This window comes from Puntigrus tetrazona, chromosome 1, assembly GCF_018831695.1.
Source record: "Puntigrus tetrazona isolate hp1 chromosome 1, ASM1883169v1, whole genome shotgun sequence".
Lineage (NCBI taxonomy): Eukaryota > Metazoa > Chordata > Actinopteri > Cypriniformes > Cyprinidae > Puntigrus > Puntigrus tetrazona.
Genome location: NC_056699.1, coordinates 7662918 through 7951275, shown reverse-complemented (window position 1 = coordinate 7951275; position 288358 = coordinate 7662918). Strand labels below are relative to the sequence as shown.

Below are 288358 nucleotides of genomic sequence, written 5' to 3'. Positions count from 1 at the left end.
ATTGGTAATTTCATGAGACAGAATGGGAATTATGTGATTAAACAGATGTTAAATAAATAATCTTTTTGCTAAGCTCTTCTAAAGACATTGGTTTCTAGTCTTTAATTGAATAAAAGCTTGATCTCCCTTTCCAATTAATGCAAAGAGTGTCTTTTTCAGTGCATTTTTTGAGTGTGCCTCAAGGATTTATGAATGGACCATTCGTTTTATTCTATGTGCAGTACTATATATTCTTGTCCCGTCTCATTTGAGTACACTTGCAGTCCCTTTATTCATTCGGGTATACTTGTGTGCGTGTGTGTGAATTTGAAGTGGACATACACTCCAGCAGGATGGCTGAGAGAGAGTTAATGAAAGAGTGTGTAACATTGGTTCTATAGTAGCACTTGCCATCTATCTATCAATCTATAGATAGATAGATAGATAGATAGATAGATGTTTTATTTGATCATGTAGACTTTTTACCATTTCCTATACATTGTGTAGTGCAGTCTATGTTTGACGGATGCTTTTAGGATGTGTCCTTATGTAAAAGCTTCTGCCTCATCCGTCTTTAAGTTCTCTTGTTTTCTCCATTTTCTAAATGTCGAATTCTTTATCATAATCTCACCAATAAAATGCTTTGTAAGATTCTTGCAGATTGAAAGTGAGAAAAATGTGGTCTGTCTGCATTAATAAACACTGAAGGGAACAAGATGGAAGACTTTCTCTTGAACTGAGATTGAGTATAAATCACTGGATAAAAGTAGCTCAAACGGACTTATGAATGTAAACATAAGCCTTTTTGAAACTGATGTGATGCTTATATTTATTTCCAGCTCTGTTTTACATATATTTTGCAACTTTTATCTCATTGTGTGCATTTAAACATTTTCTGGTCTTAAACTGCTGTTTGCTTATTGCATGTTTTCTTTTTTAACGTGCATATTTTATTGAGTAGTGGTGTAACATACTACTTTAAAGTGAATACATTTTAAATAGAATAAATGGAATAAAAATGAACTCATTATACAATTTAATGCTAGTACTATCGCTATGTATGCATGTGGTGAGAAGAAAGAGATTATTTAAACGAGTAAACCAGAGACTGTTCTTGAAGCTTAGTTTAAATAAATCTTGAATCTTGGAAAATGTCTGGGTTTTAGAGTTACACTACTCTGTTGCATACTAAATTGGCATTTTCCCAATATTAAGAAAAATCCATTTCCAGTCATATGAGTTTAATATTTAAATTTAGACTTTAAATTTAGACCGACTGAATATTTGTCTAAAACTGACTAAACGTGTGGGCCAAATTATATATATTTCACCAGTCAGTGTTATTGAAGAGAATATTTTTGGTGTTGCGTCATTTTTAACTATTAATGATTGCATTCTGAACTGTGTCTGAACTGAATCTTAAAGAATATATCTCCGTCGGAAGGATCTTATGAACTCTGGGAACTTTATCTCATAAAATTTATAGAGGGACAGCTTTAACTTCTTAAAAGTATTCTGCAATTCCTTTTTTGTTCTTGTCAAATAGGGACTTTTTCTTCTCCTTAAGCCTAGGCCTCAGATACACTGATTGGCTAATTGAACTTAGCCTTTCATGTTGGCAATGCTTGTACCTGAGCGATGGAAGTTGACAGAAACTTTGAAGAAGAAAGTCAGTGCGTTAATCAGAGTATCTGTCAACTTCAAACACTGTCACAGTTTTACTGTTGCACACAGCTCAACACAAACACGCATGCTCTCGCACACACACACGCACACACAAAACACTAGGACATGCATAAACCGTCATCTCACTGTTCTTAACGAGTCTTCCGCTTCTCACAAACACAGACGCACAGAGCCTGTGAAAGCGAGAAAACTCACTTTCATTAGTGTTGACAGTTTTTATGCTCCCTCTCGTACGAAAAATCACTTATTAACAAAGTTCAGCATCCAGTAAGCCACTTTGCAACCATCAAGCTGGTATGATAGCATACCATAACTCAGATTACTCCTTCAACCTTTAAAAATCCATGTGGACATGGACAGAGTCATGTATACTCAATTGTTTCAGGAAATCCCAGCTTCAGGCTGTTTCAGGCTCTTGGGTGAAGAAGGTAGTTCTCTTCCAAGTTTTATTACTTCTTCATTATGGCTAGGCATACAAGGCAATATCAAATATTTTTCAACTCCTGTCTGTTTGAAACCAACTTCTGAATGGTATCCCAGGTTTGGTTTAGGTCTTCAGTTCTGCTTCCACTATTCGATGCCAAGTGTTCTGTAGTCTTCCTCTTTTTTGTTGTTCCTCTGGTGTCTTGCTGGCACTTTGCAAGTAAATGCCATTAAATTCAAATGAGCTGCTACTCCCAGCCCCCTTTTACAGATTTAGGGGTGTGCCTTTACAGCCATCTCCTCAAATACTCTGTTAAAAAACCTGTTTGGTCTAATGTCTATTGTGCTGAAACCGTGTCTTTCATGTCAGTTTAAATTTAATGTAGGGGTTTCTGAGATCAGGGTCATTGCTAAGAATTCTGGGCTGAGCACTGAATTTGCTATGGGCCCCCTCACATTCCTCACACATAAAATGCAAAATATGTTAAGGGTGATGAGTCATGGGGCTTCCATTGGAGTAAATAAATCAATAAATAAAACAGGACAGAAACGACAGATATTGAATTCACAATAAATGCAACAAACTTAATAATGCATTTTTGTCACACAGAAAAGCACATGTCAGGAAAGCATTGATTTGAGCTAGACTGCTGGAAAGTTGCTGCTAATAAATTCTGTCATCATTTCCTCATGCTCATGTCATTCCAAGCGACTTTCTTCTGTTGAACACAGAAGATTTTGTAGAATGTTTCCAAACCATTTTGCTTACCCTTGATTTGTACTGTATGGACAAAATAAATCCTCAAATTATGTTCCACCAAAGAAATAAATTCATACAGGTTTGAAATTACTTGATATTGAGCAAATGATGACTATTCAAATTTTGGGGTGAATCTCTCTTTAAGCACTTACTGAATTGACATTTTACATTAGAACTACATTACTAACAAAATATGTATCCAGAGTTTAACTGACTAGTAGGATGGTGGTCACAAGAAGTAAAACCATGGTTATGCTGTTGTTAAAAAAATAAGCATGAAGGAACTACTAAACAGCTTCTATGAAATTCAAACAGCCTATGTAATAACAGTAACATTTATAATAAGTTAAAGTACTGTGGTGCTGAATTGAAGTCTATTCGCGTTTTCCAATATGCCTCATTGTCATGGCTGTTTTCAGCCAGCAGCACTATAGACCCTTTAATGTTCTCATAACACAACTGTATAGCAATTCTATGTCACATCTGATTGGATCAAGTGACTCTCGTTATTTATCTCTTGTGCAAAAACACAATGGGAGCATCATGGGTGGAAAGGGGCAGTAATATTAAAATGAGATGCCCTTTCTACGTCACAGGGAAAGTAAAATATGAGCTGCTCGTGTTTCCACAGGCTTGCAGAGAAATTCTATTAATGGGTTGTTGTTCTTCACGTTAGTAGATGCACTGGGGACCTGATTATAACACTTAACCAGGAAAACATCAGATTTTCTGCTTTATTTTAAGTGGTTGGGTGCAAATGAAAGTTGAATGACATGTAAAAATGTAAAAAAGCACCAACACGCTATTAAAAATGAACATTTAAATCGTATGGTTTAGTAAATGATGACATAATTGTCATTTTTGTGCAAATTATTTCTTTAAACACAGTCTTGCAACAAGATTGCACGTATCAGAGGATGAGATATGGAGGCAGGCTCCTTCTCATTCCCGAGGCAGGTTGATTAAATGCGGGAGTTAATGAGGGTTTCCGGACGAAGGGGGTCGGAGTTAGAGCACAGTCCGTCTGTCTGGGAGAGAGTCTGACAGGGTCAGGTCTAAGGTTTAGTGGTGAGTAAGGCGGTAATTAATTTTAATATGTAACATAACTCGGTGCTAATGAAGAGAGAGACTCAGATGCAAAGATGTAATAATTGGTGAGGGAGAGAGCGACAGTGAGTTCAAGCAAATGTTCAGAACATAATGAGTGCCTCTGACACCTGATGCGTGTGTGTGTGTGTGTGTGTGTGTCGTGTCAGCAAGTGTCACCTAAAGTATAAAGGAAATTAACTGATTTTTTTTATTTTTGACATATCTTTTTATAAGAAAGTTATTTATTTAATGAGCAGTAAAGCAGTTTTGTTAAAATAGTTGTCTCTTAGTTATGATAGTTCACAGTTATATCATATATATATATATATATATATATATATATATATATATATATATGTCATCAAATGATTGATCGCGATTAATCACATTCATAAAAAGTTTTTGTTTTGTTTACTGTGTATTTATTATGTATATAAATACAAAAATATATATTGTTTATAGTTTAAATATTTTTAAATACATATAATATAAATTCTATAAATATAAATATTTATGTCAAGACGTAAACATTTTCAAAATATAAGCTGTATGTGTGTGCTTTTATATAAAATATAATACATATAATACATAATAAATCTATTTATTATTTTACATGATTTGTTTTGATAATAACACAAAAAGTTTACAAATAGGAGAACATATTTGTAATTACGTTGCAAGCTGACTTTGTGCAAAATAAATAAACAAACTAATAAATTAAAACTATTGGCAATAATTAACACCATAATAACTGTTTATGAAAATCTGTTTGTTTGTCCTTAGTTCCGCTATTCTGCTCTATTCCGCTATTAATTGCCATTCTTCTCACATGACTTTGATTGCTCTGTGACTTCCACTGACTATTTCAGTGCTTTATTGCCAGAAAAAAAAAAAAAAACTCTCAACGTGTGATAATTTGTTAGGGAGAAGTTTGCGGAAGCAGTTTGGTAGTTGCGAGAATAAAAGAGTCATTAACCACCTAAACTGTCTGTTTCCTTTGGTGAAGAATGGAGCTTTTTATAGTGGGATGTTTATCAGGAGAAATCTGAAGTGAAGATAAGAGCAAATAAACACACTCAGAAGGAGCCTTAATGACTTCATTAGACATTACAAATGAGGACAACACAATTGCTGCCGGAAGGGTGAAAGTATGTGTGTTATCACATGCGCGAGTGTGTGTGTAAAACCATACATACGCACTGCAGGTGTATTATCAGTATCTTTGCCATGAAGGAAATATCTCATCCTTAAAATGAAATGAATAAATTTACATCAGAAGCAGTATTGCTGTAATATGTCATTAAAAGTTATTTAAATGGAAGCAATATGAAAACGTCAGCTTGTGTAAAGGAAATTTCTGTTTTCCATATAATGTAGATGGGACCTGAAGTGTTTATACTCTTAAAACAGTAAAGTTACCTACCTGGTCTCATGGCATAAACGTACCTGGGCATACTTTTTAGAGAGACATGAAATACGTACCAATATATACATATTACTGCAGTTTCCACAAAAACAAAATGAACACTAGAGGCAGTAAAACTCTAAAACATTTATTCCTTTGTACACAAATATGCTTTTGATTAAATAAGCATAATTTTCACACAATTACTTGAAGAATAACATATTGTGACTGCTAAACAATATTAATATGCAGGGAGATTTAAAAACTGGTGCTTTCAAAACAGTAACACCACACATATCCTGCTTCATATCTGGCGGTAGGTTTGTTTGGTAGCTCGCGTGATATGGCATTGCACTTCCGCTTCGAATCATGTCTAACCCACGGTTTGACAAAATGGATCAAATCTGGTAAAAGGAAGTTGAAATGGTACGTTTTCATCAACAAATGCCTTTTGATATTAGTTTTGTATTTGTTAACGCTATTGGGTAGGTTTATGGTTGAATTTGGTGTAGGGCATATTTCCAACATGATAGAGCATTAACATTTAGTGACAGTCTCCAGATAACTGAATTCTGAACTGTCACAATCATATCTGTCACTTTATACTGTTCAAAAGGATTGTTTTTTTAGTTTGAGGAAACCCTCCTCCCTCATAAAGGAACGTAATTTGGAGCAATTTTGAAAGCCAATTTCAATGCTCTGTGAATGCAATTGGGCTATTTTTTTTTGTTTTTGTAGCAGTCGGTCTTATTTTGTTACCCGGACCTGGCAACCGTATGCTATATGGTCGAAACCTTCTGAAATCATAAGAAAGAAAGCTTTGCAGTGACATGCTATGAGTAAAGGATAACTATTAGGGGTGCCACGGGTCGTAGATGTTCAGTTCAACCATCATAGAGTTAAAGTTATCATTTGGATGTGTTTTGCCCTACCAATTTACACATTCACACAATTTCAGACCATTCAGATGGAGGTTCGCCGTTTTTCGCACACCCATAGATCACACGTAGTGAGAGAGCGGCGCAATTCAGACAATGGATAGATACTTTTTTTAGGCCAGTATTCTAGTAAACATAGTAGATTATGTCCATGTGTTAAGTTAACAAATACAGCTGACTTAGAAAGAAACCAAATGTGCGTCAGTATTAGGCCTGTACATTTAGTCTTAAAAGAGACGACAGCCTAGAAATGCCTTCTGTCTGGTCTGCTAATCAAACAATACCACAGCTTTAACCAAGATTAATGTGTATTTAACTTATGCAGTAAGCCTTATGTTGTTTTACACTCAATTATTACATTTCTGCACTTGAATGCTACCATGAATACTACTGTCTTTATATAGCCTAGAATTTTAATGTTTTAGACTGTTCTTCTATGCTTGTAATTTGTGCAGTTGTTCTTTTTGATTCACTGACTTTAGTAGAAATCCGTTGTATGATCCGAACTGTGAGTTTTGTGATGCATCGCACCACTAATGACGATTGTGTTTTTTGAAAGTTAAAGAAACTGTTTTCTTATCTTCCTCCATTTATTGTTTGTCCTTGTCCTCATTTATACATTTTGAAACATTCCTTTACAGACCATTCCTTTATTGTATTGTAAAACATGAAAAAGATGCTGTTTAATAGCGAACCTAGCTGTTACCGAGCAGTATTTTACTAAACAAAAGAACTAGAAAGTGAGTTTCCCTGTGAAATTATTTTCACAAACACAGAAACAAACCCTCCCACACCTACGCTAAAACATCTTGTGATTCATGTTCATTGTCACCATACATACAAATTAATTCACATTGTCACAGATATGTTGTATGTGTGTACAGTCTATCGTCCTACAGGAAGAACACCAGAGCAATATTCTCAAGAGACTGAAACCACAGTCCCTCTTCAGTCATTAGAGACGCTACTAATCCATCTTATATCTCTCTTTCCCACCCTGTATCTCTCTTTATCTCTTGCTCGCTCCCTCTCATCTCCGCACACGTGTGAAGTTGTCTAAAGTAGGCCGCCGGAAAAAGTTCTGCGGTAATTAAACTGCCTCTTTCCTGCTCGACGCTTTGTGTTCGCATATTTAAATGTGACAGATATCAAGTAAATGAACAAGAAAAAGATGGAGAGAGAGAGCTAAAAGCTGTTTTAAGTGTCATGGGAGTATGTAAAGAGTATTAGCTAATGTGTGTATTTGTGTTGCAGCTCAGCGAAACTGGCGCACTGGCTTCCATGCCAACAGGGCTTTGAGTCTGTAGCGATGGCAGAGCGCCCGCCCCGACGCCAAAGGCCCATTTTTGAGACCGGGATGTATCGCTGTCACACTGAACGCTTTACTGTGCACTTGTGTCTTTCTCGCAGATGAATAACGTTAATGTAAGCGGAATTAACCTATATATGTGGGCTCGCTCGTGTGAATAATAACACTGAAGATTCATAATTGGTAGAGAGGAAAAAGAATTATGCATTATTTGTCACGCGTAAACGTTAAAAAATTGAAAGGATAGTTCACCCAAAAATGAAAATTCTGTCATCATTTACTCACCCTCGTGTTGTTTCAAACTTGGGTGAACTTTTTTTTTCTGTTCACAAAGGAAGATATTTTAAAGCCAACAGTCTTACGACCAATTAAGATGTATTTTACTTCATTCGTACAACGTAATTTTTACAGTTTGTAATCTAAACCCCAGTGATGGGTAGGTTTAGGGGTGGGGCTAAGTCGTTCGTACAAATTCATACAAATTGGCAACTCGTAAAATACATATGAATGAGGAAAATTGTATGAATTTCTAAGAGTGAGGTCAAACAAATTAGCCACCTTGTAAAAAATGTACGAACTGCTGTGAAATCGGGCAGCCACCAAGGCAGCTTGGGCTGTTTTTATCTGTATTTTTTTCTGCAAGTAACAGATTTTCTTTCAAATTACTATAGAAAATGTTGCAGATTACATCTGAAGCCCAAAGTTCTTCAGCCGTCCTCTTTATAATTTGACATCGGGATGATCCACAAACGTACAATTTTTTTCTGTCTGTGCTAGGCCTGGGTAATAAAACTTTATTGATATTTATCAATGGTACACCTTCATCAAAAATGATATATAGTGCATGATATAGGCACGTGCTATGAGTGACGCAGACAGCGCACACAAACAAATGATAAAATGAGTGCTGTGCCTGCATGCGATGAGGAGATTGTGAATGAAAAAAGTCAAATTTAAAATAAAAAAAATCGCATTTGAATGCAAAAGTGGTGCAATCGAATGTTAGGTGCTTCAGGGAGTGTCGTCAGTGGTGCATGAGATGCAGTTATGATATGTAGCGTCGCTGCATTTTAAAGTTGTGTTAGTCTATCCAGCTGAACCCAAAATATGTGCAGCTGATGTAATATTTATTCAAAATATTAGAGAAATATAGTAGCTCGATGCGTTGAAGATCTTGATTAGGTTAAAACCAAAACCAAGCCATTCACAAAGAACGCATTTTTAGCCGGACAAATATGATTGGTGCACTCATGTCTTAATCCACCTCTCTGCGTCTCATGTTTTTAAATGCAATCTCTTTGATCGGTGCTTCGGCTCTTTGTATTAAGCAATGCATGAATATGTGATGCTGTTCTGTTCATACTTGTTTTTGCAATTTACAAATTATATTTGCTTTATATATGTAAATTTAGACATCATCCAGCTTTTATAGACAGTTATTTCATTGCATTTGCAATTTAACGAATTGCTTTATGTTTCCCAACAAACCAAATGTTTCTTTAAGACTTTTTTAATCAGCATATAAAACACATTATTTAACATTTTTTCTTTTGCTCTTTCTTTTAAAAAAAAGGTCACGAACAATCATGTCACAAGAATTATCAATCCAGAATGATCATATATCGATCATATATAACGTTGATATATATATTTTTAGCTATATCACTCAGCCCTAATCTGTGCAGATGGTGAATATGTAAGATTGTATTGTGTGTCAAAAATTACTTATAGTTCATAGTTAATATTCACACCAAGGACGATAGCTATTAAAGGAAAAGTTCACCCAAAAATGAAAATTCGGTTATCAGTTATTTACCCTCGAGTAGTACCAAATCTGTATGAATTTCTTTGTTCTGCTGAACACAAAGAAAGATATTTGGAAGAAAGTTTGTGACCAGGCTGTTTTTGGGTCACCACTGACTACCATAGTAGGAAAATAATTTCTATGGAAGTCAGTGGTGACCCAAAACAGCCTGGCAGAACAAAGAAATTCATACGGGTTTGGAACTACTCGAGGGTGAGTAAATGATGACAGAATTTTCATTTTTGGGTGAACTATTGCTTTAAGATAACCATATCTTTTTATGGTAACTATAAGGCATATTTCATATTTTTTTCCATCTGGTGTTCTTTCATCTTTTCCTTTTTTTGTACTGGAGTTCAGATATGTTTCTGAGAGAGATAAAGACTATATATATATTTTCACACACACACACACACACACACACACACACACACTGTCCTTCTTTAGCAGCTGTTGCATTGCATTAGCACCACGTGCGAGCACTGAAAACCTCCTTCACATTCGTACTCGCTGTTAGCAAAAATTCTCATAAAAGCTATTTAATGCAGAAGGTTAAGTGTTTTTCTGTTTAACTGAACAATGCTAATGTAGAGGACAAGCTCTTTTCTCACATGTGAATACACAAAAGTACACAGGCATTCACTGTTTGTGCACTGTGTTAATAGCTGCACACCTCTCCTACAATTCTCACCAGCACACACGTTCCATTACTTGTCACTATTCACACACACACACACACACACATCTGGTACTAATATTTCGCTGCCTTTTTCGAATTTATGTATGGCTTAAAAGCAATGTAAAAATATTTGAATTATAATATGGTTTAGTCATTTAACTGCTTATTTATTTGCTTAGCAAGCTTAAGGAAAACTGATTTATAAAGGCAGGAATAAGGATTAATATGTTGCTATATATAGTAACAGATATTTAGGTAGATGACAAATAAAAATCCTATGGTGTGACAGCAAAAAAAAAAAAAAAGTTTGCTGAAAAAAAAACTTACACAAATAACATACAGAAATGCGAAAATAGTTATAGTTATAAACAGCATGATAGAGGTTTATCTTTAATGTTTGAGGGTTTTTTCTGTCAATCCATATGACACATTGATAAGTCAACACCCATTTGCAGTTTTATTTTTTTTAATCAATTTTAAGTTTCAGTTCAATCTTTATTTTAGTTTTTATTTTGGTTGTGCTGTTTTAAGTAATATGTTAACTGGTAACATTTAAATAATATTTTGTTTTAATTTTAGGGATCATTTCTCAGTTTTTTTAAATGAAATTATTAGATGAAAAATGTATTCATTTTTATTTTATTTTTATTTTATAATGTGTTAGCTGTTAACATTTAAAAGTAGTGTAGTTATATTTCTCAGCACAGTCTAGTCTTATCATAAGTGAAAATAACAATTTATAATGGATTTTTTTTCCCCTATTAATTTCTGGTATGTTTAAAAAAATCAAGAAAAAATGCATTTCATTATTTTCTGTTGTGCTGCTTTGAAACGATGTATTGTGAAAAGCACTGCAAATAATTTAATATTTTTAGTTTTCCCAAATATGCAATCTTTTATTTCAGTTAATGAAAATGTTTTCATTCAGTTTTTGTTTTTCATCAACGATAATAACCACTGTACTAGTTTATACCAAAATATTCCCTGTACATGAGTTTGCCATTGATTCAGCACTTAGTCTGTGTAAACTGTTGAGTTCCTATCATTCCTTCATTGTCTCCTTCTCACCTCTTTTCCTCAGGCCTCAGGCACACAATCCCAGATCATACCGTTGACATTTAACCGAATGAGAGTGAGAGGGATAGCAGATAGCAAAGAGGTACACCTATAGCCCTGGTGAAAGAGTTTGAGGGAATATATGAGTGAGGAGGTGGTAGATAAAGAGCCTCTGACATTTTGGCCTGTACACAGATCAGCCTGACCATCCACACCCTCAGTATGTGGCTGCCCTAGAGCATGCTGGGAGGAAAAGGGTGGTCCTGTGATCCTGATGCATGCGTTAGAGTCTCAAAGGATGGTCTCTATTATCCTCTTCACTTTTTAACTCTCTCTTTCTCTCAGCACACCGAATATCTCCCTCTGGGATAATGTCATTCTGTTACCTTTGCCGTTTGACAGCTACGATATTATATGAAAAAGCAATATGTGTATGTTTATCTGTTGGTGGGTTCCCAGACCATGCTGAACCTTTTATTCATGTCTTTTATTCCTTCTCCTTGCCTAGAACTTCCCACTTAGACTGACCATTATGTTAAGCAAATAAGTACATCTGGTTTACAATTGGTGGACACAAAAGTACATTGGTGTGGAAAAAAAACCATAAAAAAGCTGTGAAATGTGTATATTTTTTTTCATTTGTATCTAAAGTGAATAAGCACAAAGCAAGCAGGTTGCAAGGTTCTTCTCAAGGATATTTGGTTTATGAACAAAACTATTTATGTCTCTCAGAGGTTTGATTCCATGACCCCTGCAAATTTTGGCAACTTTGATTAGTTTTCTCAGAAGTACTCATTGTACCACTGCAATATAGTTTCCGGGCAGATTGGTGCACCTCATGTTTTGAAAGTTGCATAAAGCCAGCCAATTAGTTTGGAAGTGCAGATTTTCTGCTAACTCTACCTTGCAATATGCATCATAAAACTGTGAATGGTTTGCAATTGGTTCTCAGTGCCTAATTTATATTTACTACTCTATATTAGGCAGTAGACAAAAAGTGTGTGAATTACATATTATTTCCTTTGAAAATCCAGAAGTATGCATTCGATGGACACTTTACTAGATTAACTTTCAATGGCAATGCAAACATTATTAGCAACCATGAAGTAAGTTCCTCGTCAAATGTAGTACATACATGTTCGCCTTTTTTTTTAAAGGAACATGCTTCTGAATTTGTTATTTTCCCTAATCAGGCTTTTATTAATCAAAACTATTTGTTAAAATTATTGTGGACTCTCAGATGTTGATATGTGTGTTCGTACTCTATTTGCATGCAGTGATTCTTTCTAAAATGGCACTACGATGATGCTAAGGTCCCTAATTTGTTGAAAAAAGCCGTTACTTTTGCTTTCTTTCCAAACAAATGGTATTTTTGTCTCTTCGTAACATTACAGTTGAACTACTGATGTCAGATGGATCATTCTGACGATGTCTTTCATACTTTTATGGACCTTGACTGCGTTACGGATTTGGAATGACATGGGGGTAAGTGATTAATGACAAAATTTTTATCTTGGGGTGGAGTAACCCTTTAACACACAATAAATAATATTGTCCTACAGTTTCGATGATATTTTCCAGAAACGGTACTAGCAGTACTTCTGTAGTACAACTGCCATCACAGTTAGTGTGGAAGTGACAGACTAAACTTTAATACATATTACTCTAATTGCAGTGAACCACTCATTGATATTTTAAGCAATTAAATCACATGCCTAGTTGAATTAATTTGAAAAAAAACAATTTGCAGAAATGAGTCAGACTGGCTCATAGTGTGAAAAGCTCATAGTTATTAGATTTTCTCTTGAAGTTTTTCTTTTTCTTTTTTTTGGAGGTATGTGGAAATATTTGCGTCTGTGAGAGATAGCTCTTGAATTGAATTTCTGCTGGATTTATGCAGCAGTCTTATCATTGGCTGGTAATGTTTATATCTCGCTGCGGTTCTCTTGTTGGCAATATTAATTCTTCAGTGAGGTTCTCTTCCCGGTAATAGTAATTTTTCAGCAGGGTTCATTGCGGCCCTGTTGCTCCGGCAGGGTAAATAAGAGAATGACTGCTTGGAGCTGTCTGCAGTTGATTGCTTTGTCATCTCCCCACCTGTTAAAGTGGCTGGACTGAATAATGAGGCCGGCATGGCGATATTGATTCCACAATTTAAGGTTAACAACAACAACCAGGGCTAGGAGGGAATCTGACTTCTGAGCCTGTTATGTCATCGGAGTAAATGAAGTCCGGTTTGATGTCGTAGGATTGACAGCGGATGGGTGGAGTCACGGAGCCATTGTTGCCGTTAATAAATGGTGACTTGTGAAATGGATGAGGCAGCCAAGGCTGTTTGCGATTTAAAGTCTCAGATCACCGCCCTCAGGTTTATCAGCGAGCAAGGAAATACAGAATGTGTTTCTCATTGAAAAAGGGGAGCGGAATAACACCCGAGCATATTTTTCAAAGATTGAGATATTTGTCATCCGGCTACGGGGGCATCTCTCACAACCCAAACTCACAAACATGGCCAGCGATGACATTTTCACACTTGCAAATGCACGCACACTCTGTGGCATCCCATAGGTTGACAAATGTGTCCAATCTCCATCCTTCCTCGCAAAAAGCATCATGCCTTTATCATTCTTTCTCCTGGAGATTTATTTCCTCCATCGCATTTCGTCCCTCTTTCATATAACGCACAGCAGACAAAAAACGCCGGGGCTTTTACATGCTAATGAGCAGTTACACAAACATCTCCCACCTCTCAACACAGTATGTTATATAAAACCCATGCCTTCTCGTGATACATGCTGCTCGGGCGTCTGTGACGTAATGTAGATTTAATAATAAAGATTTATCTTTAATGAAGTGCGCTTTCATCTGCATTTGTTTTCATCATCAGAAATGAAGATGACGTGAGATGTTGTTCATCATGCTAATGTTAACCCTAATGACTAAGGTCTTTTTCAGGCAGGGTTTGTGCAGATGCCTCATGCTCTGTCTCAGAAAAATGACTGATGTTTCTGTAACGATCTATCCATCCTGCATCTGACGGCATTAGCATTTAGCCCTTAATAGCGCAGCTAGCTTGGCACTATGAAGATTCATCATCTAATATTGTGTGTGTGTGTGTGTGTGTTTTGCAAAGTTTGAGTTCCTATATATAGGGGAACAAGGCAAGCTACTTTGAAACTGTTAGGCTATTTTAAAACATTAGCTTTGCAAACTACCATCTATGAATTTACAGTATAAGATACAAGGTACTAACAGAACTATAGCAAACAAAAATTATAGCCCTTTAAGTTAATATAGAAATACAGATCCATCAATGTTAATAATTTAATCAAAGTTATTTATCTGGAACAAAAGCATTGATCATTTTAAATAAATGAACACTTAAAAAACTGAAATGTACATTCTAACTATGAAAATACATATTAATAAATATTTCAACTGAACTGTCGTCATACTGTCTTACTGAAAAAGGTTTCTAGTAGTGTCACTACTGTTATTTAGTTACTCACTCCCCAACACTGTGTGGGCTATTCACTTTTTTTTTTCTGAAAAGCTAGTGAAAAACAAATGGATGGATGTAAAACTCTCTAAGTTTTCTGCAGTGTTCAAAAAATGAAGAGAATAACTAATGTATTTTCTGTTGCACCAAACTCTACCATCTTTAAAAGCAACATCAAAAATTACTTGAAGAAAATAACTAGTCAGATCTTTGCTTGTTAGACTATTCATTCCCGCTGCGTAGTATATTTTTATGTCTCCATCATTACATGATAAATTAAAAAAGACATAAATCTTTTCACAAATCAATTCTTTAATAGACAATTTTAAAGAAGTTATATTAATTTTCTTATATTACAGTGTCATTTGAGTGAATGGGAGCAAAAAATTTTATTTGATTTAGAAAAATTTTTTAAAAGTATTAAAACCATTTGTTGTTTAATTTTCTAATCATGTTTTTTGTTTTGTTTTTGGTTATATTCCTTAATGACATTATTTCCATGGAAGTGACTTTGTTTCGTTGCCAAAAAAACTAGTACAAACAAATCAGTAAGTGTTGACAAATGATTTATTTTATTTGATGAATGAATACATTTGTTTATTTATTTGTGTGTGTGTGTGTGTGTGCGTTTGTGTGTGACGGGTCTTCGTTGCCGATCTGTGTGGTTTTGTAATTAATCATTTCATAAAGTGTGAAGATGCAGTCCACAGGTTTTGTCTCTTCATCGCCATCTCTGTTTGAAATCTGTAGAATAATTGTAGAACAATCATCTTCAACAATCATCTACACCGCAATGGTGTAGATATTCACTGCACTTCGGATTCACAGATTCAGCATGTTAAAAGTACAACCCAAATAAGGTCTTTCACAGGAAAATGTCATCTGAACAAATAGTCACTGCTACTTTTGTTCTTACCAACTGTGAAAAAATACTTTAAAAATACATCATGCCACCTCTGGTAAAAATCTAACGATCACTTAGCTAATATCGCATTAAACCATGCAGATTGTTATACTTAGTTAATTCTCACAGAAATATACCACAACCACCCAAATTCGAAAAAAAAATATTGCTGTTGTGAATTGGACTAAGGTAAGGAGATAGTTTTGAATAGTGGCTGCTTATGTAGTTACAAAGTGCAGGTATTTTTAGTTTTTTTTTAGTTAAACTAAGTTAGAAAGTAAAAAAATAAATAAATAAACATAAAAAAGTTATGAAGAATAATGCCATAATCACTACTTGTTAGCTCGCCAACACGTTCATGGTGTTGCAATTGTTATTTACAGTCTAAAATGAAGGTTTGAAGTTGAAGATCAGTACCTTTCATTTACACAGAAGCATAAGCATGTGTAGCTCTGTCGTGTGGGCACAAGATCATTTCCACCACCATAATTAAGTACTTTGTTTGGTAGTGGAAGTGGCATTTAGATATTTTGGTAATAAAAAGACAGCCTAAATCTAATTTTACATCTTGCAAGGTATTTTATAAATACAGTCAGTGAATGTTTTTGCACTTTTGCGTAGTGTGATAAAATTCCATACTGAAGTAGTAAGCATTGATATTTACTACAAAATACAAACTTTAGTACTGATATTAATTATATATAATTTTTTTATGCACTTTGTTTAGATTCACCATTACTTTTAAAATTACATTTCTGTAAGGACAAAACCAACACTTTACAATAAGGTGTAATTTTAACATTAATGTATTAACTAACATGAACTATCAATGGGCAACACATTTAATACACTCTTTATTAATCTATGTTAATGTTAGGAAATAAAAATACAGTTGTTCATTGTTTATTCATGTTCACGGTTAATTTGACTTTTAAAAGACAAATGAACTGAAAACAGATACTGCTTTCTAAATGTATTTGTTTATATTAAATAACGAGATGCATATACATTTCTGTCTGTGAGTGTGGCGTGTTAGTTGTCCAAAACATAAAACATACAGGTCTTGGCACCTGGTGTATTTGTTGAAACCTACAGAACCTGTCTGTGCTCTGTAAGCTACACATGAGATAAACATTTGTGCTCCCTGTCTCTCTGCACACCCACATGTCTCCCTGTACCTTTAAATGAAAGTTTGAGTGTACAGTAGCTTTCCTCAGTGAATCTACTCTGCAGGACACTGGAGTCTCTTAGTAACCCTCTGTTTCTCATCCTTTTCTTTGTCTTGAGCTTTCTTACCTCCTTCATTTCCGCCCACATGCCTGCATTTACTCCTCCCTAATTGCTCCTCCTGCTGCTACCATTTTCTAAAAAGAAAAGTTCCCTTAGTTGTTTTTAACCCTTTCATGCATGGCGTCCACTACAATGGATGGATCTTTTTAAACAAATGGAAGTAGCCATTTAAAAACATAGTTATTTTAGTGAAGTTAATTAAATTTCACAGGAAACGCTGTAATTTATAGCACACATACATATTTCTATTGTTATTTTACAGTGTCAGCTATAACAATGTGAGTCATTTTACAGCAGCATGCATTTTTTATAGTACAACTATATAATGATTGTTGCACAGTGCACAGTGCATATATATATATATATATATATATATATATATATATATATATATATATATATATATATATATATATATATACATATACATACATATATGTGTTTTTGTTTTTACTCATTACATACTCGATTTGTATAAGTGGGATTCATTGCTAAAGTTGGATAATGCATGCAACTGTGAATGTCTTATTTGTTAGCTAATTTATTTGTTTTATTTATTTTAATACTTTGTACTTTCATTGTACGTGCCTTGTAACAGCAATATGCTATTCAAAAACGTTTAAAGTGATTGTCAGTAATAATTGTCTTTATGCCACATACGCTATTGATATCATTTAACTTATATTGACCCAGGAACATTCCTTTAAGGCTTTTTCAGTTGCTGCAGCTTTCTGCCGAGTGGCATTATCTGTCTCATTGGCAGGAAGAGTTAGGGGTCAATAAAGGGGTGGTGGAAGGAATGGGCACAGTGTTTAGGAGTTGAATAGAGAGAGATAATATGAGTTTGATTTTGGGTCGAAATGTCCAAAAGGCAACATAGCAGTAGAGAGCAAGGAGTTCTTTTGGCAGACTGTGAAAGAAAGCAACGAAGAGGGATGTGGAGAGAGACAAAGAGTGGTAGAGCTCTTATTTAGATAACAGAGTTCTGGTCTGTGGGATACATGAGCTGCCATTGTGAAGATGCTCCATTAAGGAAATGAGCTAGAACTATATCTGTCTCAGACAACGGTAATTACACTCCGTTCATATCCTCTATCTATTATATCCTCTCGCATCTCCCTCCTGTTTTTAAATAGTCAACAGGCTTTTTTGTCGAGCCCTCCATCTTCAAACAAGTAACCATGCTTCTGAGCGAAACATTTAGATGAAATGTGCTTGTGTCAAGAAATGCAGTTTTTGAAAGGTTCGAACCTATAAAGAGCATTAAAATAGCATCTGCATTAAACTAAATTGGCTAAATAGGTGCCTGCACGTCTCGTGTTTTTCACCCATTAGCAAAATCAACATCAGTCAAAGAACGAGCCATCGAGAAAGCTTTTATCTCACTGTATTTAGTATTTTTTTTTAGGGTGCTGTTTTCATTGACCATAGAGCTAATAGTCTTTTTATCCAGCATTAAGCGAGCTGTCAGACAATCACTTTGCTTAATTTCATCTCCATAACTTACATATGTATGTGCTCAGTGCTTTCATTAACCTTGCAAGCTGACTGGCGTTAATAATGATTTTGTTATTTGTGCACAGACTTGCAAAATACCTGATGAATTATTCATATTTCATTCCTCGGTTATTAAAGGCTGATGACCGTTTAATCACCTGAACTAATATATAAAATGGATCTATTTATTTATATATTTATTGAGGGTTTTTTTTACTGTTTATTATATTGTGTTGCCATTGTGTAAAATTTAGGAAAACTTAAATGTAACTATTTTATTGACTTACAAGCATATCTTCGTTTTATAGCTTTTGATTATGAATATTTTCCGAAATAGCCGATTTATTGGTCTGTTTAGAGTCTGTTGCTCAACTTTAGTACGTTTATTACTCTGTTTTACAAGGAATATTAACATGCTTTAAAGAAAATGTGGAAGCAATGTGGCTCACTTTAGTTTTATTATTTTAGCATCACACTCAGCCCAACATGGCAACATTGGCACAACCAGTGGGTGGGACTTGTGAGTCAATATAATCTGGTACAATTTTGCTAGAACTAACCTTTTCCAAGTCATCTGCTATCCTGTGATGCTAAGCAAATATTTTTAGCTCCATTGTAGGATGCTTCCCGTCTTATGCATCTGTCAAATGTTTACCAAATGGTTCAAAATGTAAATCTCAAGCCTTTAAGCAAGCCCACTGTAGAGCTGCTGTAGATTTAATCTTCTAAAAGGACAGACATTCAGAAAGATAAAAAAGAAAGATCTCAGTGGGCACAAAAAGGCAAAATAAAAAGAAAGCCGTATATGAAAAAGCTGGACTGCCCAAAATAACACAGTTAACACTGTTTCCAGCAACAGAATTTCACCAACCACTACAAACTCTTATGCATTACATCACTGGGATAGAGCACCACAGATTTACATATTTTGCTTTCTGGAGTCAAGAGAATACTTTATTGTTCGCCATTTCCAATCATGTTGCAATTTCAACCCAGACTCATTGGAAAACCTGCCGGTGGCAACATTTCTGCAAAATATTACATTGCTTCTAGCTCATTCTGCAACACTTTTGAAGTGATATGTCCAGTGAGTGGCACTAAAAGCGTATTCAGTCTCACATTGGTTTGTTGTATGACGGTTCGGAAATGTAATGTCCGGGTAGTGATGCAAAAAGGTTACTGCATCGCGTTTTAAAATAAAGTAGCACTTGCGCTAAACTCGACCCTAAAACTCTAACCAGTTGTGTTGACAAAAGAAAATGTGAGGTTAAAATTTCATTTTCTGAAGCAATCTTACCATTCTAGTCTGTTCCTACGCGTGTTTGACCTTTTTTATTATGAAACATTTCACAGGAGAGCTCCGTATCTATATCACAAGTGCAACATTTTACCAGCTTGTTTTTACCAAGCAAGTTTACAACAGAAAATTCATTTACTGGGCTGCTTTTGTGGTGTAAACATCAAAATCTATCAGTTTACAAATCAGATACTATGGTGAAATTATTTTTTATTTTTATTTGTTTAATTTTCAGACAAATACAATCTGAGTTATATTAATTATTAGTAAATATATACTTTCCATAGAGATAAACGGGTGTTTACTGTATATACGTAAAATAAAGTGTGCATATCCATAATAAAACATACCTCACATGGCTCCAGAAGGTAAATAAATTTTTATTTATATTAAATTTTAAATTTTAAATTTTAAACACATGGACGTTAAAGGGGGCACTGTGGTATAATTGATTTAAGGTCATATCATAGTATTAAGCAATGAACTGCAGATTTCTTTTTTTGAGTTCTGCAGAAAAATATAGGTATAAGTATATTTCCCCCCACAATAAACCTATGTTGTGTCATTTTTTAATTTATGCAAAATGTTTGAAATGACTTCTGTTGATTACAAAAAAAGTCTCCTTATGCATGTATATCACTGTTAGTAGACATGTGCTTTAAGGGAGTTTATTTTCTAAAAGTCCAGAGGGCTCAAAGTTGCCATAGTTGAAGAAACACCCATATGTTCTTTCATGTGGTTAAAGATTCATGGCCATCTGTTAGACCTGCTAGTCTTCAGGGATGTGGTATTATTGCTCTGAGACACACCGTGAGAAATGGGAATGAAAGAGGAAAGGTAACAGAATAGAAACAGACAAACAAATAAAGGGTTGGAATTCTGGGAAAGCACAGTGTATCAATGGCTTATATTGGTGTACAAACAAGACGACCTGTAAAGCAGGCAGATGCAGGCTTAGCTCAAACGCACACACACACACACACACACACACACACACACACACACACACACACACACACACACACACACACACATTTACTCAGGAACACATTTGCCTTCTATTAGACCTCCAGAAGCGGAGCCAGCTTACTTGTACTGTAACTATTAATATTAGTTATGGGAATAGAGTCTAAGCTATGTTATGCAATTAAAATGGTCTCTTTCTGGTTTTCAAGCTGATTTTAAAATATATTACTCAACTGTGGATATCTTTTGAAATAATTGCTTGGTCCATTTGACCACAGAAACTAATTATTAGTTTGGATCTCACTGATTTTGATTTGGTGAATTTTCAATGCATAATAACTTAAGTTTGCCTTGACTCTCACAAACAAATATACAGACTACTTATGCATGAGTAGTTTGGACATTTTATAATGTTTTTTGGTCCTTTTGGGAACTTGAAAACTTGTATATTGTAATTTAATTTACATGGATAATGACAGTTGGCATGCCAAAGATCTTTGTCATGATCTCAAAGCTGTACACTAAACATATTTTGTAAAAATGTTGAAAAAAAGCAAGAATTCTGCATCACTGCAGGATTCAGAAACAAACACAAATGTCTTTTCTCTCTTTTTCCATCTCCCTATCTATCTCCTGTGTAGCCTTCAGTGCTGCTCTAATATAATCTATAATAACGCTGTTTGTTTTTCCTCCACTATAATGGACTCCATAAATCAAAAATCAGATTTTCTTAAAGAAATCCCCCACCAGCAATTTTTTTTTTCTTGTCCTTCTTTGTCTTTTTCCCCTCTTTTCCTCTCCCTCTTTGTAGCACATAGTGGTTTGATTAAAACGACCCTCTTCCTTCACTAAAAACACTCAAGCATTGCTGTATTGGATGATGGAATCTGTATTTAATTGACTGTTCATTAGTTATTATTTAACACATGCACTGTTGGTTTTGAGTTTGACAGGGTGCAGCAGAAAGAATTTGATTAAGCTGCATTGGATATAATTCTGATCAATAATTGTTTGCAGATGAAATATGATCGTGTGATTATTTGAACAGGTAAGAAAAATGGCGAAAAGCTGAAAAAGACCTTAACAATTTGGTAGCACAGCAAATTCTCTGCTGCATCACTTTACCGTTAGCATCAACATGATATCCTCATGTTAGTGATTATTACAGGATAACTTTCAATGTGTTTGCATCCTCTCAGAAAAGTTTGTGTTACCCCCAAGAAACTTACCATATTTTTGCAAAACTTTTGTGATGGAAGTAATATGAGATGGCTTGAAAAACTATAGTTGCAGTGCTTTGCGTTTTCAAGGGAATGCAAAGTGTCTCAAGGGAACTCAAAAGATTTGTGAGGGAACTGCCATCTCATGCTTTTCCTTCACCATGTCATATTAGGGGCTTTGTACAGTTGTACAGGTATAGTTGATAAAAAAATATATAAAATAAATAAATAAATACATTTTATATAATCTTGAAAACAAATTGAAATTATAATTATTTTTAAGAGTTAGAGCAGAAACATAATTATATCATTAAATATAAAAACCACCTAATGTGCAAGTAAATTTTTTTATATACAAATGTTGATTATATATAAAAAAAAAAAATAGTAGTCGAACTGAACTGTTCTACTAAAGCATAAAAATAGCATAGTATGTTTGCAGCTATTTAAGAAGCATGCTAAGTTAACTTGTTTATCTGAAAAACAGTGCTACTGTCTGTTATTCTCCTTTGAAAATGTGTGTTCCGGCCCGGAATGTCAGCCTCTCCTTTGGTTTGTGAAACCCGCCCACCCCCAGATTACCCAATTGTGTTTTGGAACCCCGGGTTGCCAGTTGCAGAACAAAGAGCACATTTCATTTCAGTCATGGAAGCTGGCAAGCAAAAGGGGTCTGAGAGGAAATCTGGCAACCTGCATGTGCATCAAGTCACGAGTAAAACCGGGTGAAAAAACGTTTCCTCTTCAATATTTTGAACTTGGACTGCAATATTTTGAATTCATGTACTTATGCTCTAATTATAGCCATTTGCTGTAAAATTTGTGCAATTGATGTGTTCACACTAAAAATTAAAAAAGTGCCCCAGATTAAAATAACCAGATGATGCACTTAAATAAGCAAAAAAAAAAAGACTTTATAAAATTCATACACTACATAATGTATTAGCGTATTGTGTGCGTAATTTGGGATGCAGCTATAGTTTGGAATATAGTGTTAGTAAATGATGAATTCTTTTTTGGGTGTGAGTTGTAAATGCACCCAAGATGTGTGGTCAGATCATAGAAAAGTAATAGCACATCTCTTTTCAAAAGTTACAAGATAGCGATCATGTCTGTAGCTGAGTTTCATCCACTTTTATTTTATTTTAAAATAATCGCTTGTTGCAGACCTAGTTCACGCCACATTGTTTACTGCACTCAGTCTTTTTCACCACAATACTTTCTAACGCCTAAACCCTCTTCAAGAGAGAGATACCAAGAGGAAGTGAGAAATGAAAGCAGGACAAAGGCCATGGGGTGTCTCTAAAGCGTGTTCAGCTTCTAGGCAGTTAGAGAGTGGAGTGGGTGGGTCTGGATGTATTGTGTTAGTCTAGTCTTTAATTATTCATACATCTGCTCTTTGTTCTCTAGTGGAACTGCCTTTGAGCTACCACTGCTGTTAACATGTTGGTTACAGTCGTAATCGAGTATATAGTTCGTTCAAGTCCAGGAGAAACAGAGGGCGAGGGGTACGGCGGTGTGAATTGAGTTCCGTTCCTCTAGGCGCCAGTGCGAATGCTTCATGAACCCAAAACTGCCAAATGCTTTGTGAGGTAAATATCAACCGCAAAGGCAGTGGCACTCAACCTACAGCCTGCAAGAGGGAGATTACACACACACACACACACACACACACAAACCGACACATTCTCTCGTGAAGCGAGAAACCGATCAGCAAGGACACGAAGAGTGAGGGAGAGGAAGAAATGATCCAAATCGTATTGGATTGGAGTGAAATGTAGAATGTGAACTTTAGATCTGATGGACTGGACCGGGCGTCTTGACAGCTGTTGTATGAGAAGCGCTTGAAAATAACTCTTGTGTTTGTGAGGAAAACGGTGCAAGTGAGTGACAGAAAAAAAGATCGATGACTTGAAAGGGACTTCTCCTCTCCGGTTTAGTCAGAATGATGAACAAGGATGCTTTATTGACACTGAGAGATTAAAGAACAAATGTTATATAAATCAACTCGAGGGTTGTGTTTAGATTGTAATGGAAATTAGCATCTGTGCGAGTGTGTGCGAGTAAAGTGCTGCTTTCTGCTCGCTATCGTGGCAGGTTGTTTATCTTTCACCCGTTTTTAACTACCTGCTGTATTTTCTCATTACGTTTACTTTACTACCTGTCACTTTTTCTTTGGTTGATGTAAATTAGGAAAGAAAGCTGTTCCTGTATAAGCTGTAATAAAAGCATGAGTGTGTGTGTGCATGTGTTTGGGTTGCAAATGTATATGCTTTTTCAAATTAAAGCTTAGGTGAAAATTCTGTAAACTGGCAGTAATACCTGGACGGAAGTAGAGTATGTGAGCACCTCGACTATAGATGCTTGTCATTTAAACATGTTTGTTCATGGATTTGCAACGAATGGTAACTGAAGCTTTCAGCCTTCAAAAAGCACATAGAAACACTGTCAATGTATGATAGAAGTACTCCATATACATCAAGTCTACTATCAGTCATATCATAGAGGTTTAAGCCATTATGTACTAAAATCTTGACATTTGCCCTCTCTCATCTCTTGGAGATACCAGATAAATGAATCTTTTGAGTATTTCAATCATTCGATATATCTAGTTCTTAAAACTGTTTTCAATTATGTGCATGAAGCAATTTGATTCTATGCTCAATAATTATTGCTACGATTTATCTATTATCTGAGTTAAAAAGGCTTGATGTAAAGCACACAAGCATGTATCACTTCTTTGATACCTTTATTGTGCTGTTATGTCCTTTTTGAAGCCTGAAAGCTCAATCCCTCGTAGGACTAAAGGTGCTTTCACGCTTGGTTCGAAGCTGAGCTTGATTGCTCTCCCTTCTACGAACTGCGCTATGTTTGTTTTATCAAAGCAACAGTTGCTTATTTCTGATCGCAGGTAACAACCTTGTGGAGGAAAGCGGCAAAAAGCATAGAGTTTCTCACATCACTTCTGTATTTGGTCTTTTTGAACATTGGCAATACAACAAAGGTTATTGTAGTATGTTTTACAAGAAAGTACTTTTCTACTGCATGTTTTCCACTTCAAGTCTTTGTACAGTTTGATGTTTATTTCATTGTTGCTTGCCATGTCTATGTATTTTTATTTATTTATGTGTGTATTTATTTAATTTATTGAAATAGTGAAAATTGCGAGGTTAATCCCATATATGACACTTGCCCTTACATTAGCAGCATACCGTATGTTTTTAAAACAAACGTGTATATATCCTAGTTTAGAAATTAGACATTTGGAAACACAGCATTGGCATTGTCCACATAATTCAAACTCTTGACTTTAAACAAACCTGAATATGCAGCACCCTAATCGCATAACAAAGTCCAGTACAGTGTAAAAGAAAAACAAAATTGACATTTTTCATGCATTTTAATTCAAAGGTTTCATTTGTGACTACAACAAAAGTGCTACAACACTTTTTCTGAGAAGCTTTCCAATGAAATGTTGGAACATGGATGAAGGGATTTGTTCCTCACAGTTGCAGCAGAAATAGCCAAACCTGTTAATTTAGATGGGATATATCACATACCTAGCCAAATAGTGTATCATCCAGGGGTCTTGTGTTTAAATATGCACAGTTGTGGACATACAAATCATTCAAATATGGCGTATTCCATAGGGAAGATGTGACTGACATGGTTAATTACGCTCACTTGCTAGTCCTCGGAGAGAGAAAAGATGAAAAGACAGGATAAAACACGCACGGAAAATTGAAGTCTGTGATATTTGGAGGTGTAACAGCTTCTCTCTGGTCTTACATTCTGTTTTGTTTCAAAATCCCTGTTCATTTCCTGTCACAGATGCACATATACTTCAGATGAGCTGTGCTCTCCATCTAAAACCGAAACCCTTAGACAGATTTAAGTGGCAATAGAGCAGAAGTACAAGCTCACACCTCTCACATTTACAAAAACCAGGGCAGACATGCAAAACCCCCTTGAGATGAGCAGCCATTTCTGTAGACGGATTTTCACTAATCTACTGCAAATGATGAATTAATTATTCTATGGAAAGGAGAGGACAGAGGAATCTGTAATTACCTGTCAAAATTCAAGACATTACAGTGGCAGAAAATCCATGGGTCCCTGAAAATATAATCTCCCTGTTTGCAGTCTTATCCCAAGTCTCATTCAAGCCGATTGACAGATTATTGTTTTCTCTGGCAGTTTCTGAATTGTGATATGAGACGTGATGGTAATGAAAGGTGCTTTGGCCAGATGGTTCAGTACTTCATCTCGATTGGACAACAGCAGCATTGTGTCTGTTTATGAATGGAATGAAAAGCTGGTTAATGCAGTGTCAAACTTACAGAATGATGATGGCTAAACATCTAATTTGATGCTGTTTTTAGAAGCTGCTTAAAAATATATTTTAGGTCAATGTAAAAAGTTGGTTTTGACTTGGAGGACTGTACAGAGTTATGGTGTAACTGTTAGGAAGTTTCATAACAGAGCTGTAGCAAAACAGGATTTTTGAGGCACTATGTAAATTATATCTCTTTAACGGGTTACTCCAGGTCTTTTTTTGTTCCTCATGTCGTTCTAAACCCGTAAAAATAAACATATTTTGTATGAAAAATGGGGGTGCCAAGTGTAGCATTTGTACCAATCAGACACTCACCTATTTATTATTAACAAATCATTTTTAATGTACTTTTCAGTCAACCAAAGGGCCGCTAAATGTGCAACTATGAAGGTCTGGGGACTCTTCCCCCGAAATGCAGCTAACACCTCAGAAAGGCAGAACAGGCTTCTGGTTTCATTGCAGCCCATCTGATAACACTAGTTCACACCAGTTGTGTCACTAGTTCATTAGTTAATTCTGAATTTGGAAAGGCACATAATGTCCTCAAAAATGAACTTTCCTCTTAGTAATTCACAGGGAAACCTTTCTTTGAATGAACACAAATATCTTTCAGGTAATTTTGTATATTGTTATTTTTCTTGCATACTGTTTTGTATATTGTTTTATGCATATTTATGATAGACCGCTAGTTAATATCGCCATGTCTGGTATCTATGAATTTGTCTTCAGATGACCTAATTGAGAGTGTGTATTATATGTTGATACCTATGCAACATATTAGTGTTCTAAGAATCTTTACTAATTTGTATATAAACCTTTGAATATAAATGCAGTTCATATGCAAATTATCGTGCCTGAAGTCAAACAGCCATAAAACCTTTCCTCCAAAAGTTCAAGACACTTTTGGCTCTATGACCCACAAGAGGTGTGACCTCTCCCAGTCCAAAAGGCCTCACCTCAGTGACCCGCTGAGCTTTTTATTCTGGACACTGATCTCTCATCACCTTCTAATGAGTTCCAGAGCCAACATAACCGCGTCTGGTCAGCCTCAACACAGCACAGTCTGTAGTACTTCTTCATTCTCTGCTTTTCCTGATGGTTTACCATCAAGCCATATATATATATATATATATATATATATATATATATATGCTTGTGTGTTAAGTTATGTGAGTTAGCATTTAGTTAATAAAATGTTTGTGCACAAATTATATGAGATTCTGGAACTTACAGTGAACGTCTGCTGAATGAACAGATTAGTTGATGGCAATGTAATTCTGCTACTACTGGCAGCTGATATAACTATTAATTAATCATAATTAATTGTAATTCTTTATATACATTTCCCTTTAACGAGCTGATTTGCTACACAAGTAATGAACACTTTCAAGGCCCAGAAAAGTATGAAAGACAATGTCAAAAATATTCCATCTGTCACCAGTGATGCCACCAGCCATTGAATAAAGTCTTTATTTTTATTTTCTTTGAGTACAAAAAGTGTTCTAGGATGAAGTAACCCTTTAAATGACCTCGTGTGGCATATTACTTTCATAAAACGGTGACAAAAGCATTATAATAAGACCCTATCTGCCATAAAAGAATATAATAATTTTCCATCCAGGTAATATAATTCACAAAGCTCTTCACTGTTTGTGGTTGAAAAGCAATGTAAAGATCAAAAGTCATTCTATTAATATAGAATTCAAATTATGTTTGCTCACAGGAGCATATATATTGACTATTTTACAACAGTTTTGAGCGTGACCCATCCAGTCAGATTTTCTGCATTGTGAAAGTAAACATTTTGATTCAATGTTGAGCTCAGTGCTGAGACTGCTAATCGATTTATCTTTTCCTATAGTAAAGTAATTTATTCAGAGTCTGACCTGTTTGATGACACAAAATCACTATTGCATTTCTTTTTAATGAAAACAAACAGCTTATTGTGTCTCGTTTGTTTGTAGCATCCAGGGAATCATCTATTTTAGCCCATTAATTAAATAATTTGGTGCACATTCATATAATAGAGGCTGGGGATCACTGTATTCCCATGAACAAAATGTAAAACTGTTTATTTATTGTTTTTGTAAATCACAGATGCAAGAAAGGTTGAAGAAAAGAGATGGATTTTTTTTTTTTGGTGTGTGACACAATACAAATATTGTACATATTGTGTGTGGCTTCTTTCCCTTTAAGTGTTGAGCCGCTGCAGCTGTACTATAAAATATATTTTAAGTGTGTGAGATTTTAGTAGATATGACTGCTTGTCAAAATGCGATTGTGTCAGTGTTGATATAATCTATCTCTGAAGATGAATTCTGTTTGAAACCGACAAACTGCCACAGGGGGAAGGTTCAGAGTCAGGTGTTTAAATGCGATATGTGAAAAACCCTAAAACAATATTACTTGCATCTCATGTAAAACAACACATGACATGTAAAATGAAAAAAAAGAAACTGAGAGAGAAAGAGAAAACAAAGAAACAACAACATCTCGTGTTTAATAGTCAGGGTGGTTTTCAAAAGAGAACACGGATATAAACTTTTGGATTTGAGATGTCAAAAGTTGATATGTTTGTCACATTTGTCTGCTTCCTGCAAATATTTATTTATTATTATTATTTTTTGTAACAAGAAATGGCTTTATTTGCCACATAAATATCTTGTAGTGATCAAACTAATACTTCATAGCAGCAACTCCATAAATGAGCTTGCTAAATACAGTTTTGGCTCTACTTGACACTTTTTATACTGTCTGTGTGTCTCATCAAAGGATGAATTCTCATCATTTTACGAAGGTTCAGTTTATTTGATCTGTTATAACTGCAAAAACAACTTTGTACATGGTAATAGTTCATTGCTTACATGTGTCAGTATTTGTTCCATTGTCAGGAGTTAAATTCTGTTTGTGTTCATAGTTAACCAGTCATGCTTTTATGTATTTTCTCAGTTCATCTTTTTGTCATGGAATGGGCTGTTTGATTTTGAGGTGCTAAATGGTGCCATAGATACAGATGGTTTATTAGGACATATTCTAGCAGTCAGTCTCTTCTACAACATTAATGCTGTGTTCCCATTTTTTTAGGACTCATAGGCATGCACCCAATGACTGTTCCAAACAGTGGGCAGCAAAATAATGCTGCTTATGAGATGATAAGGTAATCCCAGAATGCATTGCCAGCTCAGTAAAAATTGAATCCAAGATGGTGGATAAAGTCAAATCACAAATGTATGCGTTTCTATAGGCAGTGCTCAGCAGTGCAAACCATTGAAGAAAAATAGATAAATACTTTATTTCCAAAAATATTTCTATATGCTGTTTTGTTGCTGTTGTTGTTGTTGTTGTTTGTGATGATATTATCGAGTCATGTGCTAACAATAGACTCAACTATTGGAAACAACAGTGTCCAACTGCTTGTCTGCCTATTTGGTTGGAGACAAAATTGGTTACACTTCAGTATAGGGACCAGTTCTCACTGTTAACTAGTTGCTTTTTAGCATGCCTGTTATTAATATATTGACTGACTATTAGTTATTATAAAGCACCTATTCAGTGTGACCATATTCTGCATCAGTAATCTTAATTAGTTTATTAATTAATTATTAATTGTTATTTATTATAATAACATTCATTTACTATTAGCTTATTAATAGCGCTGGACTTTAAAATAAACTTGACCATGAAATCTGATTTAAATTAGCAAGCCAGAGACCAAAAACATCCCAAGTTAGACAAAATTGACAAAGCATATAAACTGATAATTTCATGTAAAATTAAATAACTAACCACATATTATATTATTAGATTGAAAATACAATAAAAACAGTACTAAAAAAAATATATATATATATATATATATATATATATATATATATATATATATATATATATATATATATATATAGAGAGAGAGAGAGAGAGAGAGAGAGAGAGAGAGAGAGAGAGAGAGAGAAATGCATTTATTTAAACACAATCAAACTTAATGTTTTATTCAAATTCATCTGTTGATTTTTTTATAATAATAATAATAATAATATTACAGCATTTCAATGTTCATTTTTAGGGAATTATTTATGTTTATTTTTATTGATATGCTGGGTCTCAACTCAATTGGATGCCCAGTCTGGATCATGAAGCATAGCCACTGCTTTAGATAGAGCTGAATGACACAACCCTTCTACACTGATCTCTCCAACCTCTATCATGGGGTAAAGATTTAATTTAAAACTTTGCAATCTGACTTCCCACAGCTATATCGTCAAACTAATGCACTGCTTGCTGACCTGAATGGATGAGACAGGAATTGTAACATATTGCAGTAATGGCTGAGTTAAATTAAGCAGTGGACTCAAACCTCTGTTTCCTCTAACTGGCCCATGATCTATGGTAACCGCAGGTGATAGTCACTAGGATACAGGAGTGATGATGTCACGGGGATAATTAAAAAGCAATCAGGCGGTGCGGGCGAATAAGGTTTGATTCATGTGACCTACCAATGAGCATTTCCATTAGGAAGCGGAGAACGGGCCTTTATCACAATTCACGCCAATCTCCTCTCTCTCTCTTACTTTCTCTATATCTGCCCTACTCTTTTTTCATTTCTTTACTTTCCTTAGATGGAAAGGCCGTGTAAGTGAATGAAACACCCCCAGAGTGACCGAGTACTTTTCTTCCTTGTGACATTGCTGGTTCTGCGGCCAGCGATGAAGTTAACGCCAACTCCATTACTACCGCCCATGAATAGCGCTGACCTGAGGTCACTGAGGCATTTCCAGCATGTTCTGGTTCTCCATCAGCTGCAGAAAGAGACTGACTCGTACTGTAGGGAAGAATCATGTGAGACACATCAGTAAAGAATAAATTACAGGTCATGTTTCTCCTCCTTTGTTGGTCATCATCTTACTGGCCGTAGCTGTGAAACATTATGGCTTTAGTTTATGCATGAGCATTAAGCTTTGATGAACACACACATGTCACATTTATGTCCTTGACTGAGAACATTAAGCATGTAATGAAGTGAAATCTCGGTCTCTGTTGGTCTGTAAAAGAACATGACGGTCATTTCTTCACTCACTTATCCCTTTGTTTGCATAGCTTGAGTCATTTTTTAAAGAATTATAGGAATGATTTTAATGATTGTTTGTTTATTTATTTTTTTGTTAATGTTCAAAAATCATGGTTTTTAATGTTATCATGTTTCTATTGTTTTACTGTAGTTAGCTGTATCTTGCCTTCCTTCTTTCATTCCTTAATTTTTTAAGTTTTTACATGATTCTGTAGATGTTTCCATATTTCTTTTACTAGTTTATTCCATTCTGTTTAACACGATTATAGGCAGAGGTGTGCTTTTCCTGTTTATTCTTCTCTTCCTTTGTTCATTCCTTCATGTCTGCCTTCTCCTCTCCCTTTTTCTTTCCTTGATGCTTTTCTCTTTTCTTCCATCAATTCTTCCTTCTTTCCTTCCTTTGTTGCGCTGCTTGCAGAAAGCCTCTGCTCCCTCGTCTGTTCTATTTTTATTGCTTCTCCACAATTTTCTCCAATTACTTCAGCTCAATTGTTTTTATGTATGAACCATTTAGACATTATTTTGTAGATAATTTCAGCTTTAGGCATTTGATTGTTCTTATTTTATAAACTCAAGGAGATCTAAAATACCTAGATTCTTATTCATTTAAATAACAGTGGTTAGGGCACGACTCCCCCAGTCATATACTGACCTTCTTTCTTGTATTTTCCTGAATTGTAGTTGATCTTAACCTTCAGTAAAAGACTTTACACAGCAAGCACTGAATCTTTTTCATGATACCAGCAGAGTTCAAAGAATCTCTGTTGAAGCTTTTTTATTTACACAGAAGCTAAGTCTAAAACCTGAGCTCATCTGAAACTAGTCCTATGCTGTCTGGAAAGCAATACAATTCTCTAGTCTGTACTTTGTTCTCCTAAAGCTAATGATTTGTGGATATAGTTTTGGCCTGTGTGTGTGGTAGGTTTACATTAGGTCCTTTAGGAAGGACATGCAGAGCTGCAGGTGCTACACACAAGATGAACAATTTGTGGGCAATAAATTCAGAAGAAGCCATTTCCGCAGGTTTGTCTCAATAAATGGTCTTTTTGGATTGAAGAGGAGCTTTTAAGATGTGAATTACAGTCTTTATAGTTCAAAGAAATTGGAGTTTCAAAGGAACTACAAAATTAGATTTCTCCTGATAGGGTATGATCCCTTTAGAAGCGCACAGTTTGTAAAATCACAGCATGTGTGTAAAATCCAAGTTCCTCTGTCCTACCACAAGACTGTTCTTTAACATTGTGATGTTTTGAAGGGATTCAGAGAGACTCTATATCATCTGTGTGCACACATGTACACAAGGACTCTAAAAACGCACTCCGTTTAACACCATCTTGTTGTTCCTTTCACTTTAGAGTGCTGTAGGTTAGGGCATATCATCAGAATGCCGTGCACTTTTTCATACTCAAACACTCGAAAACTCCCATATACACAACTTTCAACTCAGCCTTGAAATGGAGAGTTTTTTTAAAGGTTTATTTTTCAGCTTAGCCGACAGAACATGGGGTGAATGATAAAATAAACAAGAAACTACAAACACAACAACAGAGCACTCTGTTAAATCAGGGAATTATTGTGAGGCATGAATTGGTGAAGACTACAGTTTATACAAGGACGACACCAAAAATCACAGATAATGAAACTTCCAGAAAAAGATGTCCTTCATCTGTATCCTTTTGGTTTTTATCACACTCGGTGACTGTCTAATGCAAAAAAAGAGAGAGCGAGAGAAACATGAGTTAACAAGCAGAAAAAGAGCATTTATAGAAGAGAACAAGAAAAGAGTGCTGATTACGAACAGAAGACAGGGATTTCAGTTAAAATAGATATATAAATATTAAAAGTGATTTAACATTTTAATGAGTCAGAGAGTAAGAGAGTATGTTAAAGAAATTTAAGACTGAAGAGATTGTTCAAGGGTTGCTCAAATTTTTTGTATTGTTTTTAATAATCAATCAGTACATCTTATTTAATTCCTTTTATGGTGATGGTTTAAGCTTATGTTTGTGATATCTTTTTTATGTAGTCTATGCAAAAGTTTATAAGAAATTATTTTAACATGAAAAAACATATTTTAATATTTTATGGTACATTTCTCAAGCGTTAAAGGGATAGTTCACCCAAAAATGACAATTCTGTTATTAATTACCAAACCCATAAGACCTTCCTTCACCATCTTCAGAACACAGATTAAGATATTTTTAATGAAATCCAAGAGCTCTCTGACCCTCCCTTAGACCATAAGGGTCCTACCACGATCAGAGCACATTACCAAGGACATTGTTAAAATAATCCATGTGACATCAGTGGTCTTAGCTGTAATTAAATGACAGAACTGGGTGAACTGTCCCTAAGTCTTACAGAAGAACTTGATTTGTACATATAGGTAGAAAACACAGAGCCTCAGCAAAGGTCAAATTTCAATGATAGTTTTTTATAGAAGAGCTGTATTTGTAGCTAAGTCTGAAAAAGATACTCTCAGAAACTCAAAGAAATGTTTTCCAGAAAATGCACAGCTAAACTGTCATTGGTGCATGCTCTCTGTATGCTGATATAGTGCATTGTTTACTTCTTCAAAGAGAAAGCCAGCCTGCATCTTTCTTCTCTGCTATTCAAAACACTCGAGTGGTTGAACAGCTCAGCAGCACACTGACCGTTTAACTTTATCACAGCATAGTACTCTGAATAAAATGCATATATTTACACAGGGGAGGGACTGAAACAGAAGGAAAGGCAAAGCAAACTATGGCAAATAATAATGCTGTCATGTACTCTAGTATATCTGACAGCAGCTGTTAGTGATCAGTCATATTTTATGGAGCTATGAGGCACAGACACAAGCAAGTTCAAATGTGTTATTGTAGTTTGGAAATATGCCCAAAAATATACAACTGACAACCATATGAATTTATAAGCATCTAAAGGTGCTTATAATAAATGGACATGTTTCCAGTATAATATGGAAAAATATTGCAATGCTTTTTGAATATATTGTAAAAGTAATTTATTTCTGTGATGGCTAAGCTGAATTTTTAGTAGCTATAAAGAGAGTCTTCAATTTCACATGATCCTTTCGGAAATCATTCTGATATGCTGAATTGGACAGATATTTCTTATTATTATCAATGATCAATTTTTGCTGCTTTCAATTTTTAAGAAAGATTACCTAACTAACCAACTGAATGGATGAATGAATAAGAAATTGTATTAAATTGATCAAAAATGACAATAAAATTATATTTAGAATGCTACAAAAAATTCCTATTTCAAACATACACTATATTGCCAAAAGTATTTGTTCACCTGATTTGAGTCACATATGAACTTAAGTGACAATATGGCGTTGGTACACCTTTTGCAGTTATAACAGCTTGAACTCTTAAGGGAAGGCTGTCCACAAGGTTCAAGAGTGTGTTTATGGAATTTTTGACCATTCTTCCAGAAGAAGTCTCCACTCTAATTCATCCCTAATTCAAGGTGTTCTATCAGGTTGAGGTCAGGACTCTGTGCAGGCCAGTCAAGTTCATCCACACCAGACTCTGTCATCCATGTCTTTATGGACCTTGCTTTGTGCATTGGTGCACAGTCATGTTGGAAGAGGAAGGGGCCAGCTCCAAACTGTTCCAACAAAGTTGGGAGCATGGAATTGTCCAAAATGTCTTTGTATGCTGAGGCATTCAGAGTTCCTTTCACTGGAACTAAAGGGCCAAGCCCAGCTCCTGAAAAACAATCCCACACCATATTCCCCCCTTCTACCAAACTTTACACTTGGCACAATGCAGTCAGACAAGTACCGTTCTCCTGGCAACCTCCAAACCCAGACTCATCCATCAGATTGCCAGATTGAGAAGTGCGATTCGTCACTCCAGAGAACACATCTCCACTGCTCTATAGTCCAATGGCAGCGTGCTTTACACCACTACATCTGACGCTTTGCATTGCACTTGGCTCATGGCTCATGAAGCTCTCTGCACACTGTTTTTGAGCTAATCTGAAGACCACATGAAGTTTGGATGTCTGTAGCGATTGACTCTGCAGAAAGTTGGCGACCTCTTCTCACAATGTGCCTCAGCATCCGCTGACCCTACTCCGTTAGTTTACGCTTCCACATTCTTATTATACAGCTGACAGCTGTCTGTGGAATATTTAGGAGCAAGGAAATTTCACGACTGGATTTGTTGTACGGGTGGCATCCTATCACAGTTCCAAGCTGGTGGCACATTCTTTCACAAACGTTTGTAAAAACAGTCTGCATGCCTAGGTGCTTGATTTAATACACCTGTGGCCATGGAAGGTATTGGAACACCTGATTCTGATTATTTGGATAGGTGAGCGAATACTTTTGGCAATATAGTTTATGTTGTAAATGCAGCCTCATCTTGAAGGAATAGTTCATCCAAAATTACTGCTGTAATTGCTGTTAATTTACTAATCCTCAGGCCATCTGAGCTGTTTGTGGCTTTTTTCTGGAGTAGAACAGTACAGAAGAGTTAGTCACACTTTATTTTAAAGTATGTTTCTATTAACAAACCATAAATTACGACTTATTGGGTAGGGTTAGGTAGAATATGGTCACAGAGAATATGTGTTTTGTAAGCATTAATAAACAGCCAATATGTTTATAGTAGGCATGCTAATAAGCAGCAAGTTAATAGTCCTTGCACTACAGTGTTACCAAAGATTTTTAGCTGAAAACATTGTCCTCGGTGATTCGTAAAATGCAGGTCAACAGCTGCCTGTCTGAAAATAAAAAACATGACAAGGAGCAGAAATGAGGTCTTATGAAGTGAAACAATCAGTCTGTGCAAGAAAGTAAACGTTATTACCTGTAATCCATAATCTCAGGCAAACAAGAAAGTCAGATTCTTTTCAGTGAACTACAGTGAAGTGTGCAGTGCAAACTTTAATACCAGCTCTATATTGGATACATAAGTAACCACACAAACATTGTTTTTTTTTCTGTATGATAAGATGACTCACATCCACTTTGCTCTTAGAGAGAGTGTTTACCCTCATGCTGAGTTGAATACTGTTACCCTTTCAGATTAGACCCATGGCTAAGTGCTTAATTTCTCCCCGATGCAAATCTGACTGCTTATATAACTTAATTTGCACCTGTAAATTCATCATTGTTTGTAAATTCATCATTTTACATTGATCCAGTTTTGTGTACTCAGATGTGCTCTGTAACTATAGGTATGTCTTCACTTTTATAACTAAGATTGGGTTTTATTCTGCACCAACTGTAGGCTTGTTTATTGCTTTATTAAGTCCAGCTGCTGGTGCTTTATTTATAACTGATGCAATGTACATTTTTAACCACTTTTGCTTTGAAAAAGCAAAGAGAAGCAAAGAAAAAAGATCATGTCTGATGTGTTTAGTTTATCTTTATGCTCAGTACAATCTTTCAACACCACTGTGTTTGCTATGATCACAGCACAGCTTCAAATATAGCTTCAAAAATTCACTTTGTTTGCTCAGCAGAATTAAAATCACCCACGTACAATTCACATACCATAATCACACGCCATAAATCGGCATCTGTAACAACTTTGTCTGTTGCTCAGGTTCACACCTGATGTTATCAGGCTGAAGAACAAGCTAAGGTTTTTACTGTACAAACTACTGTACAAAGACAGAGGTTATGTTTCAAAATCTAATGAGCTGTCTATGAAGCATTTTGCAACTTTGTAAGCGCAATCCAGCAAAAGTTGTTTCAAATCTAGTATCCATTAGCATTGCCATTCATCTCAATGGCAGTAGCACAGCTGGCACAGCTAAGCGAGCTATTTATCTGACATCTTTGCTCATGGAACTGCAGGACTTATTTTGCCAGCGACATCAGTAAATGACGTCATGTGAATGCTGACTGGCTGATGACAAATTATTTTTGTCAGAATGCATAGCCAATTTTGAAAAGAAGCTATCTGACAGCATTACAAGTATTTTTATCAAAATGAAGTGCAACTCTGTACTGAAAATAAATGAATAAATAGTCACTTTTAATAATTTGATTCTAATCTATTTGAATATATTTTCTTTTACAAATTTTGGTGTGTTTTTGTATCAATATTAAATTATCACATGCTTAGCAATATGTGCCAACAAAAAGTACCTGTATTGTAAGTCAGCTCATACATTTGTTTGGGTTAGGATGTTTTTTTTCCTAAAAATCTGACGAAATGATGAACGTTGTGTTTGCGATTATTCATTTTTAAAGCTTTGAGTTTGCTGCTGTTTACAGGCATGCTGTTTAATTTTTTCAATGTATTTATATTACTTATATTACTATTTAGTATAAGTACAAAAAAATAGTATTGTTTTAATATATTTTCATATACTTTCTTAATAATTATATTAATATTTATTTTATTTTATAGAAAACTGTAAAGTTACAATCCTAATATGCATTTCTTAATTTATCTGTTTCCCATTACAAGTTGATGATTGACGCGTGGTGTATTGCCAAATGCGCATTTAAGTCACCCGAACTCAGAGCACACATTTAATGCTAATTGAGCTAATTGAAAAATACCGCAACAGTTGCATGTGTGTTAAACAACAGATATCTCTCCATAATATTTTTGATCAGCTCCTCTTGAGACATTTAAGTTTGGATGCTGTCTATGTAGGTAAGCTCACTAAGTTCCTAAACAGGTAAAGAAGAGGAAAGGAAATGAACAAGCAGCCTGAGAGGGAAACGAGCAAATTAAAAAGACACAGAAAGAAAAAGGTTGTTATTGTGAAGATTCGCACCAGTGCCTGAGAAGTTTCGAGAACAAGAAATGACACTCCAACTTCATTTCACTCTTTCTCGCTCTCCCTCTTCTGTTCTTTCCGCTATATTCAATCATCATTACTGCTGTCTTCCAAAGTTAGAGGCAAAGAAAAATCTTCCTTCTCTGTTGCATATCCTGCAGTCTGCAGAGGCTTAGACCCAGACTAGTATCATTCATAACTAATGTACTGTGTGCTGGAGCTGTTTTTTCGTACACTGTGTACAGTGCATCTGTTGTTACCAGCGACTGTCAGTATTCTTCTGTGTGACAGTTAAAATACAGACTGCATTCTTTTGTGAATCCCTACCAAACTAATTCAGTGATTGATGACTCTAATTAATAGGTTGACGCATAGTTGACGCAACAAAACTCAGACTCAATAAAACTTGCCGAGCGTGTTCAGAATTGCTCATTAGTTTATCCAGAAGATGAATTTCTCTGGACGGAAAATGTGTCTACAAAACATACTCAATACAAAGTTTTCTTCTTCTATTAAGAAATGTTTATTCATAGGACTTATTGACTCACCCAATCAATTTCATGAAGCAGGCCAGCTCATAAAACAATGGACTAAATTTAGCCGCAATTTAGGAAGAAACAAGTTGAAGTGAGGAAAAGACACCTACGCATTTCCTACACATTCTCTTATGGGCCAACAACAAAGCTATCTCTCCCTCCTTCAACTCAGAAAGGCTGACGTGTAACTTTATGAGCTCTCCATACATTATCTATATGCTAATGTATGGAAGGTCAATGAGGAACAAGACGAGGGTAAGCTAATGGAGGCAGTGGAGAGAGGCAGCACGTATGTATTGCAGGAGAGGAGGAAAGGGGAGCCGTAGTGAAGTGCTGCCACAGGGTTAGCGCTTTAAATCTTAACAATAACCTTTATTGTCTGCCCTGCAATAACTGCTCTCAACCTCTGCCACTGCAAAAGAGAGAGAAATGGGATGAGGCTGAATGTGACAAGTAATGGATAGGAAAGGAAGGAACGCTCACTCATACACTCAGAGATAAAGGAAATGAGACCTTGCAGTGGAACCAGACCTTCTCGGCACTTACGGCGCAGAACTGTCTGTTTATTATGTTAAATTACCTTTTTACATTTCCAGAAGAAAATCGGTAAATCCTGTTGCCACATTCTGGGTGGTTGCTGATGTGTCTCAAAGAGTTTCTGGTGCAGTGCTACACAGTTGCTAGAGTTTTATGTTTTTTTTGTTGTTGTTGTTGTTTTTATTTAAGGTGGAAATGCTTTTGTTGACAAAAGCAAGAATAAAAACAAAGGCATGGTGAAATTTTGTGGCAAAATTTGGCATTCTCTATTGCAGCCCTATTGTCAATAGTGTGGTGATGCATGCAGTCACTTTCAAAAATGAAATACTTTTCTGTTGGTTAACGCAACAAATTTGCGCGCTCTGCATAGCGAATTGTTTCAGCCTCCCTTCAAATTTCATACAGCACAGATTCCACAGCTTAACGAGAAATATTTTGTCAAGAGTATACCTTACTCAGTATTATTAAACAAGATGCCTGAATCGGAAATTGTATAAATTCTCTGCTAAAAGCAAAATATTTTACTCTTTAGAGATAATTAAAGTAAGAAAAGCAATGTAAAGATAAGTGGATGTATTGGAAAGGAAGGACCACTCATGCATTCAGCAAAGAAATCAGACCTTGCGTTTGAACCAAACAGTCTTTTCTGCACATCTTTTATTATCATTATTTCTAGTCTTTTCTAGCTACACAGTCACTGTTGTATGGGTGGTTATAATGGAGATATTTTTTAATTGACAAAGGCAAAAAACATAATGCCTCCTCCTCACTACCAGAGGGAACCCTCGCCAGAATTCTAACCGGCCATTCAGACTCCATATCCCATCATACCTCTTACCTAGGTCTGTTCAGGCACGGACTGGCCATTAGGAGAACCGGGGCAATTCTCGATTTGGGAAGTGGATCAATTTGAGAATTTCTATAAACAGGGCAGGGGATCAAACACACAGAACATGCAGAATAAGTCCATATCAAGTTTGATTCAAATGTAATGACAAACTTTTGATTTATTCTTCTGAAACATGGCATATTTCCTAACATTCCGCGTTATAGTTCTAATGAATGGATTGTATGAACCCACCTGTGTTTTTTGCATCACAATTTTTTTATTTATTTTTTTACAGTAGGCTAGTCTGTATAATTTGGGAAGGAAATAATGTGTGTAAATGTTTAAATGTAATCCCCTTTGCAATCGTTAACATTTTCAGAAGTAACTGTAATTTAATTACACATTTTTTACCAAAGACTCCGTTCTCTCATGTTTCATATAAATGCATTGGGTGCTGTTTTGTCATTCAGTTACTGATTAAATTGAAAAGGAAATCGGAGTGCTACAGTATTAAAGACAATTTTTTATGTCAAAAGAAGTATATATAAATACAGAACAATGTTACAATGAGCAATAGCTATATTGCAGAATTTGTTATTCTCAAAAAAAAAAAAAAAACCTGTTCACGTTAGCTCAGGTTCATTAAGTGAAACCATTTCAACTATTTAACAAGTAAATGTAGAAATGAACTAAGATTAATGAATGTTTATAAGATTTGTTTTCATTGTTTTATGTTAACTAATAAATTAACTTATGTAGCTTATGTGTGATTGAACAATATCTAGGGAATTTTGTAGTACAAATTAAAATTAATAGATCGAAAATAAATAGCCTATTAAGTCTAAAGATTTACATATTCAGTGCACTGATGAACATAAAAATCTGAATGTTTTTTAGGAATTTAAGATTTAATTTAAGATTTTGTGCAAGATACTGGTATAAATTTGCATTTATTACTAGCTTTGATCTGAGTGACTTATTTTTTGTCATCCGTGCATGTGTGTTAAGTGTGTGTCAGTTCCACGCAACACAAACGGACAGTGTCTCTCTCCAGCAGTAGTGTATTGCCAAGGTTAAATGTGGTCGGTTGATTATCTTGTCCCATTGATTATCTGACCGGTTGATGGACACCTGCCGATAGCCAATATTACATTTTGGCAAGTCAATGTCACATCGTCACCTCTCATTGACATAAATAGACTCAGTTTTGACAGAACATTTTCATTCCATCTCACTACAGACAATGTAGAAATACACAGAAGGGGGAGAAAAAGCAAAAATGAATGTTTTTGGAATTAAACATGGCAGAATTCCCAGTAAATCCATAAACATGTCGCCCCACATCACTATCTGATGCATATTCAAGGTGAATCAAGCCTGTAGGGGTGTGCAAATTAGCAAATTATTTACATATGCCATTCATGTGCAAACAAAAGCAAAATTTACATCACACTGAATCCAGGAACCGACTCCAAACCGCCGTGAGCTGGGATCTCACAGTAAGAGTATGATTATGTGGCATATACCTTAGATGGCTGGCATATTCATATTAAAATCCATATTTCAGGCCAGGTTCCAAGACTTTGATGGGTAAATAACGGCTCATTTTAACAGTTAGACGGTGGAGGTCTATGAAGCTCTGGGCTGCAGTTATATTCTGAGATAAGCTTATTGGATATGATGGAGAACCGCTCCACACATGACCTTACTGCTTCTCTCGGCTGTTCTCTCTCTCTCTCGCTAATGTTTGCCAAACAGTGGAATATCTAGAGCTCCATTTGGCCTCTGTGTGTTATAATCCACATGGAAATAAAACTGTTAGTTAGAGTTAAAGTTCTTGCAGCTGTCTGCCAGCTATGCAGAGGAACGGAGGAAGAAAGAGAATGAGAGAGGGTGTGGGTGTGTTAAGCATGTCCCACTTGGCATTTTGCAGCTGAAGAAAAGATGGAGAGAGAGAGAGAGATAAATAGAACACTTTGTGTAAATGTGTCTCACTTCATATCTCTTTGCTAAAGGTCCCTGGGGTCCCGTGTGGAGAACGGTCAGAGTTCAGCGGGGTATTAGATTGGGTCTTTGACTCCAGGGGAGAGCTGTCCCATAATGCTCCTCTGTGTACAAGCCTACCCCAGTCTATCACACAGCACATTACGCAACAAAAAACATACAAATTTCCAGCTCCCCCGAAAAAGCAACTGCTGAACAGTGTTGTGTTTAGTGAAACAGCTTCTTTTGTCTTTCCTTATCTCTGTCTGTCCTCTATTTCTCTCAAGCTCAGTGGCACAAACCAGTTCACATACTTACTCTATATTATGCTAGTATATGCGCTCTAATATGCTATCTTTAATTGTGTAGATTGAAAGAGTAGCAAACTAGCAATTTCCCTTTGAAGTCGATCACGTATAAATATTTATGTGATTCTACAGTATAGGGCTGTATATGAAAGCATGTTTAATTGTTTAAATGTTTAATGTGACATTTAATTTTTGATACTCTTGTTCTATCAGATGACATTTCATATATATAATTTAGTTTCTAGAGCATTCACTTTTTGGTTTAAAAGCGTTTCTGTTTTTTTAGGATAACTGCATTGTGCATATTACTACTCGATGTACACTTCATAACATGGCAGGTGAACCAGTTATGAAGCATTTGGAATTTAGTTTTGAGGGTACTACAGTTTTAGTATTGACTAATTATAAGCTAGCAGCATACTGTATAGGACAGAGAGCGTGTAGAGATGTGAGTGGAGTGACAAAAGCTGTACCGTCAGTCAATAAAGCTGTGCACACTGCATGCACCAGTGTTGATCCCAATGGCATTTAGCAGAGCAGAGTCACTTCCAAAAAACGAGTAGTTATTTCTCAGGTTTTGATCAATCTTTTATAAGTTTGATACTTTCAACATTTTTAAATCGTTTGAAAATTTGATTAAAGTCTGGTCAGTTGCTGAGTAAAACAGTCATTCAATACGATATGACATGATGAAATATTTACCAAATATTAAAGGCATAAGAGAGAAACTATGGCTAAAGAACTGTACAGATTTGCATCACAAGCCTGCAGTGCCAAAAGTGTTCTTCTTTGGTTGTTGCTGTCATTCTCACTTTTTCTCATCACCCTTTCCTTAACACTCTCACACACTCTTACTCATTTTTAATCCGCTATGAGAATCACACTAAGCTCATATGAGGCTTTTCTATCAGTAAATAAAACAAATCTCGTATAGCAATCTAAATTAAGTTAAGGAACAGACATTTAAGAAGCTCTAGAGAGTAGATTCAGACTATGAGGCAGATATGTTAAAAGTTCTGAATTTAGTTCATAGTTGTTTTTATCATTATCAATGCAATTGCTCTTGATTTGAGCATGGTGTTATCATCATCATTTTTAAGAGCCACGAGACCTTGAGTCTCAGCATTATAATGCTTTACTACAAAGGCATTTTTAACAACACCCCTTAAGCTTGATAATCTCAATTTAATGCATGGCCTCGACAGGCTTATAGCTTGGATGAACCATCAGTCTACTTGCGAGAGAGGCAGAAAGAAGGTAAATAGGACTTGAAGTGTTTTAGACTTGTGTAATAACTGCCATCCATATTTTATGGTGGTGGGGCAGGATGGGTGATGTTATTATGGGATAATAGCTAAACCCAAGTGTACTGTGGGATTTTTGCCCCTGTTTTGCCAGCCGAGACAAAACTCAAAGGCCCTTTGCGATGAGTCTTAGCATCTGATCAAATTTGCTTGCTTTTGTTCAGACAGCAATTACATTGTAGCCAACCCATCTGTCACAGGACAGTAGAGACCCAAGAGATGCAATTCTAACCTGTTATTAGCTGGCATTTGTTTAACTGATTGACATTAAGAGCATTTGCTGGAATACATATGAAGAGCCTTTAGAAAAACACAGATACGGTGAGAGTTAAGTGTTTAACCGGTTATTCATGTTGGCTATGAATTTCTTGAATAATAACCAGACAATTATGTCCTTGAGGTGTCTGTTGATAGAAAAACTCTTTTCACACTTGTAGTTGCTCACGGCCTTGGAAAAGCTCTGAGATTTTTTCTACAAAACAACAGTTCAGACCCACTCGACCCTAACCAATTAACACAATGTTCATGTTCCCCTTTACCGCTCTCTCACACATATGCACATACACATATTGCATGCAGATGCCGTTAGAGCTCAGATAATTCAAGACATGGAAGTATGCTGAATTTGATATACAGTGGGCTCCAAACATTTTTGAACGCTTAACGTGTGGTTGTATGTGAATTTAGTTTCTTTAGATATCCTTTAGATATGAGACAAAGGGGCATATATGCAATTACTGTACCCAAAGTTACTTTTAGTGGGCGAATGAAGTCTGAAGTCTTTCAGAATTGCAGTCAGTTAGTATCATAGAATATCAGTTACTTAGAATTTTAAAAGTCAGGTTTACTTGAGGCTGTAAAATATCATGTGGTGCGAAAAATGTAAAGAGGTAATTCATGATATGCAAAAAAATTTAAATAAAAATGCTCTGCTGCTAAGCGTCTGTGGTCTGACCAACATGAGTTAAATTAAAGATTTTTTAAAGAAAAAAAAAATTCTGAAAATTTACATAACCTCAGGCCATCTAAGATAGATATGTTTCTTCATCAGAGCAGATTTGGAGACATTTAGTATTATGTCATTTGCTCATCAGTGAATGTAGTTAATGGGTGCTGTCAGAATGAGAATTCAAATAGCTGATAAAAACCATCACAGTAATTCACAAGTGATCCACACAACATCATCTGAATTGAAAAGCTCTTTTTACTTCACAAGACATTGATTTATCGACTGGAGTCATATGGATCACTTGTCGATTATTGCAATATTTTTATCAACTGTTTAGTCTCTCATTCTGACGGCACACGCTCACTGCTGAGGATCTATTGGTGAGCAAACAATTTAATGCTAAACTTCTCCAAACCTGTTTCATCAAAGAAGAGGTGCTATGCAAAGAGCCTGACAGGTCCGGTCACGCAATAAAGCCACAGTTCAGCTGAACGAGTGAAAGGATGCGATCTGTCTGTTCTCAGCACTCAGGTCAGTTAATACATTTAAACAGCTCAGTCTGCTGTTATCTCTACCGTCCAGACCATAAAGACAAATTAGCAAAGGGCCAAAGAGACACGCATACGCACACACACTCGGAGCCTGTCTAACATAGCACTATTTATCTCTCCCTAAATTATCAACGAACAAGCAGCATCTGTTTAGACAGCAAGAGGGATAGAGAAAACATTGCTGACAATCTCTCTCTCTCTCTCTCTCTCTCTCTCTCTCTCTCTCTCTCTCTCTCTCTCTCTCTCTCTGTTGAGAGTTGTTAAATATATGTGTGTATGTGAGAGAGAGTGAGTGAGAGTTTTTGTGAGTTCTTTGCGTTGTTGTTAAGAGCCTGTTTATTTGATTACTTGCCTACTGGGAGAAACTGACAATCACGTTGAACACAAGCAGACATACGCAGACAGGATGTTCTTATGTTGTTCACGACGTATTTTGTTGTTTATAGCCATTGTGCACGAAAGTCTCTTAGGGGTGATTGAATATAATTGGATGTTTATTGGTATGATGTAGTGAACCACATGTGGTGTGTGTGTTCTTACAAGGTGTATTAACAATGCAGAACAAGCCCCACATCAACCAGGGCATTAATAATTATAGGCTCAGCATGTCACAGCCATCTGGGGGGTCGGACCCCTGAATTCAGGGGAGCTGTAAAATAAACACGTAGTCATGCTGTAGGGTTGTAACACACCACATCTGAATGTCTCACTTTATTGCTGGACACGCTAACAATAAGTTAACAAGTTTTTCTTCCTGTGGCGTTAATGGTGTTAATGTACTGAGTTATTATCTGCAGGTATAAGTAGGCTCACATGGAGTCCACACATTTTTTTACTGATTGTGGAGAAAGAAAAAGATTGTATTTTATCTGTCTGTCTGTCGTTCAGTCTATATATCTGTGGTTCTATTAGTTGTTGTGTTATTTTGTCTTTCTTTCATTTCATTTTAATTCTGTTTCCTTATATGCAAAGACACGTGAGTGTTCTGTTATTTAAGAGCACTCTTTGAAGACCCAGCTAAACAGAGTAGATAGGAAAATGCTGGAGTGGGTGGGCATTTATGTACAATGTCATCTTTGCATTCGTTGTGTTTTATTTTCAAATACTGTACACATAGACAAGGTGCCTAAACTGAAAAAGCTGTGTTGGCAGTTGAGTGCAATCACTGAGATAATTAGGGAGAGATTTAATCTAATCTACACCGGGCTAAAGTTCAATAACGCTTTTATCAGGAAATCAGCTGGTACTCACACAAACATCACCAAGGATACTCAGACCGGACACTACTGTCTGCCTCAAAACTAAATATAACTCTAAAGAGATTATACTTTAACCATATGGAATGAAGACATGTAGCTATTGGCAAGTCACCAGCAGAGTAGAACATTTTATGGTCGATAAGTTTCTCTCTTATATCTTAGAAGGCTTCTCAATAATGTCTCAGCTCAGTTTCAGATGGTTCTTCGAAAATCAGGAGGTAAGATGCATACAGTAAGATTTTAAAGCATGTAGAATAATTCAACATTTTTGAGACTCTAGTATTTCTAGCTTTTGGGATCTTGGTGTGATTGAAACCATAATTCTAATACTTGTAGAGGAGCCACACTGTAGATAACTCAACGTTTCTCCCCAGAATCCCACTTCACATAACTTTATGTTAAACATCAGATAGGTTTTTGTGTCACATAGCGGTTTCGGTGTGTTTTGTTACTGAAAGCATGTCATTTTGCTTGTTTAAAATGTCTTTCTTTGCTTTCCATTCAATCTGGTTGTCTGAGAGAAACAAAGCGATATTTCCTTCCTATGGGAATATTCATGATTTTAACAGCCTCAAGCTGCTATGGGTTGTGCCCTTTCCTCTTTGGCTATCTATTGATGTTTATGGCATACACTGAGGTCATGAGCTTCCTTTTGTGTATGAATAAACAATGTGCTCCAGAGCTTCTCTAAACCATGTTTGGATATGGTGTGATTTATTCTTTTCTTATTTCAGATTTCCCTCTTTTCTCATCTCTGCAGAGAGCAGGGCCGTGTATGATAGTTTTGTGCTTGTCCGTGTGTAAGAATAGGTAGATACGTTTTATTCAGTCATGCAGCACACTTGCTGCCATAGCACACGTTCAGTTGGGTGGACTGCGACTGCTACAGAATAGATAGACGCTCATTTTACATTACAGGCTCGCTTTAGATCAAGCAGATCGCTACTGCTTTATCTCAAATACAGCAATGCAACTCCAGACTCTTATCTGCAAACTTCTACAGCATTTCATTGCTGAATGTGACCCTCATTATAACTCAGAGCGAGAGAGAGGATGGTTAGCCTTTATAGCGATATCTGTGAATTTACTGTGTGAGCTGTTCAGTGCTGAGTGAATTATATTATCCACTGTGCTTTCTCACATCAGTCTAGTGTTGGTAGTAATAAATAATAAACAAGACTTAGAAAATGCAAGTGGTGCTGGCTCATCCATAGCTTTCAACTGTCACCATGGATAATGTGTGGATAAAAGTGGCACAGTATTTTAAATGTGTGAAAATTTGGATAGAAAAAGAGGTGTTTTCTGACAATCAATGACAAACAACAACTTGTCGCTTCCAGATTAAGTGGTGAATCTCAACTTCTGGAAGTTACATACAGATGGATATAGTGTTTTTTTAGAAACCCGGTCTCACAAAAATATGCACCTCTTTGCAGTTTTTGTGCAACACTCTTTTTAAGTATCAGATTGCACGCCTCGACCTGTGGGGCGTTAAAACACAGGTTCAATAAAAAGTGTTTTTATTACGTTGATATAGGCACATATTCCTGTGTTTTTTATTATGTTGCTTCAGGTGCATATTGCATTTAAAAATCCAGGAACTGTCGCTATAAACTAATGCTTTATCACAAGGGTCACCAAGTTCTGTCCTGGAGGGCCAGTGTCCTTGCAGAGTTTAGCTCCAACCCTATTCAAACACACCTGAAGCAGCTAATCAAGGTTATTAGGTATACTTGAAACTTCTAGGCAGGTGTGTTGGAGCAAAACTCAGGTTTGATGACCCCTGCTCTATCATGTTGGAAATATGCCCTACACAAAATCCAACTCTAAACCTACACAATAGTGTTAACAAATGTAAACTGATACAAAACCGTGCCATTTCAACTACCTTTTATGGTTTGTTGAACCGTAGTTACACAGCTCCTCACCTCTCAAGTTCATCTCTGTACTCTGTGAGCTACCAAACAAACATAGTGCCTATGAAAACCCATATATATGAAGCTGTATATGTGTGATGCTAACATTCAAAAGCATCAGTTTTCAAATCTCCCAACATATTAATATTAAAAAAGAACATGAACACACATTCTTCAGGTAATTGTGTAAAACTGCGCTTTATTAATCGAAACTCTGTTAATTTGTGTGAAAAGGAATAAACAAGAGCTAGTATTTATTTCTTTTGGAAACTACAGTGATATGTACTTATTGGTACATATTTTGTGGTTCGCTAAAAAGTGCAACCATGTACATTTATGCCATGAGACCAGGGAGGTTTTTTATCAGCCACAACTTGCTGTTTGATGTGTTACGGCATGGACTATACAAGAGCTCTGAACGTGTGCTGTGGTATCTGGCTCCAAGACATTAGTAGCAGATCCTTTAAATCCTGCAAGTTGTAACGTAACTCCATGGATTATACTCTGAAATTATACTCCAGCATGTCCCATAGATGCTCAATCGGTTTTAGATCTAAGGAATTTGGAGGCTAAGGCAACACCCTAAGCTCTTTGTCATTTCTTTCAACCCATTCCTGTTACAGTAGCTATAGTAATTCATTGAACTAGATGGCTAGCTTTCACTTTCCACAAGAATTGATTAGCCATGACCTTGATTCGAGTTTACCAGTTGTCCTTTCTTGCACCACTTTTGGTAGGTACTAATGTTTTGGAGACCTAGTCGTCTAGCTATCACTATTTGGCCCATGTTCAAATTATTCATAGTGAAAATATATTGAATTAATTATACCAGATCAGTTGTAATTGTCATGATCTCCTTGTTCTGTATATGTGGGGCTCAGGAATCATCCCCACCTTTCCTCCCATTTGTAATAGCTCTGTTTGTGTGCATGCACAATGTGTATGGACTGAGAATTTTAAGATTGGCAAACCTGTCATGGAGCTAGAATGAAAAAAAAAAAAGAAAATGTGGAATGAAGCGAAAGAGGTGAATGAGGTAGAGGTGAAGTGAGAGAGAAGGTGAGAAGAGAGACCTGCATATAAAACAGTGAAGAAACAAAAAGAAAAATGGATGTTCAGTCGAAAAGTATGAGAGACTGGCAGGTGGGAAGGGAGAGGCGGCTTTCATGTTTAAAAGAAGAAGGCAGAGAAAGACGCAGAAGTTCAAAAAAGAGAGGGATGAGAGAAAACTAAAGAAAACTCGCTGAGAGCCTTATCAAAGATGAGACAAAGAGAAACAGTTGGAAAAAAAGATTGACGTGTTAAGACAAAGGACAGATTACATCGACATCACAGTGCTGGGTTAAAATAGAATCCGTAAATCTATAACTTGTACATAAACGCAGCCAGAGGAATATTTACAAAGATTATAAACAAAGACCCTGCCTGGCTCTCGTCTGCCCTTTTGTCTAATATAGATTTTAGAGGTAATTTTTTATAAATGTTGAAACAAATTAACTTCTTTTTAAACCTCCAACATTTGAACTGAACGAGATTAAACAAAATTGCTTCTAAAATGTTTGTGGCTGCCTAAAGGAAAGAAAATCACAAATACAATCTCTTTGATAACACAAGTGTATCTCCTAGACATAGAGATCAAATGGAAACAACAGCAAAAGCCAGATTTCAATATGAGCTTAAACATTTTTCATTTAGTACTTCAAGAACAAGTGTTTTATGGTCTGTTCACATTAAATAAAAAGTTCACCAAAAATATAATGAGAATTTTCTCAGCCTTAATCATTACAGCATTTTAAGTTTGAACCATTGCATTCAGCTAAAATACATGAAATATACTTGTATATATAAATATACATATTTCACTCCTGATTCAGACAAAAAAGTGACTTTTTCACTTGAGAAAGCAGTAATATAGAGAGAGGACTCATATTTGACCATAGGCAAAGTTCATAATCAAAATACAAGTCCCTAATTTATAATAAAGCTCTGTTTTTGTGTATTTCTCATGATGCAGATGAGCTCACCTTTTCACTGGAGAAAGCAATAATAACTGCAATGGCTGAAGTTAACGTTTAAAGAGATTTTAGTGATAGATTTATGTATTATAAAAATGCAGCTTTTCACTCCACAAGATGTCAAATTTTGAACTGTTGTTGAGTTATTTTATCAGCTGTTTCAACTCCATTTCGCTGATCTACATCCTCAATGACCTGAAGGGTGAATCCATTTTTTATTTATTGGTGAGCTATTCTTTTAATTTGATAGCTTTATACTCTTAGATTTCAACAGATTTTGTATTTATTTTGCATAGCAACAGTGTCTTAACCAATGACGTGAGTTTGGGGGCAGAGCTACTTTGTTATGAAACAGATTTCTCTGGACAAACCATCATGATTTATGAAATACTGATGTTCGCATCACAGAAATTACACACTTTACCCTAAAAGGAAACATTTCGATTTGAAACAGCAACCTCAGAGGACAACAGTTTTCCTCTGGGTGTCTTTCAGGCTTTTTCTGAGTAGGTAATGGAGTGAACAGTGATCGAGGAGAGGTCATATAAAACCAGCCAAACTCATTGTTTCTCTGGAATAACAACACGCTTCTATTTCAGACGCATCTCATCGCACTTGAAACGGACAGCTCTGCTTTCTCTTTTTCCTCTACCTTTCACTCCTTTCGTTCCATTTGCCAAAGTTAGCAGCAGACACAGGTTAAGAAAGCCAAATGCTGCCGTGAGAGATTCAGGAAGATCAGTCATTGTTTTGGGTCACTGTGATTTATGAGTGTCTGAGTATCAAAACAGCGGCGCTCTCACACAGAAAAACTGGCCTATTAAAAATGCTCCTCAGAACCATCATTTGCACCTTTTTTTCATCTTTCCTTCCCCTCATCTCTGCATTTCACCTCAGCTTGATTCTGCCCCTCCGTCACACCCTCGGCCTTATTAAACCTGTGATTAACATCTTAAGATGCTTGTTGTTTTTTGGATTAACAAGAATGTGGAGGCGAAGACTGCGATTCTGTTAGCGATGATGTGTTTTTGGCAGTTCGAGAAAAAAGTACATTGTTGTTCCTCTTTGGTGCTTTTTTTTTTATGTTGTTGCAGTATTGCATTTTGGGCTTAATGAATGTGAGGTTGTTTGTTGAGATGTGATCTCATGAGAAGCTCTCTGTGGAGGGCGATAACGCCGGTGCTAAAACATGGATTAGGCTCCAAACCGTAATCATGTCTACGATCTGCTCTCGATTTGAGTGGCGGCTTGACTAGCAATATAAGGGACAGGGGCTTCCAAGCACGCTGAAGGCACAGTGTGTTATGGGTAATGAGAACAAGCTGTTGGGTGTTAAAATGTGGTTTTGTTTTTTAATCTTTTTAGTTACCTAAATGCATTTGTGAATGTCAAATGAGAGGGACTGAATGCAGTGTCTTTGTGTTTTAGAGCATTGTTTATTAAAATTGAGGACAATTTGAACTTAAAGTTTTATGCATTAAAGACAGCAGGTGAAAAAAAAAGTTAAACAGGAAGAACATAAGGACGGAAGGAAGTGGAATCGAAGAGAGAGAGAGAGAAAATGGAAGGATCTGAAGAGTAAAATGCTATAAATATAAATAAACTTAATTTAGTTGTTGTTATTGGAATGTAAAGAGACTATCAGCCAGCATAATTAAAATGTTTTTACACTAAATCACCTACCCTATCTTTAAAGCAATATTAAGCTGTTTTCTGTTTCTGTGTTAATTAATGGTTTATATGTGCATTTTATTTATTCTACGATGTGCTGAATTTTTAGCAATTACTTTAGTCTTCTGTGTAAAATTATCTTTCAGAATCATTCTAAAATGCTCTAATTTCAAAATGTAATCAATTGCAAACAACTGATTTATATTTCACATAAATGTTCTTTTGAACTTTCCGTTTATGTTCCTTGAAAAAAAGAAAGTTCTAAAGACATTGAAGAAATTGATTCAACATTGACTATAATGAAAAATATGTCCTGAGCACCAAATCAGCATATTAGTGACACGTCTTTACTGTCACTTTTAATACATTTAATGCACTCTCACTAAATAAAAGTACTTTCAAACAAATAAATGCTACTTTGAAGGACATCTAGTAGTCATATTGATGGTGGGGTTTTTTGTTCTTAGTTTTTTTGTTTGTTTTTATGATCTACATCAAAAAAGTCAAAAAGGGTTTGGAATGGATATTTTTAATGCCTAAAATATATAGAGGTAGCTGTTTCAATTTCCTTCTATATTAGTCATAGACAGCTCATTGGTGAAAAGTTAGTTCCTACAGTGGCCTTCAAGAAGCTTTTGATGAAACACATTGATTCACTTATAACCCAGTATTCACTTGTTTTTGGTTTTTGTAAACTAGCACGTATAGAAAGTTCAGCATTAGGGATCTAAGTCAGTCTAAACTGTCAGGTTGTCATCACATATGCATACTTAATTCCAAAAGGTCTTTATTCTCACATTAATTTACATGATTAATTGTGATTGAGCCCTTTTTTTCTATTTGTTTAACCATATAGCAGCTATATGCATTAGGCATAGTTAGAGTTGATTTTAAGGGGAAATCCAGAGAAATTGTGTGAATTTAAATATGGTATTGAGAGCTTAGAGTACAGCATTCTTACTAGCTAAAAGCATAAACAGATTAGCCCATTTTTTAAATAAATGAACATGCAATTTCATTCCAGTTCCCCAAAGAGAAAGCTTTGTGTGAGTCTTCGCACAAACACCAACGTGATGAAACCTGTTCGCTAACTACTAGGACACCGCTCTGACAGTTAATTCATTTTTAAGGCAGCACATGATGAAATATGTCCTAGCTGAAAACTCACGCCATCAGGGTGTCAACTCCTAAAATTTAATTAGGCAGAGCATTTCCCAGAGTCCTGAAAAGCAAGTGACCCAACAAAGTAATTCAGTCAAATCTTTGTTTTGTAAAATTCCCGGCTATCAGTCCTGAACTACCTCATGAATGTGCATATACATAGTATAGATGTAAAATGGACTTTGGCATATTTTTGCTGCACGATGGGTAGGATTTGGTTTTGGGGGTAGATGCGTATCATATGTACACAAAAACTGCATATTTAATAGAGTAACAAGATCAAACATGCCCGTGTAATTTATTTTTTATTTAATTATTTTCATTAGACTGGGCTGGTCTTGAAACTGTCCAGGCGTGCATTTTGAATCAACAATTTGAGTGAAAAGGAATAGAATGTGTCAGAGTTTTACTGCCTCTAGTGTTCATTTCTTTTGGAAACTGCATTGATGTACTTATTGGTACGTATTTTGTGGCTCACGAAAAAGTGCACCAAGGTACGTTTATTCCATGAGACCAGAAAGCAAGAAGTGGTTTTCAAGTGCCATAATATTTTCAAAAAAATTTTTTAAGTAGTTTGTTCTTTTATCAGATTGAAGGTCATTGATGTGGGCGGAGATGGAGGATGTTTGGAGACTGAATAGTCTTTCACAAGGGCCACATTGCATTTTAACATCTTCAAGAAGGATCCTCATATATGCCTGCTAAAAATTTATTTCATTTTACCCATGAGGTCTTTTGTTCTAGTTCATCAGCATCTTAATTAATAAAGTGACCCTCATTCACAACCATTTTTGAGGATTTCAACAGTAAGTGGACCTTACATTGAGCCTTTCTTCTAAAAAAGGCTTGTATCCGTTTTTCTCTAGTGCATAGTGGTTAAATTGTGTGTAGATCATATAGTTTTGGAGCAGTGTGTAAATTCCAGAGAAACTAGTGCACTCACTATCTAGTGTGTCTGTCTCCTAGCAACAGGGCCAAATTCACTTTCCTCTTATTGGTTAGGCCTGCAGTTAATTGGCTATTAATGTATTTGGTATTCTTTGTGCAGTAGTGTTACTATGTATGTGTGTGTGCCCGAAATAATTAGTAGGGAAGTTGTGTTTGAACGTACATGGCTCTTTTATGAGAACGTTACTTTTTTCTGAGAGAAGGACATCTTTTTTTTGTTGAGGGTCTTTGTTGTAAAAAGTAAATCACACTGAGTGGCGCAGTGAAAGAGATTAAACAATGATTGAACTGTGGTATTTTTTCATCTGTAGTTAACTCATAAATCTAAATGGTAACCTAAAAATTAGTTGAGAGCTAATTAATCAATAATAACTATAATTGCAGAAATTAAATGATGCTGATTAAGCCAGCAACTGCAACAGAATTTCTAATGGTAATATCACTGTTAAATGTTTAACAGCTGGCCTAGAATTGGAAGTAGCTAATTTTACGATGCATTTCATTTTCAGGGAGAAAAAGTAAAACTGTTCCTTTTTTCATTATTTGTGTTAACCAAAAGACAAAAGATGTAGAGTCACACAGCTAGTGAGAAATGTGTTTTATTTATAATTCACTTAATTATTTTCTTTATTCTGTACATGAAAATTTCAACCTTTTTATTTTAAAGAATTTGCAAAGTACGTTCAAGACCTTGAATAAGCAGTTTCATTCTCTGTGTAGCATAACGATTTTTACTCCAATTTTTTAGTACTAAATAAGGTTGAGTGATAGCCACATGACAAGATGATTGAGTGGAACTTAATTATTCAGTGCACTCACATGAATGTACTATGTTATATGAATTAAATTTAATTATCAAGTAAATACTTTTTAATAGAGTAACAAGATCATCTTTCGCATCATTTTTAATTTTATTTTGTCAAATTAGACAATAAAGAAGACTTCAGGACTGCAAATGTATTTCTTTTAGTAGCATCAGTAGAAAAGGTTCATTTAGCAGCATATGCTATGGTGAAGGCCCATAAACCCGGACAAAGTGATCTTTCTTTAATATCGCAATACAAGGATGGCTTACTTGAATTATTCACAGTGTTTGCTCTGAAGTGCTTGTAAATGCATTTGTGAATACGGAAAAGCACTTTGTTTTTGTTCAGGGATGGATAACGGTGTCTCTTGCTTTTTGCTCTGTGAAGCCATCTAGATGATATGTGGCATTAAAGATTTAGCTTGGTTCAAGAGTATCGGTCTGTAATAAACTGTCAGAAGTGCGTGCCGTGATTTAACAGCCCATTCTTATGCAAAAACTATCAGAAAGTGTGCGTTCGAGCACATTTTTTATCATACATAATTGAGGCTCATTTCCATGCAGGTTAACACTGTCATTTTCCTCGTCGTGATGTGGACACCATGTTCAGAACATTCTGAACTCTGAACACTTTGAAGTAGAACTGAATTCCAGTGCTATTATTCATTCAGTGTTCACTCACCTCATCCACTACCAGTTCAATCGCTGCACTGACAAAGACTTACAGCCCGATATAATGAAAGATATGCTGTATGCGTGTGTGTGTGTGTGTGAGAGAGAGAGAGAGCTGCTGTTGAATGGTATTTATAGGGTCAGTGAAGGTAATTAGGGTTTTATGGTCAGATGTAATAATAAAGAGGGCTGCTTGATGAAAACACAGCGTAAAAAGGCTGGATGGCTGTAAATCACATCAACTCAAGCCCATTGCTTTTACACACTTATAGCTAAAACACACATAGAGAGGGTGTTGAAATGTGAGTGAAGATTTAAATGTGCAGCGAGATCTGTTAAACAGTGATGGATTGTCGAGTCAGAGCACATTAGGATTGGTCATTAAAATCTTGTTCTGTCAAATGCATAAAAAGTGTGAACAAGCCTTTGGAATATGTCTATGTACACTGGTGACTGGAAAGTTGGAATATTTCCTAGGTGACTTTCTTATACTCCAAAACAAAAATGTAATTTGTGACCCTGGACCACAAAACCAGTCATAAGGCTGCCTATCATTTGGGTCAGAGGATGCCCATTTTTCACAAGTTGATTTGATTTTTAGGGTCTTAATGAAAGTCTGTAACATGCTTTGGTTAAAATGTATCAATGGTTGTGTAAAAAAGACCTTTTTTTTGTCCTGTCAAATTCAGCTCTATTTTCTTCAAGCCATTCTAGTCCACTTTAAATGCTAATGAGCTCTGCTGAGCCCGCCCCTCTCTTCCATTGTATGAAGAGTCGTTCTCACAAGACTGTTTACTTTAGTTGTAGAACTTGCTAGCTACTACATACTAGGAAAGAAGATTGGCAAAAAAAACCCTTATCTGATCCTAAACGCAGCCATGGTGAGCATAAGATCTTTATTCTAAACCTTGAGCTACTAGTGTGTGTATGTTAGTATATATGCATGTATTTCTCTTAAAGAGCACCACCCAGAGCACCCTAGCAATGGCACTAACAGCTAAAAGCTTTTTAAACAACCTAGCATAACAACAGAGACCACTGCGTAGGCAGAGATACCACTCAAATATTTTGAAAAAGAGTAAAACTCTATTGTATAAATTTGCAGAAATGTCTATTAGGATGCTCACTCCAAAATCACCAAAATGTGAAGATCTGCTCCCACATCCTCATGACAAACTCCGTCCCACTCCTCTTCCTGGTGAAGAGTGAGGGTAGTAGAGATAAAAACAGCAACACTAATAGCTGCGAAAGTGAAATGTTTGAACCAAGTAAAGACCATTCTTAGACCTTACAGCCTTTTTAGCACTAAAAACCAAGTTGTGGTCAAGGTCAAATCCCTGCGATGCTCTGAATACCAACCGGATCTCACACTAGCTTTAACCTTTCTACCTTCCTTCCTACCATTTCCTTTTCTCTGCCTCCGTCTCTGTGTTTCTGAAACGTGTTCACTCCTTGTAACGGGACTAACGCTCTCATTAGCCACACCAAGGTGCTAGAACTTACCTTTGATGGCTCTCTTAATTAGCAGCCATTTTAAATCTCTTCAGCCTGGGGATTTCATTGGGTTACAGACACACACACACGCACACACACACACACATTTGTACATGTATTGGGCTGGAAGGCTGCTCACGCTCTAATTTATTCCCTTGTGTTGGCTACCATGTGGAAACACACATACCCAGTGTGCCTGTGAAGTTGAGAGAGTGTGTTGTGATAAGGTCCACAGGCATTCTCTACATTTTCATACATTTTCTATTTTTTGCAAAAGTGAGACATGATGTACCTGCCACACCCGTCTATCAATTATCTCAGGAAATATGACGGATGCCTTTCAACCTCTATTTCCTTCTTTTTTTTCACACAACACCTACTTTGTCCTGATCTCTAGGGCGCATACGCACACACTAGACTTTGTGCTGCATCAGAGAACACTGCAAATACATTGATTTCACTGGGGACAGAGCCACACTAGGGTTTGGGAAAGTGACACTCTTTCATGCGGCAAAAAGCTGAGTTATGTTGATTTTTAATCTCATTTAAAAATCTGTATGTGTAGTTTTGAAATTAAGTGATATAATTTTGTTTCTTGAAAAAGGTGATGTGTGATATCTGAATTATGTTGAATATCGCATTTTTGCTTGTTATTAAGGGAATTGTGGGCCCATTAGGGATATAGCAATATCAAAATTTATTTATTTATTGTAAATTATAATAAAAAGTGCTCCAACCAGTGTTCTTAACTAAGAAAACCTTGAATTTTTGGCCGATATTTTCGCATATTTCCACAGTGAATACTAATTCACGTTTACACACTGCCTTCAAAAATGTTATTAAAAAAAAATTAATAATTGGATTGAGTTTTTTTGTGCTTTTTGCAAACTGTAGCAAGTATTTTGAGATGTTTTTGACTGTTCAAAGCCACCAAAGTAAACCCCAAAATCCAGAATGGACCCAATATTTTAGTTTCTTTTTCTCTTTTTAAGGACAACAATATAATCTTCACTGCTTAAAGACTCCATTTAGTACTGTTTGCTATATTTTATGCAACCGGGTAATATGCCTCAGACTCAGTGTGCAAGGGTTTTGTGCGTGACAAATTTTTAGGATGATGATGATGATGTGCAATGACCTTCAGTCAAAATTACATTCACACCACTGTTTTAGGAAATTGCAATATGATTAAAATAACAAAAATGACAGCAATAGAGATATATTGCAAGATTAAGACAAAGCCATATTGTGCTTTGATTTTAGTTTCTTTGACAGATACTGGGCCAAAGCCCAAAACACAACTGTACTGACTTTTATGTTAGAATAAGAAGTTTGCATTTTAAAAAATTTAGTTCTGAAGACCTCATTTCAAGTCATCATGTGATCATGGATTATGTTGACATATTATGAAATTGATAATATATTTACATCCCTAGAGCACATAAATATTTTTGGGTTATATTAATGCAAACAATAATAATTTTCTTACAAAAATCCATTAATTATTTCAAAAACACTTTTATTGGACCTCAAAATCTTAAATCTTAAAGTCTCGGATTATGTTTGTATTTTTAGATCACTTCTTAAATAAACTGCACTTGGGTTCTTCAGTATGCCGGACTGAATCATTACACATACATACAGACACATGCAAGTTTACGTTCATCAAATTAACAACCGATAGATAGAACAGTGCACGCTACATTTTATCATCACAATTCCTATTCACTGGCTGATATAAGAATTCATAAGAGGCGGTTCCAAATCAAGAAGTGTCTGCATTCCTGCTTGATTTCTCACTGCCGTGATTCTTTCCACACCCTCAAAAATGTATCTTACACATTTGACGCTCTGACAGAGCTTTCTCTAGTGTGTTGACTTGCACATCGCACACACTCACAGGCAATATTCATTTACTCTTTCACACTCTCTCTTCTCCCATCAGTCAATTCCTCTGTCTGTCCCTCTTTTTCATGAATCTTCTCTTTCACTCTCCCTCCACTTCTCCCTTGGGTTTCCTGAGATAGACACTTTTAAAATGGTATTATCTCTATTGACGTTATTGAGCATACTGTGATCTGAAATGAAGGAGCTACAGTCACCTCGCACTTCCATTTATTCCCATCTATCACCTCAGCAGAGCCTGACTTCCTCTATTTAAATATACTTGGCTTTCAGAGAAGCAGGATTCTCATTCATATTTCAAACCCAGCATGAGGAAAGAGACTGTGTGGAATAGTTATAGCCTACGATAAGTACATTTGTCATTTATGAGCGATTGTGATTGCGTGTGTTTGATTTAAATATACCCATGGCATTAAATACGTCTAGTAATATGAGCACATTTGCTGCACATTTAGTGGAAATGAATCCATTTGCTGTTTGTGGACTCACTATTTTCATGTTCGCCTTTAGATCTTTAGATTTAATGGAAGCCTGTTTAAACTGCAGAATCAATATGAGTTTTGATGCATCTGCTATTAGCTTGGGTCAGCCAATTAGAGTACATTATATTTTAAAAAGTACAGGGATGTTGGAGGAATTTCTTTTAATTACGTTTTTGTGTTTGAATATATACTGTGGTGTTTTTCACTGAAAAGGCAGTACAGTACTGGCAGCATAAATAAAATATTTAAGTATTAAGATATTTACATATATTTAAGATAAATATAGAAGAATTTACATGCATTTTTAATGTTTTGCTGTTTCTGAGACCGACGACAGTCTAAAATGGTAAGCAGTGCAATTATAAGAACACTTTAATTGAATAATCTTGTCTATAGTAATTATAATTGACTCATCATTTAGTCTGTAAGTTTATTTTGCACTGTGTAATAGGATGATGATATTTACAGTAATTTACTAGTTCTATTAATACAACTGCAAACATTGTGAAAACCACATTTCACACTTGGCTATTAATTACAGTACATTAAATCCTGAAAGTTTTTTCAAAAACCATTATGTTCTGTCTGTGTAAAATTATTTCATTATCAACTGACAACTGTGTATGAAAGACATCTATAATATAGTACTAACAGATAACTAATTAAGTAAAAATTACAGCTGTATTGCTGGTATACTTTGAGGAACCCACTGAATCCCAGTTCTATATGTTATTGGTTATTTTTTAATATTTACAATATAAATATTCAGCATTAAACAATGTGAATCAAAGAAAGTCACACATTTTAAAATAAAAAGTGCTATTCTTTTAACAAGCAACAAAATTCCATCTTACTTCTCCCTGTTTGTCGTGAACCATTATAACCACAAACTGATGAGGCCTGCAGCTTTCACAAAGATAGTTTACCTGGAAATTAAAATTATGTCATCATTTACTGACTCATCTTCGAAATCTTGGAAATTTTGGGGGACTTCCATGCAACATGGTCTAATAAAAAATGTAGGTTACCTCTAAACACTTTATGCAACACCGTTTTTGCATGCCTTACTGCACGTTTCACCCCAGTTTCAAAGAGAAATGCCCACTGAGTGACAGGTTCAATACATTAACCCTAGCACATTTTTCTGATATAGGCATGCATTACAGAACTCGAACCAGAGCTCCTCACCTCTCAAGTATGTCTCCGTAATCTACCGAATTAATCTGCCATTTATGAACACCCATAAAACATAAAGGTGGATATATGTGATGCTAACATCAAAAGCATCAATTTGCAAATCCAGCATATCAACATTGTTTTGAAGTCATAAAATGATTTTCTGCAGATAATTACGCAAAAATGACGCTTAATCAAAACTTGATGTGTGAAAAGTCATAAAAGGTGTATTTTACTGCCTCTAGTGGTCATTTCTTTTGGAAACTGCAGTGATACGTCCTGTTGGTACATATTTCATGTGCCGCTAAAAAGTTTACCAAATGTTTATACCATGAGACCAGGCAGCTAAAATCTTGTTCAATTAATTTTTCAATGTGCATAAATGAGATTTGTTTTACTGTTATAAAATAGTCATTAAAATATTGAGTTTAATTAAATGACTAATAGTAAATCACGTGTATCAATTTTAATAAGATTCGTAAAAAAATAATAATAATGGAAGGTTTGCCAAAGCTGCAAATTTTGGGAGTTTATGCAAGCAGGCATTTAGGGGAGATGATCCAGAGCACTACTAATGGACATCTGTGATGTGCAGCTAGAGGTGATAATCCAAGTAGTTGTTGATTAGTGCATCTCTGAAATCTGGGTTAAGGGCAAGCAGGAGAAATGAGGAGCGTTTGGCAGCAGAGCGCTTCTTCCTGGCAAGAAAAGCAGAAAGTCATTAATGGAAAGTGGAGTGTAAGCTCACCTTGCTGACACAACGCTCCTTTTGTACTTTCTGTTAATTGTCTCTAATCAGGTGCAGGTGTCTCCAAGCAATTCCCACTTGTCCTCATGATTGGCCGATCCCTGTTGCTCGGGGTGACGCTAATAGGAGCTTTTTGTTACACGTTGCAAACTCTCAATTAAGAGTTTAAATACTTTGTTCATCAGCTGTAGTTTCACCATTGTCTTCTAGCTATTTGGTCATGCATTATATTGTAAAGTAGACAGATGAAGATAAGAAGTAATGGGCCTAAAATGTTCACAATCTCAAAAGAATCCTGAAATATAGTGCTATGTAGAGTTTATTCTGTCACACAGTACTCCCATAGATTAAAATCTGACTAGAACAGTTGCATAATAAACCAGAATCTCTGTCCTTCTCTCATTTTTAGCTTGGTATCTGATTACCTCTCTAAAAGCCTGACTTGTTAAAATCAGTGTTACCATTGGTCCTTGATGGCACACAAAGGGAACGACTCGCATCAAAGGATCAAAATTTTGGCCAAAATCCTCATTTGTTAGTGATATGCTGTACAGTATTGTTGGCTATCTTCTCCAGCTCATTTATCATTTTTACCAGAGAAAAATCATCAGTTTGGTATATCATATGCATCATTTTCATATGTTACTGCCGTTTTCAATATATCTGATATTTTCAGACTTAGTTGCAGAGGAACGAGAAAACTGCTCCCTGCTTAAATCACAACCCAGGCTCATTAGAAAAACGTGCCTATGGCGACATTTCTGCATGTATATTACATTGCTTCTCGCATGCTCCTCTCCTCTCAAATACGTCTCTGTATTCCATGACCAACATACGAACAAACCTACTGTTGAAAACACACAGGTATGAAACTGGATACGTGTGATGCTAAATTCATAACATGATAGTCTAGCTACCTGGGTTCACTTTTTAGCAGGACATGAAATATGTACCAATAAGTACATCAGTGCAGTTTACAAAAGAAATGAACACTAGAGGCAATAAAACTCTGACACCTTTTATTCTTATTCGCGCAAATTTGCAGAATTTCGATTAATAAAGCATCATTTTTACACAATTACTAGAAGCATATATGTTATGACTTAAGAATTATATTAATATGCCGTGATGCTTTTGAAAGTTAGCACCACGCATATCCAACTTCATATTTATGGGTTTGCAAAGATGATATTACTGAGTAGCATTTTGTTTCTTGCTAAAAATTGCACCAAGGTATGTTTATGCCGTGAGACCAGGTTGCAACCATCATATACTTTTTACTGTAAACTGTAAGATGATCTATAAATAATAGTTTAATATAATTGATCTAAATTATCTAGTTTACACCATAAGTTTTTACAGTACTATCCATTAAAATTATTTTTATTACAATACATTTTAAATTACATTTTTTTACAATATGCACTCAATTGTTATGTAAACTGGAGCTGCGTTATGAAGTAAAGAAAAGCCTCTTTTAGAAGTATGATAAATGGATGTGATGCTTTTATGCAGAATATAATGAGTATTCATTTGCTAACTGACAATTTTAATGCACGGCCTTCGAGTTATGGCCCTTTACCGTCACTGTGCCCCATGCAGTCTCTGCTCTCTTATGGGAATAATTATTGTGGGGCGGTGAGAGGTGAGGGTTGGGGATGCATTTGGAAATTGAAAAGTGTAAAGTAGGTTTCTGATTTATTAAAAGGTTCTCAAAAAAAGCTCCTTCAGAGCAGATGGAAATAGAGAGAGTAGCCGATGGAAGGGGTTTAACTAAAGAGAAGAGAGGAGAGGAAAAACCCTCTCCCGCTTTTTGGTTAAAATTAGTCTTTAGCACTACAGCTAATTTGTGGTGCGATGCATCTGCTATAGTCAAATGCAAGCGCTGCATAACAGACACTGTTAAAAGACTTTTCAGGAACAAACTTTTGAGGAAAATTTGCGTTTTAATGTCTCTAAAGTACGCCCTTCTCTTCTAGCAGCCGTAGGCAAAATTGTTTGATGTTACAAGGCCAGACTAGGCAAATCAAACACTCCAAAGAATACATTTGTGTCTTCTGTTTGAGAATAAATGTTTAGTTTTTCTTCAGCAACATGATTTACTAAGAAACGAAAGTGCATTTGTGTTGTCTTGCCTCTTAAAAGAGCTTGGCTGCACACTTAGGCAGAATATTAGTTGTAAAAAAATGTCTGGAAGGGACGGAAAAAGCTGTCAGACTTGAACCAAAATTACCAAAAAATAGGTGGGCGCGCTTAAAGTCACTGTGGTATTACTCAAAGGGGAACTACAAATGGAAGAGCATCAGAGACGCAAACTTCCACATCTAACACACACTAACACATTTTGCTGTGGCCTCTAAGACACATTTAGACCAGTCTAAGAAGCTTGAGGAGCACTTAAAGCAATCAACCTTGGTAAAAACACACACAAATGTCTCCAATGAATACAGGTTTTCCTATAAATATCCGTGCAGGGACCATAGCAGTAGCATGGTTGTGCTTTCTTCTTACAGAAACCACTTACAGTATATTCTTAAAACCAAAACACAGAAGGAATTAAATGGATGCCCAAGGAATATGTGACAAATAAAATTACAAACATGTCAGCTTTATTTAAAATAATTCATGCTTAATTTATTTAGATTATCCATCATTATAATTGTTTTAACACCACTTTTAGTAGGACTAATCTACGTTAAATATTAGTAACAGTAAGAACATTTAAATAGCAAGATTTAATCAACTAAAAATATCACTTCAGAAATGTCTTTATATGAAATTTATCTCAAGTTAACGTCAGCTCAAGTCATTTTTGATTTTCTTAAAACATAAAACACTTTCTATCAGCTGTTGTGTTGAGTGGTTCACATCATTCTATGCCTAAAATAACAAACTTGCTGACCTTGATGGCTTTTAAACAAGTACTGTACAGATTCAGAACAGCAAGGTCAAAAATTATATGGGCTTTGCAAACTTTTGTCCATAACTGAAAAGAGAATGGACTGTCAAATAGTGCTTATGATGGATAGTCAGTGAAAAAGCTTTCTGAGTTGCACTGTTTATAAGTACATATTTAATATTTCATATTTCTTCTGCTCTCTGTGTGTGACACAAACATTTGTTTGGATGCTCTGTGGGAGACAAGGCTGAATATTAATGGAATGTGTGTGTGTGTGTGTGTGTGTGTGTGTGTGTGAGAGAGAGAGAGAGAGAAAGAGAGAGATTGCGTGCCTTTGCAGCATATGTATTAGTGAAGGACAAAGCATGAGCGTTTTGGAGGGTTTGGGGGTGGAAGTGGTAAATACAAGATCAGCAAACAGAATCTTAAACGGACACAAGATTCCTGCAACAGCCAAATAATATATCGCAGTTGAATATGTGACTTCATGTTCTTTTCCTTGTGTAGGCAGCTGAGGTTTCAGGGGCGCTGATTTTGCACACATAATTATATTTGATAATTACATTCCAAATAAGACATGTTTTTGTATTCAAGAGTCTTTATTCAGCAAAAAAAATAATAATAATAATAATATAAAAAAATCCATAACACAATTTATTTGTATAGATGAATGATTAACAATGTGCCCCAGGTGGTACTTGACAACTCCAGCAATGAAAAATGCTTAAAATCACAGGGATTTTAATACATATTTAAAAAAGGCTATGCTAAAATTGTACTAAGCAGTTCCAGTTAAATATTTTCACAACTGTCTGTGATGTCTATCGATATGTGTTTATTTTGGTGTAATATAGTGGCCTGTGATGATGTTGCTGCATATGAGAGTATCTGAAATAAATAATTGAGTGTTACAGTGTGCCTCTTCCATTTGTTTATGTAAATACAAATGTTTGTGAAGATCAAATTCAAAATTTTCATTAGTGTGTGTGCTTTATAAGTAGTGATAAACAGCCAGTATGCATGCTAATAAGCAACTAATAGTGAATTGTGTTCAGCATAAAAGGCTTCTTCAGGCTGATATGGTTCTAAATAAAACTCTGATTACATGTAAAGAACTTTAAAAAAAAAATTTAAAATTACGCATTTTCATAGCTGAATAGCTTTTTTGATTGCTGAATTCATACTAGTAATTTCCTCAGAAATGACTTTAGAAATCATACTTGCATGTTTATTATGATCAATGCTGAACAAAATTGTGCTGCTTAATATTTTTATTCAAAGCATTTTGCAACAACCTGCTGCTTTTTTAAACTTTTTAAAGTCACTTAAAACTGAGTGGTAGTATATGTTACTTTCAAGAGTATTTATATATTATAAAGCAACTAAAAATGGATGCAGACATTTAAAAACAACAACAATTTATTCAACTTTTCCTTAAGGTTAACGAAATAGCTCACCCAAAAATGAAACTTCTGTGAGTGAGTTCGTATGAATTAGTCACATTGTTTGCCTGATTTAAGGCCTGTACACATCAACAAAAAGCAAAAACACCCCTGTACAGAAGGTGGCGCTGCACATCTTTTTATGCTTTTGACACTCTTTTGTCACACAGAAGAAGAAGAGAGCCAGAAGACGCCATTATCAAAACCATTCACACTTTTCTTTGTTAACTGGCAAAAAACATGGATATTTCAAGCAGCAGCTCCTTGTACTGCAACCTCAGCAGCTCCAGGCACATGAACAGTCTCATTGGTCGGGCAGTTTTTAATCCTGCGCGTCAAACCAAAAAAAACAAGTCTGAGGTTTTTATTTTTTTATGGCGCTTTGACCCTTTTGCGTTTAAAATTTTGGTTTGCACACTCACAGTGGCGCCCCTTGTTTAGTCATGAGGGGTTAAACGTCTGTGATATCTGTGCGTGATATTTGTCCCTGTGTGAACAGGCTTTTATTCTATAATCCATCAATTTAACATGCGTAAAAAACATGATAAAAAATGAACTTCAGTTATTCATGTGTGTACAATATGAAAGCTCAAGGCCGTTTGACATATCATGTGAAGCTTTCCGGGTGATGCACTCTTTTCCAGACACTATTTTTTCATACTCTTAAAAAAGGAAAGACCTGGCTCCACTTAAAAGGCGTTTAGCCATATCCGAGCCTTCTGATTTTACAGATACTTCAGAGCGCTTCAACTCTCACCTACACTACCATTGAACTCTCTGCACTTAATACCTTACATTACACTTAAGCGCTCTGACAGCAGCCCTTCATCAGAGAGCCAAGATTCGAGCAGCACAAGCCCAGGACCACACTGACACATATAGAACTCCATTTTTTTACATGATTACTGTAGAGCTTCAATACCACGGGAGCGCTTTCAATGCTCATGTGTTATTAGCCTTGATTAAAATTGCACAGAGCCATTTAACCCAAAGCCACACATACATATACTCACTAAAGTTCCATTTGAAACAGCTTCAATCCTCGGGGAGAGTTCCCAGTATGATTAAAGGTACTTTAAAAAAAGTCATGCTTTCTTTGCCTTCTGTCTTCTGACTAATACAAGAGAGAGTAGTACAGAAAGAAGAAGACATTCAAATCACTGGTAAGACCTCTCACCGGAGCACATTTCCTTTTTCACTGAGTTAAGCAGTCAAGAACGCTGCCTTTCATGTCTCGCAGGAGGTACACGAGCAGACAAAAATGGTGCTAACATACTTTGTGAAGTTTTGAGATGCACCATGACCTCACACTAATCACGAGGGTGATGAAATTACCGGTAGCCAAGAATAAAAATTCCACTGCAATTCTGGCAGTTATTGTCTCCTCTGAATAGTTAATTTGATGTGTTTAAACCCAGGGCCAGGATGTTCTGCACTATGATTTTGGACTTTCATTTTTTTGCTTCTGCAGGATCCTGAAAGTAATTAGAGCCTCAATGTTATGTTCACATACTTTGATCTGTTAGAAATATTAGGTGAGGGAACACATCTGTTTCCTTAAATAGTAAACTGTAATCTGCGGTTTAATTTGGGGGATCAAATTTAAAATTGTATTCATTTCATGCAATGTGATCTACCTTATGTCACGGGAGCAAGACTGTCGAAAAAATTGCATTGATACTGCTTTATGAAGTTAAATATGAGTAGCATGCATTTTAGTCACGTTGCAGTTATTCAAGGACGTCACTAGTGGGGTGAAAGGTGGCGACAATTATAGGGGCCCAAGACTGTGGGAGGGCCTCCTGGTGATTTCAACTGACTGTCCGAGGCCATCTTTAAAAGGCGCTTATGACAGCTGATGGGAGACTGCTGTGCGTCGTCTAGAAAGCTTATCATTTGCATGTGTTTTTATGCCATGCCAGTTTAAGTATTCAAGAGATTTTAAAGTATTCAAACACAATCTTGCAATAGAGCTTCATTTAGCACCTGCGCAGCAAGCACTTAGAGAGCCGCATCTCACAGCCCATGAAAACCAAATTTAGTTTTGTGTCTTCTTGCAGTTTAACTGAATTGTTGGTTATGTCAGAAGAGAACGTAACCATTGTTTAATTTATATTTTAATTCTATCAATGCATTTGCATTAATCGCATGATTTCAAACATGTGTACAACCTGCAATTTAGTTTTAATCATTTTATTTGCTTGTCATTAATGTTGTCAAAAGTACAGATGTTAAAAAACATAAATATTCTGTAAATATTTTAGCACTGTTGAATGGATTTTTAAACGCCTCTTACTGGCCATTGTGTTCATGTACTCAACAGATATGACTGTGATTGGCTACAGCTTCATTCAATAGGGCTCAATTCTTAGCGGGAAATAGACATTGATAAATCCAGTACCTTCTGATACTGAAGTCGATATGTCTGACAACACCTTATACACAGAGGCATTGTCATATAAAAGGGTCCTGTCCAAACTGTTCCTATAAAATTAGAAGCACACAGTTGCCTAGAATATCAAGATTTGTATACTCATGGATATTACTAAAGTAGTCAAACCTGTTCATTAGAAAGGGGTGACCCAGTAATGGAGAGAAGGGGAGGAAGGGAGACCAGAGTCAATATGTTGTTTAAGTGGCCCAAAAACCATAGCTGTGCTCATGTTAACAACACTGTTGCACAGACAGATTGTAGTATTCAGTACAGTTATACAAGAAATCTGTATTTTGGAAATAAATGGTGTCAAGAATAATTTGGTTCAAACTAATATCTTAGAATAACATATTAACTGATTACCATTTTTTTATATTAGGAGGACACGTTTTGCTCAAAGTGGAGGTTAGGGTCTTGTCGGAAGTCTTTCGACTTTGTAGGCTCAAGCTTAAATCAGTTCTGTAATCAATTGGAAAGTTATTTAAGAAACAGTAACTCCATGAGAAATCTCACCTTACATCGCCATGTGCTTAATGTTTCCTAACAAGGTAAAGAAGTGTAGATAAGGCAAGAAATGAGAAAAAAAAGTGGCCAAAGCATGGATTTGAACAAATCTTTAGCAATTTTCACAATTACCATTAAGCCTGTGTGCTGTTTTCATTACCTACCCTGGAAATATAGAACAAATTACAAAAAAGTAGAAAATCCATTTGCCCACAACAGCAGTATGAAGAATGCCCCTCTTATCTTTTCATAGAAATATTTAATTGAAAGAGCGCTAAATCAATTCTCCTGTTTATTAGCCACTAATTACCTTAAACGAATTCTATATTTCTCCTTTGGGAGTCTCATTCTCTTTTTCTTTCCTTGTCAGACAACCCAGTGATTTCAGTGGTGGTTTTTCCTGCTGTGATCGTTATTCACGGCAGGAAACTTTGGCAATGTGAATTTAAAGTATTTTATTATTCAACATACCTCTGTATAATAGCAGAATTATTATAGGTTTTACAGCACTGCTGGTACACAATTTTACTGATGATGTGCTACAATTTTACACCTGGGGGCCACACATGGGCTAGACGGGTTTATTGATTTATTTATACGTGGAGCAGAGATGAAATGCACTGCTAAAGGTTTGTGGACAGACAGCCAAATCATATTGCTAAATGTTGGGTCTGAGTGGCTCCACTAATGACCTGTTCAGGCGAAAAGAAGTGGCACTATCGCTTAACCCTGCCAGCTGAAAATGTTTGGACGGATGTTTCTTTGAAACTGGAAACTATATGGTGTTACATCAGGCACAGTGGTATGCTGTGGACTTCTGATACAAGGCAAGAATGTCTCCTGAACAACAATATATAAAGTTAATGCACAAAAACAACTTTTTTAGGTAGAAATAATAGATGTATGCTTACAAGCTCCAACACATTTAGAATGTTTTAACATGTTTAATAGACAATGTCTTGGTTGCTGGATATTTGTTATTTATATATATATATATATATATATATATATATATATATATATATATATATATATATATATATTTTTAACATTAGGTGTTTATGTGGTTCCTCAGAGGAAATACAAACATTTAGCAAATTAATGGACATGAATGTGTCAGGCTATAAATCCACAAAAGTTACTGTTGATTATTTTCTGACCTGATTTGTGTTATTCAAAAAGTGTTATTCAAAGAGTGTATTTTAGCTAAATACACTTCTGGTGTTGTACATTCTCTCTGATTTTACTCTTTTATCTCCTACAGAGGTAAGTTTAAATTTACGCACAAGTTCAGTTCAGCGTTAGCCGTGACTGGGCAGGAAAATACATGGGGTAGACCACACGCAGATATGTACCAATCAGGTTGCCCTGCCCTCTCTCAGCTGGAGTTGATGGAGAGCCACAACTCATCGCTTTCAGAAAACATTGAGAGAGATCGACTTGACCGAGAAGCGCAGTCTCCATTACAATCGCGCTATTCTTTTTGTGTTTGTTCTTTTCTTATGTTTCTCATTTCACTCTTTAACTGAGTGTGATGAGACAGGGCAGGTATGGCATCCCAAAGGGCCCAAAAAGCTCAGGCAATGCTCCCTGATGGGTGAGGCGGCTGTTATTCACAGTTTATGAATTTTAATAAAGTTCAGCATGAGCGTCTCTGCTGTTTTCCTATTTCCTGCTGAAATGGCTTCAAACCACCAGGGATCTGCTCACTGTATTTATAGACCCTTTAGCATCAGGGGAATCTATCGTAGAAAAGAGGTGTGTCTGCATGCATTAATGTGTGTGTGTATGTGTGTGTGTGTGTGCAGCGATGTTAAATGACAAATCATGAAGTTATGTTGACCTGACCCCATGTGGCTAACTACTGTGATGTGTACTTTCACTGTCAGCTGTTTTCAACAGTAATTTTAGATCACTCTAATAGTACCACATCAATAAATAATGATGCAGTTAATTGATAGCTCACTGTTAACATTGGCTTATTGCACATGTGTAGTATTTCAGTGACTATGCAAAATCTTAACCCCCAAAAAAATTGTTTGACAAATTATTTCTGCGCTGTTGACATTTACATGTTTTTTGGGGGTTCATTTGTTTTGTTTTGGGGTTTTTTTTTGTAATAGCCATTTGATTACATTATGATATAATCATTACATAACATTAGAACATTAAAGAAGCAACGTCATAAAATACAATCTCAGAGGATGATTTTATGTGAATAAAATCTGTATGCAAAAACTAAGAATGGAATTTAATTACAGTATTCACACTTTATATAAGGTGGTCTTAACTACTATGTACTTACATCAAAAAATAAGTACAGTTTACTTGTGTTCATAATGTACTGCAAAACACTTTTGCTGCTATTGAGGTGGAATACGAGTAAGGTTAGGGACGGAAGACAGGAAGGATTTTAGCATTCTACAAGTCACTTTATGAATAAAAATGTATGTAGTGTGAGATGAATTGTCAGTTTGATATTTTTTTAAATAGAAAGTCTTTGTTAACTATTAGGTTTACAACAGCTTATTCAATACTGAAGATTTTAGCTTTGTAATCCTTGAAAGCAGGTCTCGAGTCTCGGTCACATGTCCAGTTGTTGAGTTTTTCATGTTGGTGTTTGTGTGAGTCTGGGAATGTGTTTGCTTGTGTATTTGTATGTCTGAGTGTGTGTATATGTCTGTTGGCTTTGCCATAGTGTGAGAAGGAAAATGGCTGGCACAGTGGGTCGAAGAGTGGCGCGGTGACGGTTATCACAAGCACACAGACCAGCATTTAAGGGCCATGCCAGTGTGTGTATACAGTATGTGTGCTCCCCATGGGCTGTGCTGAAATGCCATCAGCCCAAGTGCCCAGGGTGAGAGTGTGCGCTGCCACTTACTCTTCTCCAAGAGGGCATCAGACTGACAACACTGACATGCCACCGGCACCGTGCCTGCCATCTGCACATACACAGAGAGAACATCAACACAACAGGGTGGAATTGGGATATTTGTTACTTGCTCAGTGACAGAAAGGACAGATATTCATTTTTGGAGAAAGGGGATGGCTATCAACAGATGACATAGTACCATGGTTTTACACAGTTTTTTTTTCTTCTTTTTCTTCTTTTGGTCAATGATTATGTAAGATTAAACTGTTGGGAGCAAAGTAAACACACGCAGTGCATTCCAGAATTTTTTGTTAATTTCTTTATTTTATGCTCTGTTATGCTTAACAAGGCTGTGTTTATTAAATACAGTTAAAGCAGTTATATTTTAAAATAATATTATTCTTTTACTATTGTAATCAACTTTAAGATGCATTTTATTTCTTTAATGGAAAAGATGAATTTTTCATTTTTTGTGGATTTTTTAAAAGGATTATTTGATGAATAAAACGGTTAAAAGAACAGGATTAATTTGAAATATAAATTTTAAAATAGATTTTATGAAATGTAACAGATCAAAATTATTTTACTGCAAAATTTTAACTGTTTTTATCCTTTTCGGTAGTTGTTTCAGTCATTATATCTATGGTACCACCACAGTATTTTTTGATGAGAAGGTGTTATTAAGTGTTACCTAGAAAGAGAATGAATTTATTATAAAAGACAACAAATAAGAATTTATTTGAGCTCTCAGAATAAAGCGCATGTGTGTGTGTGTGTGTGTGTGTGTGTGTGTGTGTGTGTGTGTGTGTGTGTGTGTGTGTGTGTGTGTGTGTGTGTGTGTTTGTGTGCAGAGATGCTATATTTGGCACTGAGAAGAAAGTGACTTAAATCTTACACTAATTGCTCACATCGCTACTTCCTCACAGCAAAGATCAGCAGCGCTCCAGCAGTAATTACATCTTTAACTCAAATTATATTGGTACATTTAGAAACGCTTTGCAAAAGTGCTCTCAGTGAGACCAGTGTTTCCCGCTAAACTCTCTCTTTACTGTGGTTTTGCTGATGATATGAACAGTTCATTTGTTACCAAATGTTGCATGCGTCTCCCTGTAGAAGTGTGAGACATCTTAGTTTTCTCTGCATCATGAAGAGGCTTATTGGCTTTCTTTTGTTTAACTTAGCGGGAGTTGTCTGGAAATTACAGGACAAACAAGCACATATATTTTGCTGAACATCTATGATTATGTACCATGGACAAAACCTGTGTGTGTTCATCAGTCAACAAAGGGAAAAAAATGTTTGACAGAAAATGATACCTTCTTGTTGTTTTGTTCTGATTATGTAAATAAGACAAATAAGACAAGTCAAAAATGTATAATTTGTGCTGGAAAATGCTCAGCGAATGCACTGAAGCGATGCACCATCCTGAGACATTCAAACTTTTCGACATCCTTCTGAATTGTACATCATACAGGTTAACCTGTCATACATTTCAAGAGTAACCAACTTTAAAGACTGGCTTTAATGACTGAATATCTTATTTTGTGGTGAGGCAGGTGTCTCCACTTGACAAGTAAAAGCACATCTTATGTGAGAGCTTTAAAAGACCCGAAAAGCTTTCACTTGATTGATCACGATGCTCACAAGGCACAGAAATATTTGTCTTTGTTAGTCGCTCCATTCCAGATCTTCTGATAGGTCGTGAAGGAGATTGAAGATGATGTATGTATTATTAGAGTATGTAATGGATTACATTTACATTTAATAATTTAGCAGACACATTTATCCAAAGCAGCTTATAAATGTGATGACTTACTAGTCAGTTATAACATTCTCATTCTAAAGAGCGTTTGATTAGACAGAAATATAATACAAGAGTCATCAAAGTTTTTAGTCTGTCTTTCTGGAAAAGATGGTAAAGTTGAAATAGTCTACATATATCATATAAATATGACTGTGTGTGTGTTTGTGTGTGTACTGGCATTTGTGATTTAGGAGGACAAAATGTGCATAATGTCATGGGTACTACAACGGAAATGTGGTTTATGTAATAGTAAGTGTTAGCAAAACAAAAGGCTTGAAAAACAGCTTTTTACGAAATTATGAAAAAGTAGATGTAGGGTTGTGTGGGGCGATAGAAAATACGGTTTGTACAGTATAAAAACCATTATGCCTATGGAGAGATCCCATAAACCACAAATGCATATTATGCAAATGCAATTAATCAATATTTTTAGTTTGCTTTCATTTGTATTTTTGTTTTTTATGGTAATTTGACTTTTCTGCAATGGAGGACTCAGACACTGTACTCAAGCCTATATAATATAGTAATATATAAAAGGAGGAGATGGGGATGCTGAAAGAACTAACAAAGAAAGGGAAGTGGTAAGAGTCTATTATTTTATATCTGTATTTTATATTGTGTCTGAAATATAAAGTGTGTAAACTGAAATATCAATTTACATTTTCAGAAATTCATTTTGCGATTAAATATAATTATCCACTCATAGGTTTGCACTAGGAGCCAGTGCTAATTTAGGTAATAGAAGTTAATTGATAAAGAAAATCTATTTATGACATTTTGACAGCATCTCATTATATAAATACATTACATTTGTCAGCTTCCTCATTTTACAGAATTTTGTGTAAAAGTGCCTAAAACTTTTCGCAGTACTGTAACTTTGAAGGTAGGTTTTTGAAGCATCTTGGAGACATTGCCACCTTCTCTTGGATTTAGAGTTTCTTTGAAGGGGGAAGGACATGGTCTTAAAATTAAAGATGAATGATGCAAAACAATGCTAGCAGGGGTCATTTAGACTTCATTAAATGAATAACAAACGGTTAATTTTCCATGGAATAGTTTTGACACTGTACTATTGTGTACTAAGTGTGTTGCTTAGTGATATCATTGAGTGAAGCAGTCATAGCTGTGCTTTATTGTAAATAATACACAACTGCTGACCAATCAGAACTGAGCACTGGAACTAGCCATGCTATAAATATATGTCGTGCTGTCTATGAAGTATATCATTAGTGCCTCATGCTGCTTTCAAGTTCCAGGCTTATGTACACCAGTAACATAGGAAAATGTGTATGTTTCTGAAACAAAAAAGGTTACCAAAAAGGTTATGAAGTTCACATATAATTATTGATTCATAGCAATTCTTGCATAATAATCCATCACAGATCTTCTAAGACATACTAGTTTGTTTGTATTGCAAAAATGTTTTGTTACATTGCATGTTCAGCTTTTGTTCCACCATATTGTAGCAGTGACGTGTGTACTGTATGTGTGTGTGTGTGTGTGTGTGTGTGTTTATTGGCCACCGTGTCCCTTTTCTTGGCTGCTCATAAAGAGATTGCTTTATGCAGAGAAGCACAGTAGAGGAGTCTGCTTTGATCTTCTCCCCATTCCTTCACTCTACTCTTTCATCGCCAGGAACCCCCTCCCTCGCTCCCGCAGTCCCCTTTCTTGTCTCTCTCGCGCTTTCTGTCTCTTTAGCCTCCAGACTGTTCCGCCGCCTTCACCCGATGGGGACTTGCGCCGAAATGCCAAACGGCAGAAGGGGTTATTTCCTGTAGTGATATGAAGACGCTAGGTGCCCTGGGCCTCGAGTGCGGGCTAAAGAGGAGAGCAGGGGCTTTCCGCCATGCGCCGATTCCCGGAGGAGACAAAGAGATCACATACACGCGTATGAACAGCAGGGCAAATTTACACCTTTTCCTGTCTGTCGAAGCAGCTGTGATGGATCACGTTAATTTGGGCCTGTGCATGTGGCACATTAGCGCAAAATCCTACAATGGCTGCGGGCTGCTTCATTAGTGGTCCACGCACATCCCAAAGACTGCCTGTCAATTCACTATTAATGTAGCATCTGTGAGAGACTAGCGGTCGCTGAAGGGTGGGAGCAGCGAGCCCTGCAGGGAAGCTCTGACGGCCAGACACTGTTAGCCAGACGCTAACAGAGCAGCTAACTGTGGAGCACGGCATGTGTGCCAAGTTTGGAGGCAATTAGGCAGCATGTCAAAACCGAATCTAGCTTTTGATTGTCGAATGTGTCTGTGAGCTGTTTGTGTATGAAGAGGACATAATGGAGAGATGGTGTCTTGCTACTTTACTCATTATAGCTTCTTGTCTTAGACATTATAGATGTATTTATAGTTTAAGTTACATGATTGCTAATTCAGACTAAATACGTGCGCCTTTTAGCTTTAGCCCATAATGCTAACTCTAGTAGCCCTGTAAAGTGTACATCCGAGGTTAAACAGAGGCCAGCCAGCCCGTTCTATGTATACACATCTCAGTATGTTTGCTGCCAGTCAGTTCTTCTCACCTCCCACACCTCCATTAACTCCTTTTAGAGGTAGAGTCATCTACTTTTCTGACAGGACCTTGTGCTTGTGCTCAAAATATGCCTCCCTCAAGCCCACATTAATTCCCTGGTGTCTCACAGAACTGTTTTAGACTAATTAGGGTCTCCGTGAATTCTCAGCAATTCCCTTTTCCATTTTTTGCCTCAAAAGTTTCCTCAACAAACTCATCTGTTCACATACAGTTAAAAGTTGCAGCCCTCATATTGTCATGATCCCGCCGATACAAACTTTCTTTATCAGATTCAAGGTTGTTGCCTTCCCTTGTGGAAAAGGAAATGCACTTAAAAAGTACTTCAAATGTTAAGAGTATATTTAAAAAACTGTACTAGATAATTTCATACATACACTGCATGTGTATAGAGATCAAATTGTAAGTTTTTATTTAAATTAATAATTGTGTAAGAGGGTTAAAACAAGTGTTGACTAAATACTAAAGTATTAAGTATAAAGTACTTGATTATGATTTTTTTATTATGTTCATATACAGTACAGTCAGTACGTTTAACAGGACATTTTACCTTAATTAACCATATTTTAAAGACCACAGAAGTGATTATAAAATGACATAAAAAGTTCTGCTTGCTGTAAGTTTTAATGACGAAAAAACACTTTAAAATTAACTAATTAATTAACCAACTAAGTGGATTAAATATAAATTTAAACCATAATATATTTTTATTTGTTTGTAGTCAAGGTAAAAACTGAGTGTCTTAAAACATTACATTAGGTTCACACTTAAGAATTTTATATTATTATATATTGTATCACTTTATGTAAGGTTTTATTTAAGTGATCAGTTCTCCCTATTGACTAGTTGCTTATTACCATTCAATTTAAATATCACTTACTTATTCTGCATGATGATATTTTAGATCTCTTACTCCAACAAACTTAATATTTAAACATATCTAAACTTAACAACTATTTTTCAATAAGCAGCAAATTATGAGTATGTTCAGGAAAATAGTGAATATTTGTTCCCTATTCTAACATGTTACCTTATATTCTTTCAGTCTGTTATTTCTGTGATAAATAACTCTTTTTAAATGTATGCGCTGTAGTGTACTACTTTTTTTTATTTTACAAGGGTTAGCCTATACTATGCCTTTGAGGGCCACAGTTCTGCCATTTGGCGTCAAGCAAATCCATGTAACTTTGAGTTATCAGGAAAGTGATTAACTGTGTAAATCTTATAAGAACATTGGAGGCGTTGCATCCCATATTGCCCTCTTACACTCAGCATGCATATCCTTCCAAACTCCCTTCTATCAGGCTACGCTAATCAGTGCATCTGTCAGTCAGTCTGCTGGGGCAAGCGAACAGTATTAACAAGCCTTAGATGGGGTATTACTGCAGCAATAAGAGCAGCTTCAAAGCTAATGCGCTAAGTCATACCAACGCTAGCGGAGCTGGGCTTAACGTATGCAAAGCACAGGAATCCTAGTCAAGTTTACAGGCTTTGGAAGAATGGGTCTTAATCAAGTCTGAAGGGAATTTAAAGAGAGGGAAAGAGATGAAGACAAAGATCTAGAGAGAGAGACCAACTGTTTATGTATGTGTGTGCACGTAGCCTTGTGTAAGCATAATAGTGCATTGTGTTTCTGCTGTGCAGATGGTAGAGGAATGAGGTGATGAGAGATTTATGAAGTGTTCTGTTACTTGGGCCTTCACTGCCATGCTGGACATCATAGCTTCTTGTTATAACTATATATAAGAGACAGGTGTATACAGTAAAAATAGCCTCCACAAATACACTTAGGAGTATTAAAGTTTTTGTCTTGCTTCTTGGTTTACCCCATTACCCCAACTTAAAGTTTAATGTTGGATCAGTAATAGTAAGTCATTTTTAACACAAGTCCATGACATTCAATTAAAAAATGTAAAAAAAAAACTATGAAATAAAAGACTATGAATCACTTTAAGGTAGCAAGATTTTTCCTGAGGTAGTTAAGAAGCATGTCTCCCGATTTGTCCCAGCACTCCTGTAGAGTTTATATATAACAAGTCTCTATACTTTTATATGTGTTGGTTGGAATTATGGGCTGGCAGATACTGTACACACTATATGGACAAAACTTGGGACATACCTCTTAATTATTGAATTCATGTGTTTCAATCACACCCACTGTCACAGGTATATAAAATCAAGCACCAAGCCTTGCAAACATTTGTGGAAAAAATATAGGGCCTTTCTGAAGAGCTCTGATTCTGCTTTATATTCCACAGTCAACTGTAAGTGGCATTATTGCAAAGTGGAAGCATTTAGAAACAGCTAACACTTAGAAACCCCATCCCAGAGAGCACGGTCACAGAGTGCTGAGGAGGAGCATGGTGTGTAAAAGTCACAGATGCTCTGCTTATTCCACAGCTGAAGTGTTACAAACTTATATTTTTGAACATCCATGGTCTCAAGTACAATGACAAGCATCAAATGAAGTGGTTTAAAACATGCTGTAACTAAACTGTGGAGCAGTGAAACATGTTCTGTGGAGGAGTTACAAAACGTGGTCACGCTTTATATTAAGTGGCATTAATTACTATGTACTTACATCAAAAAATAAGTACAATGTACTTATTGCGGTAATATTGTGTTGCAAAACACTTTTGCTGCTTTGGGTAAGATTAGGGACAAGTTTGGTTACATGGATAGGTGTAAGGGTTATGGTGTAAGGGATGAAAATAATTACAGAAATTAATTACAGTTGTAATTACATATAGGTATGGCTTTATAAGTACTAATAAAGAGTCAATTTGTCAAGTCAAGCTAATGATACACTTGTTAATCATGAGAATTGGTCTCTATACTACTGTTTTACCTTATTTACCTGAATAAGGTAATATAATAACTGTATAATTACCTGTTTATACTGTAATAGGCGAGTATGGGGTAGCAGTACAGGCTTAAATTATCATCACCCTGAATGTTTCAGTTTGTGTTTTTTCACCCCATGTATCCTCCATGCCATCATTTGTGTCTTCCTCTTCTAGTTTAGTTTTATTGATGAATTACTCCTAACCTGTTTCAGTTCTCCCTAATTGGTTCCCTTACGTTTAAAAGCCCGTTCTGTTTAGTTCTGATTTGTCCTTGAAGTATGTAGGTTGTGTTTGAATTTGAAGCCTTCCTCTTTCCCTTGTAACACATTTCATTACATAAATATATTTGTGAACGTGCAGCTAGTGTGATAACCTTGCCTGTGCAAACCCAGTTTTTCAACACCTGTCATATATATCCGGTAAGGCCTTTTACTTTAGCATGACATGCATAAGGATATCAGAAAGTGTTATTAGAACAGCAAAAGTATGGTTTTGACAACTTTTGCAGATCACACATATTTGTGCAGAAGAATGAAAGTGCATTAACAAATAATCTTTTCCACATAGACTTTCATAAATGTGCATTAATGGAATGTATTGTCTATGGAAATTGCCAGCATGCCACAGATGGCATCAACAGAGCTTAACTTGTTTTGAATGTGGAACATTCTTTAACAAGAACTCTTTTACAGCATTGTAACAATGGTTTCAGTAGGCATTGCAGTTTTATTAATTTACTCAACTCCAATTTTCTGCTGGGTAATTTAGAAACTTTGAAGTGCTGCAGAATGTCCCTAAAAAGACATAAAATATTTAAACAACCAAAACTGAGACATGCTCGATATTTTCCAAAAATATTTTTTGCAGTGTCTTACAAAATACGTTTTTTAGACAGCATTTAATAAAATTGCTTCTAAATGCTGGGTTTGCAGTGTCAAAACATTGAGAGAGGTTTTCATTTTTTAAACATCAAAACATTCTTTATGTGCTGGGTCAGGTGGTGTAACACTATAACAGCATCACTCGCTTCACAATCATCCATCAGGGACTATTTGAGATCAAAGCCTCTCTCTGGACACCAATTTACTGGGCCATAATTACTCTGTTCACAGCACTAACTGTTCACATCATTTGAGTGTGTGTGTGTGTGTGTGTGTGCGTGGAAAGAGCTTTTTAATACCTTCCATCAGCCCACATACCCATAAGGCTGACCTTGTGAATGATTTTTTTTTCATAAGTTATTAATGATAATTTGCCGCTAATTATATGATATGTTTAAAACACAAATTACAGTGGGAGACCTGTTTTAATAATGGACCATTCACAAAGCAGGAAAACACAAGGTCAAAAGAAGCAAATGATATTCAGAGATCTGAGAAAAAAGGTTAAATGTATTTCAGAGTTTAGAAATGATAATATGGGTCTTACTGAGATTTGAATTAATAGCTTAATTAACATGAAAAAAAGTATATAATCGTTTCATTTGACAATCTGTGTCACACACTGGAGTACTTTGTAAGGTTTTACTGAACAGAAAAACTACAGAATTTGCACTAAATTATATATAATTAGTTATGTGTTGATTGGCAGCATAGGTCGACTTATGGATTTTTCAATCACACTTTCCAATAAAAAAATATATATACATGGGTTATATAATACCTATTCTCACCAATGATTAATTTGTTTAATCAAACATATAGTTAAAACTGGAATGTAAAATTGTATTATTTCTAATAATAAGACATGAGCACGATTTCCAATGAAGACTGGAGTAATGGCTGCATGCTGAGAACTCAGCTTTACCATCACAGGAATAAATTACATTTTAAAATAGACTATCCATATGTTTTGGACCTTAGATTTTATTGCTAATCTCAAAATAGAAAAAAACACCCCCGCACATACTATAACTGTGTTAGTCCCATTGCAAAACAAATGGTTCTCAGTTCAAAGCATAGAAATAAAGAGATATCAAATGTCAACTTCTGCATAAATGTTTGCACATGTTCAGATTATATCCAAGCATCCACTGGTCAGATGCACAGCACCGCAGGTAAGCAAAAAAAAAAAGACATCAATCTCTGGATTAACTCTGTGGAGGTACAGCGGCAATGCTGTGTTTGTGCATGTGTGCTCGTCTGTATGCGCTGTTGATGCAGAGGTTAAGAGTGGATGAGTGATTTCTCTGAGAGAGCAGATTGTGCTGTAGTGCAGTACTGCCATTTTCCTACATTAAAGTAGCACAACCTAGTTGACCACACTTGATAGAGAGAGGGAGACTGAGAGATGCACATCAATTTAACAAGAGCTGCATATTTTTTCAAAGCAGGAGAACTCTATGAGGTCAGGTCCTCTCTTTTTCTATTGCTATGTCGCTTTTTTTTCCCCCTAGAATCACCATGACATCCATTTCTGTGCTCTGCTTTTGGTAGTGAAGTGCTGTGGTGGAGCCCGTGACAAAGCGAGGCTGTTTATACAAATGTAGCGTCCCATTTTGATATAACGATTAACGTACAGGTGATTAATGTCATGAAAGCAGGTGTGTGAAAAACTGAGCGGGGAAGGGAGATTTTGAGAGGCTTGGTGGAGTCTCTCTGAAAGAGTTTCTGAACTGTGTGGGTTTTGGAGCAGAACAGGTGACCATGTGCAGCAGAGGAAAGAAAGGCTATAGTGGAAGATAAATCCAGAGTGTGTGTGTGTGTGTGTGTGTGTGTATGTGTGTATATATCTTAAGGTTAAGCAAAATTCTGAATTCAAGAATTGGCTCTTTTTCAGTTCATGAGTTTGAATTTAAATTGAATTTGCCAGACCCCGAAGGGTGTTTGAATTGGAACCACAATAAAAGGAAAGTTTAAACAAAACTTTAATGATTAATGAACCAAATTTAATATTATCATCATAATCAAAATAAATAATAATAATAATTGTGTGCAGCATCACAATTTGCACATTAAATACATTATTTTTAAGAAGATGACCATTTTTATCTATTATGTCTATATAAATGTATGATCAGTACTGAATAATATTGATCATACATTTATATAGACATAACAGATAAAAGTGGTCAACTATGTCAATACGAATGCTAAATTAATTGTCAACTGTATCAATATGAATATTATGAATTGCATATGTGTATTTATTTATTATGCATATATAAATAAGATTTCGAGTATGTCTGCTTTTCAAATGGCATTGTCAGGTAGGTTACTTTCAGAGAGTGCCATGTTATAATCAGATCACAATGGTTTGCTGCAACACCAGCTGCCAGACAGTGATTATGTTTGTGTGCGTTCATTTTCCAGGGCGTGGACCATGAAATTTTATTTAGAGAGAAATGAGAATAAAACAGTACATTTGTTGTGTAAATGTTCACTAATGGATGTGTGTAGCATAACAATATCGGGCATGTGTTTAACCTTGTTCACTCAGAATGAAAGCAGAAAGAGGGATAGAAAAGAGAGAGAGAGAGATGCAGGCTTGTGTTAATAGGATTGACTTGGCACATGAAAGAGACAGTTGTTGGCCCTGTCTCTGAGTATTAACTCCACTTTACACACTCACACACAAGCACTCGAAACACACACATCACTGTGTCTAAAATGACAACTTCGCCTCTCTCTCTCATTCCCTTTCGTTCTAATGAAGGAGCTGGTGAAGGAATTATATGCAGGTGTAAAATGTGAATGAAAAGAATAGAATAACACAGTACAATTGATTCATGTAAATCCTCTGCTTGAGATATTGGCTAACAAGAATGTTTTTTTTATTGAAGAATGGAGATGTGGAGAGGAAGGCTTGCTTTCCCGGTCTTTCAGGGGCTCAATAAAAAAAGATGGGGGATAAATATTTCTGATTTTTGTCTCCTTTAGCATGAACGGCCAAGGAATAGTTCAGTCAAGTGTGCGCTGGTCAGGCATTATCATCAGAGCTAAAAGATGTAATATGTTACTAACATTCTTTTTTTTTTTTTTTTTTGCCATAGTGCCGTAGAATGCATTTACCTTGGTACAGTTAAATTATAACAGTTCTGTACATGGAAATCACATACTGTTTGCCTCAAAGACCATGTTTCCACCTTCTTGTGTAAATTTTGTGAATAAAAAAGATTACTGAAAAACAGGGCGAATCTGAACTGTGACATCGGGATCACTATGCCCGTAACTTTTGCATATATACCCACCCATGTTCTAGGCCAGACGCCAGCCGAACCATCAGACGTTCTGCAGGTATCGTGAAGAAACAAGCAGCTAGAGAAAATGGCAGATCTTATGAAAATAAACGTTATGTTCCCGACTGTGCAGGGGATGTAAAGTGCAGGGATGGGTTGGTGTCTGTATTCGGAAAGGCACAGAATGAAATAACCTTTTCTAATAAAATAACGTGAGCCACTAAAATGACATGGTCCTAGCAGTAGCCTGCTTCATAAGATTTCACTTACCACATAAACAAAGTGAGGAGAGATGACGGAGGATGATGTTGAATGATTCACAGATCCTAAACAGTGCATGCGATCGCAAAAAAGTGAAACTGAAACGCGATCGTGCATATTAATAGCGGCTCCCTGATGCCCGCATTTTATAGACAGTACAATTACCCAAGGATATAAATGCTAGAGAAAGTTCTAAAATATATATTTTCCTCCATGTTACTTTTCTGCTATTGAAATTAGCTGCACTGTGAAACAGCCAACCAGAGCAGAGCTCTACATTATTATTCATGACTCTTCCAAAACAGATCATTTCATTCTAAAGACAAATCCTAGGGATGTTTTTGCCTTTACTTAAGCTATATACCTTCTAAGTAGATATCAGAGAACAATTTAAAATACTATAACAATCCATTCATATGGCACCTTTATTAGTGTGACAGTACCCGAGCTGCTTTTCAGTAACAAGCAATGTTTTCGAATGAGTAGTAGCGTAGTCGCTGGTTTTTACTTTAAGCTGTAGGGCCCAACGAACAAAAGAAATCAGACACTCTCTCATAAACTCTTGTGTCATTTTAGGCAATTGCTAAATGATACATAAATGACAGCAGTTGAAACAATAAGAATCAGTCATTTTATTTATTTAACTCTTTTTTTATTTTTATATTTTTATAAGATTTTAATAATTTTATCAAGAAGGAAATGTCTTAAACTGCTAAGAAATGGCGCTGTGCCATCAATAAAATGTAGATTTTTTTCCTGGGTTTTTGTAACAAATATATTTTTTGTTTTTTTTTAAATGATGACCAAAATAAATGAAATACCTGACTTCTGGCTGCTTGCATAGCTGACCTCTGACACAGCGTATAACGAAGCCACAAATTATTCAATAAAACAAAATTAAAACATTAAATTTTTATATATTTTTATAGAAATGTTTTTTTGTAGCAAAATATTTAGCCAAAAAAAGTTAATTAAATGTAATTAAAATTTCCTATGGTCTTTCTAAGTGCTGTATCTTCAAGGTAGTTTTAGGTCTTTTTGTGGGGTTCTACTTTCTACTTCATCTGCTTTCAGTTATGAATAGCTCAGGTAGCTCATTCCCACACAGCCTTGGCACACGTACGACAGGTGATTCGTTAAACACAGATTGGACTAATGTACCTCTTTCTGCTTTTCTAGCACGTGCGTCTGTGTGTATTTAATACAAGCTTCCTTCTAAAAGCAGAGATAAGGTAATTTGTGCTAATTGCTATTCATATGGATAGCAGCCTCGTTAGAGATGTGCACATACCGGAAGGCGTCTGCCACTGCATGAGCGTTAGCTGTAATTATTGAGAGAGTGAGGGACAGACGCAAAGACAAAAGTTCTCTGATGGTCTCCTCTGGCCTCGGTTACACCATAATGAATGTTATTCACATTATTTCTGTCTTGTGACTCACACAGAGGTGAGCCGGAGATAAAGTGGATTATTGGGGGTAAAATGTTATGTCAGTCAACCACAAGTTAAATTATAGAGTAATTTTATAATATAGATCTCATTTAGTTTTGTCAGGTACTCATTTGGGCCTATCATCGCCATCATATTGCTAAATCGTTTTAGCAAAATCAATTTTGGTCAGTAGATTAGATAAACCATGATATACACAAATAGGATTTTCCTTGTTTGAGTTAATATAGTCATCATTCAGCCTGAATAATCAAGCGCAATGTAAATTGCTGAGAATGATGTGTGGAACTAATCATATCTGATGAGTTAATGTAGCTGTTGTGCCTCTGTCTGATAACCTGTCTGCATTTGAATGCTGAGATTTATGCCGGTTGTACTTTCTGTGTTTGATTGATGGATGCTTTTACACTCATTCTGTTTAGCTCTCTTTGAAAGCTTTCTGACAGAGCTGAGATTGATGGCCAGTGTCCCTCTGAGGCCACCATAGCAAGTAGTAATGTAACTATATGGCTGCATCCTAATAATAGTACTCCTTTTAAATAGGTAATTACTTTGTGACTGTTAAAAAGCGTGTTCTTTACTATATAAATATGATCCGAACTCCTTTTGCTAAAAAAAAAAATTTAAACTTAACTCTGGCTGAAAACATGCCTGTGGTGATATTTCTACCAAATGCTATTACATTGATCTTTGCACATTCCGCAACAATTTCAAATTGAAATGTCCTGTAAAAGGCATGTGAATATTATAAATAAATAAACATGAAATTGCCCATGGTTTATCATGCTGGTTGATGTATGTATCGTGGCAGATCGTAAATGAAACAACCTGATCTCATGACAGAAACGTACCTCTGGGAACTCTTTCTCAAAAAGTGAAATACAAGCTCAACCAATGGACTTAGTATGCATAATCCTTGGGTACGAATCCCATTTAAAAAAAAAAACATGACTCCTGATGAAAGAGCTCAAAGATGAGACTTCGATAACAAGCTAAAAGAGCATGTTTGGGATTGTGTTTTTACGTCACATTCCCCTTTGTTCATACTGACGGGTACGTTTAGGTGTAGTGCAGATGGTGCATTATTTTAAAAAGTCACAGAGCATCAGTGTGTTAGCTCTAATCACCGGATATCAGGACTGCAGTGGCAGGTACAAAACCAACACCATGTACAAAACTTCTGTTCCAGGTAAAAGAATAAATTTAAACACCTTTTTAGCACCACTCAGTGAACATTTCACATCCAATATGTCAGGAAACCTACACGGGGCTATATTTTTGCATCTTACAAAAAAGTTCCCACAGGTATGCTTTCATCGTGACATCAGGCTGAAATTAAATGAGTACTGATTGCCATTAAAAGGTTAATGATCTGTCGTGTTAAAAATAAAGCAGCTAAAGCAACCATGTCATTTTAACATGCTTCTACGAGTAATTGAGCTTTTTAGCGTGACTCAAGTTCAGTGTTGGGGGTAACGCATTAATAGTAATGCTAGCAATTACTTTTCCTAGTAAATAGTAAAGTAATGCATTATTTATTTATTTATTTATGTACTTTCAGAACACGATGCAAACCTTCAATAATTAAACATGTTAAATAACACATATATAATTTATGTATTTTAACTCATTTTATCCCATGTCTTTACTGCTGACCTTGATGATCCAATTCAACCATACTAATAACAAAAAAATGACTAAACGGAACATTGTGTTTCCTTTTTTTCCTTTTCCTGCGCCCCGTACTTCACACAATCCAGAATAGCAACAGAATTGAAAGATTTGTTTGAGCTGTGCCCTCCACTGTAAAGATGTGAGCTGAGACTTTTGGTGTGGTAGGGCTTTTACATTTGTCAAAAAGAGAACTTTTATATTACAAAAACAAACAAGCAAGCCCAGCTCAAATGAGAAAAAGTAATGCAAAAGTAACACAATGCTTTACTTTCTATAAAAAGCATTTAGCTGTTTTGTTGTTGTTTTGTGAGTAACGCAGTATTGTAATGCATTGCTTTTAAAAGTAACTTTCTTCAACACTGCTAGTGTTTTAAAAGAATTGTACTTAATCAATCTGTCACATTGCACAAGTGTACCAGGTGTGCTACCGAGCAAGTTTACTAGATTAAAAACCATATACGTGGAGCTGATAATATGATTCAGACATTAAATTCACATTACATGGAACTTCACATATACAAGGAACTTTGCCCAGTATATATAAGATATATTTTCTCATGCATCCCAAGCATATAGGCACAGACGGTGCATAACAAATTCATAAAGAAAATACTGTAAATAATAAATCAGCTCCATAGCTGATTTTAAGAGATCAAAGGGGTTAGTTTATTTAGTTTAACTGCATTACACTTATTTCACCATTTATAAGCAGTTGCACAGCTTAAGCAGTGACGAGCATTCGTAACATCTAATGTACATAACATGACATCTCCATAATATGGAGGGAAGTTAGTGAGGAAGTGAATAACTAGCTTACAAACTCCTCTTTTTCTCTAGCTCAAGGGGTTGTGGGCAATATTATCCCAAAAAGCAATTCTTTAAACACCCCAAAATAGTAAAAACTCAGAAAACTTCTGTATTTTCAGTCATTTCAGTGTACTTTGTTTTGGGGAAGACTAAATCCAATTTTACATACTATTTAGGAAAGTATGCAAATTTTACCAGCCTTAGGTTCCCAAAAGACTTTTTATGTATGAATGTACTGTACATGTTTGTGTCTTATTCTTAAAATAAAGACCCTTCTTTTCTTTTCTTATTCTTTTCCTTTCTTTTTCTTTTCTTTTCTTTTCTTCAGACACCCAAACAACAACCTCAAGCTAACGCGCTCCCACATTTTCTCTCATTTCTGTTGTGTTTTTGGTGTGTGTCTCTCTTTTTCCTTTCATGTTCAAAGCCGACTGAATGAATGTGTTCTCTGAGGAATAAGGTGGTGGTGGGGGGGAGGGGGTCTATAATCAGCATGGCGCTGCGGAGGTGAAGAAAGCGCAGGAGCGTGGTGGCAGAACGAATAAAAGAGAAAGAAGGGATTGCATAATTAAATGGGTTTGGCAGTCTCTGGTAAACTAAGATTATTATGATTTACTTCTGGTCTATAAATATGGCACTTTTATCTTTCCTGTATGGTTCTCCAGAATCAGTGATAGAAGTCATGGTGGCTGATATAAAACATAAATGTGTGATTTATCGGACACACTAAAACGCCTTTCATATGTTCATGAAGTTAGCTGGATTGATTGGATAGTGATCATATCCCACCTCTGTTCTGAACGAACCTTGTGCTTTTTTACTACATCTTTAAGACTTATTGTATGTAAATAACCTCGGTTATGATTGGCTAACCTCCAAATACTTGCACAGCTGACACTGTAGTTCATCATTGCAGGCCAACTTGCTCAGTACTGCATATGCATTTATATGTAAATCATATGTAAATGTGCTCCTGCTTGTCAATACCGTGATGATTTGTAAATGACCTCTTTTTTATGAGAGACTCTGGTTTTTGCCAACAAGGATGTTTTAAAACATATTTTTCAGCATATTTTGTTGGCTGTAGAGCAACATCATCCAACATTAACCATTAAAGGGATAGTTCACTAGTGAAAATTCTATCATTTACTCACCCCTGTGTAATTTAAATTTTTAATGTGGATAACAAAAGACGTTATGAAAAATGGGTCTTTTTTCTTTCCCCATATAATGAAAATCTTTTGGTGCAATGATGTTCATCCTGGAACATTCCCCTCCTTATATTGTGAACACTAGCAAAGGGCATCAATCAGCCAGTCACGTGGACATAGACGATTTTCAGCAGTCAGTATTGAGAGACTGTGCATTAAAACATTGATTTATTATGTTTCTGGACCTGGGAACATTTCAGTTGTGCTGCTGTTTGTGGGGGTTTGGAACAATTTCATCCAAAATATCTTAATTTGTGTTTAAACGGTCTAACCATTTTAAAAAGTTACATTTTTCACTGTTTACATCTGGAGTTCATTTTCTACTCAAAAATTACCCATTAATACGCTAGTCCATCATTGCGTGTGGTGTACCAAGTACCAAGACTGAACTCAAATATTTCAGTTGATTTAACAAAGATTTTTTAGTTTTAAAAACTATATGTAATTTAAATAAATCTGACATATCCTTTTTACGAGTGTAATTTGGTGCTCCCAATAAAAATCCTATTACTCTTATGCTATTCTATTGTCAAATATTGAAATAATTTTTGTTGTTGTTTGTTGTTGTTGTTGGTTTTTTTTCACTCAAAAACTGACTCAAAAGCTCAGATCAGTAAGACCTTAACCCTACGACAAGTCTTGTTATAACCTGTCATTTGCAAAGCCAGTGTGTTTTAGTTTGGCATTTCTTTTGTGAAAAAGAAAATCCTCACTAGGTCAAAATGACCTGAAAAACAACCTGAGGGTTAAGAACGTTTTGGTTTGACATTGTACAATAAACCACTTGATATCCAGCGTAAATTCTGGGTTTTGATGCGAAATCAGTTCTACATCAAACTCTTGCATCGGGAAAGGGCAAAGAAAATCCTGTTATCCATGATATGAGCCCTTTAACTAAACACCTCTGTGTATTTGTCTGCGAGTGCTGTTGTGTTTGTTCCACTGGATGGCCATTATCTAAACTCCCCTCTGTCATTCACACACTCATTGCATCATTCTGCTCACCTGGCTCACATGTCAAGAGCATCCCACTCTCTCCATCTCTCTATTCAGCTGCAGCTCTGCCACTCTTCATTTTACCCTCTCTTTCCATCTCTGATCTCTACCTTATGTCCTTTTCCAATGCTCAAAGCAGAAGAAAATTGGCGTATGTGCTCTGCTTGTTTATGGGTGTATATTTATAGGGGAGACCAGGGCAGACTGTCACATGCTGAGTTATGTCTCGTTAACAACTTAGTCCAATTATACATTAGTCCAATTAATTTCATGTTGATTTTAGACAGTTGGTTCCAAACACCTCTTAATTAGATTATTTTGATTTCTTAATTCGAATATTGTGACGATTTGTGCTGCTTTTTTATTGTTCCAAGTGGTTATATGTTATCATTGTTTTAAATATATAAAATGACAAAAATGCATTTTTGTTAGAACTAATGTGATTTATAGATTTTAGAATATTAATATATGTCAATGTATATATGTCATATTAATATATGTCATATATAAATGTCAAACAATAGTACATTAATAAATGTTTGTTGGTCATAAAATATCTATTTCTATTAATATTTCTGTTTGTTGCAGTTTTGCTTGCGTTTAGCACAAGTTCAAAATGTAAAAAACAATTTTAAATATTACAAATTTTACTAAAATGTATTTTTTTTTACTAATATTAAATTGATCAAGTCAAAGCAAAAACTTTTTATTGTTACAAAATCTGTCTCAAAAAAATGCTGTTCTTCTCAGCTTTCGTCAAAAGTGTTTTTTGGGTTTGTTTTTTTTTTCATAAAATCAGTTTCACAAACAATATTAAAGCAGCAACTTTTTCAACAAAAATAAGACGTGTTTTTTTTTTTATCAAATCAGCATATTAGAATAACTTTTCAGCTGAACAGTTTCTTTGGCATTACATGGAATACATTTTTAAAAAACTGTAAATTGTAATAATAATCAAAGATTTTTAGTCAGATAAATGCAGACTTTGTGAGAAAAGAAATCACTCTTTATTGGTAGTGTGCGCTTTTTCTTTCTTTCTTTCTTTCCCTTGTGTTTGAAAGTTCGTCTAACAATCAGTCACGTGGTGGACTTTAATTAAAAATGATATTTGATTCCGGCCTTGATGCAGAGCGAATTTCAAACTTGCGCACAAAGGCTGTCCTTCAGATGCAGAGGGCGTCGGTGCTATCGCATCCCTGTCAGCTCTTGTGCACAATGATCTTGGTTTAAACTCCCTCATCACATGCTTCTCTCCTTTCACTCTCTCCGTCCTGCTGCTATTGATGTGATGGCTTGCAGGAGGCCTCCCTGCATATTTATTTGTGAGAAGTGAAAGGAGGTATCAGTGATATGCTTTGAAGCTGAGTTTTGAAGGGATGCATGTGTGACTGGGTGTCAGGTTCGAGTGAGGGGATGGTTATTGCATATGTGTGCGTGCTAGTATGTGTTCTCGCAGGGGTTGCACACTTTTTGCATCAGGTTGATGGAGAGCAACTTACGCCCATTGGAGTGATAGGGGTTTGATGTTTAATTAGGCCCTAGGCTCAGACATGTCTGATGGAAGTGAATTTCTGTCTGTCTTTCTTTCTGTTACAGTCTGTAAAACCCTCCCGTTTTTTTTGTGTTTTTTTTTTTGGTCTGCCACAAGTGTGCGTTTTGCTGCCAAAGAAATAAACAAATCGCAATTTTTGATCAATTTATTTGTTTAGTTTTTCATTAAAAATACATAAACATTCACAGACGAGACGCAAAACTGCAGAGAAATATTCATACTTTTCGAGTATAATTTATACTCACATTATTCAAAAGCTATTTTACGTTATATACCTTACGTGCAATGCCGCTGTGACTAGTTGCAAGAGAGTTGAACTAGATGTAATCACCGTATTTAACAAAAACCAAACACATTAAAGAACTAGTACATTTAAAATATAATAGATAGGCTTGAATATACTTACATCCAGACATTGATTTCAAACGTTTTATGATCCTACACCTTCCACACAGATGATATAAATACATTCAGACCGCTTAACTTCGATCGCTATCAGGATATGAAGAGACTTACCATAACACATTTATTTGTGAACAAGATCACCTACCCTGTGTTTAGCTGCAGGTGTGACACCCTGAAAGTTTGATCACGTGTATTTATATGTGCATTGTTTCATTCCTTAAAATTTATGTATTTATGCATACTATATCTGTCTATTTTTGTTGATGATTTTCTTTAATATTCTTCAACATTGCTCTTTCGGTATGGGTGGTGCGTGGTGCAGGGTTGGTAATGGTGAATCGCGACCTTGAATAACAACACCTTTGTCCGTCTCATTTTTTATGTCAAATAGGTGGATAAATCCTGTCTCAATGTATATATGATCTCAGGATAACCTGATACTCAAGTGTATATACCAGTTAAATGAGGCAATGAGCGGTTTAAACGTTCTTTTATAGCAGAGATTGTACCTGCTCGTCATAACGGCCGAGTGTGTTATAACTTCAAAGTTAGCAAAAATGCTGAAATCCCACACTAAGCTTAAGCTGTTTTTTGTGTGTGTGTGTGCTATATTAACAAACTTGAGTGCCCTTTTATTTCATCAAGATTTATTTTATTAATATACTTTTAAGATCGGAAGTACAATAACAATACACTTTCAATAAGTTCGTAATTCAAAAACTTTAGTTTTTTTTGTTTGTTTGGGTTTTACACAAGAAAAGGCATCTGTAAATGTTTGCGTAAGTGTAAGTTTGTTACTTAAGTTCAAGGAGAGTGTGCGGAACTTTGTTGGATAGTAAGCACAATTTGTTCAGAACTTCTTGCAGAAATTTTTGTAGGTACTATGAGACCCACAAGAGCGCAGGAATCAAACTAAGACAGAAGGCAGGAGAGAAAGAACGCTGAGAACGACAGATGAAGGAGCGATGAAGAAGAACAAAAGCAGCGCTTTAGAGTCGATACCCAGAGGCTTTTTAGCTGCAAATAAATATAAAGCCATGCTAATCTTGCCTGTGTTTAAATATGATAGAAAATATAGCCCTGGAGCAGCAACATAAGCTTTCATTTAGCCCAACAGAGGAATCAATTTGAGCTAAGGGACCGAACATATCACACACACACACTTTAGTGCAATGGGACCTCGACCATGTGCGGCATAGACATGCTAACACATTAATCCTGCAGAAATCACACGTACACACAAACACATCCACTCACCTTTTAATTCTCCTTGGCTTTGTGCTACATGAGCTCAGAGAGAAAACTAACAGACAATTAATTTATTTCACCTGTGAAAAAGGTGAAGTGTTAGCAGGAATTTGGGTATATATGAGTTAATTTATTTGTCATTTCCTTTAGATAATATCAATGTCTTGAAAGTCCTATAGAATTTTCAATTAATCAACAATAAGTGTTGTAAAAAGAGATAAGTTTAACAGTCCCACTTTATATTAAAGGAGTAGTTCACCCAAAAATTACCCTATATTTTACTCACCCTGAAGCCATCCTAGGTGTATATGGCTTTCTTCTTTCAGACGAACACAGTCTGAGTTTTTTTTGGCTCTTCCAAGCTTGGTAATGCTTGTGGATAGCTGCCATTATTTTAAGCTCTGTAAATCAAATATATCCGCTGGTACTGCGACATAAAAATAACCTATACCTCTTAGCCCTCTATAGCAGATGGGCTTTTGTAACAAAAAAAGTCATTCAGTCAGTTATTTACTTTATAATTTTAACAAAAGTGACCTTAACCATTTAGGCCATTGTGTACATATATGTTTTTACATTGTATTTATATAATTCCTGCATGTAATTCATTTCTGTAATTACAACAATTACACTGTTGACCCGTCCCTTACACCCTAACCTTACCTATATCCAGTCTCAGTAGCAGCAAGTGGTTTGCTATACAATATAATTAAAAGTATGTTGTGCTTATTTTTTGACGTAAGTGCGTAGTTAAGGCCACATAATATAAAGTGGAACCGGTTTAACTGATTGTGCAATGTGTTCTTGACAGGAAATAAACAAATACAAAAAATTTTATTTACATTTATTTACGCTTCATGCTAAAAATGCATTACTATATGGAAATATAAAAATATGTAAAACAGGCTTGTGGAAGTTTCGAATGATTAGGGAAATGGAAAGTAAAGCTGAAGACACAGAAAAAAATTATGAATTGGTTTTCATTGTAAATATTCCCAGGAATATTTGAAACAAACAGTGAAATGGAAATATTTAATATAAAGAATGACCAAGGTGCATTTGGGTTTGCATCTGTATTCTTGACAAACCGTTGCAATAATATTTACTGAATGCTATCTTCATAGTCTGTATAATATTGTTTTTTGATGTATAAAACTCTCAGTGGAGAATGTCTGCGCAATTGCATTTTTAAGCCCTTACGCAATCAGAATCTGAAACGTTTTATGTCTTAGATCCTTCAAAGAGGCTTCAAGTATGAAAATCAATATGCTGACGTAAACCTGACACAATACTCTGTAGGAGCCTCACGATGAAGTTATTTCAACAATCTGTGTTCTGCTTTTTTTGTGTTAAGGCCAGAAACTGGCCTTGGTCATAGAAGGTGAAACTTCTACTCAAATTTTAATTCAACCTTTTTAATCAAATGAATCAATATTATACATTTCGGAAGGCTTTTGGGACAATATTTAGTCACGCGTTATTAAACAATACTTCACAATAGTTAACAACACTATAGTTAACAATAGTTTACACTCTCATAAAAAAAGGTACTTTACTCATACCCTATTTATAGCATTTCTGCACGAACAACAGAAATAAAATGACAATGCATATTTTTGAGCTACAGTAATTTTGTGGAGTTGTTTTTTTTCATTAGTGTACAAATCATTGGTATGTTCCAATAGTTCTGCTTGTGTTTCCCTTTACAATAACATAACTCACTGTTTAATACAAAGCATTGTTGTAGAAAGTAATTAATTTCCTAAATACGGCCGCACCTACACCATTTTTGTGAAGAGTTTGGAGCAATAACTTCTAATTAGGCTAATCAATTCAAGACCTCGTTTAATGTCGGATTATTATAGAGAATTTACATGAAACAACAAGCAGCCATTCATTAATTCGGTCACAATTTAAAGTTCAGTTCTCTCCATTACCACAATCATTAGCTATGACTTTTGTCTCAGTAAACTATTTTATAGTTAGTAAGGTAGTTGTTAAGTTTAAGTGTTGGGTATATGATTAGGGATGCACTAATAAACAGCCAATATGTTAAGGCATGCTAAAAAGCAACTAGTGAGAACTGGAAGTGTTACTTTATTTATTTAACTATTATGTTAACATGCATTATGTAAACTCCTGGCTATATTTTTGCAATGTCACACACAGTCTAATTTTATTTGTCTACCTATACACACACTCTTCAAAAATAGTGCTGTTTGTGTGTATGCTAACTATATAGACTGAAATGCATATTTATGCATATTGAAACAGAATTAAAGATACATGTTAGCTTGCTTATTTTGCTCAAGTGGATGATGCATTAAAAGGGTTAGTTGACCCCAAAATGAAATTCTGTCATCAATCACTCACCCTCGTGTCATTCCAAACCCTTAAGACCTTCATTTTTATGAAACACAAATTAAGATATTTTTGATGAAATCAGAGATCAGGTAAAACAGGATGTGACATCAGTAGCAGTAAAGAAAACAAAAATGCGCTCAACCACTCTTCTGCACCGAGTTATGTCTTCCACCATTTTAGAGAGTATAATAATCCATAACCTCAGATTACGTTCATACGCGATATAAACAAAGCTGATAACATCAAACACATTAAAGTGTGCATATGTGTTGCATTGCGATATTCTTTGTGTCCCGAAGATGAACGAACATCTTGAGGGTTCGGAGGGTGAAAAATTAATAACATAATTTTAGTTTTTGGGTGTACTAACCCTTTAATCCATGTGTCATACTAAAGAAAACAACTAAACATGCAACTATATTAGCTAATAATTATTTGGGAAAACAAATCCGTGATTGGGTGGACTTGCTGTCAATCTGGGTAAACCAATGCCTTCCCGACACTCATGAGGCCTTGCCTTAACTAATATAATTCATCCTCAAGGAAAGCATCTCTGTTCTACATCTCTCTCTCTCTCTCTCTCTCTCTCTCTCTCTCTCTCTCTCTTTCTGTCTGTCATGTTTGTTCTCCTTTACTGGGCTGTTGTTTGTTCTTGAACAGCCGTTGAAATATTAGAGCGTGGAAAATTGACTGATTAAGTAAAACAATGATTATATCCTGATCAAAAGGCTCCCTGGCTGTGCCCTTCTCTCCATCACCTTTCATGCTGTCAGACTCCTGCCTAGGATGCGGTGCGTGTGTGAGCGTGTATGAGTGTGTGTGTGCACGTGTTTGTGTGTGTTTGTCACCATGGCACTCGTCTCAGTCTGATGCTCCCCGAACAGAAAAAAAGATGAGAAGGAAAAAGAAAAGATGAAATGCTTTTGGCAGATAGGCAGTGAATGACTACACATCAAAGATTTGGCAAGGGCCCAATCAGGGCAGCAGCACTAACCTAACAGCATTGTCTCTGACATCTGTGTGTGTGTGTGTGTGTATGTGTGTTTATGAGTGTATATGTAGATGTGGGCATGTGTGTGTAATTAATTTTAATGAGCCACTTTCCCTTCTGACGGAGCAGACCTATTTCTGAATTAACACATAAAATATTATTAGAGGATGCAAATGTTTGTGAACAACACACTTGTGAGGGCTATTTCTGAAAGCGTTGTTAAACCTTGTAGTAGAGTTGTGTGAAGTATTAATGAAGTTTTTAAAAAAAGTTTTAACGGGAAAAGTAATAGTTTAAAACTGAAATATATATTTGTATTTGTTTTCTTTTTATTATGTGATATATATATATATATATATATATATATATATATAAATAGTCTTAGTTTGTATGCAGTCTGTGTGTATGCATGTTAAACTGTACCATTTTATCAGTCTTTTGCTATCTCAGATAAAATTTCAATGTCAGTGCTGAGTCCCAGCCGTGTGAATTGTGATTAGTATGCGGTGACAGAGTCAAGGACGGCTGATTAATTACCCAGCATTCTCTCTGATGGCTTAGTGATGTCCTGAGGAAAGATTATCGGCATATGAAATTTTCAGCAGCAGTCATGCGATATTGACATCAGTGCTCACTCCTAGCAGCACGAACACAGGTAAGCAAGTGTATCATATATAAATTCATTTTTCGAAATGTCATAAGGTCATCGTGGACCCTTTCAATAAGCCGAAGCCAAGGAGATGTGAAAGCGCTGTAAAACACACAAGATTCCATCAGATTAGTAGTGCAGGTCAAAACAAATAAAGCAGAAACAGCTGATTAATTTAATGAACTGATGAACTGATATTAGTCTATGCGGTTTCAAATAGCACTTAATATTAGGCTTCTACGTTTGAGGGTCAAAGTATGGTTTGCTTTCTGTTTTTTTTTTTTTATTTAAAAAGCAAAGAGATTAAATATAGAGCAAATCGAGACTGATGTTTAATTCTAGCATACACAGTTTAATTTGATTTATGTTATTGTATTGCAAAGCTTTGATTGCTTGGTGTGACACGTCCAATAACATGCCTTTGCAATGAATTCATAATCTCCAACAAAGTTATGACAGCGACAGAAATGTTCAGTTGTAGTCCTGTGGTGTGACTGTTCCTGTCAAACGAATGGGAGCACAGCTATGGATGACTTGTGAAAGCAACAGTGACAGATGTTCAATTAAAGTGTTTGTACTAACTTGTCTATATGATATGAAACATAAATTTCCTTAATGTTATGATTATTTAATGAAAATGAAGCTCGGATAGCGTAGAATTGATCGAAAATTGTCTTATTCGAGTTAAACTTTTGGCCCTCGTTCATGCGACTGTATGCATTTCTGTATAAACAGTTATGGATCTGCCCTCCGTGTGGTTCTTAGAAGAAAATGACAAAGAAAAAAGGAGAAAAAGAATGGTTATAATGAGAGAATTCCTATTCTCCCCCACAGCAGTACACATGCACACATTCAGACGGTACAGATTCTGAATCGATATTAAAGAGCAGCACCCAATTCACTGTATTACATGTTAACCTTTAAAATGATGCTTCTGAGCCCCTGGAGGTCTTTGACTGTCAGCCATTCTGGCAAAGTGAACTGATGCCCCGCGGCCAATAGCAGAGCATGGAAGACATCACATGATGGCACATGAATTATAAGTGGATTACCCCACGGCCCGCTGGGTAAAACAGATTAGAGAAGATGGCTGGAGTAGCAGGCACAGTGCGGGTGCTGTAAAGTTAATGATAAACCATTGCATGCTTTTCAATACTTCAGTATGTAGACAATCTCTATCATTAAGGTTAAGTATGAGCAATTAAAAATAACCATTTAGGCTGAAAAATAGAAAACATGAGAATTTTTTTTTATTTACATTTAGCATTTTTCAGCTTTCCTATTTGTAAAATTAGATACATTTTTATTGTATTTTATATATATTTACAGAATGCGGCCAACATGAAAGGAACTTTTATTTCAAATAGATAAGTCTTCTTGTATAATCAAAAATAATTAATTTCTTGAATTCAATCACAAACTACCTTTCACTATAAAGTATGAGGTCACAACAATTGTGTGTGTATATATATATATATATATATATATATATATATATATATATATATATATATATATATATATATATATATATATGTGTGTGTGTGTAAAATAGTTGTGTTAGTTTGCGATCCAAGCTACCTTTATTTGATCAAAAATATAGTGAAAAGAACACTTTTGTAAAATACTATTACAATTCAAAATTTATATTTTCATAAATTTGAAAATTTAATTTATTCCTGTGATCCCAAAACTGGTGTCACGATTCTATGGGGATAAAGGAACAAGGAACTTGAACAATACCTTCTTTAATGATAATCCAATAGAACACAAGAGATCAAACATTGACATTTAACAGTGGACGAAAAAACAGGGGAGAACACATGACTTATAAACAGTCAAAGTAATCAGGAAGCACGGAAACAGGTAGAGGTATTAATCTAAAACAATGGAATCTAATAGGAATTCTGGCAAACGTGGAAAAGGAAACCATAACCATGACAACTAAATACTCCAATCTTAATATTTTTGTTGAAACCGTAAAACACATTTTTTAGGATTTCTTTGATGAACTCAGAGGTAAACTATTTGAACAGCATTTATTTGACTTTGTAACAATTAAAGTGTTTACTGACACATTTGACAATTTATTTGATCAATCTGTATTTTCTGAAAAGTATTCAAAAATAAAAGACCTCTAACTTTTAAACGAGAGTATATATTCATACTATCATATTAAGAATTTATTTCTTTATTTTTTTTTGACACTGAACATTTTACACTGTGCCTTTTTATCTGTAATGGATTACATCAAATTATTCAAGTGTTTTAAAAAAAATTCCTAATAAATAACCCAAGAGTAAAATTATCCCTTTTTAAAACCGTAATATCTGACACTGTCTTTTCTGGCAGAGTCTTAGGATCAGTTGCCCATTTCCTGTGTGTATTTATTTGAGAAACACATGTCGGTATTAGAGGTATTTGGATGCCTTTTCGCCAAGAACTTGTATGCTGTACACCTTACCTCCGTTCTGTTGCTTAGACAACAACACGTCTGATGGCAAGAAAGGTTGTTGTGTAGTATAAGCAGTATAGTGCTCTGCTGTACAGTGAGGGCACGATCTAAGATGTGCCGGGACAATGTATGTCCATGTAGACGTGTTTGTGTAAAGAAAGGAATGTTTAGCTCCAACATTGCCCCCTTTTTTCAGTGGAATGTGGAGCATGTTCAAAACGATAGGATGAGGAAGTTGAAAGCATGTCACCCTTGTGTTTCCCCATCATAATCATTTATTGATTCTAGAGCACAGCTGATAAAATGTCATGCTTCGCTTGTGTTGTTTGTAATTAGGGCACCAGAACCGTCTGTCTCGGCCTCAGAGGCTGCAGGCTAATGGAACAGAATTTCCCATGTTAATCCTCAGAATTACTAAATGGGAATACAGGAGCATTTCAGCATTGCCACGCACCGAACGGAATCATGATCTTTTCAAGTAATATACGCTATGTGATCCTGAACTACAAATCCGTTTGTGTCTTGGGTGTATTTAGCCTAAAATGGATTGTATGGGTCAAAATGATGTTCTGTGAAAAAAAAATCATGTTCCATGAAGACGTTGTGTAAATTTCCAACTGTAAAAATAAAAACTTTATTTTAAATGATTTTATCAGTATTTCGATTTTTTGCACCCTCAGATTCGATTTTCAAATATTTGTATCTTAGCCACACATTGTCATATCCTAACAAACCAATGTAAAACATATTTCTTCCGATAATGTATAAATATTAATTTTGAAGTATTTACCCTTATGACTGGTTTTATGGTCCAGGGTCACGTACATTTGTTTATGTGTGTGTGTGTGTGTGTGTGTGTGTGTGTGTGTGCATATCAACATGGCAGATGGCCAAATACATAAAAAATAATACTTTTTTTGCTTTTGTGTCATGGAAGAATGTAGTTTTTTAGGCAAGACTGTACTTGTTAGACATCTGATACGTGGTTTGTTAAAGATAATTTAGTCTGTGTGTGTGGGTGTGTCTATTTATTTATTTATTTTTATTTATTTAATCTCATGTATGAAAGCACATTTTGGTAACACTTTATAATAGCTTCACACTATGAATCATTAGTTAAGCATTAGTAAACACTCTATTCATCCTTTATAAACCATTATTAAAGTCAATGATAATAAGTTATTATTATTAAAATGTACATTAATAAATCTTGTTATTCAGACATATAATAGTTGCTCTGTGTGTTAATAAATGCTTTATTAACACATGTTCCTGCTGTAAATCATGATTAATTCAGTAATTTTAAAGCATTTAGTAGTTGCAGCCTGTTTTTGTGACTATTTATACCTTGTAAGGCATTTACAAAGGAGATGTAAAGCCTCATTTATCTTCCAAACAGAAAAGTTAAACAAACATAACGGAGAGGGATACAGAACACAGAAATATTTCATAAAAAATTCAGTTTCATATATAAAAAAAAAAAAATCAAGTGTACAGTTGTAATCTTGAAATGAGTAGTTCTGTATCCCTCTGTGTTGTGTTTATTTTATTTATTTATTTTATTTTAGGAAGATAACTGAGCCTTTAATTCTCCTTTGTAATAGATATGCGTATAAATCAAGATTTATTCAAAAGTGTTACCCTTATTTCTGCATTGGAATAAAAAATAAGTTAACAGTTGCAAGTTATTGCAAGTTAACTTCTCTCTATTTTATATGTAAGGAATAATTGATGACGGGCCGTTGAATTGTTCTTAAAATAATGCAGAGGTGGTGATGCTCGGGTGTGCATTATTCTTCCAATAGTTCAACAGCCCAGAGTCAATTATTCCTCTTGGTTTCTATACTATGGTTTCCACTCCTCAAGATATCAATCAGATGATATATTTCGATGTATTTGTGTGGGTTTGCACTCAAAATGCTATTGTGAGAAGGATAATTTCTTCCGCATCTCATCTAATGCCTCTGTTGTAACGGAGTAAAGGAGGCTTCAACTGTTGATAGCAGACTAATGCAGTTAATAACTAAGTTGTGTGTGTGTGTGTGTGTGTGTGTGTGTGTGTGTGAGAGAGACAAAGAGCATGTGAATTTCCTCCGAGTCTGTGCATCTCTCAAAAGTGTACGGCTGTTCGGTTTTTAAGTTGATATTAAGGATAGTCGTCAGAGTAACACTAACATAATTTTGTGGTAAAACATGGAAATGATCGGTCGTTTTAATTATATTATTATATTTATTTGTTTGGCCGGTGTCATTGGGGGTTTCGGTTATTTTGCTGTTGTAAGACCTTTAAAATAATAAAAACAATTTAGCAAAGTACTATGGAACTGTAATGCAGTCAAAGAGTTGCCTAGAACTACATTCGTTATGCGGTTCCCTGAAAATAAGTGCACCCCTTAGAAAGTTTATCAGCCAGTCTTGTATATATGTACACTGGTGACAAATATGAGACAGTGCAATAAAACTCATTGCATGATGGAGCACAGAGAACACTGTAAGAATGTCAAGATATGGGGCAAAATGCCAAAATGTTTGAGTTTTTGCTTCATATTTACATCATATAATTCCAGTTTCACACATGATGCTCTTATACAACAGTTCAGGAAGTTACTAGTGTGTTGTGTTGTTTGTTTTGGTAAATTTTGCCAACGAGACAAAGCAGAACTGTTTATCCCCGAGCAGCATAAAGCGACCCTTTGGTATACGACATTAAAGTACAGCAAGAACGATTCAAAAGTCGTCTGCTTTCCGATCCCTCTCGCTGTACTTTCATGTCACACATCGATCGGTCTGATGATGATGGTCCGTTTAGAGGTGTGGGGAAGGTGCGTATCATAAGCACACCAATCGGAAACGGAAAAATCGTGCCGCTGAAACTCACTTTAATGAGACCAGGCTGGCGCGCGGTCCGTAAAGTGCCTCGCGCGTTCTTCATTTAAATGCGCGCGCACATAAACGTTCCATTACAGCGCGTGAAATCGACAAAAGAGCGAGAATGGTAGTTTCTTGAGGAAGCAGCACTGGCCTGATCCTTCAGAGAACGGGTTATAGTTTTAGTGGGGGGTGAGTGTAGAACCGCCCCTTGAATCTGCCATTTGACCGAATCAAATAAATAACTCGTCGACTTAATCATTAACACATTTACCGCCACCTACTGGAAGTGCATTTCACTAAAGAAATGCTTTGTTATTTCCACAGTAATACTAACAAAATTAATAAAATTATTAATTAAAGGTATAGTTCACCCACCCAAAAATGCGCCACCCCATGTAATTAATAAGATTTGAAAAAAAAAAAAAAAAAAAAATTACCAGCCCTTTATATATATATATATATATATATATATATATATATATATATATATATATATATATATATATATATATATATATATATAATCTAGCTTATAAAAAGTCCAAAAACTGTTCAGGTAGGATGCTGTCTGATCATAATGGTGCTGGGCTGCTGCTCATGTCGAAATATCACGGGGGACAATGGAACAATGGAACCAAATGAAACGAAAAGATCTGGTTGATTGTAATTGGTTTACTTTGAGAATATCCTCATCAAATTACAGGCTTTAAATCTGACTTCAATGAGCCTCATCCTGCATTAAAAAGGGAAACTGGGCAGGCTCCCATTCAGGCTTATGCCGAAAGATATGGTATGTATACGGAAGCACTTTATTACGTTAAATATATACTAAACAGAAAACTAACAGGTTTGGAATGACATGAAGTTGGGTAAATAATGGCAGTACTTTGCATTTATGGAAGAGGTCTACCTGTAACGGTATTTTGCTGATACCGTGAGTCTTTTAACAGGCTGATGAAGTGTTAAAGATCTGGTACGATCGACTCTGAACCAACAAGCTGTCACAACTGAGCAGCTGAAGCCTCTGAATATATTAGTGAAGAAACAGACAGTGAAACAGGCTCATTAATTATGTCTCGACATTGTGTTTCTTGTCAGTCTCCCATCAGTGAGGGATTATGGGTAAGTGTGTGTTTGTTTGTGTATAGCAGGATTTTTGACAGCCGCCTGCAGTGCTAGCACCATAACATGTGGAGTTGTCATCAGGGCGAATCCCCTTTAGGTTTGAGTGTGCACGATCACTTATACATATGCTCACGGAGATCACTGAATCCTGAAGAGCTTTCTAATGCTCTACATATGTCTCTGCGTGAATGTGACATGTCTTATGTTTTTGTGATGAGGCATAATTGCCATTGGCGAACAAATACCAAATGTTTCCCTGAATGGAAAGTGTCATAAATGAGGCAAATTTGTAGGATAACTCATCAGAGATGTGACAGAATGATATCCTATTATTATTATTTATGATTCACAGTGACAGGAAAGGAATATGATTAGAATCCAACATGTTTATAGTCTCGAGATGGAATTTTCATTAATCTATTTTTCATTGTAGCAGCTTTAGAAAACACTTAATGCTTTGCCTGATTCTTTTATTTTGGAAACAATTAATTAACCGTTGAATCAAACATTTACATGCAGTGTTTTAGCTAGTTTTAGCTATGAACTAAGCTGTTCTTGTGTTATGTATGATTTGTATTTATGAAGATTAATGATTTGCTGGCGATATATCATGAGCATCTATTTTTTATTTTTATGCTTAACACTTCTTTGAATCATTTCAATCTCTCCTTTCAGTGGAGTAATAATATATATAGTTGTGCTGTGCAACGAATAAACTTATCCAGATTAAATAAATACGATTAAAATAATTTCAGCCAAAATAAAAGGTTTTGTTTATATATTTCTGTGTATTGTGCATATTTATTATGTATACATATATAAATACACACACATTTATATATTAAAGAAAAATATTTTGATATATTAAATATCTAAATTATTTTTAGATAAATATATACATAAATACATGATACATGTAAATATTTTAAATATATATACCGTATGTGTATACACATAATAAATTTACAAGGTTATTTAATCACAATCTAACCAAGATCTACATATTTATTAGTTTTACTCCACTGAAAGGACAGATTAAAATATATATATCACCAAGCCAAGTGAAATTGATCAAAAATTGCTTTGAAAAAAATCATGTGACACTGAAAACCAGACAAATTATATTGAAAATTCATCTTAGCATCAAACAAATTAAAATTAAGAACTCAATAAAAAATTATTTTAAAACTGCATTTTTTTTTGTATTTTAAAATACAGTTATTTAGAATTGTAATATATTCCTATTTTTTATGTAAAACTTAAATATAGCCCTAATGAGAATAAGACTTCTTTCAAATACATATATTAAAAAAATCTCAGACTGTAGTACTGAATATTAAAAAAATGCTTTATTATATTTTTGCTCGCTTGCATTTCATCATTGAAATTTCTCTGAAAACAATCCAAGGACTCTTGTAACTGGCCTGACAGTTTTTGAAACACCTGAAGACATTCAGTTTTAACAACCTTTGGCTCAAAGCCGTGAAATCTCTTCAAACAGCGGAAAAGTTCCCAACAAAGCTCGCTCGTAGACAAACCAGCCAAACCTACCACTCCTCACACAGCAAAGAGTAGACGCAGACGACTGATTTAACTACTCTGTTACAACATCGCTGCTATATCGCAGGTATTAAGCATGTCAGATGAAGAGAAGAAAAACGGAATGAAGGAACCCCAAAAATGTGGATGTAAATCAAAGCTAAGTACCCAGGGGATATGGTACGATAGAGAGAGAAGTACAAATGGATTTATTAAAATATAAAAGTCATCATGTTCTTTTTTTATATAATCTCCTATTTCTACAAAAACGAGACCTTCCGCTTTTCGCCGCTGTACCCAGTTTGACTTGAGCGCATTGAACAAAGTGATGTATTTTTCAGCAGGTGCTTTTTTCCTCTGTGTTTGAAGATGGGCTCTTTTCTCTTTAATAAGAAACGTTCTCTAGTATTAATATGGAAATGAAGTGATGTTAATAATATAAAAAGTCTGTCTCCAGTCAAGTCTGAGCCAATAATTAAGTCCCCAGTGTAGGCAGACAGAAATGTGATGTGTGTGTGTGTGTGTGTGTGTGTGTGTGTGTGTGTGTGTGTGTGGGCACATATGTGGGTAACGCTGTCGTTGTTCATTTGTCCCTGTTTTTGTCTATATTTTTCTTGTCTGCATGATGTGTTTAATTGTGCATTCAGGTATTTCAGACAATGCTTGCTCCTAAAAGATATTATGTAGATGAAACATAAAATATAAACCATTTATGGTTGGGCGATTGTAAAAAGAAATGATGCACGTTTCAGGACTCAAGCTCGGTTGGAAGCCTTGAGACACTGACAGCGGAGTAATGAGTACTGAGAGGAGAGCCGAACCGATCCATACATAGGGCACATGAGCGTGTGCAGACTCTGTCCACTACCTCTAGTCTCAAGGAGAACAGAGAGCAAACTGCCCAATGGCAAAGTACACTGTGTTTAAAATACAATGTTATGTGGCTGAAACCGAATGAAATGTATCTGTACATCTCCCAGTCATCATTATATCCCAGACATCATATACTATCATTATTTGGGGATGTAGGTGACCCTGGACGGCATAAGTGCGATACATAAGTGTGATAACTGCACCAAGTTGCATATTTTTGCTAATTTTTATATCATAAAATATCTATATCATATTGTATGAGCCATAAAAGCACATATAAAATATATAGATACAGATAATACAATATACATATATATATATATATATATATATATATATATATATATATATATATATATATATATATATATATATATATACAATATACATATATATATATATATATATATATATATATATATATATATATATATATATATATATGAGCCATAAAAGCACATATAAAATATATAGATACAGATAATACAATATATATATATATATATATATAATATATAATATATATCGATACAGATACAGATTAGGTCAAAAAAATACAGCTAATACAATAAAACAATAAAAACATGATATAGCATAATATTTTTGTTCATATATATATATATATATATATATATATATATATATATATATATATATATATATATATATAAAATATATATATATATATATATAAAATTATTATTATTATTATTTTAAATAAACATATTTAAACATTCAGAATAAACATTTATTTCTGTGGCGTTAGCTGAATGTCACTCACTAGACAGGACACATGATATATTCCCAACAATTCTACTATTTAAAGCTTTTGTTGTAATATGTGCAGTATACCATTTTCACAAATTTTTAAGTTGGCAGTACGCAGTATATACTGCCCAGTATACTGCTAGTATTCCATTACAAACATAGCCTGTTGCACTCCCGTTGCCATTGCCGATCCCTCATTCAGATACGTTTAAACATCCGTCAAAGTAATGATGTATGGCTCAGTGCTATGTGACGTTTGGGAAAGTGAAGTCCCACTGTGCCTCTGTGCTTGGCAGACCTTTTCTTTATGTGTTTATTTGTGTTTATGTGTTTGTGTTTACTCTTTTCTGAGGCAGATTGGCTTCCCAGGGACCTGCCTGCAGTTTAGTGCTAACAGCCAATTAGGAGCATAGAGCCTGAATACACTAATACGCACAACAACTGTGCCCAACACAGGCAGGGAAAAGGATGGAGTGAGAAAGAAAACGGGAGAGGTTTGGTGAAGAACAGAATGAGGCACCTCCGCAGGCACCGCTTCTGTCCCTACCTTGTTACTGTCCTCGTGTCTCCTCTTAGAAAACCTATTTTCCCAAAATGCCTGAGAGAATAACACCAAAGGTTTTTTTAAATCTAGTGGGTTGCAAGCAGTAGATGAATTTTAGGGTGTGTGCTACAGACGCGAAGGCTTTTTCAAAAGGTAATATGCCTAATACACCTTATTTGAGCCTGAACTTTGATTATGGTGAACACTGTACACTGAGCTCAGTGGCTGATTTCGGAATTGCATTCTACTACACTGCGATCAATATTTCTTGTGTATCTTTAAATGGTAGGAATACTAAGTTTGAAAAAAATTGAAGATGTAGACATAGACTCATATTTTATGGCTGGTTTTCTCTTTCAGGTGAAGTATTGCCACGGCAGAGCAACAGTTTAAAAAGAATATTTCTAAGGTAAGTTAATAATGCCTCCAGTTTATTGCCACAAATACAGTAAACATATCAACTTTAACTCTGTAAAGCCTGACATATGGAATAATAGTCCGAAAAATCGATTCTTTAAAAAATGGAACAATTTAAGCTACAGTATAAAAGAGATTATGAGGCTCACAGTTGAGGAGCAAAAAGTTCAGATATGGTGCAGTTGCTGATATTTTATACTGTCGTTACCGAAAATCACAAATGTGAATATAATATAGTGATATATTTGGTGAAATTTGACTCCAGTTGCTGATATTTATATGATGATTCTGACAGTTTGTAATGTTAATCATTAAAATCTTTAACAATACAGCAGGCTGCTTTCATAACATGCATGCAAAAATTAAGATACTTTGATTACCAAAAAGCATAAAATGTAAATTAGAAATAATGGTATATTTAGGACTTCATTATGTGATAGTTTTATCATCCACATAAAAACATACACACATGCAAAAATGAAAAAAATCGTTTTAATAATTAGTTTTAATAAATAACATTTCATCAAGGCATGCTAAAATTTTTAGGCTGAGAGATTTGAAATGTAATAATGTTACTGTAAATATAAATCATTATCCACATGTCTCCTTTTAATGAGCTCAGTCATGGCTGCACCAGACTCAGCTGGGACACATGATACAGTGAACATTCTTATTAATAAAACTTATGAAGACTATGAGCATGTAATATGCCACACAGGGACAGTAACCGGTTTTAATTTCAGAACTGCGCGATGCATAAAATGTAGACTTAAATTTTTTTGTTCATTTATTAATCTATATTGTATTATTGCATGTTTTTGTCCATAAACCGTGCAGTAAAAGATTGGGAAATTGGGAAATTTCAGTTCTATCTGTATGAACCAAAAAGAAGCAATTTTTTTTGACATATTACTTTAAGATACAAAATCTTTCCACGATGAACTAATAAATAAGGAATTGATTTCCTTTTTTCCATGTATGTATCTGCATGTGTTGATTTTTTTTTAGGTTTTGTTCATTAAGATGCGACTAAGTTTGTTTCTTTACAGGGAAACAGATTTGGAGATATTAACATTACAACATATACTCACCAATGCATCCTCTGTAGCGAATGAGTGCCGTCACAGAGAGCACCAATAGCAACACTCACTCCAGTTTGTTGTCCTCTCAAATCAAAATCCATCATATGTTTAGAAATGTTTTGGACTGTTCTGACTTGGTCTGCGCATGTTTCTCTCCTGATTCCAACGAAACCACTTTTTCACTTTAGTTAAAATTGTTGTTTACTACAAAGATGCAGCCTTAAAAAAAATGTTAATTGCTTGTGGATTATTGTGCTTTTAACAACTGTTTGGACTGTTTTGACGGCACCCATTCACTGCAGAGGATCGCTTGGTGATCAATTTAAGTAATGCTAGATTTCTAGGAAAAGTACTGTACAATTTCAGCAAATATTTATTTTTGTGTGAACTATTTCTTTTAAGTAACATCATAAGAACATCTGCTGCTGCTTGTCTTGGGCAGGACACTTCTGTTGAATTTTTTTTTTATCTCGGGACACTAGCAGTGTGTATCGTTAGAAGGTGAGAGGCAGGCACACGTTAGCCAAAACGTGCCGCTGCGATATTTCACCATCAGTGCTTCACACAATTATTAACACATTCTCATTAGAAAGCATGCAAACAAATGTGAAGTTTCAAGAAGAGTTAAACAAATTAGAGAAAGAAGCAAGGTGCAGCAGAGTAAGGAGACAGAGAAAGAAAGACGGCGACATTGCTCCGTGTGAGGTGATGTTAGACGCCAGCAACCGAGTGCAGTTACAGAGCTTAGCAGGACACCTCTAATTGCACATCCTACTGTGTATGTATGTGTGTGTGCATGAGAGAGAAGAAAGCATGAACGTGTGATGAGGTGCAGTGAAGTAGAGACAGCACTAATTACAGTTCACACTGTGTCTGTTTGAGAGTACTGTGCATGTGTTTTTTGGCTGGCTGCTTTAAAGTGATGTCTTTTATATAACTTTCCTCTTTGTGTGTGTGGGAGTGTGTGTGAGTGGATCTGACTTGAGCCAAGTCTGAGGCTGAAGTTGAAGTCGAGTTGTGCCATGTCGAGTCCTGAACTACGGCTTGCAGGTCTTCGAGACTTCCAGTAAAAATAAAAAGTTACTGTTTGGATTTCTCATATACAAGCAATAGCGTAGAGGCATCACTGTCTTGGTTGTTATACCATGGACCATGGTACTTTACTGTGGTACAGAATTTATACCATTAATACTACGTTTTTAATAACGATTATTACAATTAATACCACATTTACAATTAATATCATATTTACTATTAAAAAAGCATGATAAAACTACTTTAAATTTTTTTATAGCATTGTTACAATAATACAAAATAAAACGTAATATATTTGTGGGGCCTTTTAGTACACTTTATCTACACAAAATATTTTATAATTCTTTTGTTTGTCAAACTGATGAAAATCTTAGTAAAATCTGCATATCAGAAAATGATTTGAGATAATCAGTTAGCTGGAAATAGTTAAGCTTGCAAAGATTAAACAGTGAGTAATCTGTTACACTTTTTATTTTGGCATTACAATGAGTATTTTTCCTGTTTAAATAAAGGTAATAAAAATATATATACGTGTGTGTGTGTGTGTGTGTGTGGTGTGTGTGTGTGTGTGTGTGTGTGTATATATATATATATATATATATACACACATATAGATTTTTTATTTTTTAAAATTGATTTTCATGTGAATATTGAAGGTCTGGTGAAAGTAAAATAAGAAGTTCATAGGATATTGTATATTTGATACTCTATTTTTAATGTCCAAGATATAGTGAAACCTGAACATGGTACAAATCATATTTAAGTATGTTGTGCACAAGTTTCTGTAAAGGTATGTTTAGGATTGAGGCTTGGCTTAGGGGCTAGAACTATTTATTCCATGATATAGAAATAATATAAGTCTATGAGCTGTCCTCCCCAATGTACAATAGTAAAACAAACACGTTGCTTTTTCAAATGCGTAATGTATCGAAATCTCTATTTACTCTTTCCTTCATGTGATAAATTGTTAGAAATTGACCAGAATGTTCTATGTTATGTTTCTATGTTCAGTAGCAGCTGGTGTTAGCTTTGAGATGTAGTTTAACGTTAGCATGGGGAGAATAGGTCAAAAGGTTGTAATCAATAGGTAGTGAAGCTTTCTCCACAGAATAATGTTTCGACAGGAGAATCAAGAATAATATAGGCTGCATCAGCCCTCCAACAGAGAAATAAAATAAAAAAAACATTTCTCTCTACCAGTTGACATTGTTTGAAAAAGGATCTTGTTTGGCCCTGCTGAAAAACATTGTTTGGGATGCTAGTCTCGGTTAATAAGTACTGGTGTGCCGCTCAACTAGCTTAACCAGTAAGAAGTCAAGGTTGGATAGATTCACCAGCTATATGGTTTGCTTGTGAACAGCACGTCTCAGTTCATCCATCAGCTAAATTAGCACCAAACTAGCACTAGCCGAATCTTCATGCTGGTTTGAGCTGGTATTTCCAGCAGGGAAGAGTATATTTTGTTACACTGCGTGTCAAATTTGCTGTCTATAAAATTGGTTTTCATCTGCATTTTGAAACTTGCTGTGTAAAGTAGTGACTGCTGCTATTAATGAGCTCGACTGAGACCCTCTGGTGAAGTACTAAGTAATGAAATAAGTATTGAAAAATTCGTGCTGTCTGTCATGGAGAAATCAAGCACAAGACTTAACTCAAACTATAAATTCCCAATTTAGACTTCTGAATTAATGAAGATTACAATGTTAATGGAAACAGAAGTAGACTTTGGACGGTGGTGGGATTCTGGAAGAATTGTGACAGAAGTGAAATGAGAACTGAAGAACTGACAAAATGCAAATGTGTACCTTGAATGTAATGTAAGTCACTTTCATTAGATGAAAGCATCTGCCAGATGCATAAATGGAAATGTAAGCAGCACAAAATCAACATTAAAATGCTTTCTGAAGGTTCATTTGACACTGAAGACTGGAATAATGACTGCTGAAAAGTTAGCTTTGCCATAACAGGAATAAATTACATTTCAAAATATAATAATTCATATAGACCAGTTCTTTTCATTTGTAATCAATTTCACAATATTACCGTTGTACATATTTTTAATTGAATAAATACAGTCATATATTCAACAGCATTTAGTATTTCATGATGTCAGTAATGAATTGTTTAGTGAATCATTTGATCGTGTTCATAAACACAGTGCGAATGATTCGAATCAGACTGATTAGTTCAGCTCACTGGTTTAGAGATCCACTTGCAGTGAAGTTCACTGTAGCGGTAGATTATAATGGCTTTAGAAGTCATATAGACTGCTTTTATGGTGCTCTCGATTCCTTTGAAGCATAAAAGCAGGTTTCAAATTAAATGAGGTCGATTAAATAATGAAAATATTCATTTATTGTCCGACTATCCCTTTAAGTACCTCGGAATGCTGTGACAATACATAAATATGGCAAGACATGACTACAGCAGTTTTTGCTAAGTGAATGGTCTGGCCGGGTTTGCGCAGTTTCCCTCGAATTCTTCTGTGGGTGTAGCTTGTTTGGGTTGTGTTGTGCTTATGTGTGTGGCTCGCGTTCCACTCAAGTTATTAAACACCACAACCCCAATGGGACGCTCCCTCACCACGATCCCTGTGGGAAACCGACACGCTGTGAGCCCAGCACGCTCCGACACCTTCAGGGCCATGCAAACACACTCCAGAGGTCTACCAGACACACGTACACACACGCTCACAATTCACCCGTGACCGGCGCGTGGAGGGCAGGCGCTGGTGTGTGTCCTTGTCTCAGTCTTTGGCAAGGCCTCCTTCCACTCCCACTGGGGCCGCTGAGGGTGTGTATCTGTTTGTGTGTGTGGACAGGCCTGCTCCTCACTGTGCTTGTGAGTTGGGCATCTCCGCGTGTGTGAACGTGGGTGTATGACCGTCACGCCTCTAGTTGAGTTAAATCTGTTCCTCCTCAACGCTCCATACGCTATGTGATGGATGGACTGTTTTAAAACAGGGCTTCTCTCTCCTCTTTCTGAATCTCCTCTTTCTTTCCCTCATATTCCCTCTGTTCATCTGTCTCCCTCAATACTCCTCACCTCTGTTTCACATTTTAGCGCTTGAGAATACATTCCAAATCTCAGTCACGACAAAGGCAGTTATTTAGGAGCTTGTTCGAGAGTTAAACCTTAAGGATGCAGAATGTTCACACTGCTGTGTTCCATGAAATTAAAGTGAATGGTGACCAGGGGCAAGTGTTCATTTAAGATTTAAAAATATTAGTAATGGAAACCTAAGAACTAAAAATGTTGCCTTAGCAACTAAGTTGAAGTACTAAAATAACTAACACAGAAATAAAAATAAAGGTAATCAAATACTGGGAAAAAAAAAAATTTAAACCATAAATTAAAATGACAATGACAACTGGTGAAAATGTTAATTCATAAATTAACATTAATAAATTACAGTTTTATATTTTAATACAAATGATAAAAGAATTAAAAGGACATATTTTCATAGACAATTATTGAATTACGGTCATTTAAATGAAACTGAAATATAAAACCTAAATATAAAAATCTTAAATGAAAACTGGCTAACTGAATTAAATTAAGTGTAGCGTCTAGTTCAAGCTTGCATCAGCTGACTTTTAGCCGATCCATGTAGAAAAATAGTGCCTATAACTACTTCTGTATATACTATTATTCAGTATTATTCAGCAGTTTTATCACATTGCTCAGGAGCTAATTATCCTCCTCCATCCCCAGCTCCTCCTTTTGTTCGTGGTCAAGACGGGCCATTCTGATATTTCTCACTAAATCAGGTTCCTTTATCCTGAATCATTGTCATTATGAACATTAATGATATCTACTGCATTCGGTTATGTTCAGTTTACCGTAAAGCTTTAGTTCACCCAAAAATTTAAATTAGCAAGTCTTTACTCACCTTTAAAGCATCCTAGGTGTATGTGACTGTTCTTTCAGACAAATCCAGTCAGAGTTACGTATATTAAAAAGTGTCCAGGTAACTTTAATCCTTTTAATGGTTGTGTTTGTTGTCAACAGTTCAGAAAAAGTATGCGCACCCATAACAAAATGTCAGAGCAGGATTTTTAAACACCAACAGGTCCGGACATTTATCATGCCAAATATTTTGTTGCCAATTCTTTTAGATCGCATGAACAAGCTCAGATTTCTGTCAGTGATTTCGCAAAACATGTTGGCGAGTGAAATTCGGGGCTAAAATCATGGGGTGTGAACTCGGTTATTACAATAATACAATAATACAGCCGATTAAAATTCTATGCTTAACTGCTCATCAGCTTTGATGATAATAGTCTTGCTAAGTCAAAGTACTAAAATGACTACAAATCAAATCAATATAAATTTAAGCTAAATAAAAACGTCAAATAAAAAAACGACTGAAACTACATTTCTACAAATTCAGTTAAAGTTAAAATAAAAAAAAAAATAGAATATTAATAAATAAATAATACAGAAATAACACTGCCGGGCTGTAATACAGCCAATTAAAATTTTATGCTAATTGCTCATCATCTTTGATGATAATGGTCTTGATAAGTTGGAGTGCTAAAATGACTACAAATCAAATCAATATAAATTAAAGCTAAATAAAAAACGACTGAAACTAAATAAATAAATAATACAGAAATAACCATTGCCAGGCTGTCATGCTCATAAAATGGATAAAAATGTAATGAGTGTGGGGGAAATGTGAAGCAGAAGTCCAAAAAGGACACATTTTCATAGCAGATGTGACCTGCAAAAGCATAATTAGTATACTTTGTTGCATTTCGAAGACATTCATTTTAGTTCCTGGGGTTTGGTTTTAATATATACTGACATTTCTGAGTCTCGGCCCACATGTAAATTCATGAGAATTCCAAATTATTTAATTACACTGTGTAGTGAGCAGAATTCACCTTTAGCTCAGTGGGTCTCGAGAATCAAAAAATTTATTAAGGAATTATTTGAAAAGTCATGACCAATCTGAGCTGTGTTTTTTGAAGCTGAAGTAATTTCTGTGCCAAATGGAAAAAATAATGACCTAAAAAAAATTATGATTGCTGGTTTATTTCACAGAGAAGTGTAAACATTGTGGCTCTATGCTGAACACTGACTGAGCAATGTATACAATGAGAGAGAAACCTGTATGAAAACAGTCAAGATTTTTGCAATTTGGTGAAAATACACCCTTTGGTGGCAAACAAAAACGGTAAACATAAACCTGGCCTGTGTTCAATCTTGCCTTACCAGTGATGCATGAGAAGAGAAAAGGGTGTGTTTGAGAATAAAAAGCATGCAAGTCAGCAGTAAAATGCTCCATCTTGCTCTTTTCTTACTTTTTACATCTCTTCCAACAAACCCCATGAGCCTTCGCAAGCTAAAGAACATTGCAGAATGACATTTGGTCTGATGAGCTCAACATTTTTGATATAAATACACACGTATTTATATGAAAGAGAAGAGAAATAGTTCCTCTGTGAGCTAAAAGAGCGGAGTGAGATGTGAATGTGCATTAAATTGTCATTTCTACTCAAAAACACACACAATATCTGCCTTCAGGCCTGCACTGAATCGCACTGAGAGCTATAACCAGCAGCAGAACAGTTTTTCAAGAGCCCTGCAATAAATAAACACATGTCCTCAAGTAATCCAGAGTGCGATAAGATCATGTATTATGAATCCAATATGATACAAATCATGAGTGATGCTTATAAAAAATTGTGACAGGAACAAAAGTAAATATCAAAAAGGTGATTTCCATAACACAGCAGTCTTGTCAGTGTTATTTAATGAATGAGTTGAACCGACATGAGTTCATTTGTCAACCTTTAATTGACCGAAAGTGGCTTTGAATGCTCTTTGATTTATTACTTGAGTGTACAGCGCAGCATTTGGGTCAGAACTGATGAGAGCGACTCCGATAGAAAGACGGTGACTGAATCTAAAACGTTTAGACGACACGCGGCCCATATCTCCATCTCTGCGAGTTACCGAAATCCCACATGAAAGAGCACAACACCCATGAGAAAAGCGTGGTGAATGTAGCCACTGCTTCTTGTGACCTTGACAGGTTGTAGTTTAGTGGGAGTCCGGCTCAGATTTACTGTGGATCTGGCAAGAATAACAGACAGAGATAAAAAAGGGAGACAGGGGGAATTTTGTTATGTGACATATGCTAAAAAGACGCTGCCACATACCCTCATTTTAACTCCTCTCTTGCTCTCTCTCTCTCATTTTTCGTCTCGGTTTCTCTCGTCAAATTGAACCATGGGGAAATCATGCAGGCCAGACAATTGTAGTGTTTTCAGAAATGTGGTCTACATTCACAAGTAGTTCTCGCTGTCAATTAGAGCACTCTTTCTGGCCACAAAAACGCTAGTAGAAATAGTTTTTCACCAATAAAACAAATTTACTTGTGTTTCTACAACACACGGTCTCATGAGCAGTTTGTATGTATTTTACAAGGTGGATTTTGTATGATTTGTTTAAACCCCAGTGACAGGTAGGTTTAGAGAAGGGGTAGGTGTAGGCCATTCGTACCGATTCATATTAATTAGCATCTCGTAAAACATGTGCGATTTAGACACATTTTCAATTATGTAACTTTTTATTTAATTATTTGCCAACTTTTGTGTTTGCAAAATTTTATTATATTTCAGCTTTAATTTTTATTTAATAATTGCTAATTGCGGGTTATTACGCTTCATAAATTATTTAGTTTTTCTTACCCTATTTTGCAAATTTTTCTGTTTTATCTGTACGTTTATCATATCTGTATCTGTATGTTTCGTTGTTGTATTTTTTAATTTTAAATTATTTTACTTTTTTACCCTATGTTGCAAACAGTTTTTCTTCTTGTTTTATGTGTAAATCTTTACCAGGTTTTGTTATATTCCTGCCTTAAAAACACTTAGCAAAATTGCAGATTTTTTAAAATTAATTTAATTATTTAGTTTTTCTTACCTTTTGTGCAAACATTTTTTATACTATGTATAAATATTGAAGTAATATTTATAATATCTTTTGTTTAAAAAAAAATCTTTGCAAATGGGCAAATGAATTCAAGACTGAAGGCGTTTCTCTCTAGATACCAAGAAATCGTAATTGCCTGACATAGATAAGTCAGATGGCTAGTCCGGTGGTGGTCATCCAGCTCAGAGCATGGTCACGCACACAACACACACACACACACACAGAACACACACAGTGTGGGATCGCTATCTATTTGGACAGGCTGTCACAATTCTGAGCATAGTAGGGCAGCTGTCTATGGCTGACTGGACAAGGAGCAGAGAGATCACAGCTGGACGGCACACACACTCACACATTTTCAGCCCTCAGAACCCCAGAGACTTTGCCAAGTTTGGCTGTCTGACTGTCTGCGACCTCGTCTGACTGGAAGAGCTGTGTGTCTGGTGTGTCTGGTGTGTGTGTGTGTGTGTGTGTATTAAAGACTACTTCTGTTCATGTCTTGTCCAGTCGCCGTCTCTCTCCTAATCACGCCATCAAACTTACAGTACCTATTCCTCATGGACTGAAAATCTGCACAAATGTCAAAAATGTTGGGAAGGTTTGCAGATGTTTCATACAGGTGCTTTTTTCCTGGAGTGTAACACCTGTTTTAAAGGACCATGTCCTACACTTTAACAGTGATTTATTGTTTACCTTAAGAGCATTTATAATGTTCTTCAAAAAACGAGTAAAAGAGAGAAAAAAAAACAAAACAAGAAATCCACATCCAGGCCTTTTGGGCCAATACTCTTTGGTGTCATTTTAGCATGGCTTTTTATCTCTTTTACTGTGAGTGCCTGGATGTGGATCTTCTTGTTTTGCAACAAGATCCATCTACAATTTTTAAAAAATGTGTTCCCCTTCTGGAGCACCCATAGTTTTGTTTGAGAGTACCACATACTCTGGATATTTTCTTTAAATGTCCAAATTTGTCCCAATTCCAAGTTTATATCTCCCAATTCCATGAATTGTGACAAAACACTCAGAGTTATAATGGCTGAATTTGTCAATAAACTGTAATGCAGATACTTTACAGCTGGGTTTAAGGTATCTTGCTTTGTGGATGAGATGTTTACTATCAGCAACATCAGAATGGAAAAGAACTTTATGGAAGTATGGTGGAACACGGGAAGTAGTTATTTGAAGTCAGAATTATTTAGAATAAGACCAAAAGTAGAATAAATGTGCAATAGATTCCTCTTCTTCTGGCAGAAACAGCAGAGTGGAGAAATATTAGAATGACTTAATTTCATCAGTCCGGTCTGTGGCTTGCAACCATAAATGTCTGTTTAGCTTCACACAGCATCTTTGCTATTCTATTAAAAAATCATCCCGATTATAAAATCCAAAGACATTTTGGCTTTGACTGGGTTTACATATCACAGAATATTTGCTTTCAAGTAGAATTTGAATGTTCTGGGTGAATTGTGGTGACAGTTTTGCAATACAGGTGATATTAGAGTCAGCACAGCACATGTAATGCTTTTATATCAATGTTTGTATTATGTTTTTAAAAGTCAGAATGAACACTAAGGTGTTCTACTCCAGTGGATCTTCTGTGACTCTTCCAAACTCTGTGCTTGAGAATCTGGGTGTCTGAGTTGGTGGGTGTGTGTGTGTGTGTGTGTGTGTGTGTGATACTGACAGGCCTGTAGAAGGGGTTGTCACACATCAGTGCATCTCCCTCTGTCTCTCCACACGAGTCCATCCCACCTTCCATGTTTCAACTGCTTTCATTCTTTCTCTCTCTCTCTCCCTCGTGCTCTCATGTAATTATTCCTTTCCTCTGTCATCCTGTGTGCGTCACTCTTAATTGTCTCCCCAGCATCGTAACCCAAATTGAATTCCGCGCAAAGTTCCCCCCTCCGTCTCCCCCGTCACTCAGCGCTCCCGACACTGTCGTGCTCTTTCCGCACACAAACACACACAGAGCGACCTTTTCCATTTGTAATTAATTACTTGCGATATACACACCGGGTCTTAGGTGGCTGATGTCGCTAAACTTGCTTGTGTTTGGACCTTTTTTTCCACAGCCATTTATATATTTACTCTCCGATTCTGACCTGGTAATGGCTGCGTTTGTTTACCCATTAGATGTGGTCTCCCGTGGTGACAAGATGAACCGTAAGCATGTTGTGTCTGTGGGAGGTGTTGGCATGTCAGCCCTAAGCCAGTCGTCGGCGGTGCCATTACACTCTGAGCCGTACACACACGAAATTCATCCACGCAGGGTGTCCCTGTCAATCCATAAAGCTGAACAAAGCCCGGGACTGTGTTGATGTGTCACCCGTCGCCCGGTCATTAGACAGTTACGGCACTATAAACGCGGCGTCTCGCTCTCTCACAGATACGCTGTCGGACTCATCTAGACCTGACAGAGAAAGACACAAAATTCTGTTTCTGTCCAACTTTGAGACAGGCGAGCTATTCAGTTTTTCCATTACACAAAAATTCATGAACACGTTAAAGGGAAGGTTCTACCAAAATGGAAATTCTGTCAGTAACTACCCAGCCTCGTGTCATTCCAAGCTTTTTTTTTCTCTCTTCTGTAAAAATAAATAAATAAATACATACATTTTGAAGAATATAATGTTACAATGACAGTCAAATGTGTTCAAAAGTTCCCGAAAGTACATAAAGGCGCACTGTTAAAAAAATGTTTACAGCTGGAACGATAAAAGACGTATTGCAAGTAATTAAAAAGTCATTAAAAAATATTTTTTAAATATTCACTGGTGACAATATATACCATCTATTACAGGATGACTGATTGGTTGATAATTTTATATTAATATAATTACCTTTCCTTATGTATAATTTACTTTCCTTTTGTTATAGTTTTACCTGCAAATGCCATAAATTTTACAGTATTTGACAGTAAAAATGCTTACAATGTAATAGTAGATTTTTTACTAATAAATTAACAGGTTGTAATGTAGTTGCAATAAAAAAATGCAGAGAGAAAGAAAAAAAAAATCTGTAAATGTTAAAATAATTTTAATTTATTTTACATTCTAAATCTATGGAGTTTTTCTCTTTCTCATGTTATCCCCTACCAAAACTAATAGTCTGATCACTGAGAAAAGAAACACCACTTAAAAAAAACAAAAAAAATGCAATTTGAGGTATCACTTCTGTCCATTGAGTTACACATGTAATGTGCAATAGATTTTGTGAAGTTTAATGACGTTTAGTGAAGGTTATCACTCTGTTGTCTAACCCTAGGAATAATCAATCAAGTAGTAATGTATTCCTTGTCTAGGTCAACTTACAACATACATTTCAATGTGTTATTTAATTGATTAATTATTCAATTAAAAACATACTCCAAGATGTAAAGACAATAATAATGCAATTTTTTATTTTCAGGTAAATCTTGTTTTAAGGATAATTCGTTTTTTAAATGACTTTAAGAGTATATGCAAGCTTTAATTAAACAGTTTATTATATGTTTCATTGATTTTCATGCTGTTTCATTAAGAATTGTTTTAATTGCAACGTTTCTATTATGATTTATCAAAATGGTCATCTAGATGATGAGAAATGAAACGAGATGCTTAAGGAGGAGTATCTCAAGTTTCAAGGGCTTGGTGTGTGTAAGGGGCTTGTGTTTAAACCCCTGTGCTTCATTATATCTTGATGATTTTGCTTCAGTGTAATTAAGTACGGCTCAGACCTTGGCAAACAGGCATACTCACATCATACTTTTACACATACGTATACGTGCGCTTTAACATATGAAAGAAAGAGCCACAGTGCCATCTATTGATCACACAGCCTGTACTCTCTCTCTCTCTCTTTCTCTGTCATGGTAAGTGCAGAGACAGCCTCCTCCATCATGTGGCCCTCGTATCAATAACAGGTAGACACGGCAGTGCTACATTGCAGAGGGAGCTTGTTTGTGTTATTGTGAGGCTGTGAAATGTGCAGCGAGGGGAAAGAGACAGTGAGAGCGCATGGAAGTGACAAACAGAGGAAAAATGAGCAATTCAGTGTTCGTTTGAGGGCCCCGAGCTCCTCAGATACCTCTGATATGCGATTATATTATCATATACAATGAAGAAGAATTTTTACACAAACACAGATTGAACGCAAATAGAAGCATTTTTCATGTGTTCCCGTCTCTCTCTTTCTTATCCTCTAGGTATCACAACATTTCTGTAAATTGTTGGATTGAAATTTAATAAAATAGTTTTTAAGCTGAGCTATGTATACCAGTGTTATCTCAGTATTATTTAAGCATTTGTTAATATTTTTAAGTAGTTTTTATTCTATTCTTTTATTTTAGTTTTAGTCATTGTACTTTTAACATATATATATATATTTTTAATTTATATATATATATATATATATATATATATATATATATATATATATATATATATATATATATATTTCTGCCAACACTTTAAAATGAGGTTCTATTCTTTACTATTAACTACATTAATTAACATGAACCAATAATGAAAAATACATCTAAAGCATTTATTCATCTTCAATGTTAATTTCAAAATGTACTAATTAAAATAAAAAGTTGAATCTGTTAATATTATTTAATGGATCTGAGCAAATACAAACAATAAACGATGAACAGCTGTTTTCAAAATTATCATTAACTAACATTAACAGAATTCGAAAAATAATGAAATTTCAGTTTATTGTAATTTTTTTCTTATTTTCCTTATTTTCTTATTTTCCTTAAGCTTTTAAGTTGCGTCTTAAGTATTGAATTTTACTTCAGCTTTAAGTATAAGAAAAAAGAAATAGGTTTCATAATAGTTTTATTTCACAATAACAACAATGATTTCTATTCATTCGTTTCAGTTCTAAAGAAAATTGTCCATCTTGGGTTTTTCCCCCCTGAGCTTGTTGCAATGCATTGTGGGATTGCGCTTTCAAAGGATACATTTGGTTGCCTTAAAAATGTTTTTATGCATGCAGCTCACCGGGTTTGGGATCATCCACAATGATGATGATAACCCGTATGTGTGGGAGGATTGACATCGTTTTAAATAAAAATAATACATGCTCAAGGAAACACAGACAGCCGTAGTAGCTGCTGTCAGGAGTTCAGAGCGATGGGGGAAAGAAGATCAGGTGGGATCAGCTAAAAGACACACTCAACATTCTTATTCACATCTTCTGTAACAGGATGTGACAAGTGCTATAAAGACTATAAAACTCAGAAAATCACTCTGTACAAAAACAGACAAGTTTCCTCGCTGGACCTTTTTTTTTCCACCTATAAACTTACACGCACATGCCTTCTAGCACTAGGAGGTTCCCAAGGTGAACGTAGATGGCCGAGACAAGGTCAGGACCCCGTATCCATTTTGGTTAGCAAGAGACCATCAGAACCGTGAGTGGATCCATTTAGCCCTTTACATAGCTACACTCCCTCCCGAGAGATTGACGGATGGAGAGATAGATAGGCCGAGATAGAGAGAGAGAGGGATGACCATTTACCACAGCCAGAGGGTCCTCTTTAAGGTCTTACATCATCTCATACACAATACACCAGCTAATGGTGTGTAATAATCTCCCATAAAGACTTAATGTGCTTAATGTGTGGGGTCAGCAGAACACTTCTCCAAATGGTTTCATATGGCAGCACACGCAAAAACTGTCCAATCAGACCGAAGAAGCACCAGGCCACGGCGAACCTCTGGTTAGTTAAGAAATAGTTAGCTGGATAATGACAATTTTTCATCTTCATGCTGTTCAAAACACGTATGAGTTTCTTTCTTACGTGGGTTTTAAAATGAGAAGCTCAGCAAAATGTTCATGCTGCTCTTCTCCATTCATTGAGTCAGCTCGGACTGTTATTGGCTTCACATGTGACATATCGGTACATGACGTTTCCAGGTTTTACGTTTACATTTAGGATCTTTCATTCATGGGGAAAATAATAATAATTTATTTTCTAAATCTTAGTATCATTATTATTTGATTTATACTTACTTAAGTAAATTTTCATATAATTCAAAATTGCTATAGCATTCAAACATGCTTCCAAACTGTGCCAATATACTACTGTTACTGTTTTATTTATGCACTGACCAAAAAAAACAGTGGCATTGGTTTGTAAGTGAGCCGCATCTCTGTATAATCAGTGTGTGAAAATGGCAAATGGTTATGAATTAGTTTCTATTGCCAGTGTGTGTGCACAGAAGAGAAAGATGGGGAAGAGTTGATGTGTGACTTCCTTAAACGGGAGAGTGAAGGTCACGTCTATGGTCAGCCTGATATAAAGTCAGTGAGCTATCACTGCAGCAGTGGTTCTGTCACCGTGGAGATGAAACAGTTGCTAAGGGGTGCTGCTGCTGTCCGTTTGGTGGCTAGTAATGCTCAGCATGTGGGCATCCTTACTGCTGTCGGGTTTTTTTAATGCAATTTTTTTTTTTCCTCAAACCCCAAGTGCTTACTTCATTCTTCCATTCTTATCTACCGATGACAGAAGTCTAGTCTGCACCTCAGAGAGAACCCTTCACCCTGACATAACCACACACAAGGGGATACACGTACCTTTCCTCTGACCTCCTCTTCGGATTTGTCATTTGACGTTAAAGTAAATTAATGTTATGAAACAAAATTACAAATAAATTAAAGTTACTTCCTCTGTTTTAATATGCAGCCTTTATTCCATTCTTGAGTGTAACATGATTCTTCAGAAATCATTTCGATATTACTGTTTTTTCACTATTATTAATTTTTTTATTATTATTATTTTAAGAAAGGGTGCAATCAAAAGTGACAGTAAAGACATTTTTAATGCTTCGAGGACTTCCTATTTCAGCGAAATTCTGTCCTTTTCAACTTTCTGTTCATCAAAAAATCCTAAAAAGAAAAAAAACTAAACACAACTGTTTTCATTTCTTCTTATTATAATGATTTCTGAAGGATCGTGTGACACTGAAGACTGGAGTAATGATGCTGAAAACTCAGCTTTGCGTTTTAAAATATATTCAAAAATAAGTTCACAGCATTGCAGTTGCGGTATATGTAAATTAGTTTTTGCTATTTATGTGTTTTTGACCGGTAGTGTATATATAATTCCTCCTAATCATTCAGTCATACCAGTATATAAATTTGTATTAAAATCCATCCCTCTGGGGCTCTTTTTCCATGCCTTTTACCCTATGAATTCCAATTCCTAGACTTGAGATCCGAAAGCATTTGAAATTCTAGTTGAAGTCCTGATGATCCCAAATGGAGGGCTCTTGATTCTAAATGACACATTAGATGAATCTTGATGGTGAAGTCCCTCTGATCTTGGCACGCGTGTCTTTATTTTTAGTGCAATTTCTCTCAGACGTATGAGCACTTGGAGTCCTGATTAGCTGGTTGCACTCAGCACTGAGTAAAATTAATTGTAATTAATTCAGAATGGCATCGGATGCATGCAGATGTCTTATGGCAGCTGGGATATGTCAATATCAAATATATGCCCTAAAGCAATCACAGAATGATGGTCTTTCTGAAAGATTTGTGCTCATGAAGTCAGTTTTATCAAGGCTGGAGTTTTAAATTCCTATCAAATGGGTAAACATTTCTTTTTGAAGTCTGTGTAGTTGTAATGGGTGCATGTATTTTAAAAATTTGTATTTTTTTTCCGGATGTCATATTTGGTAATTGTTTTAACACTTTTCTGGTGCATCTGATATCAATGGCTGCCCGTGTGAATATTTCAAAAAGTAATATGACGTTTTAATGAATTAAGATCAATTATGCATCACAAGCGCTTTGTTAACGTTCTTTCATGTTTCAGTCTTTTAAAATAATAAACTGCTTTTTTTTTTTATATTAGATATTGTTGCCCTGTTCTAGACATTCATTAGTACTATAAACATTACTTTCCATAGTCACTTCTGACATGTGGTGCTGTCAGATTGCAGTTTGTGTTGTGTAACTTGATTTGTGTCACATTTATTTGCGCATATTGGCTCCGTATGTCTCTCTGGATGCTTGTAATTACCCTTACAAAAAAAATGGATACCAAGTTCTGCCAAAGTACCACGGTTAGTGCAGAGATTTTTCTTTGCTCCAACTTAGGTGTCAGTAAAAGCTTCCACCATTTGATAGAAAGAACGTTTTAGTTATTTATAGAAAAGCAATAATAGTATGGTAAATTGTATGCGAGTTATGCATTTTATGTTATTAATGACATATAACATTTGTGATTTCTTTTTTTTTTTTTTGGTCTGTTTTACAGACGTGTAGCTGTTTTCTGGTTGAGAAAGTAAGTTGAGAAGTTAGATATATGTTTTAAATAAAGAAGTAAATAAATATAAAATAAATAAATAAATGGGAAACAGTAAGAATTACAGTGTAGGTGGAAATATTTCCCTAAGGCGGATAAAGCGGGGGATGAGAGAAAAGAGAAAAACACGCTGAGAGAGAGAGAGAGAGAGAGAGAGAGAGAGAGAATAAAACGAGAATACCGACGGATATATATAGGAAAAATAAGGTTTTCCACTGAATAGCACAATAGTTTAGTCATCAAATGACAACCTTTTGTTTGAGCTTATATATAAATGGTCAGTGTAAATGTTATTGGCCAATAATCTTCAATCTTTCACTTTTATTTTTCTTTCATTTAATATATGGATGGCAATTATTTTTCTAGTTTAACAACCATGATTTGGTATTTTAGCCATAAATATTTAATGCATTATTAAGTTGAATTAACTAATATTAAATAAATAGAAGAAAATTCAATAAAAGAGTTGAATTAATTAATATTAAATAAAAACCCATTAAAAACGCACACAGGTTGCGAATTTAGTCTAAATTAAGGTTGACAAATACAGTCAGCACAACCATTTGTATTCGTAATTATTTGAAGCATACTGATGAGGCAAGGGCAGACTTTGATGGATTGAAAACTAATTATATTTCTAATGCTAATGTTTTTATTATTTTTGTTATCTCTCCAATGTAACAGTTCACATTATTGTGCGTCTAAGTGTACACTCTATTTTCTACTTTTTTTTAATGGTCCATTATTACCTGCACTCTGTGTATTGTGTTCATAACACTGAATAATTTCAGCATACTCTGTGAAAGCAAACCTTATTTGTTTTGATTCACGGAACCCAATTCCGCTCCATTGTCCAGCTTTGCGTTATTGTCATTTGCCCTTACTCTCCAGGACCACACTCTTTCTTTATTTTCTTCTTTTCACCAAAGATCACAGTGTGCTCCGAAGACAGTAGTATCAGACATTATGAATTTTTATTGATTTTGTCAAGGTAGCAACCGGAGCAGTACATGCCTTACCTCTTAGATAATTGGATAATGCTGAAAAACTCATACCGTGAGACAGATGGTACCGTGTCAGAAAGCAAAGTGACACAAAAATAAAAGAGGACTAAAAGCGAGCAGATATGTCTGAGCTTTTCAGACTTTAATCTGAGTGCAAGAGATGATCCTGTTGGACATGCAGATGAGCATTTCTGTCGGCAGAAAGAGAAACGGAGTTAACTGGAGTGAGACGTGTCAGTTTTATCTTTTGCCTGCTATATCTTCTCTATGGCATTCTGATATCACCACAGCCAGAAGATAAAGAAACAAATGACTAAGGCAAAGCAATAATAAAAAACTTCCCTCTCACCCTCTCTCTCCCAGGCTTAGTCACCCTCTTTATGATAGCTTATGAAATATTAGTAGTACTTGACAAGCAAATAATGCCCTCTTGTTTTGTTTATGTGGAGCTTTTTAATTGAGAAAAGGGCAAGATGCCTCAGACATTTTCTGTTAATTAAGCAAAGAGACTTGATTAACTAATTGACGATTTTCCATTGACTACTTTGATGGTTTCCAAAATGCTTATTTAATGTTTTGTAGGGTAATTAACATGTAGCACAGTCCATTAAGCCTTATTCAACAATTAATTAGAAATCTTTCTAAATGGCTGCAGAGCCAGAGATATTCCTGCAGTAACATGGAGGTAATTTAAGGCACATTATAGAAGAAATTCCGACTGGTGTATGATATTACTTTTAGACAATATTAACATGCACATAGCATATCAGACACAATATTGGCAGCTATATAATAATTACAAACAAAGCCACAACAGAATCAAACCATTTATGTATTTGCAAACTGTGTTTCCAAATGAACACAGTTAAGTGAATAATTCAATGACTTATAAAGCCTATACTTGTTTTGTTTCTGTTGTATAATGCTGTAATTAAAAGCTCCCTCATTTACTGTTCCCTACTCAATTAGTCAAAACAAGTGAGCGAATGCACCAGATCATTCCCCACGTGTTAGCAGCATTTTTAATCACTCATTCAGTGGTTTAATTAGTCAGGTAATAAAAAAAGAAAAGAAAATGAAAATATGAAGGCGATTACCGATACAATAGTAGATCATTGAATTATTCACCAAATGAACTAATTCATTCAGGAACACTGTAACACTTTATTTTAAGGTGTCCATAATAAAGAGTAGTTACCTAGTAAGTACTTAGTAGTAGCCCTGTGTACAAAAAACTAAATATACTTACCATGTAAGTTATGTAACAGTTTCTAATTACAGTCTGTAATTATATAGATGTAATAGGCAGCTACTGTTACACATTTGTAACTGACCGAGTCTGTTACACAGCTAATTATGTAACTAAAAGATCGTCACATGTTGCAGACTTTATACAATGTAATTATAGATGCAAGCACATAGACGTAAAATAAAGTGTATCAAGATTGTACTTTAATTGTAATTGTATTTCATGTGTAGCTATACTGTAGATAGTACACAGCTTAAAGGCACGTAATTCCTTTTTTAATTGCATTAAAATGACAGAATATTACACAGACATAGGCTGCTTAAAATAAAGCGTATCAAGATTGTACTTAAGTGTAAGTAGCTGTGTAACAGACTCATAATTAATTCATCTACTTAATTATGAATTGTAATTGCAGGCTATTCCATAACTTAGTATTAGCCACTGAACTTACATGAAACAAACTGTACTTATCATGTAACTAAGTAACTAATTAGGTAATTACTTTGTATTATGATACTTTAAAAGAAAGTGTTACACTACAGAGAAAAAAGGTGGCTTTGTTTGAAATTATTTTAGCCAGTGAAACAAAAGGTAGCGGTAATATTGTGTACTCAAGGCTTCCGGTGTAATTTGCTTTTAGTTATTTTAGCACAAATAGCCCATTTTTCTATTTGATTTTGCAAACTGGTGTTCCTTCTTGTCATCTAATGTGCAATCACAGATACTTATTTCATCCTTGCAGGCTTTTCATTTCCCATGAGGACGTAACTGTTTGTGTAGTACTTCGTTTTGTCTGTGATATTAATCAATACAGTTCCACGCACATCAGGACGGAAATGCCGTTTTGGCTGCCTAACTGCAGCATTCGTCTTCAGCTCACCCATCTGTGGCTCTCAGACAAATGGGAGACCGATATTCCATCAAACTGACCCTCGCGCACAAACAGAGCGTCTCGCTGTGAGTTAACCACTTTATGAACAACTCCACAGTTACCGCGTTCGCTCTAAAGCATGACCTCTAAATGTCTTGCGGAAAGACTCTTGGCTCCGTCTCTCATGTCTCCCCCCCCTCCTCTTTCTCTTTCTTCATGGATTTAGTATTGACAGAGAAGCTGAGAGTATCCAGGTAGCGTTTTCAACCCCGTCCCTCCACATACTCCCCCATTTATGGCCATATAAAGTTCAATTCTGTTATTTTGTGATTTAGTGTCTCTGCTGGCCCTGCGTGGCGTGCCCTCGGTGGACCCGCTCATCTCGTTCTCATCCAGTCATTCGTTTTCCCGTGCACCATGATTGGGTTATATCGAAATATTCATTCATCACACGGAACGACCTTTATTCCACTATCAATCAGAGGGTGTCGCGCGGGTAAAGGCTCTCCTCAGCGGCCCTCCCCCTCCAGCACTTCCACACAGCACAAACAGCCTGATAATGTTGTGTTGCCTGCCATCCTCTCTTATTACTGCCTCCCAACTCAGATTTATCATCTTCCCCTCCCCTTAAAATCTGTAAAAATAACCTCCGCTTTGCGAGTGCGGTTCTTTATCATCCTTTACTTTTAGGCCTCCTTCTTTTATAGTGGCCTTTAATGGGCTTCACTGATGTGCGTGCATGAGAGAGAGTGTATTGTACTAATGTTTATGATTATGACAGAGTTATAAAGGAAAATATTCTCCCTGACAGCCCCTTTTATCCAGAAAAGCTTTTGTTGCCATGGAAATGCATTTTCGTAGCTCAGAGCGCAATGATTGATATTTTTTAGTGATGAACAAAACAAAAAAAATATATCAAAATTATCTCTGATAGCGGAAAAAATGCATTGTAAACTGCCACTAGACACTATTGCAGGTTCAAAATATTTGCTTGTTAATGTGTTTTCCAATAGATGGGAATCAATATTTTAGTGCAGATATTACCTGCCACTGACAAATGGATGGAAGGGGCAAAAGCGACAGGTAAACAGGTCCATTATGGATATAATGGAATCAAATAACGAACATGATTCATTCTCATTTAAAAAAAAAAAAGGAGTGACAATATTTACCCCTCCCTTTGGCGTTCAGTATTGTATCTTCAATGCAATCTATTCCACTTCCACTCAGCTAACGCTGTTCAGCTAGCAGAAATACCTCTGAAAACATGCCAGTGCCCAATCTACCCATTCAGTTTTGAACAGGCCTCCTATCAATTATAAAATGTCAGCGCATAAATTCTCCCTGATTTAAAAAACATGAGTGGAAGGCCATCTGATTGACTTCGCTCTGCTCCTAACAAGAAGCAATTTGTACTCCGCTATTTCCCCCAGTGAATAGATTGCATGTGGAGAGAACAAATGCGATTACTCCGAGTCTGTGTGTGTAATTTGAGCACGGGCCTGGATGTGATTCTTTCTATTGGGTTCAATTTTATTTATTTATTTATAGGCTAAATATATTAGCAATGTGTTCTGCCTCCCTGCATTCCCAAAAGATGAATTTGAGTAACATCTTTTTCCTTGCTATACAAACTACGCATAAACAATATTTATTAATACAGACAGCTAATACAATATACAGCATAAAAATAATCATAAATAATGTCTACATAATTAAAATGTGCGTGCGGCTATAAATAACGTATGTCGTTATTATTAATTGTTAATAAAATTAATAAATAAACTAAGCGAACTAAATATGTATTAACAGATCAGGCTAAGGGATGTTTGTTTCCATGAATTTTGAGTTTAAGTAATAGTACTATAACATGAACCCTTGAAATGTGTCCTTTTTAAGTTATGATAGAAAGATTTTTGTAGATATAAATATATACTTAAAAAAAAAACATGTTAAAAATCTATCGCCCTTCTTCAGTTAGCCATGACCTTCGCTCTCAGGTACGGCGCGCGTATTCAGCTCACGCCCGCAGAGCGCGCTCGTGTCAGGAGTTCTGCAGCGAGAGAGCAGCGTCTCGGTAATTAGTCACTGTTAATATTCATTTAACGGACAGCGGCTGTAATTATAAACCCGTGTTCCGTCTTATTAGCAGCTAATTTGTAGTTTACGCAGCGCCTATTGATTATACGCATGAGTTTGTTGAGAGAGTTAAAGCTCGACTGTTTTTAGAAGAGGTTTTATATCTCAGAAACAGGCTAAGTTTTCCTTCAGCTCATGTCAAATACTCAGAGGTTGAACGAGATTGCTGCAGACCTAATAACGACACATAAAAGGGATTTAAAGAATAATCTATATCCATGTTAATGGATAAATATCGTTTTGCTCTTGAAAGCCTAAGGAGAATCTCTGAAGAACCTTCAAGTAACTTACATTTCATATATAGCAGCAGTTTACGCTATAGTCCACGTAATGTTACCACGTCTGCTACCAAGCTCCAAAACAGGACAAAGAAGAACTTAAATGTTGTCGTTTGCTTATTTAATGTTTGATTTCCACATTTACCATCTCCATTATTAAATGGTTATTTTCGTTTCAGTAGTTTATATAAAATGAACAATTCCCATTTGCTACATATTGCACAGATATTTTGTGTTGGATGTAGTACTCGCTGCTGAGATTAGTGCCGCATTAGTGATAGAAGATTTATTAAATTGTGATAATAAAAGCCATTATATTGCTATTACACCCACATTAAAACAAGCCACATCATTAACTTTGATTAGACTGCAGTGGAGTTTGCGCTGTAACGTAGCCATGGAAGCAAATTGCGAGTAATTACTGCATTAAAAAGCTGGTTAGAAGACAGTTTTAACTTCATTTGTGATTTTCAGCTGGTCATTTGGCTGCTAAATCCCACAGGTCAGATTCTGGCTGAACCCAGCCTTCTCCCATGATGCTTTGCAGAGTAAAGTCTTGAAAATACTCAAGTCGATGACTGTTCAGATGAGAGAAGAAATGTTAAGATCTCGGTGACGTTAAGACCAATTAAAAGGAAATAAATAATTTTAAAGTGTCTAAACTTACAAGTCTGGTCCCTGTCCTTCTGCTAGGTCTTCTCTAGGAACGGGATACAGAGCCTCATATGTCCTTCCTGCTCCAGAGCCATGGATGGCATAGGAATTCATCTTATTAATGCCCTGAGGGAAATACCTCCAAGGTAGAAGTGCTTCTCCCTTCCACATCTTGTCCTCTATATTGGCTTTGAATGATAGGGGGAGTTGTTGCTGTAGGTTATAGCATAAACATTATTGCAAAATAACAAGCATGAGAACGTTTCACATTTTTTATTTCCTGTACTATTACATTAAGCATTCCTGCAATTTGACGTTTAGACTGTTATAAACTGTACTTAAACAAGCAGAGAAATATTAATCAGCACAACTGTCTTCAACATATAATAATAATAATTATTAATATCAGTGCTTGACATTAACACCCGCCAAATGCAGGTGGATTTCAGCTGTGGTGGGTAACACAGTCACTCCCACTCACTAGCCACTCTGATGGCTTATATTTTATATAGAGTAACAGAACAGAACGTTAATGCTTGTTTGAGACAAGTATATTTTTTTGAAGGGGCAAGTGACCAGATAACTAATCTGATTAGAACATCTAGCCTTAACTGCACCGACATTTCGATGAGAAAGGTTCTGATTCTGTTGCATTCGGTGCATGTAAACGGCGATTACTAAGATCACGCAGCTTGTCTACGTGAGAGAATCTCGAGAAGAAATCAAAACAAATGAACGCAACTGAGCAACATGACATGACCAAGAGAGGGAGGGAAGTAAATTTGACATTATATTCAAGAGTTAAAATAAGTAGTTAATATACATTTTAGTTTGGTATTTGAATTCATTGTAAGGATATATTGTAGACTGTTTTTGCTCCATTTGGTTACTAAAAATAGTTCCAAACATAGATCACAGCATCTCATCCAGTGCCTCCATTGTTAATTCAAAAATATAATTTTAGACCTAGTAACAAAGGCTTTAAAGGCTATTTCAGTCCCTGAAAATAATTGCACGCTTTAAAATGTTCGTCAGCCAATCAAATTCAAGCATTCACTGTCTCAAGGTATAAAAGAGTTATTTTCAACTGTCGTAATATTTGACCGTTTGTACTGTATTTTTCTCTGAAAACATTAATGAACTGATGTACGATATATATTCTTACCATAAATGCATTATGTTTTCCGTTTAATAGCAGAATGAGATGTTGTCCATGACTGTAAAATCAAAATATTATTTCAATGACATGATAATAAAATAATAATAACAAAAAATTCATGCTGCTGTATAAATATTGTAGGCTTAACTTACGGGCAGACTTCCACCTCCAGATACTGCTCAGTGTTGCTGTTGAGGAAGAATGACTCCACCACTGTCAAAGAACAAAGATTGTAGAAATTGTCAGCTGGAAATTCACAGGAAGTCAGTAAAAAGTAAACACTTTAATTTGTTTCATTAACCTTTTCTTCAAATTTTAATTCCAGTTTGAACCAAAATTAAATGTCTTTGAGTTATCTGGTAATCGTCCAAGGATCAAGGTGGCATGTGCGTATGTAGCATGATCAGCTGATTGCACAAATAGTCGTCTGAAAGTAAGAAACTTTAATCTATAAACCAAAACTGATGAATAGGCCATTTATTAAAAGTACAGATAAACTTACCCTCATAGTCCCAGAGTCCAGGGAACGGTTCTCCAGGTGGTCCAGCTGGTGCAGGGGGGTCATTAAAGAAAGGAGCAGTTACCTGCATTATTAAACCATCCTCGCCAGGTGAGAAGCGAATCTTTACCGGCTCATGATTCACAGGTAAGCTGTCCCAGGTATGTTTGATGTGGAACTCCATGGCGGTCAGGAGGATACAACCGACGCAGACACTGTTAAGCATGTTAAAATATTACTTTCTTCTATCAACACCTGAAATAATAAAAAAACTACTCTCTGTCTAAGTTTTCAAAAGTTGTATTCTTGTTATATGTCTGTTTATATAAAGTCTATACATTCACAGTTCTGTGCTCTAATACGTCTCTAACAGCTCAAGACACAGGACTGTCTGATGTAAAATAAAGTTTAACAGCCATTGATAAGCCATCACTATCTTATCTGAAATCATAAACTTGACACCCAATGTTATTGGGAACACTTCCTGATTTTAGAGACACACAACCAAGAATCTCACAAAAGAGCCACAAAGTCAGTATTAGCTCAGTCAGCCACAAAGTCAGTATTAAATAAGATAACGAATTAATATTAAATAAAAAGAAAGTTAAGTCTTACCCTGTTCGATCACATCGAATCTGAAAAGTTCCTCAATTTTAAGCACTATAGAAAAAACAGGAACTCCATAAACTGCACGGAACGCAAGCATGTTGAAATTTCCCGGGAACATTTAATAGGTTGCACCGCGTTCCTGGGGATGTATCTGATTGGCTCTGAGAGTGAATCCGAGCGTCCGTGAACATGAATCTGATTGGCTGGGAGAATCTTTAAACTACAAGGCGGAAGGATTTGGAGGTATCTATCCTTATAACATTATATTGATTTATGTATTTATACTATTCTGTCATGTCTCATATTACACGGTGGAACAAATAAACATTTAGAATTCACTTGAGTTTTATGACAGAGTTTTCAGCACGTTTATAATGAATGTTACAATACGTGTAGCCGTTAGCCTGCTAGTTAACCAATGCAAATCTCCACCTAGATACCAACGATGCTTAATGCTGTTGCTGAGATTACACACCAGATTCGCTTCCTTTCCATTTAATATATTATAGAATGTGTCATTTTGTAATAATCCACCTTAATAATGTACGTTTACTCGATTAGACCTACATGATTAATGACACGGTTCTGTAGAGTTAGTTAATTCAATGGTAAACTAATATTCCCACACATAGACAGTCTCCAGGGCTCATTTGTGCTGGCTGTGTATAAACAGACTGCTTCTGTACAGAAAATTGTTGTCCGTTGCATACTACCTACCTACCGACCCACACACTAAATGTTATTATAGTTATGTTGATGATACATATTTGCGAAGCACATGCTTTGTTTATACGTTTGACCTAACGAGGGTTTTTTTCTTTCTTTTTTGCAGTTGCAGATGCAAAAATGACAACAGAAGTCGACTTTCTTCGAGATCAAGGTGAATTACGTTAGATCTCCGATGCTGTGCAGAGTTACAATCATGCATATTCATCAGTACTTGAACTTTGTTTTTGTGTCTTATCAGTGAATCGTTTAAACTCCGTCCTGGGTCGATATCAGGATGAATTTCCTCCTCCTTCCTCGGTGTCACAGGTTAGTTTTATGATTGCACGGCAGTTTTCTTTGTTATATTATGTAGAATATTACCTCTAGATAATGGCATTATGCTCCTGCGGTGCAAAGTGAATGCTTGTTATGCATAAACAGGAGAGTTCAGAGTTAAATAAATACAAATTATGTTATCATTGTCACTCTCACATCGTTCCAAACCTGAATGCCTTCTGTGTAATGTATTTTTCCTTCATAGAAAGCGAATGGTTTCCAAACAGGTTTGGAATAACAAGAGAGAAAATTATGACTTTTGATATTTAATTCACCCTTCCACAAATTAAGCTCTAAAAGCTCTTAAACAAAAGAATAAACTCTTAAATTCATAAAGTCACGTCATTAAATGTTGAATCCAAAACAAATATATAAACATCATTAAATCAAGACGCATTTACTTGAGGTGCAAATTGAACATATAAAGCCGGAGTAAATTGAATAAAATTGAGTTTATGTCTAAATGAGAACAAATATTCGTCAATGGGGTATGAAATCTTATTTTTAATAAAGGTAATTTTCTTGAGCCCCTTGGCAATTTTTTTCTTCTTGTTTTAGTAATTTAGAAATAATCAAAAAATCTTTTAGACATTCGCACTAGAAAACAAGACAAAAACAATGCTGAAGATATACTCATATATCATGTTCCATTCAATTTATTCTGTTAATAAGAAATTACGTTTTCTTGGTCTTACAAAGGTCATAATTTAAATTCATAAACCTGCAGAAACCCAGAATAAAGGCTTGAAGGACTTGGGAAATTATCTGTAGACTAAATAATTAAAAAATCCTTTACTTTTTTTTTTTCTTTTTTCTTTTTTTAGACAGGAGATGTGGTCCTGGAATCTGCAGCTCCCTGGCTTTCAGACAGAGGGTGAGTCTACAGCCAATTAAAAACCTGCTACAACAGTCTCTGGCTCAAGTCCTCTACTATTTTAACCATGCATCCAGTTTATAATAAAAAAAAATCAGGCCATTAAATAATCTAATTTTGGAAGAGGGTCAGAAATTTGTAGCGAACTGGAGCTGAATGTGTGCTCACATTATTATAAATGTTCTATTTAATTTTCTTTTTTTAATTTTTACGTATTTTTGAATATTTCTTTATTTAGAAATCATACAATGTAGTATTGATGTTTTCATTTTAATTATGTAATGCGTGTAAAATGGTAAACCATTAATAATAGTATACTGTAATTGCATTATTATTATGACTGTACTGCTATGTAATCCAGTATTATGGGACCCTAAATGTTAATAACTTATCTTGTTTTACAATGTTGTTTTCTGACCTGGGTGGGTGTTTGCAGTCTAATGGCTCCTCTAATAGAAGAATATGACAGGCACATACAACAGATGGAGATGCAGCTCAAGTTCTATCAGGTACACATTGCCACCCTACACAAATGCTTACGCCACATAAATGCTCACATTACAGTAAGGTTTTACAGCCGTCAGGGCTTGATGGGGCTGATTTCATGCTGTCAGTTTTAAATTGCAGTTTAATCCCAAGTCAAGTGAATTTGTCTTATATTAAGTTTGCCATTCAAGAGTACACTTTCTCTTAGTCTCTCTCAATCATCTTCCTCCCACCACTCACTCACGCTCTTGTTTCTCCCTGTCAAACAATCAGAGGCAGATGACAGACGTCAAAGCAAGCCTGGAGCAGGTGGTTAAGGAAAACGAGCGGTAAGAGCTTTCGAATGGATCTCCTGCTGATTTCTCCATCCAGCCACTGATTTATTATCAGAGTCAGTCGGCGCTAACAGCTTCTGCGCCACAACATGAGGTGGCTTTGGTAATCACAGCCCAGCCTTTATGTAAATTCACTTTATTTGTGGGAGATAGTTTTGTGCCCCAGACTAGAGTAGGGCAATGTGGAAATCGTGAACGGAATCGTGGAATCCAATCACAAAAAAAAATCTTGTATAACATGTAGGGTAGTGCGAAAATGACAATTTAAGCCATTAAACATAACAGATGTAACAATATTTACATGAAAAAGGGAAAGCAAAATGGCTTTTTTGTAATTATGCGACTTAAATATTAAAATTAAATAAATAATTAAATTAAACTAATTAAATATTAAAATACATTTTAAAAAATAAACAAATAAACCTACTAAATCTACTCTTTTCTGTCACTGATTTAATTTGATTATGTGTGCTCCCAGCAGTCTATCACTAAGACTTCGAAGTTAGTTAATATTTCAGAACGAATTAAAGCGCGTCCGCAGATAATTCCCGAAGGTTTACGAAGGTTGACCTCCGGCAGTAACTGTGTATATAAATTTTTATTTTCAGGCTTCACGCAGAGCAGAGAATGTCCATTGAAAAGCAGTTGCAGTCTCTGTCCATCGGAACAGGAGGAGACGCGACAGCGGACGCAATCGCCGTTAGCAATCTGGAGGAGCAGGTCAAGTGTTCCGTGGAGGTGAATATCCAGACCTGTTCCGAAAAACGCCTCGAAACTCCCATGAGTCGGACCGTGGCACCACAAACCCACAGGCACTTTCCTAGCTCTGTCTTCCGACTCTTTTCTAGCATATGCAAAGGGAGGAGAGGTGATCCGGGGGTTATTCCCCGCTTTAAAGCTTCGTTCTTTAGTTAATACGTGATGAGAAGGAACAGGTCGTGTTGTGTTGAGGGAACGGGTTTTAATCAGCGCGGAGTACGCTCCAGGTGCTCCTGAGGATTACATATCAACACTTGACATTACAGAGTAATGAGATATTAGCGCGTCACTCATCAACGTTCCACTTTCAGTTTGACATTGCGCATCTCTGCCCTTCTTTAGGGAGCAGTTCACCAGAATGTTATGCTACAAATCACATCTAAACCTCTCTAGAGAGCGCATCAGTTCAAGTCAACTCTCAAGTGACTTATTTTTGAGTCTGCGAGTTCATATTCACATTTCTAATTTCCTAAATAACTGAGAATGAAATAATTAGCTGTAACTGAGACATCTAGTGAGACCTCTCTCTGCCTCTTTCTCATAGCAAAGGTGGTACTAAATGGAAGCAAAGTGAAAAGGAGAATTGTAACTGCATGGCTATATTATGTTATAATTAAATATATATGTTATATATTAGAATATATTGGATTTTTGCTTATATAAAGCAGCATTGTGAATATTATTAGAATACTATGCGCTAGTTTTTCCACTACTTGTTTTGCAAAAAATGAGAGTATTAAGACAAAAATATTTTAATAGCATCTCTGGTTTAAAACTCATTAGCAAAAAAGGGTGATAGATCTGGGAATATGATTCATTCATGCAAATCAGTTTTTGCAAACTGTCTGTTTTAATGAATCGGTTTGAATTCAGAAGTTCATTTGCATTAATACTCAGGAGTATTCACAGACATTTTGCATTTTGAAATGTTTTTATAAAAACAGAAGTCAATTTACGTCAAAATTAAATTTAAATGCGTACTGAGTCATAGCAAAAACATTTAAAATCTTTAATTGCTGTAGTTAAAAAAACACTTGCATTTAGTGTATTTTCACCAAAATATAATTGTTTTTGCAGCTACTGTAATTAGGCAAATCTCAATAAATGATTTTATTTTTTTTCCCTCCTTTTGCTTTTTAAAACAACATAAATTGCAAGAGAAATATGTGTATTCCCTGCCAATAAATCTCATGACCTTGAAACTGCTGGCATCATAATTACATTCTCTACAAATTGAGCTACGGCATAAATTTATCAATTAAGTTTAGTTAACGTTGTGTATCAGATAGTGGCGCTCAGAGAGAGAGGTTTAGATTCACATTTATGAAAGGCCACATTCATTGTCTGTTAACCTTCAGTTTGTTTTATGTGTGTCTCCAGGAGAAAGAACGGGCTCTTCAGATGTGGCAGACTGCTTCACAGGAGTTGGATCGACTTCAGACGCAGTATCAGAGCTCCATAAGTGACGGACAAATACATGCAGTTGAACGGCAACATATGCAGGTTACAGTGTTTGCATATTAACACTTTCAGTTTCTTTATAAGTCATAGGTTCATTTTAACAGCACATATCTGGTGTTAATGCTCGTGTTTGGTTTCTGAAAACAGTTCAGCATCACCTTAGATTTAATCCTCACTTATATTTCTAGAATAGGTGATATGATGAGTGAACACTAGAGGGCAGTGTTTAACTACATACAGGCGCACTTAACAGAACTAACAGACCCGCGGCACTTTCCAAAAATTATACATAAACCAGAAGGCATGCCCGACTGAATTGTTTGAATATATGAATTCAATATTAGCTGTTGGCTGTGCAATATTGGCTTAATTGTGTCTTGAAGCTTATTATAATACACATTAGTTAATTATTGAAGTGCTTTGTCTGTGCTCTTACTGACGATCGCTGTTCTGTTTTAGAATCAGCTGGCGCAGGTTCAGCAACACAGCCAGAAGCTCCAGCTGACCAATCAGAAGCTGGAATCAGTAAGACTTCCTCTTTCAATATAATAATGATTAAAAAACGAAGTCCTGGCTTAAGGTTAAGCCAGGATTTGGCCGTTGTTCAGTTAGGACATTTAAGTATCTTGTATAAACTCGCCTTTTAGAAAAATTACATTACTCGTGTGCATCTTAAGACAAAACAACAGCACTGATATGTTTTAAGATCGATCCATGCAAATTTCTTTCAGTTAAAACAGGCCAGACATGCATTGCTGAAACTGGGACTAGGTTTAAGCCTCGTCTTTGAAGCTGGGGGAAGATCTACTGTACTTTTAACCCTGTGCGGTTTCATTGGTTCCATCAGATTTATTCTGATAAAATAATATTTATTTTTGTTAAAAAATATTTTAAATGTGTATTTATGTATTTATTTGGTGAATAAACCCTTTTTATTTTGTAATAATGACCTGTACCGTGTCCCTTATAATATGTCCTCAGATCATATCTAGGTCAATAAAATCAATCCCCACTGAAATTCATTTTATCAGAAAATGTGTTATGTCATTTTTACATGTTTATGAAAGGGTTTTATTAGTAATATCATTGCCATGTACGGTGAGTGGTTATGCAATGGTTTTAAAAGCCTAATCCTTGTACTGTCTTAGTCACATGCTTTTTCACACTAGTCAGAACGCCACCTGTTTGACTGAGTGTTGTTAATTGTTTAGCCTTAGTGTGTGTGTGTGTGTGTGTGTGTGTGTGTGTGTGTGTGTGTGTGTGTTGAGGATAGAAATACTACTCTATTGGTGAATATTTAATGAGCAGAGTAGCTCTCGCACACCCACCTTTTTCACACCTATCACATCTCGATCTCCAAAACCCCTTCATCCTGTCCTTTATCTTGCGAATTTCTTTGAAGTGTGTGTGTGTGTGTTTGGTGTTATGCCCGGCCGGCGTTCATGTCTGTCCTGTCACACGCAGACCAATCAGCAGTTTTTGAAGACTGTGGCGGAGCAGAGCAGTGAGCTGGAGGAGTTACGCAGCCAACTCAGGTAGCGTTCCAGATGGCCAACCCTTTAAGACTTAACCTTGACTCGAGTTTAGTTTGCCTCATGGGTTGATAATTCGGTCAGCGTAGTGTGTTTAGCATGATTTTAACACAACTTTTAAGTCACATGTACTCCAGAGGACTGAAAATGTTTCTTCTCACTGATCTTGAAAAGCGTCAAAATTAAAAAGGTTAAAATTAAGAAAGTACTCAAAAGGTCAACTTTGTTTCAGGCAAGCCAAGCTTGAGCAGAGATCTTCTGCGACTAAAGTGGAGGAGATGACCAGACTCCTGCAGAATGTCCAGGATCAGATGCAGAGGAGGGTGAGAGACAGACAGCTTGAATACGCTGTTGCTATTATTGCGCTTATGCAATTTTTTGTAATAATGTGATGTTTGTGTAATGGTGCAGGAAGAAGATGCGGCAGAAGCTCAGGGTAGAGAAGAAGCATCTGATCGGAGACTACAGCAACTACAAGCAGCACTGAAGCAGCTAGAATCCAGGTGAAGTTTAATAATTATATCAATATAATATTTAAAAAATGATTTGCCCACATACTGCGTTTACCATAAAAATACATAATAATTTTTTAATAATTTATATAGATTAGTTTGTATATTTTGTCATTCTTATTCAAAATATGAATAGATATGTTATTTTATTTATTTATTTATTGGGGTTTTTTTCAGACTCAAAGCTGCAACGCAGGACTCTGAGTCAGTGCGCAGGAAGCAGACGGATTGGGAGCGGCAAGTGGGAGAACTGCAGGGTCGCTGCGCTTCTCTGGAAGAGGAGAAATTTGAAGCCCTCAGTCGCCTCCGCAACTCCATCCAGCTGGCTGAGGAAGCCTCGCTTCAGAGAGAACAGGTCACGCTCCAAATAAACACACCGCCACAGGCCCAATTCAAGAGCTCTTCTATACGTCCCTGACTTCACATAATCTACAATCATTTTGCTGTGTTTATATGATTATATAGGCTCAGCTGAGGGAGAAACAGAGAGCAGAAGAGATGGAGAAGATGAAAGATGCCATGAAGCAGCTGATCCAGGATGCTGCCATGCGCACCAGGAAAGAGGTGAGCACTGCTAATGTCTTTGAACTATCAAAGAGAGACAACAGAATACAGCATCAGTTCTACTCTGACTTTTCTCGAACCCTAGTGAGCCTACCTAGATAATATTTTAGGCAACACGAGAAGCATTTTTATAGTTCCTATGGTGGAAACACGTTTTTTGGAACGTGAGTAACACTTTACAGTAACATTAGTTAATGTATTAAGTAACATGAACAAACAGTAAAGAATACATTTCTTATGTATATTTGTTAATTGTAATTAATAAACATACAGTTGTTCATTTTTAGTTTGTTAGTTCACAGTACATTTAACTAATGCTAACAAACACAACTTGTGATTTTAATAATTCATTAGCAAATGAACATGAACTAATATTAATAAATGCTATAGAAGCAATATTTGTTCGTAGTTTATGTGTGCTAATATTATTAACTAGTGTTAACTAATGAATGAATGTGCTGTGTATATTTATTATGTATATCCATGCATGTGTATATTTATGAAAAATGTGTAGTTTATAGGAATGCCTTTTAAATAAAGCATAGTTTCAAACAATCTTCTACTTGTACTATAATGTCCTTACAATTGTTATTATCTTTGCAATGTCTTTTATTATTACTATTTTAATGGTGTGTGGCAAAAGCTCATGTTTAGCTGACCAGTCCATAAGAAACTCAAGTATATATATTTGAAACTCAATGTTGTCTGTCTCTCTCTTTGGCAAGCTTATGAATTGCACTTCTGTAAATAAATATGAATTTACCCACAATCTTTAACAGCATTAAAGATTTAAAGAAAATATGCTTCCTTGAACCCTGTAGAGCTTTACCTAGCATGGTTATGGCACAGTCAAATCAGCGTCTTTTTAGGGCTTTCACATTCAGCTAATCTGTGATCGCAGTGTACATATATTGTTATTAGCATCTATAAGTGTGAATCATAATACTGAATGTTTTCTTTTCCTCCTTTTATAGGTAGAGAGTGTCCGTAAGCAGTGTAACGTTCAGATTCATCGTATGGCTGAGGAGCTTTCTGCCCTGCAACTGGTGATACATTTATCAGCATATGTACAGATGTGTATAGCTACAACTGTCACCATTGCATATCAACATATCTGCTGTGGTTGTGCGTGTAGGAATGTGCCGATAAAGAGACACAGATTGAAAGAGCCCACCGGGAGAGAAAAGCTGTGGAAGAGGAGCTGGAGAAGGTGAAAATAAATGCACATTTTTACACGCACGTTGCTGGGATATTACCACATTTAAAGGGACAGTTCACCCTAAAAAAAATGATTCCGGCATCATTTCCTCGCCCTTACTTTGTTCTAAACTTACTTACTCCTAAACCTACAAGTTTCTTTCTTCTGTTGAACACAAAAGAAGGTATTTTGAAGAATGATATTAAAAAAAACATTTGACAGCAGTAATTGACAATATGGAAATACAATGAAAGTGAATGGCTGCCATTAAATGCTTAGTTACCAACATTCTTCAAATAATCTTCTGTTCAACAGAAGAAGGAAAACTCCTACAGGTTTGGAACAAAATGAGGTAAATAATGACAGATATTGTGTTTTTGTGAACTACCCCTTTAAGGAGTATTATTGGGCATAATATGACCTTTTTTAAAAGTTGTAATAATAATGTAATAATGTATTTTGAATTGTTGATTGTTGATATATAAAAAAAATCTGTTTTAGTGATCATTAGTGAGTATTTTTAATTTTTTTTATTGTCATGTTGTAGGTCTATAAAGAGGGCCGAATTGGAGAGCCTGAGATGAGGAAGATGGAGGCTCTTCATCAGAGATGCTTAAATGCTGAACGACTGAAAGACGAAATGCAACTCACACTCAACAGCACTAAAAACAAGATGAAGAAGATGGAGATGGAGTGAGAACACACACACATGCTCATAAACTAGACAGAGAGCCGATATAAGGGTGCCCCCATAACAGTTCGCTGCCTCCCCTGTGCTTGTGTAGGTATTCGGAGGAGCTGTCACGCTGTCAGGAGGAGGTGCGCAGGCTGCAGTCCACCTTGACAAGTGCAAGACAGGAGAGTTCGGCCATCAGCGAAGAGAGACTCACGCTGCAGCAAGAGAACCAGCAACTGCACAGAGACATGGAAGCGCTGCGCAAAGAGTGTGCACTCGCTCAGAGACGTGCCAAACAACAGGTTACAAAGAAATGCATTCTCATATACAGTCACACTAAGCTGCGGTTTGCCTTTAAAGGAATAGTTCCCCATACAAATTCAATGATTTACTCACATTCAGATCTATTAAAGGATTACTCCACCCCAAAATGAAAATCTTCATTTATTACTCACTTACCCCCATGTCGTTCCAAACCCAAAAAAAGGTTTCATCTTTGGAACACGATTTAGGATTTATGATGCTATGAGAATATTTTTTTATTCTCATATAACTTAATTCAACATTGCGGCGCCATTTTGGAAAACAGCATATCCGTGTGTCGCAGCTAAAACTGAACAGCATGCAGTTTTCACCCAGAGGATACACTACAGTGCTGAATTGTTGAATTAAGTTGTTTTTATTATAAAGTTGTTTCTCGTACAAAAAGTATTCTCATAACTCATAAAAGTTACGGTTTAACTACCCAAAAATCTGTAATCAGTTATTCAGCCTTTATTTATTCTAAACAGATCATCATCAACACTTTCTGTCACTTTCTGTCACTCCACTGAAAGTTTTCTCTCAAAACTTTTGTGATTTTAAAGTACATAAAAATACATGAAAAAAAACGCTTGTTCTTGAAAGATGGTTCAGTTTACTCCACTGAATCAAAACATGTAAGTATGATAAATAATAAACCCTAGTATTTCCATTGAGTGTTCATAATACAGAACTATGGCTATGTGCCTTTCATTTCTAACACGTGTATGTAGTAGACTATAAAGGGGTTTAGAGAGACTGAATCTTACAACTGCTTCAAACTATTTATTTGAAATGAGTTGACATTAAACTCATATTTTGGGTAAACAAAAGCGTTTATTTTTTCAGCTTACATGCATTTAAACCTATTGTAGGAGAATTCCAAAACAATATTAGGAGTCTTAAAAATTGCATAATTCGGGCACTTAAAAAAAAGAGGTTTACTCTCACTATATTTGGTGGAATGGATTTTCAGTGTCAGAAATATTTTTTTATTATTTTTGCTTCCAAGATAAAAGTGTTACTGGTTTTCAGTGGCTTCAGTGTGAGAAATTCATAACAATTTCATTTTTGGCAAAACTAATCTTTTAAGGCGCAAGAAGAACAGCATGTGCAATTCTAATGTTCAGAAGTCATCTCAAACAGTCTAAAAATAAACACATTACGAATGGACTTTAAATAGAAGCACTAGAAGTGTAGGATATGGCATCTTTCACGTGTTTTTGTTTGTGTGTGTAGGTGTCTTCGATGCAGCAGGAGCTGTGTGTGAAGGAGCAGGGTTTGGAGACCAGGCTGAGAGAGATGGAGGAGAGCAGCAAAAACTCCAGCGCTGGTTTGACCAGACTGCTGCTCGCGCAACAGAAAACCATCAGCCGCTACAAAGACGAGGCCAAGAACCTCACTCAGGCTTTCCAGCAGAAACTCAACAGCCTCAGGTGAACGCTCACTTGACATGCACTGATCCCACAGAAGCCCACTTTGGCGTGTAAAAACTTAACTTATCCTCACTGTTAAATGGATGTGTGCGATAACACCCTATCATATCTGAAACATTTATTTTCATTATTATTTTATTATTTTCATTGCATTGAGGTAGTAATTACCATAAAACAAGCTTACTGATTACATATAATGTGAATGTATCAAATAAAGCAGGTGATGGATTACAGCATCGGGAAGCTTCAATTAAAAATGACTGTGATTGTTGCAGGTCAGAATTGAACAGACAGAAGCAGCGCGCTCAGGAACTGGAGATCCAGATGGAAGCTGATCATCAGAAGATACTGGAGGTGTGTACATTCAGATTTCTTTCTACTAGATGTGTGCTGTAAGTGACTGAATTTCTGTTGAGTTTCCAGTGAGTCATGGTTTATCACTTTTATCCCTAGTACGAAAGGCAGGTTTCAGAGCAGCAAGAGAAGAACACACGTTTACAGAGGCGTCTTACTCAGGCAGAGCAGCGTGCAGCCAGTGCATCACAACAGGTATTCACGTCATACTGGGTATTCACACACTTCCTGCTTTATGAATGCAACAGTTGCCATTCATTTTTTTTTGTAGCCTTGGTTCTAGAAGGTCTTTTCCTATTGGGGATTTTTAAAAGTGTTAATAAGCCATGAATCAAACCGAACAGCTACACAATATGACAGGCTTTGATTTGGAAAAAAAAAAAAAAAAAAAAAAAAAGTAACTACTTTAAGTAGACAAAAACACAAAGGTACAGGACTGCGTACCATATTATTTACAGGACTAAAAAACTAAAATACCACAAAGTGTATGCTTCCTTTTTGTTTCTGATTGAAGATTTTTTTGCATAATTATGTATGATGTAGTTTTTCACCAGGAATGAGTTCAACATGATTTGTAAAAAAAACAATTCAGACATCGATTAATAACCCTGTAGCTCACAGTAGCTCTGTCTGTAAATGTTTATAAAAGATCATTACAAATCAGTTCCTCTAATAGAGAAGCTGCATGGGTTTTTAACTTGACTGTACAGAATCTCTCTAAACTACTTTTTTGTGTTGTAGCTGAGTGTGATATCACAGCGGAGAAAAGCTGCATCCATGATGGATCTCGAGACTTTATCATAGATAAACAGAAGCTGGTTTTCACCATCATCCTCTTTTATAAAGGATCACCCTGATCAGATGTTTTTTTGGCTTCACAGTGTTTAACGTCTAGAGCTTTCACTGGCAGGATTCCCATGTGTTCAATGGCAATTAATGTAATAAAAAGAGGTTGAGTTCACCATTAAGGAAACCATTATAATGACTGTTTTGGGAGAGTTGTAACTGGCTAATGCTGAATGGAGCTCTGGCTAATGTAAATTTTTTCTTAGTGAATGTAAAAATGAGCCGATTTAAATTTACGCTAACCGAATCACTTTTTGTTTCAAAGACACCGGTGTCAAAATTACTACGAAGCCAAAGTTTTGTTTTGTTTTCTTGAAATTCTACTTGTTGCACAAATTACCAATTATACAAATGCTTTTAAAACTGCGCAGATGGGTTTATAGTCTTCCTAGAAAACATTTTGTTCGGGTTAGCTTGTGCCATTGTAAGAATTGACCAATAAATACAATAATTTATACCAAAAGGTTGTTCAATGTTTGATTCTCAGTGCTTTCCAGACTTTCTAATGTGCAGAGTTCTCAGAACATTCACAGCTGAAGGACCTGCAGGTACGTGTTGACTGCATTAGTTCCTTATCACTTTACCAAATAATTTCTAAAACCCTTGCAGCCTACCACAGCAAGAATTAGTTTTTTTACATGAAATAATCATTATCTGTAGTGGTAGTAGCTAATGGTTTTATACTGGGGCCAGAACTCACTACAGGGCTTCAGCAAAACTACAAGAAAAAAATGTAAATAGAGGTGCACTTCATTTCATCTTAAATGTTTTTTTGGAAGAATCGTGCCTCCAGGGGCCTCATTTGTAAAATGTTGAGCAAAAACCATCCTAAGTTTGACCCTACCATCATGTCTCTAATATGCATATGTTTAATTCGTAGAATGAACATACATAAAATTAACAGATGCAAATAAAATGAAATGTCAATAACTTAAAATATGAGCAATCATAATTTAGAATAGCTTAAACCCTGACGTGAAGATGAGCACTTTTTCCAAGTCAAAGACTGGTTTTAAGCATACTCTACGACCACATCTCCTCAATGGTAACCCTTGTGTAACACTCGTGATACGTTTCAAGATCTTAAAGAACAGCCATCAAATTACATGTACAAGTGAATATTTCCTGATTATCTTGAAATTAAAGTATTCATTTTTCTAATCCCAAGCAATGAAAACTGCTTTACAAATACTTAACATTTCAAATGTGTTTAATCATACTGAAACAGAATGGACAACATGAGGCAACGTTCACTGGGGTACAGCTCTGTTCTTCAACAACTTGTGCCATAATTTCACAATGAAGTGTAGAGGACCAGTCTTTATGTACATAGTTACACACACACACGCACGGGCTAATATCCACCATCTGTATACAACATACACAAGACGTTTAGTACTGTATTCCCAAACATTTTACGAGGGAAATGCATAGATTGATAGTGTCACAATGCCACACACTGTCTCTACATGGAAAAATGAACAAGGAGTTTGGTCCTTAAAATAGACACCAAAAATAAAAACAATCTGAACATTGTTATATATATGTATATATTTATAGATGGAATATATGTATATAAACATACCCATATTATATTATGTAATAATATAATACAGATTATTTATATAAATGGAATTTGAGCTCAAAGCCATTGGGATGGGACCACAAAGGAATTGATCAATGTCGTGAAACCCAATGGCTTGCTGGGATTTGTGGTTTTGTGGACTCCAGAGGCGGAGTTTAGCGAACGAGCGGGGCCTGTTTGAGGGAGATGAGCACTGAACGCATGCGGGAGACATCCTTGGCCTGCTTGCTCGACTTAGGGTTGAAATCGCAAAGGCGCGCCACACGCTCCCATTCCGTGCCGGGACTGTTCTCGTCCAGCTCCGACACCATGGCTTCCTCAGCCGCCCTGCCGACAACAAATCACAATCAGCTTGGGACAGAAACAGAAAACACTCTCAGACACGTCCCGCTTTAGCACACACCCGCTGACCTCCTGAACGTTTACATCTTTAGAGATCTTGGCATGACTGTACACAGGTTTTTAAAATTGCGTTTACCAAAAGGAGCTTTTAAAATTGGTTCCTCAGGTTCATCTTTAAGGAGGTAAGAGGCAAGTGTACCAAAGCGGCTCTGTGTCTGGGTGAAACTCAGTGGTTATTTCCATCCAACAATTATACATTCATAGAGACATTCTTCAGGTGACCACATCCAAAACAGATGGTAGTTTGAGCATCATGCCCCCAACCCACCATTACCAGAACTAGTCTTGATCTTGAAGGCAGGAAAAGGTTCCAGAACAGTCACAATCAAATTTTGCAGCGATTCAGTTGGTTAAAACAATTTGTTGTACTTTGGAAGTCCTTATATTGTGGGACATTCCTCATCTCTTGATGGTCAGAGGAATGTCAAGGAATCGCGTACGCTAATGAGCCTTCAACGTAGCGATTGACAGGCCAATTAGCTTATTTTAACCACTAAATCTTTGTGCAAATGCTGAAAGTGCCATGCGTTGGCAGTGACCAAAAGCGGGGCCTTCTGTTGAGCATGGGGGAACTAAACCAAGTTTCTGGCAAGCCAAACGCTAAAGAGCTCTTAACAAACAAAATAATAATAAAAATAAAAAATAAAATCTTCAGAGAGCTTTTGGAGACCATATTCGACTATTCCCGTTTCCTCCCGGCCCGTTACCAACCCTTTCCGCTGCCGTGGACTCAGTCCAGTAGAGTTGCATTAGCCTCTCCACTATCACACAATATACACAGCAAAATGGGTATGAAAAGCCAATGAGGTAAATCACGGTCACAATCAACTACATCAACGCACAGGACTAGTGCACCAACACATCACCACAAAAGGACATCCAGAATCTTATTTTTAGCAGAAACATGTTGATAATAAAAGACAGCAATTCACTGGTGTATAAATTTGCAATAAATGGTGTTTGTTCCCTGAGCATATTTGGTTGTCTTGTCTTTATTTTTTTTTTTTTTTTTTTTTTTTTTTTTACTTAACTGGTCTAGGCGGTAGCAAGGATGGTTAATGTGAGTGCTTAAAGGTGCATAGAGAAAAGAAAAACAAGGAGAAACAGATCACAAGTCAGATATATAGAAAACCAAAAGAAATGAGATTTATGCAGATGACCAAAGCAGGCATGCACTGTTCAAAACCCAAGTCATCTTAGGAGTGTTTCTAAGTGCGCGCTTAGCTTGCAGCCGTCATTGATGTATGCGCCGCTCGCGGCGTTCAGCGATCTCAACTGGCGCTTCAGTTGAGAGACATTTACCAAGCAAAGAAAAGCAGCTAAAGTTTACAATAGTTCTGCAGAATAAGCAGAAGCAGTAAGAGGTCCATGATGAACATGAGGGCTGCAGAACTAAGAGGACATTTACAGTTCTAGCCTGGGACAGCTTTGCTCAACCTAGGCACACCATAACTCTAAAATACTCTAAAATCTTAAAGAAGCAACTAGGTGTCCAGCCAAAGTACAAGCCACGGGATAAAAGGTACAAAGTCAAGCTTTATAAAAAAAAAAAAAAAATAAAATAAAACTTAAACTTCTAGGATTGGAATCGGCCAACAAATGGAAGATTAAAATCAAAAAGAAGAAACTAAACTGGTGGTTAAAGTCAACTGACAGTCTTACCAAACAATGTGATATCCAAAAAAGAAATTGGGGAAACAAAATAAAAATAAATAACGTAGAGCACCTTAATATAAAGCCAAATAAACTTCAGAAAAATGTGGCAGCACATTAAAATAAATAAAATAATAATAATAATAATAATAAAAAAAAAAAAATATACGAGGGGAAAAAAGAAAATTATATTTTTAGCAATTGAACCACTGGCTTTTTTTTGTTAATTTATAGACTGGCTAGACACGTAGTTGCTTAGAAATTCACTAGTGCTGAATTACAAAGATGCTACTACTGCACTAAATAAAACTAGTATAAAATCAACCTCAATAAATATTAATGCTAGACAATAATTAACATTGACTAATTTATACAATGTTTAGATACATCTTGAATATCAAGAAAATGCAGACATTGTGACAAATGCATGACACAAACGCATGGGAAAAAATGATTCAACATTTTGTAAATGATCATGAAAAATGAACAATTAAAAAAATAATTATAAATTGACATGAGAAAAGACGTACATAAAATCTGCTATGTAACAAACATGAGGGATGAAAAAAAATGGACAGCATGCATTGTGTGCAGAATTATTTGCCCAATCAGTCTTAAAGAAATAAAATAATAAAAATAAAAATCAATCATAATAATACCACCCTGTTTTTTATATGAAGTCAACCAAAAGTTTGGTTAGAAATGTGTAAGAGTAACAGGTGATGAAAAAAAGTTGAGATGCGGGAAAATGAGTTATTGAGAGATGCATGTGAAAAGAAAGGATGTTAGTTTAGCAACATACACATAACCAATCAGATCAGCGAAGGGTTGTTTGTAGAAATCCTCATCCAGCACCCTGGTAGTTCCAGAGGAGAGCAGCGAAGCAGGAGAGAACAGAGAGAGTGGTAAAAAGGAGAAAAATAACACTCATACAGAGCCAAAACACACTGCAGTGTTACCATACCAGTGTTAAGACCAGGCCAAGTACATACAAGTAGACAACTCGGCACACAAGAGAGAGAAAGAGACAAACAGAATATACAGAGACAGGAATTCACATTCACAGGAATTAGGACTGACAGAAAGGGGAGAAATGTCATTTTATATTTTATTTTATTCGTACCAAAACACTTATAATTTCCTCTGGTTTGGAACGGGGAAGCACAAAACATCCACCCAATATCGCTTACTTTCCTTTTAGCACGTTAACTCAAACCCTTCACTAAAACAGAAAGAGCTTTCCATAGAGCTCCTCGCTCCATTCCAATCGCTAAAGGCAACATCTTGTGGCAATCATAGATAGTAACTGCTTTGGATTGGACGAGGCATGATCATGTGCCCAAAACACCACAGAATCACATGGCCATTCAACAAGGTCAGATAGCTTCTTCGCCGTCCTCTCATTTCATTATAGCCACTCTATCAATCGAATGACTAGACTAAATAGCAAAGTTCACTCAAAAATGATCCTGAATAATTTACTTAATTTATATTGAATTTGAGCAACTATTTACCGTGCAGAAAAATAAGGTTGTGTAAATGAAAAGTTCAATTAAGTGAACTATCCTTTGAAGGAACGGCTCACCCAAAACAAATACTTGCTGGACGTATTATTATTAGTTATAGCCTCGCATTTTGGCCAGAGGCAACATTTTAAAGTTAAAATGCTTTCCCAAAACATTAATAAACTGGATTCATGTGGATTACGGTGATGTTTTAATCAGCTGTTTGGCACCCATTTACTGCAGATGATTCACTGGTGAACAAGTGATAATGCTAAATTTAAATCTCTTCAAATAAATATAAAACCTTGTCTACGTTTTGAATGGTCTAAAGGGGGGGCAATTTACATTTTTGAGAAAACTATGAACTGAACCAGCATACACCTTGATGCAAAGTACAATGGAGAAGCTGGTTACTTTCTAGTGCTTTTGTAACCAAAACGGCAAGAGACAGAATCTAGGCCTCTTCTATAGATTTCAGCTGCTTGAATAGTGTCCAGTGTACCTGTTGTTGACTTTGGTCTTCTCCAGCTGTTCATTCTGCCTGGTGTGCCACTCCTCCAGCTCCAACTTTGCTTTCTCCTTCCACTCTGCCTCCTGCTTACGGGAGTTAGCATCTGAAGAACAGCAGAGTGAACGGCATTTGTCAGCCCTAAATGAACTTTATAGTTTTAATATATCTTTAGGAGAACATATAGGTCTATGCTCAAGTTACCAAGCTGCTCCAGCCTCTCGCGCTGCTCCTCTCTCCACTTCCTCAAGCTCTCGGGCTCTGCCTGCAACCGATCAGCGCTGGAGATGGCTGCATACACGTCTGAAGGACCGTTACTCTCCTACAGGACACAGCAAAAATCAGAAGACCAAGCCATGCAATCTCAGTATGCTATGCATTTAATGCACTTTAAAGCATGAGCTCATTTGGACAAGTGATTAGTCAATCATTTGAATTATTTAAGTTTACATGTTTTAATTAAAATGACCAAACTCTACAAAAATTGTTGATTACTAACACTAGGCATTCACTATCCTGCTCACGGGCAAAAATTACACCGTAAAATCTGTCATAAAAACTACTTTGAAATGAAACAATTTAATATCTGTGAGTTTGATAAGAAAGCATTCTGCTGTTTTTCCATATAAAAAGATGAAATTATGATAGCCTGTAATGTAAATCTCCCAATAACATAACATTTTATTGCACCGTATGCAATGCAATACAAAGATGCCTACAGAAATACAACAAGCTTTTCAGAAATGTTTAATTGTAACTCATTTCATACATTTTAAGATGTTTTACTACAAAAATAGGTATGGATAATAAACCTAAGATTCAATAATCTTCGAGTTGAAATAATTTTCAATATTACTAAAAAAAAAAGATCAAATTACAGGGTTAATAATGTCATCTAATATTGGCTTAATATACACAGCTATTTATGAACCAAAGGTTTAAAAGCAAGTCTAGATTTAGTGTTTTGCTCTGTTCTCATGCACACTGCATTTGCTAACGTCTGTAGGAGAAATGCATTCAAGAGACAACCATCTTAAGACAACTCCTATGTAATATTTTACAAATTGTGTTCTGAGTTTGATGGAACACAAGAGAGAAGCATTCAAAGTCTTACCCCGTGCAGATCTCCATTCAAAGCTCCACCTGCCAAGATAAAAGAGAGAGAAAAAAAGAACATGGAAGTGTTAAAAATAGTCAGTGTTCGGTCAATTTTCTACGCGTCACATATAATCTATCTGTATGAAGTCACTGAGTGAAAACACATTAGACAAATGCTGTTTAGCCTTCCTGTAGCTCAAACAGTAGTGCCACTAACAAGCGAAGGCTGTGGGTTTATTTCCCAGGAAATGCATGAGATTGAAAAAAATGATGCACAAATTGAATGAAATTGAAGTCACTTTGAGTTAAGGCATCCGTCAAAATTGTTGTTATTTTGCAGTAATGTACATTATCCATGACAAAGCATTATTTTAGTGTTGCACAGGGTACAGGATATAGACCTTCCTACTGAACAAGTCTCTGATTTTGCTGACTTCTTTTCCTTTCTTCCTGAATCAGGGGAAAACATCATGTAGCATTTCTTTACTAGAAATGATTTAGTCAGTAACACCAACTTTCGTCAAGAAAGACAGACATACTAAGCACACAATTAATAAGATTAAATGTTTCCCCTCATATTAAATAAACATTTTATCTAAGCCTGAATTCATTTACATACAGTATGCAGACCTGACAGATTTTCTGCAGACCGTCGTACTGCATAGTTCCTTTAAAGCTGTTGTCTTCAGTCATCCTAGACTGTGCCTTTGTTCCGATGAAACAACATCCCCATCATCATTTATTTAAAACTTTCGGCCAAAGCCAACATTCAAGCCAACGGACAGTGAAAAGGGAATAGCTAACACTTGTGTAGACTGATAATGTAAGGTGTGATTACTAACCGAAGGCCTGCAAAACGCTATAATTTCAGTCATTGGATTAATTTGGAAAGTTGTAATTACAGTTTTGGTTCCTGTAGAGACTCAATCAGCAGTGAGATACTTGTGATGGAAACATATGCCTTGAACCCTAGATGAGCTGCCTACTTAAATCGACACATTTCTAACGTATGAACTATTACGTTAAATATGAACCCTTTGAGCAACTCGCTTTGGATAAAAGCATCTGCCAAACTTGTTTTTGAGCGTCAAAGATATCTTAATCTTTAAAAACTAAACATGCTGTTCATCATAGCGGAGTTCAAAGAGATGATTTCTGGCTGTTCGAACCTTCAAATCGAATATTCATGCCATTTTACGAACTCGAATATTTTTGGGCATCAGTTAACTGCGCGTTCAAATCATCAACTGGATTGGACTGGGGCGCGTTCAAACACTCAATACGCTTTTTATACTTCCATGGAGGCTTTAATTCGGTCTAAATAACGTTAGGCACCTCAGTGCGTTTGAATACGCAACAGTGGCGCTGTCATAACCAAATTTAAAGGATGGACATTTCATTATAAATACTATATGAACTACTCTCTCGCTCTCTCACACGGAGCCTTTAGTCCAAAGGTCACTAATAAAAACCCAATCGACGTTCAAGGAACTGAAATTTTGCTGATTCAAACGGTAACGTTAACTTACAACAGCAATCCGTCGACTCAAATACCGCAAAATGCGTGTTAAAACAAACAACTGTCTCTCTCAAACCCGAATGAAATAGCAATTAAACCGTTAAAATGAGAACAAGCCGAATAAAAAGCGGAGTTAACGACTGATAACGCCATTTTCCTTCTTCCTTTAACTAATGTTACCAGTGCAGTACGTAAAACAGCAGGACATTTAAACGGCTATTTAAACACGTTTACGGCAGTGTGACCTATAGAAACAGCACGTAATATGTATAAACACTGCGTTACTTCATATAGACATACGTTAGAGCTCTGGATGAAAGCTAGCTGGCTGGCTAACGAGCGAGCAAAATAGTTTTTTGGCTGCGTGCCTGATTAATCGCTTTCAAAATGATAAAGAAAGTATTTTTGTTTGTTTTTATCATTATCGATGTCGTTTAAACCCACCGTCGGGGTCTTGGTTCAGGGATGAAGGCACTTCTCCGCTGTCCAGGATGCTGAAGCCCTCGTCATTCTCGATGCCCGCGATTTCACTCTCCTGCTGGGCCAGAAACGCTGCCGCCGGGTCCTCGTCTGCCCCCACGCCGTTCCCTGCGCTTCCTTGAGGGGCACTGAGCATATCAAAATCGTCCATGGCTCGCTAAATATCTCTGGACTGAGAACAACCGAAAACACAAATCACCCTACTGTCTTCCTCGTCGAAGGCTCCAATGTCAGTGGGGGAGGTGCTTAAGAGAGAACGGACGCGAAGGAAACTGCCTCTCAACCAATCAGCGCTCTGTGTTTTTGACGAGCAGTTCTATTGTCCATACAAATGGCGAGAAGTTGAGTCGCCGACCAATAAAATGACTAAACCGTGGCTGTGCAGGTCCCGTGATCGTCAGCGTGCCCTGATAGGGCGTTGCAGCAATATGGGATTGCATACGTATCAGTCTATAATGAATATAAACGGGGTTTGTCATGAAAAACTGACAGCGTTGTGCCCTTCATGAAAAGAATCATGCTGGACTTTGAAGGTCAACTGACAGCAATATTTAGGTGTTGTTTTAGTTTCAAAAGGAAAACGGCTGATTATAATATGTAATGATCATATCATGCATTCATGTACCGCAGTACTGAAAAAGACAATTATGATCCTACCATGATACACAGTATATACAAAAAAAAAAAAAAATCGTATCACTCACTAACTCACTCAGTCAAAACCAGCAACTCATGAGTTTACCAAATTAAATTGTAATTATAATTGGTCATTTCTATGGATAGTAACAAAGGCCTAAACATTTTTGATTCCATTAATTTTCTTTCAAAATAAAACAGACTTCAATGCTTTTTAGCTCCGTTATTTATTCAACAGTATTTGGCAAATAACAATTAACAGCATTTGTTGTACTGTTGTACTGTTGCATTTGTCTCAGTCTTACATCAAACAAAACATAATGCCGTTTTCACCATTGTTCTTGAATTATGCATTTTGGCAAAATATCTCAATTTCTTTCCAGTCTGATGAAGAATGCCAGGCCGGGGAGTCGGTTTTCCTCAAGCTTTGGCTTTTTTGCCGTAGTTGTCGACTACATCCTCAGTGACACTCTCATCCTCTTTGATGTCTGTTGTCACTTTCTTCCCAACCAGCTGGAAGATGTCTTCTGGGGCTACACCCTTAGGTTCTGCCACTTTCACCGTCAACATGTCAAGGGTCAGTTCTGTACCTTTCGGGATGTCCGTCTTAGCCACTACAGATTTCCCAAGCTAGAGGGGAGCGAAAGATGTAGAAAAGGAATTATAGAAATGTTTTGACAGAGCGGGTTACTTGATGACTATGTGGTTGTGCCGTTCAAAACAAACATCCCACCGAGATTAAGCAAAGTTAAGGGGTAGTGATACTAGGTAGTCAATGGCTAAAGATGATGGATAAAAAAAAGAAAGAAAAGAAAAGTTAAGACAGGATGTTTTGCAAGGAAACAGGGTGAGAACAGGAAAGCAGTGGCAGGAATACAACATAAGATAGAAAGAGAACGGAGCTGTAAAACAGATGAGGCTTGACGCAGACACCGAAAGTGCTACAACAGTACGAATGAACTGAAATTAAGATATGTAATGAAAACACTTAAATGAAAATGAAATGAAGGAAATGAAAACGAAATTAAAGCAAGAGAAATATTTATAAAAGAATCCAAAAGCACACAAAATTGCTAAAACAAACTAAACCAAAAATAAAAAAAAACATTTTTTCCTTTTTAAAAATGCATTTAAAGTTTAGACAAATACTATAACGAAACATAAATTTAAAAAAAAAACTGATATAGCACAATATAATAATAGTAGTTAATAGTGATGCTTGCTTGCATGTATGAATGCATGTATAAAACAGTAAACCAGTAATAAATATTTTAATTTAAAATGCAACATTTTCTACTGTGATTTATTTTATATTGTGCTGCTTAAATTTATAATTTAATTATAATAAACATTAGTAAACACACACACATGCATTATATACATTTACCTATTAAGAGATAAACACACATTATTTAAATATTATCAGTAGTTATATATATTATATTATCTAAATATTTATTATTTATTAAATATTTAATATTTTTATTTATGTTGCAATAAAAAAAACACTGATGTACCACAATTTAGTAGTAGTGGTAGTTAACAGTACCGCTTGCCTCTAGTAATGTTATGCATGTCATGAAAAGGAATGCATTTGCACTGGTTCTTCTTGTACCTTATCATGGCATGGCACCTCGCAGGGCAGCATGCGTTTCACTCCAGTGCCTAAAGCTCTCTCCACAATGCGGATCGATCGCACCAGCTCAGCCAGCTCTTCAGGCTCCAGAGATGCCGCATGGTCGCTGCCTTTCCAGGTTTTGTCCAAGGTCACGTGACGCTCCACGACCTTTGCTCCCAGTGCAACTGCCCCAACTGTGACGCTGACCCCGCTTTCATGGCCTGAGTAACCAATGGGAATGTCTGGAAATTCCTTTTGATATTCCTGTATAGTAGGGGTGGGGGCATATTTAGCTAATCGCATAGATGATGATTATATAGCCGACTATAGTGATTTGAATATAACATATTTGAGTGTGTAAAGAGCTGGTTTCTTTACCGTGATAATCCGCAGGTTGACATCCTCGGGCTCCAGTGGATATGCACTTGTGCACTGCAGGATGCAGAAGTTCTGGTTGTGTTCCTTCACAGTTGCATAAACACGGCGCATGGTCTCCATGGACTGCATTCCGCTGGACACTACCATGGGACGTCCTGAACACACACAGACAAGCATCAGATGCTAAATGTATTAAATAAGCTAGAAAACTGTATTATATATTTTAATTAATATTTATAACCTATGCTTATCATGGATGCGAGACAATAAAGAAAGTTAATATAGTAAAAATGTTATGCTGACTTAAAAATACAGCATTTTCTACTTTAATATATGTAATATTGTGCTTCTTAAAAATATAAAATTTGTGAAAACCTGGAAAGCTTTTTTGTTTTATTAAAAAACATATTTGAAATAAAACCTTTGTAACATCATAAATGTCACTTTTGAATGTGCTGAGTAAACTTTATTCAGTTTTTCTTTTTGCAATTTTTTGAACAGTGTGTGTGTGTGTAAATATATGTACATTTTTTATTAAGGTTAATAATAATAGTAAACATCTATTTATTTATTTATTTATCTACACACACACATATACAAATACACATACACACATATTTATCCAGCATTTTACAATATCTTATTAATCATTCGAAATAATATCAGTAAAAAATAAATAATACATTTAAATATCAAAATGTTACCTTTCTGGGCAGTTTTTTTGAGGTAGGGGAAGTTGTTGGTGTCTCCAGATCCAACTTTGAAAAAAGGCACATCGAGCTCATGGAGGAATTCTACAGCCATCTTAAAGACACAAGCAGACAATTAAATAAAAAAATTAAATAAAATAAACACACATGACTTTCTTGGTTATAATATAGAAGCACATCAGCGTAAAGCATCACTGTCCCGTGTACAGTACTTTCATAAGAGTCAACTGTATATTCACACGACACGTGAGAAACACAACAACACACGTGACTTTTGATGGTTTTTGATGTAATGAGCAGGCTCCTGTTATCTTTCTTTGATATCTGCAAGCCTTGATCCAAAAGAAATAAAAGACGGGTGCTAGTCTAACAGCCCGCGCATGCGCTGTGCGGCTGTAACCCGCTCACCTCGTCCATCCCCGACGCAGTGAAGAAGATGCCCACTTCTTTGGCGTACCGCTGCAGCTCTCTGTACTGCTCATGACTGAACTCTAGATGGCGCTTGTGCTCTCCGTATGTTTTTCCCCAGGAGTGTTTGGAGGTGTACGGCCTCTCCAGAGCTTTCTTATTGAACTTAAACTCCAGCTCACTCTTCTGAAACTTCGCGCAGTCCGCGCCGCAGTCCTAGTATAGAAAATCAATAGTTATATTGAGGAAATCATATCAGAAATGTTATGTAAAACAACGAGACCTTAAAAGTAATGGTAACAGAAAAATGAGTAAATGCTCTTCTAAAAATTAGTCTTCTAATATACAGTTTTACACGGTATACAGTCTTAATATATACTCTTAGTGATATACTGATAAGGTATATTATTATTATCATCATTATTATTATTATATATTTTCATTCTTTATGGAATAATTCCATTGTAAATTAATTTCAGACATTTTAAAGCTTTAAGGATATTCAACAGCAGACTTCCAGAGTGTAGGGATGTGATCTGAGAAGCATTTTCAAGTATTTTATGTCCAATATCAGATTAAGCAGTAACCCGACACCTGTCCTGCACTGTACCACTGACAGTAAAAACATACATGATGACCTACTGCAAACAGTAATTAAGAAGTAATAAAGCATATGAAAAAACATTTTCCAAAACATTTTTTTAAACTTGCAGACTCGCCGCCTATACTAAATGTGCAGTACCGATGTGAATTAATTCAAATAAACTCGAACCTTTGCCATCTTGATCATTTTCTTGGCGATTTCAATATCTCCCTGATGATTCTGTCCGATTTCTGCAATAATGAAACACGGGTTGTTTCCTCCGATCGTGCGGCCGGGGCATAACTCAAATTTAAGAGGCATTTTACACCCAAATTCACAAGCACAAGAAGAAAAGCTTCAGAAGTGAGTCTATCTCACTGCTTTACACGCGTCAAACGCAGGGTTGAGAGAATCAGTGGAACTTCCGGGTTTATTAGCGCACACCTTACGTCGTCTGTGGTGCTTCAAAATAAAAGCTCTTTTTTTTCCCATAGAAGACTGAACGCTTTTTACTATAATCTTTATGAGGCTCTTTGGTAAACAGTTATATATAAAACATACTTAAAATTCCATAAGTATTTAAGCGCATACATAAAAACATATTTTGCCACATTTTGTTCTTATATATATATACATATATATACATATATATATATATATATATATATATATACATATATACATATATATATATATATATATATATATATACATATATATATAGGTACTGTATAAGTGTGTAATTTGTAATGTTTAATGAATAAACATTACAACATATTTAATTTAATTTACATACATAATAACTAAGCATAACAAAGCTCTCCCAAAGAATATCATACATACATACAGTATATACTAACAAACACACATTATCATTATATATCAATTATCACTTACCTATATGCAATTGTGTGTGTGTTTATAAAAAATAATCACATTCACACACACTCACACACTCACACACTCACACACTCACACACTCACACACTCACACACTCACACACTCACACACAGGCAATAAAAGGAAACTTTGTTTTAATCATTTTTAATGTACATAATAGGTAAACAATTCTACCAAGTTCTGCGATTCAAATTAAATATTAAATTACTGTAGACATACTGGAGATACATTTTTCATTCATTCATACGGGCTGAGTGAACGAATACAATGAGACATGGTGCTGTAAACAAAAGAAATGCTTGGCAACGAACAACATAAGGCGCAAGAAGAACACGACTGCCTGCAATAAAAAACACAAACAATAGAAAGCAAGATAGACAGAATGGGTGACCACAGCAGCCTCTCTGTAACAAATACCCCTTAGTTATACTGTACAAATATTAAATAAAACCATCCTTCATATACTTTAACCATTTTCCCAAATTAAAAATAATCTTTCATTAGGCAATTGATCCCGAATAACATAGCACCTATATGTGTAAATAGTATAAACTACAATCTGTTTAGGTCTGTTTGAAGCCACTATGATCCTAACAAGGACATAGCACATGATTGGCCCTCGTTCTTTAAGTCTGTAGCTGATTGGTTCCTGGTCTTCGAGCTCTTTCAGTAGGTGCGTCGAGTAGTATAGTCCAGTACCATGCTGGCGGCTCCCAGCAGAGCGGGGTCCTCGAGCTCAGACACCATGACCTTGGTCCCCTGCGCGGAGGGGAGAGCGCGCTGGCTGATCACCTGACGTACGGGATTCTCGTAGTGCGCCGCCAAGACACCGGACAGGATCACCAGAGACGGGTTGACCATGTGCAGGATGTTCACGATGCCCAAACCGAGGGCAGTTCCCGCTGTTAGGGAAAAGGAGAGAAGCTGTCAGCGCTTTCCTTCGCTGCAAATCTGCTCAGAATAATGGATGTACTTGAAAAGTGCCTCTCACCAGTGTGAAGAACACTCTCAGCTTTGGAGTTGCCGAGGCGAGCAGCGCTGATGAGATGAACAGCGTTCACCTGTTCTTTGTTGTTCACGGTCATTCCTTCCACCAATAGCATGTCCTCTGCGATCGAACGTGAAAGAAACGTGTAATTACAATGTTTTACTTTAACTTGGTAACATTTGTTATGTACAGCTCTGTGTCACACCCAGTGACTGATTTTAGAAAAGCTTTAAAACAGCTCAAAGTAGAAATTAAACGTTGTTAGCATTATCAACTATATTGCTATTTTAAACCTGTTTAAACGGGACGATTTATTTTAATTGAATTTTTATAATATATATTTTATTAATATCATATCCTTTTTTATTTCATTTAATTTCAAAGAAAAAGAAAAATATTACACTACACTAGTACATTAAACTAAATTTCTAATAATTGAAAAATTCTAATTTCAACATTTTTAAATTAATTACATACTATATTAATACTATACAACAATGAAATATAAAAATTAATAATATAGGAAATTATAATAAATATATTCAAATCAAAAGTTATATTGGTTAATATTATTTAAAAGTGTTGAACGGTTTAATTTTTATTGTAACAAACGTACTGCTTAGTTAATGCATTAATGGGGCTTAAACAGAAATTCAAACAATGATCACTAAAATAAATGAATCCATCAAATGCTGAGACACTATAACACTACAGAAAAATGTTAGTTAGGTGTCGCTTTTTTATGCCAAATTGCGTCTTTAAAGAATGAACAGATAAAGTCTAGTGGAAAAATATGAGGTTTGAGGATGAAAGGAATACAAGTTCAAACAAGTACAAACAATAGTGAGGGTTTGCATCACTTTCAACATTGACGTTTACAGGAATTCAAACCATTTTAGTTGTTCGCTATCAACTAAATAAACGAAAAGTCAAAGTATTTTGCAACAGAGTGGGCGAAGTTGATAACCCTGTTTTACTCAAACTGTTGTCTGTCTCACCGTCATGGAGTCTCTTGGCTTCTCTCTGCAGGGCGAGACCTGATGAATAGGCCTCTATACAGCCGTGGCTGCCACACATGCACTCTGGTCCTTCCAATGAGACCACAATGTGTCCCAGTTCTGCCGCGCAAAACGTGCTGCCATGGATCAGCTCATTATGTTGGATTATACCACCTCCGATTCCTGCACAAATAAACACAAGTTAAAGAAGCCATATAAAAGTAAGAAATAGATCAAAATGTCAGTATTTATGCAGGTGCATGGCATTAGGTAAAAAAAAAAAATCTTATTTTAAATACTTAAATCGTATTTTAAATATTTGTATACAACCTGTGTAAGTTAAAGAGAAGGTTAAAATATAGAATTATTGCCCCATGACCTACTATAGATATAATTAACAGGATAAAGTCACAATAGGCATAGGTCTGTAATAAATAAAAAAATAACATGGAAAAATCTAAGTAATCAAGCATAAAAGTAAATTAAAAATGCATATAGTTTAAAGGCAGGTACAATTTAATTTTTCTCATGTTCTCGTGTTCACCTAAGCTGCATTAAAAATAATTGAATAAATAATCTGAAATATTATTAGAATGGAATATGAATGTTTTCTATTATTTTTTATTTCACTATATAATTTATTCATGTGATAAACCTGGTAAACCTGAGTTTCCAGCATCTTTATTCCAGTCTTCATTGACACATAATCCTTTAGAAATCATTATAATATACTGATTTGATGCTCAGTTGTGCTGCTTAATATTTTTTCAGGTAATTGAACCAATATCCTTTGACTAACAGAAAGAAGAGAATTTATTTAAAATAGAAATATTTTGTAGCAGTAGTATTTACTCTCACTTTTGATCAAATGAATGCATCTGAATAAAAGTATACACAAAAAAATAAATAAATAAATCTTACTGACCCCAAACACTACCACTACTACTACTACTACTACTACTACTACTACTACTACTACTACTACTACTACACAACATAATAATTTAAAGAGAGTTCAACTGTAACCTTTTCAAAAAAAAAAAAAAAAAAAATTAGCACAGCTTCTTGAGAATTACATTTTAAGTGTAGGTGGCTGCTTGATTAAAAGAAAGGTACCTAGGAACCCTAAATAACCAGTCTGTCAGCTTTAATTCTTTGCATTTTGAAACAGAAAATGGAAAACCCACCACCTCTAGCCACTAACAGAAAGGAATGTAATAGAGGGAACGAACCGGTTCCAGTGATAATGGTAACAAAGTTCTCCACGCCTTTCCCATGACCAAACTTCCTCTCAGCGAGAGCGGCGCAGTTGCCATCATTATCAACCCACACAGGGAGATGAAGGGCGCTAGAAAGAGGTGTACGGATGTCCACCGAACTCCACTCTTTTATTAGCTTAGTGGAGTGGAGGACTATCCCATCTTGTGGATTCACACGGCCTCCTGTGCTCACACCTGAAAGAAATGGACTGCGAATGAGTGAGTGAATTTACAGAGACAGAGAAAAAGACCTGGGACAAACGCAGACATACCGATTCCCAGGATTCTGCAGTTGAGGTGAACGGCGTCAGCCATGGCCTGTTTGCACATGGTCAGTATCAGCTCGATCCTCTCCTCAAACGTCTTAGGATTCAGCTGGATATATTTCTTAACCACTTTGCCCTGAAACACAAGCACACACTTACAGGAGGAAATCTTCCTTTTCAAATATCATATACTTCATTTCATTTCTGAGGAAATGTAAACAACAAAGAAAAAAATGTGACGAAACTATTAAACCATCACAATGAAATTATGTATGAAAAATTACTTCACCAACATTCTGCAAGATGCACTACCATTCAAAAAATTGGGATCAGTCAGAAAGTTTTTTCTAATCAATAAATTAATACTTTCAGCAAGGATGCATTAAACGGATAGAGAATTACTGTAAAGACATTTATGGTACAAAAGATTTTTAATTTTTATACTTCTTGTTAACCAAAAAACAAAGTGTCACAGAAACATTAGGCAGCACAACTGATAATTACTAAAAAATGTTTCCATTATGACATGTTTCTTGAGCACTAAATCAGAATATCAGAAGAATCTGAACATTCTGGAAATTCAGCTTTTTCATTCACAAGTAATACATTACATTTTTAAATATATTAAAATTGATTTTTTTTTTAACAGTATATCACAATATTATTTTTTTGTCTGTATTTTTGATCAGATAAATGCAACTTTGGGTAGCATAAAAGACATTTCACGCATGCAAATTAAAAAAAAAAAAAGCAGCAGCAGCAAATTAATTAATTCTCTTGAATTATATTTTCCCAGATTAGCTTTTTTTCTTTATATATAGTTGATTTGGTTATTTGTTGTGAATTTGTACCTCTCCATCACTCTGACTGGAATTATGGACCCTTTGATAGTTATAAACCTAAACCAATAAGAATTGCAGCGTTTAAATATACATTTAAATGAAGACACTATCATTATAAACTGCTTCAGCACCAGTATGATGTTTATAATGTTTATGAAATATCAAGCCATTTTACAGATTTCGAAAATGGATATTTCCTGTTAAAATATTTTTTGTGAATAATATTGTAAAATAGGTAAGTCTGAAATACATGTTTATCTACATTCAGCAATGCTTTGCCAATGCCAAATATTGAAAATTAAACTAATTACATATTTAAAGGGGTGTCTGAGAACCGCACCATTCTTTAACTGATTGCACAACCCTTCTGATCAAACCTGCCGCTGTTTGATTTACAGTCAGTCCTGGGTGAGTCACTCGAATGAAATATTTACTTAAGTGCTGCATATCCTGGTGCACAAAACACGTCAGTCTGGCAAACACACACATCCTGTCACGGCCGAAAACGCAAGAGCATGAACTGGATTGACTCCAGAGCCTTGCTTTGCATACCTTCATACTGACGATGGCAACACGCAGGTTGGTTCCCCCCAAATCCACAGCAAGAGCACTCTGGGTCTCTAAAATGTGGTCGATATCTTGAGAGATGCATTCCTTCACTGCTGGGAAACAGAACTTTTTCTGTAGTGGCTCGGAAAGGTCAATGGACTGCATGAACTTCAAGATGCGCTGGACTGCATTTCCATCGCCGTAGATCTTGGAGCTAGTGGACAGAGCCAAAACACAGGATATAATCATTATCTGGGTTATTTAAGAATGGCCAAAAATGAGCTGACTGATCCAACCGTAATAATACGTGACAGTTTCCTGACGCCCATAAAATCAAACAGTTTGATAAATCAGTTTGCCTGATATTAGTTTATGGATAAATGAGAGACATGTTGTTAATGTGAGCTAAAACTATTGAATAGTGTTAATTATAGCTATTAAATATTGTTTTTGTTAATGCAAATAAAGACGATGTGAAACAAAAACGTATGATAAAAATAGCTTGCATTGGCAACTAACTAAAATAGAATAAGTAACATTCAATTATAAAACTTGAAATTATAAATAAGCTTAATTCTTAATTTTAATGAGCAATATTACACATTAATGGTGGACAATATATGTATGTTTACAACTATATCAAAAACAAACTTAATAAAAAAAGAAAATTAGAAATAATACCTTGACAAATCAAGAAATAAAATAGCTTTATTTTGCAATACTTAAATGAGTAATTTGCACATTAAATTGTTACTATTTACTACCACTAAACTATAATGGAAAAATCTGAGATCCTTACGTACTTTATCTCTTTATGTCATGCTTTGTTGTTAACCTGAGGTTTTATTTTCCAAATTTTAAGACCAGGAAAGAACCAGTTATTTATTTTATATTTATATGTCCTGATGAAAAAAAAAACATGGAACTCAACAGGGAGCCTTAATTTTTTTAATGATTATATAGTATTAGCTTGAGAGAGAATAAAATAAAGAAAGAAATTCATTACCAGGGGTAGCGTTTTCCAAATTGCAGCTCCAGGGCATGGTATATTTTATTATGTGTGTCTGCATCTCGCACATGTAGAACATTTTCCCCTATTGCCAAAAAACATGAATTGGTAAACCTGATCCATCAAGACTCATACAAAAGATTTAAAAACTCAATTAAACAAAAATCAGCCTGGGCCTTTCAGAAGAATAAACATGCCATGCTGATTTCAAAAATCATGTACATCATGAACAAATACTATAAAGAATACAAAGTAGTGATTATATACTGCCATAATGCTTCAATTTAGTGGTCAGTTATTCATATTCATAACCATCTCACCAGTTTCTCTGCCCGTCTGGCGAGTCCCGAGGTTAATGACAGGTGTCCCGAACGCTCCAGCCTCTCGAACTCCACAGCTGCTGTTTCCGATCATGCAGCCGGCGTGTGCCACCAGCTGGATGAACTGATCGAAAGGAACATGCTTCACCGCTCGGAAGTTCGGATGCTGCTCGATTCCCTTCCGCCTCATCACGCGAACCATCTCCTTACTGCCTACATGACACAAAACACACAGCAGCACGGGATTAACGGGGTGCAGTTCTACTACACTTCTATAGCGCTCATTCAGGAAAGGCTGTCTCAACTTGTAACGTTTTTGAAAGATTAATGGAAATGCCTGGCTCATAAGAATTCTCAATCCCTTTTTATTCGTAATTTTACACTTTATACTTTATACTACAACTGTGTCACATTAGGTGTTATTAACCAAAACTACAAAAAAATAATAATAAATAAATATATTACATGAAAAAAACATACTAAAATTTAAATCAAATTTTACAATGAAACAATACGATGAAAGCTAAAGTAAAAGCAAATGTAAAACATGGATAAATAATAAAATTGTATATAATACAATAGCAAATATCTCATTACATTAGAAAGGTCCTGACATTTGGAGCGGTGGAAAAGTCAAAATATGTTATTTTTGCAGTATCTCTCCAAAAAAAAAAAAAAAAGGCTATATAATATAATATAATAAAAAAATAACAAAAACTGAATATATAAAACAAATAATTCTTCAAATAATGAATAAATATTACTATAGCATTTAATTAACACTGAATATATAGTGTCTGCATTTTTTGCAGATTTTTTAAAAATTAAATTTCACAGCAAAACAGCTATATTTTAATTATTAACATAAAATAACACAAACTGTGGTATGAAAGTTTGGTCACGCCACCCACTCCATCCTTTTGTTTCTGTAAACAGTTCTATGCCGATAGAAGAAACAGCGGCTTTTGCTTTGGCTGCTGCCTCCAGTAGTGTCTACCTGTCATTAACACCAAACTCAAAACAAACCACCAAACTGTTTTGTCTGTTTCTAAAGCCCTTGTAAGTTATCTTATACTGTAGATAAAACCACCGAGGGTCATACAAAGCCCTTCAATCTGAAAGAAAATGCAGCTGTACTCAAAAGTGTATATATAAATGTATATGTAAAAATATAAAAAAGCTGACCTGCATCAATGTTCGGGAAAAGAATGAGAGCTCTCTTGTCGAACGAGATGAGGGCGTCCAGCATTAACTCATAGATCTTAATAGAATTTTTGATGTCTGTGGTAACAGGATGCTGCAGAGCTACAATATAGTTCTGTTCCTTCACATCATCCCCTGTTTAAGAAATAAAAAAAAAATCAAAATACACAAAAAAACAGCATTAGTAGTATATAACCAACTTTAAAGTAATTTTGTGCTGTTTTGATTGCAGTCTTCATTGTTTATCTCTAGTAACTGCCATCTCAACCCATTGCTACATAGTACATACCAAGCCATGCCTTGATGATATCCGTATAATCATCTCGTTGGTGGGCAGAAAGCAGCTTGTCGTATGATGGGCAGCCTGCCAGTAAAATGCGAGAGTGGTCTTCACACATGGAGATGAGGTGTCTCTCTGCGGAGCGCGTGCAGACGGCGTGGTAGTGTGCTAGTTTGGAGATGGCGTGACGAATTGAATCGTCAATGGTGCCACTCACTTCTCCACCTTCCAGGTGCAAAATGCGAATGTTCATTAGGGCCGCAGCCGTCGCCAAGGCCAGAGCGTCAAAACGGTCACCGTGAACGAGCAGAATGTCAGGGGCGAGACGCTGGAGCACGTCTGGAAGCTTCACAAGCGCGAGACCCACAGACTCCACCATCGCGGCCTCGTCCTCACCGCGAACAATGGTATGCAACTTAGAGCCGATATCAAATTCATCCTGTTCAATCATACGAAATGTGTTTCTGGGAAAGGGAGAATGAAAATGATCATTTAATGATTAATTTGATCATAATTAAATGATCTTATTTCTATATATTTCTATAATAAATATAAATATATGTATATGTATGAGTGTGTGTTGTGTGAAATAATTAACTTTTTGTTTGCATTATATGTGTGTCTACTGTGTATATGTATTATTTATATATAAATACACTCATATAGTATGTATTTTGAAAATATTTACAATGTATATATTTATATAATTTAGATTATATAAAAATGTGTGCCTCAAATTAATCGCATCCAAAATAAATTTTTGTTTGCATAATATGTGCATGTGTACTGTGTTTGTTTATTATGTATATATAAATACACATTCAGTATATATTTAAAAAAATATTTACATGTATATACATTTTATTTCTATTACTATAATCTAATTAATATATTTAATATAGAAACAAATAATACTTTTAATACATGCATGATTGTATTTATGTATACACAATAAATATGCACACATATACTATGAATGTGATTAATCAATTGACAGCACACACACACACACACACACACATATTATATATGTATATACACAATAATTGTACTTAATTTCATTTTAATCGATTATTAAAATTGTTATTGCACATCCTGTCAAATAAATTTGTTGTAAATTATTACTGATTTCAGAGAATCATTTTTACAGCCCTACTATATACTACTAGCTGATAAGATCCATCACAACTCAGCATGCAAATAAATGTAAAAAAGACCAATTTGGATTCAGCATGCAAATCTTACAATAACATCTTAGCTGAAATAACAGTCATAATGGTGAACATTTTCAGTCAATTTTCTTTTAAGTATTTAGCATCGAAGACAGAAATGATCTGAGTGGTAGAAGATGCGTTTTCCATTTACAGTACTTTGAATAAGAGAGTCTTTGCTCCCTGTAGTTAATGTCAAGTTTACATGACCCAGGGAGTCAAGACTGGCCGGGCTTCACTGATAAAAGACAATGTCTTCTAGCCCCCATCAGCAGCCCACTGTGAGCCGAGCTCCTGCCGTTAAGAGCTGCATTCCAGCATTTCCATGGCAACAGCGAGAAATAGTGCTGATTCATGTTCTGAAGCTCTCGAACCCAAATGAACATAGAGTTACTGTACCTGTGGCTTATCTCGCTCTTTATATTACTGCTATGAGACGTTATCACCTAAATTACAGTCAATACAGATCAGGATCAGATGTTTTTAAAAGGAAAAGCTCACCAATAAATAATTTTTTTCATCATCGAATCACCCTCATGTCACAGTTTAAACTTGTAGGACATCCACTGAATACACACCGAAGCAAAAATAAATTAATAAAAAAAAACAAAAACATTTTTTTAAATAATGTTAAAATTAGAATCAGTGGGGACCAAAACAACTTTCGAAGCTTTTTTCAATTTTCAAAGCACAGACAAAATACCTTCTTTTGTGTTTCACAGAAGAAACAATGTAATTTCGTTGCAACATGCATTCAGTTAAACGACTTCTGATCGGCATAATCTGGCAGTCTTACCCGTAATCGTCGATGAGGTGTGAACCCAGCACTACCACCTCCAGGTCAAAGATGTCAGGTTGAGACTTGATGCCGAACATGATGGGTGCGAGTTTAGAGTAGTCTGCTCTGTTGCAGGTGGCCACGCACACACACAGTCGGTCCTTCGACCTCTTCTCTGATCGCTCCATCTTCTGCTGTGCTTTCTGGGTCCTCAGATAGTAAAGTTCCTAAATGAGGAAATGATTACAATTTTACGCAGTATTCTGACAGTGCATAAAGAAGAATGAATATGCGAATTTAGTCACAGCTCAGTCCCACTTTAGAAGAAAGTTACTACAGACGTTACTACATTAAATGCAATTGTTTATAAAGTGCCATCCTTCCACTTGAAGACGTAGCCCCTAGTTGATAGATATTACTACGGTGCATTGCATTTCAGCACAATCTGAACCCTGTGTTGACCACCGGATTTTACACACTACCGTTCAAAAGTTCGGAGTTGGTTGTATGTATGCATATATTTATTTTTTAAACAACACTTTTATTCAGCAAGCACGCAATTACTTGATCCAACGTAACAATAAGGACATTTATAATTACAATGTTACAAAGATATCTATTTTAATTAAATGCTTTAATTCATATTAAAAAATTCCTGGGTGGTTATTTTCATGGCAAGAAAAAAAATTATGCTATAAATTTATTATTATTTATTAAAGTTATATCAGGTTTGCATAATTTATATATTTATATATATATATAAATAAATATATATATATATTCACAAGGTTAAAACCAGCAGAATCTTGCAACACAGGTGTAATAAGAAATGTTTCTTGAGCCCCAAATCAGCATATAAAGATAATTTGTAAAGGATACAAAGACAAAAATAATGGCTTGAATTTTTTTTTTTAAAGAAAAATAATATTTTACAATATTACCATAGTTTTGATTGGAGAGCAGAAGAAACCTCTTTCAAAAGCATTAAAAATCTTGAATGTTCCAAACTTTTGAACAATAGTGTATGTTTAAATAAGAAAAACAAAATGAAAATACTTCTGTAGTAGTAGCAAATCAGAGCACGTCTTTCATGCCAGGGGTTGCTAAATTGAGAAGGATCATACTTACATGAGTATTCCTGACCTGAACACTCTGAGGCATGAAAACAGAATAAGGAAAGAAAATAGGTATATATTGCCATGTCACTTCATAGAGGAATATAAAACTATGCATCCATCATGAAAGTGACCTTCCTTGAATAGGCAATTCTTTACTGGCCAGCAGAACACATTGCTAAACGCTCTTCTAACGAAAGAGGCACCATCATACGCTGGCACTCTGCATTTGGACATTGACCATTTTAAAGATTTCAAATCAGTTTTACAAGCGTAAAGTAAACAGCGCTGGAAAGTAGCACATTCAAAGTACATGGAATATAGTGGCCGTATCATGCGTCTCAAAGCTCTCAATAAAACATGCATTTCTCAAAAAACTATTCTACGACATTTATGTGTTAATGTGGTCATATTTTTTTGGAGTATGTAATAAGCTAAAGCTGCTTCAGGCCAGCAAATGCTCATTTTGAAATATTACTAACAATATAAACTTTTTTTTTTTTTACTTAATAAAAATCTGTATGGATTTCACAGCAAAAAGATATTTAATGAAAAAATGTCATCCAGCAAGAATATAATTGCAGGAGCAAAGCACATATTTGCGGCAATCTGATTTATGTTGGGCGTAATGGCTCACAATGATTCCACACAACGTTATTCAATGATATTATTATTATTGTTATTGTTACAAGAGATCACTTTCAGCCATTCACATTAGAAAAAAATAAACTATTCCAAACATGGAGGAATGCCACAAGGGTGTGTCTTGGGGCCAATGCAAATAAACTTGTGGTTTGAGTCGTCTTCTGTCACAAAGCCTCAGATGAATGAAAAAACGTGTCATGTCAAACGTCAGGACTAAATTCCAAGACAAACCAGTTGCACCACAGAGCTAAAACATTTTAAACGGTTCAAAGAACAATAGAGTTATGCTAAGTTTCATGCTTTTAGACATGCATGAAGGTAATATTTGTATTGATGTCTGTTTTTATGTTTTTGAAACATTACAGCATTTTAAAATGTAAAAAAAAAATGACATTTAAAATGCTAGCAAATACAAGTAATATTTTCCCTGAAGCTTGGACATGAGTACATATCCAAAGCAATATATATATCCAAAGCAATATATATATATATATATATATATATATATATATATATATATATATATATATATATATATATATATATATATATATATATATATATATATATATATAGAAATATATATAAAAATCTTTCCTTTTTAATGTAAAACATTTTTCATGTTGGTCAAGCCACACTTTCTCAGAATTAACAAGCAAACTATTTTAAACAATTAAAAAATGCAACAGCTTCCTCACTGTTCATTACAACTTCATTCCTAAACACTTCTATTAAAATAAAAATCTAAATTATGCCAAATTTCTTAATAAAGCTCGTCCTCATTATATTTTGTGGGATACAATCCTGACATTATATCCCACAAAAAAAACATTTAATTAATTTTAATTTAGAAATATTTCTAATGGAAGAAGTGTAATCATTACAGCATGTTAAATGTTCTGTACGTTCATAATTCAATATAATGTGCCACTGAGAAATGTGTATTCTGTACAGCGGAAGATGTCAGTGTGATTTATTCAAGCTGGAGAACTGGACCAAATGAACATACAGATAAATTAATGAATGAAACGAAGCGAAAGAATGAATGAACATTTTCAGTGTCTCGTGTGTGTGCGCTTCACAACAAATCTGTGTGTTTGTTGCCAAGGTCAGTTCAAAACAATGCGCCTTTTCAAAAGTTTAAACTTTCACGATATTCCTTCGTCAAGGCTGAATTTAATGATTAAAACATTTTAAACGAATGCAATTTACTCCTATGATGGCGAAACAATTTTCAGTGGCCATCCCAAAAAAATTACCGACAAGACAAACTTTCAACGTAAAACCTGCAGTAACCTTAACCTGACATTACATTAACGTCTATGTAGGTTCATCACACGGAACCAGCGTGTAATATAATAACTTATTTAAAGATTCACAAACATGTGATTTTCCTCTCGTGGTATGACACGAACAAGGTCTCAGACAGTACAGTATCTGTACTCTACAGCCAATAGATGCCTACAGAACATCTTCGGGGCCACCTCCCAAAAGTCCTCCAAAAATGAGCTTACAACGGCATATGGCATAGTTTAAGGCAGTGCTAGGCCTTTTGGGAAATCTTCATCACTCTCACACTTGTCCTACAATGTATTAGAGGGATTCTAGGGCACTGCCCGTCTGTCCCACCAGCCGCAGTCATCTCCACCACATAAAAATAAAACCCAGAACACCATTACCACAATACCACAACCCTCATCATCCCTACCAAAGAGGCATCACAAGACTCTAGCTGCTCCCTCAACATTACAAGGGGGGAGGGAGAGAGCAAGAGGGATGGAAGAAGCCAGAAGGAATGAAAAAAGCTAATGAAAAAATGGTCTCTGACTCACGTGTGGGTTTCTGGCATTTCCCGGCATCATGATGGTTCCAGTGGATTTCTTTTCCGTTTCCGTTTCTAGCTGCTCTGCCTCTATTTGGCGTCTCTGACAGCCATTAAAGCAAAAAAGAGGCGAACAGCCGCCCCCAGCATAATTCACACAAAGCAGCTCTGCCAGGTCCGGCCGCAGGGGGGCGGGGACAGGACAGCTCTTGCACGCTCATTGGCTGTCTGGGAGAGAGCTGGTTGTGTCTCCTCCCCCCTGCACCTTCTCCACTCCAGGAAGAAGTTTACAGATTTAAGCACTTAAAAGCGGGGAGGAGAGAAGGAAAAGACGCGTACACACAACAGTTGTGTGCACAGGAACATCCCTCTGCCTAATAATCTACGTCTTACTTCCTTAGCAGATCAATCAGAAGCTGCTGTACATCCTTTGTACATTCCAGCATGTTACTATAATCCCACGACATACTTTCAACATCAAATGCCTTAACAATTTTAATATTGATCACATTCTGCAGCTAAATGGAAGTATTTTTTACACCTTTTAGATATTTATTTATTTTTAGATATTTTTAGATATTTTTTATTTATTTTTATTTGAACCAGCTAAAAACACATCCAGTTGTTGCCTTCTTATATACAATGTTATAATTGAATAATTAAAATTAATGTTCAGTAATTTTCTTAAAACATTTAAAATAATTAGCTATATTAAAATATACACTATCAAACATTACAAATAAAAATAACAAACAATTATTTACTCAAGACAGGTCTCAGCATATGTATTAATTCTAATAAATATATTTATAAAAACATGTAAAATTAACTGCATGTTTTTGTATCAATATAATAATATTCCGAATTGCTGACAAAACTTTAATTACATGCTATTTAAATGCAGCTGCTTTAATTCATAGAAAATTAATTATTATTTTCATTTAATTACTTTCAATATCAATCAAACAGCAATAAATAGCAGGTTTTCTCCCAAACAGAATAAATTGTAAATTTAATTTCTTGAAAAATATTAATTAAAATGGAATGATAACATAAATTAATACACAGTAAACAAAGTAAAAGCACAGGAATATTTGTTATCAGATATGTTATCAGAGAATAATTACGAAATATTAAGCAATATAATAATTATAATAATTCATTATAACAATTAAATAAATGAATTATATATTAATATATGCATACGTGTATGTTATATTTACATTTTACCCAACTAATTTGTTAATATAATAAATAATAATATGCCGATATGCAAAGCTCATGACAACTCTTTTTGGATTCTTCCTAATTATAGCCATTTTAATTATTTGTTTACCATAACTAGATTTTTCTCTAAAATATTTTGTAGGGACTGAAAATTAGTGGCCGAAAAAATTAAAATGCAAGAGAAACGCGAGCCGAAAGCACGAGCCGAAAATATGCTAGATAATATATGACGCGCCCTGCCCTGTCATTCCACATGCATCTGCTAATATAGTAGCCTGCAGCTCAAATAACAAAGATCAAAAAGCAGAGCTCTTTCTTAATGTTAGTTAAACATGATACAGCTGTGCATTCAAAGTGCATTAAACACAATTGTTGTTTTTTTAATACTACATTAGTAAATGTTGCAATTAACATTGACTATTATTAATAAATCAATTAATACACTATTGTTCATTATTAGTTCATGTTCTGGTAGTTAACTAATGAACCCTATTGTAAAATGTTGTCATTATTAATATTTTCAGTAAAAGTGTGGTTGTTTTAAAGGCTTGTTTTTTTTTTTTTTTTTTAATTTATATTCAGGATCATTAAACTATGATAAATTAAAAAATCTTACAAAATGACTATATAATGCTTAATGAAATAAATAATCGGTTTTCTGCCAACTGCACCCAGAATTTTCATTTCGGTGCTTCCCCCCTAATACTTTGCAATTAAAAAAAAAAAAAACAATCAACCAAACAAAAATGAGAGAAATAACAGATTAAAATAATTGAAACTGTCAACTGTTCTCTAAATAAGAGCCACGTCCTCACAACCTGTGACCTCAATGCTGAGAGTGACGGAGCAGGAACAGCATTACTTCAGTATTTGATGGCATGTGCCTGAACTCTCTCTTTAGCCATGCATTTCTTTCTCGTCTGGAAGGGTGTGTTGTGTGACTAGAGTTAAACTTAGGTGTGGTGGACAAGGATCTGTCTCTGTTTGCATTTCAACTTTTATATCCTAAAGCAGAATTTAACCGTCACACTGACAGTCATATATCTAAATCGATTTGCACAGAGAAGGTGCTGCATCACAAAGCACTGATAACGCAACAGAACAGCTGCAAGAAATCATCGATTATAAGGAAGATTATTAGACATTTGTGCTTCAAGCTGCAGACACCACATCCTCCAATCATCTTAATTGTTTTCCTTCTGATGGTTTGGACTGCCATATCAATCTTAGTGCTCCTTTAATAACTCATAAAAGTGCTATTTCCTATGAGTTTCAAATAATCCATATGCCGTTTAAAAAAAAAAAAAAAAAGAGCATAAAAACAATTTACAACATGCTGATCACGACAAGAGCTTCTACCAGAGGTGAGAGATGAGCCAAAAAAAATACAGACAGAGCTACTGCATGAGGTCTGTTACTGATGCTGTATCACTGATACTGTATAATTACAGTAATACACAGTAATACAAACAAACATCTGGAACTGAGGAACATCTTTTCAGCAGACAGCAGGGTCATCAAAACAAAGGGAAATAGTGCCATCTACTGAAGGAACCAGAGACAAGCACCTGATCTACAATAGCACTGGATAATGTATTAGTATTAATTACTAATATATATATATATATATATATATATATATATATATATATAGGTTTTTGTTTACACAAAATATGATGTATATTTAAATAAACACATGCATGTATAGATTTAACTATACATTGCATTTATATATCAAACATTTTATATTAAACAAATATTTATATATTAAAAATATGCATATTATATATATATATATATATATATATATATATATATATATATATATATATATATATATGTGTGTGTGTGTGTGTGTGTGTGTGTGTGTGTGTGTGTGTGTGTGTGTGTGTGTATGTATGTATGTATGGATGTTTTATATACTGTTTTGATATCATTGCTGTAAAATACTACATTCAGAGTACTACGGATAAACATGAGGAAGATCATACAGTGGTGGCCACAAGAAATACAGAACAAGAAAGACAGATTAAAAAAAAAAAAAAAAAAACAAAGACAGAACAAACCCAGAAGAACTGTGACAATGTCTCCCGAGGTGCTTCAAAAGACCTGCCTGAAAAACTGCTAGTGCACCTAGAGCAAAAGCTGCTTTAGGATGGTCCCACCAAATACGGATTTAATTAATATAGTTTACTTAGCGGTAAACTATAATGTTATAACAATGTTAGTCGATGAAGAAAATCTATTTACGACAGCATTTTACACCGGTGCCTAAAACTCGTCACAGTACTGTAGCTTTGCAGATAGTTTATTAAATAATCTTGTAGGCGTCCGTCACGGTTTGAGATTAATGGAAAATTAACATTTGGAAATGTGAACCGATATTTCCCACAGACAAGCTACAGAAAAATGTAGAATTAACTGACTGAAAATACTACTGCTGTAATAACGTTGGACACCGCTGTACAAAGTCTATTTGTAACGATATCATCTTCAATTAAATACCGAATACATTACCGACTAAATACACTGCAAAGTCAAATGAGCTGTGAAAAGTTATTTAATTAATAAACAACATACGTCGAGTCTACAGTAAAGGTAACGTGGCAAAAAGTTTCGCGTGTACTTTTATACACACTCTGCTGCCTCTGGCCCAAGAATGCTAGCTTGCCTTGTTAGCCCATTACTTACGTTTGACACGATTATCTGTAGTACAGTCCCTTGCGTGGTAACAGATGTTACGGAATCGATCAAACCAAATACTGATACACCCAATAAATCAACTGAGGCAGATTAATCGGATCAATGCTTATCGCCGTCAGAAGATTCTTTCTCGCTTTCTATTGGAGGAGCGGCGAGCGGCGCTTCACAGCTCACTGCTGCCCCCCACTGACGGGAAACAGCATCAACTTTTTTCCATAGCAAAAAAAGTATATATTTTTAAAATAAATAATGAATTTCTTGATTTATTTGTTTTTATATTTTGTTAGATTTTTCGCTGAAATGTCCATTAGCACAATCAGTAACACATGCTTTGAGCATCGCAACAGGCTACGCTATACATTAACAAAACTTCCCTTATTAAAACGAGTAAAATAATTACTAAATGTTCCTGGTTTAAATGTAGATTCTTTTAATTTAATTTTAGCAACCACCAAAACATCTCTTAAAGCGATAGCTCAATGAAAATTAGCCCATGATTTACTCAAAAGCCAAATACATTTAGACTTTCTTCTTTCAGGAAAAAAATGGCTCTTCTAAACTTTATGAGGACAGTGAATGGGATTTCTGGCAAAACCTATAGTTTGCTTTACAGCAGATTAAACATTGTCTCCTCTTTGCTTCTATTGTTTAGTTTTTATTCTAATTCATAACATCTCGCTTTTCAGATATGGTAATATCCCATCTCTCTGTTATCTTACTTTTAGATGTTCAGTAAGTTTACTCCCATTCGGTTTGATTTGCCTTGCAGCAAACTTACTTACAATCAAAGTCTATTTGTCAATGAGGGATTCATTTGTTAATCTGCAGGCACACCAGCGTTTTTGCATTTGCATTAGATTTATTTTAAGTAAAAAAAAGGCACCCTAGTGGAATTTATATTAAAAAAAATGTAATTAAACGCAGGCCTACATTGTAGACATGAATAATTAATATTGTACTATCAGTCATGATAAATATCGAAGCTGGGTTGCTTCTGCACCTATTCCAAAACTACAAAGATGGGTTTCTCTCCTCTATCTTTTAGTTTGAGCTAGACAGGCGTAATCTAATCGCACACAGCTATTCCGTGATTTCAGAAATCGGAGTCAGACTAAAGACTGCATGTGAAACAGCTGCTCCGCACCTGTTCTCGGCAGCAGAAGAGAGCTGGTGGGGGATATTGGCACGATGATTATAGGCTCGCTCTCGCTGCATCACTCCTTATCAATACTCAATACACGCCCGCTCGGTGCCGCGAGATGATCGCGTGCCAGCAGCGTTACTGCAGAACAGCGGCGGCGGTGCGCTCGATGCTGCATTGCAGTGGCGTTGGCATGATGCGCGCGAAAGTGGACCGGGTTGCGTAATCAAAAGCGCCGCCGTTCCGCAAACCGCTCTTCGCAAAAAAACCCGAGGCGTGGATGGGAGGGGTTCGCGGGGTACAACGGAGCGGTTTTGACCCGGCGTGTCGCAGTGAAACGTGAGAGAAGGGAAGGGCACTTTCAAAGCAAACACAAGCTCCGAACACACCGTCTCAACAAGGTGATCTGTCACTCGAAAACCACACAATGGCAGACAGGGGACCTACGGCTGGGAAAGGACACATTTGGTGTCGATATTTCATTACGCTCGATCTATTTACATTGATTAGAATTTGCATGCTAAAAAGCAGTTTTTTCACTAGCATAAATCAAAGACCTATAACATTTGCTTTGCTTATGTGACATTTTACTCGTATAAAACTTCGTTTATTTATTTAAACAGTATTTTATGGAGTGGTAACAATACATACATCCAAACTCCAAAAACAAATATGTTAACAAAAGTATAAAAAAAGGCTTTATCCATTGATCAGATTTCAGGCATCTAACTTTAAACCTTCACTTTTGCCCAAAATACTTATAATAGAGTTTATAATAATGCTTGCTACAGTCCATCCCACGTTGTCCTCTCAGATCAAAATCCAATCAAATATTTGTGCTTTTTCAAGACAATATGACTTTTTCAGCTGCACTATTATGGATATAGGTGTTTTAGGAACAGTTTGATATTAAAAATGTCTTAATAATGAATTACGCTTATTACAAACACAAAGCTTTACACTTTCATTAGAAGACATTCTTTATATTATGCATTATTGTGATGTTTTTATCAGCTGTTTGGACTCTCATCCTGACCTTACCCATGCACTGAAGATGGTCCATTATACTGAGCAAGTGACATAATGTAAATACATTTCTTCAAATTGGTCCCCAATACAGAAAAACCATCCACGTCTCGAATAGCCTGAAGGTGAGTGTTGCCAATACAATATTGGAAGTATTTAAACCGTAGTGCATTCTGCTTTTACTTTCATCAGAATGTTCATCAGAATTATTGAGTCACAAAGACAACCTTTTAATAAAAACTACAGGGAAATGACTAGCAAATTAAGCAACAAATAAAAAGGCTACTGACTAATTGAACAGATATTCAGTTAGTCACTCTAGAAATAAGCACAGGTTTATTTCTGACTTCATCACACTTTGGACTTCGTTCAGTCTGGCAAATCATCCCGTCCCTCCCTTCTGTATCGTTGCAGTCATAACCTGTTAAAATCTCTCTGACAAGGAGGAGGCAATGCCACGTAAAAAACTCTTCAGGGACGCTTTACCCGGCAGAGCGCAGATGACAGAGATGGCAGAGATGAATGTGACCTGTGCTGGGTGTTTACAAGACATTTCAAACATATTTCTCTCTTTCTCCTATTCTTCACCTTCAGTTCTTCGATAATAAGAGTCTCTCCTCCGCTCTGCTCTCGCTGCCCGCTCCTCATTTTGTCCACTCAGCTCTGTGCGCTGAGAGCCAATAAATCAGTGTTTCCCATTTGGCTGCGGTCCAGAAGAGATAAATGCGCGCAGAATAAAAAGTTCAGCAGAAACGGTTGGACCATAAAGCATCCTTCATTCTCTCTCTCTCTCCCAGTCCTTCAATATTGATCTGAATTTTTGATCAATGCAACTGATGATCTCAGGAGGCCTTTCTGTTCAGTGCTTGATTTAAGGACCCACCTTCTTTGTCAAATTTAGACGTGGGACGACGAAAGGAATAAGAGAAAGCAGACGGTTGCTTATTTGAAAAAGAGAAGCTGAACTGCGTCTGCTCTCCTCTCTTTTTACTTTTAGAGACATTTTAAAGAGATGCTTTTATGTTTGAGCTCGTAACTCTCTCCGTTCGCTAAACACACAGTCTCCTCTCAGCAGAGAGAGCACTGAAAGGCTAAACCTTTTCATGGGTCAGTTGCATCAGCCCGGTTTTTAACAACACTACAGCAACAGGGAGGTGTTATGACTGTAGGGAGAACCTTTGCGCACTGCAGTGTTGCCCTAAGAGCGAGGATGTGTTTAAATCATGCAGAGTCATGTGGCGCATCCTCAGCTAAAAGGTAACTATGTCCCTAAGGTCTTACTGAATATTGATTCTTCCTGGTGTCAGACAGCTTTTTGCATAAACATCTTGAATAATCACATTTTATGCATTTAATTGTAAAGAATTTGTACTTAATTACTTCTACTGCAAGACGCTTCGAAATGAAATGCACCTGTTAAATGCCACAAAATGTAATGTAAACGCCTGTATTTTTCTTAGCTATCTTCGTTTTTTAGGATGGGAAAGGTGACCTCATGCATCCAATTTGTAGATAGAGAGCACTTAAAGTAATTGCTATATGGGTTAAGCTGACATGACAAAACATGCATTTTTACACATTTTTAGGTTGAAATATAGCTTTTGATCACATTATTATGATTGTTTATTTCTACACACATTAAATGAATTGCCCAAAATGAATTTATTTACCCAAACAAAAATATTACACTAAAGCTTTTTTCACAGCTAGCCTAAGCTTAGAGTGTTACCATTTATTATTGCCATTATTATTATTATTATTATTATTATTATTATTATTATTATTAATGGGTCGGCAAGATTTTAAATGTTTTTTAAAGATGTGTCTTATATGCTTGCCACATAAAAACAGTTACATTGCAAAATTAAAGTTTTTATTATATTTTAATTCAATCCTGCAATGGCAAAAAAATAAATAAAAAATTGTATCCATTTATTAATGTCAATTAATCATTCTGAAATCTGATTTGCTGATTTCACATCAATGTTGAAAAAAGTCGTGCTGCTTAATATTTTTTTCATATTATATCAGGATTCTTTGATGACTGAACAATATTTAACAACCCTTTGTACTAAAACGTTTCCTATCGATGAGTTCACTGCCTCCATAAATAAAAGCATCATTTTCATTATTGCTAGGGGCCATGGTGTGGGACAATGTGGATGAATTGTACCTGTAAAGGGCAAGCCCAGTCTGAGCAATAAATTCTGAATCAGCACTTTTTCTTGAGAGACTCCTCCGACGCCCAAGTCATGAGAGGTAAAGATCCCTCCATCTTTCGTTCTCCAGGTCTGAGAGCATCTGTTACACGAAGCTCCCAGCAGTAGCGGAGGGATCAGGTGCTAAGCACTGGCAGAGGCGTGTTTCCCGCCCGGCACCTCCAATCAATCGCTCCTCTCTCCGGCTGGGGACGTGGGATGTTTTGATGGAAAAAGGCTGCGTGTGATGCACAGGGCTTTCACCGTCTTGCGTTCCGGCTGCAGTTCCCCTGGCCAACGCTCTGACAGGCGCTGGGCGAGCAGGAAGAGACGCCTGGAGATTCGGGGATGCTCATAGCGGGTTAATAATACACATCCTCACACAACTGGCCCACGTCAACTTCCCCGTCGGCGCGATTGCCCGCTTCCTCCGCGGACCCCGAGCAGGTATTTACACCGCATTTCTCACGGCTGCTGCTGCTGCTGGAGGTGCGAGGGGCGCGAGCAGGTGCTGTCCGGCGAAGGTGGTGCTGAAAGCGGCTCGTGCGCTAGATAGAGCCGAGCCTTTGCGGCGGGGGTTCAAGTAAGGTAATGCACCAAGACTACTGAGGTCGGAACGAAAACACTTTGCGGAGATCCTTGGGCCATATGACTAAATAGAGCGTCCTGGACCGGATTAAGAAAGTCATTGGTCGATAAGTCCAAAGTTACCTTCTGGATCTCTGACCCCCGGAAGTTGATAGGTATATTTTCTATCTAAATTACGCACGGTGGTGATAGGCAGTAACGCAAATGAATCAAACTCGCTCTGCACGATGCTATTTGTGACTGATTGTCGCTATCAGCATCAACCGCACGGAGGGATTTTATTATCTGTCACCGTGGAAGATGGGAATGATATTTACCGAGTCGCATTTTGCTCGAAGACCATGCAGCGCTGAAAGAAAATGCATGTGAAAAACTGGTTTCACATTGCACCTCGTGAGCTGAAGGACAAAACGTTCCGATCAAGTTGTGCATGGTTTACTGAGCTGCAGCAGGCTATCATCACTTTTGCTGTTATTACTGTTAGCGTTATAAAAATATATATATATATTATTAGCTACTAATAATAAAACCAGTGTTCGTTTTGTTTGCAGATTTGGCTGGACGATCTCTGCTCTCATACGTTTGAAGTGCCAAGTACAAGGACGGGAACACTTGAAAAGCCATCATGAATTTCCTGCTGAAGGCAGCTTTGGGAGGTGAGTGCATAGGCTATATTCCCGTTGGGAGATTAGAAGTTAGAATGAAAGACTTGAGTCAGTGCTGTAGTGCTGCAGCAGTGGTCACGTGCGCGCTCCTTGGAAGTCGTTCGACGTTCAACTTAACGCTCCGGAGAGAGAACGCTGAGAGACTGCCTGAAAGAGACACTATTTGGCGTTCAGCGTCTAACCGCGCGCGGCAGCCCATCACTGAATATTGAGCAGTATGAGCAGAGGGCTAATTATTAAAAAAAAAAAAAAAAAAAAACGTAATTAAATAATAATGAACTACGGCAGAGAGGATAACGCGTTTGCGAATGTTGTTTATAATTCATGGCCATGTGCTTTTCTCTTTGAGCGGTTCTTGAGTTGAGCGGTTCTGGGTTAGTTCGTACAAAAAAATACTAATTATTTTTATTAATTACTCACCTTCACGTCATAGACATTTGCTCATGGAGCACAAATTGAGATGAAATCCCAGAGCTTTCTGACCCTCCATAGACAGCAAGGGTCCTCGAGGCCCAAAAATGTACTAAGGACATCAACAAAATAGTCCATGTGACATCAGTCAAAAAATAAACTAAAATCAAGACTTTATTCAGCAATTCCATTCCACCGAGTTAGCATCTACCGCCATTACGAAGATATATATTATTTGTTTGTCATTTCATGCATTTGTTAATATCACGGCATAGAAAAAGCCAGCTGCAATTTTAAGTAATGTTACATATTTATATTTTGTAATGTGGATAGACGTGTAGTAAAAGGGTTGCACTGCGTAACAGTTAAAAATTCAGCATTTCAGTTCTATTTGTTAAAATTTGATTTACTACGCTTTTAGTTTTACTAAACAAACTCAACAAAATTATGACATTACTATATTTATAGTTTAATCAAAAGGGTCAAGACCCGAGACAAGCCTTCTTGCGTGTTTTTATGTTAGGTTAATTTTATATATTTTATATTTTAATATAGTTCAGTCTCACAACACAAAAAAAGACCCATGAACATATTTTGTACGTTTCCTACTGTAAAACTTAAATTTTTAATAATTCGCATCGCTAAGAACAATTTTCTCAACACTTTGATTTTTTGTTCCCTCGGGTTCTAGATATTCAGATATTAGATATTAGTTGTATTTCGACCAAATATTGTCCTATCATAACAAATCATTCATCAATGGAAATCCTATTTATTTATCCTTTAGATGGCGCAATTAAAAAAAGGCTCTTATGACTGGTTTTGTGGTCCAGGTCACTTTTTCTAAAACATACCATGGAATTCACTGAAATAGCATGCAATATCACATAAATGCCATGGTGCATGATAATATTTGTTATCATTCAGGCCAGTGGCAACACCTCGGTATATTTGTGCAAGGCTCTGGTTATAATCATACAATAAGGGACCGTCTCTCACCTTCACTGTGCCGTATGTGAGAGCTTGTTTGTGTGTAGCGATGTGGTGTGGTCCTGTGATGTGGATGCCCAAATGGCCATGCAGTTCAAATATTTGCTTCAGTGCTTTCAGACTTTAGCCCGAGTGTGTTTAAAGTAGAAAAGCTGATGTCACCGCTGGAGCGGGGCCACAGAACAGCTGACTGAAGCAGAGGACAGTGTGAAGAGCACCAGCTGCCCTAACCGTCCCAAAAATAAATATTTCAAAACGCAAGACTTAAACTGATACATTAGCGAGTCTTTCATCATAGACTCGAAAAAATGAGCAGCTTTGGTTTAACGTTTCAGACGGAGAACCATTTCGATGCCATCTGTTGAGAGGTACAAAAGCGGAAAGGGAGCACATGCAACACCATATGTTAACACTGTAAAGTTAACCAGACTGGTGAATTTTTATTTTTCACCATGTCTGTCGTTGTTGCACATTTTTCCTCCATACACTCCTTGAAGCTAAAATGTACGGATCAACTATGGATTAAAAATACTACGAATTCACTCAAAGGTGTCAAAAACATGGATATACAGTACATATGACAATGTACGCTGAAAAATAAACAGACGTTTAAGAGCATATACAGACACTGAGGGGCTTAGAGACAATATACATACATGTATGCACGCTTACAAACGTCAGCGATAAAGTTCATGGTCATAATGGTCAATGCTTTTAAACTGTAGTGTATAACGCTGAATAAATGAGCTTTCCATTGATGTATGGTTTGTTGGGACAATATTTGGCTGATTGAACTGATTTGAAAGTCTGGAATCTGAGGGTGAAAAAAATAAATCTAAATGTTTAAGAAAATCGCCTTTAAAGTTGTCCAAATGAATTTCTTGTATATTACTTATCAAAAATTAAGATATTTACAGTAGGAAATTTACACAATATATTTATGGAACACAAGCTTTTCTTATTATCCTAACGATTTTTCACATAAAAGAAAAATCAAGAATTTGGACACATTCAGTATAATGTTGGCTGTTGCTACTAACAAAGGGTTCTCCAGGTCACATATTATTAAAAGCTTATTTATTAATGAACTTTATGAATGCTGACATGAAATCTTAATTCATATGTATAATCTAAGGCTCTTTTTTTACATGTAAAAATGTTGTGAAGAAAATGAGCTTAATTAGTCGTTTTAAGCACTTCACACGCTATTCGTGTTAACATATTCATGAATTCATAATTGTGCCTTTTTTGTTGTGTGGATTTCTACGATTTACACCTCTTAAAGGTCGTTTATTATTTATATGTTAATATTTTCGCACTGTTCAATCTGAAGTGGAAACGATTCTCATCATTTCTAAATATTTATTAATGTTCACTAATCATTAATACCTTTATGAGCAGTCATCAAAATGGCAAAAATGCCCCAAATGACTGGAATTCAACTTATTTACACATCTTTACAAATCATTTGTTAAGCGTTTGTTCATGTTTCTTCATTATTTGCAAATGTTTATTAATCATTCAGTACCTTTACCGGACCCTTAGCTGTTCTAAAAACATTTGTGTTAAGGATGGTTTAAGTTCAAGTCTACCCCTGAAGATCCCTTGAAAGTTCTGTGCCAATTCATCCACATACAGCGTAACAATGTTTTTCCGTTTCTGTGTGTTTTTACTAGACATCTTTTAACAAAGGCCCGTTCTGCATAGCCACAGGCTTTCAGAGCATTCTTGATGAGTTTGCTCCTTGATATTGCACTTGTTAGTACATTCTTCGCCTTGCGGTGTAATGTTCTGATGATGAAGAGTTTGTGTTTCAGTGGGCGGTGAGAGCCAGACCACAGCAATTGATCTGTGTGTGTGGGTTTCGATATGTAGCACATATCACACTAAGCTAGATTATTTTCGCATATATCCTCGTTTCACATTCCAGACTCTGCTTGGAGATCTGAATGTGATGTACTCTTCGCACGACTAGAGGCATGAGGATGGCGGCCAGGACTTTTGCAAAGTGACATTCTCTCTGTATATTTTTGGAAGCGTGTTGAGGCATGGTGTGGCCTCCCCGGGACTGTGACCAACCTATGAATTATTCCTGTTCCTGCTAGGATGCTCTGTTTAGTCCAGTGAACAGGACCTCTTTCAGCGGCTGGATAGATTTATTCATCTGACATTTTTCTCTGATGCTCTTGGAATGTGTTTGTGTGCCTCCAGGTTGCTTGACCTGCCGTGGTGAATTTATTATTTATGAGTTAACTTTATTTTGCTGAGTTGGTTGGTCTTTTTTGACTTTTGTTCTAACTTGTCATCGGTTTTTTTATTGTTTCAGATAAATTGGGATAGTGTGGGGTTTTTGTGTTTTGGGTTTGTTTTTAATAAAATGTACTTCAGAGTACATTAAAATTCAAAGACTTGGGGGGCTTTTTTTAATCAGTACCTCTAATCAGCAATGATTCATTAATTTGACCAAAAGAACGTTCTATTAATTAAAGAAACCCAGCATTATAGTTTGTAAAAAAAATAAATAAATAAATAAATACAACTATATATATATATATATATATATATATATATATATATATATATATATATATATATATATATATATATATATATATATATATTATATAAATTGATAAACATAAGAAAGGTTTCTTGAATTGGCATACTGGAATGATTTTTTAATGATCATGTAAAAATCCAGCTTCACTTGCATAACAAAAAAAAACTATTTTCAAATACATTTAAATAGAAAACTATTTATGTTTTATCATTGACAGGTGGTGTCATACCAAAAAAACATACCAATTTAGATTTTTTTGAGTGCATTTATGTAATTATCTTTTATTAAAAAAAGTATAATTCGGTTTATCATATCAGCTTTACATCAAGTCTCAACATACTGTTTTAATAGTACACACGTACAGTACATGTTTGCTTATTAATGAAGTTATTTGGAAATATATAGGCCTTAACTGTTGTATGAACAGGACATATAAATTGCATCCAAAAAAATGCACAAGTTTATAAGATATATTATTGATTTTCTTATGTGTTTGCAGGAGGCCCTCCTGATGTTGGTAAAATGCTGGGAGGAGAGGAGGAGAAAGATCCTGAAGCAGAAAAAGAGAAAGAAGAAGAAAGACAGGAAGCTCTGAGACAGGAAGAGGAAGAGAGGAAGGCCAAACACGCCAAGATGGAAGCAGAGCGGGAAGCCATAAGACAGGGCATCAGGGACAAGGTTAGAGAGACCAATCATCTTCATCAGGAAAAAGATCATTAGCTATCCTTTTTGGTTCTCCAAACTTTCTGAGGCTCTATTTTTTCACTATTCAATATTATCAATGTATTTTTCACCTAGTCGAATAGTCCATCCAAAAATGACATTTCTGTCATCATTTACTAATCCTCACAGAATTCCAAACTTTGTTCTTTGTGTGGAAAATGAAAGTAGATATTTTGAAGAATGCTCCCATTGAACTCCATTATATGGTCATCATATTCTCATTTTCTGCTCACGGGTAACAGTGACAAACAAAATCTACGCAAATATTATTCTTGCATTCCATTTACTCCAAAAGCAGAAAAGTCATTTCTATGCTCTTTAAAAGAGAAAAATATTGCCAGATGAATTATTTCTTAATTTGGATTTTGCTGTCGCTTCCTGAACTGTTGTGACATTAACTAGTTTTCTTGAATCGAATGCCAAGGTATCAAACGGAGCATGGTGTTATAAATGTACATTACATTTTAAAAAAGTAAACAAAAAACTTTTCTAGATGTACGACGACAATAAATGAGGAAACAAGAGTGTGGAAAAAGCTCCATTATGTTCCACAGAAAAAATCATAAAGGATTGGAATGAGTAAATTATGACAATTTTCATTTGTGATCTGACTATTCCTTTGAAGACAATTAAATAATGCATGCGACAGTTAATTCTTAAAACATTTGACAAAACGATATCTGTCATTGCATCATATTTTTTAAAGTTTAAATATTACGGAACTGTATATAAGCATTGCAATCGTTCAGTATGATATCATATATGATTTAAACGTCTGGACACATTTGACAAAAAAGTGCATAAACAGGTTTATTTTTATTTTTAGGAAAATTCTGTCATAATTACTCACCTCAAGTAGCTCCAAACCTTGTTTGACTGTCTTTTTTTCCTGCCGAACCTGTTCGGGTCATCATTGACTTCCATAGTATTTTTGAAATGATTATTTACAGTGAACCATACCGATTTTTTCAACCTTTACAAACATTTTCATTTCAACTTTGCAACCTGTCTATGTTTGTTGCATCAGTATGGCATCAAGAAGCGCGAGGAGGCCGAAGCGGAGGCGCAGGCGGCGATGGAGCAGGCGAGCGAAGGCAGTCTGACCCGTCCAAAGAAAGCGGTACCGTCCGGCTGCGGAGACGACGAGGAGGAGGAAAACATCATGGACACGGTGATGAAGTATCTACCCGGCCCGCTGCAGGACATGCTGAAGAAGTAGTTCCCTAAAAAAAAAAATCTCAAGCACACGCAGCTTTAGATATTATTTTAACGTGTGCTGACTTCGGAGAGAAGAGAGCGCACTAGAGCAAAACACCGACTACACCATTTACCTTTCACACATTTCAATCCGCGAGGAGCTTTAGATATTAGCGACAGATCAAAATCAATCAATCAATCGAGCAGGAGGGGTTAATTATCAGAATATAAGCCATATTTTATCTTTACAGGGAAACCTGACTCACGACATCTCTTCGGCAGTTATTTCTTATTCAATACGTAAACAGCAATATATATGCATGAATTGTTCGAGTGTCTATTCCACTGTTTTGTATCACCAATCGATAAGGTTTTCCACGTTCATTTAGCGATCGATATGAGGAAAAAAAAAAATACTTGGTTGAAGACATTCTGGTCTTTGCATGTGTCCATAGTGTTCGTGTGCTCACCGCCATCTTGTTTTTGTCGCTGCAGAGATTGCAATCAGATAAAGAAGGCAATAACATTCTCCCACGCTGTAAGCTAAATGACAACTACTTTGTACGTTTGTCGCTACGCCATTTAGTTCATTCTGGCAAACTCTGTCACAGATGCACTGTAGTTTCATCGGTCTGGAACATTCAATGCCTCAATTGAGTTCAACAGTGTTGTCGAGACTGCGTTCTCGCACCGTTTTTGTGCTTTACGACAGATTCTGAATTTACGAAGATTTCTGATTTTAAGATTGAAACTCAGTTTCACAGGGACGCTCTGTGTTTCGAATGGACTGTAATTTCTCTGGTTTAGGGCCAGGGGGAATTTTCGTCTGTGGTCTACAACATTCTCAGCAATAATAACGTATTCTGTTCGCTTGGCTTGCAGTAAAACGAAATAAAATCGTAAGAGTGTATGAATGGCTCTGATGATTAAAAAAAAATGATGATAATGTCAAAGGTATGTCTGTCTTGAGATCTGTTGGGTATATGGAATTGTAATAAACCAATCACACATATCTTTTTTGGTGTTTCGATACTAAAATATAGCAATTAACGGAATTAAAATATTCAAAGAGAAAATGTGTAGTTATCATGATTTATGTTGTCTAACATTATACATGCAGATTTTATGAACCGTAGTTGAGAGTAATAATGTGTAATAATGTGTAGGGCAAGTAATATACATATATACAGATTCTCATGTTGTTTCACACTTAATAGTCCAAGACTTGATAATTTGTACTTAGCATTTTCTATTCATAAAAAAATGCATCATGTATTTTACACAAAAATAAAAAAACAATCAGCTTTACTATCACAAGAATAAAAAAATAATAATAATTAAAAAATAAATAAATAAATAAATAAAAATAAATAAAAAAAAATATATATATATATATATATATATATATATATATATATATATATATATATATATATATATATAAAAATTCATGAAAATCTTTCAATAATATTCTAAAAATCTGTACTTTCATGTTAGCAATTAATTTGTCACTACAGTAAACTAAAAATCAGTTTTGTTTAGTTTTTTACTTTAACCATTAACTGTCATAGCCTCTTCAAATATATAGTGTATATTAAACATTTACATTGTAGATTAAACTTCTAAAGAAAGTACAAAGCCTCAAATTATGTTACACATATAAAGCCTGCATATTATTGCTATTACGCAGACACTATTAATAAACCAGACCACAAAGTGGCACTGTTGGTCATTCTAAAACATTTTAATCTTCTGCATATAAATATTTAAATAGTGTTCCTGATGCGAAGCTGGTTAAAAAAAAGTTTCTGCTGACATTTCCACACAACCTTTTCAGTCTTTATTAATTCCTTAAATCACATACAGTAAGGTGCACTAACAAAATATACATGTGTGCACCAGCCCAGGCACTCTATGGCAATGATTATGGGCCTGCGTCCAAACACAGGACAAGAAAATCAACAGTGAATTTTCCCTTTTTGGTTTTTGAACAAGACAATGACCTCAAAAGTCCTATAAATGCTCTGTCCTTTAAACAGTAGAAAAATGTTTACAATAATAAAACATACCGACTTTTATTGTGCTGGGAGAGTGTGAAGAGAGCAAGGCCTGATCACGGACAAAAAATATCTGAGACACACACACACACACACACACCCATCCTGCTAAATCACAGCACACAACAAATTGCAAATGATGCCCAGTTTCAGGAAAAACGCAGAGAAATGACCAGGGGTCTGGATCAAGACGAATCAAAGAGAAATTATATTCGGCAAAATAACTATTGGCAAAATCATTCAGTGCAATTTTAAGTATAAGTTTCTGTACAAGATCTCAACAGAGCGCAATGAACAATTTCATTCACATTTGCAACTAAAAACAGATGTATGCGAATTTTTTCTTCTGATTTATTAATTATTATTTTTTGGGTGGTGAAATATAACCTGGAATTGACTTCATGAGCCATCTAATTTTATGATGAGTATTCTATTGTGTGTTACGATTCTTGCTTAAAAGTAAAAAAAAAGGCATTTATTGAGGAAGACTATAGAGAACACTGTATGCACATCAATCACAATCATTAATAAGTGGTTATCGTAGAGAGAGACCATTAGTATAATATGAGAAATATCACTGCTTGCTCTAAACTTGCCTTAAACACAAAAAAGAGATTTTTCCCTCATCAAACATAGAATATAAAATACTTTATATATTTTATTTATTATTTATATTTAAATAATTTCATAAATATACTGGAGCGGTGCCAATACACAGAGCTTAGATTTTGTAGTGATTTGTATTCATTTTAAATGCGAGTTGTTGGCGATGCGAGTTTCTAAAATTATGCACCAGCAATGCAATCTCATTGCTGTTTTCTGCATAGAAAAGTAACAGAAACCACAGTCTACTGACTTGCCAACAACGAATTTGCATTGCAAAAAATGTACCAGTTTTTACACACAGAAGAACAGGTCAAGATTATAGCACATCCCAAAAAAAAAACACACAGTACATGCTTCTACGCGATGTGTGTGAGAACTACCACTACAGTGAGACTCAAACTGGCCCGGACAAGGCAAAACCACAGCTACAATCAGTCAAGTTTGAAGTTTGATGCTCTTGGTGCGCATCCAAACACAGGTCAAACTGTTTACAACGTGAGGATTATGTCAACTGAGAACATTGTGATAAATTGAAGGTCATTTTCATCTTTACTGCTTCCATCAACACACGTAGGTGATTTTTCCTTGCTAATGTTATGGCAGGTAGTTTACACATTTTTAAAACACTCCGCCATGAGTAACTATGTGTCTGGTAAACAGAGGGTGGTACCTTTCTGACTGTGATGTTTCCTTTAGATGATTTTGAGGGTTATATGCGAAAGGGACAGACATGAAGGGAGGATATGGGATGAGATGGGGTGTGATGCAGGTCCCAGGCCATAGAGGGTTCCTGAAGCCGCTACACGTTTGTCCGACATTTAGGAAAGATGGGTCCTCCTTCAAGCCTTCTCTTTCTTACTGCACACACAAACAAAAAGAGTCAAATCACTTTTGAGCACATAAACATGTGAAATAAACAATTTTTGATTTCCTAAAGAATCTTTCAGTGAACCGTTCCTAAAAGAACCATTTTGAATAACATTTAAAAAATCTATAGACGCTTTTCTCCATCTGAAAGGTTCCATGGATGTTTAAGGTTCTTTATAGAACCAAAGATTTATGTCATGCTTTTATCATAACATTATTGTAACACAAATACCCTGACCATTACATACCTTGACTTTTACTCATAAAAAAATATTTTTTAAAAGACTTACAATTACTCAGAAAACTTGTAGGATTTGAAAAATGCAATTAATGGAATAGTTTTATATGGCTTCAAAAAAATTTGGAATATAATATGGGCTACTTTTATGTTGCTTTTTGCAATTTGGTAATTCTCCTTTAGCATTGCATAGAAAAAATGTCTAAAAAATGGGTGAACTATTGATTAATTGAAAAGCTCTGCATGCACAGCAGAAAAATTATATAAAAATTATAGTAAAGTTGGTATCAGAATACTCTCTTAATGCAGAAGAAAGTAAAGACAAAAACCTGAAGAAAACATTAAACAGCCAGACAAACAACCCCAAAAAAAACACCCCAAAAAAACACCAGATAATGGAGAGAGTCAGGTTTTGAATTCACTTCGACAGAGAAATATGCAGCAGTGAAGATGCTGAAGCGGCAGAAGGTACAGTACAAAAGTTCAAAATAAGGCTTGAGGGATTGCGAGGAGGCAAAAATGTGAGCGAAAAGACAGCAGGTAGTGCCCAGAGGAAGAGAAGGAGGGCGAGACTCGAGTTTACTTGGGTTTCGTTGTGAACTTGAACTTTTTACAGAAGGCTCTTTCCAGCTCTGGGACTGACAGAGTGAATGTGATCGCGCCATCTGAGTCCGACCGAACTACACGTGCTGGAAATACATACATGGCATGAATACAGCGATACGTATACTCCCTTTAATACGCTTATTCCGTCAGGCTGCCACAAACAGATCAGAAATCACAAGTTCCTAGGTAATATAAATGCTGTTCTTTCGAACTTTCGATTCATCAAAAATAAATTCAAGACAATATGTTTCATGAGCAGCAAATCAGCATATTAGACTGATTTCTGACAGATTGTGTTGCGCTGAAGACTGTAATAACATAATAATAATTATATTTAATAGCATTTTGGACCAAATAAATACCAAAAACCTTCCATATCGCCAACTGATAAATGTGTTCCTGTTTCAGAAAAACCAGCAAACACATTTCAACAAATATATCTCGCACACAGCATATTTCAACAAATATACGCAATCAAAATCAATAAATATTATTTTGGAAATACACATATCAGACTTGACTACATCTCAGTGTGTGTGTGTTTCTTACCCAGGTCATTGTTGTTCATCATGGCATTAGATCCACGCAAGCGTGGGCCCTGCTGGGTGAAGTGGTATCCAAACTTCAGCAGAGTAGTGTTCTTCTCCAAAATGTTAGCTATCTCCATCTCAACCTTATTACCTAAAGGTTGGCTCTGCATCACATATAAACAAACAGCATATAATAGCTGTTTTCATTCCTTCTTTTGCTCCTCATATGTTTGTGTGTGCGTGTGTGTATGTGTACCTGGTTGTCAATCTTTAGCTCCAGCAGTGTAGTGTTGCTCTTTAAGGACTCCACGAGTGCCAGAATTCCAGCCCCAGTAATGAAGTTTGACTCAACGTTTAGAGTCTTCAGAGTGGTGTTCACTCTCAGCATGTCTGCTAGTGCCTGGGAACCAAACAACATTACACGCTGTTTAATACCTACACTACTGTTCAAAACCATGTAAACAGCTGCTTAGTATTTTTGTGTAAACCGTGAAACATGATTTCAGGATTCTTAGAAAGTTCAAAAAGCATTCATTTGAAAAAGAACTCTTTTAATCCATTTAATGCATTCTTATTGAATAAAATAGTTCATTTAAAAAAGTCTTAACACAAAATGTTAGAACAGTATTTGAATAGTGTACTTAGTCAAGTCAATCTCAGTAATAACATTACACATACTGTAATTCAGAAAAAACTGCATTGCAACGTCTTTGTATGCATTCAAATCAGCATAGTAGCATTTTTTGCTTTTGGAAAAAAAAGAAAAGAAAATGTGGGCACATTTGGTGTCCGAAGTCCGATTTTTTGCTGCAACATAACAATATAATAATTTGTATTGTAATGTATCAATGTGCAATCAAAATATTTTTAAAACCCCTAAATTGTTACTTAACTCTACAACATTAAATTATTTAAAATGCTTTTGTTTTGTAGAAAAATGGTGTCCCTAAATCTTGTGTCTACTCTTGTACCATACCATATTTTGCCTTCAAATTGGCTGAATTATCTCTCAGAATTGTGTAAGTTACAGCAAATTATGGAATTTTCATTCACTGATAAGTGCTCTCTCTGAGTAAATGTTTAAATCTAAAAACTTAGAAAATACAATTCATTGCTGATCTCACATTATGTCACTGCATTTTCTTTTTGGAGCATATAACTTGAATATATCTGATATATATGTATTTGAATATATATATATTTTTCTTTATGCAACTTACAAAGGCCACAGGATCATTACTTCTGGTGCCAACGATGCTCAGGCGTTCCACAACATTGTTCTCTTTGAGAGCTTCAGCATACGCTTTCAGAGTTGGGATTGGAATATTCTACAGATAACCAAAGTAAAACAGAGGACATATAACGGGGTAAACCATTAAATTAAAAATATTATGAACTATTACATAAAATATTATGACACTATGCAACAGACAGTACAGTATGAATAAATGAGTGAAAGTAGCACCTTGATGTTGTTTAGGTTGACCTCAACAAGATCTGGATCATTTCTCTTGACTCTCTGTAGTGTTTCCTCTACATCTGTGTCATTGGGCTGTTCATCTGGCACTGGCTTATACTGAGTACACTGGATTACACCTGTTTATATTATACAGCTCTCAATTACAACAAATTATGTTCAGTGGCACATTTATAACAAAATACTATATCACTTCGTAAAACTCTACACTGTATATCTATTAACAAAAATTCCAAGCTACACTAACATATGTATACGAAATAGCATTACATTTATTAACATTTTTACATGAATGTCCATTTTTTTCTTTAAAATAATGCATTCTCTGGAAAGCAAACCTATGGTTTTGACAATTCTAGTGACGTGATCTACTGTTTAAGTTACAGGAATGCTTCAAAGAAACCAAATATGCATTTATTTTTTAAAAGAATGATAGCTCAAACACACTTTAAATCACCTGGATAGCAGCTGGTTAAAAGTCTAATAATAATAATAATAATAATGGCTCAAACTAAGAAGGTAGAAGGTTTAGCATCAATTGCTAGCAGGCATGTTTGACATTCAGACATGTTTAAAGGAACAGTTCACTCAAATTAAAATTTGGTGAAATTTCTCTCACCCAAGATGTAGAGAAGATTTTTTTTAATCTAAACATATTTGGATAAATTGTTCTTTAAATCACTTTAAATCAACGATGAATCCTCTGAAGTGAAAGGAAGCCATCAGACTGAGAGTCCAAAAAGCTAATAAAACAATACAATAATCCACAAGTAATCCATGATTCCAAGCAAAAGGCTACATGTTTGTAAAAAAACTTTAATTAAAAAAATTTAATTAATAATAAGTTAATGTCTTAATGGATTTATGACAAACGTTTAGCTATTCGTTAATTGATGGTCTGGAGTCGTGTGGATTATCGTAATGCTATATCATCTTAACTTTCATTAAGACAGCACCCATTCCCTGCAGACGATCATTTCTGTCTGGATGAAGAAACAAACTCATCTACATCTTGGATGGCCTGATTGAAAGTACATTTTCAGCAGATTTTCTTTTTTCGGTAAACTGTTCCTTTAAATTTAATCTATAATTGAATGATGCATAATTATTCAGACAAACATAAAGCATAAAAGCAAACAAACGCAGTACAGGACAACTGAATATTCACTTACTGTTCAAGCCCTGTTTGTTGACGATAGTACTGCTGGCCAGTGCTTCATAATACTGCTGATTACTCATCAGTGTGTGCATGCCCAAAATGGCTTTACAAATTCATAAAGAGGGGGAGGGGAGCAGAATAAGATGAAGATTAAAAAGAGGACCATTTTCTATTTTTTATGTCAGTCAAGTAAATCATATGTAAATTATGTGTCCCAAAATACCAACATTATTCACATTTACCTGATGAAAAATCTCTCAAGCAGAACAGTAACGCCATTAGATGAACCAGTGCAGAATTAAAAAATAAAATCGTGCGGCAAAACATCTTAATAGGGAGTTGAGAGGAAAGTGCAATTTACGAGTCTGGCATGTATGCTGCATCTGATTGTTGACCCTGGGCCAAAGACAACTGAACTAACCTCATTCCCATATGAAGCTCCAATCTGTCTGCATATAAACTGTTCAGACTAAGTCAACTCCTTAAATCCTGCTGTCTTTGAAATATGATCCCAAAAAAAAAAAAAAAAAAACCTGACCTCGTTTTAAACGAAACCTCTCCATCACGCTAAATGAGAGCAAGTTAGCGTCTGACAGTTGAGAGGGGTTTTTTTTTAGCCGGCAGGAAAAACTTTGTTCCCCTTTTTTGGTAGCCATGTGTCTTTGGAGCACATGGATGAGTCATTGTTATGAAAGAAAAAGAGCTCAAGCTCGCATACGCAGTTTCAAGAACTGTGCATGCTAGTTCACCTAAAAACAAAAAATGATTTATTTTACTGTTGTTCCAAACCTGTACGATTTACTTTTTCCCCCCCCTTGTGAAACACAAAACAATTCTGAAGAATGTTGCTGCTTTTTGTGGTGTCTCAAAAGAGCAAAGACAGTCAAACAAGTTTGGAAGCAACATGAGGGTAAGTAAATGACAGAATGACATTTTTTAGTAACCCTGAAATAACACCTAAATAATCACGCAGACAACATAATATGCTGAACATGCCATTCAAATACTGAAATAATGTTTAAGAAGCTTTCTGGAAATGTTAGAGCAGCATACAATGTTACAAATGAACCTACTGGAATGATCCGTGGCTTAGAAACGGTGGAGCAGGAAAGTGGACAGAGAAAATGAGGAATGAAGATGTAATAATGGAGTGCAGAAAACTAAAGGACACACCAGAGAGAGGCACACAGGAAGGGGAAATTAGTGAATGAAATTACAGATGGATATACTCATTTGAATATGCATTAATATTAAAATTAGTGAAGAGAAGGTGATTGAATTACATCCTAATTAGTGCTCTCAAACGATTAATCATATCCTTACACGCAAAATAAAAGTTTTTGTTTGAATAATATATGTGTATATTTTTTTATATATATATATATATATATATATATATATATATATATATATATATAAACACACGCACAGGATATATTTGTCTATATATATAGATATATTATAAATAGATATATTAAACACAGAAACAGCATATTTTTCTGAAATGCATAATGAATATACACAGTACACACACACATACTGTTTAAACAAAAACTTATTTTGGATGTGATTAATCTCTTGACAGTACTAATCCTAATAGATTTATATTTTAAAGTAAAATGTTACATTAATTAAACTGCCAACATTTGTATTGTACCTGCTATATCGCACAATTCTGCGTCAGTAGCACTAGATAGCGCTTCTTCTAGTTCAGGCTCCAGAGTAACATCCTCCAGGATAGGGTCGACGACTTTGGACTTAGGCACCCACACTTTTCCTACATACACACATACAGGAAAAAATGTCTATTTCATTTTGACTGTCCTACAGTACATATGCAGCATCATTTCAACTTCAGATTTGGCTCCTAAAACTATTAATTAAATGCAAGTTTTATTGCTTAATAAGATGTGAAATGTGAATAACTTAGTATAACTTCATGTGCATCATTTCCAAGGTATGTGTAATTTTGATTGCATTATGCAGAAAGTGTAAAACAAAAACGGTTTGTTTTCAGGTTTCGTAAAAAAACCATGTCCATTCCAAAAAAATCCTGTGATGTACAGTATATAATCTACTGTGGCTTTTTAGTTGACAAATGAAAAACAAACAAAAGCTTATTTCTTTAAAAGTTCCAAAAAGTTCCCATGGTTCTAAACTTAAATAACTTCTTGCCTCTTTTCTCGCCAGTGTAGGGAACAAGATCATCTCGGTCTGGATGCTCTTTGGCCTGTTTCTCCAGGTGAGCGAGGAGGTTATCTCTCTGAAAAGTTCCAGTCGGAGCTTTCTTGGTCTGATCCCTCTGTCTGAATCCTGCTGGCAATAGTGCGTTCTGAAAACATATTCATAAACACGAGATCCGTCATCAAAATATCCTAAAAAGCATTAGCCCATTGCAGTAAAATATAACTTGTTAATACGGTAAAGGGGCCATTTTCCATCAATTTCCCCTTTGCAACTATTTGATTCAGTCTATACAAGATTCCTGAAGCTTGCACTTAACCCAGGTTTTCTCATTTGCACCCACTTACTAAAAAGGGAATCTCCAACACCACCTTAAATACAGAGAGCAATGATAACATTCTTTTAAGACGGGGCCTATCAGCCACAGAGCAAACGGGGGGATGTGTACGTATGTGCATGTTAAATGCAATGACAGAATCCAGAACACACAGCATTTCAGAGAGAACTCTAAGAGAACAGAGCTTCACAGGACACCTTAATATTGTTTATTCCTAGTGCAGATAAAATTGAGCAAACGGAGACACTGATTAATTCTAAAGCGTCATTTAAAATTGTTAAAGTAGAGATTTCCACTACAATTTAGTGTTTCGGGAAAGGCTCTGCTTTGGTGGGGACTGTTTATTTTTGTTACATTTTGGGCAGATTAACGTTTGCTCCAGCACTAGTATTTATGGTAAACTTCTGCACCTCTGGCTGAACATTTCAGTTCGGGAGAAGAAATTCTCTTTTCCCTCCTCTCTGTTGCAGGACATTTATCCTACCTCTGTACCTAAATCTGTCAAGAAGTGCTTAGATGCTGGAGTCAAACCAGATTCCTCAAGAACAAATATAAAACTGCGGTCTGAGTGAGAAAAAGAGCACTAACAGAGACTATACTGCAATACAACAGCGGACACTGTAAAACACCACAGTCCAGTCTTCACCATGATAGTCTTAACCAGAAACGCCAATCCCCCCAACGCAGTCCAGACAAACAAAAACAGCAGGAATTAAGTGGTCTTCTCAAACAATGCTCAAAACATAACAGCAACAACGCAGTCGAGTCAAACCATGATATGTAATAAAAACCAAATCCAGCCAAACAAACATGGGTGGGTTTCATAAATAAATGCCCTTGAAACAACACCACCTTACGAATGACTGAACAACATACTGCACAGACAGAAAAGCATTATACAAGAAACACCATCCAGTCAAACAAACAACATTATACTTCAAAAAAAAAAAAAACCTGGTCTCATAAAAATATGTAACCTTTGCACTTTTTGTGCAACACTGTTTTTAAGTGCTTTACTGCATGTTTCGCTGCAGAGAAGTGACGCTAAAACACCGGTTCAATATGTGCACCCTGGCACATTTTTACTATGTTGATATAGGTATGTATTGTGGCGGTTCTGAATTGAAATATCTGTGGACTATCGCTAAAAGTTAATGCTCTATCATGTTGGAAATCTGCCCTAAATCAAGTCCAACCCTAAACCTACCCGAAAGTGTTAACAAATGCAAAACGCGTGCCATTTCAACTTCCTTTTACACAGATCTGAGATTTTGTCGAACTGTCGTTACACTGGATTTAAACCGGAGCTCCTCGCCTCTCGAATACATTTCTTTACTTCGTGAGCTACCAAACAAACATACCGTCTATGAAAACCCATAGATATGGAGCTGGAACGTTCAAAAGCATCGGTTTTCACATGTCCCAGCATGTTTTGAAGTGATAAAATTATATTCCTCAAGTAATTGTGTAAATAAAATTATGCTTTATTAATCGAAACTCTGTAAATTTGCGTGAAATAGAATCAAAAGTTTTACTGCCTCTAGTGTTCATCTCTTTTGGAAACTGGAATGATATGTATTGCTACATATTTGGCGTCTCGCTAAAAAGTGCGCCAAGGTACGTTTATTCCATGAGACCAGCTAGCAAACAACACAGTCCGGCCGAGCAAACATGACTATAAAACAACACAGTCCAAACAAACTTAAGTGGTCTTCTTAAACAAAAATGACACACAGCCCGAAACAAAACAATCCAGTCCAACAAACACCATTATGTCACTAAAGACAAACGATACATTATACATAACACAGTCAAAACGAAAAAAACTAGGGAACAACAAAGACCAGACAAACAAACCAGACTAGGTAGCGATAAAATCAGGCAAACAAACATCACTCGGAAACAACACAGTCCAGACAAACAGTCTACACAAGCAAACCAGACAAGGTATAAGCACACTCCAGAAAAGCATATAGCATTATACATTAAAACCACAGTGCAGGCAAACGATCAGACTTGGCAGCGACAAACAAACAAACACCAATATGTTTAAATTCAGTCTAACAAAACTGAAACAACAGCCTGCTTAAGACGTACAAGACGTACGATAGGTCTCCCTTAAAACTTCCACACATCTTAAAAGTCTAAATACCGTATTTACAGATCAGAAACAGTTCAGTGGCATGTTTCATAAAACAAGTTCAACAAATGAGACAGGTTTATTTTAGACTTAATGTCATTTGGTTTGGTTCGAAATGAGTCTGAAATAAGCCTGGCTTGTTTGGCGAACCACTGTTTAAAAAAATAATAAAATGAAGACAAGGTTTATTAGCCTTTCATATTTTGTGACGTGATTAATGACAAGTGTGTAAGCACATTCATGAACCGTTTCATTTTACAGAGCTCTTAAAGTTCAAGTTTAGATTTGTTTTAAGTGCACTTACATCAGGATCAAGCTCTTCGAGTTCATCTTCTAGTCTCCTGAGCTCTTCTTCACTGAGCTTCTGCAAGAGCTCATCCTCATCCACATCCCGGTACTTATCCATCTCTTTACGGAACATGGCGAATAAGATAAAATGCGGGAAGGGGATGGAAGAAACTAAAAAAAGGCAGGAACACTCAACCCCCCCCAAGCACAAGACCTTGGTAAAGATAAGAGAAACAGATTCATTATTAGGTCTATTCTACTAAGGATTTCACGCTCAATAATTAGGATGAACAATATGTCAAGTCTACGATTTTCTACTGTATTTAAGTGGCTTACTCTGACCAAACTGAAACCATGCGGACAGCAGAGCAGCACAGGTGTATTTCATCACATTAACAACCAGATGAAGAACAAATACTTCGTGTTTACATCTATGCTTTCCAATTGAAAGCATCTGCATGCGTCTTTCCAAAATGTTTTGTTTGAAAACTTAGCTTATGCTCGCTTTCTGTAAAATACACGCTCTACAGAAATATCTACAGTATGACATTACAGTCATTATGAAGATACATCTGCAAGAAGAGGAAACTACTACAAACTGACGGCTGGCATCTGTTCTTCGCACCATCTCCATTGTCCTTGATGAATCCAGCAGACAAGGACAATGACCAGCTAACTACAACATACTACATAATGCAAAATAATTATAAATACACTGCTTTTGACTCGGAGCCTCTGGTTTAGGAGTCCTGAATCAATAAACTAGTTATTACACACACATTTCTAGCTCCTTAAATTATTGTGCAATTAATGATTCTTGAATAAAAGCGTGTCGATTCTGACTAGCAGAAGCCACATACATAACTTGCATCATAACCAACATGAATAAAATAAAGATACAACGTGGCATGCTGTAGAAAACATCATACATTCTAAAACTCAAGCTAAATCATTATTAACCACATAAAGACTAGCTTATAATTTCCTCCGAGCTTCGTCAGTCCTGTTAATACACTTATTTGTATGTTTCATGGCTACGCGATGATGAGGAAAACAAAGCGTGTTAGTACCGGAGCGCCTATCTTTCTCACTTACTTCAGGCAGCGCTTATCCCACACTATATATAGCGCATGTGACAGCTGAATACTTTGACCAGATATGGTTTCTTTTCGGAGCCGCTAATTCACAGAAATGTGCTGCTGCCTCAAGCAATGTATTCTCAAGTCCAAGGTTCATAGAAGTACAGAGCTTGACACGGCGGAGAAAAGTCCAAATATTAAAAGCAGTTACTGCTACAGCCTTCTTTCAGCAAGTCCGGTAGTCGGTGGCGATCAAAGAGTTTCCACACACCCGGAGAACCGCAGAGCATGGCCCCGCCCGCCGCGCGGAACTGCCAATCAAATGACGCCAAATCTCAAGCCCACCAATCAGAGGATTGCATAAGTTCCCCAACTCAAGGCTAAATTTTTGCCGATATCAAGTTGCAAAGACAAATGACAGTCAACCAAGTGTGTCTTGTTTTTTTTTTAATTCTCCGAACCAAATGTTAACTTGGAAATAAAATAAACATGAGCATCTGAACACAAATGTTCTACTACAATTAGGCCATTTTCTGTTTAGAAAACACACAATGAAATAATCTAAATCAGTGCAAAAATCAGTAAGAGTATAAACAATACAAGCAGTGGTCTCACACAATACACACATAAAAAATTAAATAGACAAATGGCCCTATTGTAAAGACACAAAAAGGAAGGTTGTTCAAGTATCAACGAGTTAATTTTGGGAATGGAATATTATTAGTAGTATTATTTATGTAACGGCAAAAACAGATAAAGAAATCCCTTTTTCATGGCATTTAGAACAATAACAATCATTTCTTGACCATGCATGAATAAAATGACCCACCAAACACAACTATGAATTCAAGAGTCAATGCTCTTGAACTCTAGGTTTCTTCAGGCTCAAAGCTTCAGCATGGTTCTGGGAAAGGGAAGTGGTGACAGACTCAAGCTGCTCTGTTGATCTCATCTAAAAAATCCACCATAATGTTGTGGATCCAGACATCATTGTCATCCTGTGTGGTGTCCACTAGGTAGACAGAGATTTTGCACTCCCAGGGCCATTCCCCTTCCTCAACCGACTCGATCTGAGCCACCAACGGCTTCTTCTCAACATGGTTCCTGAACACCATAGAAGCTTCCTCAGCCCAGACCCCTTGCTTCACACCTAAAAAAACAAAACAAAAAACATTTCACGTGCAAATTGAATTTTGCATTATCAAATTCATTTTCAAGCATTTTTAATTGATTGTTAACCATAAAAGAAGGCTATGCAAGCACACTATTGTCATGATTGGTTTAAAATTAGTTACTTAAATTTAATTCTACTCCATTTGTTTGCACAATCACTGAAAATAGTTCACAGAAGTCCCTGTGTAGTATTAGTAAAAGAAAAATTACTATTTGTTATTTTGAATGTGTTCTACTGATGTATATGGATAGTTGATGCAACAATGAGCCCTATGAGCCCTAAAAAATGACATTGAAAATAAACCTCTCTTGTGCTATTTATAACTAAGAATGAAGATACATTTTTGTATGTTTTTTTTTTTCGCCATGTCATACCATAGGACACAGACCAATTTTTATGTCATCTACCCATATATTAAAAAAGTAAGCGGGGCACTTGTTTGCCTTTAATAAAAGACAGACAGATAATCAGGATTAAATTATTTGTTTTAACTACATTTGGCTCTTACCAGCCAGCTGAGCAGAAATTCCCTGGAATGGTAGCTGTCTGAACTCATCGATGAGTGGCTGGAGCTGGGAGTAGTTGATCAACTCATACTTCCCATAATCCAACTCATACACGGAGACCAAACCATTGGTTAAGACACCCTTTACCAAAACACGATGCCAACTATAAATAAAGAAAGAAGAAATAAAACAAAGGGAGAGTAAAAGAAAAAAAATACATATAATCATGAGGACGTAAAGTAAAGGTGCCACTCATATCTCACTTGTTGTCAATCTTGGCAGCATAGACGCTATTCTTCTGGATGTTGATTTGGGTTATTTCCTGTTTGTTGTAGTACAAGATCATTTCTCCCATCAGCACCACCAGTTTGTACAGATCCTGCCACGGCTGCAGCACAAAGTGTCCGGGGTGGCATGCAACCGACACAAAAACATCCATGTTTTGTCCGACCACTGGTAAGTCCAGCTGAGGGGGAAGTGTGAGGGAATTAGGCTGTGCAGGAGCTGTATATGAGCTGTCCCCTGCTTCAAGCTGGATAGGTTTGGAGTCCCTGGTGATCTTGCTAAAGTGAACATCCCGCTGCCAGAATGGACGGGAGGCAAGCTGACGGTTAACACTGCTCTGAAGGTCCTGGGCTCCATTACCAGTGAAGAGGTAGATATGCACAGTCTTAGCCTCATCAAGCTTTACTATCTAAACAACAAACATGCCAACAAATCAAATTTAGTGTAAGAATATCAAAGAAAAAAAAAAAATCAGTAAACAATAACAATGTGCAAAACCTTCATGCAACTGGGGACTTTGTTGAGGACTGTCTCTCTCAACCACAGAACAGCTTCAGGAGGCCAAACACTCCCATCTGCATTCAGTTCCTCCAGAATACACTTTATAGCCTACAAAGAAAGAAACATTTACTTTCATTCATAAACAAACTAATGCAATGCTGCAAAGTAAACACAGTCCCAAAACACTCACTATATGCAAATATATTAGTCAAGGGGAAAAACCCACTGCTTGATTCATGATGAAACAAACAATGCCCTATACATTTCTTCAAGTGATGAGCATAAGTGGAAACAAATATGCAAGAAAATGCATAAAAGACATTTATGCATGTACCTGAGGTGGTATGGTGATGAGTTCTTTGAGGTAGATTGGCGGGATATCTCTGAGGTCACTAACCTCCAGAGAAGCAGGAAATCCCAGATCCAAAAACAGGATGTCCAGCACTTGACTACCATGAAGATTAATGATCTATACAGATGTAACACACGTTCATGTAAGGAATTAATCCTTTTATTTGTGGAGTCTGACTGAAGTAAATAAAGTACAAAAAAAACAAGAGGTGAAAAATGTCTGGAACAAAAAAAAGTCTGAACAATGAATTTTAATCAATAGCCTTTAATCAGTGTAAATCATCCTTTTAGTGCTGAACTGAAACTGTGGAATTAACTTGAAAAATATGGGTGTTCATAACTGGGTACATTGTTACCAATTAAAACCTGGAAAAAAATACCATTCCATTTCTGATCGTTCTTTGTGACAACATATCACACTGTGAAATACATCTGCCAACTTATACTACTAATAGACATCTAACATTATCATTCCTAATTGTTAAGTATTAAACAGTTAAAGTTGCTATATGTAAGTTCTTGACTCTACTAAAGAAAGGCTTCACACATTGAGTTTTAAAATGCACATAAAGTGGTCAACTACAGAGAACCAGAACTGTGAATCGATCCTCTGAACATCATATCAAGAAGAGCATGTGTAAATGAATACAGTGCCATGCTTCTTTCTAATCTTTCTACTCAGCCCCAACTGTCATTGTACACATGCCAGGATAAATGTGTGGAGTAGGGAGTCTTCTCACCTCTGCTCTCGCCCATTTGCCTTTGTATTTAGCTAGACACACTTTCCCACAGAATGGTTTGGACACCAACAGCTCCCATGTTAACTTAGAAAGAAACAAGAGATCTTTAATGCTCTGGCAATCATTTACACCTCCTAACAGAAGCCTCAAATGTAAAATGAACCTTTTTACCTGAGAGATGAAGTGTGCTTCTATCTTGTCCATGATGTCTTTGAGTTTGGCCTGCCCTCGAGAAGGCAACTGACAGCTAATACTGCCATCAGAGCACACATTTGTCACGCAAACGTTTGTGTACACGCTGTTCACCTGAATAATAAATGGAGGAGAGGGGCATTATTACTTATTCATTCTGTAATTACAGAACAATTTTCTGAAAACGTGCAGCAATTTTATATTCATGCAAGCTTATGTAATTCTGAGAGACCTGTAGAGGATTCTCCATTGACTTATCCTGCAGGGCTTTCAAGCACACAGAATTCACATTCACATCCTTGCTTTCAGAAGTGTCATACAGCACAATAACTGGTGTGTCCTCTCGCTCCACAATCTCAACCAATAGTGTACGGCCAACAGCTAATGACTCCAGAGTCTTCAGAACTACGGCATCTGCACTGAACGGCTCCAAACCTAAGATTTAAAGACAATGAAAGTAAATGCAAAATCAAATATAAATGCTTACTTTCACCACAAAATAAAAAAAAAAGCGTGACTTTCCCTCTTACAATTAAGACTCAATTCCCTTAAAATTAAGACTCAATATACATTTAATTATTTTTCCTGTAATGGAATAAAAAAAATTAACAGTTTAAGCTTCCATACTCGAATATACACAAAAGTCTCTGATGAATATTACCTGCAAGTTGGCATGTGGTTGCTTGGAAGGGAAGCGTCAGGAATTGATCCTTCAGCTGTAGTATCTTCTTCCTGCTGACCATCTCAAAGAACCCGTGATCCACACAGTACACCTAAAAAAGGGAAAAGAGTTACATCTAATGCGAACTGACTTTGTCTTATACACAGGCTCTGATACCTTCACAGTATCCTCTGTGACCAAGTGGACCTGAGCTCTCAATACTGCGTCTTCCTCTATAGCAACTGCCACTAAGTGTCCAATTTTTGGTGATGGAAGACAAAGTCCAGCTCCGACTGTATTATAGAATTGTAGCATGGCCTCCTCCAACACCTCCAGAGCTTTAGAGTAGCCTGGCCCTACAAACCTGAAAAATAAGACACCATCATGATTTCACAAGCTTAAATAATCCAAATAATACAAAACTTGAGAGGAATTTTGTTTCTAGTAAAATATTTGTTTTGTGAGCTCTACCTGAGAACAATATTGTCTGTGCTGCTGACCTCCATCACCAAAACGGACAGGAACTCTGTTGTTGGGATGATTAGAGGAGGTACATGTGGGTTGCCGGTGTAGGGCAGAACCAGTGGTGGTGGGCGAGGACGAGGCTGTGCCTGCACCTGGCATGGAAGCGCATACAGTATGGCTCTCTTTCGATTGTCTGCCATGGGGTACTCAACCATACATGTATCTGCCAAAAGAGACAGATCCTCCAGCAAATACTGTGGAAATACACACCTGAAAGACAAAACAGGAAAAAAACACTGGGAGAAATGAGCCCTGTGATTCTCCCCCATACATTATAGTACAAACTGACAGCTGCTAATGATCAAAAGCATGTCTGGCAGTGTATGAATGTCTCTTGTGTATTTAAAAATTACAAGTACAAATTGTTAATTTTTACTTTTATTTTATAGGATGCATTAAAGCTGCAGTCTGTAACTTTTTTTGGTTAAATTAATAATTCAATTAATAATTATTTTTAATTTGAGTGGTACGGGTAGGTTTGCATGACACTGCGTCATTGTCATGTCGTCATTGACATGTCTGTAAACATAGGGAAGTTGTCCCAGCTAATAGGCTATGCCATGTAAAGATCCTGCAGGTAGCGTATCGTTTATAGCCTTTTCTCACAGCAACTGGAATAATTAAATGTCAAAAAAAATTTAATGGTGGAGTAAAATCCAGAAACAAAATTATATTTCGGTTTATATTAGATTTAATCACTACTGGTAGTGCATTTTATTGTAATGTTTTTTTGGTCAGTTGGTCAGAACAAGCTTGCCAGACTTTTTATTTGATCAGATGAAAATACATGGGAAATTTTGGGGGTTGGTCATATATTACAAGATGTTGTGATTATCAAGTGCAGGACTCACTCAATGAGGTGACTGACAACTACACATACTGCTCAAAACAGATTAAACTTCACTAAATCTGCGGCGTAGTACAACCCCAAGCATGGAATATAACTGCAATTCCTGGTTTTCAAACATAGATGGCAATGAGGAGGTAAGACTTACAGACTGCAGCTTTAAATTGATCAAAATTGACAGAGGTCAAGAGTACCCAAATGCCTCCTGGAAAAGTTGAGGAAGTGCATGAGCCCACAGGCCCTGGCTGTATTTATTGAGCAGCTGCCGCAGCTTCTGCTTGATCTCTGGAGTCAGAGGCTGATGAGAAGGTGGAGTGGAAGGAGGGGTGATGGGTGAGTGAGGGTATGTTTTGGGAGTTTCAGGCAGATTGAAATCCAGCTTGGTGGAATTGGGAGATGTTGGGCTCAAAGGTGGCTGGGATTTCTGGCCTGGAGGAGGAATGTTGATGGCAAGCGTTTTGAGGATGTGGGTTGTTTGCTGGGTAGGTGTTGGCTGTTTTGCTTTAGGAGACTGCTTGCGTGGAGCTAGTGCAGCTATAGTGCTTGGTTTTGGGGCAGCATCCAAGACAGGATACACTAGACGGTCAACTATGTTATTGCTGCCTGGCTGTTCAACCTAAGGAGAGAATTAAAAAAAAAAAAATGTATAGCATAGGAATAATTTACCCAAAAGTGTACAATGGTTTGTAGTGACCACAGCCCACTCTAAAGACATTACATCATCGAGTACGTTTTTTTTTTAAATATTTAGTTATTTGAGTATTATTTATATACTATTAAGTACAGTAAATATAAAATCATCTTTTATTATTTATTTTCAGTTTCATTTTCATTTAATTTTGAATAATTTTTGTGTAATTTTGTCATTTGTGACCCTGGACCACAAAAATTAAGATTGAAGTATTTAAGCAGCATAGGTATAATGAGAGCAATAGCCAAAAATACATTGTATGGGTCAGAATTATCAAAACAAAATATAAGGATATTAAGAAAAGATCATGTACCTTGAAGGTTTTTTAGTTAATTTTCTAGTGAAAATATATTAAACCTTACATTTTTTTTGCACCCTCAGATTCCAGATTTTTGTAAATAGTTACATGTCTGCCAAAAACCATATTGAGCTATTTTATTTTATACAGACGCATAAATATCAACGTCCAAAAATTGTCCCTTATGACCATGCTTTTTTGGTCCAGGGTCACATTTTATTTTATTTTGATTTTTTAAATATGCATTTCATTTCAGTCTGATTTATAATTTAGCTTTAGATTTAGATTAGATTTTTTTTTTATTCATTTTAAATATACATGTTTATGTAAATATGTTTATATATAAATAATATTTATTCTAGTTTTATATTATATTCTAACAAAAGGTTTAGTTTTAGCTAATGATAATGACACCAATCAAAACTTGAGCTCATAGACTGATTAAATTTAGAAGTAATCCTGTGTTTGTGTATTTTAGTTTTCTCACAGTGCAGATGTGTGTCCATGTCTCCACTTCTTTGTGCATATGGAGCTCTTCCTGGAACATATTCCTATAGAGCTGAGGGATTTTTGACAGCCAGACTCCACTGCAGTATTTCTGCAAAAGCTGTTTAATTCGACCCTGAACCACCTTAACATCAGCACGGTTTACAGGCTTTTGCTTAGCTGAAACAACAAAATACAATCAAACTTAAGTTGACAGAATATCAATACAACGGGAACATCCTGAAAGGAAACAATGCTGCAGTGATTTTTTTAAAGCCAACCCAAAAGTTAGCATTGCTCTATTTCCCTTGACAAAATACCGATAAGACGGCACCTTTAGCTTCTGGTTTATTGCAAAAAAATAAGATGTGACCAATTAATATAATCGGCAGACATTAGAGTATATGCAGACTAAACCACAGACGCATGACTTTAGGACTCATTCCTTCAGCTCTCATTTCTTTATCATCACTTGCAAGACAAAAAGGGCCTAGGTTTAAAGCCTTAGGTTTAGTAATAAGTTCAAGTTTCAGGATTCTGTTTAATTAATATACTATATCTGATCCATCTTTGCAACAGTCATGAGGATAGAAACAAAGATTTTTAAGAAAAAGAAAGATTTTTAAAAAGGCAAAACATACATTTACCTGGTTTCCCACTGGTCTTACAAGGCTGAGTCTTTATCTCTGTATTGACCTTGCTAGGTGCAAAAGTTTTCCCCTCTGACCTGAAAACCACATACAGTGTAAGTGTTGGGATGATTGTATTAAAAATGTTATGTCTCACGTCACTCACCCTGGTGACTTCTTGTTCAGCTGCCGAGTAGGAACCCGGGAGGTGGGGAGGTCAGTACTGTAAATCTGCCGCTGGTTAGGGTAAAAACTAGATTTGGATGTGGAGCCTCGAGCGGGATGAGTCATGTGGCCCGGCTGCCGCAGAGACAAGCGAGGTTTGACTGTGAAGACCAAAACAGTTAAACCACATCGATAAACAAGCACATACCTCGAAGGGATGCTTAACAGAGTGCAGAATGCTAAACAGTTCGTAGGAATAGCGTGCAGTTGTGACTGGCACAGATATACTCAGCACACGTACAATATACAGATAAGCTTGGTCGACCTTTCCGAAGGATGTGGGCAAACAAACTAGGATGTCAAAGAGTTAATTCATTAAAGAGGCATGTAGATTAATGTGATGTATGTTATAAAACAACTAAAGAAAAGTGCGACTGTTATGGATTGAGGAAAATTATTTTTGATGCAGAGTGCAATAAAAAGTTATAAATCTAAAAAGTGAACAAGTGAAGAATGCGTAAAATTATCCATGAATATTTAGCACATTTCAAGGCAGTAAAAGCTATTCCCCGGTAACGCTGTACACAAAGCAGCACTTATTTGAGCAATTGAGCAAATCATTCAGGAGTCGGTGAACAAATAAGATATGCTAATAAATGCATATTATAAGACAATGAAATTTTTTTTGCATGTTACCATTATGTGAAAACAGAGATGAAGACCTCGCTCTCATTTGAAAGTTCAGTAATTTAGAGCAGCCAGACTTCTTTACATTCTTCTGCCTGGCGACCAGCTGCGCGATGTGTGCAGTCTCCTCACACACTCCAGCAAAACACATGACCTACAGACATACAAATAAAGTCTATCATAGCGGAAACAAGACGGTCAACGGAGTAACTTGATGCCAATTTCATGTTTTAACAAACTTTTAAGTTCACTTTAAAAAAAATATTTTAATGACATTATGTTTTTCTATTTACTTAAACTTCTATTACAACTACACAAATTCACAAAATCTGAAATCGTTTCACCATGGTCTTATGAATCCATAAAAATATACACAATACTTCAATTCACATTTATTTGATATGAATTACAGTAAAAACAGAAATACCCAATCTAAATTTTTCAGGGTTCTTTAAAGAATAAAAAAACCATGAATCAACAAGTATTACTAAATATTTTTAAATAACATTTATCGGTTTCTACAAAAATATTAATCACGCTTACATACTGCCTAAGAAACTTTCAGCAGTTTTTGGTAATTTTCACATCCATAGCAAGCATTTTTACAAAAATTTAAGACTCTGTGCGCAAGGACCTTAAGGAATGATTCTTCAGCAGGAAATCAGCATATTATAAAAAAATTTTTTGCCTGTGTTTTTAATCAAAATTCTGCCCAGTAGTGTGCATGTATATTATGCGACAATTGCATAGAACACTACACTATATTATCTACAAAAAACAGATCAACCAAAAGCATCACCTCTCCAGCGGTGGAGCGCTCGAGCCGCACCACGCCGGGAATGCTGCGCAGAAAGCTCTCTAGACTGCCGTGTCCAAACCTCCGGTACGAGATCACCTCTCCTGTCAGAGCCCGGTAATCTCCCTGCAGACGGGCCATGGCCACACCGTGCTTACTGCTCTGAAGAACAGCTCGCAGCATCTTCTTCACCAACTCCACGTCACTCATCCTACAAAAGACACATAACCGGGTCCAACACAGTACTCTCAAACCGTAAGTACAGAGTTAATACCATGACATAATTTGTCTTATGGACCTTAAATACAGTTTTTGAAAAAATGTGTTTCACGTTTTCTATTTTATTTTTATTTTTAGGTATGAATATAGCATGAATACACATACGTAATTGTAAACATATCACACAAAATCACAAAAACTACTCATAAGTTTAAAAAAGGATTTTCAAATAACATCTCAGTTAAATATTGACCTATCCGAACAACTCTTAAGTTACAACAATAGAGAAAGTTTATTTATTCAGCTTTCGTATGATGTATAAATATCAATGTCAACAAACTGACCCTTACTGGTTTTGGTCCAGGGTCACATATTACATTAAAATAAGTCATCACCTATACTGTTTGAAAGATTTCTCATCTAATAAAAACTAGTTTGTCGGTTTATGCTCGTTACCTTCACATTTCCTCATCCTACATTGTCTTAAAAATGGAGCCCACAATATATAACATTATAAAGCTGGACTAAAGTTAGTATCAGTCAAAATAACCATACATTTATGGAAAACATGAACATTTTATAACTGAAATGTCAGAAAGCAGACAGGAAGGCTAACTTTAAACTTCATCAGACAAGTAACGTCAATTAACATTAACTAGCAAAACATACGCCTTAACTGATTTAACTTACTCGACTTATTTTTGCTTTTTCGCGGTTAAAGTCGTTCCTCATTCGCTAAATTTTAAAAATAAAACTAAAACATTATTATTCAGAGTCAAAACTCACCTGAATGTCTTTTTTTGGTCTTCGCACTAATTTAGCCGTAATATCGCGCGCGCGCGCACGTGCATTTGCTGTCCGCTACGTCATACGTCATCGGGAAAAGGGCTGAGGTCAAATGTCAGACAGAAATAAATTCCAATAAATAAATCCCAAAGTCCTTGAATAAGCTTGAATAAAGGTCCAGTTAGTCAACTTATTCTTCAGCCTTTAATATTGCAAACACCTATTAAAAGGAATAATTTTCCTCTGTTAAGGTGCTGAAGGCAAAAAGTGATAAATAAAACTCATGCTATGAGAATTCAGGGTGATGACAGTCATGCGCTCACTCACAGTCTAACTAAATTTAAAAACTATTCACAAAGGAATCAGGAGACATGCTGCAGTCACTTCATACACATCAATAACAAAAAATAACAAAAATAAAACAAAACAAAACTAACTAACAAGTTGGCTATAATGTGCCAATTAGGCACATTAATACTATGTATAAACATTATAATATTAAGCTCTCTTGTTTATTGCAGTATTTTGGAAGTTGTTTTGGAGATCAGTTTTTTCTTTAATATACAAAAACGTTGTATAGCAGACCAACAAATAAAATCACTCAGACATCTATTTTAACTAAAAAGTTAATTCTAATCATAACAACAGAATATTCTGTTGAATTTATAATAATAATAATTAAAAAAAAACAACAACACTATGGTAGTAAATTAAATTAATTCACCCAAAAAAAGCTTTCACATTCTTTATTACAAAACACTATTTGACCAACAAACACGTAATTCAAATTCAAATTTGTTTCAGAAGCTCACAAAAACCATTAGACCTCGAATGTATAATCTCCAGTTCTCTGGTAAAATTCAGTCTTCAAGGCCACATGTGGTGGCTTTGATGAGTGCAGTTACGTATTGAAGGAAGCAGATTCTCATTCTTGCCCGTCGTATCAAAAAGCAAAGTCTATATCCCCTACAGGTTAATTTTGTCAGTAGTGCAATAGTCAAAGACACAGAACTCCAATTTTAAATCAAGCAGCCTGTGTTCACACTGAGGAACCGGATTCAGATGTCTGACTGCGTTGGTTCTGTTTCTGCAGTTTTATTGTTTTCCAGTTCAGCTGCTTGTTGAGCCTGTGAGGTGATGGCTCGGGCAAAGAGGAGTGGGTCTTGGCTGTCGTTTGGGTTCAGCTTTTTTCTCTTTCTCAGGAGGATGAGTGCAGGGTTTCTCAGCAGAGTGTACAGCAGGAGCCAGCGCACACGTACTCTTCCCCCTACTGAACATCCTGTCAAACAGCAGGCAGGCACAATCATTTCATCAGATGTCTGTTTAAAGGATTTTTGCCGTCATCTATCTGGAGTCACATATTACCTGTGTTGTTGCTAAAGGTTGCATAAGAGGGCACTGCAGCTCCTTGTTTCTCCATTTTTCTGCCAAGCAGCAGATGACAGAAAGACACCATAACTGGGTTGCTATGATAATGATCAGCAAATATCATCCCAATCCACGTACTATATCCTGCCCAAAAGAAAGCAAATTATTACAGCTGTTCAAAAATATTAGAATGAATCCTACATTGTACAGTTTTGTAAATGCACAAATATTTAATCACCCAAATATATGTAAAACTAAAATATAATTAATTAACGGAAATATTTTACACATAAAATGTATTGCATTCTATTCTAAATCTAATTCTAATCACGTTCCTCTTATCTACTTTGTGAATAAAATGACATTTATTCCTTTTCACTGCACAGTGCTGCATATGTCATTAATACCTGGATCCATGGATTCATAGCCCCGCTGCATGATGGTCCGGTCAATGCGTGACACCAGCCACGTACCCACAACGCAGCTGCTTAACAGGCGCAAAATGCAGTTGCTCAACCCCATAATCACATTATAGAAGAAGAAAAAGTAGTTGAAGCAGTGGAAGGCTTTTCTGTAGAAGGAGAAGAAAACTTGGGTTATTAAAAAATGAATAAATAAAAAAAGTATTTTTTATGTACACTAACATACAAAAGGGTACAATTTATTTTATTTACTTTTTTATTGAAAGAAAGCAGTACTTGAATTCAGCAAGGACACATTAAAATGGTAACAGTTAAGACATTTACAAACAAATGCTGTTATGTTATTTTTCTATGAAACAATATTCTGAAAAAAAAAATACAAAAAGATTAAGCAGGACAGCTGTTTTCTTTTGAATGATGCTTAAAATTCAACTTTGCCATTAAGACAAGGGCATGTATGCTATTTTAAACTTAAATGAAATGTCACATTATTACTGTTTTTACTGCATTATGCATTGAATATCTGCAACCCATGGTGACATTGCGAAATACTTCTTTCAAAAGACTTCTTTCAACATTAAGAAATCATACCTACCCACAATTTTTAACAGTAGCATATTTGGTTTTATTACTCACAATAACTTATTAACCACATAGCAAGACCTCATTAAAGTCAATGCATATTTACAGCTTTGTGTATTAGATTTTCATTTAAAAAGATGATTTGTAGTTGTCCTACCTGTTGTTGAGTGCAAGTGGCTTTTCTTTGTCTTCAGGTTTGAGTTTGTCCTGCAGGAAAAACACTTGGACCAGAATAATCTGCACTATCACCAAGGCTATCACTAAGAGTATTGTCAGCCTGCAATCACATAAAACAGTTTAATGTTATTCAAACGCTGCTTAGCCAAATAAATTCACATTATGTTAGCAATAAAATATAATGTTGTCACGCAAGTTCAAAAATATGGCCTGATAATGATGCCTGTGAAAAATGACTTTGGTTATGAGACGTGTTTAATGGAACTCACAGAATGATGCCTACACTAGAAAGCCAGCTGAGAAAGTGCCCCTTCTGGATCGGTAGAACGACTCCATACACAAACAGCAAGGCAAACAGAAACTGCACAAAGTGAACTATCAGAAACCCTGCAGAAAAAAAAAACAAGTTTAATCAATACAACAAACATTTCATGGCACTTCATCATCACATTTTTTCATTTGAGTCAGTCTGGCTAATGCTACAAAAGTAAGCAAAGCATGAAAGACAAATGCCCGAGAAGTCATTGACCTCTCTGAATAGAAGGTAAACTCAGCTCGTCTCACATATGAGGTAACAAGATAAGCAACTTTCTGAGAGAAATTTACATACCCCACATAGTGAAGGCAATCTGCCAGCCTGAATATCTTGTTATAGCAGCCTGAGAAAAAAAAGCATTTGGCATTTAAATGAACAGCTTTACCTAAATGCCTTGTAAAGTTGTTGTCTTCAGTTGGATAGGAACCTACTGAAATCCTTTAACAAATCTTTACTCACTACGCTAACGGCCGGGCTTGGATTATGGAACTTCTCTGGAAGAAACGCTTTCTGTCCCCTCCACAGCCTCTTTAAATGTTTCCTGCAGTCATAAATTCAGTTCATTGTTTAGTAAAGTTGTCAGTGATTTGATGAAACTACCTTTGGGTAATTACTAGAAGTGCTTAATTGTTCAATTTTGCACATAAAGGATGCTTTAATAAACATACCTGTAACATACTAGAACGTGAAAAGTGTAAGTAACAGATGTCAGAGTGGAAAAAATAGTTGTCGCCAACCAAGACCCTGAGAAAAGGAAAACATTCTGTAAATAATTTGCTGTACATCAGATGTATCTGCTATATAAAAGCCTCTTTCCGCCACTGAATAAAAATATAGAAAGGCAATTGCGACTTTTTATCTCATAATTCTGCCTTTTCTCGCACAACTGTGTGATGCAGATTCACAATTCACTTTTTTTCCGGAGAATTAAGTTCTAAAGTCAGAATCGCAAGATATGAAGGCGCAATTGCAACCTATAAAGTCAGAAATGCAACTTTAAATCTTGACTTATTAATATCATATGAAGTTGCAATTCTGACTTTTTCTTGAATTGAAAGTTTATAATTTGTAGTTCAAAATTGTGAGATATAATTGAAAGTCGTGAAGTCTAATTTTGAGGGGAAAGTTTTTTGCCTTATATCTATTATATATAATTAAAATGAGTAAACAGTGATACTGTGAAATTATAATTAAAAAAATAAATTCAATGTAAATAAAAACTCTTTTGTATTAATGTAAAAAACCTTATGCTCACTTTTGATCAATTTAATGCATCCTTTCTGAAAAAAAACCTCCACTGACCCCAAACCTTTGAACGGCATAGTGTAAAATGTGTGCAAAGACACAAACAAAAAGACGGAATAAAAAAAGAGTATCTTACTTCTTGCTACGAAACTAAACTCCTTCATCCTGGGAATGAGTGACGTGAACACATTGTCTGTTTCATTACAGGATGATGCAATGTCTGCAAGTGAGTTTATCAAAGTATCTAGTCTGTCAAAGGTGTAGTCACTCAAGCTGTAGTCTGCTAGGGTCAACTACAAACACACAAACACATTTGCATTATTTAACTTTAAAGCTGCCAAGATATTTTGAAGAAAGATTGTAAACAGCCTCTTTGGGCTCACCATTGACTTTTGTCAATGTAGTATTTTTTTTCCAAGCAAAGAAATTCATACAGGTAACTACTCGAGGAATAAATGATGGCAGTATTTTCAGTTTTGGGAGAACTATTCCTTTAAGTTCAAAATTCAATGTGTATATTAGTGAGTGCTGACTGACCATGTACAAGCCAATAATAGAGATGATAGATGTGCCAATCATTCTGTTGGGGAATTTAAAGTGAGGATCCCAGTCGTACACATTCCTTCGAAACCAACTCTTTTTTTCTGGCCTTAAGGGAATAGAAGAATGAGCATTGGCTGACTGGTGTCAATACAGTAATAAAAGCATTTTATTGTTGAATGAAAGTTACCGTTCAGGGGGCCGTCTCAGTAGAGTCTGTACATATATGAACTGATGGAAGTTTAGATCCTCTTCATTCTATATATCAGAGAAACATTACTCTTGTCTTCAGTGTGGATTCATGTTTGTCAATTACGTGCATGTTAATTTACACAACTTGAAATGTTAAAAATGCACTTGTATATGAAGAAGTTAGCATTAAACTAGATTAATAAAGCATTTAAAAGTATTGTTCATTGTCGTTTTATTTTAGCTATCACATTAAATAGTTCTACCAAATATAACCTCATTGTAAAATAAGATAAATTACGACAAGACTCATGATCTGACCTCTTCAGTTAGTAGCTGCAGGTGGATTCTTACAGCCTTCACTATAATATACACAAACCGTCCCAGCAGGAAAAACAGACACAGGAAGAATGGCCACATGATGATCAATTTCTCGTAAGAACCTAAAATCTGAAACCAGTAAAATTCTTCATTTATCCACTGTCCAAATCATAACATGTGACCCTGGACCACCAGTTTTAAGTAGCATGGGTATATTTGTAGCAATAGCCAAAAATACATTGTATGGATCAAAATTGATTGATCAAAACTTTATTTTGCATTGCTAATAACTTCATTTAGACAGCTTTAAAGGGGATTTTCTTAATATTTATCGTTTTTTTTGCACCATAAGAGGCTATATTTTTTAAAATAGTTGTATCTCAACCAAATATTTGTGGTCCAGTGTCATGTTCAAAGATGCTATTGCACATTTATAACACTGACAGTGTTATAAATTATACCTAATCTTAACATAAGCATAATAATATGATAATAATATAAGTTAACCATTAATAAATTGAAGTTAATTATTAATCGTTATTGACCTACCCTTCCAGAGGGACAGCTTATCGTGTCATACAGTCTCACAATGAGCCTGAAACCCATTAAATATTAGAAAATTAAACCCACAAATGTTTTTACAGCAATGCCAACAAACAGAAAGCTAGAGTGTTTCCATGTACCATGTGAGTGTGTAAAGAAGACCTAAAACCCCTCCAAGTAATCGGTGCGGTGTGGAAAGACAAGCAAAGAAAGGCAGGTAGGCCACACCAACTTCTATTGCTCCTACCAGGTACACAATGGCTGAAAGAGATACACATGCAGATGGACTATAACTCCTTTAATCAAGACTACATTCACAGTACATATTGGATGAATGGATGGATGTATGGATGAATACAGATTGTTAAATTAACCTACCTTTAGCCCAGTTAGGCACAGTAAATGGTGTATAGGACTCAGAGAAAAGCTGAATCACACTGGGAGCAATAGCTCCAAATGCGAAACCATAAGACCATCGGTTACTTAGACTGCAAATGAAATCCAACGGCCTGCGAAGAAATGCACGCATACACACTCAAAATGTAAATAAGCACATCAAAAACAAAAGCACACCAAAAAACATGTATGTCAAACCTAGATCTACAGGTTTTGTTCAAATATCACTCACACCACAATGCCAAATCGACCCCTGAGATATGGAAAGCGATCCTCAAAGGGCTGAGCCCTTGCTCTGTGTTGTACAAATGAGAGCAGAAACACAATGCATACCTGAAAAGCAAAGGAATACAACTATGTTACAAAATGCACGAATGATAGATGTCTAACAATTCAAACGCGTCATGAAACACAAAGTGATATAGATGATACACTGGTTAACATCAATTAGTAAGTATGGAAATGTTAATTAAAATTCATGTAATCGTGTCAGTTTTTATCTAACAGTGAAGCATCCCTTCCTGTTCTAGAGAAAGTGCTGCATTTGTCTTGAGGAGAGAGAGTTTTGTCTGGACAAATGCAGGCAGCACTCACAGCGGGAACAAGAGAGCAATGCAGGAACAAATCCACTGACATTCCATTTTGACATTCCTCCCTAAGAAAGAGCGAGAGAGGGAAAAACGAGAGAGAATGAACGAGGGGTTAGAGCACAGCATGAATGAGAAATACAAGCTGGATGAAAACAGCTCCAGTGATTCATTTCTATAAACCTGTGATCAGATTGACCCACTTACTAATCAAGTAAGCATTATTTTTAGGAAAATTATCATCATATATTGTTATTATATAAGACGTTGTGTCATAAAAACATTTTATCTGCATATTAACAGATAAGATTTATCACACACCAGTGACCTAAAAACACTTCCCCTTGTAAACAGAAAAATTGACCCAACTTTTTTTTTGCCTTGAATTCTAGGTCTATTTTTTTAAAAATAGTATCACATTTTAAATACATTTGAACAATATCTATATATTGTTTTGTGAGTATAAATATTTCTTAGAACGTACACAAACCCAGTTTTAATTTTGTTTATTTTTTTTATAAATATGTTAAAATGTTATTTTGCATCTAACCGTAAAAAAGTGAGTTTTTTCTTTTAGAATGAACGGTATCTAAACAGTATATGTAAGATGTACGTTCTTTATTTAAATAGAAAAGTGCACAGAGTGCAGTATATCAAGCTTACTGTTAAATATTCTCTGTCTCTCTGAACTCTGAAAAGAGTTTCAAAACAGAAGTGACTCACATGATGTCTGAAGTTTCCAAAGACTCCCGTTCTGCTGGTGGAGGTCGCTTATAGGCAGACTATTTAGACCATAAAGCTGCTCTCCTTCATAACAAACTCTAGTCCCAATGTTCTACGATATGAAGTAAAGCTTTCACTTCATGAACCAGGATATAGACATCTAGTCACATGACTGGATGACCTTTGACCCAGGCCACACACTAGCGTAACTCTCTCTAAGAGAGATGTGCCACTGCGTTTTATTGACTGTACTGTTACTGTGTAATAGCAGTCCAAACACAGATAAGACTCGCTGCTGAACTAGAACAGGTGATTTAGATCTCACCAGTTGTCTGTTTGTGTGTTACAGCAACTGCTGAAATGTAGGCCTGCTAACTCTGATTTCACACGTGGTGTTAACTTCTCTTTCATGTCATTAAGAATGATCAGAGAAATCATAAGCAAATTTGTTATCTGGACGTCTAAAGTGCATGAAATGTGCAGTGTTTGGGGTGGTTTTTCTGTTGTTTTCATACTTGCCAAAGCGGTAGCAATAACGACCGAGAAGCAGTTAGCAAATTTAGCAAACATCTGTACATAACAAGGGCTACATTTTTTGGAAACATAGAAATCATGGCCCGGACTAGCTAGCTAGCTAGCTAGCTAACTAACTATATAGTATTCAACACATCAATATTTGCTTAGGATGGTAATGAAACAAGACGCAGATAACATTTACACTTATAAAAGCACTTATCAAAACCGACAAAAGAGCAATCCCTGATAGCACATGTACACACGTTTTGGGTGTTTGCTCATCTGCAATACGTCTGCAGGACTTATACTTTTAGATGTCAAATTAGACGTCTATTAAATGTCTTTAAGATATTTATGATTTAGAATGTATGTAAAACCGACATTGAAAGACGTCGGCCAGACGATTTTAGACAGCAGACGCTTTCCAGATCAAAAAGTCTTGATCTTGCAGATGTACGTGAGCTATTTGGGGTTATATTTAAATACTATTGCAAGTGTCGGTTAGTGTACGGTACACAATAATTAAAAAAAAAAAGAAAGAAAGAAAAAAAGAAAACAACTCAAAAAAAAAAGAAAAAGAATACATGATGCTAGACGATAATTTTAATAAATAGAAAACAACTAGTTAATAAACAAGTACAATATAGAGAGCAGGCGTTAGAGGGTCACTTTTTTTAAATAAATAAAAAATAAGAATAAGAAATAGAATAGAGAGGGAGATGTGTTTTGCCGTTTCTTGAAGATAGCTAACAATGCTGCTCGGACTGAGTCGGACAGGTCATTTCACCAGGAAACAGTGTCATGTTATAGCTGTTGATCACTCAAACTAACACACGAGGGCGCTGTGGAGGAGAAAAGAAGAGCTCGTCAGTAATCAATCACTGACTTTAATGACTGTTGCATGATTATTTATTACAATTATTTCCAACAGACTATACAAATACACATAAAATACCTTATGTAAAATCTTTCAAAAACTATAAATAATTTCAAAAATGTATTGGGAATTCCTTGAACAGACACAAGAAATATGCTTATATTTAGAAAATGCTGTCTGATTGATTCACAATCTTAAAAAGAGTATACGACGTTACTGCATTAATAATAAGATCATTAACATATTCAGGTTGTCAAAATATTCAGTGCATTTCCATGTATGTTGTAATTACCACATCTGTTTGAACTTGAGGATTCTTCTCAGTGAAGTTAGTTGAGAAATTGACTGTTTGCTAGTGCCACATTTTTTTTTTTTTTTGCTAATGCAACCAATGCGATAACACTTTACAATAAGATATAATTTGCTAACATTAGTTAATATATTAACTAACACAGTCATTCATTGTTAGTTCATGTTAGCTCGCGGTGCATAAGCTCGCCTAATGTTAACAAAGGCAGATTGTGATTTTAATGCATTAGAAAATTTTTTATCAAAGTTGAAAAAAATGCCGTAGAAATGTTGTTCATGCTTAGTTCATGTTAACTACTGAATATTATTGTGATAATTTAACATTAATATTATAGTCACCCAAAGTGCATACATATCAAAGTGCGTCTTGTTCAAATTCCTGTATTTCCAAATGCGAATAAATGAACTAATTAGAATAACTCTATAAATGTCACTACTTTGTAGGTTTTTCTACTACTACAAGTGAACGCCCACCGCTGTCACTCCTGCGCTCCTCAAGACGTCTCTTCACCGATGCCGAGAAAACAGCTAATAACAGCGTCCAGACGCGATCGATATCACAGAAAGTTTGAGGAAAAAGGATCGTCCCTCTCATCTGATGAACCACGACGAGGCAGGAGTGTTTCTGTTCCTTCCAGACTTTTGTTCTTCGTAGTTTCGTGAGAATGCAGGAGTCGGGGCTCAGCGTGGGTTTCTTCACTAAGTCCTGCGTCGCGCTCGCGTGCCTCTGCGGGGTTCACCTCATCGTCGCGCTGTTTTTTTATTTGAAAGAGTCGCCCGCAAAATTCACCAGTTACCGCAAAATTCAAATAAACTCTGATATATTCACTTCTCAAGCTCATAGGACAGCAGCACTCGTCCAGTATGACAACGGGACGGAGGTAATTAAACTAATTTATTCTAATGGATCTGTCATTAAAGATGACGTACAAGATCCCGCGGGACTGGAACACTGTCCCGAGACGTCACCGCTTTTGGGTAAGTTAAACTAAATTTAAAACTTGTTTCTTTTTATGTTTGTGTGTGTGTGTGTGTGTGTGTGTGTGTGTGTGTGTGTGTGTGTGTGTGTGAGAGAGAGAGAGAGAGTGAGTGAGCGAGAGAGTGTCCAGAGCTACTTTCACAAATTTTACTCCAAAAAAAAAGGATCTGAAATATCTGAATTAGCCTAGTTATTTACCCAGCATAAAAACACACATTTGTGTAACCGGATTTTGAGTCAAAATGTTATTTCTAGTTAGAGTTAGGCCCACTCCAACTCTCTAGATTTGTGTGGTACAGATGGAAGAGATGTTTCACTTGCATCATTAGTTATCTACTTGCTGGTCTTTAGGCGGTTTAAGTGGGAGGGACAAAGTGGACTGGACAAAAGTCATCAGTATGGTAGGATGAGGCATCAATATTTATGGCCTTTTTCCAAAAGAGAAAGACTGTAAAATGTTAAATGTAAATGTCTGCAATTTATTATTTCTAAGCTGTACCCATAGCGCAGATGAACAGCAGCTAACCAAATGAGCTTTAGGTTACAGAAAGTCTTTATTATTATTGCCTTAAAACTTATTTAGCAGTGTAAGGTAATGCATAACCTTATATTACAAAGCTTTACCTTCTTATCAGTCCGAGTTAAAGAGAAAGCTGGGGGAAAAAAAACTAGCAAAAAACTAGCAAAAAACAGGGAAAGGAAGTTTGGCTTGTTTGAGACAGGAAGTGGACTGTTGTTGCATAAGAGGAGTCTTCCTCTTTTGTATCTGCAATATGACCCCAATTTCGCTCACTTTATCTCCCCATTCCCCTTGCAGTGGGTCGATTGCGAGTTGAATTTTCAGAGCCTGTAAATTTGGATATGGTGCGTAAAGACAGTCCACGGCTGGTGATGGGCGGCAGGTATAAACCCAGCGATTGCGTGGCTCTGCAAAAAGTGGCAATAATCATCCCGTTCAGAAACAGAGGTGAACACCTGAAGTACTGGCTTTACTACCTTCACCCCATCCTACGGAGACAACAGCTTGATTATGGGATTTATGTCATCCAACAGGTACAGCACTCACAAACCATTTATTAACTTGCTCTCTGTTATAACACAGATGACAGAGCAGGGTGGAGAAGAGATATCCCGATCTCATAGACACTCACTTTGTACACAAATCAAGACATGCACATGGGCTGACATGAATCCTGAACCTTCCAGCAGATCTACACATTCTCAGACAGATAGATAGATAGATAGATAGATAGATAGATAGATAGATAGATAGATAGATAGATAGATAGATAGATAGATCTACAAACATATCTAAACATATTTTTGCAGGGTTGACTTTTCTTCGGGAGACATTCACCTTGAAGTATGGAAATGCAGTGACTTGGCTTTGCATAGGCAACATGCTTGATCTGACATTCCACTGCTTTAAAATTTCCTGTGCAATAACAACAAAAGAGAAAACGAGAAATGTAACCTGAGAAGAGACATAGAATATATAACGCCTGTTTCTTTCTGTTTGTTTGGGTGTGGAAACTTTTTCCAGTAAAAAGTACTTTATGACTGATCCGCCTCACAGACTACTGCTGTTAAAGATGGTCAGTCTTTTGAAAACAGGTGCATCTCAATATATTAGAATGTTGTGGAAAAGTTCATTCATTTCAGTAATTCAACTCAAACTGTGAAACTTGCGCATTACATAAATCAACTGCACACAGACTGAAGTAGTTTAAGTCTTTGGTTCTTTTAATTGTGATGATTTTGGCTTAACAAAAAACCACCAATTCATCTCAACAAATTAGAATACTTCATAAGACACTTCATATAAAAAAAAATATTGTAGTGAATTGTTGTCCTTCTGGAAAGTATTTTCATTTACTGTAAATGTTCTCAGTACTCGGTTGGGGCTCTGCCTTAATTCCCTGTGGCATGGAGGTGATGAGTTTGTGATGAGTTTGCACTGCTGACATGGTATGGAAGCCCAGGTTTCTTTCACAGTGGCCTACAGCTCGTCTGCATTTTTGGTCTTTTGTTTCTTATTTTCCACTTTACATTACCCCATAGATTCTTTATGGGGTTCATATCGGGTGAGCTTGCTGGCCAGTCAAGCACACCAATACCATGGCCATTTAACCAACTTTTGGTGCTTTTGGAAATCAGCATCTGCAAAAAGCTGTTGAGCAGTAGGAAGCATGAAGTGCTCCAAAATTTCTTGTTAAACGGGTGCACCCAAACTTTTGAACGGTAGTAATTTTTGGTTCTTGACTTGCTTACATTTTTGCTGCAATTAAAACAAAAGGCAGACATACCAAATACTGAAATAGTAACAATATTAAATATTAAGATTAAAAATATTCACTTGTCACCTAATACATCTTGACACATCAGTACATAAACACCTCCTCTCTATGTTTCTTTTTTGTCATTTCTGTCCTCTTTCCATCAGCCGTTGACCTTGTTCACAGTAAAATCAGCATGCAAACTGTCATGCACGCTAAGAAATCCATGCCTATTTGGTTATTTTCTTTAGTGTATATCTCTGTGTTTATAACACAAAGATGGGGTCATGCATAGTTGATCGACGGATTTAGCTGTGATCATTAAGGTCCGATCAAATTAATTAACCTATTATGTTTAATGTAAATGATTAATCTATTTGCATGTCGAATTTACATTTCTCCTCCAAAAAAAAAAGGACGGAGAGGGGACATTCAACAGGGCCAAACTGCTCAATGTGGGTTACGTAGAGGCGCTAAAGGAGTATGATTATGACTGCTTCGTCTTTAGTGACGTAGACATCATCCCCATGGACGACCGCAACACCTACAAGTGCTCCAGCCAGCCGCGCCACCTCTCTGTGTCCATGGACAAATTTGGTTTTAAGTAAGAGTAAGCACCACCCATACACACAATACAACATGTAACATAATATTTGTTAAGCGACACCAGTGCCTGAAAGTTCAGATGAAGCTTAAAAAAACAGCTGCTCGTGTTGCTCCAAAAGGTATTTACCTAAACAAATAAAGTTGAAGCACAGGAAGCAAATTCTGTTATGTTAGTAGAAAGATGGCTCAGGGATCAAGGTTCATTTGGATTAAGAACGATCGCAATGCAGCTGTTTTTCATCTGGCCTTCTCTGATGTGGAGTAAAGTAATCAGTCGGCACAGGAAAATCTTACATGTTGGGAAGCTGGTAAAGAGCAATAAATAACCAATACTGTAAATCACTAAATCAGTGTAAAGATCAGCAATAGGCTATATGTAGTATACAGTCTCAAAATCTCTCAGGGTAACATACCTCACTATCTCTTCATCAGCTTCTTTGCTGACTGACTCTCTGTAGATTTTGAGTGAGCTACAAAGACTGAATAAAAGACGTATATGATGTAATATACACCATTTAGAGCAGAACCTGATATGCATATCAGACGGTGTTGCTGGGTTTGGTCTTTGTGTTTAGGTTAATTTAGCTTTCGTGATAATGTTTAAGAAAGGCAGCTCTTCCACTGAGTACCATTATACATCTATTTCTAATTTTAGATGATAAGTTGAAGGTTAGAACCAAAATGCAGCTATATTGAACAAAAGTAAACCAACTACTGCACGAAACAAACAATATAAATATTGAGCATCAGACTTGACAAATTCACCAACAGCTGGTTACACGAGTAAGCTAGCCTGGAAACAGAGGAAACTACACAGCTCGGCTGAGTTTAGCTCCAACTCACTCCTGCTTGTAAATTCTTGAAGAGCTTGATGAGCTGGATCAGGTGTGTTTGATTAGGATTAAAACAAAACTGTACAGAGCTGTAGTTTGAGAACATTAAACATTAAAATACCACGAGAGCATGTGTAGCCATCTACTCTCTAATCGTTCTCACACTTCTACACCGATCCGTCTACGCAGCACCGCTTCAAGCTGAACACAACTACTGAAAATATGACGTATTAACAAAGGACATGACAAGATCACACGAGGGAGTCATGGCACAAAACGGGAGCAATGTTTAATGACAATTTAGATGGATGCATTAAACTGATCAAAAGTGACATTAAAGACATTTATAATTTAACAAAATTTCAAATAAATACTGTTGAAAATGATTATTGCTGTCACAGTTTCTATACTTTATTTAACGAACCAAGAATAGGCAAAGAGCACTGTAAATGTAAAAACCATATTTAATAAAGAACTGAGGAAACTAGGGGCTATAAATACACAGGTAAATGAAGAACTAAGACTCATAATGGGTAACCACAGAATAAACAAGAATACGTAGAAACCAGGCAAAAAGGAAAACGGAAACAATGACATGAACATAGCATCAAAATAAGAATCTTATAACTGAACGACACACACAGCAAATCAGCATATCAGGAAAGTTTTTACTGTTTTTATCTAATAAATGCTTGTTTGGTGTGCTGATTAGGTAAGTTTATGTAAAAGGAAAAAATGCATTGAAAAAAAATAAATTTCCATAGTCTTGATGAAACATGTAGATAAAGCATCAATTCTACACAAAGTGTATTAGCACTAGAAAATCTTCCAGTTGCACCAGTTTTGTCCAACAAAAATCATAATTATGACTTGTAAGTAGGAAGTACCAGGGGAACGTTGCGCAAACGTTATTTAGGGGATAGGTCACCAAAAAGTAAAAAAAAAAAATCTGTAATCTTAACCGTAAGACCTTTGTTAATCTTCAGGACACAAATTAGGATATTTCTGATGAAATCCAAGAGCTTTCTGACCCTTCATAGACAGAAACGGTCCTACCACGTTCAGGGCTGAGAAAGGTAGTAAGGACATTGGGAAAATATGTGACATCAGGGGTTTACAGTGCTACGAGAATACGTTTTATGCGCAAAGAAAACTAAAATAATGACTATATTCAACAGTTTTCAACAGTAATTAAAGACAGAACTATCCATTTAAAGTGCTTATTGTAAGTATGACCGATTTTTTTATTCAACATTGATTTTGTTTGAATGCAGGTTACCATATAAACAGTATTTCGGGGGTGTATCGGCAATGAGTAAAGCACAATTTCAAAAGATAAATGGTTTTCCCAATAACTACTGGGGCTGGGGAGGAGAAGATGATGACATATTTAACAGGTGAGGGAAATGGATCATTTTCTTACTATTAATTAAAAATTCTGTACAGTAATATATATAGGCCCATATACAATTGAGAAGAGCTTTATGGAGGGTCATTATTTTTGAAGGCTGGTATTTCAAGGCATGAAAATATCAAGGCCGAGTGGAGACATCGGTAAATGCAGAATGATTCGTCACTCAAGAGACAAGAAAAATGAACCAAACCCACAGAGGTAATCTCTATTTCACACACACACACACACACACACACACACACTCAGAAATACAAGACCGACTGAATGACATTCTAAAGCTACACCTCTGTTTCATAGATTTAAGAGAATTGCTCACACGCGACACACGATGAAGACGGACGGCATCAAATCGCTCAGTTACAAAGTGGTAGATGTAGATAAAGACCTGCTTTACACCAAAATCACAGTGGACATCGGCAAGCCAGGAAACTTCTAGAGCTCACAAGAAACATTCAGCTCACTGCAACTCATCAGAGATCATTAAACTGCAGAGCTGTCTCTGAACAACAAAGAAAACACTGTTGGAAAAACTCTAAAGTCTAAATGAAAGACACTCTTCTGAAGGACACATTAAGTGAAAGAACAGTGTTTTTGAAAGTCGTGTTTTTAATATTCCCGATGGGCAAACTTAGACTTATCTGGAAGCCTTATATCCCTCTTAATTGTCTGTTTCCGACTTTAATGAATAATATGTTTGTAAAGCTTCTATGCAGAGCAGCCAAAGAAGATCACGCCTCAGGGAATAACTGACTACTGTGAATTCCCGCTAACAAAAACCCGCACAGTCATACAGACATTTTATGGGATGACAATTCAATATGTTCACATATTCTGGTAGTAAGTATGCATCAGTAGTTCTTTTAGGCTGCCTTTATATTAGTGCCCATGTTACTTTGTTAACTACTTAAGTGCTGAGTTATACTAAAGGGACAGTTCTCCCAAAAAACTAAAAGATATTTTGAAGGAATGTTGGTCACCAAACATCTGACGGTGGTATTATTTTCATACCGCAAATGGCTAATTTGGTTACCCTACATTCTTTAAAATACTTTTTTTTTGTTCAAAAGCAGAAAGAAACTGAAAAAAGAAACAGCTTTGGAACAACTCGAGGGAGAGTAAATGAACACTATATTTAATACATTTCAAATACAAAAATATTGTTTTACAATATCATACACCTAACAGACACTCTTGTATAGATTTCTTTTTTCAATAGAACGTAATTTTGATTGGTGGAGGTGGAGTGTTGCGTTTCATTAGGCAGTAGGATTCACTGAATATTGAGTGAAAATGTTTTTTTTAGAGGGGAAAGCTGTAGCTAAATAAATAAACAAATCATGAAACATTTTAGGCATCTTTGTAATGAAGTAATATTGTGAAATATCATTAAAATTTCAAATATGTATTTTTTATTTGAATATATTGGAAATGTAATTTATTGCTGACATGTCAAAGCTGACATTTCAGTGTCACCTGACCATTTCTGAATAAAACTATACATTTTTATTCACTTTTATTTACTTTCGAAATATAGTGTAATGCGATAAACGAGAACAAACTTAATATCAGCTAATAAATCAACACAATAAGACTGTTTCGGTTTGCTAGTGGCCCCACAATGCAATCAAACATTCTTATGAAATAGAATAAGCTACTAATTAACAGTATTAGTAGCTAGTAGTGTTTGTAAACATTACCGTGTTTTTCTCAGAGTGCTGAAAATATCCTTGTCTCGTGCTGGTCTCTGTTGGAAGCAGGGCAGTCACTGAACTTTCGGCCAGAGATGGGGCTATATTTAAGGAGTAGTTATGAGTAAATCTTTTGAGATATTGGATTGCACAATCCAGAGAGAAGAAAACAAGTATAACATCAGAAACATAATAAACAACCCCATGATTCACCACTTTTTCTTTAATTTCTCAAAAGAAAAAACTTTTTTTTTTTTAATTGAGTCTAAATACTGTAAATGTTTAGGATAAAGTAAAGCCAAAATCTTTGTGAAAATGTTCTTGTCCTTAAATATGGTGACTGAAAAAATATATTTACAATATAATATGTTATTTAATAATGCTAATGTTATTTAATATATTATTGCTATATATATATATATATATATATATATATATATATATATATATATATATATATATATATATATATATATAGCAATAGATAGTTTTTATACAATACGTGTTAATTGAAATAAAATAAATCTAGTGCTATCAAATGATGAATTGCATCCAAAATAAAAGGTTTTTTTACATAATATATGTGTATACTCTATATACATACACATGCATGTAAATATTTAAGAAAAATATGTTAGGCATATATATTAAATATTATATATTATAATGGATGTGATTAATTGTCAATAATTATTTGAAAGCACTAAAAACATTTTATTTTAACTTGAAATACTAAAATAACTAAAAGAAACTAAAAGAAAAAAAATAAGACATAATGAAAACTATATGGACATTTTTTTAATGGTAAAAACTACTAAATATAATAAACACAACAAAACTGCTAAAATGAAGTTCTTCAAATTAAGTTCAAAAGCCTAAAAGATAAAGAATAACGTATATAAAATAAACTAATTCAAAATAATAACAAACTAGCCTGTAATAGTATATAAATGATATTAACAAAAAAAAAAGATAAAACAATTTTAACGTCTAAAGCCAGTGTTGAAGAAATGAAACACAGATTCTATTTCAGATGCTTTAATCTTATTGATCCTGTGTGTTGTGGAGAAGCTCAGCAGTCGCCATCCTCGTGATTAAAATATCAGATTTGGTTTTCCTGAAAAGGACACAAAACCGCTATAATTTCATAATTAATAATAATGACTGTACTGCAGCTGTGGGTGTGCACGCGTATGTGACCTACAGTCTTTCCACACACAGCAAGCACTCGTTGGCGTAGCTGTTCCCGTCGCTGCCGCACACAGGTGCGAAGTTCATGGGACACGCGAGGATCTCGGCCATCTCAGCGCACACGGGCTAAATCACACACACACACACACACACACACACACACACACACACACACACACACATGTGTGCCATTTCATAACAAACATTTTAAACTCTAAAAGTTAAAGTTGCCCTCATTATGGGTAACTAGAACAAAATCCTCCTGTGATTGGTCGATTTGATATTAAGCAGTGCTTATGAGATTTTTGAATTTGCTTTTTCATTGAAAATGTAACAATTGAAGACCATTTCACATTGTTTCATTTTGATATCATGCAACGGCTTCGTATTTGTTTTAAAAATGACTTGTTTCAGTGGTTCAGGGTCGACTTTCTTTTAGAAGACTACAACTTTATACACAGTGCACTTTCAGAATTAAAACTTTATAGGATGTCCTCATTCACTTAGAGTGCGTGAATGGCATTTTTCAAAAATCCTTAATAGGGGCACTTTAAATGAACAAATACTAGTTAGTCATTCACTGAGGACAAAAAAATTGCTGCATACCTTTCGGGATGAGCCGGGTGTTCCTTGCGCCCCTGGAACAAAAGAACTTTATTAGATTGTTCTTTGTGAAAGAAGAGGTTAAACCTGTTTCTTGCTTTTTAAAAGCTTTTACGTCATTTTTACGCTACACGGAACAACAATGAGGATGTCACCTCTGTTTTTCACACCTCAAGCGTTAGGTTTTCACAGACAGAGATTCATATTAATGAACACTTGTGAGTGTCTAGGTTTTGTGTGTTGACTGTACCTGAAGCGAGCAGCAGAAACAGGCCGAAGAGAAGCACTCGTATAGACATACTGACACGGAATGAGCTCTGAAGTGCTCGCATGACTTTATATGATGGCAATGAAGTGTGGGAATACTAACACATGTATGCACACACACACTCACACACACACACGTGCGCACGCCAAAAGATTCCCGCCACTCAAAGCACACGTCATTTAAGAGAGTTTAGTGCAAGAATTTGACCGCCCTGTTGTAAACTAAATTTTATTGAACTTTTGGAGTGTAAAGAAAGTGCTCGTCTCTGATGTCATTTTATTTGCGTTCAGTTTTATTACTGGTGGTTAAACTATATAAACAGTACAGTATGAACAGGAAAAGGGAATGTTTGTCAGACCAACATCCTTGTCGTCCCTGCTTGACATTTTTGGCTGAGCTGATATAATGATCAACACAATATTTTTTCCTCTCTTCCTCTAAATATCAGTAATGAGATGTCTGACATATTTAAATGTACATTTTAAGTGTTATTTGTATGCTGTTAGCAAAATAAATGCACTTGAGCTTCTCCACTGACAACAGCAACAGAACTAGGATAAAAAAATATTATTAAAAATAAATAAAACTAGGAATTAGGTGTTTTGTCTAAATGGTTCCATGAAGAACCTTTAACATCTGAAGAACATTTCCGTTTCACAAAAGGTTCTTCAGATTCTAAAAAGGTAAGAAAGAGATGGTTCTTTAAAGAGCCTTTCACTGAATAGGTTCTTCTATGGAATTGCTGAGAAGAACCTTTATGTATAAAAGCAATAAAAGCCTCTGAAAGTCCCCACGAAACAAACATGTGCATGCTTTTAAAGACTATTTTGATCACCGAGGCTCCATTTATTTAAACAAAAATGCGGTCAATTTATTAATATATTCAATACTTTTGTTAGATGTTCTGTGTTTTTTAACTTACATTTTTTTATTAAAAAAAAACGACTAAATATGATACAAATAACTAAATTGGTCAAATAAAGTTCCAAAAAGTGTACACAAAAATATATAATATAAAACTTTGTTATCTTTGTAATCATTCTGATAAAACTGTCCTATATTTAAAAGCATAGTTTTTGTAAAATGTTATACAGCAAGTCTAGACTCTATTGAAATGGTTAATTGATGGTCTCCATCTAGAGGCTAAAGTAGGTCAGTGCAGGTGGATTTATTAAATTACATGAATATAACGTTACAGCAACATTCTTTTGTGCTAGATAGTATTACAAACACAGTTCATGAATTGTAGTGCTTATTTGACCTGTCACTAGGGGTCACTTTACAGTGCACTTAACAACCTCATAATGTCAGCACCAGATAGTGTGTAGAAATTCACATGATTTAGTAGTCCCTTGGCATAAAATTAAAATTAGAAGGAAAACACATTGATATGTATTAAGAGGTTACATAAAGGGAATCAAAATAATCATTAGGAGGTAAATGAGTGCGAGTAATATGTTTATGATAAACGAGGTGATACTTTTTCTGCTGAAACTGAAGCTCTGGTCCAACAGTGAACAGAAATAATAAAAACCAACAAACAATAAAACAACGAAACGTTAAACATTAAAACTTAACTCACACCAAATGTTTTCTCAAAGCCTTTTTTAATCGTACTTTAAGTAATGGAAATTGCAATATTGTAAATATTGCTATGAAATGAGCTACCTTATCATACTGTGATTCACAACAATAGCAAAAAGGTGGCGATAAAGCACTAGCTTTCAACAGAAGTATTTTTTTGATAGGCCAATACAGCCAATTATTTAATTAACAATTATACATTTTATATTTTGTGATGTTATACTTATCATGGTATTTAGTTCACATTCACAGCATAGATGTGGAATATATGTTTGCGTAAAAATGCTAGTTGATTAATCTGCTCCATGAGCTATTGCTCAGTGCTGATCTGATCACTTCCTGACAGTGCTTTCGTTATGGAAAAGAAATGAAGATAAGCAGCATCAACACCGTGGCATTGTAATCACGGCTGATTCAATCAGAAGCTCTTTCTGTTTTTTCTTCAGGAGTCCCAGTGTTCGCCTAAACTAAACTACCGCTCTTCAAAAGGTCGTATTGTACTGCGCAAGGAACTTTTCTTCTTTTAGCATAGCACATGACACAAAAGGATGTGTGATTGTGTGATGCCGCGAATTTTAATGAGATGAGATAATGCAGCTGCGGTCTAGGTGAAAGGTAGCACAGGGAAATAAAAAATTACTCTCTTACAGGTGCATATCACTGTGCATAAATAGTTAGGCATATGTGCAATCATGCCATGCATCAAAGATCATCGACCACATCATCCACATAACTGATCTGTTATACAGGTTCTTATTGGTTGTCCTAACAGTGACAGAGTCTCAGTGACACTGTTAAAAGGACTGGCATACAGAGAGAGACATACAGAGTTATTATAGCTTAATAAAAATAATAATATTAAAATAAAATAAAAACTTATGTAACGTTATTTCAGTTGTCATGGCAACATTTTTTAAATTTCATGTTTTTCCTGTTGCGCTAAAATAAATAATATTAAGCCATTAGAAAAAATAAAATCGTATAATTTATAATAAAAAAACAAATATTTTACCAAACTAAAATGATAAATAGACAGTTCACTATTTACTATTTACAATTTCATAATATTAATTATAACTCTTATCTCACTTCATATATATATATATATATATATATATATATATATATATATATGCAGTAAATTAAAAATTGTTTCTTTCTCATTGTTAATATAATATAATATAATATAATATAAAGTGGTTGAGTAAAAACAAATCGCTAATCCTGTCATGAAGGATGAAAGACGAGGTGATCACATTTAATCATTATGAATGACAGAAACTCCCTCGCCTGTTTGAAGCACCCTATCATGAGCACCCTACTATAAAAATCAATCCCCGTCTCTGAGGAGCGTTCATTCACCAAATCTCGCCGAGCTCTGCCGGTTAATTATTAGCCGTTATCTTGTACTTAGTACCGGAGCGTGGAGTTTGGAGTCTGAACCTCAAATCCAGATAAACAGAGAGAGAGAGAGAGAGAGAGAGAGAGAGCTGAAGGATCAGGCAGCACATCCTTTCTCTGGCCCGCAGACCTTTAACGCACACAGCACACAGCGAGCCAACCATGCTGCGGCTTGCTGGACTTTTACTATGTGTCACCTCCTTTTTAAGTACCTCATCCCTTGGTAAGTGATTTTTTTCAGTGACAACAATAAATGAAAAAATAATTAGGCTGTATGTTCCTTTGTTGTTTAAAATGATCAAATGTTCTCAAGTTTCCAGATTTGAAATTAAAGTCCATTTAAATATTTGTTTGTAATGGTGTATGCAGTTCACTGATGACTCTAGTGTAGTAATATTGAGCGCATTTAATAATCATGCGGTTAGTCACACCTTTCATTCATTCTGTGCCCAGATTCATCTAATCATTGCAAGTACAATCATCAGTATGCTTATTCAGTGTCAGCAGGCAATCATTAATGAAATATTTGTGTGGTAATTTTATTCTTTCTATAGTTTGAAAATATAAATATTAAATAAATGGAAAAATCGGGTAAGATCAGGGCATAATCTCTGTATCAGTAGATGTGATGCAATCTGAGTGTGACACGTCAGTGTATTCGGGACAAGACTGAGCTGAGCTGTCGAAGAGGATAATGGTCTTGTTCTGCAGAGATACTGTTCACCAATCGCTTTATGAATCAACAATCCTAAAACTACAAATTCTAACAAACTGTGTCTGAGCAGAGCATTAAACTGCCATGTGGATTTAAAATTGTTTGGCTTAGTTCAGTGTTTTGCCATTAACATCACAAAATTATTTTCAATTGGACAATCGTTACCTTGAATGATTCTGACTCGTTAAAAACTTTAAAGGCAAAATAAAAGTATTTGAAGTGAAATGAAGTGAAAAAAATGATACGGCAATTACAGAGGACTAATAGCTCATAGTACACCGTTATCTGAGACCCACCTACAATTACAGATAGGACTACATTCCTTTTTAGTGTGTATTACCTTATAAGAAAGGCCATGGAGTCTCTGGAGCACTTTCTTTTTCTCTTGATGAATCATTTCTTGCGGATGTAAATCCTGTGGAATAAGGCAGTGCATTCAATTCAGATTTCAGAGAGAGTAAGCTCCATTACCGGGTTTCTTGTGATTTTTAGATGTTCAGTCCACTTCCTGCCTCTCTAATTTCACATTCCTCCCTTGTCTAGCTGCGTCTTGCATGCCACTGACTGACAGTGGTCTGAAGAATGTGTCACAGCATGACATTTTTGTGTTTTTTCAGGTGCAAGTGCTGGGCCCCGGCTGGATAATGACAAACTCTACAGATATAGCTACGTTGCCGAGGTGGGGCTGAACAGGCCGACGGGATCCACTAGAGGGAACGCTGGATTCAGGATTAGCAGCGATGTGGACATCAGCCTCGTCTGGAGGAACCCAGACATCCAGGACGAACAACTACTGCGATTGCAGGTACTGGGGAGAACTTTAGTGGTAGTTTTATTATCATTATTGTAATTCCATAGCCTTTGCAGGAGGTGCAATTATATTGAATGCGCTTTTAGTGTACTTATAATGTAGTGGCATATAATATAATATAATATAATATAATATAATATAATATAATATAATATAATATAACAATTTGTAATATAACAATTAAAAGAATAAATGTTTTACTTTAATAACATTTAGCTTTAATAATATTTTTCATGATGTAAAAAAGAAGAACACATTCTGACTAACATATAAATAATGTATATTTAACTGTAGTGTTAAGATTTATTCATTAAAACTGTGAAATTATAAACATGGCATACAAGTATATTATACAAGCAAGTTATTATCATAATTATCATAAATGCATAGTAATACATTTGGCAGTATTTAAGTTCTACTTATGTATGTAAAAAAAAAAGACTTTTAAGTTGAAATAATGGCATTTAATAACAACAAAGCAAAAAACTATTTATCAAATTTGTCCAATTGTCTTAATTCTAAATATTCAAAAAACACATTAGCTCAGTTTTTCTTGTTAAGTCTTGTTAGTTTATTTTTATATACTCTGTTTTTAGATTTTGGGACTTTTGTTGTGTTTTGTCTTTTTTTTAATATGCAGTAGTTTTTGTTAGGTTTCATTTGCTTTGACTTAATAAACATCAGAAATGTTGCCTTGTCAACTAGCTAAAGTAAATTTTTATTTAATTTCAAGTGATGAAAATGTTTAAATCACCTTCTCATGTCCTGTTCTCAGATTTCAAATGTTCAAGTTGAAAGTGCTGGAAAGCGCTCCCAGAAAAACAACATCTTCCATGGCAGCTCAGCAGAAAGCATTCTGGGTAAAGTCAGGCTTGAGGCACTTCAGCGACCCTTCGTGGTGCTGTGGAAGATGGGAAAGGTAACAAACACTTCGTTATGTATCATAAAAATGTGTTTGTTTTAGTTTTTTAAAAATTTTCTTTTTTTGTGTGATTTTACTTAGATCAGAAGCCTGTATGCCCATAAGGCGGAGCCTGCTACCATCAAAAACTTGAAGAGGGGTGTGGCCAGTATGCTAATGATGCAGTTAAAGTCTGGGAAGATGTCAGAGGTAAAAACTATTACAATTCTCCATTGATGGGTTTAAAGTACGTATGTTTTTCTAAGCTTAAATGCTTTCTCTGTATTCTGCAGGCCGATGCTTCAGGGAAATGTTTAGTTGAGTACAAAGCTACGAAAGATCAAGTTATTCGTATAAAACAATTGGATACTTGCAAAACACAAGAGATGGGATTCACTACACACAGCCCAGTAAGAACTACTTTTCTCATCTTACCTCATGCGTACACAATTCCTGCCACTTTTTATTGACCTATTGACTGCCTGTTTAGGTATTGGGCGTCAGTGGGAAGTCTGCTTCTGAAACCATAATCACTCTGGAGAAAGGCATCATTAAGTCTGCTGATGTAGAGGAAACACACATTTTGTCCATCAATGCTCGTCATAAAGCTGCTACTAAAGTCCTGTCCAGGTACCAAAGAAATGTGAAAACTATTCACTTAATTAAATTAGCTAATGAATGCAATTAAAGTGTCTTCTCATTTGCAACAGGCAGTCGCTGACGCTTAAAAAGATCGAGGTTGGTCCAGCAGAAGTAGCGGGGAAAGATGCTGCAAGTGTGGTGAAGTCTCTGGATGACAAGCTCATGTCGGTTGGAGTCATGGTGGAGAAGGTTAAAACCAAATGCAAGGGATGCCCCAATGTAAATTACTGCGCTTTTCTTTTACCAACGTTTGTTTGTTCTTATGAATCTGATGTGAAACTATTATTTCACTTAAAATTTCACAAATCATCACAAGAAACTACACGTTCAATTAAGCATTAATGCTTTTTTATCACTCTATAAAAGTTTGCGAATATTTTTAAGCATATGTTTATTTTTCTGTTTATATTTTAATTATTGTACTGTTTTGGTATAGCTAATGGACACATGGAAAGTGGTGAGATCCCAGCTGGAGCCAGAATCCCTCTCTAAAGCAGAAGCCCCGAGGAGCTTCCTCATGCTCTTACACAGCCTGCGCAAAGCCAGCAAGTCAGAGATCCTGACGGTACTGCGCAACTGCAGCAAGACTCTACTGTAAGACCAGACTCCTCATTTGGTTACAATAGAATTACGCTACTCTTTTTAATAAGCTAGAGTAGCTAGCTACTCTACAGGCTGCTAACAAAAAGTAGGCAACTACATTGATGATATTTAAGATTATATAAAAGAAACAGATTTCCTATTGAAAGATTGTGTTTCACTGTATCCCCAGTTTTGCTGTTCTTTTAAACTTTCTATATATCAAAGAATCCTGAAAGACATGCATCATAGTTTCCACAAACAAATACTAAGCAGCAGAACTGTTTTTCACCATTAATAAACACAACCTTAAGCCTTCCAGTTTACGCTGTTTCTCTGTCTTTCCAGGCCTCAGCTGGTGGATGCAGTAACATCAGCTCAGACTCCTTCTTCTCTCTCAGCCATTCTGGAGTTCCTGGACTTCAGCAAGAAAGAAGGTTTAGTGCTGCAGGAGCGCTTTCTGTACGCATGTGGCTTTGCCTCTCACCCCACAGAGACCATGATGCAGTCCCTGCTGGTAAGAAAACATGCACTTAAAGCCTCACTGCTGTGAATATTCATCTTACAAAGATGCACTGTTGTAGTGAGTTGTAGTTGATATAACTGTATATGTATGTGTGTGTGCGCATGCATATAATGTGGAAAAATTTAGCTTTTCATATTTTTCATTTGTTATTCTAATTTCTATGCCCTTTTCCTCCATAGGATTTGTCTCAAGGAAAGATCGGTAGTACAGAAATCAAAGAGTCAGTTGTGATCATCATGGGAGCTTTGCTCAGGAAACTCTGTCTGAAAGGAGCATGTGAACTAACAGTGAGTCTCCACACATTGGATTATTATTTGTATTCATTTCTGTACATATAAATGCTTACATATGGTTCATACATTTAATGTCAAAACTGCAAACAAATCATTTCCAAAAAAAAAGAGATATTAGAAAATTCTGTTATTTACTGTTCCAAATTTGGAACGTTTCTTTCATGCTATTTTGAAAAATGTGGGTAACCAAAAAGTTGATGATCCAATAGTTTAACAAAAAAATGGACAAAAAATTGTTAGGATGCCTACATTTTTAAAAAATAGCTTCTTTTGTGTTTTAACGGTACAAACTCAAAACTATTTCGGAACAAATACATAGTTCTCTCTTGAAACTCTATATGGCGCAAGTATATATATATATATATATATATATATATATATATATATATATATATATATATATATATATATATATATATATATATATATATATATATATATATATATAGATCAATATATAGATCTGATATGTGGTGATTCATGTCTGCTATATATGGGGGTTGTTTCACATATGTTATATGTGCAGCAGTAGTACACGCTCACAGCAGCAGGTTTTTAGTGTATCAGATCTATTCTTAACAATCCCTTTTAAGTGAATAAAAGTTTAGTAATTCAAGCTGACTGTGTTTCTTCTGTGTTTGATGCGTAGACGGTGCTTAAGGTGAAAGAGGTGCTGTTAGCAGGGCCTGACAGCACTCAGGTGGAGTCTGAAGTTCAGATGTACCTGCTAGCACTGAAGAACGCTCTTCTGCCGGAGGGTGTTCCTGTTCTTGCCAAATACGCAGAGTCTGAGGTGGGAGCATTTAGCACCATCGCCATTACAGCGCTGCAGAGATACGACCCTCAGCTGATCACATCAGAGGTAAATTATCAGTCCCCATCACCTAGAGGTGCACAAAAACCACTCTTCGGCTACTCTTCAAAACATTTATCACTCTGTTTCCACAGGTGAAAAAGACACTGAACCGCATATACCATCAGAACAAGCGTATTTATGAGAAGAACGTTCGTGCCGCGGCAGCTGATGTGATTATGAGCAGTAATCCATCCTATATGGAGGTGAAGAATCTTCTACTCTCCATTGGACACCTGCCACACGAGATGAACAAATACATGCTGTCTAAAGTCCAGGACATATTGCGCTTTGAGATGCCAGCCTGGTGGGTCTCATTTAATAATCACCGACTATAGACTCTAAATAAACAAATGTTTCCTTCTTAATGATTATCTGTGTGGCACTTGTGTGACAGAAGTCATGTGTTTGGTTTACAGTAAATTGGTACAACAAGTGATGAAGGACATGGTTTCTCACAACTATGACAGATTCTCAAAGACTGGGTCATCCTCTGCTTTTTCAGGCTTCATGGCACGTAAGTGAGCACATTAAACTTAAATCTGTGGCCCTATTATTTTTTATATAATGCTGCCTGATACAACGTCTGTATAGATGCATTGCACATATACTACAGTATATTATTAGAGACATTCCATTTAATTCGTTAAAAAAAGAAAAGTTAGATTTTTTTCGAAGCAAATTTTGTCTGGTGTAAAAATAGTAATATTGTGAAATTGAAAATAGCTGTATTTTAACATATTTTCAAATGTCATTTATTTCTGTGATGATAAAGCTGGATTTTCAGCATCATCACTCCAGGCTTCAGCGTGACATGATCCTTCAGAAATCATTGTAATACGCTGATCCGCTTATTATACATTGTCTACTTATTATAACTGCTTAATATTTGTGTGAAATGTGTGTTACCTTTTTAAATGTCTTTGATAAACTTTGTAAACTTTGATAAAGGCGGAAAGATCAGCATTAATTTAAAATAGGAATAATTTCCAACATTATAAATGTCTTTATTGTCATTTTGCTGAATGATTATATTAAAATGAATATGAATATATATATATGCATTTTATGCAGAAGAATAAAGTGTGTCTTGTAGCAGTGTCTGATTTTTCTATTTTTAAATAGGAACCGCTGATGTCACTTGCACCTACAATTTGGACATCCTGTACTCTGGCTCTGGCGTATTGAGGAGAAGCAACATGAACATTTATGGTCAGAGCACAGATGCCCTCCTTCACGGCCTTCAGGTACCATCATCATTACCACAACACAGTGTTATACAGCATATTGCACCAGTACACCATAAACATACAGTGTGTGTCTTGCCATTCACTGCTCTTTGTGTCTGTCCTTCTGTATTTAAGGTGACAATTGAAGCACAGGGTCTAGAGTCTCTAATTGCAGCCACACCAGATGAAGGAGAAGAAGAACTGGAGTCTTTTGCTGGAATGTCTGCTCTGCTGTTCGATGTACAACTCCGGCCAGTGACCTTCTTCAAGGGCTACAGTGACCTAATGTCCAAGATGTTCTCCATGTCTGGAGATCCAATCAATGTGGTGAAGGGCCTTATTCTGCTGACAGACCACTCACAGGTATGCAACAAAACATGCTGCCTTGGGATGCATAAGAGACTTTTATTCAAAATTCTCAGACATTAGAATTAGGCAGCACAATTCATTTTCTAATCACAATTACAATTTCGGATTCCACAATTATGTAATCGTTTAAAGTGGCAAAACAAAATTCTACAGGTTTTCTTAAGGGCTTTTCCATTGTTTTCATTTCCATAGTATAACATTATATTATACCATTATACCATTCTTAGTTGTACTTTTTTTTATTTGAAGAATAAACAAATCCAATCTATAATTTGTTTATGTTCATGTAAAAAATGTGGCATGAGGTTGCTTCAAGCAATGAAATAAACATTGTTCAGTGTAAATTGTGATAATTGTTATTAATAATCACAATTACAATTTGTAGGGAATAATGAGCAAAAAACTCATCACCAAACATATGAATAAGAAGCACACAATTCCCTAAAATATCATTTTATGCTTAAACATTCAGTTCCTAAAGAAGCCAATCTTGTTTATTAGAAGGGTCTGTCCCAATACTCTTGTCGATATAGTGTATTTTCTTTTTGATGTATTAAAAAAATCTTGCTTTCTCGCTTTGAAGGTGATTCCTCTACAGTCTGGTCTAAGAGCCAATGCTGAGTTTCAAGGTGGTTTGGCCATCGATATCTCTGGAGGGATGGAGTTCAGCTTGTGGTACAGAGAGTCTAAGACGAGCGTCAACAACAGGTAAATCTTTTAAAACTCTTTATATAGCCCAATGGAAGGCATTTCATCCTTAGTTGCTTTGGATGCCATGATGGATTTGTTCAAATCGACCACTTAAATTGCTTATTTAGAAACCACTGCCAAAAGTTTTTCTTCACCGGGTTTTCCAAATGACAGTAAATACGATGCTGGTGCATCTTATTATAACATCATTAATCCTTCAGAGAGATTCGATGCTAATCCACATCTTTAGCCACAACTGCACCTGCTTGCTTACTATTAGTTTGTGGATGCAAGCGATGGCAACTTGGCTAAAATCAGACAGGCGGGAAATGAGGGCAATGGAAAGATGCTGTGGCAGGAGTAAAAGATCAGGTGTTGAGGGTAAAATTAGGTTATGATATCGATTGTGAGAAACTGAATCCTTTTAGGGCGAGATTTCAGATCTTTACATTTTAAGCATTAAAGAGCGTATAAGTTATAAAACTGTGCAATGAGCGAATATATATATTTTTACCTTACTTTTAGCACGGTGGGTTTGCAGTTCTTTGTTTGATGATGGGTATTTCTGGGTGGCATCTGGTTTTCTACATCTGCCAGCCTTCAGGATAGGCAGGGGCAGGTGTATGGATCAGGGCAGCAGGCTTTACCTTCTCTGAAAGCACACACACACACACACACACACACACACACAAGAAGACAAACAAAGACTCACTGACGGACAGACAACCTAATACATAAACACATGTGGGCACACAGAAGCGGGGAAAACCGATAGAAAGATAGATACGCACACGGACGTACATAGTCAGACACAAGTGGGATATGTTTAGAAACGAAATAAACCACAGCTCTCTCGGGCGCACAAGATTAGCATGCCTCTACTCAGCCCACTCATCACGGGCAGCCATGCTGAATAGATCATTTAAGGTGGAGGTTGAAAGCATGGAGCCAGACAGTCTCATGTGATATGTGAGCCTAAACACCAAAACTGACTCAGCAGAGCCTCTGAGAAAGAGACTATGGCAATAAATCTCGATCTTAAGTTGTTCTCTGGAGCATGCGTTGTAGGAAGAATGAGAATAAACATCTTGACATAAAAAAAGCTAAAAATAAAGACAGAGTTAAGAATCAAGTTACCATGTTATCAGTGCGTCCAAAGAAATAAACTCTGGTGGAACATTTCAATTAATATTAAAAAGTTGATTAATTGTAACAGAAAAAATGGAAAGAACATTCGCTTTAATATATTATGTGTTATTTTGATATTGTATACTATTTTTTATTAATATTGTTATTAATCTTGTTTGTATGTTTTAATTTATTTTCATGTTATCGTTTTTGTCTTCGTCTTTTTATTTTTTTTTTGTTTATTTATATCCCATATTCATTTCTTTAATTTCAGTAATTTACTTTACTTTATTATTTATTTAACTAAAACCTATTTTCTGTTAGTTGTCAGTGCAAAATTTCTTAGTCCAATTTATGTTTGTGTATGTTTTTCCATGTAATATTTTATTGTATTTGAGGTTTATTTCAGTTAAGAAATTTGTCTTTTTGCATTTAATCATTTATTAGACGATTTTATCAAAAGTTATCAGAGTTTTAGTTATTAACAACGCTGAATCTAAACATTTTTGTTTAAAATTGTTCATTTATTGCAGTTTTACATATCTCTTTCATTCAGTCGCTAAGTTTTTACGTTACGTTTTTTAGCATACTTTCTAAGCTCATCCTTGATATTGTGTGCAGGGGAGCGTTGGTCGTCTTGGGTAACGTGACAGTGGATACAGACTTCGTAAGCGCTGGAGTGGAAGTAGGTTTCGAGACAGAGGCCACCCTGGACTTCATCACCACCGTGCAGTTCTCCGAGTACCCCTTCCTCGTCTGCATGCAGATGGACAAAACCACTTTCCCCTTCAGGTATCTATCAGCTAATCAGACTTTAGGGAAAATGTGTCAGAATAACAAAACTAACCCGTTTTTGCTTTCTGTGCGCTCTAGAGAGAGCGTGTCCAAGCAGGAGAAACTGCCTTCAGGACAGACATTCTCCTCAAAGAGGAGCAGAGATCAGCTGGTGCCGGGTTCAGAGTTTCCCCTACACCAGGAGAACTCTAACATGTGCAAGAAAGTCTTTGAACAGGCCTGGTAGTCAAGCTGGATGCTTTGGCTAGCAAACGCAAAAGGTTTTCATGCAAACAATCAGTTTACATTTTGTGTCTGTTTATGCTGAAACCTTGAATCAGTCAGGCATGCGAAGGGTTGTGGACTCTTAAAAAAAAAAAAAAAAAAAAAAAAAGGCTCCACCCTCAGCCATTTTGGGTTCCCCAAAGAACCTTTCAGTAAATCGTTTTTTAAAATAACCCTTTTTCTCTTATTGTGACATATTAATGATCTAAAGAATCTTTTTCATTTCAAAGTGGAATAAAAAGGTTGTATGAATGTTAAAGATTTTTGATGGAACCATGAATGCCAATAAGGAACCTTTATTTTTAAGAGTGCACTATATAGTTCTTATGTGTCAAGCCCTGTTTTTTTGCCATTTATGAATGATTGACACAAAATAAATTTGTATTTTTGTCCATTTTTATAAATAATAGGAACGTACAAAATAACCAATGGCACTCTCGTCATGTGACAGAATTATTCAACCCATAAAACAAAGGTGAAATATTTATAAACGATAACATTATAGCATTATAACAGGACTGTGTATTTGAGGTGCTACTGTGTTATTTATTTAATCAGAGGGCTTTCTGACACACTTCATCCCTCCACAGGCAGTTCATGCTGTCTGGTTTCCATGATTACACCAGATGTTTACATTCTTGCGAATATTTATGGCAGTCTTGTACATGGGAAGATAATCAACCATGAATAAAGTTTTTGTCTTTTTTGGAATTCTTTTTTTGTTGTAAAAATCTTTTTCACTTTAAAATACAGAATCTATCTTTACCTTTTATGATGTGATAATAATTTTAATAGATCAGCTACTGAGTTTTTATTAAGCTAAAATAACGATAAATGCAGACTTTTTCCTTTGTCAGCATATCTGAATTTATATAATGCAGAACATGCACAACACACTGTTAGCTTTTAGAAAATAATAGTTGATTCTTCTGCTTAATAGTCCTAAGAACACTGTAAATTATTAAAAAATAATAATAATCCATCTACCTATGTTGCTGACAAGTCATTTTTATAAAAAATTGAGTTGAATCTCATATTGGATAAAACCGGTTGGAAATTGGTTTGATTAGTTCTGTTGATAAGCTCTGTTAAACCATACATGACCTTTTTTATTTAATTTTTATATTTAAATTTTTTTTTGTCGATACTTCTCAACATTTAATGACAATGCAGGTGTAACATAACATGAATACTTGTTCATAATGCAGGGAAATGCCATGCTGGCATTGTCCTTTGACCCATGTTCTTTGACCTGCAGTCGGAGAGCGTTTTATTAAGTCATTACAGTCATTAGTAATTAGATATCGGTTTGATATGAATCGACGTTAAAACACGTCATTTCTAAAGAGCACGTTTTTGATGTCTCAGTAATGTCTCAGACATAAGCTACTCCCGCTCCGATTCCATCTGCTGTTCATTTATAATGAAGTGTTAAAAACGTGTTTAAAATAGCGCCTTTTACAAAAACCTACTTCGTGTCACACAATAGCTGTAGTTCCGCTTGGTGGCGGCTGGCAACTGAAAACCAACAACTGCTCTCTCGTGGACATTCCTATCGCGCGGCGGACAGCAGCTGAGCGCGCGTGTCTGTCACTGGCGCTGCCGCCATGGCGACCGCGTAAACAGACGCACAAACTGTCAGCTCGAGCTAATGCCTCTGGCGGGTGAAGTTTCAGGAGCTCACGGAAAACTTACCTAGCACGCTGGCATCAGGTCAAACGACCCCCTGCCAGCTGTGTAAATCAAGCGGGCCCCACAACAACTATCTGCTTCTCTTGAAGATTTAAGGCCTTTTGAGGTCAACGGCGCTACACGAGGGTGTGAGAAAAGGGACGGCGATAGAGTACGTCAGGTCTTAGGGAACGATGACCACCATCTGATTCCCTTCACTTTGAAAATCTGGAATCTAAGGGTGCCGGAAAATAAAAAAGTAAATTAAAAAGTTCACCAAATTAAGGTTTTAGTAATGCTTAGGCTATCAAAATACTTTTAGTTGTGTTTAGGCTACTGTACGAAATGTACAAAACATCTCTTAAAATTATTTTTTGGATTAAGAGAGAAATCAATGGCTTAATTTTGATGTTATAATGTTAAAATAACGCCGGCTATTGCTAAAAATAAACCCGTGCTACTTGTGTCACAAATGAGCTTGGGGACATTCGATTACTTTTTAAATCTTTGCCGATTATTCACATTTAATGTTTCATACTTTCTACATTATTATTGTTACCTTAAAGATAAAAAAAGGAAATCTAAAAATAAAAAAATATTTTATTAATATAGAATCATTTTAATATAATATATTCAAACCAGTCAGATGTCACTATATAATGCAATTTTAAGTTACCTGACAAAACTATATGTATATGTAACAGCAAAATGTTATTGTATATGGCTGTTGTGAATTTGTTTTGAGTGCATACAGTGCAAACCAACCAAAATAACGATATAACACAATTTAACGTGCAATTCTAATAAGGGAACATTCAAAGACTAGGTGATCTTTTTAACAGCCCTTACAAAAGGCAGCTGTGTAGGCCAATAGATTCCTTCAATGTTACTCGTGTACTATTAACATCTCTGGAACTAGACGTATAAGTGATTTTAATAGTGCAATGACGTGCATGTTCCACTGAATGTGTTTTAATGGGAGTTAAGGAGACTACTTGATTTATACTTATAAAACTAATAGAATTGGATGTTTTATATAATATTTGTAAAAATGTTTAGTACAACAAAGCACCGTGTTTACGTATCACAAATACCGTAAGTATCAAAAAAAGTATCTAAAACCAAATTTTGCTTTTGTTTTCCTTCAACATCTATTGGTGGATTTTTTTTAGCATTATATAAAATTTTATTAAACTTATAAAACTTGCTGTTATATTTACTGTTAGTTACTCACCGTCGGAAAAAACCCATATTTAGCATACCAAGTTCTCGTATAATAAGTACGATAATGAATATCAAAACAAGTATTATAATTTATTATTAAGAAGGTTGTAGCATCTTAATTTGTTTTGCTGTGATTCAATATTATGCATATAATGCCGCATATTATTATTTATTATTTTTCATCGTTTTTTCTCCGTTTATATTTTTAAGTAGCAACTCTCGTTGTGTGTTGGTTATTTTTTATTTTAACCAGCTGTTATCTTTTAAGGAATTTAATTTGAATGTCACATTTGTAATAAGCATTTTTAAAACTGACAAAAATAACAATGCATTTCTTCTAAAATTGGTACATAGATTGGCCTGCAGATCCATATACCTTTAATATATGATCGATGTAACAAAAAAGACAAAAAAAAAAAAAAAAAAGAACAGGGAGGACAGATGATGGAAAAGAAGGGGTAAAACAGAACAAAAGTGTAAGCAGTATAATACTGTGGAGGCAAAAGGAGATAGCAACATGCCTGCACTGCAAACTGAGGTAATCGGCAACATAAGGATTGAGACATTTTTTTAAATGTACAAGTATTTTCAGTTCAAGCATTATTATTATTATTATTATTATACAATGACCCTATACAGAACTCCCTAATGATCCATCACTATAATCACAATTCTCACCACAGTGAGAGGAAACAGACACACATTTCCTCTGTCTCTCTCACACACACACAACATGGGCACCACACAAAATGCTTCTCTTTCTCTATCTCTGTTTCTCTCTTTCACACAAGCCATGCTTTACTCAGTCAGAACCTGCTACCTAAAGGTAGCTATAAAGGAGTCCATAAAAATGTACAAATACAAACACTTTATACAACAAAATGAAAACTTGAACAAAAAAACATTTTCTCTATGCAGTGGTGGATGGACAAAAATAGTTGCCTCAAAAAGTCTACAGACCGCATAAATGGCAAATGTTTGTGAAGCTGCTTTAAAAATGTTTCATCTTTAGCTTTTCAACATCGCAAAAGTCACAGATCAGGAGGCAACACCGGGTAGGAATTGATGAAGACAGATGTGGGAAACTGTGAAACATGTCTGAGGAATTTTTTTATGAAGTGGGAGGAGGACTGTCTCCGACAGACAAACACAGACCATCCTGAGAAGGAAAAGGAGAGAACAGACCAATCAAAGAAACAATAAATATCATTGCTCAGTTATATTAATCTAACAGTGATACTTAACTTACTTATTTGGGTGTTTCTTTAACTGTGCACATTTTGGCCCTGTGGACTTTTAGAAGAAAAAAAACATAATTAGTAATTAAAATGTTTCTACTTATAATGTTATTCTATTACATTTGAAACTCAAAGATTTTGATTTTTTTATATACATTCTAGTATAAAACAAATATAAATGTCAGTCTCATAACATTTCTTAACATTTCATAATAATTTATGTAGCATATACAATTAAACATATACACTTTTCTTTGAATAATATCAAAAAATGAAACATTTTGACCAAAAAAAAGAGAGAAACTTTTAAAATCGTTTGCTGTGATGGAAATTAAAGTTTGTTAAAAATGTAAAAAATAAAATGTGTGTAAAAAAATAACAAGCTGTTTTTCACACAATAAATATTGAGTTCATGATTATTTCACTCTTTGTTTAGATAATGATTATTAAAAAAAATAATAATCATATTTCTATGACAGGTTTTTTTATATTTGAACATCTTCGCCCAGTTTAAAAAAGAAAGAAAGAAGAAAATAAAACTAAATAAAAAGGGGGAAGATTGTATTATGACCATTTCTATTGAAATGCTATAATTTTATATACTACTGTACGGCATTCAGCATAACACGGAACAAAAACAAAGGATTCGAATAAGCCAGCGCGACAATGCTTAGTGTCTTTTATCACAAGCATTGAATATGTAGTCAATGACCATATTGCTTTCATCACAGCTCCAGTATTGCAGCAGACTGTAGAATCTGAAGTTCACATATGAATGTCCCTCTCACTCTGTCTCTCTCTATAAAAAGGTTTGACCCTGCTGCAGCTTGTTGGTCCTCTGATCGGCCCCAGCAGCTGTCATCCTACTGCCTCAGCACAACAAATACTTTACTCGCCTACTGACCTTTCCACACACATACACACGCTCCAGCTCACACTCACACATGCATACTGTCAAGTGCCAGCAATAGTTGCCAGCGTTTGGTATTTCTATGATTTTGTTGATGTGCATCACGAGAAAAAAATGATACATGCATATTTTGATAGCATGGTACGTACATGCGTATCGTTCGCCAACTCTCAACATTGACTTTTTGAGTGTATAATGAGACATTAGTCATTGTTTCCTCTGTGGATTTCTTTCTCATCTCTCGTAAACATCTGTGTTTTGCTTGCCGCAGTGGCCCTTATTTTGCTCCCTGACACTGTTCTTTGTCAAGCTGCTTTAATTCAAAACAGAAAAATTCAATCAAATGTGTTACTGGCGATAAAGCAACATCAATACATCAAACAGACATTATAAAACAAATAAAATCCAAAAACCTGGACACATGAAACTATCTAACAAGTCTCATCTTTTCGATAATATTCAGGCCCAAGCACATCAGATATGCTGTAAAATTCCTAGCTTCATTCACATTCACTTTTACACACAATATTGCTCCACAAAGCCATACAGATAATCATACACACAAAAGCATTTGTTTTTCTTTTTTGCCTGTCCATATGCATGTTTTGTAGCTGATACTAAATATTATTAATAACTCATACTGTTAAGAAATCTTGACTGTAAGAAGAGAAACAAGTGACTGGGATTCAGTATAATCTGGCTCCCACTTTATATTAAGTGACCTTAACTACTATGCACTTACACTTAAATTAATTATTTGATAAACTGCAGTTATTCTGCACATACATTTTTACATTGTAAAAAAAAAATAAAAAACAGCTATGCAATTACATCCAATTTCTGTAATTACATGTATAATTGCACTGTTTATCCACCCTTAAACCTACCCATACCACCAAACCTATCCCTAACCTTACCCATATCCCACCTCATAGCAGCAAAAGTGTTACAATACAGTAAGAACACAGTAGGTACTATGTACTTATTCTTTTTTAATGTAAGTACATAGTTTTTAAGTAAAGCCAATATAAAGTGTACCACCTTTGAATATGTATGAATTAAGTGCTACTAAATATGAAATATTAAATAATAACATTTGCAACAGATAACAAATGATGCAAAAATTTGCAAACAAATGATGCCTATTTTTTATAATGGCATTTATATAACTGGATCTAATGATATTTTAGTGAATACTCTCAGAAAAAGACAACTAATATGTACTTTTAAAGTATTAATATGTACCAGTTTGAGATAAATTTAGAGATTAGTTTTTGTCTTTATTTTTTAAATGCAAATTATTTATTTTATTATTTGAAACAGTTTTTTGTAAATCATTTTACTACCTTTTGTCTTCATTTTCAACAGCAAATTGATGATATTATATATTAAAATCTGAAAGCTTAAATGAAAGAAGTATTTCTTTTGAATAAATGCATTTTTTATATTTTGTTGAAGACAATAAGCTCGAAGACAATAAGCCCACACACGCAAAGCCATGCAGTGGCAACTTACCTTCCGCTATCGATGCTCCACCACAAAGCTCATGGTTGTGCCGTCAAAGGAGGGAGGAGCAACAATGCGAGCACCTTGCTGGGATGTAATACTAATGACAGGTTTGGAGGTGCTGCTGGGAACTGCTGTGCCCTGTGGGACCAGATACATGCTGCCGGTCTCCACCGTCTCATCTCCCTCCGAGCAGGTAGAAGAGTGGGACTGTGAGACCGGGTGCGGATGGGGTGGCAGAAGGGTCGAAGGGTAGACCAAGTAAGTGGGTGGATAGGCTGCAGCCGGACCGAGGGCGACCGGCGAAACGGACACGGGCACTGGGGTGAGTGATAAAGGAATGTCCAAGTATTGACCACTCTCTGGATGGTAAAGGCGCTGGGCGGCTGGCTGCATGGGCACAGGAGTGTCCACTAAGTAGTACTGGCCAGTGGAGGGGTCCAGCAGGAGCTTGCGCTGGATTTGAGGCAGCGCGATGTCCGCCGGGGGGGTAAGGCAGAGGAGCTGGGGTTGAGCAGCAGGTACGGCCGGCAGGGGCATAGCGTGGTGATATATCATGGCTGTCTGATTATCAGGAGACCAAGACTCCATTACGATAGGCGAGCGCTGCAAGGGCTGATGGGAAGTCTTTGGGTGCGATGCTTGCGAGGGTTTCGAATCAGAAGCGTGAGCTTTAACTGGGATTGTTATGTAATTGTCCGAATCTGTCTGCTGGTGCTCTTTGTGGTGCTTTTCCTCGCTTTTCAGTTTAGAAGGACAGATTTTTAGCGACAGAGGAGCTTTATGAGATTGCGTGGAGAGAGTGTAGTTTCTGCTAGAAAACATCTGCTGAGCGCTGTCATTTGTTGTATTTATACGTGAAGGTGCTTTGAGGTTACTGGCCAGACTAAAAACGCACTTGTCGTTGAAAGGATCTGCCCTTTGGGTTACTAACTTAGCCGTGTCTTCCTGGCTGTGAGAACCTGTTAGCATGCACGTTTTATCCTCGTCAACGCCAGAACTCAAGGTCGCGCTCGACTTTTCAGCGTACAGCTGCGAGCTAGTATCTGCTTTACCGTATTCATTCTCAAAGTCAGTTTTGGTCGTGACTCCTTGCTCCTCTCGAGTGATGAGCGACAGCACGTGACTATCTGTGATTGGTCGCGGAGCTTGCGTTTTGCGCTTCCATTCGTTCCTATCAAAAAAATACAGTTGCTCCATAGTTTTCACAGCTGCCTTTAACTTTTCAAGAGCCATTTGATTTGAAACCTTCGACTCAGGTTTCTTCTCGCTGCCCTCCGCAGCCTTTTCTGGTTTTTGTTTTGCTGCTTTAGCGTCAATTTTTAAGCTAAACTCTGGTTGTTCAGCCACAGGTTGCTTAGCGCACTGCACTCTGGGAATGGAGCGCAAGGTTTGACTTTTAGTAGGACACTCTGAGAGATGTGGCGATAACCTCACCGTTTCACCGACATTCTCATCCGTGTTAACAGGTTCAGAGGGCTTTGCGGCATTGTTTGTGTTTACAGACTGGCATTTTATTACCATTGGCGTAGGAAATGGTTTCTTGTCACGTCCTCTATTAGAAGGTTTGCTCTCCTCTCGTAATGCAGTAGATGCCATCCCTGATGAACCAGAAGAATTTTCTAGCGCTACAAACCGATATGAACTTTTTACCAATTTGCGCACATCTCGAACCTGATGAATAGGTGTCTGGAACTTACATTTGCTATCTCTAATATCCCTCACCATAAAATGCGGCACTTTGTCTGATATGGTCAACAAATGGCTTTTAGATTCGCTCGTCGCCTTTTTAGCACTGGTGTTATGATGGATATTAGGCGTTAACAGGTTGGTGATATTAAACTGATTGCTTTTGTTTTCTTTGACACTTCGCAGACGTATTTTAATTTCGGGGGCTTTTTGACACTGTGACGTTTGGCTTGTATCCGCAGGGCTATGGAGCTGGTCAGAGCTCAGTTTTCCGCACCCTTCCCCATCTGACTCTGCAAGATCTCCAGTCACTTTCAGATTATGTAATGAAAGCCCAGCAGCTTCCTTTTCCTTAGGCATAAGCTGCGAGCTAGGGACATACAAGTGAGACATCTTAATCATCTTACTACTCTCGCCCTCAACACTTTCACTGCTTTCCATCACAGGTCTAATTGAGGTGTCTGGCAGCCGCGACTCCTCCTCCAATGTGCACTGAGATTCTCCATCACCTTGTGCTTCCTGCTCTCCATCTTTCCAAGTTTTAAAAGCACTCTTTTGGCTTGGGGTCAAAGGAGTCTTAAGCTGTTCGCCTGAGTCTAATTTAGAGGTCATTTCGGGGTCGCAGGGCGACTCTGCAGCATGGGAACACAGATTCTCTTGCGGCTGGTCTGTTGCCTCACCAAGCTCCTCTTGAGAGTGTCCTGAGGCGCTTTCTGAAACCTGTCTTTGCAAGCTCTTCACAGTCTCTTTGCAGTCCTTAGAGTGAGGACACGTCCGACGGAACAGGATATGTGTCGCTTATTTCGCCTCTTTCCATTTTACGCTCTTGCTCAAACTGCATTTTCTTGGAAATAACATTTTTCAAAAGACTAGAGGCAAAGATGGCTTTCTTGTGGGCATCTTCAGAGGCCTCACCGACAGGGCTTTCTGCTTCACACTCCGGCGTGCTGCCCATAACATCAGCAGTGGAACGTGACATTATGGCATTCAGAGCGCGTTTTGCGCGCCTCTCGCGCGCAGGTATCCCTGCGCCGACGTTACAGTTAAAGTTCAACGTTTCAGTAAGTGTGATGGTTTCACCCGGTTTGCTTCGCAACTCTATTTTCTTAGACGCCTGCTGGGAGTTCAAGTTATTCTTCAGCGACACCATTTTAGTCTGAGGGCTATGCGTATCGGTTTGAATCGCGTCTTTTGTGTTCGTACATTCGGTGCTTTTATTTCCCTCCATAACGGGCGTGGAGTTCTTGTGCGCCTCGCGTGTCAAATTCCCGTAATTCAAGTCGACGAAAGCGGACCATTTGTTAAAACTCAGTCCGTGTTCTGACACTGAGGACTCACTCGAGCTGCTCAAATTTATGGCATCAAAGTAAGGGCAAGCCAAACTCCGGAAGGAGCGCGCGGTGAGGTTACGCACCTCTTTATCAGCGTCATCCAGTTCGCTGACGGAACTGGACGCGCCACTGGAATATTCGTTGATGTCTTTTCCCCTTAGTTTGCTCGCGAGGTGCTGGCGACCAGGAGGTGGGATAAAGTAGCGGTCAAACAGGGTCTCGCTTTTGGAGTCAGAGCTTTTAAATGAATAATGACTCCGCTCGCCGGCACGTCTGGTGTGAAAGCGGACATTCCTGTGTCCTAACAGACCGGCAGGCTCGTTGACCGCGCGCGAGGACGTTTTGATTGACAGGTGAATATGTCCGGTTGAATTCCCAAGCTGTCCGGCGCCCTCATCCGAGCTGGCACATTTATCCGATTCGCAAAGTTCGCTTTCGGTGCTGACCAGAGCCCCTGTGGCGGAAAGCTTCGCTGCGCGCGAGGCGGGAGGAACTTTGTTGCTCTTGGACTTGCTTTGGATTCTCCCGAGAGTCGTCTCGTCGCTGTCAAAGGATGCGTAGTCAACAAATGAATATACCAGGTTATCATCCTCGAAATCCCAGCACGACCCGCGACCGAACTCGTAATCCACATCGTGATCCAGCTCCGTCAGCTGAATCTCGTGCGTCGTTATGTAGTGCGACTCCACGTCCGCCACGCTCGTGCTGTTTTTGGACTCGCAGCGACTGTTCAAGTACATGTCGGTGTATTGCAACTCCTCCGTTTCATACGACGCGGATTTTGCATCCGTTCCCGCGTCCGCATAATCATCTATCAGCGGGGCGCGCTCTCCATAAAGTCCCTCGGGGTGGCACTTCCCCGCGTCACACTCCTTCGATGAACTTTTATCGGCGTTTCCAGTCTCCTCTCGCTCCCCGGGGCTCCTGATCCCGGGGACGGACGCGTCGCCTTTGCATTTGAATATCGCGAGCTGGTTCCCTTCGCCGGTGAATGTGACTTTCACTGTCTTTGCGCTGTCCGACTTCATGTCCGATGGGTTGCCCAGGTCTACATAATTAGTTTCGCTGTGTTCGTCACTTTTGCAGCGCTCTTTCGTGCCCGCCAGTGGCTTTTTTAACGGTCCGGTGTCCTCTCTGCTCGAGATGGCCGTTTGAAGTGTCTCCATCTGTTCTTAACGGCGTCCCGCACGGAGATCAGTGGTGTTGCCTCTGACACCGGACCGCAGCACGGCTTGTGTGAGCGAGGGGAAAGTGACAAGTGAGCTTGGGGAGACACTGCGACGACGATAGAGGGAGGGGGGAGACAGAGAGAGAGAGAGAGAGAGAGAGAGTGTGTGTGTGTGTGTGTGTGTGTGTGTGTGTGTGTGTGTGAGAGAGAGTGATCCACCGAGTCTCACTGCACAGGTATGATCCCCTTACCGCTAATCATAGGTCTAGTAATGATAATGACGTAAGGCTATAAAGGATGACTACATAGCTGAGATAAACTTGACACTTTTTAGGCTGTCCTCTAGGCAAGGAGCAATTAAGGACGTAAAACGAACACACGTAATGATATTTCAGGATGTCTGGAAACCTTTCATAGGCTATATGTCATGTTAGGGGATAGGTTTAGGCATTGGTGCAGGAGCAAGTCAGAATGAAAAGACTATATAGCCTATATTTTGCTCACAAAAAAAAAAAAAAATCCATAACCCAGTCACGAGTAGGAATTATTTAAATATTTATTTAAATATGTTTTATTATTTTTTCTTTAAAAGAATGAACAAACTAAATATTATATTGATAATGCATTACCATCTTTAGGGCAGAGTGGAAATGTAATAAATAGTACTTGTAGTTATTAGCGGGATTGTCTTTTAACTTAATATTAAGGGTTTCGTTCAAATTCAGGAGCTATGACTGTTAATTCAACCACTGGCAGAATTTACCCCAAAAGTTTCTGACACAGTTAATATTTTAGGAAGAATGTCTCGTGCAATAATTCTATTCAGTAATTTTAAATATTTGTGGGGGTCTTTTTTGGCCTGGATAAATTAAGTTTCAAATATTATTAGTATAGAAACATGTTTCTCATAAGCAAAGACACTGCGGAATTAAATAAATACTACTTCTAAATAGTTTATTTTTACATGTGCATGTCTTAATCGAAGGCAGCTGAAGTGTAATTAAAGGAACAGTTCACCCAGAAATGAGAATTCTGTCAACATTTACTCGCCCTCGAGTAGTTCCAAACCTGTATCAATTTCTTTGTTTGGTCGAAAAAACAAAGGAAGAAAATCTGAAGAAAGTTTGGTTGTTTTGGGTCACCATTGACTTCCATAGTAGGAAAAAAAAAATACTATGGAAGTCAATGGTGACCCAAAACAGCTTTGTTACAAACTTCCTTCAAAATGTCTTCCTTTGTGTTCAGCAGAACAAAGAAATACAGATTTGGAACTACTTGGGGGGCCAGTAAAAGATGACAGAATATTCATTTTTTGGGTGAACTATTTCTTTAATTCATGTGACAAATTTTGCGGCGGTTTCCTAGATCAAAAGGACGACACATCACACCCCATTCCCCACTACGCAGGTATTATTAGACATCATGTCATAGTCCACAAAGCTTAGAGCAAAACACTGTGCTCAGAAGAGCCGTGTGTCTATTGTGGGCGCACCTCCTAGAAGCTCATAACCGCTCACATAACGCTAGTATAGAAACATTTGTTGTCAACTGAATGTTATCAATGTCTGCCTCTGGGCCACGACAGCTGCATGCCCGTATTAGAGCCAGTGCCTGCTGCCAACCGTACGGAAGGCAAGCTGGCCCTGGGAAAGACATGAGAAGCACAAGCCAACAAAGACAGAGAGAAAAGAACAACTGCAGAGGTGTGAGGGATATGACAGTCTGAAATCACGGCATCCATTAAGAAAGAAGGCTATACAGACTTTTACAATAAATCTAAGATGGTGACATCCAGTCTAATAACAGCGCCTTCATCAATAAATCCTAGTTTTCAACGTGAAATTTTGACCTTGGTAATGCTTTAAATTAAATAGTGGGCTAGTAGTCACATGGGGGACTCTCCAAAACTGTCCAGTAATTGTATGCTGGTTAACATAACTTTTGGTTTTCTTTTCATTTTATGAAAAGTTATAATAAAGGTACAGTATTATCATATTATATACAATAAATGCAAACTGTAATACACTACTGCTTTTCTAGACAATAATCATTGAAATGTTGAATGTCAGAAGAAAATGTCTTTCAAAAATAAACATACCCAGAGAAATATTAGTAGGTTAAGACTGAATAAAAAGAGTGGCAGTAAGCTACATAATAAATCATTTACAAACTGACATTCAAATAACATGGCAACATTTAGAAACGCTAACATTTTGTCAAACAGAAATGGAAAAATGTTATTCATCTTAAACATTAATATATACATATTAACATGAAGGTTTACCTTTTAAAAACATGAATTAATGGATTAGTTAGCAAGCCAAAAGTCATTTATAAATGCTGTACTGTTAAATCTTCATAATTTGCATTCATAACACAATAACTAATGTTTATTTAATTCAAACTAAAATGTGTGTGTATAAATGAACAATTACCAAAATTAATAAGTGCTGCAAAATACTGTTTATTCAATTTTTATATTAACTATCGTATCAATAGAAACATAAGTTAGAAGTGTTATCAACTATACTCATATTTGGAAGCACTTGAATTAAGCATTTTACAGTGTTTATCAGTTTTAGTGATTAAGAACATTGTTATAAACTTTTAATTTTAACTTTTAAATGTAGAATTTTGTTTTGCACAAAAAAACCCAAAACTAAAAAAAAAAAAAAACAAGTGCACTTTTTAAGCAGTTGCAGCGGAAGAGATCTGAACTTGTGTAGTAGAGAATTAAAGTAGAGAAAGATGCCAGGCTGCACATTCTCCTCCCTGGCAGTGGTTAATCTATCCTCCAGAGCAGTGGAGGAGCCGGGTACGAGCCTATTTAGGACACCTGCTAACAGTATGTAAAGCATCTGCGTATGGAGTAAATGGGCCCGCACAGATCTCGTGTATTACTATCACGTGTGCGAAAGGGTAAAAGATGGATCCACTGTGACAGCTGCATATATAACCGACTGCACCGAGCACTTCAGAACGGCCCTTTTCGCACCAGAACGCACGCTGCTTACAAACTTTTCGGTGTCTGAATTTTTAACGACCTCCACAAAGCTGTTAAATTTAGGCAGCTATTTAAAATGCGGACGCCACGCATGCAAGCACTTCGAGATCAGTTACTCACAGAGGGCCATATAAAACAGCAGGTGGCAAATCATGAGTGCCATTAATCAAAGCGCAGGCATTAGCGTGGTATGTCCTTCTCTCTTTCTCTCTCGCCCTGCTGCGCTTTGCTGGTCTTTCGGCCTTATGTTGACCCCAAAGGTCAGCAGAGGTTATGGGACATCAGCTGCAATGCAAACTAGGCAATTTCTGTCTACAAAAATCAACAGTGTTACACGGCACTAAATAAACGTAACGCGTTAAGGCATCGAGCTCTCCTGTAGTTTACGTCCAGGCCCAAATTAGGCCACGCCGTATATGATTAATATTATGTTTTCAACTGTAACTATCAACAAACAGCCGATCTATTATTACAATTCTTGTGTGATTGCAGGTGGGCAATTTAGCAGGCAGCTCGCCTCATGTCCCCGTGTGCATTAGTTGAGTCAGTGTGAATGATGATAAAAGCGTGGAGGGTTTTGAATTTCAGAAGTGCTATGCTGAGACTTCGCAATTAGGTCATAAGAACGCACCAGGCATGAGAACAGAAATAAAAATGCCCCACTAAAGGAGCTTGAGGAATGAATTCATTACCGTTGGTGACGTTGACGCCGTCAAATACTTCTGCGTCTGTAGTTTGTCCATAGCTTACATGAGTTTTGACATAGCCCGACCAAAGGAACATGCAGGCCTTTAAATCAACGGGAGGAAAATTTACAGTCTGAGGCAGTGAACGTGTGTCTTTTAAAGTGTGGAAACGACTATGAGAAAGCTCACGGAAAACCAATCCGCAACTGTTTTTAATATTGATAAATGATAACCAATCAACCATCAAAAAAATAAATTACATTTAAAAAATATTTTAAAACAGAAGTTATTTTTAGCACTGTCAAATGATTATTCGTGATAAATTGCATCCGAAATATGTTTATTTAGTATTTATATTAATGCACACACAAACGGTATATATTTTGAAAATATATACATTTCTATCTTATTTTATGTATATGTAAATATATTTAATATATATATATAATCTAGTGCTATCAAATGATTCATCACAATCACATTCAAAATCAAAGTTTTAGTTTACAGGAGTATACTGTTTATATTATGTATATATAAATACATATTTAATAAAAAGTTATACATTAAAGACATTTATATGAATATATATATATATATATATATATATATATATATATATATATATATATATATATATATATATATATATATATATATATATACACACATGTAAATTTATATACTGTGTCTATACATAAATATACACAGCATCCACATATATTATGTGAACAAAAACCTATTTTGAATGTGATTAATAATTTGACAGCACTAATATAAAACTTTTTCTTAAATATGTACATGCGTTTGTATTTATAGATATATAGACATAGTAAAAACTATAGTACAAAATAATATAAAACAATTACAAAATTTCTGTTTTCACTGTATTTTGGTTCTAATAAAAAAAAAATCTTGCTCAACAGTAGTATACAATACGTATAAAACATAAACTTCTTTATTAGTTATTTAGGAACCAAAAAGTTGTCATAACAAATGTTTAGCATTGCTGGCATTGCTGGACACTACTAGAGTTGTCCTTCTTTCTACGGAGGCCCAAAGATGCCAAAGACTAAAAAGCTAACAAGATATAGGGCGAACACAAATAATGGCAGCAATGCATGGCATGTGTAACCCTCCCTTCTTAGTGGACACCATGACAAAAGTAACGTTCACACTTTCACGCTCTTACTCACTTACGCATACTCCGCCATGATAAAACTAGGCAAGCATCGTACAGTACGTGTCCCTGAAGAATAATAATATGCATGTTTGTGGTCATTGAGACATCAGGCATAAAAGCTGATAATGCGCACAGAATGGAGGAACCCTTTCTAATATGAAAAACAAACATTTATTACAAACACAAAAGATGTTTTCAAACAATCATTTCATTGACTAAATTCATTATTTCAAATACAGCATGAAGTGTCAAGCCAACCTTGCCATGAAAGGTGACGAAAAACTTGGCCATTAGGCCAAGGAATGAGTGCATCCGTGCTTCTTGTGAATCAGGAAGCCTGATACTTTCAATAGTCACACAGACAGACTGAAACACAACACCGTGAGAGATTTTCTAGTCTACGTATGGAATCACCAATACCTCTCACTGAACAAACAGGCACTGGACTTTACGAGGTAGGAGAGTGAGAAACGAGATCCTGTTACTGGCTCAACTTTGGACCAATTTGGTTCTTTTGCCTCAAAATGATACTGAGGAAAGATTATTTCAGTTGAAATGGCATATGTTTGGTAATCACTTCCTAAATTTTAAATAACTATCATTTGTATTTTCTTCACGTACGGTGAACACTGTGCTCAGTCTAACATGGAAAAAGTACTCAACTGACATTTTGATCATTCAGTTTTCCGAAACCAATAGCTCTACAGTGCCCTCATGTGATCAAATCTAGTGTGATATGCTCTAAGCTTAAAGGAGTACTAACTGAATGAACACTTCCTGATAATTTACTCGCATAAAAAATCATTTTCTTGAACAAAGCTTTTTAGGAATTTTCTCCATATAATGGACTTCAATTGTGACCAAGGGGTTAAAGGTCTCAATTGTAGCATCAATGCAACTTTAAAGGACCCAGCCCAGGAATAAAGGTTTTATCTAGTTTAACGATATGACATTTTCTAAAAAAAAAAAAAAAAAAAAAAAAAAAAATTAAATACTGATTTATATTACTGCTGTCAAACAATTAATCGCTCTAAAATTTTAGTTTACATAGTAAATGTGTGTACTGTGTACATTTATTATAAACATATAAATACAAGCATTCAGGATATATTTTGAAAAGATGCATATATATACATATAAACATGTAAACAATTTTCTGGATGCAATTAATCGCAATTAATCATTTGGAAGCACTAATTTATGCACTAAGCACTAAGATGAGCATTTGTGGTTTAAAAAGTATATTTTCAGAAAACCACAGATCGTTTTTAAAGATAAGAGCCTTCTTAATTCACTGAAACTGAAATTTGGACCTCCATTTGAAGCCCACTTTATAGAGAAAAATCCTGGAAACTTCTTCATGCATCTTAATTGACACGAGGGTGAGTTAACTATCATTCTGGAATGATCATTTGAGCAATTTTCATTCATTAATGCTGACATTTCTAAACTTTCTATGCTGGTTAAGCGTTTCAGATACTCCAAAGCGGAAACTGATGCAAACCTGTTTTGTTACCTGACATCTAGTAAAGAGAATGTGTTGAGGACCAGAAGTAAGATCAGTACTACTTTTCGCTGATGTGGATCTGGATCCTGCTTCTTCCCTGAACAGTGGCCACAGCAGTGAGACCTCCAAGACGTGTTTACATCTTTTCAAAAGTCAGTTCATGTCCACATGTTTGACACACTTTCTTGTAGAGATCTTCCTCTTCATTTAGCAGCTCCTCCGGGCCGTAAACATGCTGATGAACGCTGGTGTCTTTCTTAAACATACTGCTCCTGACGGCCCGCCTCAACTCTGAAAGAAAAATGAAGATTAAAAGCAATGTATGAATACACACAAACCCGATGCAGTCAGTTCATAGAAGTTCATAAGAACTCTTATTCATAGTCATTCTAATCAATACAATCAGTACTTATTTCACTAAACATGCTCTTTTTAAGCGTGAAAAAGTCTGTAACTGACTAGACTGCTCAGCTATCGTACCTTTAACCTTTTTATTAAATCGTTTCTGCTTTTGCACCTCCCTGTTCTCCTCTCTGCTCTCCTTGGCCTCCTCCAGAGCCTCCTCGCTGCCCCACACCTCCAGAGAGCGCTTTACCACCTTACATTTTACAAAAATATGTTAGAAAGTATTTATACACAAACAGCAAATTATGCCACTAACATTTAGTTTGACATTTTTTAGAAAACTTAATTTTGAACTTTGTTCAACTTTGAAGATTTTTTGGATCATGGAGAAAATAAGAATTTAAGAAAGCTGCATGACTTTTTACAACATTAATATCAAGAAGAAATGTTTCCTGAGCAGCGAATCAGCAGGAAAGATTTCTGAAGGATAATATGACTCTGAAAATTCAGCTGTTTTATGATAATTTTGTTCAAATTAATGTACACTTGGTGTTCACAAGCACTTATTTTAGAAACTTTTATTTATTTTTTTTATTGTATAACTAAGAAATAAACCAAAACGAATAAATCGTTACAATTTTATATTAGCAAATTTTTTTACTTGTTAATGTAAAAATCCTTTGTTGTGAAGAGCACCCAAAATATAATCAATTTGACACTCTAAAAGTTGAAATGAATATGAAAATATTTAGCATACGAATGGTGCATGCTTTTATTTCATGCAACTACTGGTGCAAAAAAAAAAAAAAACACCTAAACATTATGGCTTGTACTACTTGATACTTGTTTTGTGGTAAAAAAATAAATAAAAAAAGATGTGATGGTAACTTTTAACTTATCCTTAGCATGGTTTTTATGATGAATATTCGGAGGTGTTAAACCTACCTGTGTTTTTAAGTAGAGTTTCATGTCTCCCCAGCGAGGATTGTGAGGATTTTTCCTGAGAATAAATCTCAGCGGCGGCTCCCTCTTATCCAGATCACAATCCTTCAGTAGGAAATTCTGTTTGGCTTCTGAGCGAGATATTAGCTTGTGCTTCACTTCGTTGTCTCTATGCAAACATGCAATCATAAAATGAAATACGCACAGTGCTTGTTTTGAGCAGCTGTAGAACTGCAGGTGCACAGGAAACACAACACAGTACTGAAACCGAAATACTGATATAAAACTAGGAGTTAAATACAGTAATAACGGCTTCATCCTGTAACACTAATTTAAAGCTATGTTTTAAGAACTAGAAATGGATGTCATACCTGCATTTATCACACACAGATAGATCAAAACTGTTGCTAAGATAAGAGTCCATGAATGGTTTTAGACACTCTTCACACATTAGATAATCAGGCTCCATCACTGGGGCTGAAACACATAAAATTCAACTTCAGTTAAAAACAAATGCAAAAACATGCATATGTTGGTTAAAGATGGCATTTTTGGATCACCTGGTTGCTCAACCACTCTCTTTTCTTGCTGTTCATCCTCTGTTGTCTCCTCCTCAATAAAGAAGCCTGCACCCGAGTCTATAGTTTTTGCCACTTTGGCACATGTTGCTCCTAAGGAAAGACAGATTATTGTACACCCAACATGATAAAGTGAAAATCGTGTAAATTCATGAACATGTTAACACATGAAGAAACCTTCTGGAGCTGATGACGGTCGGTTTGCAAGTCTGGCTTGCCTGAGCATTAACGCCCGTTGTCTATTCCTTTCGATTTTGGCCAACATGTGCGGTGTTAAGGTCTCGTTGGAATTGTTTGAAGGGTTTGCGGCATCCAGCGATGCATCTTGAGAATCACTGGCTTCTGGCACGTCCATGACCAGTCTGTATAGGTACAATACCAAATTTGAGCACATTTAGCCACAATACAAAATAATAATCGGTAAGTAATAAAAAATGACTCGTACAAATAAAAATCTGCACTGAGCAAAAGTCAAAACAGGCAACAATTAACCAAAACCCATGAGATAACTAAAAGCATATGAATAAATACATACATAAACCACTTTCAATTAAAAGTATGTATTGTGAACGTACTGTGTTTTTTTTGTTTGTGTTTAATGCCATTACATCTTACGTGGCTATTTTTATGGCAAGAAATATTCTGATTGAATTAAAAACATTATTTGTATTTGGCTTAAAAATCTCCTCAAAAGATTTGAATCTACTGTGATAATAGTGATAAATATATACAGCATAAACTCTGTTACCGTAACATCAAACCCTACTCTAAGTTTAGGAATTATACAGTGAACAAAAATCACCTTTCAAGCATTTAACCACAATCAAAGACCAACAAAAATTTAAATTCATAAAATATTACAGAAATCCCAAATTAAATTGAACACATTATAAATTTACAGTGATAACAACCCATGCGCACAGCTTAAACTGAAGTTGATTGCTATCAATCAATCACTGAATAGATTTATAAAATGTTGGATAGATTCCTAATCAAATATATTTTACATTTACATTGGCAATGACATGTATAACTGACCCGCATAAATTAAGAGCATAATGCTAAAAGCTCGAGATTTAATAACAACGATTCGAAAAAGCGTTGTCATACCGGAAACGTTATTTTCGCTTTTACGGTTGGTCCGAGATGGGATAAATTTAATAAAAACTTGAAAGCACCATTCCACTGTGTACGTTTAATGTTTACGAGCGTGCACTATTGTGAAGAGCTTTTCTTCTTTGGATATCTTGCGTCAAAAGTCCGTCATCGCCATCTGCTGGTTCTTCTGCGAGTCGTCATAGCAACCGCGTAACGGAAACCGTTCTCTTGTTTGAAGAGCTAGCAGCGCCTGGTGACCGCGCGCGCGCACGCTGTTCACTTATAATCGAAGCTCATGCTATTCTAAGTCAGTATGGCATGAAAACAAAATAGCTGTAAGTTATCTGACAGCTGTCCTATCTGCAGCTATCCTCGACTACACACAAAACAATGGGTTTAACTTGCGGAGATGGAAGACTGCGTCCTCCTATTAGTAATCAGTTTTGTGTTGAAAAAGAACTGATGCTAGTGCCAATGAAAACCCGATGAAGACCCGAGACCTGGTTCAGCTCTCAAAGATGTCAGGCTGAAAGTAAAGAGAGGTATTCAAGCTTCCCTTTCCAAACTCTTCTTTTTCAGAAGCAAGGCTAGTCAGCAAGTTAGCCCTTGGGCGTCAGGGAAAAAAATAATAATACAAAAATTATTTATTTATTTATTTATTTATGCTTTGCCTAAGAAAATTCAATTAAAAAAAATTGTTGAAATAAAAAAGCATTATTGCGCCGTTTACCTCCCTATACTGTATAGAAGTCCCCGTGTTTAAGAGGACAATACCTACAAATACAATAACAGTGATAAAGATTTACACACAGCTGTTTTCATATGAAAATGAGATTTGTAGCCAAATTGCAGAAGAGGAAAAATGACTTCAGAAAGATGGCAGCGTTATTTTTACAGACATTTAGGTAAATTACGAGTCGTATCTTACATTATGTGCGAACGGTGACCATTCCATCTGCAACCCTTTAATACTGTAATATTATACTTTATATAAAGAAATAAATAAATAAATACCCCATGTCTTTTTTTAATGCATCCAGGCCCTTACGTCCAGTAGGTGGCAGAGATGCACCCCGAGGAGTTAGTTTGCCGAACGTCATTCAATAGAAAACTAGTAGAAGAAGAACTTGACTCGTTTATCAACAAGAAGCCGGTGCATTCGCAGACGTGTACTCGATTTATTAGTATTTATTCATTATTAACTATTTCTATTAGCAATCACGACCTTACTGTAACAGAGCCGTTTAATCATGTAGGTGCTGTGTTTTGTAAACGTAGATACAACTACTTTAAGTACTTTACCGATAGACTGTCAAAAGTGACTTGTTGAACTATGCCCTGTCGTGTCATCTGCGTTACGCTGCTGCTGTGTGTCGGAGCACTGATTTATGAGACCAAAGCCGATGAGTTTACTGAAGAAATTAAGCCTCCTGACTGGAAAAAGACCTTCAAATCTATCCGGAACGGGCTTCACAAAGTAGACAAATTCCTCAACATGGCTTTAGACCTGATCGGAGGTTCAGACGGACGCTGTATTTTTAAATGCAATGACGGTAGGTCAGTTGAAACGCAAGCACTTGTGATAATTAATCGTGCACCCTCCTCATCGTGTTGTGTACCTTTTCGTGCTCTTTAAAGGGTACACACCAGTTCCTCGTCCCAACTATAAATCCCCTCTACCCAACGGATGCGGCTCCCCACTGTTTGGATTTCAGGTGAAGACAGAGAAGCTATTACTAATCCATTTCTTCTCTAATTTGAATGCTACTCATTCTTTTACTTCTGTATTGCTCAAAGCGCTATGTAAATAGATTGGTGATTGGTTGATTAATGTTCTCTCTGCCTCTGACTTCTGTTCTATTTGACTGCAGTTTGATTTTGGGATCCCGTCAATAAACACATGCTGCAATGAGCACGATCTGTGCTATGATACCTGCGGGAGAGAGAAAAATGACTGTGATGAACAGTTCCAGATCTGTCTGGAATCCATCTGTAGTAATTTACAAAGGACATTGGGTTTGTCCCAAAGTGTTCAAGGTAAGTTAAAACCAAAGGTTTTTGTTCTTGCCAACGGTGTGTAAATAATATATTATTGACATAACCTACTGTATTTCTTGTACATTTTGTTGAGATCAAACCTTATACCCATATTTGATTTGACAGCATGTGAGTCAGCAGTGACTTTGCTCTTTGATACTGTGATGCACTTGGGATGTAAGCCTTACCTGGATAGTCAAAGATCATCTTGCATTTGCCACTATGAGGAGAAGGCTGATCTGTGAACAGTTTATATGTTAATGTGTGTTTGTTATTGTCTCAGGGTACTGCAAGATGCAATACAATTGTTTTTTTCACTTTGTACGCATTCATTGCAATGTCATGGTTAACTGTGTATTTTGTAATTACAGAAAAAGTTTAATTATTTATTCTGATGATCAATATACCTGCTGGTGTGCCTTTATTTATATACACACACACAAATACATTTAATAATATATGAATATAAATATATATACATTCACACAAAGACGCTTAATATGTATAATATATACATTTGTATATAAAAGCTTAATAAAAATGAAAAAAAAAAATCTTTACATTGCTTTAAGTGATTTCTGAAAACTTGATGAGCCAATAATCTGAATCAGCAAACAGGTGGAGTTCATATGTTCAGGTGAACATGATAATGTAATGAAGACAAACTTCAAAAGATCTATACACAACTGTTAACCTACAAACATCACCTTAACATTATTAGGACTAGGCACAAAGAATTGTCATAGCAAGAAGACTTTTAATATGAAAATAACAAGTACTAGAGTAAGCCAATAGACATGTCTTAATGAATCATGACAAAACTTTATCAGAATATGTCTTAGATGTGTCCAGTCATCTCTCACACACAAAAATAACTCATTTGAATTATTTTTAAATTTTTTTATTTAAGAATGAAAGTTGCATGCATTAAAAGAATGCATTAAACCGAGTTTCAATGAGAAACTATGCAATTATTTATTGAGGGATTATATCTACCAGAAGTAAGCCAGAACTGAATCTGATGACATTTTTTTCAAGAAATCATTAATTCGAATTTGTTTCTTTGGACTATTGTTGAGTTATTGCAGAATAAGGCCAACAAACTTGCATTATGAAACAAAATAGGCTACATTTTTTTAATGTTGACTTTATTTATAGAAATATATTTATACAGAAAATAAACTCCTTCATAATTTAAAACATGAAAGAACAGTTTTTTGAGAAGAAACTGCATTAAAGACTTAATAAAGAGTAGGATGCATTGTATTTAAATCTTTGTTAAACCCATAGTGAAGCCCAAAATGAAAGAAGGCAGGTTGTTTTCAGAGCACAGCAACAAACCAATCAAAGCAGTAATATGCTACATTTAGTTGAGCAAAGACTGGACATTAAATGAACAGTAGTATGAATAAGAAGTTGCAAGTCCTTGTAATATGTTTTTTGATCATGTCCAATCTGAGAACTGGGGTTGTTCAATCATCTTCTTTTAGTTCCTCCAAAACCTGCACCACAAAACACCATAAATTGAGCTGATCTCACAACAGCACATCTGGCATCTCTAACTATATTTGCTGTAGTTTACCTGAGGCGGTCCGTGTTCCTGAGCTTGTTTTTGGTGCTGGAGAAGGTCGGTTGGTGTAAGACGGTCCTGCAAAGCCCATAGGTGGTTGGCGTCTAATATGAACGTAAAAGATGGGTGAAGACCGAACAAAAAATTACTGCATTTAGATTTACATTAATGCTGTCAGCAGATCATTTCTTACTAAAAAGGCTAAAACTATTATGATTACCAAAAACACTTTGTATTTACTAGATGTGTGGTTGTGCACACTGTAGTACAGAAACTAGGAATACTCAATAACGACAAGTTATATTTATTCTGAAAAATATGAAAGTATTGGGGCACTTAAAAATATGTTTTATCTCATTTTAGTAACTTTACAAATGTAACCACTGCAATCTTTTGAGCTTACTGCCCTACTAGTATTTTACAAATCAGTGATATTTAAATGTGACATCTTTTACTTATACATAAGTCAATTATGTAAGAATATATTGCTTGTTTACCTCTGATTCCCAAACAAATATCCCAGAATTCCACCTGTGCCCATTCCAGTCCAAAATCCACCCCCACCACGTCCACCAGTGAAACCTCCAGTGTTTCCACCAGGAAAACCTCCGGTCCAAGAACTCTGAGGTCTGGTGTATGAATCAGAAAAGCCATACCCGGGCCTTGAGCTGGAGTGGTCTGTTTGAGAGAACCCACAAAACAGGAAATATTAAACACTCCCCTAAAATAAATGTGCAAATATATCTCACCACTCACCCGCATGTTGTTCAAACTTGTATTTGTTTCTTTCTTCTATGGAACAAGAAAGAAGATACTTTGAAGAATGTTGGTTACCAAATGTTTGGGTCCCACTGACATGCATTTTTCACCATATAATGGAAGTCAGTGGGAAGTGAAACGGTTTGGTCACCAACACTCGTTTGGTCACAATCTGTGTTCCACAGAAACAAGAAAGTCATACAGGTTTGGAGTGACATGATGGTGAGCAACTTTTACTCTATAATAATAGAATCATACTGAAAATGACTGGTACATAAAGATATAGACAGACAGACAACACTGATTTCTACCTATAAAATTGTCAATTCACGAGTGTGTTTTTGTATGAAAAAGTCCCGCTTCTAATAGATAGATAGATTACCTGAGTAATAATCTGGTTTGAACCCAGGTGGCGGTGGCTCCATACCCTGGCTGTTATCCCATGTCCCACTGTATCCCTGGGATCCATCTCCACTGTAGCCTTGGTGGCCGTGAGTAGGATTGCACAGAAACATCTTGTACACAGCATATGCCACCAGCAAAAGGAAACCTACTACTATAAGCCCACCCAGTCCATCACCAGAAGGGCCGTTCTGGAAGGGATACTGGCCGTTAGACTGCTGATAGTGGCCTCCGCTCTGCTGCTGCTGCTGCTGCTGCTGCTTATTATTGGAAAAGCCTTGAAAGAAGTCTGAGAAGCCCGAAGAGCCCCAGGAGCCCTGCGTGTGCTGCTGCCTCCCTTCCGCCGTGAGCTCCAGCGTGTACTCCAGACCGCAGGAGCCTTTCAGCACATACACGTCATTGGGACTGTTATAGCCCTCACAGGAGACCTCCACACGCCCGAACCTGTACGCGTTGTCCATGTCAGCCTTGCATTCCCACTATAAGAGAGAGAGCAATACTCTAAATAGTGTAGAGACATATTGCACGCGAGAGGCAGTTCGGGAGTCTTACCTGAGTGTCTATGCCGTCTGATCCTCTGTTGTAACACTGGACCACCTCAGGAACGAACGATCCACAGCCAGCCGAGCCTCCAACGCACTGCAGCTGTGGAACAGGACTGGATCGCCGGGCTGTGGTGTAGCGTCCTCGGTGGAGCGTGAGCACCTGAACATCACGCAGCAACACAGCCTCTGTTGCAGGAAAGAAAAAAAACACATGACAATTTCTATCTATATATCTATCCAAAAAAAAAAGTATCACACAAAAGCTCCTTTACATTTACATTTAGCAGGTGCTTTTATCCAAAGTGACTTATGAGTGAACAAATAAAATCGTAAAGATGTAAATATTTTTTGAAAATATTGAATTTATATTATACTTCAATATTTATACTTGCATTCAATTTTGCTTCTGGTTTGTATTATTTACTGCATATTTTACATTTAATTATATTAAGAAAATATTTTTATTTTCTTTTTGCCACATACATTTTGTATGACAAAAGGAAGAAGTACCAATTTTAAGAAACATTAATTATATATACATAATTTATATTATTATTATTATTAATAATAATAATACCAAGTAAAAATATTTATTATCATATTGGGCTCATCTCCAAAAGTTAGTTATATTACAAAATGTACATATTTAATGTATATTTTATCTCTTAGTACGTTTTTATTATATCTATTTGATAGTATCTATTTAAATGTTTTATTATAAGATACTAATAATATATAAACACATATTTATATAATCATATTTTCCACCCCCCCCAAACTAATTCCGTACTGCATACAAGCAATTGGTAAAATATTATCACTTAAATATACATATACAGAACATTTGCTATGAAAAACGAATATGCAAGATGTTTAAGATGAGTTGAAAATAAACAAAAGTAAATTTTCGAATCCGGTGGGTGTTATAACACGCACTAATGCTGCACATTTAGAGCGAAAGTACTGTGTAAAGTACATTTAATACACACTTATTTTGCTCAGACTGACCAAACTATCTCCTGTGATATCCCTGACTTGATTACGTTCGTTTAATTCGCTGTGAAGTCCATGTAAAATATATTTTACCATCATTCCAGCAGCTGATGCGAGGCACGATCAACAGCAAGAAGTGCAGGAAGAAAACGCCAGAGCTCCTCATTTCTCCCTTTACGACGGAAAACCTCTCGTTTGCCCTTTAAAAAGGTGGACTGAAATGCCTCACTGTGAGCACGTACGTGGCTTTCACCAATTAGTGAAAATAAAGTCTGATGTAAACAAATGTAACTGACAGTTCAGTGCGGCATCATTCTTATCACGCTACTTCCGCTTCCGTGTTTATGCAGATGAGCCTCTCATTGTCGCCGTCTACTGACAGGTTTATTGAATTACACAACACTGACCTCCGGAAATAAAGAGAGGTGGTTTTTACAATTCCACATTATTAAGAAAATATACGTTTCTGTTCAAGTAGTAACTTTATTATTGTCACTAAAAGTATTATTTACTGCTTATCCGTTCAAGTTAGCATTATAGCTAGCAGAGAACTCATTTATCTTTTTATTAGCATAAAAAGAAAATAACCACTGGAGAGGACTATATGTATCTTTATTTGATATCATAACCAAGTTAAGAATATATTACCTTAGCTATTCAAATATTAACTAGCTAAAATTAAGTATGAGCATATTAAGCAAAATACAATTTAACACAATTTAAGATTAGACTTGCTTTCGTATTCATATCTTTACATCAAAGACCGTATCAGTTCTCAAATTCAGTTGATATTTAAAAGTTTCTTCTTTTATGTAATATTAATAATATATCATGATGTACAGGCCACACCTTTAAAAAAATACACAAAAGTATTATTCATAAAATATTATAATAACAAAGAACTAAGATGTTTGTTTCACTTCACAAAAACGTTCAGCGCCGAAAAAATGCATAAATACACAAACTTGAAGTAATAATGCTTTAGTGTAAGTTTAGAAATAATTTTATTTTGTCCATAACTCATGTAAATACACAGAAATTATGAATGGATAGATACATATGTATTTAACTAAGAATAACGGTCAACCTCAAAGCTGTTGGGTGCTCCATTCCTTTAGTACTTTCGCTTACAAATTTCATTCCATCATCCGAAATGATTTAAGACAGGAATGAGAGATACAGGCAGGGATGAATGATCGGTAAAGAGTTCTGCACCGAACTCTCTCACACATCTACTCACATTAACACCAGCTGACAGCTCTGATAACAGTGGAGTCTGTAAGAGTTCGTGAACACTGCAGTCTAGACAGATGATGATGATGATGATGATGCTGAAGATGGTGATGAAGACACCCTACAGCTCAAGAGATGATTGTGAAAAGAGAGCGATAACTGGTTCTCCTCTATAAGCAGAGAATGTCTTTCACTATTCATTCATTCATTGGATTTCACCAAACGAATCGCACCAAATTAAACATCAGTCCCAGAGAATAAACATATAAAATATTGCATTTACAAATAACATTTAATGTGGTTAATTATATTCAATAGTACAACGAGCGCTCCAAATCTTTGAGTTGGATACTGATTATTTGCAGTTCTACACTTTAAAAAAAAATAGGCCTAAATTTAAAATTTATGTATTGACTTTGCATATAAAAGTTTTAAAAATTTTAACATGAACTAATGAACTTAATGTAATGCATATTTTTCAATCATACTCGACTGAAAAGAAACGGGTTCGATTTTTGCACTCAAAAAATGTTTGCTTCCATTCGATGGTACAATAAATAATCATTTTCAAAAAGTATTTACTCAAATTCAATTTACTCAGGCATTGTTCAAATATGATTGCTATGATACAAAAGCAATATTCAGTTAGTTCATATACATGAGACTGAAACAAACTGGATTGATAAATATATATTGTCATTCTCTGTTCATACTATTATATAAGTCTTACCCGTTTCATTTATATTTGAATAGCAACTATGTGTTATTCTGGTACCTTTGTAATAGTGTTTTTAATATTTTTAGTAATTTTTTATTTCCATTTTAATTTTAAAATTCCATTTTAGTGGCATATATTTTTAACTTTCAATTTTAGTTTTAGTTATTTTAGTACAACAAGTCGAAAAAAAAATGAAAATGAAGAATGTTTCATATTTTATTTCAGTTAACGTTTATTTTATTTCAAGCAACGAAACCATTGTTGCTGTTTTAGTTATCTATAATAACCCTCAAATGTAGGCCATCGCATAAAGTGTATTAGTTTGTTAAAACTCTGTAATCTAGATGGACATAAGTTTTCATATGCAATTCAAAAACATAAATCTTAAGTTTAGCCCTATAATATTTGGTTGAGAATAGACTTCTGACTATGTCTACAAGTCTATTCAATAAAAGATATGATATACTCAGAATGAAAATGCTCAAGTAACAATCAGAAAGGACCAGCATTCAGCCAAAGCAAATATTAAGCTTTGTTTCTTCTTTCTTTTAAAGTTATTGTGCAACACAAGGCTTATGATATCATGAGCTTTAAAGCACAGTACCAGGATCGCGATTGAATTATTAATGCATATTTGCACCAAAGGTCCTTTCCTGAGTCCGTGGTCATTCCCCACAGATGTCCGCCTCCTCATTGGATGTTGTGTCTCCATGCTCTTTAAAGTCCATCCTCTTCAAACAGCGTATTAAAAATGGCTAAAATCTACAGTACATCAAGTCTCTATGTACTGCTTTTGAGAGTGCATGCGGAATATTGCACTACTTTCCCATAACAAACTACTTGCTTGGAAAGCCCTGCTACTCAGACTTCAGTGGATATAAAGAAGCGGTGCCACAGCGCAGCTGCGGTCAAGCTCTCGTGTTATCATTCGGATGCCCAATAAATAAGGGTCTGTTCTCAGAAAAAGAGCAGCGGCGTGCACGATAAAGGATTCAAATGGAGACCGGGCAGATGATGATCTTGTCCTCCAGCATTACGCTGACCACCAGGAACACAAAGTAGAGCAGGAACATGAAGAAACCCAGCAGCTTGCTCATCTTCCACTTGCACACAGCGATGGAGATAATGACGAAGAGGAGCATGAGGAAGAGCAGAACGATGGCGCAGAACAGGCCGTTGCTGCTCACGGTCACTGCAGACATGTCGTTCAAGATCGAGAAGAGCAGCCACGGAAAAGGCAGGCTGGGGACAGTGAAGAGACACAGGGAAGGTTGTTTTACAATAGGCGGTCTAGAGCATGATGATTCTTGTGCTAATTATGAAATTGAAGATCTCTCACCCCACAGTGATGTCAAATATGTTGGAGCCGACTGAGCTGGAGACGGCCATGTCGCCGAGACCCTTGCGGGCAACAATAACACTGGTGATGAGATCAGGAATGGAGGTGCCAGCCGCTAGAATAGTCAAACCCATGATCTCCTCCGTGATTCCAATAGTCTCACCAACCTGTAGGAAATTTGCACTGGGTGTTTGAAACTTTCCATGAAAATACTGTGATGAAATTGGGTTAAATTGACATTAGCCTCAAGCGTCATTAAAGGGTTAGTTCACCCAGAATTAAAATTCTGTCATTAATTACTCACCCTCATGTCGTTCCAAACCCGTAAGACAATCGTTCATCAGTTAAGATATTTTTGATGAAATCTGAGAGCCATCTGACCCTTCATAGACAGCAGCACAACTGAAATGATCCAGGTCCAGAGACGTGATAAATACATCAGTAAAACAGGATGTGACATCAGTTGCTCTAATTCCTACTATACTTTTTTGTGCAAAGAAAACAAAAATAATTTACTCAACCGTTCTTCTCCCTAGAGTTAAAACACGCTTTCCCTTAAGAGTAAACAACCGCAGATTATGTCAAATACGTTCTGATATACCCTCTAAAATGGCAGCAGACTAGAAGAATGGTTGAGTAAATCATGTTATTTTTGTTTTCGTTGCGCAAAAAAAAGTATTCTCATAACATCTTGAGCTGCTGATGACACATGGACTGTTTTACTGATGTGTTTACTACGTCTCTGGACCTGAATCATTCCAGTTATGCTGATGTCTATGGAGGGCCAGATGCCTCTCTGATTTCATGAACAATATCTTAATTTGTATTCAAAAGATGAGCAAAGGTCTTACGGGTTTGGAAGGACATGAGGGTGAGTATTTAATGACAGAATGTCAACAAAATGTTCAGATTCGGTAAGAGTGAGAAATCTTTTTTTGTTTTTCATTTTGGTAACAATAACAACACTGTTTACCGAAAACATGGCAAATTGTAACACCTGATAGCTGGTTTTATTTAAGTATAGGCCTATATACAAAATATATGAACTGTTCCAACTTATATGCATCAATGTCTTAACTCCAACAAAATACCAGCGAAATAAATTTTAAATTAATTTATACCAACAAAACGTTTAGTTAAATCAGGTAGAAACTCCCCTTTTAGTTACTACGTTTTGTAAACCACAATTTTTGAAATGGTACCATGATAAGAATACATTAATGACACTACACTATGAATAGGGTTATCATATCCAAGTATCATATCAGTATCTTATGGCAAAGGCCTAACATCCATCTCATCTAGATATGAATCATTAAAATGAATAAACAGGTTTAACAGAATATCAGATCCAGTACAATCCAAAAAGTTTTTCTTTCAGTAATTTTCAGTGGTTATCAAACTTCTTGACCCAAAAGTCCCTCCACTGTCCAATATTTAAAGACCCCACTATTTTTGGTTGTCTGATTTTAAACTTTTATATAAAAAGATTTATTATGTTAAGTAACCATAATTGATTTCCTGGTTTCTAATTGTGGTAGAGAACAACAGCAATGGGTTTAGGTGATTTTCTACACAGGGAGCTGAAGCGGAGCTAAAGAACAGTTTGGGAAAAGACAAGAACAGCTTATTGGCTTTGGGATTTGGCTAGTTTTTAAAGTACGTCTTACAGATACAGATACAGATACGTATAGTTACAGATTTACATTAGTGTTGTAAGGAAGCAAACACTGCTCTTTCTCTCTGTTTCAGACATACACGCAGTAATGCCAGAGCATCACTATATTAAAATAGTGATGCAATATATGGTGAAAGAAACTGTGTGAAACTGGTTCATTGCGCGCTATTGGTGAAGTTGAGGTACCTGATGAGCCCACCACACCATCATGTAAGAGAAAACAGCAATCCAAGAAATAGATCCCAAAAATGTGATCGGAAAGAACTTTTTTGATGTCTGCGGAACAGGAGAGGATAAAAGGAAAGATAAGGAAGAGGCAGCATGCTATTCAAACATTAAAAACAGCAGTAAATTTACAAATGTGACCTTGGACTACAAAACCCGTCGTAAGGGTTCATTTTGAAATTTAGACCTATATCATCTGAAAGCTAAATAAATATTCTTTCCATTGATGTTTGGTTTGTTGGTATTTTGCATTTAAATTAATGTAAAAAAGAAAAAAAAAACACGTACATCTCTGCGGACATCTGGCAGTGACAGCCACAATGGAAAGACGATGGGGAAGATGAAGAGGTATGTTGCTTGCTTCCTCGGCGTATCTGGCCACGCCAAGCTCAGAGGCTGGTCTTCATCTTCCTCCTCCTCGGCCTTTGAGATTAGAGCCACAAAAACATGAGGCCATTCAGTTGCTTGTGATATTTTAATATCAGATAAGGATTCCAATATATTTGAACACATCAAGATGATCTAGTTGCGTTGCGACATCACCTCAGCTCCAGCACTGCCATTCATAGGCGGAGTGACTTCCACCTCCACATTACTGCTGTTGGGGACATTCTTGTCAACTAGAAAATTAAACAACAGAATTTTAAAATTAAAAGTTACTTCATTACTATAATATTTAATTATGTGATTTAAGCACTGAAATCCCCAGAAACCCTTACAATATTGGAACATTTAGATGCTTATTAGTGAAGTAAATATTTAGTTTATGTATAATCCCTTTACTTCTCATATACTTTTCCAAACAGAGTTGGCATGAAAAAAAAACACTTTTCGGTGAATAAAACAAGCTAAGCAATGTTGTAAAATATAATAGTAAACATACCAACACCATTTGCCTCATCTTGTCCCTTTTTTCTTGCAATCTTGTGTAGAATCGATGCCTTCTCCTTAAACTTCCCTAGAATATATCACATAATTTATTAATAAGACTTAACGATGCACGTCAATGCGTGTCTATTTGTAAATCTGGAGTGTATGTATTTGCAAATTACCTTCGCTGAGAGGATCGAGTGTGTGAATCATTAGCTGGAAAATGCTGTTTCTCATGAGGGTGTTGTGTAGGGAGGCGGAGCTTCCTCCTCTCTGGAGGCGTGGTTTAGCCTATAGGGGGGGAAAAAAAGAAATGCCTTCAGATATCTAAATGTCTTGTCACTTATGCGATGCTTGAAGATGATGCTTACCGAGAGTTTATTTTCATCATCTGCCACACTGATAACCTTGAGAAAAAGGGAGAGAAACAGAACTCAGTGAATTATGAAAAGTAAAATCAAAACTTGCATTCCTAAAACAATTGTCAAAAAAATTACCCATCACCGTAAAACAACATCTAAAAGGCATTTTCAAAGAAGCTCCACAAATATATATTGTTTTTCACAGCAAAAATTGATTTCAAAGCAAAATGAAAGATGAATGAAGGAAATTTCACCTAGTTGTTAGAAAATAGAGGCTGAAGGTTTCAAACCTATTAAGATAATTGTTTTATCACCAATAAAGTGCCTGACACACACTCTCTAAATTCTTTTGCCTCCTCCTACAAACAGCAGCATTATTTTGACTTAATAATGACAAGTTATTACCGTTATTAAAAATGTTAACAGCCAAGGCTTAACATTAAGTTTAATTGTAGTATATATACATACATACATACACACACTAAATTAATAATTTTATTACTAAAGTAAATAAAAATCTTATGCATAACAATACTGTGATTGTATGATCAAAAACACAGTAATGTTATGAAAGATTAAAAATTGTAATAATTGTTTCTATTTTAACATATTTTAAATATAACTTGCTTGTGTGATTTTTCAGCAGTCATTAATTCAGTCTTCAGCCACATGATTCTTAACAAATCATTCTAATCATTCATGCTCTAGAATATCTCTAAAAATGCAAAATATTATTAACGTTAAAAACAGCTGTGCTGCATACAGTTGCGGACGTTTTTCATGATTATTTAATAAATAGAAAGTTGAATCAGAAATTATTTGTAACATTATAAATGTCATCACTTTATATACACTAATAAATAAAGAAGCCCAGTTTGGTAAATAAAATGGGAAAGCCTTATTGCTTAAATACAACAAAAATAAAATGAAAATAATTAGTGCAATAACGATAGGAGGACATTTAAGGCCAGCTTTAAAAAGATCAGATCAATCTATCCCCAACATTCAGGTAACCAAGAACATGTTAAGCTGTTACACAGCTAAAAACAGCTAAGACTAATACCTGACCCTAAATAGCACTTCTTGAGTACTGTATAGAAAGGCCAATCAGAGAATTTTGTCACATCTTTCAAATACAATCAATACGTTTCTAAGAGACCACTGAAACTAAAAGATGAAAATTACTCCTTTCAAAATCTAAACCCAAAAATCTCTTTCAAATGTGTCTTCAAGCACTGCGCATCTTTTGTCTGACCACTGTATGCAAGAAATTAAACAAAACTGCACTGCATTTAATATCATATCCAACCAGTAAATCAACCGCACTATTTTAAACTCCACAGTATATATGTATAGATATTTATATTTTATATATGTACATTATATTTACATTTAATACATTTTTAAGTGCAAAAAAATCAGAAAAAGTAATTCACTCGTTGAGAAAATATTTTATAGTCCATTGTAAAACCTATTTTACATCAGGAAAGGTGAAAAAGCTATTACTTTAATGCATCATTAATGTCTAATATTATATGAATTCATATGTATATTTACATTCTAGAACAGAATAAATAATTTTATTCTAATAATTGATTTATTTTTGGAACTATTCTGTAGTCTTCAGGTACGTAAATGGTTGAAATAAGCTCTTTTTCAGTAAGCCCCTGCCCAGTGAGGTGGCAGCACCAGCAGTGTCCTCATAAGAAAATCGGTTGGCTCATCAGAGACACACGAGCAGCCTTAATTAAGCCTAATCAGCCCAGTGGAGCATAGAGGGCTTAAGCACGTTTCCTTCGTGATTAGCAGGCCCAGCCATTTGCTGCCCGTTCACGTTCCTCCCTTCCCAGCTTTGGTCTTTCTGCAGGTGGAAGATAAGCTCTGGCCTATGGCCAGCGTTGCCTGTGGAAATACAGCTGAGCTCTGTGTGTTCAGTGAGCTTTAAAGCAGAGGTCAGCCAACCGGAGACCAGCTCGCTGAAGCTGTCTGACATTAACGGAAGTCCTGCTGCTAGGTCGACAATTTAAAAAATCTGAGTTAAGGCCAATGAAAACTATACTACATCTGCTTCCAGAAATATTGATGCCAACATTATTCTAAACCATCTTCCAATTACTGTCCAATTAAAGGATGGCATTTTTTATTGCCCGGCTAAGTTATTATCTGCTTTCAGTGGAAAAACCAAAAACGATGTAATCTTATTGTTATAGCTGTGGTGTGAACTTTGCTAGTCTCTTACAGCTTTTAAAACTTCATAGTTACATAAATTGAAAAAAAAATGTGTAGAAAAAACTTCGACTCAGAAACATTAATTACAAGGTAATGGTGGTTCTTCAGAAATTATAAAAATAATAAAAAAAGGTGTAGAAAATGTAGAAATGTCTCCTGATCGTTATTGTTATAGTTGTATTCTCTTTATATTCTCTTACAGTTTTTAAAACCTCATAATTACAGATATTTAAACCAATTTCACTATTCATTACAAAACAACAAATTAAATTTTCAAGTAGTAACTTTCTCTAATAATCTTTGTTTTATTTACAACTTGAAAAAAATTGTAATGTTAAATTTTACTATCATTGGTGATTTAAAGCAGATGTAACTAAACCTTCACGTTATAGAACTCATATATACCAAACAGTCAAAAATCTGAAGACTAGACATAAGACCTTAAAACCAGACTCTCGAAGCTGAATTCAAAATCAAAAACAATCAAAGCTAACCGTTTTAAACATAAAAGCACTGAGAACAATACTGGTTTGAGATGACGCAATTCCATCTTTACAGCATTTCTTTGACACCTTAGCACAGGTATTGAAGCGACTGTCTTTTTTCGAACATCTCACTCATTCCATCTTTTTCCACACATTTGGAGTCAACCTGATCAATCTGTAGTTGCAGGAAAATGACAATCCTGACTCAAGATCCCTCTCGCACCACAAGCGACCAGAGATGCAAAAAGTCAATTTTACACTTTTAAGAGCCCTACAAGTAAAATGTATTTCACTAGTAAAACATCTATCACAATATACGGAAATATTAGCTACACACAGTATTTGCAGCATAAAGAATAGCATACTCAATGCGATTTGAGCACGGAACTGATCATTTTGTTTATCAGAAGAGATCTTTAAGCACCAAAAACTGAAGCAGAAAATGATCAGCTGCAGTAGGACCGACCTTGCTTTGGCCTTCAGTCGTCTGGAATCTGGCGAGCTACCACATGTGTTTCATAACAAAAATGATTTCTTACAGATGTTTCACCAGCCGTGCTTAAATTCTAACCTGCCGACATCATGTGAAAATGTTAGAAAATAAACAACTGACCTTGTGAAACCTTACAGTTAAAACTGTACGCATGACACAAAAATGATTGAGGGGGCGGAGAGAACTACAGGAATATTTTCCAGTACTGCAAAGCCAAAGCTTTACAAAATCTTGTATGAATACATAAATCAAATACTCTACAAATCTTAAATGAATCTGTCATGGGATTTGACAAGTATTTTACACGAAACACAAATGCTAAAAATGGAAGTATTGGGGATCAAGGGCAGTCTTACTAGAGAGCGGCTAATGAACTTTGCCAAGTAACAGTTTAGCAATTAGTTGGACCAATTAACATGCTAGATCCATGCAATGCCACCATTACAGTGTTATCTATATAGAAGGGAAAGAATTTGGATATATTTAAATGTAATGCAAAAGTCACAACTTTGAGCTTGGATATTCATACATCCAATTAAATCCTCGAAAAATTTCACTTAACGTTCACTAATTAATATATGCTAAACCTTTCCCTGTAGCAGCAAACTCAATCAGTCTACTTTATATCAATTAGTATAACATTACATATAAAGACCGCCTGTTACATCACAAAAGCTGGAGAGCACATAAGACAGAACAAAGTTCCTGTTGCTCTCCTGGCGCCATGCCTTTACTAATGAAGATAATTCAGTATGATGTAACAGAGAGACTGAAGACGCTGAATCACCTTTGCCTTTAAAAGATCCAATTGAACATCAAGCTCAACTGTGTTTGAACACCGTCTGCGCAAAACAATGACAAGCAGACAGTTTAAAAAGAGTCATAAATCCTGTGGACATCATTCCAGGTTTAATCATATGGGTCATCTGGGAACTTGAATTGCCTCTACAGTGTCTCTTAGCAAGGGTCCGGTAGTTAACCAGAGGAGGCAGACAAGTACGCTAAAGAGGCTTAAGGTGACATGTAACCAATTTTAGAGACAGAGGCATTTAAGGATTCGCAAATTAACAACATATGATGCCAGGTTCTCACACTTTCCCCTCTTTAATTTTCATTCACAATTAAATATCCTTTGAATTACGCTAGGATTGAGTCCATTTGAATCAAATACTATAGAGTACCACAAAATGCTAAATAGGTTTCATAATTCAATGACCCTTAATAGGTAGAGTAATAATCATGTCACAATGCAGAAGAAAATACCTGTCGTAATATCCTTAATATTGCATTATTTATGTTTACCTATTTACTAATTTTGCACAAAATTTTATTTTTTTAAATGATGTACACTAATATAAGATAAAGACAACTACAGAATAGCTGTTTTGTGTATCGTTCCACACAAGGAACGCCAATTCTCACTGTTAACTAGCATGCATATTACTAGTATATTGGCTGTTTAAAACATGGATTATTTTGAAACCATATTTTAGATCCTTAATTAAAACAGCAAATTAGAAACTAAGAGGCAAAAGGCATACTTGTAGGTAGCCAGTATGAATCTGAGCGGAATTATGTACTGCTCAATGTTCTGACATTTTAACAAAGTATTAACTTTGGCAGATGAACAGCAGCTGTATCACTTAAATGCCATTTCCGAATTTGCTATCAATTTTCTATGAAAATCGTTCAAAATATTCACAGTAGGCAGAACTGTGTGATTAATTATTTTAAAAATGCCTCTCAGGAAATTGTGCAAGATAGGACAGGCAGTGAAAAGAGTTGTTGCAATGTTCGATATTCCCTCAAAAGTCTTCTTTAGAAGGCAGGTCACTCTCCTAAGCACTAAGAGTCTTTTTACTTTGGTTGGCGTCACCCCTTCTAAGCAGTTGATTTGGGATTACAAAGGATTTCAGGTTTGGAGTCACAAAGCACAAACAGAAATGCATATATCCACCCTGTTTCTGAGCTGTATATTAAACACTTGTTGAAACAAAGTTCTTTCCTGTGAAAATAAATCTGACAATGTGATTCAAAAACCTGAAGAGTTTCCCACAATACTCCATATCTGAGCACAATTTAAAAAAAGAACAGGACACCTGTCTATACTTAGGGCTACTAAAAGGATCACATCTTATTGGATTAGCCCGAGCTTCGGCTAAAGGAGCAAAGAGCACATGTACCAACCTCCCTACACCAACCCCATCTCTACCACTATTCATTTTAATTTTAGAAGTCTTAAACCAAAACCAAAGCCATTTTTCATTCCAATCCAGAAGAGTTCAAATCCAATGTAAAGTGCTTTCTATAATGGCTTCTACACGGCTCACCTCTCTGTGTGAATAAAAGAATGTCTATTTAGTTGCGTTAAATGAATTCTGAACGAAACATTCATGAAACATTTATGAAACATTTTTACAAGCTTTCTGGAATCGTATTCCCAAAATACTGAGGTGACAATCCTACATTCAAAAAGCAATCTACCAGCAAAGAGCAATCTAAGACTAAAGAATGTGGGTTTATGTAGATAATACGCTACTAATGGTTCTCAAAAGTAATGTACATGCCCCTGGTGCATCACTAAGAAGCCTATCAAAAACAGCACGGTCAACTGATTCACCTGTGTTCCATACGTGGGACAAACTGCATCTGCAAACAACAAATCCGACTCCAGCTGTTTGAACGAAACACAGCAGGTTGGACAGGTTTAACTGGCTTCATATGGGCCTCTTAAACTATCAATATACATATTAGCGCTAAACTGATATCCAGATTCAAGGTAATTCAACAGTGCATGGCATATAATCATACATTATTCATGTCACCTCCAGCAATGGGGAAATATACAGTGGCCCCCAAATGACACTTGGGCAGTTTGTCTCACTGCGTTAGTGAAAACCAATTAAACCCAAGGTGTTTTTATTAATGTCTGTCGACTAGAAAGTGTCTAAATACATAATTTCTTCAAGTATTTTGTTATAGTATTTCAAACTGCACATCTTTTTTTTGTTGTTGAAAGAACAGTATGCCAACAATTTGTCACGTCTTTGTCAATTATCTAATGCAATGACATACATGCACGTGGCTAATTTATTCAAATTTATGTTGGGGGTCACTGTATAGTAAGTTATTTTTAAATAATTACAATAAACAAGAAAAAAGAACAAAGAGCTTTTGGAAACATAAAATTCAGCTGCATGTACTGTACTGTATTGTTTAAGTTCCTTGTGCCTTGTTTAATGCCCACACAAACAAACATGAAACAATTGTTGTGCTTTCCTAATCAGTATTCCCAGTAAAAATATGTAAAGAAGATTGCAACAATATAACTGACAAATTATTTTTTAAACAAAATTTTTATCATATATATATTATATGTAGATTTTTCTTTTCTATTCTATTCTATTATATATTTAAACATATATTTAAATTCTATTATATATTAAATATATATATATGCAGTTTTCTTTCCAACAGAATACTGGTTAAGCAAAGCTGAACAAAGCTAAACAAAGCTAACTGTGCCAGTAAAAAACAAAAATAGATATATGCCTTTTGAGGTGTCTAGCTGATAAAACACAGATTTTAGTAAACGGAGAAAGTAAATGATTTTAACTTTTTTTTCTCTCTGGCCTCATCTCTACTACTTGCTGTCCAGCAGTAGCTCTGGTCTTACTCAGCTGATTGTGTGCTCTCGGAACAGTGTTGTCTGCTCTGTCCAGGTGACACCTGATATAATGCCTAATCCGGCTCAGAGAGGTGATAAAACTGTCTGTGTTCTTTTCATTGGGAACACTGATTCTCAGCCAACAGTCAGGTTCCGCTTCCGCTGCTAGTGCAATCAGCTCCCTTGTTAAGTGCTCAAAATCCATTGAATTTCCCAAAATGCACCATAAAAAAACACTGAGCACTGGCTGCACATATTCACATAGCAGAAATGTCATAAATCATCAGAGCATGAGCACAAATGTACATGAGCTTTATTTTCGGTCCCCTCAGTCTAATTCCTTAATGTGCATGAATTACAGCTGCTAATTTTTTTTAAAATGTTTGTATGCACATAATGCTTTGCAGAGTAACCCATTTCCCAGAGAAAGGAAAATGCTTTCATGCATTTTATTATCACCATGACCCTTTTAGGGTCGTGCAAGTACATATTTAATGAGTTTAAAACCTATTGGACAACGACAACGTCTCGTTTTAAAACTAAGACGCTCTTAAATCTTCATAAAAAAAGTGGTTCTCAGCTCTCTCACTGTCCTACAAACTATGTGAAGTGCCAAATGTATTTATATAAAATAATAAATAATAAATATAAAATATAAATATAAATATAATATTAACATAAATGTAAATATACTATATCTGTCTATGAAATATTAAAAGAAACTAGCAGTGAGATTTCATTTGACATATAAATGTTTTTTTTTAGCATTTTAAATACAAATAATAATTAATAAAAATCATTTAATAGTGCATTAAAGTTATCACTAAAATTATTAATTAAAAATAGAATAATATAAAATTAAATCAATTGCATTTGTTGCATTATATCAATTGCATATAAAAGCCATCCTGTGTCACCAATGGAAATCTGGTTGAGAGCCACTGTGATATACTGATTCCTAACAGGAGTGGAAGGAGACATAAAGGAGAATGCCACCTTTGACCTGGGAAGTAGATAATTCACCTGGAACACTTCCACTAACCTTAGGAGGAGCTTCAATGTCGTCCACTTGATTCCTGAGTAATTTAGTTTTGATTAAAGTCTCTACAGTCACGTTGTACTTCATAAAAGTGACGTAGCTAGCGTAACAGAGTAACAGTCCAATGCTCTCAAAATAGGTGATGTGGTTATCCAGAAAGAAAACGATAAGCATAATTAGTCCAATGATATAAAATGTGACATCTCTAAACAGAGGCCACCAGGTGAGGTTGAGGATCTCGCGTGAGAAGAGAGCGCACATCCCGATCACGAACAAAATGTTGAAGACAGCCGAACCCACGATGGTCCCGATGCCAACGTTGCTGTGTGAGACGAAGACACCGATCACGGAGGTGAAGAGCTCGGGAGCAGAACCTCCAGCGGCCATGAAGGTGGCGCCCGCGACGTCATCCGAGATCTCCAGTTTTTCTGTGATTACGGTGAGAGCCGGGACGAAAAACTCATCACAGACGATAGCGAGGGCAATGAACATGTACATCATGCCGAACATATGCAGCACGACTGCACCTTGCCTCCTCTCCTCCAGACTGAACAGATCCTCTGGATAGTCTCCCTGGCTGTGCTCGTCGGATGAGGCCATAGCGATGGGTGAATCTGCCGAAACATTGCGCTCTTCGTCAGAAGATAGGACAGTTCTGTGTGGCACTGGCGCTGCAAGTCCATCATGGTTGTTGAGAGAGGTGAGTGGCGTCCATCTTGGGAATGGGCCCAAAGTGAAAGTAAAGGCACTCCAAGACAGGAACAATGTGAGGGCAGAGATGCTCAGGATAAAACCAAAAATCCGAGAAGGGCGTAGTTTCCTCCTGACATGATGCACTCGTTGACGTTTGCTGTTTCGCTGCAGAGGGGTGCGATCTGACCCCAGTTTGACACTGGGGAACATGGGATCCATGGTTTGACGGGCAGCTTGGGGGTCCGGTGGTCTGAAATCTATGGAGCGCCGGACATGATCACACACCCACTCTACTTAAACCTGACAGGAACAATGTACTCCCCGATTCCTCACAGGGTCCAGAGTCTCTAATGGCTTCCTCATAATAATCTCTGAAACACAAGATATCACAAGAGTGAAAAAAAATGTGATTTTTCTGGATCAGAATATATTTGCCCTAGAGGATTCTGATTTACCTTATCATTTTGAATCGAAACACAATGAATATCAATGACATGATTAGAAAAGTTGATTATGTTTATTTCAAATATATCCTGCTTGATTTAAGTAGGATTAATGTAACACATGCTTTCCTCAGCCAATCAGGAAGCCGGCTGTTAGTCACCTTGCTGCAACCTATTAACTTCCAGAGTACGTCTTTGAAGGCGAAGGAGGACAGTGTTTCTCAGACTGATCCCACACCTGTTCCATAAGGCTGCTGATTCAAAGCAACACTAATCACTTCTGTTTAATGTTATTCCAGATCTTTCTTACTCCAAATGCAAAAACAAAAACAAACTAAAGTATTTTGAAGAATGCTGGTCAGCAAAAATTTCTCAGAATTTTTCAATTCTTTTATTATAATAATAATTATTATTATTATTAATGTCTATGATTAAAGCACACTGAAAGACATATTTCTATACTATCATTGTACGGGAGACATTGTATCTAACAGAACTTAACATAATTTAAGCAAACAATCTCAGCCGTTTTAGCTACAGGTTCCCTAACAGGTGATAGAAAGGTTAAGGGCAATGACAGATGCTTTTTGTTTGGCACACACAATCTCTCTTTTCCAATATAATAGAGCCCCAAAGTCTCCCCAAGCGTAACTCTTCCCACTATACTTATACTTTGTAAACCTTCCCATCGTTTCATATTTCAAAAAGAATCTGGGATGTTGCTTTTGTCACTAGAAGAAGACATGCAGATGACTTTCATAGTATGGGGAAAAAATACTATGGAAGCCAATGGCTACCGTCAGCTGTTTGGTTACCAGCATTTTCAAAATATCTTCATTTGACACTAATAGATATTTGGAAGGGTGAGTAAATGATGACAGAATTTTTATTTTTGTGCCAACTATTTTTGAACATATTGAATGATTGAATGATATGATCTGTCATATTAGCTTTGAATAAAAATAATTCATTTAGATGTAACCATATTAACACAGTTTATTGTGCAAAAACATTAAAAACAAAGCAGGATAAATGTGTACGCTATCACTTTAAATCAATGTTACTGTGATAACTCTGTATCAAAATATATTAGACAACACATACAGTTACCACTCTCTCTTTTTTTGAAGGCCTACAGACTACCATGTGAATCTAAAAATAGAATCTCATCCCATAGGATTGCCAGTCCACTACAGTCTAAATATGACAGTGAGATACACTTAGCATTGCCAATAATTGGGCTTCATAGTGTACAATAACCCACTATCTAAATATAACCAACCGCTTCCAAAAATTGACCCACAATGAGAGACGCTTTTGTTCTGATCTGGTGTCTATAGGTTATAGGAGGACATGTGCTCATGCGTCTAAACCAATAAATAACCACTGTAATCTGGCAGACACCTTTAGATGCTCACACAATGCATGCAACTAATAACACAGCAATTAATCATTCACATATAAAATGAGATATTACACCAACGATATATAAGTTATGCATTACTCATTACTCATTTAAATCAGAATGACTAAAAAAGCAACAAATAAATAGTTACATTTATTATTATTTATGATCAAATTAAGCAATGCATCCACCAAATAATATATTTCTGTAGAAAGACGGGGCTATGGTAAGCAAGACATTACTTAATGTAAATAGGCTATTATGCAGCTTGAAGTTGGCTCATTTGATTATAATTAATAAATTAACGTATTTACACATTGCCTACAAGACACTTATAATATTTGTATTTACATTTGTTTTTATTAATATAATTTACTGCATAGATCTTAAATACAGATTTTTTTTCCATGAATTTTAACAAAAATGTCTTTTTCATTTATATTTACATTTTTAAAACTCCTGGCAGCTTCCTCTGATGAATCCATCTGTCAAGCTAAGGATTTAATCGGATCTATAGGCCACTGTTATCCTGATTTACAGTCTTTACTTTTACCCCGTCTCACAGTATATCTCAGCACATACTGTATCAAGCACATTAATGTATATTTATTACCAGTGATCATATATGCAGTTGAATGCACGGGTACAGTAAGTGAACACCATTTGCATCTGTCACAAAAATGGAACAAATTTATAGAAGTTAAATGGGATAAAGTATCATCCAATCATTTCATGTTCATTTAAAATAACCACCGTATGTTTTTTGTGCATTTATGCACTGCTCCTTAAGCTGGGTTTACAGATCTTTTGCACTTAAACGAAAAACTCATCAGGACATAATAAAAAACAGAAACAGAGGAAAATGCACAAATACCAGAATGCTACTACCGATAAATCAATTTACCTTCGCATCTGGTAGTTTAGCGTGGATGGTGAATCCTTCAGATGAATCCCACAGACTTATGGACACCAAGCACTTGCTGTTTCACTGTCATGGATCAAGAATGCTGCTACTGCTGCCACAGGTTAAAGGGGAGGTCTGATCTTTTCTCCCTCCCCCGTCTCACTCTCTCCTTCTTTGCCCCATCCCTTGTGCATTTGTTCTGTCCTTGACAAGTTGGGTACAGTACATAACCTGCAATGATGTAAAGAACACAAAATGTGTCAATGCATTTTTTTTTTAAATCATGACTTTATGGTACGTAAGATTTTATGTTAACATTTATTGCATATGGGATCCTGGCCACAAAACCTTTTGTTTCCACTTAATATTAAAATGATTCAAATTATGCAAACATTAAAGTGCAAATATGGCATATCATGTAACTCAAATAAGGTGATTAAAAACTGCATGCATTAAATATATATAAAACTGCAGATTTTTGTAATATAACAAAAACTTTTTTAAATGTTTTAAAGTC

General features: G+C 35.9%; 17 protein-coding genes across 32 annotated transcripts; 5 read left to right on the top strand and 12 right to left on the bottom strand.

Moving 5' to 3' along the window:
- Window positions 1–129927: 129927 nt before the first annotated feature.
- Window positions 129928–132853, bottom strand: c1h4orf33 (chromosome 1 C4orf33 homolog). 2 transcript variants are annotated; one of them, XM_043248903.1, is made up of 6 exons: window positions 132751–132853; window positions 132139–132350; window positions 131789–131849; window positions 131643–131694; window positions 130491–130690; window positions 129928–130401 (listed from the first exon to the last, which is right to left on the bottom strand). In XM_043248903.1, exons 2-6 carry the CDS (start codon window positions 132317–132319, stop codon window positions 130302–130304), a joined length of 594 nt encoding a protein of 197 aa, XP_043104838.1. In that variant the 5' UTR covers window positions 132320–132350; window positions 132751–132853; the 3' UTR covers window positions 129928–130301. The 2 variants fall into 2 exon arrangements, with proteins under 2 accessions (XP_043104838.1, XP_043104828.1); XM_043248893.1 differs by lacking the exon at window positions 132751–132853 and having other exon boundaries at window positions 132139–132543.
- Window positions 132854–132876: 23 nt separating this feature from the next.
- sclt1 (sodium channel and clathrin linker 1) lies at window positions 132877–145584 on the top strand. Of its 3 annotated transcripts, none has more exons than XM_043248874.1 (22): window positions 132877–132987; window positions 133577–133624; window positions 133712–133779; window positions 134613–134662; window positions 135099–135171; window positions 135422–135477; window positions 136092–136221; window positions 137623–137745; window positions 138163–138228; window positions 139168–139238; window positions 139468–139558; window positions 139647–139738; window positions 139925–140102; window positions 140213–140311; window positions 141286–141357; window positions 141447–141521; window positions 142057–142202; window positions 142295–142487; window positions 143725–143921; window positions 144197–144275; window positions 144375–144470; window positions 145017–145584. In XM_043248874.1, the coding sequence occupies exons 2-22, from the start codon at window positions 133591–133593 to the stop codon at window positions 145077–145079; spliced, it is 2052 nt and encodes a 683-aa protein (XP_043104809.1). In that variant the 5' UTR covers window positions 132877–132987; window positions 133577–133590; the 3' UTR covers window positions 145080–145584. The 3 variants fall into 3 exon arrangements, with proteins under 3 accessions (XP_043104809.1, XP_043104821.1, XP_043104817.1); XM_043248882.1 differs by lacking the exon at window positions 132877–132987 and adding an exon at window positions 133052–133482; XM_043248886.1 differs by lacking the exon at window positions 138163–138228.
- Window positions 145585–146313: 729 nt separating this feature from the next.
- On the bottom strand, window positions 146314–154120 carry clta (clathrin, light chain A). Of its 3 annotated transcripts, XM_043246399.1 has the most exons (7): window positions 153836–154120; window positions 151889–151917; window positions 150979–151096; window positions 150769–150880; window positions 149564–149617; window positions 148140–148175; window positions 146314–147033 (listed from the first exon to the last, which is right to left on the bottom strand). In XM_043246399.1, the coding sequence occupies exons 1-7, from the start codon at window positions 154020–154022 to the stop codon at window positions 146862–146864; spliced, it is 708 nt and encodes a 235-aa protein (XP_043102334.1). In that variant the 5' UTR covers window positions 154023–154120; the 3' UTR covers window positions 146314–146861. The 3 variants fall into 3 exon arrangements, with proteins under 3 accessions (XP_043102334.1, XP_043102344.1, XP_043102355.1); XM_043246409.1 differs by lacking the exon at window positions 148140–148175; XM_043246420.1 differs by lacking the exons at window positions 148140–148175; window positions 149564–149617 and having other exon boundaries at window positions 153836–154119.
- Window positions 154121–154715: 595 nt separating this feature from the next.
- On the bottom strand, window positions 154716–158628 carry nansa (N-acetylneuraminic acid synthase a). The gene is made up of 6 exons (XM_043216834.1): window positions 158394–158628; window positions 157622–157837; window positions 157208–157307; window positions 156504–156658; window positions 156123–156389; window positions 154716–155137 (listed from the first exon to the last, which is right to left on the bottom strand). Exons 1-6 carry the CDS (start codon window positions 158523–158525, stop codon window positions 154928–154930), a joined length of 1080 nt encoding a protein of 359 aa, XP_043072769.1. The 5' UTR covers window positions 158526–158628; the 3' UTR covers window positions 154716–154927.
- Window positions 158629–159233: 605 nt separating this feature from the next.
- On the bottom strand, window positions 159234–176465 carry gne (glucosamine (UDP-N-acetyl)-2-epimerase/N-acetylmannosamine kinase). 5 transcript variants are annotated; one of them, XM_043240935.1, is made up of 14 exons: window positions 172401–172578; window positions 169937–169960; window positions 168827–169035; window positions 166829–167283; window positions 166522–166674; window positions 165337–165549; window positions 165014–165101; window positions 164011–164221; window positions 163468–163515; window positions 162623–162752; window positions 162324–162545; window positions 161092–161274; window positions 160097–160213; window positions 159234–160007 (listed from the first exon to the last, which is right to left on the bottom strand). In XM_043240935.1, the coding sequence occupies exons 1-14, from the start codon at window positions 172428–172430 to the stop codon at window positions 159772–159774; spliced, it is 2319 nt and encodes a 772-aa protein (XP_043096870.1). In that variant the 5' UTR covers window positions 172431–172578; the 3' UTR covers window positions 159234–159771. The 5 variants fall into 5 exon arrangements, with proteins under 5 accessions (XP_043096870.1, XP_043096872.1, XP_043096871.1 ...); XM_043240937.1 differs by lacking the exons at window positions 169937–169960; window positions 172401–172578 and adding an exon at window positions 176309–176465; XM_043240936.1 differs by lacking the exon at window positions 169937–169960.
- A 4284-nt stretch (window positions 176466–180749) lies between these two features.
- Window positions 180750–188895, top strand: cplx2l (complexin 2, like). 4 transcript variants are annotated; one of them, XM_043240941.1, is made up of 4 exons: window positions 180750–181132; window positions 181807–181929; window positions 186399–186577; window positions 187650–188895. In XM_043240941.1, the coding sequence occupies exons 2-4, from the start codon at window positions 181899–181901 to the stop codon at window positions 187839–187841; spliced, it is 402 nt and encodes a 133-aa protein (XP_043096876.1). In that variant the 5' UTR covers window positions 180750–181132; window positions 181807–181898; the 3' UTR covers window positions 187842–188895. The 4 variants fall into 4 exon arrangements, with proteins under 4 accessions (XP_043096876.1, XP_043096873.1, XP_043096875.1 ...); XM_043240938.1 differs by having other exon boundaries at window positions 180752–181132; window positions 181825–181929; XM_043240940.1 differs by lacking the exon at window positions 180750–181132 and adding an exon at window positions 181139–181273 and having other exon boundaries at window positions 181825–181929.
- A 431-nt stretch (window positions 188896–189326) lies between these two features.
- On the bottom strand, window positions 189327–201680 carry tmod1 (tropomodulin 1). 2 transcript variants are annotated; one of them, XM_043250953.1, is made up of 11 exons: window positions 201404–201680; window positions 200325–200522; window positions 197535–197691; window positions 197017–197136; window positions 195373–195462; window positions 194189–194319; window positions 193944–194051; window positions 192980–193123; window positions 192743–192887; window positions 192171–192276; window positions 189327–191340 (listed from the first exon to the last, which is right to left on the bottom strand). In XM_043250953.1, exons 2-11 carry the CDS (start codon window positions 200439–200441, stop codon window positions 191322–191324), a joined length of 1137 nt encoding a protein of 378 aa, XP_043106888.1. In that variant the 5' UTR covers window positions 200442–200522; window positions 201404–201680; the 3' UTR covers window positions 189327–191321. The 2 variants fall into 2 exon arrangements, with proteins under 2 accessions (XP_043106888.1, XP_043106896.1); XM_043250961.1 differs by lacking the exon at window positions 192171–192276 and having other exon boundaries at window positions 189328–191340.
- Window positions 201681–201826: 146 nt separating this feature from the next.
- On the bottom strand, window positions 201827–212510 carry tdrd7a (tudor domain containing 7 a). 3 transcript variants are annotated; one of them, XM_043241474.1, is made up of 18 exons: window positions 211927–212510; window positions 210925–211132; window positions 210135–210279; window positions 209440–209599; window positions 209286–209371; window positions 208646–208824; window positions 207364–207785; window positions 206269–206532; window positions 205975–206161; window positions 205798–205909; window positions 205369–205571; window positions 205116–205250; window positions 204945–205028; window positions 204188–204322; window positions 203851–203961; window positions 203331–203761; window positions 203070–203230; window positions 201827–202537 (listed from the first exon to the last, which is right to left on the bottom strand). In XM_043241474.1, exons 2-18 carry the CDS (start codon window positions 211129–211131, stop codon window positions 202317–202319), a joined length of 3243 nt encoding a protein of 1080 aa, XP_043097409.1. In that variant the 5' UTR covers window position 211132; window positions 211927–212510; the 3' UTR covers window positions 201827–202316. The 3 variants fall into 3 exon arrangements, with proteins under 3 accessions (XP_043097409.1, XP_043097426.1, XP_043097418.1); XM_043241491.1 differs by having other exon boundaries at window positions 209292–209371; XM_043241483.1 differs by lacking the exon at window positions 211927–212510 and adding an exon at window positions 211831–211920.
- Window positions 212511–212657: 147 nt separating this feature from the next.
- Window positions 212658–219488, bottom strand: stra6l (STRA6-like). Its single transcript, XM_043241502.1, has 18 exons — window positions 219336–219488; window positions 218620–218680; window positions 218258–218358; window positions 218008–218138; window positions 217770–217890; window positions 217636–217681; window positions 217087–217215; window positions 216767–216834; window positions 216574–216685; window positions 216173–216329; window positions 215460–215535; window positions 215251–215332; window positions 215086–215134; window positions 214745–214862; window positions 214456–214575; window positions 213702–213865; window positions 213292–213438; window positions 212658–213205 (listed from the first exon to the last, which is right to left on the bottom strand). Coding segments are annotated over exons 1-18 (1905 nt in total). The 5' UTR covers window positions 219338–219488; the 3' UTR covers window positions 212658–212984.
- Window positions 219489–221535: 2047 nt separating this feature from the next.
- b4galt1 (UDP-Gal:betaGlcNAc beta 1,4- galactosyltransferase, polypeptide 1) lies at window positions 221536–229174 on the top strand. Its single transcript, XM_043241517.1, has 6 exons — window positions 221536–222015; window positions 222834–223069; window positions 224709–224896; window positions 227006–227128; window positions 227239–227343; window positions 227443–229174. Exons 1-6 carry the CDS (start codon window positions 221703–221705, stop codon window positions 227579–227581), a joined length of 1104 nt encoding a protein of 367 aa, XP_043097452.1. The 5' UTR covers window positions 221536–221702; the 3' UTR covers window positions 227582–229174.
- Window positions 229175–229855: 681 nt separating this feature from the next.
- Window positions 229856–231011, bottom strand: spink4 (serine peptidase inhibitor, Kazal type 4). Its single transcript, XM_043248141.1, has 4 exons — window positions 230878–231011; window positions 230631–230662; window positions 230038–230150; window positions 229856–229950 (listed from the first exon to the last, which is right to left on the bottom strand). Exons 1-4 carry the CDS (start codon window positions 230957–230959, stop codon window positions 229878–229880), a joined length of 300 nt encoding a protein of 99 aa, XP_043104076.1. The 5' UTR covers window positions 230960–231011; the 3' UTR covers window positions 229856–229877.
- A 2939-nt stretch (window positions 231012–233950) lies between these two features.
- On the top strand, window positions 233951–244391 carry LOC122352459 (microsomal triglyceride transfer protein). The gene is made up of 18 exons (XM_043249867.1): window positions 233951–234103; window positions 235213–235400; window positions 236182–236325; window positions 236410–236517; window positions 236601–236717; window positions 236798–236937; window positions 237018–237168; window positions 237386–237543; window positions 237877–238045; window positions 238234–238341; window positions 238997–239209; window positions 239296–239507; window positions 239620–239717; window positions 240326–240447; window positions 240565–240792; window positions 241382–241506; window positions 243238–243408; window positions 243490–244391. Exons 1-18 carry the CDS (start codon window positions 234043–234045, stop codon window positions 243635–243637), a joined length of 2661 nt encoding a protein of 886 aa, XP_043105802.1. The 5' UTR covers window positions 233951–234042; the 3' UTR covers window positions 243638–244391.
- Window positions 244392–247144: 2753 nt separating this feature from the next.
- Window positions 247145–254865, bottom strand: LOC122343081 (uncharacterized protein C4orf54 homolog). The gene is given in 4 exon segments (XM_043237401.1): window positions 247145–247729; window positions 247820–247863; window positions 250234–252663; window positions 252665–254865. Coding segments are annotated over 2 exon segments (4170 nt in total). The 5' UTR covers window positions 254411–254865; the 3' UTR covers window positions 247145–247729; window positions 247820–247863; window positions 250234–250239.
- Window positions 254866–260348: 5483 nt separating this feature from the next.
- xpa (xeroderma pigmentosum, complementation group A) lies at window positions 260349–263901 on the bottom strand. Its single transcript, XM_043237381.1, has 7 exons — window positions 263765–263901; window positions 262832–263016; window positions 262637–262747; window positions 262448–262553; window positions 262080–262245; window positions 261270–261387; window positions 260349–261080 (listed from the first exon to the last, which is right to left on the bottom strand). The coding sequence occupies exons 2-7, from the start codon at window positions 263007–263009 to the stop codon at window positions 260926–260928; spliced, it is 834 nt and encodes a 277-aa protein (XP_043093316.1). The 5' UTR covers window positions 263010–263016; window positions 263765–263901; the 3' UTR covers window positions 260349–260925.
- Window positions 263902–264420: 519 nt separating this feature from the next.
- On the top strand, window positions 264421–267177 carry pla2g12a (phospholipase A2, group XIIA). The gene is made up of 4 exons (XM_043237392.1): window positions 264421–265305; window positions 265391–265467; window positions 265624–265789; window positions 265916–267177. Exons 1-4 carry the CDS (start codon window positions 265086–265088, stop codon window positions 266032–266034), a joined length of 582 nt encoding a protein of 193 aa, XP_043093327.1. The 5' UTR covers window positions 264421–265085; the 3' UTR covers window positions 266035–267177.
- On the bottom strand, window positions 266675–270406 carry saraf (store-operated calcium entry-associated regulatory factor). The gene is made up of 6 exons (XM_043237367.1): window positions 270152–270406; window positions 269073–269251; window positions 268501–268999; window positions 267857–268037; window positions 267372–267463; window positions 266675–267291 (listed from the first exon to the last, which is right to left on the bottom strand). Exons 1-6 carry the CDS (start codon window positions 270222–270224, stop codon window positions 267266–267268), a joined length of 1050 nt encoding a protein of 349 aa, XP_043093302.1. The 5' UTR covers window positions 270225–270406; the 3' UTR covers window positions 266675–267265.
- A 497-nt stretch (window positions 270407–270903) lies between these two features.
- slc24a2 (solute carrier family 24 member 2) lies at window positions 270904–287941 on the bottom strand. The gene is made up of 10 exons (XM_043245590.1): window positions 287842–287941; window positions 284400–285460; window positions 276493–276528; window positions 276304–276412; window positions 276135–276209; window positions 275795–275871; window positions 275540–275674; window positions 275213–275302; window positions 273349–273515; window positions 270904–273251 (listed from the first exon to the last, which is right to left on the bottom strand). Exons 2-10 carry the CDS (start codon window positions 285306–285308, stop codon window positions 273002–273004), a joined length of 1848 nt encoding a protein of 615 aa, XP_043101525.1. The 5' UTR covers window positions 285309–285460; window positions 287842–287941; the 3' UTR covers window positions 270904–273001.
- Between the last annotated feature and the right edge of the window lie 417 nt (window positions 287942–288358).

Bases quoted from the DNA above. Each gene is read 5' to 3' on its own strand.
- sclt1 (XM_043248874.1), top strand. From the start codon at position 133,591: ATGACAACAGAAGTCGACTTTCTTCGAGATCAAG. The intron at 140,312-141,285 runs GTGAGCACTGCT...CTCCTTTTATAG, and splicing joins CCATGCGCACCAGGAAAGAG to GTAGAGAGTGTCCGTAAGCA. The intron at 141,358-141,446 runs GTGATACATTTA...TTGTGCGTGTAG, and splicing joins AGCTTTCTGCCCTGCAACTG to GAATGTGCCGATAAAGAGAC.
- pla2g12a (XM_043237392.1), top strand. From the start codon at position 265,086: ATGCCCTGTCGTGTCATCTGCGTTACGCTGCTGCTGTGTGTCGGAGCA. The intron at 265,306-265,390 runs GTAGGTCAGTTG...TGCTCTTTAAAG, and splicing joins TATTTTTAAATGCAATGACG to GGTACACACCAGTTCCTCGT. The intron at 265,790-265,915 runs GTAAGTTAAAAC...TTGATTTGACAG, and splicing joins TTTGTCCCAAAGTGTTCAAG to CATGTGAGTCAGCAGTGACT.
- tmod1 (XM_043250953.1), bottom strand. From the start codon at position 200,441: ATGTTCCGTAAAGAGATGGATAAGTACCGGGATGTGGATGAGGATGAG. The intron at 194,052-194,188 runs GTGCTACTTTCA...GGTTATCTGTAG, and splicing joins TCAACCTAAACAACATCAAG to AATATTCCAATCCCAACTCT. The intron at 193,124-193,943 runs GTAAGTTGCATA...TTTGGTTCCCAG, and splicing joins GTAATGATCCTGTGGCCTTT to GCACTAGCAGACATGCTGAG.
- saraf (XM_043237367.1), bottom strand. From the start codon at position 270,224: ATGAGGAGCTCTGGCGTTTTCTTCCTGCACTTCTTGCTGTTGATCGTG. The intron at 269,252-270,151 runs GTAAAATATATT...TTCCTGCAACAG, and splicing joins CATCAGCTGCTGGAATGATG to AGGCTGTGTTGCTGCGTGAT. The intron at 267,464-267,856 runs GTAAACAAGCAA...CGTTCATATTAG, and splicing joins TATTTGTTTGGGAATCAGAG to ACGCCAACCACCTATGGGCT.
- c1h4orf33 (XM_043248893.1), bottom strand. From the start codon at position 132,361: ATGCTTAACAGTGTCTGCGTCGGTTGTATCCTCCTGACCGCCATGGAG. The intron at 131,695-131,788 runs GTAAGTTAAGCC...TTGATTTTACAG, and splicing joins CTGGAGGTGGAAGTCTGCCC to TCATGGACAACATCTCATTC. The intron at 130,691-131,642 runs GTAAGAATATAT...TATAACCTACAG, and splicing joins GAAAACATAATGCATTTATG to CAACAACTCCCCCTATCATT.
- b4galt1 (XM_043241517.1), top strand. From the start codon at position 221,703: ATGCAGGAGTCGGGGCTCAGCGTGGGTTTCTTCACTAAGTCCTGCGTC. The intron at 222,016-222,833 runs GTAAGTTAAACT...TTCCCCTTGCAG, and splicing joins CGAGACGTCACCGCTTTTGG to TGGGTCGATTGCGAGTTGAA. The intron at 227,129-227,238 runs GTGAGGGAAATG...TTATTTTTGAAG, and splicing joins GATGATGACATATTTAACAG to GCTGGTATTTCAAGGCATGA.
- cplx2l (XM_043240941.1), top strand. From the start codon at position 181,899: ATGAATTTCCTGCTGAAGGCAGCTTTGGGAG. The intron at 181,930-186,398 runs GTGAGTGCATAG...ATGTGTTTGCAG, and splicing joins GCTGAAGGCAGCTTTGGGAG to GAGGCCCTCCTGATGTTGGT. The intron at 186,578-187,649 runs GTTAGAGAGACC...TTGTTGCATCAG, and splicing joins GACAGGGCATCAGGGACAAG to TATGGCATCAAGAAGCGCGA.
- stra6l (XM_043241502.1), bottom strand. The intron at 215,333-215,459 runs GTATGTTTATTA...TTATGACTGCAG, and splicing joins CACGTTCTAGTATGTTACAG to GAAACATTTAAAGAGGCTGT. The intron at 215,135-215,250 runs GTGAGTAAAGAT...TTTTTTTCTCAG, and splicing joins CAAGCCCGGCCGTTAGCGTA to GCTGCTATAACAAGATATTC.
- LOC122352459 (XM_043249867.1), top strand. From the start codon at position 234,043: ATGCTGCGGCTTGCTGGACTTTTACTATGTGTCACCTCCTTTTTAAGT. The intron at 240,448-240,564 runs GTACCATCATCA...TCTGTATTTAAG, and splicing joins CCCTCCTTCACGGCCTTCAG to GTGACAATTGAAGCACAGGG. The intron at 240,793-241,381 runs GTATGCAACAAA...CTCGCTTTGAAG, and splicing joins TGCTGACAGACCACTCACAG to GTGATTCCTCTACAGTCTGG.
- tdrd7a (XM_043241474.1), bottom strand. From the start codon at position 211,131: ATGAGTGACGTGGAGTTGGTGAAGAAGATGCTGCGAGCTGTTCTTCAG. The intron at 210,280-210,924 runs GTGATGCTTTTG...GTATGTCTGTAG, and splicing joins AGCGCTCCACCGCTGGAGAG to GTCATGTGTTTTGCTGGAGT. The intron at 203,231-203,330 runs GTGAGATATGAG...CTTTATTTATAG, and splicing joins GCTGCCAAGATTGACAACAA to TTGGCATCGTGTTTTGGTAA.
- clta (XM_043246399.1), bottom strand. From the start codon at position 154,022: ATGGACGATTTTGATATGCTCAGTGCCCCTCAAGGAAGCGCAGGGAAC. The intron at 151,097-151,888 runs GTAAGACTTTGA...TGTGTCCTGTAG, and splicing joins TGAATGGAGATCTGCACGGG to GAGAGTAACGGTCCTTCAGA. The intron at 147,034-148,139 runs GTTAAGTAAAAA...TGTTGTCGGCAG, and splicing joins CCTTGCTACCGCCTAGACCA to GGCGGCTGAGGAAGCCATGG.
- slc24a2 (XM_043245590.1), bottom strand. From the start codon at position 285,308: ATGGATCCCATGTTCCCCAGTGTCAAACTGGGGTCAGATCGCACCCCT. The intron at 275,872-276,134 runs GTATGTTTACTA...TTAATTTTCTAG, and splicing joins AGATGAGGCAAATGGTGTTG to TTGACAAGAATGTCCCCAAC. The intron at 273,252-273,348 runs GTGAGAGATCTT...CACTGTCCCCAG, and splicing joins ATATTTGACATCACTGTGGG to CCTGCCTTTTCCGTGGCTGC.
- nansa (XM_043216834.1), bottom strand. From the start codon at position 158,525: ATGCCTCTTAAATTTGAGTTATGCCCCGGCCGCACGATCGGAGGAAAC. The intron at 157,308-157,621 runs GTGAGCGGGTTA...TGTGTCTTTAAG, and splicing joins CTGCGTCGGGGATGGACGAG to ATGGCTGTAGAATTCCTCCA. The intron at 155,138-156,122 runs GTACAAGAAGAA...GCTCCCCTCTAG, and splicing joins AGGTGCCATGCCATGATAAG to CTTGGGAAATCTGTAGTGGC.
- xpa (XM_043237381.1), bottom strand. From the start codon at position 263,009: ATGGACGTGCCAGAAGCCAGTGATTCTCAAGATGCATCGCTGGATGCC. The intron at 262,554-262,636 runs GTGATCCAAAAA...TATGTGTTTCAG, and splicing joins GAGAGTGGTTGAGCAACCAG to CCCCAGTGATGGAGCCTGAT. The intron at 261,388-262,079 runs GTAGGTTTAACA...GTAAAATGTAAG, and splicing joins AACTCTACTTAAAAACACAG to GTGGTAAAGCGCTCTCTGGA.
- spink4 (XM_043248141.1), bottom strand. From the start codon at position 230,959: ATGCGAGCACTTCAGAGCTCATTCCGTGTCAGTATGTCTATACGAGTG. The intron at 230,151-230,630 runs GTATGCAGCAAT...TGTGTGATTTAG, and splicing joins CACCCGGCTCATCCCGAAAG to CCCGTGTGCGCTGAGATGGC. The intron at 229,951-230,037 runs GTAGGTCACATA...TGTCCTTTTCAG, and splicing joins TTGCTGTGTGTGGAAAGACT to GAAAACCAAATCTGATATTT.
- gne (XM_043240933.1), bottom strand. From the start codon at position 170,041: ATGCATAGTTTTATATTCCTCTATGAAGTGACATGGCAATATATACCT. The intron at 166,675-166,828 runs GTATGTACTATG...TTTCTTAAACAG, and splicing joins TATCATCAAGGCATGGCTTG to GGGATGATGTGAAGGAACAG. The intron at 165,102-165,336 runs GTGAGATGGTTA...TTTTGGCAATAG, and splicing joins CCAGACGGGCAGAGAAACTG to GGGAAAATGTTCTACATGTG.